Source organism: Vidua macroura, chromosome 2 (genome assembly GCF_024509145.1).
Source record: "Vidua macroura isolate BioBank_ID:100142 chromosome 2, ASM2450914v1, whole genome shotgun sequence".
NCBI classification, from domain to species: Eukaryota; Metazoa; Chordata; class Aves; order Passeriformes; family Viduidae; genus Vidua; species Vidua macroura.
The window spans coordinates 102,275,673-102,517,856 of record NC_071572.1 but is presented as its reverse complement, the minus strand read 5'-3'; the positions used below and the strand labels follow the sequence as shown (position 1 = coordinate 102,517,856).

General features: G+C 38.0%; 2 protein-coding genes across 3 annotated transcripts in view; one reads left to right on the top strand and one right to left on the bottom strand.

Moving 5' to 3' along the window:
- Positions 1–6,100, top strand: part of RGCC (regulator of cell cycle) — a 13,670-nt gene extending 7,570 nt beyond the window's left edge. The window contains exons 3-5 of the mRNA XM_053970327.1: positions 2,213–2,320; positions 3,768–3,830; positions 5,486–6,100. Of these exons, the coding sequence (XP_053826302.1) occupies positions 2,213–2,320; positions 3,768–3,830; positions 5,486–5,493 (179 nt within the window). The 3' untranslated portion in view covers positions 5,494–6,100. The remainder of the gene's footprint in view (positions 1–2,212; positions 2,321–3,767; positions 3,831–5,485) is intronic.
- A 23,291-nt stretch (positions 6,101–29,391) lies between these two features.
- VWA8 (von Willebrand factor A domain containing 8) lies at positions 29,392–209,121 on the bottom strand. 2 transcript variants are annotated; one of them, XM_053970435.1, is made up of 45 exons: positions 208,954–209,121; positions 195,602–195,679; positions 184,597–184,727; positions 182,364–182,474; positions 170,752–170,919; positions 168,783–168,947; positions 168,337–168,386; positions 167,911–168,019; positions 164,939–165,043; positions 158,303–158,434; positions 156,854–156,988; positions 156,694–156,771; positions 151,936–152,096; positions 150,658–150,771; positions 143,327–143,495; positions 142,967–143,044; positions 139,875–139,990; positions 138,871–138,977; positions 136,873–136,979; positions 132,719–132,790; positions 122,619–122,695; positions 113,677–113,752; positions 112,897–113,032; positions 111,438–111,557; positions 109,334–109,539; positions 101,214–101,365; positions 92,323–92,431; positions 91,747–91,885; positions 89,836–90,038; positions 83,187–83,303; positions 82,646–82,710; positions 82,421–82,546; positions 81,688–81,797; positions 79,508–79,662; positions 77,598–77,799; positions 71,035–71,116; positions 68,814–69,018; positions 53,366–53,474; positions 52,490–52,646; positions 49,684–49,792; positions 44,421–44,546; positions 42,577–42,735; positions 35,010–35,108; positions 33,601–33,839; positions 29,392–31,266 (listed from the first exon to the last, which is right to left on the bottom strand). In XM_053970435.1, the coding sequence occupies exons 1-45, from the start codon at positions 209,096–209,098 to the stop codon at positions 31,158–31,160; spliced, it is 5,718 nt and encodes a 1,905-aa protein (XP_053826410.1). In that variant the 5' UTR covers positions 209,099–209,121; the 3' UTR covers positions 29,392–31,157. The 2 variants fall into 2 exon arrangements, with proteins under 2 accessions (XP_053826410.1, XP_053826411.1); XM_053970436.1 differs by lacking the exons at positions 29,392–31,266; positions 33,601–33,839; positions 35,010–35,108; positions 42,577–42,735; positions 44,421–44,546 and adding an exon at positions 51,029–51,087 and having other exon boundaries at positions 49,713–49,792.
- Positions 209,122–242,184: the final 33,063 nt, after the last annotated feature.

The following is a 242,184-nucleotide window of genomic DNA, read 5'->3' as shown; positions in this document are numbered from 1 at the left end:
GTGTCAGCTATTACAAGTTACTTGGGCTTTTTATGATGGTAGGGGTTTTGTCCTGAACAGCTAGAATTTTCCATTCTGTGTTTCTTAGTCACTGGGGTTTGCATCTTGGCTGAAAAAAATGTGGCCTTAGTAGGCAATTGTTCTGCAAACTGATTTCAGAGGAAATTTGCCACACCTTTAATGGAGAGAAAGTATCAATTAATGTACAGGGTTCACGTGGTGTAGTACAGCACTGGTGACACACATCATTGCAGAGCACTAACAGATTTCTTTCACCCTTAGGTTACATTTTTTTCCTGTTTTTAGGAGCTGCTTTTAAAATGGCTTATCTTTTTTTCCCATTTTTCTATCTAAAATTATCTGATTTCTGCATTGTATTCATGAAGTCCTTATATTTGAAGTTTCGAGTAGCTTGGTTTTGATCTGCTGAAGTTTAGAAAGAACAGCATTTCTTAAAAGTGGAGATAAAGAAATTCCAATTAGAAGGTTCTTTGAAGAAGCAATCAAACTCTATACCCATGTCTGTAAACAAGAAATACTAAGTGGTGGCTGACCAGGTGGCAATAGCCCCAGGTGACAGATGTCAGTCACGCCATCGCTCACATTTGTGTGGTGCTGTGGGTTGTGTGTGTTTGCCAGAAGAGGATCCAAGATGATGGCAAAGGAAGCTGAAAATACAGCTCAGTGGTGGGCCAAAATGCATGAGAAAGAGGAAAGTATTCCAGGCTGAAGCTTTTCCCTCAAGCCTTTTCAGTCTGTATTGAAACAGAGGTGAGCTTGGAAACCAGCACAGAACAAACAAATCAGCTTTTATGGTGAGGAAAGATCTGAGAGGCTTTGTAGGTGCAGTTGTCTGGTCTGCCTTGTCACTGTGCCTGTATGCTCCCGTGGAAGGTGCTGGAAAGGACAGCAGGCTAGAGGAGGTGGGTGGGGACACACACACTTCTTCCCAAAGACAGCTGAACTTGAGGCACAGGTCTGCAGGAGGATGTTCTCAGTGTCTGCTGTCTGGAGACATCCAGACATTCTGTGGAGGTGGAGATGTGCAGATCTTGGCAAGGCAAGCTGTGGTCCTGCCCCCTTTTGCCAATTCATCAAGACACCCTTAATGTAGCTAAAGCAGTCCTCTCCTGGCACAGCAAATGGGACAGACGTCCAAGGAAGTGTGACAATTCTCTCTGCAATGGACTTGGTGCTGCAGTGTAGCCACCTCCCAGGCTGTGGCTCCAGGGACAAGTGCTGTGTGTGCTGCAGGGAGCAGAATTGCTGGCCTCAGTGGCAAGCAGTGGTAGTCACCACCTACATTGATGTCCTAGGCAATGTGCCAAGTAGGTGGAGACCATGGACATGTTTGTATCACAATGGTGTCTTTTTGTAGAACTACAGTTTTCAGGTTGCTGGCTTGAAACTGCAGGACCAGCAGTTTTAGAGTCTCTAGAAGGATGACAATGCCTCCTTCCAGTGGAGCCAGGACTAATGTCTTTAAGTCCCTGTACTTAAAGATACTTTTTGATGCTTTTCGAGCTTAAGGCCTTCTCTAAAATACAAGAACATCAAAATTATATTGGGGCCTTTTCTGTTCCTTTCCAGGACATATAAGGCCTTCTTTGAAAGATCACCTAAAATGAGATTGCAGGATATCTTGTGTATCAGTGTACTGCTTCATGAACTCCAGAGACTCACAGAATAAAAGAATTAAAAATGTCATACTTAAAGCAGCAGAGTAATGTATGGAGAAAGCGGTGCACTTGCTTTGGGGATAAAGGACAGCACTAAATATATTCTTTATTCTGAGGGGTTGTCCTTGTCCTGGAGCTCTCTATTCAGGGTTTTTTGGTAACTTTTGAAAAAATTACGTAACAGAATTTCCCAGAATATGGTGAATTGGGCAGGTTCTACCAGATCTAATTTTGCTGATGTGGGATAATTGTAATTTCTGTCTAATTTTTCAAATGGTGCTGACTTCAGGGAAAGCTTTCCTTACTGAGGGTGAGGATTGAGCCTAGTCCTGCTTTCTTTTTAACAGTAGGAGTGGGAGTAGCAGCCTTCACACAATAAAAGGTTTATTTATTCACTTCTCTGGTTTTGAAGACTTTAAATTTGAGTTCTACATACTTTGAAGTCTGTATAGGAAAGGCTGCATTTTAGGTTTAAATTATATTAAAAACTTCAGAAGGTGTCAAATTTACTTTATAATGTTGCTTTTTTACAGGTGCAGATTCCCTCTTCAGAAATAGTTTCAGTCTCAGTGATGAAAAGCTCAACTCTTCAACTGCATCTACTCCAAGCTTGCCATCCCCTTCAGTAACTCCTTGTAAAGGTATCTTAATTTTAGCTGGCATTTCTTCCTAATCCTCAGTTATATGAGCTTCTTGCTGGGAGCCAGAATTCACATGCTTGCATGGACTTTTTTTGGCTTTTTCCTGGTGGTTTTTTTTTGGGTTTTGGATTTGTTTTTCTTTTTAAATGACAACAAAACTAAGGATTTCTGTTGAGAACAATACAGATCCAAATATTGTTGTCTTGATTATAAATGGCAATAGCATTCTATATCTGCACATTGCAGGTGGCCTGGCAAGCCTTTTGGTTTTGAAACACTGAGCTAACTTCTGCTAAACACTGAAGCAACTAAGTGGCTTAAGTCCCATTTCGCTATAAAAATGCTTAGCCTGGATGCAGGGGTAGAGGGACTCCTCTGAAGCCATATGCTGCCATTTAAGTTAACACAATTGCTCACATCCATATAGACCTTACACAGTGCTTATACAAGCCATATATTAGCAATTCCTTCCTCCTTTGAAGCTATGCTGTTTCAAAGAGACTTCTGTCTTGCAGCTGATCCAACTTCCCAGGACAATGTTTCATTCAGGTTAATTTGGATTAACTCTGGAGCAGACATATCAATAAGTGAACACACATACATTTGTACTGCATGGTGCTTGTTCAATAGCCTTTCATGCTTTCATATCTTTTCCACAGTGACTAGTCACAAAAAAACAAGTTGAATGCTTTCTTTTCAATTAGTGGGATATTAAGGAGAAATAATGAGTAACAGTTTCTGTGAAGTAGCAAAAAAAGAGCTCAGCTAAACTGACAGGAAATATTTGGTGAAGAATTACACTAAAGGACAAGATGTTCTTCCTGATGAGAAGACAGAAAGAGTTGGAACTGTCTTGGACAAGACCACAGACATGAGATAAGGAAGCAACTTGCAGTAAAACTAGATTGAATGGAACCAGTGGTGTTGCCAGGAGCAGAAAATTTGGTGAATGTTTAGTTACAAATTTATAGTGTATGGACCAAGATGAAAGGATCTGGCAGCACAGCAAGCCTGTGATACTAAAGTGATTTAAAAAGGCTGAGATTTGAGTAGGGCTGGGAGCTCATAGGGATTGATTAGGGCCTTGCATGCAGCATCTGAAGAGAGGAAACAGGAAAGATAGCCACAGTAGCAAAGACATGGATTAGTTGATATGTATCTTTTATTCTTCACTGCAACCCCTTTTTTTAAAGGAGGCTACATAAAGTATTGCTTTGTGTTGCTTCTGTCAAGTAGAAAACTATGAAAGCTAGAATTTCAATTCAGTCTCCCATGTTCTCTAAGTGTTTTTGGACATTGCAGCAACTCTGTTGATGAGAAGTTTGCTGACAATAATCCAAGCATGTTTGCTACCCCTGAAAATTATTTGGAGGCTCATGTGTTTCTAGTGTTTCTTCTAGCCAGAGAAACATGTCCTGTCTAATCAGTATTTACCCTGGTTTTGCAGCAAAGCTTGGAGACACAAAAGAGCTGGAGGACTTCATTGCTGATCTTGACAGAACACTAGCAAGTAAGTAGATTTTTATTAGTTGCTTGCATCTCACTTGGAACTTGTTTTAAAGAGTGTTGAAAGCCAATGTATAAGGAGAGAGGGAAGGGAAAAATAGAAATAGTTTATACAATGTGGCTTCCTTTTAGTTTGCTAGTCCTGTGGATCATTATCTGGATAAAAAGTTAAAACAGACTAAATTCAGACTTTGCCTGAATGTTCAAGGCACACAGTTTATCCTGTGTGACAAAGGCTGAACTCAATGAACCCCTGGTCCCATCTCTGAGTCAGCTGCAATTCACCCCTCCTTGACAGTGGATGGATAAATAAACATCAGGTTCTTAAATACCCAAAACTCAGTTTAAAAACTGGTGATCTATTTCTTAATTTTAAAGCTAAGTAACTGGAGGAGTATCCTTTGGTGAGGAAAAAACCTTTTTGTTCTAGACTTTGCTTTATGAAAGAATTAAGGTGCAAATATCTGTATCTATTGACTTAAACTAAATGTCAAAATCCTGTTTGTGCTTGTTTTTACCAGGAATGGAACTTGGATCACTATTTCTGGCACTGTTTAGAAATTGTATCTTTCAGCTACAGTAACAAATTCTTCATTATGATTTTTAAAGAAAAACAACCAAAAAACTGGCCACCTATTGCCAACCATATCCTCTGCCTATTCCTTTTGCTTCTTCCTCTTCTGTTGTGGACGTAATAACATTTCTTTTGTGTTTCAGGTTGGAGGTTTTTTTAATGTGGAACTAGGCTATAGAGCCCAAACCAACAAGCTGTAGGACTAGACCTTAGTAACAGCATAAACAAAGCCCTCTCAAACTATGAACTGAGAGTTTTGTGTACTCATTACGTGTTTTCCCTTTTCTGTATTTCTTGAAGATATGGACTTAATTCAAGACAGCTGCCCTTATGAGCTTCCTGCTTCCCTGCTGTCTTAACTTGTATCTTAATCCTGGTTTCACTTCTCATGCTTAAAATACATTTTTTTAGTTTCCTGTCTTGTGTCATGGAAGTAAGCTTGAGCTAACTTCATCTTGACCACTGAAATTTAATTGACCACTCTTCTGAAAAAAATCCAAGTTTTTGAAGGTTTCTGTAGGACAATGAAAGCCCAAACCAGCAAATATTTGCATTGCTATATCTTGTTGCAGCTCTAAAGGGGCTGCCTGTAATACATAGATTTTATTTTTCCCTTGCCAAGTACATCAAAGGTGAAAGCAGGAACTACCACCTGCTCTAGTGGTTTTGTGCTTTGTTTTTTTGATGTGAGATTTCTTTTTTTTTTTTTTTTACTCTCAAGTAGACAAATCTCCAGTGATCTCAGCAGAGTTTCATTTGTACAGTATCACTGTACAGTGAGGAAGAAGTCCAACTTCCATCTGGTATTTATCATCACATTTTTGAGGAGTTGTATGTGTATGCTTGAGTTTACACAGAACTTTGTTCAGATACCTTTTCAAGCCTAATGTACTTGTTAGAACAGTACTTGCCTTGTCTTTTTTGCACACCAGCATTTCAGCTTTCCTGTTAACTTTAAAAAAATACATAATTTGGCTTGTCAGGCAGTCTAGCAAGCTGGGCTTAGGCTAGGGTCTGATATGTCAACAACATGCAATCTTATTTAATAGAGATCTTTAGTGATCTTTCTTGTTCTGTATTTTCAGGTATGTGAAATGAATTTTCAGCATTGTGCTTGCATGTGAATGTCCTCTGAAGGATAAATTACATCAATCAGTGAGAACTGCTGCCCTTGTCTGATAACTTCACTCCCCAAGATACCCTCTGAACATAACCTTTGTGAATTCTTACAAGTATTTAACTGGCAACATTGGTTTTGGGGTTTGGGTTTTTTTTGGGTGTTTTTGGTTTTTTTTTTTACTTTGCAGCAGATGGAATAACTTAAATGTTAGAGCTGTATTTTGCTTTAAAATATAGCTTGAATTTTAATTTAAAATTGCTTTTATGCAAATATATTTGTAATTTTATATAGTTGAAAACTTTAATGCTTTTCTCCATTATAATATATTTTTGTATGCAAATAAATCCTGAACTGGAATCCAGATGTCTGTAAGCTTCCTATGAACATGCAAACTCTGAAATATAAATACCAATTAAACTCTTATTGAAAACAACATGCTTTAAAATATCTTAATAATGGTATGTTTTTGCCCTGTTAGGCAAAATTTGTTATGCTAGTTAAATGTGGTTGCTTAAATAAGAACTTTGTACTTTGTAAAATTAATACAGTCAGGAAAATAATAAATTTGGTCAAACTATTACTTCAGATTTGTGTTAATATAAATGAAATAACACTGACTTACTAGACATTTGAACAATAACACCTATTGTAAACCCTTTGTAAAAGCTGGTTTTAAACTCTCAGACCATTTGACACGAAGCACTCACTCTTTGGAAGGTCAGACATTTAGGCCCATCAGTTTAAAGGTATGGAGGTCCTGTACCACTGAGACAATACTTGTGTTTGGATGTTTCTAACACCAGGTCCTTGGGTCTGGAATGATCAACCACTCTGAAAAGACTTCCTGGCCATCAGTGTGGTGCTGAAAGAGGGAAGGTGAACCTGTGCTTTTTACAAGGAACCTGATTCTTTCCATATGCATTAGACACTGGGAATGTCATTATGTGAGCTCCCCTCCAGCTGCTGCAGGCATTACATCTGGCTCTGCTGTCTGAGCTGTGCTCTGCAGTCTGTTCAGACCAAGTGAGCTGGGGTTGGGCTGGTTTGAACTCCTGCCGAATTTTGACCAAAGCTGTCTTGTGAGCAGTTGCTTGAATGGTTCAGTTACTGTGCCCCCTTTGATGTGCTATCTTTGAGTGTGTCTGGAGTGTGTGTGTACCTATGACACAACTATCTGCTTAGGGGACCTTAAAAGACAGATTTAGACCTGCCTTCTGCAGCTTGGAGAAAACCTACTGTGTATTTCCTAATAGGAACGTCATAAGAATGGTGTAGATCCATCTCCCTGGATTTTAGATTTCCTAAAAATTGACTAAAACATTTGGTTTTTATTTATCACCATATGATTTCTTTTTTCCTTCAGTTTTATTCATTAGTAAGAAAAAAAAAATTCTGAACTTAGTACATTTTTATCAGTCTGAAAGAGTCTTGAGGTTGTTTTGTGGGTTTTTTCATTCTTTCAGGCAGAAGGGCAATGTAAAGTGCACAGTGTGTGGTGCAGTGTGTTCCTGAAGAGGAAACTTTCCTTTCAGCATTTCTAACTGCAGATTCTGTTGATAAATTGTCCCATAGAATAGAAAGGGAATAAAATTATTTAGGAGGGTAAAGTGTCATGCTTGCAGTAGTTAACTTTCAGATCTATGAAGGAAATAGTTATGATTCAGGTTTGAGTCAGTGATATCCTTCTCCTTGCTCTGGGACCTTCCCAGAGGCTCCTACATCACAGGAACCCCATTATTAGCAGTGTAAAATTCACTGCTACTATGCTGTAATCATACGGGAGCAATTATTCCTTTTTGTTGCCTCTATGGAACTTGAGAGGGTGTCTGGCCCTCCTCCCCAGTCCCAGATGTGAAGGGATTCCTCTGGCTGGTGTAGGACTTCTGTTAGCTGTAGAGACAATGTGCCTTTCAGCAGGAGCTGAGGGAAGGGGAACAGGACAGCAGGGACAAGCTTCTGCTTTCCTTTTAAGAAACATCCTTAGCATAAGGCATGTTTTTAAACCTGCTAGAATAGCAGCAACAGTTTTGGCTGGTTTTCTATATTTTAATGCTAGTTGATAGTGTGAACAAGGGGGTGGGAGATGGACAGCTATTTTCTCCTCTGTTCCTCCGGTTGGATTGTTTGAGGCATGAGTTTTCCACTTCTGCATATTCAGTTGTTGCTTGATCCTGTTGAATACTCTGTGCCTATAATCAGTATTTTAAAGTCAGATGTCTCCCTTTATAGATTGAAATCACCACATTAGTGCAGTACTTTGGAATGGCAATACTTTGTCCTTACAGACACCCAGTTTTGAAGGTTTTTCCAGTATAAGCAAAGGTTTTAGCTAGGCGTGTTCCTCATTTTGTTTAACGTCAGTGGTGATAGAGTTGGGGATTAAGTCACCATCTGTTTGAGTTTTTTTAATCTTGTTTATGCATGAACAGGTGGAGACCTCTTGCTTATACAGCAGATCTGGAGATCATCAGCTGCAAATCTGTGGAGCTGTGTATCTGAATTTCTGCCAGTTTATGTTCAATTTTCAATGTGTCAGAAGGAAGGCACTAATGTAGATGTCATTTCACTGGAGGATGCTTATGACTTAAGTTCATCATCTGATTACATATGGCACTGAAAAATGAATTGCTAGAAAAAGTTCTGTCATACTTTATCCCCAAGGAGCATTGCTGGAGACTGCACTGTCCTTATGGGCCTGGCTGAATTTTTAGTCCTTGTTTTGACCTCCCTCTCATGCTGCAATGCTGAATTTGAATTCAGAAGAGTCTCAGCACTGTTGTGCCAACACCATGCACCCAGAAATGATCAGCTTAGACTAAGCAGATGTGCTGCCACAGCTTAACCTGTGGAAGGTGAGGTGAAACAATTACTTGCACATGTGCTCTTTACCTACTGCAAATTCTAGGTTAAATGGATTAGTTTAACCCTCCATCACCAAGGCTTGAGCTAATGCATCTTATCTTGGTTTGCTGTTGACTCTGCGTGTCCTTGGTGCAAGCTGATACCAGGTAACACATTATGCTTGGTAATCTTAATAAGGGAGAGGGACCAGACAAAGGAGGGATTTATGTTTTTCCTGGGTTGTATGTGCATCTCTAGCCACAACTGATGCACTGACAGCCAGGTGAGTTTTTAGGAGGGAGGAAAACAGTTGTGTTGGCAGTGATGGAAGTTGGTTGGAAGGGAAAGGCCCTGCTGGCTCCCATGGCCCTTGTGCTGGTGCCTTCTTCCATTCTTTGTTGCTCTTGTGGGCTTTTCAGCACATGCTGGGTGTGGAACTGATTTCCAGAAGCATTGCCTAATCTGAAGGGTCAAAGAGGGCAGGAGAAAACATGTTCAGAACTCCACAGATTCATCTAAGCCTTGGTTTCAGTAGTGGATGCTTGAAAAGAAAACCAGCACAGGAAGTTTCTGCCTGCTGGGAAACATTAGGAATTCACCAGTGGGAAAGGTCCACCCTGCATGGGTCTCCTCTGGAGCTCATCTCAGATGGCTCAGGTGTACCCAGCTGACCATATGACTGGTATTTGCACCCCTGGAGCCCATCATGGGAGATTTAATTTATCTGACAGTGCTAGTCATGACATCTGCTAGACTGTTGGAGAGAAACTTCTGAAGCTGCAATGTTTGGAAGCAAAGCCAATATGACTGCAGCAGTTCTTGAACTGAATCCAGCTCTGCATACTGACAGCACGAAATCCATATTCTCAATGGGGAAATCTCCTGTTTTCTGTGTTATTTGCTACATTACTGATTTTTTTGCAGCCTGGCCAACAGCTCTAGCTCTCTAGATAACTTTACAATAATGTAAGATGATCCTGGCTGCTACATCTCATCAGTTTAGATTCTAAACTGTAAATCAGATTTGTAAACCAGATCTTTTCAAGGTTCTCTCTTTTCTTAGAGGTTAAAAGAGCTATCAGTCAAATGTTGTGGACTGACCTGTGTGATTAAAATAGGCCAGTCTTTACAAAGGCACCCCAGTGCTTTGGTTGCTTTTGCTCTTTCACACCTATATTTGGAAAGCTAAAATATTTATTGGTTTAGCTTTTAAAAGCTACAGACTAGAGGCCTGTGCCTTCATTATTCCAAGGCATCAGAGTTCACTGTCTTCTCTGGGAGGCCTGAAGTTGCTTAAATAGGCTTCAGACTAGAGGTGAGTGTTGCCTTCTCCATAGCTGATGGCTGTAACACCGATTGCCATCCTTTGGTTCTGTTGATAATGTATTTCAGATCATTAGTTTTAATTAAAACTGTTGCCCTTGTCTTAAAAAAACCCAAAACAATTAAAGTATTATGGTATATATGTAGTCGTCACATTAAAAAAAAAAAAATCTTGCTACTCTATCAAATCCGGTCAGGACCAATTTAGCCTGAATTAAGCATTAGGTGAACCACTGAGGTTAGGATGTTGCCCTTGGCTCCTTCAATAACCATTACAGAAAGGTGAGAAGGCTGAATTATCCCCTAATGATGGTCCTTTGCTACAGCAAATATTGTAAAACACCCCAGTTAAGCAGGTTTTTCACTTGGGCTTCTCAATCCACTCACTAAAGAAAAGTGTAGGTGTCAAAATAAACCTGCCTACAAGTGGCCTTAAAGTGTAACAGCTTTTGGGGCTGGAAGAGCAGAGGCAGAAACACCCAGCTGGGCAGGGTTCCCTGTTTGGGACTGTGCATCACATTGTGCAAGCACAGCTGCTTACTTCAGCGCTGGGAGCTGGGGCACGGCACTGCTGGGCCGGCGGGAGCTGCTGGGACCACAGCCCGGGCACTAAGCCCACGTGGGGTGTCACAGGACGAGCCCACGGGAGCTCAGGGCTCTGGAGCAGAGCTGCCAGAGCGAGCTGAGAAGTTCACTCCTCACCTGTTACAGTGCGCTCGGGCTGTACTTTCCTCCCTTTCGGGGACCCCTGTGACTGGAATCAGATAAAGAGGGTCCCTTCCTTCCTGCTCCCCTGGGGTTGGCGGAGAGCCAGAAAGCCCTCCCTGTCCAGGGCCTAGATAAGGCCATGACCCTTCCTGTTCGGGCTCTTTTCCCCTCCATCTCATGGATTAAACAAGCTTGGAGAACCACATCGGGAATTGGAGCCTCTTTTGTACCTGTGCCCATCTCCTGACGTGCCTTCCCTCAAGGCCCCGTGTATCTGGGCTGGCCTGGTGATTCGGGGGCTGAGAGGGGAGGCTCGTAACTCGCCCTCACCGCTGCCAGCGCACTGCCTGCCGACTGCCACCGCGTTAGGCGGGGCGGGAGCTCCAGTCGCCTCCTTGGGCAGGAGCAAGGAAACCACGGGGAGTCTCAGGCTGGTGCTTGGGTGTCACTGTGCTGACCCCAGGCCTGTGCCCTTTGGCTGTCTGCACCTTCAGAGCACACTCTCTTGTCTTTTGCTGCTCCCCACCAGTGCTCCCTGTCCGCAGCCCAGCTCCGGTCCCCTGCCTGCCCACCCCATGCTCACAGTCAGGGCAGCCCTGCTGCCTTAGCAGGATATCTGGAGCCTTGGCATTGTGTTTGTTTGTTTGTTTGTTTGTTTGTTTTAAAAACCATTCTAGGACTATGCCAGTGGCTATCTCAATTATCTGCTAGACAATTTCTAGGTTAATTATCTATAATGTGTGGCTCAGTGGCTGAGGACTGAATGGATGCCACTGAAGTCCACGGTGAAATTTGCAGGTGGGCTGGGATTTAACTCTCTGTCAGTGTGTAGCTGGGCTCCCTCAGAGCTCCAGAAAGTCTGTAAATTTGGGGTGTGTCAGCTTTCTTATGAAGCACAAGTAGGACTTTCTGAACACTGTTTAGAACATCTCAGGAGGCATTTAGCCTAGTATCTCAGAAAATTGCGTGAATGATTGTGCTGTCCCCTGGTTTTATTCCATCTCTCTGAGAAGCAGAATGATTCATGAGGGTGGATGGGACTTGACACTCTTTCCCCCATGGGATTTGGCAATAGGGTGGTGCTAAGAGCTTATACCCACAAATATTTTGTGCTTTCAAGCTGTGACTTCAATGGACTCTCATGCAACATTAAGCTCTGATGCTAGCAATCTGTCTCCATAGACTGGTTCTCAAGGCTGTGTATATTTTAGTAGTTTTATGGTCTTGGAAAACTGATTTATGAACATTTATGTTTGTTTATGTGTAGAGTTTATGATGTGAAACAAAATGCATGTTTTTCTCAGAGGCCAAACAGAACAGCTAAGCTCTTAGTCTCCAAATAGCATCCCAGATAATTTATTTTGTTGACAGCTGGTACAATGTGCTGCTAATGCAACAGTAGTTACTACACATTAGCAGCCATACATCAGCTGCCTCAAAGCACTTTGGCATGCTCCAATAAATAAATTCCACTATAAAGCTCAGGGCAGATCTCTCCAGCATGCAGCAGCCCCAGTTGGGAGGGAGAGGTGAAAGTTTGGTGCTTGGCCAGAGGAGGCTGGCCGTGTCCATCAGTGATCCAAGGACTGCATTAATGCTGAGTTTAGGATTAGGGCTTCTTGCTCACAGCACTTCATCTTTAAATAATCTTGTAGGAAATGTCTTGCCATAGGAAGTGTGTCTGACATTCCTGAGCCCTGCTGAATGAAATTGAGAGAACTAACTTGGTGGGTTTTTCCTGAGGTTGCTACCCGGTAACTCCAGCCCAGATGATTGCAGAAGAAAGTTACAGAGTTTCGAGAAACTTGTCTGAAATCCATTAGTATCCTTGTTTAGTCTTTTCACTAATGCTTTAACCAGGGACCATGTGTTTCTTTACATTTCCACCGGCCATGAAGGTATAAAGAAACACATGATCCCTGATGAAATGCATTACTGAAAGGCACCTCCACCAGCTGTGAAGGTACCTCAACACAAAATGCTTCCCATGCACTGTTCTCTTCCCTCTATGTCCCTTTGTATCTAACAAAACCCCTTCTTACAGAGTGGTCTTCCCAAACTGGACCAAAAGATGGGCATTACAGGCTGCCTGACAGCTGGTCCATCCACAGACAAGCAAAAGGAAAGATGAGAGACACAATTAGAGGCTGCAGATTTGTTTTCCTCCTTCTTCTTCATTTGTGGCTCAAAATTCACATCATCTTCTCTGGGAAAGAACTGTGAGAGATGTGAACCCCTTGCCTATAATCTCAGAGGCAGAAAGCAGGCAGAGCCTGAGCTGAGCTAAATGAGAAAAACCTGCTCATCTCTACAGGTTTTACACCTTCTGCATCCCAGCTGGCCCATCCCCCTGATTTGCCGGGCCATAGGAAAAGTGCATAAGCATTTAGACTGTTTCATGGACTCTGGCTTTCCCCAGCATCATCAGTGCCTTGTTGTGCATGGAGGGGCAGCAGCTCTGTCATCACATCCCTTTCAGTGGCCAAGTGTGGCTGTGGCGTGACTCTGCTCCTGTCCCCCCTGCCCTGCCTGGCTCAGCTGCAGCCTTGCACATGCCTTGGCTGTGCTAGAGCAGTAGCAAGCACCAAAACACAGTTTATTGGAATCTGACGTATGTTGTTCTTTTTTTTTTTTTTTTTTTTTTTTGGGGGGGGGGGGGGGGGGTTGGTTTTTTTTTTTTTTTAATTTTCTTAGTGATTAAATAGTTCAACTTCAGAGGATGGGCCCTGGTGTATGCGTTACTTTAGTTACCCCTATCAGGGATAGGGATGGAGGGGAAGGGAGTAAGCACCCAAACAATGAGCAATCTGGATTGAAAAACATTTAAATATTTAAAATGTCAGACCTATTTCAGTGTTTCTTTAATAGGATGCATCCACAATGGCTCACATGAGTCTATGGACTCAAGTTTAAGACTAAAACAAGCATTTCTCACAGTGATGGCTGGACCATCTGCCACTCTTCCCTAGTCCTCATGACGCAGTGGTTAAATAAGAAGGAGCCATTCAGCATCTGCCAATTGTGCTTTTCCAGTGACCTTTTAAAAAACTGACTTCTTTTTAGCTAAAAATAAATTTTACATTACCAAGCCAATGAGGCAGACTTCCCTATGTATTTTGAATAACACCATTGTTTTGAAATATATCTTGGCTCCCACGTAACAAAAGCCTGATGGTAAAAAAAAAAAGGTGGTTTAAATTGGTTCTGTTTATTGGCTGATATTCAGAATACAGTTAGACAGTTGTGCTATCCTGTGACATGCCATCGTTAGCACCTCATGAAGTGAGGGGTAGGGAGAATAAAATCACCCAAACATTTCTGGAAACCTTCTCTGAGCTACTTTTTTTATTCAGGAATTTTCACTTTCAGAGCACCTCTGTTGCAAACTATTTCCCCATAATGACGTGTCTAGACTTTGATGGAAAAATTTCCAGGCAGCTCTTATTTCTCCGTCCTCTTTTCTCTTTCCATCTGGGGTTGAGCAGTTGGTGTGGTGATGATGATGTCCAAAATGGGAAACAGACTCTGAACTGAACCAGTTCCTCGAGGAAAGCCTTTCCTTTGGAGGTTTGATGTGCCCAGATCTCCATACACATAAAAGCCTGGCTTGAAGTAGGGTGGTATTGGTCCTTGAAAGAAGAACTCAGTAGCTGAGATGAAGTTGCAGAAGCAGGGAAAAGGCAAGGTAGGATTTTGAGGGTGTCAGGCTGTAATGATTTGCTTTACATCTGTACATAAAAATGTACAGATACACTGCATTTGCAGTATGTATCTGTTAAATCAGTGATATAATTTCAGATGTTTCCTCTACAATTTACAGACCATTTCTTAAAACCAGACCAGTTCTGTTGTATCTTTTGAAAATTATAAATACCTTCAAGATACATTTCCTGGCTTTTGTGACAACCAGATGGTAGGATGACAGACCTGCCAGCCTCACAAATGCAGATTTTTTATCAAGAAGGAACAGTACTACACGGTAGTGATGTGTGGTTGCAAACTGACCATGCTAAAGGGAGAAGGCAGGAAAAGTGACTTCTTTCAGTTTTGCTCAATTAAGGGCTCAGCCTCTAATTTTCCTATTCTTTGGCTTTTCTCCAATTCCTGTGTTTTTGAACTTTTATTTTCCCCCATAATCAGACTGATATCATAGGGATTTGCATGGAAACTGATGCCCTCAGCTCATCTCAGTGCCAGAATTACAACAGTCTCTTGTTCATAATGGAAAAAAAGATGTAATATTTCCAGACAACCCCAGTTCATGTGGTGAGTGATCTGCTAGCCTATATGCAGAGCCTACTGTGATGTCTCCATCTAATTTCATGAAGCCAGATGAGAAATAGAAAAAAAAGTCTATGTTAATGCGGTATGTGCATGTGCAAGTGTTAACCAGGTCAGCGTTTCTCTGTTGCCCCATGAGGCCTTGCCTCTGTCACCTTGGCTGTGTGAAGAAAAGACCCCAAGATGCTGGGTTTTCCCCAAAGGGAGCAAAACCACTGTTGTTTTGGGACCCTACAGTGACTGCTGTGTTAAGCTCCCTGCAGACACAAGCAAGTATCAGCAATGGTTTCTAAGTTCTGCTGAAGTTGTTTGGTACAGTATCTGATCCTTTTGGGGGTTAGCTTGTTGGTTTAAAAGAAGGTTGACCCCCAGCTATCTGAAGGGAACCATTCCTCTTCCATGCAGCAGCAGGTCATGGGATGGTAGGACTGGTAGAATGAAACCCCTCTAAAATCCTTGTGCCCTCTGGCTTGGGTACCCTCATTTGGAACCATCAAAGGAAGGCTGACAGGAATGGATCCTGTACCATTTTCAGATATGCCAGATGGATGGATTATAGTGTTAATGTTATTCATCCAGAGGGAAGAAGCTGGTGGATAGGCCATGTGTGTCTTGGCCCTTTTAGCATATTTACTTCCTTGCCAACGCTCTGGGGAAAATAAACTGCTCTTAATGGAGGCTTGCCCAAACAACACCCAAATACTGACACAAATCTCTGCGTGGCAAGTTTGAATCTACCTGGCTTGCTGGCTCGCTGCTTCAGAAACCAAGCTTCAGTGCAAGCAGTGAACAAGTGGTAGTGTGACGCTCCGGCCTGATGCGATGCGAAGCAGCTGATGCAGGAATGTGCACCAGAGAGCCAGCTCAATAGAAATCAAGACCTACTTTAGCATCAAATTTTGTATTCTCAGCTTTTAGAGGCTTGGCTTCAGGACATTTTTTCACATTTAGCTCACTCTGTGCTCTAAGTGGAGCTGAGAAAGTTGCTGACTCTGTCCTGTGAAACCTCAGCCACCTGGATGAGGAGCTGACCTGACTCACTGCCAGTGTCATGCTCAGACCTACTGCCTGTTCTAAAGACACTGAGCTCCTGTGCCTGACCCTGTGTGAGAGCCTCTCCCCATCTGCAAGCCAGGTTAACCCAAGTCCCTACCAGTTCTAGGAAAATTACACTGGTTTGGAATAATGGGCTTGACGTGGGTCCTTTTCCTGGGTGCCCAAGCTTGAGCGGATGGTTTTTCCTCCCACGTGCACACAGGTGTTCTCTCTTTGGAAAACACGCTGAAACAGTAGATCCCATTTGTGGTTTTTTGTTAAGCTTCCAGCCTTGAGGGGCAGAAGTTGTTTCAGTGAAAGGAAATAGAGTTTTGAGGTGTGCGTGGGCAGGATTCCTGCCTTGTTCTTGGGTATGCTAAAGTCACCCAATATCTGGGGCTTTTTGACTGTTGGGTGTGCAGGAGCTGAGGGAAGCAGCAGTGGGTGGATGTCTGCCGGTCTCTCCTTGCCCCCATCCTGACATGAAGGGAGTCACTGAGGAGTGCGTGCTCCTCTTGCAGCTGCTGAGATCCACCCCCAGATCCACCAGCATGCACAGAAAAAAGGTCTTTTCCCACATGTGTCAAAATTAGGGACAGGAAAGTGTTTATATACTATGTGTAGGTGCTTTCTGGCTTTCTTTGGAGACATCCTCTCTGCCCTCAATTCATTTTCTCCTCTCCTGCCTCCCATGCTCCCCCTTGCTGCCCCCAGCACCCCTCTCTCCCCTCCCTGCCCCTGATGAGTTCCTCCTGCTCCCAGGAGTTGGGGCTGGCAGGCTCTTCTGCGGCTGGAGGGATTGGCCTTGGCAGCTGCACAGGAACCAGGGTGGTGCAACCTGGGCGCCCTCCCGGCCCCTGACTCACTGCAGAGGGGCAACTACATCCCTCCCAGGGAGCTGAACTGATCCCGTTAGAACTCCAGGCCTTTTTCCACGTCTTTCCCATCCACTTTTGGGTTTTAGGATTCAGAGAGGAGGAAGGGTTCTCTAAAAGAGACCAGGGCTGCAGATGGACATTGTCACTCCCCTGAATGGCATTTGCCACCTGCTTTGCTTGGGAAAGGCAATGTGGATAGTCTTCTCTGCCTGATCATCTGAGTGGTGTTGCTTTGGCATGACTCAGGAGTGACCGACTTTGCCCAAAATAAAGTTTCCTTGCAAGCATGCATCACTCTTCCAAACGACTGTGATTCACTGGAGGTTTGCCTCCACCCTCTTTGGTGCAGTCCACAACTGTGATTCCCTTTGGAGCCTTTTTTGGGTTTCTTTCAGCCCAAAACATAGGTTGATTTTGAGAAGTGGACTTGTGTATCCTGGGCCAAATTCTTCTCCCATTCAGTGTGTATGGGCCAAGTTGCTCAGATCCCTTCAGGCCACATCCAAGTTCTCTGTTTTGTATAGAGTTCTCATGTCAGATGGGCATTAAAAGGGACTGTCCTGGGCATTTACTCTGATTTTCTATGCTTATCATACACCTCAGGGATCCCTCCAGTGTTTTGCTCCAAGGCCTTAGTCTCTGGCTGGTTGGAGACATGGGTCTTTACCCAAGATCTGAGGTGGAGACCTGTCTCTGTGACTGAATATTGGCAGCAACTGATCATAAAATCTTTCCAGTGAATGGAAAGGCTTCCAAAGAGACTCCAGCTGACTCCATCTGGTCATCTCCAGTGCACCACATAGAGGGAGTCTAAAACTGTAGCTTATTTTGCTATCCTTATTTCTGCATGCTTGTTTGCCTTTATGTAAATTGCATCTCATTCAATTGTGTTTTTCTGGATAGTTATCTGATTATTAATTTATGGCATACCTTGCTGCCTTTGCTGAGATTTTCATGCTGTGTCTTCTAATTTTTATCTTCTGATGCTCACTCTCCAAGGACCTGTGCTTCTGCCTGAATACCATGTAAACCTTGGACACCAGATGCTTGTTCTTTTACCCCAAGGTCCCAAATCACCTCTGGCAAAAGCTGACATTGTCTTAAAACCTCTAAATCCAATATAAATGATGTTCTAGACTTGGAAAGAGGAGGCTGTCTGCAGATTTGGGCCCAAGCTTCTCATCTCCCCCATTTGTGACCAGAAATGCTCTAGTACCTTCTCCAGCCCCCTCATCATCTGCCTTGGATTTCAATGCATCACAAAGGGAGGAAAAAAAGCTCTTCAGACCACCCCAGCAGCCCAACTATAAAATGTTCCAGCCAGAACCAGTTTGTACTGATTTAGCAAAGCTTTTGAAAACCTTAGAAGCTGTTGGTCCAAGGCTTGCCCCTCCGTGGTAAGGAGACTCATGCAACTAGGAGCCTTTGAGGACGTGCCCAGCAGAGAAGGTGCAAACACTTGATGGTGAATATTATGAAATCTGGAGAGCATTTTAAAAGGACATTTAAATATTTAACAATGACAGAGTGGTTCAAAGAATTGCCTGGGGAGTAGCTCCCAATCCCGCTGCTGAAGTGCTGTTTGTTAAGAAAGGTCAAATAGCAAACTGCTGAGGACACACACACCGAGCCAAAAGTCATGTTCTCTTTCAGGATGGTGTATCTGATCTGCTCAGGTCAAACAGTCATCCATGTTTTTGTCTGCCTTGCTGAGACAAGAACATTTTAGAAAGCTAAAGTTAAAGCTATGACAAGTATTCAAAACACATCAAGGAGACTCCAAACTGTCTCAAACCTGATTTCAGGACAGACATCAGAAATTATTACAGCATTTTAATCCTTTGCTTGACTTGTACAATATTTTTAAAACTTTTTCTGAAACCAGAAGGGCTGGAAGCTTTGCTTAAAAAGATGGGGAAAATTTCACCTAATGTGATCTTAAAGCAGAACTCTGAATAAAAAGTGAGCGCTCCAAAATAAATAAGTTTTAGCTCACAAGTGGAAAAAGAAAAGTGTTTCTTCAGATATAACCAACTTAAGCATGGTGGCTTTTACTTTGCCAGGTGTTCTGTCATTGTTGGTGTTCACTATCTAGACAATTTCTTTCTGCATTTCTTTCTGAAATGCTGTAGGAACTTCTCAGTTTGGTCTCTTTCAGTGTGACATTTAAGGAACTGGACTGTAAATCATTCTGGACTTCAAATGAGCCTTTGATTTCACTTTAGGCTTCTCAAGCAGATGTTGTGACAGGTATGTAGGTCCATGGTAAGCAATGGCATAAGATATTTCCACCTATTTTTGTGGCCCCTTTGTAGCTCTTCCATGGTGTTATGACCTAATTCTCACCTTCTCCTCAAATATTCCACAATCATGAGACACTAATTTTGGATTCATTATTAAGATCAGATAACAGGAAGAAAGTTTTCGCTATGAGGGTGATGAGGCACTGGCACAGGTTGCCCAGAGAAGCTGTGAATGCCCCATTCCTGGCAGTGTTCAAGGCCAGGTTGGACAGGGCTTTGAGCAACCTGGTGTAGTGGCAGGTGTCCCTGCACGTGGCAAGGGGTTGGTGTCTTCCAACCCAAAATCTTCTGTGATTCTATGCTGCAAATCACATGCAGCCCCTTCTTGCATTCAACATAAATACAAACCAATGCCTCCCACAAGCTTTCCAGAAGGTCAGGAGCTGCACTGTCATCTCACAGGGGCTCCCAGAACTATTAATCTGTTAATGAGGCTTCACAGCTTTTTCCAAGTTCAGAAATGTAAAACGACTTTGTGTGAGTCCTGCCTTGTGCATTCCTTTGCAGTGTTACCATTGCCTCGACAAAGTGCTTTGCCAGAGGCGAGGTACTGGTCCACCTGCAAAGGCAGAAGTTGAAAAAGCTCTTGGTGGGAGAGAGTATTGGGGAAGGGGTGGAAAGAGTCTGGTGAAGGAAGACTTGGTGGTAAAATTATTATTATTTTACACGCAGGAGCAGCTGACAAATCCATCTCGTCTGTGCTTTTTGTGTGGCATTACAAAATTAGAAAGTTGTTTTTCAATGAACATGAAACTGCTGAAGAACAGAAACTGAAGTGCTGTAAATAGTGCTGGGCTCTTTGAAGCCACAAAGAGGAGACTGTTCTGCTGGGAGATGCCAGGCCTGGGAACACGGCTTTCCTTTGTCCGTGCGTCATTATGCAGCAGCTGGCGTGCGCTGAGCACGACTCCCAGATTTGCTTGTGCTGCTAACTCAGGACAAAGAAGAGACAGTGGCTGCCTGGGAATGGTGGCCAAGAGAATTCTAAGTCCTTCAACCCACCTGGCTCAATGGGGCAATGGTCTTCTATGGATACATGTGGTAGGGTAAAGAACCGGTCTGCAAGCTAAATTTGCTCAGATTATCTGAGATAATTGTTTCTGTTTTGTCTTAGGAAGGATAAAGAAATCCCAGTTCTTTTTTTTAGGAGATACAGCTTGGTCTCTAATGTCTTTGTCACCAGTGCCAGTGGGTTTTGCACTGGGAGTGGTGGCAGCTGACATGAGCACCCCTGTGGGTTGTCCATGACTCCTGAAAACAGCATTCCTGTGCCCTGCTTGAGCAGTTTGGCTTAAAATGCACCTGAGGAAGCAACAGACACTGATGGGGTTAGTCCTGAACCTGGCTGAAACCTCTCCATGGATACACGCCAAGGGCAAATCACAGGGTACTTTGACTGGACGCAACTGCCCAAAAGTGTCACCTAATAAGAGATGGTTGAACTGAGCCCAAACACATAAGACAGCTGTAGGAGCCCATTACGTTTTGTCTGGTGCAAATGCATGTCTTCGGGGAATTTCGACCCCATCCTACACCCCTGTCTGATTTCTGCATGGATGGTGTCTCGCCTTGAAACTTGGAGCTATTTTCTTCCACCAGTTGTCCGTGACTGGGCCTCAGCTTTGCACAGCCCCTGCTCAGCTTTCAGTGTTAAAAGCAAGGAGGGTCATTAAATCCCACTGACCTTCAAAAGAGCCCCAGATGAAACCTTAACAATGCTTTTAATAAAGGTGCTGGCTCTGAAGGGTTTGGTCTCATGTACCTCATGCCAGATAATGGCACAAGAGATGCTTGTAAATGGGAACTTTATTAAACTTCATTAAAGGAGTCACAGGAGCAAGGGCTGCACCTTTTAGCCTTGCCATGGGAGAACCACTGCATTAAAGCTTAGTTTTTAAATTAGGCTATGGAAATCAGGTTTAACCACTCACAGTGATTTTATCACATGTGTATGCATGGAAACATTTTCTTAACTAATGAACACATGGTGAAGTGGTTAATTGATTGTAGGTGCCTGAGAGCCTCCATGCATTGCACTGATTAATTTCCTGCTCAGCTTTTAGTCTGTGAACGCCTGCAGGAATGAATCTCCCGTGGAGTCAAGCCTGAGGACAGACAACCACAAAACAAGAGGGTTAGGCACAGTTTCACCAAGGAACAGTAGCCAAGATCTGGGGGGGAAAACCTGCCAAGATCATCAGCTGAAGTAAGTAACTCAAGAAGGAGCTGGGCAAGTTTCCAGAGCTGCAGAGTATGAGGTAAAGCCATTAACGGGATTTTTGGTTTTAAGATAATGAGAGATTGGTTAGTGATTGGGATTTCCTGGACTCCTGAGGCTTAGGAAATACTAGAAACACGGATGTGGAAGGCTGGTCTTGGGGAAGTGGGCTCAGGGGCTGCTCTGTGCCAACAACCAGCCTCCCCTGATCCTGTGTTCTGCAGAAGGAGGTGCCTGGCAGGATCTGTGTCGTGTTGGTGTTCCCAAATACAAGGGAAGGGTGAGCTGCCCCATTTGGCCTGGCACTTGACAGCCATAGGGCAGCAGCTGGTGGTCTGTACCCAGAGGAGGATGGAGTTACCTCCAAGGCAGGGGGTCTTTCAGCTATTTTTATTATGTTCCTTCTTCTTCCAGTTGTTTGGACAAAGGAGGTTGCACTTTTCAGGGACAAAATTCACAAAACCCAGACAGTGATCACAAGAGCACAATGAGGTGTCTGCTTACAAAATGAATCTCTTGTGGGTTTAATTCTAAACTCTGCTCTTGCATTTGGAGAAGCCATAGAGAATTTTTTTCATTGTAAGGGTTTTACGACAGTGTTGTGGTGAAAAGAAGGAGGATTGCATAAAAATGAATTGACCACTGGCTGTGGGTTCTGAGTCCAAGCAGAAATGGTCAGTGTGTGCTGACACTCTGCTGAACAGCCAGCAGGAGCTTGGATAATGATGGATTAGCCATTTTATTGAGCTTCTTACATGTCTGTGCCCTTAGGTTCCTCCTGTGTACCTGCACACTGGGGGCTGGAGCTGACCCTCTCAGATCCCACCAGAGATGTGCCATTGTGCTGCCCTTCGGAGTGTGGTGGCCCCTGAGCCTGGGAGCCAACATGTTTGCCATGCCCACTAGGAGAGGGAAGAGAACCCCCAAAATCCTCTGATTGCTCTCTTTTTTTTTTTTTTTTTTTAATATGCATGAGATACAAATAGCATAAGTTAACAAAGCCCATCAGCCTAAATGAAGAGAGATCTTCAGGTGGGCCTGTAAGATGGAGCTGGATTTTTCCTAGAGCACCTTGTTGCAATTAGATTGTGTCAAACCTGGTACAAGCGTGTACCATTGCCTCTGCTTGGGCAAGGGTTAACGTGATTCATAGGATGTCTCATGCCTTTATGTTTTTTCCATAAGCAAATGATCATTGCAAATCTCTTGGCATGCTTTGCAGCAATGACAAACAGATCAAATAAATATTAATAAAATAATTAGCTTTTCAGAAAAGGGTTAAACCACACTACCAGCTGTGTCTTCACAAACACCACAGCATCTGAGCCACAAAAGTAATGTTCAAACCCCATCTGTAATGGAACAAGTTACTTTCATGCCTATGCATAGAATTTCTGTCTGTGACTCCCTGAGGAGTTTGCTTCATCTTGGCATTTTTCAGTGTTAACCCAGGCTCCATGACTGATGGAAACTTGGGAGTTTTAGTTACTAGAAAGGGATACTCAAATACTTAAATATTTGTGTGCATTAGCCCTTGTTAAATTAAAACTGTTTTAATCATGGGTTTGTTGCAAGAATCTTAATTCCTGTCTTGACTTAATGTAATCCTGTACCATAATACTTTAATGCTGAGAAAGCCTCTGCCTGTTCCATTTTCCACTACCCTTTCCTGTAGGAGGCATACCCACCTTACAGGGGCTTGGGAACACACTGGCACATCCCTCTTGCTGCGGACAAAGCTGGCTGATTAACACCCACATGAAAATATCAATCATCAATAAGGTTAAAACCAGCAAATTCTTCCCACCTGCAGTGATGCTGCTGAAGCAGGAGACAAGAAATGAGAAGAAATGGTGTAGGATGGGAGCTGTCAGCCTGAGGCTGTGAAGGAGAACATTAGTGGCATGGTGGAAAGTCAGCAGCAGTGAGTACTGCAGCCTGAAAGGAACTGGAGATTCAGGCCTGGAGACTGGTCCCTTATGGTTTGGGTCCAGACCCACCCGAAACTCTAGAGATTAAAAAAATTTAAGGACTGAACAAATGACACTTACCTAGTTTTGGACAGAGTGTGAAACTTGAGCCATTCAAAGGGGGTTGATTAGATATTAGGCATTCTTAAAGCCATGAAGTGTTAAATTCCTGTTTTGAGGAAAAATTGACTAAACTTTGACCTTCATTGCCTTGCCAGTCCGAGTTTCCCACATTCACACACATGCTTTTCCTAGAAGAAGTCATCCAGAGGAACAAGGTGCCTTTTGTTAGGAGCAGCCAGCTGAGTTAAATAATGCTGCTTTCAGATCACTCCACTGCACGGAAGGAGCTCAGTGCCCTTCTGGTTTGCTGTCTCCCATTACCTCAAGTTAGGCTGGGCTTTGCAGACTGTGAGCTGACAGACAGGAGGCCTCAAGACTTCTGAAGAAGTGTTTGTTTTCTGAAGCACGCACTGAGCAGGGCTCAGCTGAAAGCCCATGGAGATGCTGCCTTGCCAAGCCTGGGCCTCCAAAGGGCGGCTGGGAAGAGCTGCTGGGTGGGACAAGGAGACACCAAGTCTGGAGTCTGACACCTACTCAAGAACCAGTGTGCACAGCACTTGAGAGGAACAGAGGATAGAAAAGAGCTCTTTTTAGGGTCTCCTCTGCCTGGGCACACTTGTTCTTGGCTGTTTGCTTTTGTTTGTGTCAGCTTGGCTTTGACTGGTTTCCTGCCTCTTTCTAGCCAGCCCCTCGCATCTATTTCTGCTCTCATTTATTTTAGAAAAATAATTTCTTTCCTGGTTTCCCCTCTTCATTTTTGCTGGTGGTTGTTAAAGGAAGGATCTTTTCCCTTTTTGTCTTTACAGAGTATCACCACTGCTTTCTTTTTCCTTTTTTTCCACCCTGCAAATGAGGCACACTAATGAGAGCGCACACCAGTGCTCAAGAAGTAGGGAGCTTTTAAACCCCACCACGTGCTGGCTCCAATTTGTGTAACGGATTTTTGGGCAGGTGTGGAGGGTGCAAACAAGGCCTAAAAAGGCTCATGTGCCAGTTCTCTGCAAGGGTGATGCAGGTGTCAGTGCAGACACCTGCTGCAGATGCTTGGTGTACATGATAGCGTCTTGCTCTTGCAAACCACTTGAGCAATCTTTTAGCCAAACCATCTGGATGAGGCTGAGAAGGGAGTGCAGAGTCCTGTGGAGAGGACTTGCAGGTGCCAGTGAGTGTTAAGTGACTGTGCATCTGCCTGTCAATCCTGAGACCCCCCCCCCCCCCCCTTTTAGGAGCTGCACTAAACAGGAAGGATTATTAAAAAAAGAAAAAGGCTGTGAGCTGCTTTTGACCAAACACCAGGATCTTTCAGCTGCTTTGTAAACGATTCAGATGCATTTATGGAAATGTTTATATTTTTTGATTCCAAGTACAGGATTGACACTCTAAGATGCTAATTTAAATGACATTTTGGCGTTTGTCACTATCCAGTTTTAACTGAATGATTTATCTGTGATATGCATGTGGATAAGAATTCACAGTTGATGAATTAAAAAGCAGAGGAGAAAGGATATATTTTCATTGCATTATAAACTCCTTAATGACTTCAGAGCTTTAAAACCATGTGATTAAGGCTTTATAAAACAATTCATACTTTTCTGCACCCAGTGCACAAGCAGCATTAATGCTGGCCCATGTTTGGGTATGGATGCTGCAGTTCAGGGCCTGGCTTCTGAGTGTTGGGATGTGGGGCTTCTCTTGTTTTAATCTTGGGCATTTGAAGACATTCTTCTTACAACCTATCCTGCCTGCAAAAGACCAGACCCCACAGGCTCTTTGATCTTATAGTACTATTTGCATCAGGGAGAGGAATGATTTGAGGGGGTGATGATGTATTTTTTCTGAGATTGTGCTAAAGGAGAGGAGAGTTTTGAGGTCTTCAATGCACTATGACGCAGAGGGAAATCTGCTGTTTAGTGGGCATGGAGACCTTCTTAAGTGCAATGGCGATTGAGGGCACTTAAAAATGTAAGAATAAGGGAGAATAAGGCAACTTCTTAAAAATTTTTTTCAGTGGCACTTCCAGTGACTGCCCTCACTGCTCCATCAGTCTGTGCCTGTTCAGTGCTCAGCTACAACCTTTGCAGCAAATTTTTGAAATCACAGCAGGAGCAGGAAACAATCTCTGTCCTCTTCAAACGAGCAGATAACAGCAGAGGAGGTCAGTGACGACACGGGGAGCAGCTGCAGTGTGGCAGACCCATGTGTTGCAGGTCAGCATGGCCCTGGGCGAGCATGGGCTCCACTGCTCTTCCTAACACGATTGCTGCCCTCAGACACCAAGCTGACAGCCAGTTTAGAGCATCTCCTCACTAGGGGCTTGCTTGCCAATCTGTGCCTACCCTTGACCAATGCTCAGCCCTTGTCCCATGAAATCTGTGCTTAAAGGTAAATATGGTCCTTCTCCAGGGTCATAATTGCAAATGTATTGATGAGTGGGAGGTCCCCTTTCCTCTTGCCTCTGGCTCGCTCTCTGGAACTGTGCCACACTGGAAGTGGGTCATGTCAGAAAACTCAGGCAGTGAGGAGGACTATGGCAGCTGTATCACTACTCTGATTTTGCTGTTTTGGTCACATTATATGACTTCTTTCTGAAGGGATGCAGTGAGGTACTCAGTCCTCAGTACAGCAGAGAAGGAGGACAGAGTTTCAGTGTTCCCTGTTCACCCTCCTGAGGAATGCCAAGGGAGCTAGAGACAGCAGGAGACCTGCAGAGCAGTTTCAGATAATTCTGATGGAAAAAAATATATGGTCATTTTGGTGCATCAAAATTCTACCACGCATTCTGCTGCTGAATGCAGCACTCGAGGGGAGCATCCTTGCTTCTAACAAAATGCATTTCTTTAAAAACCTCAAACTTATTTATAATTATCAATTTGGAAACCAAAGTAGGTGACCCTTGCAGATGCTGAACCAAGCTGAAATACAGATGTTGGTGCAGATGGTATGGAGCATGACTTAGTCATGACGACAGCAACAATATGTGGGACACCATTCCTCATACGGCCCTGCAGTATAGCACATTTTCCTAACCATGAATGCTATTTGTGGACTTTTTCCAGACCACAGTCTGCACATAATATTGTCATCTTACTCAGCCTGGCCAGAGAAGCCCATATAAAATATTCATTTAATGATTTGAACTGAAAAGGCTGTTTCTAAGAATGGGTCCTGATATAAAAGGAACTTTTTTTCCTTCGTATTTGTGAGATGTGTTTAGTTTATAGGTGCTGAGTGAATATTTCCACCCTCAGTAAGAGGTTCCAGGGACAAGTAAATTTTTGCTTGTGCTAGAATGAACTTGTACATATTTAAAAAGCAAGCAAGCTCCTGCAATTTGTATGCAGGGAACATAGATGTTGTATGCTAGTCCTCATGGCGCTGTTCCATGAGGTTAACAAGCCTCAATTCGTTCTGAGCACGTGCCTGGGAAGTTTATTTGATGCCTGTTGCTGATGAGGAGGCTTAAGCACAAGAGCTGAAGGGCCAAAGCATGAGGCTCAGCCCTCATGGCTCTGATGTGGTGCTGGCTTTGGCAGCTCTGAGCTCTGTCTCTGAGCCTGCCCACCCTCAGCCAGGGTGGCTTTGTGCTGCTTGGTGCCCACAGCTGGGCTTGGCCAGGGCATGGCACACCTCACTCTGCTCCGTGTGCCTGGTGTGCCTCCCCTGGCCACCCTCTCCTGGCACCGGGGGTTGCACTGGGGGTGATTCTGCTGCTCTGGCTGTGCCTGGCAGATCTTTCTGGCTACTTCATCTGCTTTTCTCACCTCCATCCTGATTACGCATGCTTTGCTGCTCAAGTCAAGCCAGTTCAGAAAGCTGAGCAGGTTGAAAATGAGGAATTTGTCCTTTTTTCCCCTGCTTGCCCTCTCTCCTTATGTTTGTTTTGGAACTGAGGGAACTCTGGTGCCAGGTTACATGCAGCTTTTAGGGATCCACTGCCTCAGGCAATGAGGGTCTGGGTCTAGTTTCCAACCCTACCTGGATTTGCACAGCTCAGCCTGTCTGAAGAACAACTGTATGTGATGGGTGAAAAAACTAGGGTCAATATCTGAGATTTCTTTTTTTTTTACATTTCTAACTCTCAGTAAATTTACTGCCATGAGGTTTTTCTTGACTATGATTTCACTACAAGTGTAGTAGTAGATCTGTGTTCTGATACACAGAATTTTTCTGCATGCAGTCACGCCAGATGCTCAGACTAAGGATGTTATGAGTACTGTTAAAGTATCTGGTTTTTAAAAATAGATTTTCATTTTCATATGTTTAATTGTCCTGTCAAAAGTTGGAGAATAGATGGTCACGAAAATGAAGTTATTAAATTTTTATAGTTTTGTCCTTGTCTTTGGAAAAAACTCACCATCACTTTCATCCTGAAGAATTGTTGAATCTCTTCTGCATTCTTCACACATAACACTTATTTCCCAGAAAATGCAGAAAACATTTTATTCCCAGAAAACATTTTATTCAGTGACAATGCTGTTCACATTGACACAGCAATCTCAAAACCAAAACCACTTCTGATTTAGGCAATTCGTTACCTGTTTATTTTGGTGGTGTAAAGACTGTCTCCTAGAGAGGAAATCCTTCAGCTGAACAGTTTGCTTTGCAAGCTATTTTTTTGTAGAGGAATTTGTTTGCTACAAATTGTTGTGAACAATCTGACATGCCTGAATGAGACATCACCTGCATTTGCTCTGATTGAAATCTCATCTGCCTGGGCTTTCTGGTGGTTTCTTTTTTTAATTTTTTTTTAATTTTTGCACCAAAGTTGAATAATAATCCCAAAAATGACTGTATAGTGTAACTAGATGGCTAGTGGGTATGAACACATTACATATACAAACAGAATTAGACCAAAAACTGCATTACAAGAGGTAATTAAAAGAACTACTTCTGATGTGACTAATGCTATTACAGCACTAGTGATAGTTCAGGCCCTGCTCCAACTGGCAGCTCTATTCTTTTGCCAAAACTGGGCCTTCCCATAAAAACTGATGAGTGCAAAAGTGCCTTATTAAACTGTGAGAAGAGATGAAAAATACCTTAACATGCTTTCAGAGGGGATGAGTGACACACAAAGCTGCTGCCTGCATTGCAGTGAGAGCAGCTACTGGTTAGGCAGACAAAGCCATGTTACTCTTAAGCATTCCACTAATTAAAAATAAATGCATATTAGGAAGCTCTGCAAATCCTAGGAACATGAAAGAGGAGTGTTTGCTGAATTTTTGAGCGGTGAAATAACACTGCAAGTCCTGGTGAGACAGGGAAAAGCACAGTTGCTGCTTTGATTTCCCTGGGGTAGCGATGGGCATTAAAGCAGGTGAGAGATGTACAGCCTGGGGAAAATTTTGCCCTGAATTTTTATGATTTAGAAAGACACTGTCAGGTCAAATATGCTCTGCAATGAAATGTTATTAAAGCCAAAACCCAAACCCTTTCCTTCTGAAAAGTTTCACTCATTTCTTCTCCCTTTCTCTCAAAATCTACTGCAGTGCCTCTTCCCCTCCACTCGTGACAGAGCCCAGCTGCAGTGCTGCATCCAGCTCTGGCCCAGCATAGTAAGGACACTCCCTGTGGGAGTGAGTCCAGAGAATGGACATAAAGATGGTCTGGGGGCTGGAGCACCTCACCTGTGAAGACAGCCTGAGAGAGCTGGGGTTGCTCAGCCTGGAGAAGAAAAGGTTGCAGGGACACCTTACAGCACCTTCCAGTACCTAAAGGGGGCTCAGAAGAGCTGGAGAGGGACTTGGTACAAGGGCATGTAGCAATAGGACAAGTGGGAATGGCCTGATACTGAAAGAGGACAGGTTTAGAACTTCCACCCACTCCCACCCACCCTCACAGCCAGGCCTGGCCCTGGACATGGCTGAATCCTACTGGCCGAGGGAACAAGAACTGAAACACAGCAAACATCTTCTGAAACAAAGATAAAACAAAACACTACAGAAAGGTAACTGTAAATGATACTTATACATGAAGTATGATTTAGAGGCATAATCAAGTAAAAGATTAAAAACTGGATTTATCATAGTTTTTCCCTTAAATAGCATTGATTTTTTTAATGATAAAGATGACAGTATTTTACTGCATTTAAATCTGAGGTGAGAAAGTTTATCCACACATGTCATGTAGAAAGTGTACAGTGCATTTGCTGTACTGCAAGAAAAAGGTTCTTTTTTTCAGGACTTGCTGGCATTAAAGGCAGATATGCTAAAGGAATTTCCATGTAACCACACGTTTAGTAAGAGCCTTACTAATATTTCAATTCTTTATTGCATTTAGTATCTCATCACATGTTTACAGAACCAAGATATTTTTATTTTGAAGCATACTTCCCCTTAGTAGCAGCATCTGTGTTTATGTGTGTACATGTGCATTTGTCCCAACCAGGGATAACCTCAACCTTCTCCTCCCAATTCCAAACAGGAACTGCATCTTCAATCTCTTTGTTTTCACATATACAGTTATCATAACAACGCTAACAAGACTTTGAAAAATGTCTTCCGTCCCCTCTTGTCATACAGAGTTTGAAAGCTGACCAGGCTTCAAAACTCATCCTAAACAGGGGACATTTTTGATGCTCTGGTAAAGATTTTTGCTGCAGGACTGATGGACTAGAGAATGACCACCAGAAGCTGGACCCTTTAAAATACCAATGGTTGTATTTAATGAGACCAAATTAATTTGCCTCCTCTCTTCCAAAGATACTGTTCAAGGTACAGCTTGATCAACTGCAGGAGTAAGAGAAAAATTAAAAGAATTGCAATTCCTCCTTCAGATTTTTATAAGCACTCTTCCTGAATGTTCTTTTATTCAGTTACTCTCTAATTAGTATCAGTTATGATGTACATCCCCCGCACCAGCTTAATTAAATCATACATTCAATTCATTGAGTATTCCACTGTTCCCAAAGAACTACAAAATAGCTCTTCTTTAGTAGATAAAGAGGCATTATCACCTCATGGGACAAGCCAAACACCAACTGATTGAATCATAAAGTAAGTCTTTACAACTAACTTGGATATTAAATACATTCTAACACAGGTATCTTGCTAAAATACTTTTCCCTCTTCCTTTATAAAAAATAACTTTTTTTTTCGTGCCTAAATCTCTCCTGCAGTTTAACCTTCAAATGACCCAAGAAAAACAGACTGTGAATGTGCTCTAGCAAAGCACTAGTAATCTTTTTGTCTCCTGATTGAAGAGTCACCCCCACGTGCTGAGGCCATCTCAGGGATTCTGTGTAACAGTGCAGTGGGTGCAGCATCATCAGCTGTGCAAAGGAGACACGGCCCTTCTTGGAAACACTGCCTCTTGGGTTCTTAAGCGTTTTTTGACCTTTTCCCCTTATCATAGGCAGAACTGAACCAATGTATTTTTGTTTTATTTTACTTCTTAACAGCCACTTTCTCTAGCTCTGACAACTCGGAGCACAGTGCCTGATCAGATAATGAATGTTTACACGTGATGGTCAGTGTTTCCAAACTGCTCCATTGTTCCCAGCATCAGGGTGAAGCCCTGATGCCCATCAAGACAAGAAAGCAACAGGAGAGGAAGGATTTCCTGCCTGGCAAGAGCAGTCCTGTTTAAATCAGAGTTAACCACCCATTCAAACATATGCACGCGAAACACTGACACATATTGCCTGGATCTGCCTTGCACAGGATTACCAAATCCCAGTGAACTGTGTTTAATGAAATAGGGTGAGATGATTCCGTAAAGCTGGCAACATGACAGGCAGAGGAATGATCACAGACTGTCCTTTGTTTGTCCCTCAGGAAAAACAGTCATTCTGTCACCATCCTCTGCCCTGATGCAGCCCTTTGAATGTGCTGAGTCGCTTGAGAGATTCTGGAGGAAAATTTACAGCCTGGCTGTCATGTAGATTATGGTTGCTTGGCTGATTAAAGAAGGGTATGTATTTTATTAATAATTGTATTTATCCTCAGCTTTAGGGTTTGTACCTCCAGCAGGAGTGGGTTTCCTCTTTTGAGTTCACACCTGGTGACATCGGTGATGCTTAGGTGCTTGACAACATGGTGGATGTGAAGATCTGCTGCAAAATCTGAGGGATCTCTTTGGTATCCATGGCAATGAAAGAGCGACCTGCTGGCAGTGTCCTCTGCAGCCTAAGGAGCAGAATGAGGGACAAAACACAATTAACACCTCAAATTATCTTCCCTACCACAAGACAGGATTCCTCACATTGCTGTCACCATGCAATTAAAGGTTTGGGAAAGCAACAGAGGGAGAAACATTGAGAGCAGGTAGGGCACAGAGTTCCTTTCAGCAACACAAACAAGAGTGTTTCCAGAGATTTCTATCAATTTCCTGGATAGAAATCCTCTTTCTGACATGCCAGAACTCCATTTTAATCAAGATATCAGTGATCCCATGAGGTGTCACCACAACTGGTTTGCTGAGGACAGCTACAGATTTACACTGGAAATGAAGATACTTATCCTAAATCGACTACCATGAACCCACAGCTCTTTCAGTTCAACAAGTCCAATGATTCCAACTGTGCTCTTTGTATTTCTTTGACATTGCTGCAGATTACACAGAAATGTATTCTTCTGCCAATATTAAACTGACACATTTTTATTCACAGCTTAACCCATCCTTAAAAGTCAAACTAGATGCATATTACAAATCCTATCTCCCTCATGCCCAGTTAGCAGCCTTGGGATTTATTTTTTCTTTGCTTTTTATAGGAGATTTTACTCTATACTATTCCTCCAAGTGAGTAAAAGTGAGTAAACGCTCATGTTTAAAATTAGTTTAAAAGAAAACTGAAACAGAAAATTCCCTTCTCCTTCCCCCACAGCAGTTACAGGAAGGCTTTGTCCAATTCTGCACTTCCACATACATAGAAATGCATTTCAGTGACAGCACTGTGTGCATTTTCCATACCCAGTGAACTAGGCCATTATAAGATCTCTTACAAAGCAGGATATGGTCAAAGATTATTCTTTTCCCTTTTTTAAATTCCTATCAAAAAGTAAAACAAATTTACTTTCTGTAATTATAATCTTTCAGAATGGATTCTGTTTTGATGATTAACACAGCTCTGATGTACACACCTGCGGCCACAACTCATGGTGTCTGTGCAGTTGTATCTTTCAACCCTTTACTGCTTAAAATTATTTACTGGGGGCCAACTCCCTTTCAGATTTCTCTCATTCTCCTCTAGCTGAAGACTCAAACAGAAACAGAAAAGACACTGTTGATATTTGTGGCTATACCAGCTTTTTGCTGCAGGTACTGGTCCTCAGTGGATGTGGAACCTGAAAGAACAACTGGGACAGAATTTCTTTTTTTCCCCCTTGTGCCCAAACATTTTAAAGTGAAATTATGTAGAAGAACTAAACCCAGGCATATTGTCTCAGACACTCCAAAGAATTTATGTCTCTAACATAAGGGGTGTATCTGAGTCAAAATTTTGGCTGTTTAGAAGACCAATTAAGTCCAGCATATTTTGTTTTAACCTCTTTTCTTAGGCCTACATACACTGGAACCATAAACTGGGCAATAACAAAGGCACCACATCTCTATTATGATTACATGGTGACACTACATAAGGGTATAGTGCATATCTGGCAGCAGGAGAATGGCATTAGCTGCTCCCTTTGGATGCACAGGATGCTCTGTAGTTGCTGTCTATAAGGGATGTCTGCAGGATCTACAAGCCAGTCTCCTCCCTGACACAACTCAGGAGCTATAGCTTCTCACCAGTACATTAATAACGAAAATAGTAAAAACAAGATGGGTGAAAACTCGGGCATGACCCATAAATGTGCACATGCAGCCCAGAAAGCCAATTGTACCCTGGCTTTCTTTCATCAAAAGCAGCACAGCCAACAGGGTGAACAAAGTGATTCTGCCCCTCTACTCCACTCTGGTGAGACCCCACCTGGACTGAGTGCTGTGTACAGCTCTGTGGTCCTCAGCACAGGAAAGACATGGAGGGGGTCCAGAGGAGGACCACAAAAATGGTCAGCAGGATGGAGCACCTTTGCTATGAAGACAGGCTGAGAGAGTTGGGGTTGTTTGGCTTGGAGAGAAAACTCCAGCGAGAGCTTATTGAGGCCTTTCAATAAATACAGGGGGCTCATAAGGACATAGAGTTTTTACTGGGGCCTGTAATGATGGGATAAGGTGTAGCAGTTTTAAACTGGAGGAGGGTAGATTTAGACTGGAGCTATGGAAGAAATTTTTACAATGAGAGTGATGATGCACTGGCACAGGTCATCCAGAGAAGTTGTGAAAGATGTCCCTGCTCATGGCAGGAGAGTTGGAATAGATGATATTTAAAGGTCCCTTCCAACCCAAACCATTCTATGATCTATGACCAAAATCTTGGTGTAGAACAACAGCATGGGCAACTCACTGCAATAAAAGCGTAATTTAGATTTATGCTGAATGAAAGCAAACAGTACTAGGCATAAACCAAACATGCTTACCTATCTGCCTGGTCTCCCAAGGATCCTATAAATATGGCAAAGGCATTGACTTGAGTGTTGGTGGTCAAGACCTGTGCAAACCTCGATGGCGGAATTCCGTAACGCTCCAGATTTGCGTCACTTAAGACGATAACAAAATACTCGTCCGCCTCCTCCTTGGCGATTTCCCGAATGGCATGTTCTGTCCCTTCCAAGGTATGGTCTCCACTCATGCAGAACTGAGCGTGGGCATGCATGGTCTGTGTGCACAGCATAACCACGTGGAAACATGTAAAATGACTTTAGGAACAAGCATTCATTTCAGCTAGCACAGGAGGCAGTAAATATTCAGTACTGCAGTATTAGAGGATCCATCAGAAGTGCAGACATGTGCTCCAGATAGAAAAGAAGGTACAGCTTTTTGTACATAATACGTCGTATTTTAAGACAGGCAGCACTTCTTGAAAACAGTTGGTCAAACAATCAAAATCCACACAGGGACCTAATTAGACTGGGGCTTTGGGAAGGTAAAATACTTCAGTCAGCTGCAGTTTGAGTAGATACATTCCTATGTATTTTAAGAAGAAAACAGGGCTTAGTTTTCTAATGCTATGAACAGCTCCTGCATGTTCATAATTTGCACTGGACTTCCAAATCCTAGTAGTGTCTTAGTTATCAAATATCTGATTCCTAACAGTGGCAGTCACATTTAAAAATGATAAAACATTTTGTTTGAGCTGTTACAAAATAAATACACCATATTCAATGATGAAGCTGTTACCTATGTAGAAGGCCAGGAATTTTAGATGTTATTAAATCAGGTTCTGCTGATCAAAGGAGCTATTTTAAAAATAGTTTTTGAAGGAAGCTCAGATACATGCTTCTAGCCTATCAAGCCGCCAACCATGTAAATCCTACAACATACTCAATTTTTCTTCATCCTACTATAGAAAAAATTTGGTGAATACACTCACTTTGCCATTGTGATTTAACATGTTTCCAATTTAGTATTGATGCATTTTCCCAATGCTACTGTGATGCATTACTTCTTGAAGGTACCGGGCTAAATCACTGACCTGGGGTCCCTCTACAGTTTTGAAAGAGTCACTTATGCACTAATAATATCACATGATTTGGGCAGACTATCTACATCACTGTATCATCTTTGGAACTTCCCCTATCCTTTGACAGGAAGTCAAAATGACACATTTAGGGCGTAGAAGTCCAGAATACAGCATACCTAGCTTCTAGTACTTTGGCACAATTTGTTTTCTGCCATGTCTCTGTAAGGTCCTGTTTAAATTTAAGGAAATACACAGATTTTTGCTTTGGTGTCTTTATTTTACTATCCTCATGTTTTGCATTCTGTGACTTGCCTACAATTTTATCTTTGCAGTCATAAAATCCTTAATTACCAGCATCACTTTTACCTTAAGAATCTCTAATCTTTGCTTATTGTTCTTGGGAACTTTGTCACACCCAACCAAGGCGATGTTGAAGCCATCTCCTGAATGTCCAACAATGTCGTACTACAAGAAAGAAACATCATCAGTCATCTCTTAGTCACAAACGGCCCTTGGCTCACAATGACATAAAACAGATCAAAGGCAATTTGCAATTTTCAACAGAAGACCCCAAGTGCTGTTGCCTATTTCTGTTTATCAGCTGTTTAAGAGAACTACTTGCATTTTCTCACTGACACGAAAACATAGGAAAGAATTGCTAAATAATGAAATTAAGGAACAGTTCCTTATTTCCATGATCTGTTTTTCACATCATCCCACCAACTGCAGAGTGGAGATTTGTAAGATCAAGACCTTGCCCTCTCACATTGTCCACGTATTTCTTTTAAAACAGCAATTTTCATCCTCTTGAGTCTGACAAGAAGCACATTGTTTAAGAGTAGCTCCTATGTTTGATGAATCCTTTTGGTGACCTCATTCTGCTCTGAAAAAAAAGGTATTACAAATCCCCTTTCTTGAAAATCAGCACTCCTAATTTTTGTGCATAACAGATCAAAGCCATTGTTGGAAGTATGTAGAGAAGCGAATTCCAAGAGCCCCTGTATGTTTTCAAAGGAGATGGTGTGCACATCATTCTCTTGTAAGATGCTGCAAAACTGACACATAGAACTGCTATTGCAGTTCAAATATTCAATAGTTCAAATATTCAAATATAATATAGAACAAATAACGCAATATTGCGAAGGCCTCTGTTTCTTGTGAGAGCTTCATTGTTGTTACATGAAAACCAAGACAAGCTGAGTTATGGCAAGGTCCTGACCTGCCCTTTGTGTTGTGGCAGTCACTCCAGGGAGAATTCATGAGCAGGACAAAAATGGATTTAAGAGCTGTCTACACCAAGCAAGAGAGCAGAGTGTACAGAATCTGAGCCCAGACAGACCTGAGCTGGCAATTCCTCAGCATGAACATGCCTGCATTTCCGGACCTGCCTTTACTTGACAGGGAGCCTCGATGCAGTATTTTACCTTTCTGTTTTCTTTTTTTCAAGTACTGTTACAGGTTCCTGCTGGGTTCACCATCCCTAATTCTCACATAATCATTAGGTAAAAGTCAGGTCTATTCCTCAATGTTTTTCTGTCTTTTCTTTCTTATTGAAAGACACTTTGTTTGGTATAAGTCAGGTCCTAGAGAGAGGAGAAATGGCAGTCTTTACAGACAAAGCTCTTTTTGTTTCCACGTCACCAATTTGCTTAAAAATTTATCAAAAGAAAGCTAGAGCAGCTGGAACAACACTTTTAAAGGTGACACCTCACTCTGTTAAAGAGCAAATGTGCTACATACTGTAGATTATTTCACCGAAGTTCAGACCATTTTATGACAGCCCCATGTAAACCAGACTTCCTTCCCCTAGGAAACCTTTATATAATCTAGTCCCCACACAATCCCATTTCTTTCTGTTCTGTTGGCTTTTCCCATTTCTGCTCTCCTCAGCTCTTACATACCTGGTATTTGCTACCAAGCCTCATGTAAAGCTTTCTGTCTGCTTTTTCTTCAAAACCTATTTCTTATCACTAATAATGCTTCAGACTCTCTCTTGATGGACATGAAGACATGGCAAATGAAAATATACAAATTTTGAGAATAATGCTGAGGCTACATTCAGCATACTTCCTAAATACAACAGGAATATATCCTGTTTAATAAAATCTGAACCACGCACAGGGAATATGCACACGAGTACTGTTTTAAAAATTAGAGGCTATTCAAATCAGAGGAACTAAATAAAGCAGAGGTTTAACGGAGCAGAAAATATACAGTGCTCGTGGTTCTTATGCAATGTCAGAAATGCCCACACATCTTCAGGGTAGGCTCTTAATTATGAAACCTTGCACATCCTCTGCTGAGCAGTTTTGCATTCGGTATCACTTTTAAATCAATAATCTAACTATGTAAAGCAAAATGCTGCCATTCTCCTGTATAAAAAGGCTGATCCCTTAGCAGAAGGCTCCTTCCTGGCTTCCTGGATGTCTCCCACTGGCTGTCCTTGGGTCAGCTCTGCCATACTGAGTTAATGGGAATAGGCCAAACTTTGCTGTTTGGGAATATCATTGTGGTTCTTGACATACACCAGTAACAGACCAAGCTTTCATCTCAAACAGTCTGAGTTTAAACTCAGTGTGACAGCCTGTGTAAAGGGAATTGCTGTATCTCCTGATGAAACACTAGATGTTGACCCTACAGCAGGGCCCCCTCCACATTCTTGCACAAGGCAGGAACAGACAACCTGGTTACAGGCAAGGCGAGGCTGAAATGATCTGAGCAAACTATTGCAGGCACGGAAAGGCATCCACCTGGGAACATCATGTCCTGTCTGCTCCCTGCTCAGAGAACTGCTTATTATTCTTTGTGTGTGCCCATGCATGCACCCAATACGATACGTGTGCTTATCTTTAGCAGATGTTATCAGTTTCCTTGTTTCTTGCCTGACAGCTTACTATGCTATTTGTGATTTAAAAACATTTGGTGAGGCAGCAGGGGAGAAGTGGCTATTTGATTCATCCTGACTGCTGCATTCTGGGTCAGCTAGGGCCTCCTGAACAACAGAGTGAGATCCTGCTGCACTGGGGAAAAGAGGAGCTGTGGTCAACAGCCTCATGTGCTGGTCCTCATGGTCCTCTGATCCCTCTCGAAGCCAAGTCAAGGACCAGGAGTAGCCAAAATCTAATGAGTGAGAGTTTGCTTTTGGGAAGCTCAGCTCCCCAAACTGTGAGGCTGGATGAGTTCACAGCAAGGGAATGTAGCTGCACTGACTTGGATTGACTTAAATCAACATAAGACTGCAGGCTGGGAGATGTTCCCTGGGAGGGGGGATGGGAGTAGGCTCACAGCAAAGTTCTAGAGGTGACAGAAGAGAGATGTTTGCCCAGGGGAATGTATGGAATCTGTCACAATTTAGGAAAACAGAGTTTGGGAGAGGAGTAAAACTGAAGCAAAGAAGCTCACTCTGAAGAGGCAAAGAATTAAAATCTCTCCTGCAGCAAATTATTACCTCTGCCTGATCTGTGTTCTAGTAAATGAACCCTTAGTGATTTCATATTACCTTGGTGCACTCACTGTAAAGTAAAGGTGCAGACAGCTCCTCAGTCCCGGTCAACTGGGAGCCCCAACACATGCAGGCACATGCAGACTTTGTCAAAACCAGTTTCCTTCCTTGGCAGTAGCTAAAGATGAGCACAGATGAAAGGCCCTTGAAAAGCAGGGATCCAATCTGATGCTTTTTCCCCATAAATTCCCTAAGGAGGATTTATGTGGATGGAGTTACAAGTGAGAGAAAAGCTGTGATACAATCTTAGTTGAAACTGACTTTGGTTAAGTTTCACAAAATTGCAAGCAAAGGCTCTCAGGACAAATCCAGCAGAAAAATACATTTGCCATAGTGCAGCTTAATTGAAATATATTATCGTGGAACACCGGAGCATGTTTTCCAATAGCCTAAGGTACGCTGAGACAAGGACTGCTCTATTCAGGGTACACAACATGTAAACATGTATCTCAAAATAGCATCATTTTGTTGGTTTCTTTCCATAGGAAAAGGTTAAAACAATCTCTGTTTCACTGCCACATTTTGCACTGAATGGATGGTTGCTGCTGCCTAAAATGGGTAAAATGGAAGACTTTGTCTTCTGCAGCTGCCATGGCAAAAGGTTTCATTTCTGAAGGCATTTAAAAAGCTAAAAGAAGATGTGTGCTGAATTGTAAATGGCAGTGTGAAATCAGACTCTGCTGGAGGGCTAGATCTTTATAAATTTGTCTCTTCTTTGGACAACACTGAACATTCTATTTTTCTAAATTTATTTAAAACCTTTTGTTTATTACTTAAAATAAACTATTCTGCCAAACATGTGGACCATTTCTTCTTTTCCTGAATTAGCAATGCTGCCTCCACAGTAAATGTTGCAAACACATAATGCTGGAAGAGGCATATAAAATCTTCAATATCCCTTTAATATAGCTATAAATAACAATTCAGGCTTTTCCTACCAGTTACATAATATGCTATTTATTGAGTCACAATATTTTTAAGGCTTCATAAAATTGCTGTTGGATAATTTACTGGACATGCCTCCTCAATCTGCCATTATGTGTGCAAATCACAGTAATCCAGGATGATATAAAAACATACAGTTTGTGACAGACATACTACTACCTCAAACAAAAAAGAGAACAAAATGCCCTTCTGTGCATTTTCAAACAATTGGAACCTAAAATGGGATGTTCAGAAGATGGGCCTCCTGTTTTCCCCTTGACAAGGAATGATTCAATACCTGCACTTACGCAAAATGCAAGTAGGGAGGATGTCCCACATGAGCATAAAAAGCTGATAAAAACCTGCTGCACTCGTCTGACTTTATAAAAGGTAACTTCACTACCTGCTTGGTGCAGTCACACACCCAATACTCAAGTCTTCTGTATAAGAAGGCAAGAAGAAACTATTTTTTACCTTCAATCAGTGCTATTAAGATCATCAGACAATCAACATCATCCCTGATACCAAAGGGTACCACCCATAGGAAAACTCAGCTGGGTGGGATAAAACAGCCAAAGAAGAGCCCATCTGATTAATTCAAAACTGTATGTAGCAGAGAAGTAAACCAAGCATCATCAGAAAAGTCATCCTGAGCAAAAGCCAGGAATTTCTTTCCGAAGTCTACACTACAGTTAGATAGCTGAAGAGAACTTTACTATGTAAATCCCCTTTGCTCAACAAGCTAGATGATCCCCTTGGTTCAACACATGTTTTACGAGGTACTCCTCAAATTTGCGGCATTTCTTGTTGCGAGCCATGCAGATGGGGCTACAACAGGAACAGATAACAGCAGGCATATCTGAAGGCCAAAAAAGTCTATTTTTATAAAACCAGGGAAGAAGAGAATAAGGAAAAGGAAGAAAGAAAACAGTGATAAACTGCAGGTTTTTAACTGAACACTACACAGTTGTGTGCTCTTCTTTTTCAAATGGTTCCTCTCTTAGATATGAGAAATGCATGCTACTTTTGCAGACATACCAAACCTTCAGCTTTGTCCTGAGAAAAATCAGCAGCATCATGCAAAGTGTCAAGAGTTGTACAGAAAGAAGTCAGTAATATTTTAAAAAAATCACTGCCTCTCCTGCTCTCTGAAGCCTGACCCATAGATTTTAAAATCACAGAATTGAAGAGAGTTTGTAATGATCTTAACTAATTATCCACAGCGTGCTGGCAGCATATCTAGTTCTACATGTCATTCCTTTAGCAGGCACTTGAGGGTTCTGGATTCTCAGCTTCAGAGCTGCACTGGAAATAAGGACAAATGGTTATCTGTCATTGCCTTACAGCCTCCAGTGTTATCACTTTCTAAGCCATTCTTCTCAGCTGTGTGAATGTAACATAATTTATTGTTCAAAATAAGAGCAGAATGAACAGTTGTCTCCTGGTCACCATTTCTGTTTTAGACAAGATTCATCTCTTCCACACCGAGCAGTTCTTACTATATAACTTGCTTAGTTATTTAGTCATTCCTTGTATGGGGACACTTCCATACCCTTTGCAATCTTTGTTATCTCTTTTCTTTTTCATCTCTACAAGAACTTTTGTGAGATGGGGGAGCAAAAATTCTTTTCTTCCACCTGCCGTGCTTTACATCGAAAATCACTAAACATCACCTACCATTTTATTTCCCAGTCACCATTTATGGCTAGGTCTTTCTCAGCCTCTTGTAGCTGGATTTCCCTTGTTACTTTCTCAAATAACTTCATATAATTAGCAACTTTTGTCACTATTCATCCCCTTTAACAGATCACTCATGTATATACAGAACAACTAAACAGCATGGGCTCTGGCACAGATCCTACCACAGCTCCTCCACGGACCCACTAAAAAATGACCACTTAGGCTGTTTCTTATATTTTTAGCAGTATTTTCTTTATCTAAAGGATTTCTCTTTTATCCCCAAAAGCCTCTGCCAAGGGACTCTGTCAATTGCTTTTGGCTAAGGAGACTCTACCAACCAACCAAATTACCTTGCTTGTCATATGCATAGATACCTTACTTGCCTTTACAAAACCATGTGGACTACACCACAGTATATGATATTTATCTTTGTGCCCACTACTTTTCTGTGTGAATGATCCTGCATTTTGCCATACTCATATCTGTGTTGCTCAGATATGCCTGATTTACCAAGCTACACAAATCATGCTGCATAATTGAACTGTCACTGAAAATATTTGTCCTTAACTTTTCTATTATCAGTGAGCAGGAGATACATGAACAGCAGAACCAATAAAGCCCTGATTTCCACTTATTTTTTAAATTACATTTGAATTCCCACATGGGTTCTCTGGGCTAAGATAGAAGTTTATGGTTACAGCATTTTCCTCCAACAGGATTACAGAGCATCACTCTCTACCAAGTTAATTTTCATTATGTTTTCAGGAATGTAGTGACTTTGGGAGCAAAACCATAGTTTCAAATTTGTTTGAAATTCTGCAGTGTGCTCTGTTTAAGAAAGTTTAAGGGCAAGATAGCATTACTGCCAAAGAAGATGGCAGCACATGCCCTTTTTCTTAGAAAAAAACGTAATGCCTGTCTCCTGTTATAGACTTTTCTCTTGAAAAATAGAAGTGTGCATGATTGGACTTTAGAAGACATTCTAAAAGCACATGCCTGATTTTGTACATGAGATTCTATGGAAGAACAGAAACCTGTAGAATCATGTCATTGGAGGAAGAAGGTGAAGCAGACCTGACTGAATTGATCTGGATTAAATTTCTATTAACTTTGTTTAGGAGATTTTACATTTTGTTCAGATGTATTTCAATTCTTATGTTTGATATGCTCTTCAGTAAAGGTGGTGGACATTTCTATTCTTCCGTTTAACACAGAGGATGTCCAGAATTAACTGGAGACTGCCATTCCTCTCCTCTGTACGGTTAAAGAAACATGGCCTAGACCTTTTTTAGGCTTACTGAGACAAGAAGAATACATTTATTTACATTTCATTTGCAGGCTACCATTAAATAACATTTGGAACCTAGTATGTTTCAGTACAAGAAATTACTTCTTGCTTTCAGTTAACTAGAAGAGAGAAGGGACAAAGAAGTCTGGTCTCTTCCCATGACCAACTACTGCTGTGTGCACTCTGGCCGGATGGAAGGACGTGGTATCTCTGCACATCCTGAAACTCATATTTACTTGTGTTTTGTAGGCTTAAGTGTTTCTTCTCAAAGAAAGAGATAAAACTAGAAAAAAAAAAAAAAACCCTAGCAAATCTCACTAAATCCAAGTCTTAGATTGAATACTCCCCTGCTGAAATGTGTAATGTTTCTTACCCTCTCACTAGTATTACTTTTCAGGTTGCTAGAAATAGATTAATGTCTTTATTTCCTTGTGGGAATGAATAATATTCTTTGGCTAGATTGACTGCTGAAACACTTTTTCCAGTGCTGCAAACAGCCTGTGCAATAACCCCAGAGCTCCTAGCCCAGCTGCAATTACCTTGAATTTGTGCTCATAATTCTCAAAAGCTTCCATGACCATGCAGACAGCCTCCATGGAGCGCTCCAGCCGCCCATCCACCCCGTTGAAGCGGTACATGCTGCCGGAAACATCCACCACCAGGCGCAGGCGCTTGGGCTTCTGCTGGGGGCTCCCCGGCTGACAGGGAAACACAACACAACTGAACCCACTAGAAACGGGGAAGCTAACCATTAGTAAAAATAAAACATACCAGAAAGAGAACCTAATGCACTTTGTAAATCAAGAAAATTTTATCCAGCAAACATTGTTTGGTTTTGCTGTTGGTTTTTGTTTTCAAGAACAAAAAACCCAACTATTTTTCTATTTCAAACCAGCTCTTTGACAGATAACTCAGCTCATTGCTTCCCCTCAGCTTCAATGACTAGAAACAAAATATCTCAAAAAATTCCACACATGCTTGTCAGGAAAATACTTTTTTCTGTTTCAGTTTTGATTCTTAACATTTTATTTCAGTAAAAAAAGTCTCAAATTTGCGCTTTCTGCCAGGGCTCATAATAGAAATGCTTTTCCTTGGCATGCAGTACTAACAGCGACTGTATATGACTGTAAAAACTTGTATGCTGAGGTTAGTAACATTCCAAAAATGTTTGAAATCTTGTTCTGATTAACTACTAGTTCCATCTTCATTCTGATGCTGAAACCATTATTTTTCTCTGAAAACAAATCCCATCTGTTCTAACACGTTTTGGCACAGTACATTCAAGGGAGGTGTTTTATTTAGCATGCAATGAGATGTGTCTAGATTCAAGTATGAGGCTATTAAAGATGACCTGACAAAAGAAACCCAGTCACAATATAAACAAATAGCTAAAATGTTCCTTTTACCTTAAAGGATTTCTGTACTTTATTCTTTTAATTATTCTTTTAATAGACTGTGGCATCCCTACCCTCCCAGAAACAAAAGAAGGCCTATTACATCCTACATTTGTTTTGGTTTTTATGCACACACTTAAAGGTGTCCTTTTTTTTTTCCTCAATGAATTATTTTTACAAAGCCTTAAAACTGATACATTGAGTAAACACATTTTTAAAAAATGAGAATTCAATCACTTTTCTCTTACTAATCTTTTACACAAGCAGTGGCAAATTCCATAAATCATTCAAAGCAACCTAAGGAACAAACAGCATAAAAAATAATATCAGGGATTTATCACATGTAGGTATCTGACATGTAAAAAGATGCTGTACTCAGCCATTTAAAAAAAACAACTTCGTGTACTTAAAAATTGCCATCTGTCATTAAGTATTACTATTAAATATTGTGGACTAGCCCCACTAGTTTTGGCCAGGTTTAGTTGGTCTGATTCAAGTGGTTTCTCTGTTGCTGACTCACATAGATCTTACTGTAAAGCCTTCTAAGGAATGGCTGAATCAGGCCATAGGACAGTCAACTTTATAGTATCTTAATGGCTTTCACTCACACTTTTTTTTTTTTCTATTATAATTTTTATATAATTTTTATAAATGTTTTCTTCTAATTGCCTTCTGACCATTAAAATACAAAATAAAAATGTAAAAAACTGTTGCCCTGGATCAAAACTTAGCACTGCTTAGATTGGTATCCTCTTTCTGAGGGTGGCCAACAGGAAATATTTATGCAACACTATAAGAAGAGGTACAGCAAATTTTCCATCCAGTGGTTGCCTCTGTGCCAGGGACATCCCAAGCCAGAGATATTTTTCTGAGTTTCTCATCCATATAACCTACTCAAACTCCAAACAGAGGCACTGTACAGCCACTACGAAATCAGCAAACTGGTTAAGCTCTTCTCCACCTTTCCCTGGTTCTTGTTAGAGACTTACTTGTGGCTCAAGTTCTCCACGTCGTTTATATATGGCTTTTTCTCCTGTCAGGCCATCAATGATTTTGGCATCATCTAGCTCTCCAACAGCTTGGTGTCTCAGCCATTGTCTTTCTTTACCTTTGGCCTACAACAGAAAAGATGTGATGTGAGTGTGTGTTAGACAATGTATGACCTACTGCACATGACATACACATTAATTTCTTTGTAATGATGTGATAGTTTTGCTGTAAGTCAAAGAAATCCAAACACATGTTCACAGCTGTCCTGGCCTTCCTCTCTGAAAGAAAAATCAACACTGACAAAGAACATGTTCCCTCTGTAACTTGGTCTTTTTTCAGTAGTTTCATTTATGGGAATTTAACTGTGAACTGCAGAAATGTTAACCCTTCTTCTTGCAAATATGCTGAAAATGTGTGTGGCAAGGCTGTTCAGATACACATACAACTGAAGAGACACACATGACTGACCATTTGTTAGGTGTTTTCAATACACACAGAACAAGAAAAAGTCACTGGCTGACTTAAAAAACAAAACAGTATCCACTTTATCCATTTTAGGCAATGGTAAATGGTTGCTTTTAAAACAATATTAACAGTATAAACTAATTACATATTTTAAAAAACCTACTTTTAAGATCATGATACTCAAGAGACAGTCCAATAGACACTTGTTTTAGTTAAAAGGACATTGGTTATCTACAGCCCCACTTGATGAAAATACATTACAATCCATGAACTCAAACATTCATGCAACTCCTGTACACAGAGCATGCAGTTAAGATTGAAGACTCAAGTGTTACAATGTTATAAGCAACATATTTAAGCATGTTTTCAAAGGATAGCTTCATCATAAGGTAGGATAGGTTCATAATACATAAGATCCCCTAAAGACAGTAGAGTCTTTATATATGGGGTTTATGGTTTATTTAATTTGTTTAACTCTTCATGCTAAAATTGCTCATCCTAGTAGTAAGCCCAACAAGGAAAGACAATTGTGAATTTATATATATATAATGTTTTTGACATCTCAGTAAATTGCTGGTCAGCAACTGGAGGAAAATCAAATATCCAACAGGACACAAACTATCTTAGACATTGACTTTTGGGAATGAAAATCAATTCCTCTCTGATGAGCAGGAAGTCTTACATTACAAATCCTCAGTAAACTGCAGGCCTGGGATTTGAAAAGATGAATCTTTATAGTTCTGTATAGGCAGGTAATGACTTCTTCAGGTTCAGAGAATCTTTGATTTTGCTTTGGACTTAATATATGAGTTTTTTGTTTCAGTGTGTAGAGAGGAGTTCTGAACTTCAGACTACTGCCTGTAATTTCTCAAGATTAATGGACTATTTGCCCATGAAAATAAGTGGGCAGAAAGACTACAAAGCCACAGAAAAATGTTTTGATTAACAAAATCAAGAGCTTTACGGATGCTTCCTGATGGGAAGAAAAAACAATGCTTCCCAAAAGACATGGAAACCTCAGCCTTTTAGTAAATCACAGAAGGGAAAGTTGAAAAGATTTCTGAGGTTGTCAATTCAGCCACTTACGTTCTCTGATACATTTTCACGGTGCTACAGTCAATTGAGCTTTGAGCCTCTTTGGCAGTGGGGCATCCATGAGTTTGTTTTTACCACCAACTAGGAATTTCTATTATCATTAAATACCCCTGGGATGAAAGATACATTACTTCTTCCATAGGATCACTGATTCCTTTGTTGCCTTCAGAGTTGCGTAACATTCACCTGTGAATTCCCAGTGACCTCAAAAGCCAGAATTTGAGCTGAAATTTTACTGGAGGAACATGGAGTTGACATCCTATCCTAAAACAGGAAAGAATGCTGACAAAATCTGATCTTGCCTCTTTCCAAAATAATGCTAAAATCAGGCTACTTAGTGTCGCCTCTTCTATGCAGAACTACTGAGAATTTTTTTCCTTTTATGAATGCTGAAAAAATAATCCCCTTAAGCAAGGGTATTATACAAAGCACGCATTTTACATATGACAGAGAAAATTCAAATCTTATTTAATATGTGATTTTCATATGTTTAAAACCAACTTAAGTTTAAAAGCATTCAGAATTTTAAGAGAAAACCGTAACTAATATATATACACCTTGTTTTGATATTTGATTAGAAAGGACATACAACATATTACAATTTCAATATACTGCAACCATATTGATGGAAAAATACATTTATTGTGCTGCTTTTGAATTAGAAAAATGTGCTACATACTGTATCTTATCAGTATGGCAGTGGCTGATCACAGTGCACCACTACAGTAATTCTTTTCACCAGAAGATGTCATAGGCATATTTACAAAAAAATTACAGCTGTTATGTCAGAGAAAAAGGTTTGTATGTGTAATTATCACATCTAACTATGTAGCTCGTAATGGTAGAGATGTATTAAACACTGCCAGTTGTGGTCTGCATTTCTGGGAAATTTCTGGGAAAATGTTACACAAATGTTCCCTTAGCTGCTGAAATAATGAAAATACTACTGACAGGGCACAGGATTTTTCATATTTCCAGCTCTCCAAGCCATACTTATTATAGGACTGCTACTATTTTATTCTTACTGCTATGACCAGACCGTTCCTATATGGTCTAAATCAGAGAGTGCCCAGCAGGCTCAGTAACTCAGGCTCAGGTTTGCCCAGTTTAAATGCAGCCTAAATGATGCTCAGAAGCCACAGGGACAGTTGCCCCTAGTTCTCTCTGCAATAATCAATAATGAGAGAAGTACTTTCTGGAAAGCAAGTCACCTCACATTAAAGAAGGTCTTTCTGAGTGACTGACTGACATAACCTTTTGAATTTGGCCAGACAAGCTTCAGGGGAGAGAAGAAAGAGCCCATCAGTGGCAGGATTTCCTGGACTTCTAGCTTTGCTACTTCTACAGAAGATAAAAAAAAACTCATTATGTTTTGATAATGTTGTTCAAAGAGCTGACAGAGATCAGTAAGTTATAAAAAGCAAAATGAACAATGAAATTACATTCTCAGACTATGTTTATGTGTCACTTTCAAGGATCTGCCTATTCAAAAAATCTCTGCTGCTACTGATGTTTGGAGAGCCATAGACAACTGGACCCAAACCCCAGCCTCTTGATTCTAGGGAGGTAAAATTTAATTAAATGAATATATTTTAAACAAACACACAAAATTAACAATAAAAAGGCATATGTTTAAGAGAAAATCCAGGTTAAGTGAACATGGGCAACATATTTTAATTATGTGAACATAGTTTGAAACAAAGCAAATGCAAACATTTTTAAAAAGCCAAACATTCTCTACTGAGAAGGTAATTTGGGATTTTCACAAAGTTAAAAACATATAGACATCTGAGTTGCAAATTTTACTGCAATGAACTTTGCCATTGGTTTCTTATTTGAGATATGAGAAATGACTGACTGGTAACAGAAAGAAAACTGTTCTAGTTGAGAACTCAGGGTGTACACATGACTATACAGAAAATAATGGGAGACAGATGCACAGCTCTTCATGAGGGCTGGATGAATTACTATGCTTAAGAATTCAAACAACTATTTTTCCTCTCAAAAATATCACATGAAATGTATTTGTACTTAGCTTCCTTATTAACAAAAGGCAAAAGGCGTTTTACAACTAAGTATCTCCTACTACAATTTATCTTCATTTTCCTAGTTCATCTTCTAGTAAAATCCCTACCAAAATCGGTATTAAAATTAGGAAGTTAAAAATTTTATTTCCTATTGCTCTTATTCTATGCCCAGCTTTTCAAATTCAGTTTTTATCATCATAAATTACATTTCCTAACTTTGTGGTTATCTGTTACAGGTTCTGGCAGGAAGTGAACAAAGTCTCATAAAATATTGCAGCTTATAAGACTTTACCTTGGTTTAATACCAATTAATTAATGACCTTTTTTAAAAAAGCAAGAGGATATGACTCCTTATGTTAAAATATTTTATTTTTTTTATTATGATTAACATGACCCTTGAACGTAAGAATTTTGGCTCCAAGGGACAGATGAGGCAGACTCAAAAAAATACTTCAAACTGAAGATTCACTTATTGATTTCATACCCAGAGCATCCTTCCAATAGTATGTGTACTAAAAACATGGCAAAAACCCCCCCAAGATGTAAATGTTGTAGACAAAACTGAGATTTACATCCTATTTTTTTCAACAGAGACCTGTCTTTATAAGCCAAAAGTCTGTGTCCTGAACTGAGACACAAATTAATTGCATGAATCACCTAATTATGCCCAACTTAAATGTTCACTACAGGAGGAGTTCTCTGAATTGGTACATTCTGGCTAATGATTCTTTGTGTATATATATGATTATAGTAATGCTGTTGTAGCCACAAAGGTTTAAAGGTAAAAATGTAAAGAAGTATTACCCTTCTTGCTTGCAATGCCAGAGGATTGGATATCATTGTCCAGGAGGAGGCTGTTTATCATACAGAGTGATTTCTTTCTGTATTTCAGTTTTATTGCTTAAGATACAGCACAGTGACTAATAAACTAAGGTATATATACACTAGTGGTTAGTAGCCCTCAACAGAAATATTTATACTCAAATAAGCCTTATAAGGAGTAAATCACTTTTCCTTTAATTTTCACTGAAGATTAGCAGATGCCTCCTAGAAACAATGCACTTACAATTTTATTTACCCTGTATATGAATACTAGTATTAAAAAAAAACCTAGAACAGCTACCATGCCAGTTAGCAGATGAAAGGCAAACTGGTGGTTTCAGTGAGTTTCCACTTAGGAGATTTGGGCTATACCTATTTCTATTACCAAGAGTTAAAAAGCCTGAGAAAAATCCATGTTTTCAGCTGCAAATGTAGTAAAGCTCCTACCTGGAGTGGGTGCCTCTTAACATCTATAGCACTTGCACTTCACACCTAAAAAATGCTCTTTTGGACTGGAGGTAAAGACAAAGACTGGGCTCTACAGACCTTCAAAAATTCTTTTAATAATGCGTAGTAGCATTTTCTGTCACAAAACTGTGCTCCTGAATAAGTAATTTCTGTAAGGTGTGGAATGGGAATAATGGAAGATGTAGAGATGAGCACTGGCATTCACATGTAGGTTGCTTTTTAAAACAGTAATATGAAACTGTTTTTCCTAACTGATTATAACCTGAATCTGCTTTTAGCCTCCAAAGGTATGACCACCAGATTTTAACAGGATATTAGCAGGATAGTATTTGGGGCCTAATGTAATAACCTCCCTGTGTTCCTTTATCAGAGGATCTCAGACTACCTGCAGATTGTCCAAGATGATGCGGAGTGACTGAACTTGACGTCGGACTGCTCCAGAGAACCTTTCATAAGTTGATGCATCATATTCACTCATCTGAATCTCTTTCAATCTAAAGGAAAGAACAAGGAGCTAAGAACAGTTTAGGAAACATGCATATCTTCCATTTACTTACATAAACAAAAAGTTTATTTACTTGGTAATAGGGAAATTTAGACTCCAACAAGCACACAGAAGAGACAAATCAGAGAAGTGGCAGCTGTTCTTGTGAATTTTTGATAAGGCAGAGGTTCACCAATGTCTATAGGGACTGTATCACATTAAAACTTATTAAAGTTACTAATATATTACTCTCTTCTAATCTGCTTTAAAGTTCGAGAAGTAAATCAGAGGTTCTGAAAATTTGATCAAATTTGAAAGGTTTTGTTGGTTCAGGTGCTGCTATCTGTACATAAAAGGATCACAAGTGTCTATTCATTACTTCACTGTCAGAGTATTTTAAACATACCCTGACTCATGCTTCAACACAAAGGTTAAGTAAAATGCAATAAAATCTGTCCTTGAAGACTTACAAATAGTAACTGTTTCAAATACTTATCTTTGTGCTTAATTAAATGAAGCAACCTTGAAACAAAGAAGTTTTAAATGACCATTAACAAAAATGTGCTCCCCCCACTGAAAATGAGTCATGCACTATCCTGTCCAGAGGCCTGAGACAGAGAGCACACCTGCACCATGAAAACAGATACATGCTTTCTTTATAAGCAAAGATGTGTCCATTTCAAGTTCTGTACCACCTTTTGAACAGCATAGTTTAGCAGAACAGGTGAAATTCACCACTGGAATGTAATTACAGAGGTCCAACAGTGAAGATGAGCTAGGGGACAGACAGATATGCCTGGAGTGCTCACTGTTCAGTATTTGCCATGACCTAACATCACTCAGAGAGGCAGCAGTCGTGTACTTGCCCACCCCACCCCCCAACATGTGGCTGGGTTCAGTCCTGAGCTGAAGTATATTGGCCTATCTGTGCCCAGCCCATTTCCAACAAGCACTTCATAACAGCATAATCTCACTCATGGTGTTTAAAAAAATACTGTGTTTTTAACTGAACAATAAATGGATAGTAAAGTATGTATAGGCTAATTTTATTTCTAATGACAAGTTTTTATAACACTATCACATCATAAAGTATATCTGAGAACTGCTGTTTAGACTGACCCTTTGAAGATAATATTAAAATCAAACATCAAATCTTTGTTGTCTCTATCATGTCTTTTTCTATTTAAAGTTTTCATACACAGTCATTATAGCCAACTCTTATTCATTAGAAATAGGAAAAACTAACTTTCAGAGCTGTACATTTAATTTCATGAATCCTGCCAACAGAGTTCAGTATCTTCATATCTATAAAAGAAACATTTTGTTTCAAAAAAAAAAAAACAACCTCACATGCTGTTTTACTTTGCTGCATTCTACATAAATCCAAAGTGAAAGGTAGTTTTCAGAAAAATACCATGAAAAATTCTGCATCTATTCCAGAGTAGTTGTTAATTTTGTTTTGTCAAAAAGGGCAATTTAAAATGTTTACCAGTAGAAATACTATCTAGCCAGGAAAGCATCAATAACTTTTATATGAAATTTCTCCTCTCCAGATATTCCTGTATAAACAAAGCAGTGAAATCTGCAGTTTCCTTTTTTTTTTTTTTTTTTGTCAGCCTGAGGACTCCAACCTCCCTATTTTTATCTGTTAGTTCCCATAACTATACAAGTGGTACAGAATAACGATCCAAGTCAAATGTGGTTTCATAATAAGCTACATTTGGAGCTGGTACATGCCAGTCCTCTTGGGTTTTGCAGGACAGGAATTGTGACTTCATGTACAGATACCCAAATTTTACAGGGCATAGCTGCACTGTTCCTACAGCATGCAGCAGTAGCCAGGAATTTCCCCTTTTTTCTAATTTAGTAAATCACAGGCAGTAGAAACTCATCAAAGCATGCCAGGTGGACATATGCACAGACATATGCACAGTATCCAAGACCATACATATCCATTGTTTCTATTATGAAGCAGCTCAAAAGCAATTTTGAAGAGGTGGGATGCTTTTTTAAATACAAAATACTAGAGATTGACTTGAGAGTTCAGTTGGTGGAAGAAATCTCAATCTCTGTGCACATTCTGGGAAAGGGTTGATCAGTAATCACACATTACATTCACGCTGGGAAGACCTGCTGTTTGTGTTAATTAGCTGCTGAAGCGTAATAGTTCAAATTACAGAGTCACACAATATTCTGAGGTGGAAGGGACCCACAAGGATCATCAAGTCCAATTCTTAAGTGAATGGCCCATACAGGGATCAAACCCACAATATTATAAGCACCATGCTCTAACCATCTGGCTACAGATCTTTCAAAGAAAAGCAATTTGCTTGCAGTGTTCCATTTTGAAAGACACTTGTTAAGTGATTAATTCCTAACAACATACAATCTGGATTCATCATAATTCAAAGAATTTTTCATATAATCTATTTCTTTGAAAAGAGATAAATATTTACTTCACTCTCCTTCTCCATCTAGCTATGTTTTACCAAATCACACAGTCATTTTAACATTGTGGCTTAATTCAATAAAACATTCCTTACATCTTATCCAGAACAGATGAAAAACATGTGCTGGTAATCTCTGTTAAGTGATAATGAACAGGTTAAGGTAGCTAATAAATGCAGTTAAGAAAGAAAATTCTTTTCAGCCATCTTTTTTGAATTCTTCTGGGAAATGGAAAAGCAAAGAAAGACTTTTACATCACCTCCGTTTAAAGGCCTTTTCACCCATCTCTCGAGCAGCTCTCTTAACTTCCTCAGGAACAGCATCCTTTTCAGCCTGAGATACTTGGTAAACCCTGTGGCCAGCGTCCAGTCGATACGGCCCACCTTTGCCACCTAACCCAGCAGTGTCTCTCCCTCCTAAGATGGTTGAGATAAAAAAAACCATTAGGAATATACATTCGAGAAAAAAATAAGAACAAATTTTCTTTAAAGCTTCCATTGTCATCTACACATGTTCCAAAAATATTGTTAACAATCCCCAGTTGAAATATTTATTGTGAAAGGTTTTCAAAGCCTAACAGCTATCATGGTAAACAAGAACTCCCTTGGAATACTTGTGTTTGCAGTTCCTTGAGACATGGTTCATAATGCTTTCCACGCTGTACAAAGGGGACCATAGAACATATAAATCTTGTACATCTCTTCAAAGCTCCTGGTCCCAGACTCTGTCTCTTGTGACCACTATCATGACCTATTAGAATTAGGAAGTACTTTGCCTGTTCTGTGTATCTCTTGCCTACACTATCTACATTTTTACAGCAACAGGGACATCTAAGAGAATGGCAAATGACTCAGCCTAGTTTCTGTGGCTGCAAGCTTCTTGTTCTCTGTATGGCCAGTAAAAGGAAACACAAAAATATATTTGAGGAAGAGATCTGCTACATACAGTTTATGTTAGACATTGCAAATACTTCTTTTCTCTTCTTTTACTGGCAATAAATCAACGCTGTATTGGGTAAAATAGCTCTAGGCAGAGGACAGCTTGTATATTTTTGACTGGCACAGCATCTCCCTTAGATATCTGTCAATGATGAATAAAAAAAAAAATCAAAAAACAACCAAAAACAATGAAAAACCTGTTCCACCAGCCCACATATTCCCACCAACATGTGGCATGTTGTCTGGATCCACTTTTCCATGTTTGGGGGAGCTGACATCCAAACCACTTTCCCTCTCAATGGTTATCTGTAAAAAAGAGAGAGATGTAAATATCTCTTATAGTAAAGAAAACACCGCAACAACCTAATAACATACTAGGTGTGCTGAGCAGCTGTAGGACCGGCATTAGTTCAGTAAATGCAACATTCCACCTCAGAACAGAGCAGAGTAAAACAGGGCTCCTGAGTGGCACATAAGATTCACACCTGAACTAAGGCTACTGTCACATCTGAGCCCCTCTGCATTCAGTTCATATCCAGATCAGAAATTGCTTCCTGGTAACTGCCCAACATAACTCAAAATCCCCCTGTAGACAGAATCACCTGCAGTTCAAACACTTCTCAGAGTATTGTATATCCACAGAACTGCACATCCATTTACACATTTCATGTGCACCCAACTGCAGTCCCACACTCCCTATTGATGGGTAGATTGATGTTCCTTTCATGAACAGTGACTAGAGATGAGACTGGTCAGCAAATGGCCAGTTCAACGACAGGCTCACCAGTTTTCAACACTACTGCCTGGACCACAGAAGCTCTCCCATGCTGGGTTTTCCAGACCTGTCCGCTGATGACACTTTCGCCACTGACTCACAGCACAGCTGAACGCCCAACAGCTGCCAGATGGTCAGGGCTGAGTCACTTTAAGCTGGGGCTGGATTTAAGTGGGTGACTGAAGGCAAAAATACTCCTTCCTGTTATGAACTCTGAGTCATGTAGTAAATCAGTGAATCATGTGTGAACTGCCCCTTACTAATCTTCTATAATTTAGTGCCACTTTATATTTTTTTTGACAAAACCCAGTGACTGAGATAGAAAATTAATGTATCTAACCACTTAAAATTAACTTCCTTTTTATCTACCATAATACATTTAATTCTCCAATGAATTTAGATGTCCTAATAACTATGATTTATTGCCTTCTCAGAAGTTCACTGGCATTATCAGGGTTTTCATTGTAGAGCAGTGAATTCACTGTCTTGCAGACTCAACTTCATGCTGACATGAATTCCACACGTGTTTTTGAACTGAAACATGTGCTCTAACAACACCGTCCTGGCAGCTATTCAAAACATCATTTTCTTTCCCTTTACAGAATTTATATCAATTCAAAGAGGTACAATACATCCTCTGTGAACCATATCATTAGTGTAAAATCAAGATGTAAATTACATCCATTTAATATTTGTATACAAATGTTAAAACACGTAACCACAACAGCATGCTAGGGTTATATACCTTAGGGTTATATACTTTTTTTGGTTTAAGAGATTTCCTCTAAAATAAACTGTTCTTTTTTTGCATAACTGGTAGATTTAAAAATTATCAAAAAAACTGGTTAATAAAAATTGCTGAATTTAGTTTAAAACAGAATTATAAATCCAAAATTATACTTTCAGCCTCATGAAACAAAATAAAATATTATTCTATAATGAGAAACATTAAATTAGGCAAAAATTTTACATGTTCATGCTTATGTATTTTTATAGAAACATATTCCTTCTTCAAAAGAAAGCTCTATGAAACAAACAAACCTATAATCAGTGATGCAAATGTCATATTCTATTTTTATCAAGTTTTTCCATTGAAAAATTCTACTAAACATTTTGAAATACAAGCGTTGTTTAAATCTTCAGTGAAAAGGTCTGTAGACAAAAGAGCTTTGGTGCTCTTATATCTTTCTCAAGTATAAGTTGTTCACAAATGGTGTTTCTCGTACACATGCACTAGACAAGTTTCTAGTATAAACTTTTTTTACAACAGTATTGATCTGATTAAATCTGATTAAAGCAGGTATTTGTAACTTTGAAATGGCATGTGATTAATAGAAAATCTTCTATCTTATAATGATTTTTTTGCTTTCTCTTCTTGAAAGGACACCAAATGTCCAACATTTAATTTCTGTTAAAACTCTGAAAAAAATTGGTTGAGAAAGAAGAAAATAAACAAGGGCTACGACCTATCATAGCTTCAGAATGGGAGTTCTTCACTATTTTTCTTTTTATGTATAGTTAATAGCTGAATGGATAAAATAATTGAAAATTCAATGATACTGGAATGGAACACCACCAGCAGATGTGTAAATGTCATACCAGTGCATTGCAGCGGTTTAATTTACTTTTCTTTTAAGTATCACCTATGCAGACAAAAGGTAGTAGAATTTTGCTAACTCTGAATACTTTAACAACCAGTTTTTATTAGCACCGGTTTGCTGGGGTAATTATTTTTCAAATTTACCATATACTTAGAAATTGCATTATATTAGCACACTGCAGAATCCTCTGAAGAGAATCCTCTGGATATACTTCCCTGTTTTTTCTTTGAGCTCTTAGAGAAGTCCCTTAGTGACTTGTCAGACTCTTCCCATTCCCATACCTATGGAAGGTAATTTTACAGCCAACAAATTGTCTCTACTCTGAAAGCACCTCTATAAACTAGAAGTTAGATGACCAAATACCTATATTAGAATTGAAGATATATTTTACAAATAAATAAACAGTAAATCAATGAGCCTTGACATGAAATTAGAGGGAGGATCAGGAAAAAAACTGAAGAGTTTTGGATAATGATACATTCTTCAACATGACAAATAGAAAGAGATGGAAGAGCCACAGGTACGTCACGCCTCTGAGGACTGGAGGAATTCTTGACATTAGAAACTATTGTAAAGATAGATTTAGCAGGCAGAATCCAAAACTGGATGGATTAGGAACCTGAGAAACTGAAGAACACTCAGCAGGAAATATCTAGTTTGTCTAGAGTGAGAAGGAAGACAAGAAATACAAGTACTAAAAGCACAGAAAGGACTCAAGCAAACCTAAAATCCACACTAGCTTGGCCAAGCTTGTCTCACTGTAATTTCTACAATGAGTTTTCTATTACTGTTATGATGGGTATTTTTCAAATATATAAATGATTTCCTTGCTTAAAAGTTGACCTGTCCCCTCCTGAATATTTTCCATTTGAATCTAATTGCAAGACTTCTAGGAACTTTTTTCCTTTCAAAAAGTTTTGATTAATCACCCCTTCTTGAGAGAAATATGTGCTCTTCCTAGCTATACATGCACTGAAAGGCACTATTCATTACTGCATCATTGTGCAGATTCCATACTGCCTGGTGTGCATATTATGGCTTTGTGAAACAACACACAAATTCATTCTTGCAGCCTTGGGCTCCAGCTATGAGGCACAGGTCAAAGAAGAATAGCTGGAAAAACTGAATTTTTCCCTCTTAAAGTTCCTTTTGATTTTTAAAAGAACCACTATTTCCAAAACACTCAAGGCACACATACTTCAATTGTAAATTATCTAAACTTGTTTATATATATTGGTGAGTGTGAAAGCTCCCACTTTTCCACTCCCTGTTTGGGAAGGTTTTTTTTTCAGTCTTCATCGCAGAAGTAGCACAACTACCATCCTCTCCTGGAATATACAATTCTTATTTTATTCTCTGTAGAGTCCTAATTGTCAGTAATCATCAATGATCTTAGTCTCTGGTTTCAAATACTTTTGTTCTTTCATTTTCTTTCTATATTCTCACGCACTTACAGCAATAGGTAATGGGTACATTCATAAGGACTTTGTGATGCAGACTCTGTAAGTCTTCCAAATTCAATGAAATAAACAAAAATTTTGCATGAGAAGAATATGAACAGTTAAGGTCAGAAGGATGCCAGAGGAATGTGCTTTTCTTAAGAGGCAATGGCATGAAAGGAGTGCTTAAGAAAAAGGGAAATTAAGAAACAACAACAAATAGCATGACTTGTTAATTCTTTGACTTAATTTTCTGGTCCTGCCTCTTACACACCCATTAACTTCTGACAGTATGGGTAGCCAGGCAGGAATAGAACTAAACACTGATTTTACTTTCAGTGAGAGTTACATAGCATCTGAACAACTTGCTCTAGATCAGTTTCTTCTGGAATATATGAATGTATGACAAAATGCTTTTATATGGCTACACCTTTTTTTTTTTTTTTTTTTCTTTTTCCTGACAACACTGGGATTCTAAGAGCAAACTGCATAGGGAAAACTGATAGAAACATATTCAGTTTGGAAACTAAGTGATCTTATCATCCTTCATGAAGAAGATAAAGAGGCTGAAAGAAGTCCATTACATGATTTACCGCATTCAACATCACAGTGAAACCAGGTGTTTCACATCTGTGCCATATTTATGCCAAACAGCCATTAAACACATACCAATCTGTAACAGTGGCCACTGCAAAGATGAGTCAAAGGCTGGTAGTTTTGTCTAGACCTCAGCTGGTCAGACAACCTATGGTATATTGTATACTAAACAAATTTTAACTATTTTGGAAGTGGATCTAGAACCACATTCATGCCAGTTAAGTGAATGTGGGATTGAATTCTATTGAATTCTATTGAATTTTGATGTGAAATCATCTAATTTAATAACATTAACCCCTGGAGATTAAGGAAGCACTGGCATACTTTTGACACTTTTACAATTCCTCAGTGAGAGACAGAGGCTGTATTGAGGATCACACAGCTGACCCAGATACACTGTGCATTGCCACTACTACAAGACACTGTCACAACTATGGGAAGAAAAGAGCTTGCATGAACTCATTAGAAAATAACCCACAATAAAAGCGTGGGAATTATGAAGACAGATGCTGTACTCTATTATCAAAATTACTGATGCCCCATACACACCCATATTTCATTCTAACATGAGTTATTTTCACAATACAGTACTCCTCTTTTGATTTCAGAATTAATTTGCTTCTAATGCATTGCAAAAAAATCTCTTTGTCTGAGTAAAATTGGCCAAAAGCATTATCAAATTTAGCTTCAGCTGATTTTGTGCAGGTCACCTTAATGACATTTTAGCATCCAGTAATCTTAATCCCACATTGCAGCAAAATTGAGAAGAAAAAAAAAATCTTTAAAAAGAAGATTAATCATTTCAAGAGAATCCCAAGCAGCACAACTCTGCACTTGTATATCATAGCAAGTACTATTCAAAGTACATCTGCATTAAATGTATATTAATAGCTGTATTATTAACATGTTTATAATAATATCCAGTGTAATGAGTAAAAAACATATAGCAAAGTCAACTGAAATGAACATTTCAGTAGATGTATTATTCAGTCATTCATGTTTCAGATTATTAACAATATTCCTCCAAGTATTTTAAGTCATACATCAGTTCCTCATTCTTCAGGTCTGTTACAATTAACTTAAGACTAAGATTCCTCAAGTTGTATTTATTGTGGAGACAGGGAAAGAGAGGGAATTTAATCTCCTCCTGTCTTGTCCCACTTGAAATTTTATTTATTCCTGGCAGGTTTATGCAAGAGATTGAGCCAACAGCTTTCACTGTTCAAGCCTCCATTACAGTTGTGTAAAAAGCTGGCTCACTAAAAACAAGGGGCAGAACATGTACTCAGACTTAACTGCTGGCAGATAGAGAACTCACAGTTATAGGTTAGGAAATATATTTTAGAATTTGCAAGCAGAAGTCAGACAAGCTTGAAAATATTTCTAGCTTTGAACAGAAAAGTAATCAACAAGTGACAGCTTCCAGTAAAATGTGAATGGCTTTTTCCTTAATGCTAACTGTGATGCAACTGGGATGCAGACAATTTTTTTGGTTGTAGATATTCTTACCATCCTGCCCTGTAACTGACACTGCAGCACTGCAAATTGGCTAAGGAGTGGATGGTCTTTTAATAGAGCAGCTTACTTTTGTATCCTGACAGGGTTAACTTCATTAAAATTCCTGATGGGTGCAGGAGGTGTCAGTGCCTCCCATTCAGGACTGCTTGCCAGAAAGCTCCTTTGTGGGGCTCACAGCAACAAAAGCAAGTTTCTGCCTCAGGAATGGCAAAGAAACTCTGGTTTCCGATGGGGGCAAGCTGCCTCATGTACAGGGGAACAGACCTTTCACCTCTTGGTTTTAATTATCTCTGGCCCTGACAGGCTGAACTCATATCTAATCCTCTCGCATAAAACACAATGCTTATTTTAATACTCCAGGCAAAAAAAGGTGGAAAAACCAGAAAATACCACTTTTATTCCAGGCTAACATCCTGCAGGTGTAAAGGGATGAAATTTTCACTTTAAAAAATAGTCTATATTTCCATTCTTCCAACCTCCCCAAACCAAGTATTTCTTATCCTTTTGGGAATGTTTAAGCAGAGCTAGGCATTTCTTACAGGCTTTTACATCTTTATAATAGAAATAAATGGAATTCCTCCTTGTTGCATGTGGTGACAAGGAATCAACCTCTCTACTAAGCCCTTTTAAGCATTCAGTGGATCATTCCACATAGAACACATTTACTAAAGATGCAACCAGCATGATTTCATGTGTCACAACTGAATAAATGTGTACAAATTATACAAGCAAACAGGGACACAGCTGCAGTATTTACCGATGTAAAGAATATTTATGGAGGAAAATCTATAAAAAGAAAATTCTAGGGTGCCCAAATATTGCTTTCAAAAGTACTTATTCTACTATTAGTAATAGAACTGCATTATTTGTTGTTTCTTACTGTTGATCAGAAGAAAACAGGGAAAAGAATGTGTGCACTAAGATTTGAGGCAGAATACAATTAGTACGATTCAGGTGCTTAGCTCAATGTAAATTAAGAAGGTGTGCATTAGCTTAATTTGTTGCATGATTAAACAGTCCTGGAGTGTAGGCAGATGTAGGCTAGCAAGATCCCATTCTTCATTTATTTTTTTTAACATAAAGGAAAGAACTCTTCCAAGATCCAATGAGATCTTATTCAATTCTGCTCTTATCAGAACATATCTGAGATGTGGAAGGAAAAAGTTAATTTTATATTGTGGAAGGAAAAAGTTAATCTTATATTTTGCCTTTTCATTGACACAAAACATATTAAACAGGGCAGTTTATAGTCAATGAAGAAAATGAGTTACTTTCCATGAAAGGCACTCAATTATTGCTGAAAAATATTAGTTATAGGACTATAAACCCACTAGAAAGACTGTAAAGTATCTTAACTCATTGTCCTCATTAGTGCTGTAGACAAAGATTGAGCATGTATCAGAAGAATATTGCAGAAAAAGAAGGGAAATGTTGTAGATTTTTGCCTTATGGGTGATTTGGGAGATGGTAATGTCATTATCAAAATCAGTACAAAATCTGCTTTCACTTTCATACATTATTATGAAAAAAGATTGACTTTGACTGTAACAAAATGCAAGTGCACTCCATGTGAAAAATGCATTAAGCAATCCATCCCACAGTGGCACAAAGGATTAGGAAATGTATTCCATGGAATGCGGAATGTACTTCTGCAGATGTGCAAAAGACTGATTCTTCCCTGAAACAAAATGATTGTTTTTCTTTTATTCCTGAGCTTCTCTAACCTTAAACTCTCAATATTATCCTAGGCTGCATCCTAGGGTTTTACAGGTCACAAGAACATACCTTCCTCTAACATAATCTTTATCAGCAGCACGAATATACACATTACATTCTCAAAGAGCAAAGAGGTTCCACATCAGATTGCAGCCTAACCTGCCTATTCCATTGTGGTTTTACACTCTACCGTAAAACTGATTCTACTGAAGAGAGAAAGAAAACATTTTATAATCTACTTACACAAACTGGTGAGAGAAAGGCATAAATAGGCAAAGCCCCCTCTAATGGCTTCTATGTTGCTCACTTGTACTGTATCATGTACAGCTTTTTTCTATGTACAACAAATTAATAGCATAATTTCTGTTCACAACAGCACAAAATTGAGTCCACCAAGAATTTTTCCATAGAAAAGGTATTCAATCTTAGATAAGACAATAAAATGTGTAAAATATATCCTGTTTCTTCACTTGTATCCTGAAATGGAAAAAAAAACTTGTTGCACTGCAGTATAAAACTTTTAATGTTTTCTCTTTTTCATTTGACTTCACTTTGATTTTCTATCTTGTCTGTAAAACTTTTCAAGAGTTCAAACTGAACTAATAAACTTCATGCATCATCTGACTTAGGTGAATATTTAATTCTAAAAGTAGCTTTTGAAATCCATGCAGGCATTAAGCTTTTGTCTTGAATACCAGAATTGTTGAAAGCATCATCAAACTTTGACGGCATTTTAGAAAAGTGAATCTGGGTGGGGAAGAGATGGAGATTTGGAGTGAAACTTACAAAAAAAGCTGTATCTGGCTTACAAATTAAGTTTATATACACCAACTAAAAAAACCAAACCACTGTACAAAATTCTGCAATGGGCTCTTTTTTGAACTAAATGCTGCCACTTGAAGAACAACTCAGAAACTCTGCACAGCAGATGCATTAGAATATTTTGCCCACAATATACAGTGTGTGGCTTAAAAGCTGGAAAACTAAATAAAGTAATAAGATAATATAATACATTTATTTCATCTAATGGATCCTCTGTTATGTAAACACCTGTGTAAAGTCCATTTTCCTCTGTCATTATTTAAAATTTCCTAGTCAGTTCTATTCAACTATAAGATGTGAGGTTGTCATCTTTTTAGTATTCTAATCCACTATGGAATATTATCAGAGGAGACAGATGACATCTAGCTTGGTTATTTATCATGACTATTACACACCTCCTGGACAAGCTAGAAAGATGGGATAAGTGAACACATGATGTCAGTTTGGAATAGTCCAGACTGAAGACCACAGGGTAAAATGAAAGTTGAAAAAAATTACATGTGGAAGGAGAAAAGCCTGATTTTCTGTATACCTAGGACCTTGTCAATGCTGTCCTTAAGAAGCAGAGGCAGAAATTATTTAATATCTACTACATTGTTTTCTTTTCTAAAGGAAAGCCTCTTATAATTGGCATTAGTGTAACATATCAGATTATTTATGTTTTCCTTATTTTGTCTTTTCACTAATCAGGGAACCACTTACATAAAGGCATAATTATTAGTATGCATTTGTCTTCCTGGGACAGCAGGATTTCACTGGTGTTAGGAGCTCCAGCCTTTATGTCAGCAATGTGCACTGCTCCAGACTTTCTGGGATCTTCAAGATGGTGTGTTGAGGTAATAACTTTTTCTCCCATGAGGAGTTTGGGCTTCCACAGGAAGGTCAGAGAAAGAAAGGGAACTTTGTGCTGCATCAGACTGCTCTAATAGAAAGTTAAGGTTATTTCCCTTCTGCTCTGTCTGCTCCAATTAGACTGGAAGATCACCTTAGGAAAGAGAATGTATTTTAGACATGTTTATACTGTGCTTCTAACAAGGGCCTCACTCAAGCTGAGGAAATTTATAGAAAAGGTATCTGACAGAGAGCCAGTGATCTTAATCTGAGTTACTTTATCCCCAAAATACTTTTAGAGATATGCATTTACTTAGCTCTGTGAGTTCACAGCTTTCCAGTCTCATGCTTCCCCATACTCAGATGCCTTCATTCAAGGGCTGGTACACAGCTGCTAGTCCTCAGCTGAATAAATTTTATGGCCCTGGAAGAGGTCACAGAACTAAACTATGGATTTGGAGCTCATGGATCTCAGAACTGGAAGTGCTATCAAATTATATCTTGGAATCCACCTATTAACTAAATAACTCTGCAATCTGCAGTATTTCAAGATTTTCAGGATCCTGTGCAGGTCTGCAGAATGCCATCATATGGTTATTCCAAACTTGCAAGAACCCTCCACTGCATGTATTTCTCATAACTTATGGGGTTTGCACAGGCAGTATTTAAAAGCTGAGGGAAATCACTGTTATTAGCCCACTGATGCCCTCATGTGGTCAGAAAGACTGCTTGGTGCAAAGTAGAAAATAGAGAACGGGAGGGTGGTGGGGAGAAGAACCGGCCACTCTTGCTAAAGGTCATGTTTTTGTCTCGATTCAAGAACAGCAGCTTTGCCCAGTTCAGTTTTAACATCAGGAAAAGAGACTGGATTTTTGTTACGTTATAAAGTACAATGTCACTTTTTATAAAGAAAGAAAACCCCCAAACCATCAGTATAGATTAAAGCAGATTCTGAGCAGTAAACACAAGCAAGCTGGAATCACTGAAACTCCTGAATTAATTATTCTTTAGATAAACATCCAACCTAAAAAATTAAATTTCATCAGGTGAACTCGCATTAACCTGAACTTTAAAGTACAGCTTCAGAAAATAACAAGAGTAAAAAAGGATGCATTCAATAAAATAAAACAATATGAATTCACTTAAGGGGTGAATACTTCATGTAGAGCTCTACATGATTAGCTGCATGGAATACAAATGGAATAAATGAGACTATTCAAGGAAGGGAATAAGACGATCATTATCCAAATCGACTTTCAATTCTTGCTCATTATGAAATACAGTCCCCCTGGGACTGGCTGCCTGCAAAGTTATGATGATCTCTTCAGGTAATTCTAATTCAAGAGAACCAGGTATGACAACTGGGGAAAAAAATGAGCACGTGTGTGCATGTGTGTGTGCAAATATATACATGTACCTGTATGTGAATACATAAGATACACACACTCAGCTACATTTGCACACCCATCACCTAATTTAATGTGATTGGTCTTCTTTTAACTTTAACAGGAAATGTGAGACTTTTGGCATTATGAATACTTCAGGAGTGTACTCAACTTTGACTCCAGTTCAACCTCTACATTAGGCGAAGTCACAAAAGCAAAGTGAGGAAAAAATGGGAGAAAACGTTTCCAGGCTGATTCTTTTCTTTGGAAGGGCCTGGTCTCATACTAAGGTGTCAGTGTCTCTCTTACACATTTCCTTTGGACTGACACACCTACAAAGTACGTCATTTTTTAAGGTGAGTGTTACCCATCAGTTTTCAGACTAGAGAGGTGGGATGATGTAGGTCTTGTATTATTCAGGTTCTACACAGCGCATGCACTTGCTCATGGGTAAGTGTTCTTTATCTATTTTTTAAACAGCTGGTGCCCACTCAATTCACACGTGCTACATCTTTACTCTGCTCAGTCCTACACTATGTGGTCTTGACATCATATTGGCTGAACCTGAATCATCTAGGAAACTCACCTGAGTTTCCTAGAGTTATAGGAGACATAACCTGAGTCAAACATTTCAACTTTTTAAATTTCTGAGGAAAACCACACATTACACAGAATGTTAGAGTGGGGCTCTGTCGCGGGCCAGAGACACAAGCAATATCCATCCTCGAAGAAGAAGTGTACTGTAAAACAAGCAGGCCTTGACCTTTTAAGATCTGGGATGTACCAGGAAATTGTGACCCCATTTTAGGACAGCAGAAAGATGGGAAAATGGAAAGAAGTCTCTCTTTTTTTACTTGCTAACTATTCACTTAGATGTAAGTATGAATTTATTTCCAACTATGTACCTGAATGCTTATGAGGAAGGCTTCCTATACCAAATATGAGAGAGATCAGTCCACAGGAAATCAAAATAGTTACAATCACAACTACTTAACTCATTAGGCCTTTATATATAGCCACAAACAGAGGGCACTACTGCAATTTCAAAAACCCATCTCACACATGTAGGAGATGATACAACTACTGCAAGTTCCACAAATACATTAAACAACAGACACAAAAAAAATCCCCCACCCAAATACACTCCTAAAAATCGTAGTTTACAAGAATTATTATTTTTCTTTACTCAATCAGATCACTTCTTTGGACAATCTGAAAGGACAGGAGACTATCCTCAGCTTCAGGATGTCACTTTGCATGGTGATATGACCTAGACCAAGACTACACTGTGATTTAAAAAAATGTGAATCTGATTTTGAGTTAAGATACATATTAGTATAAATTAGATGGCAAAAGCTTTTGCAATCTTTGACTAAGTATATTTTTATGAACTCTACAGGTTTGGATATGTCCTGGGACTTATGAAAACAATGGCATACTGAGTATGCAGCATGAAACATTTTGGACAACAGTCTACAGCAGGAGAACATTAAGTGGAGTGAATACAGAACTAAATGTTTTTGCTAATAGTCACAGATAAATGCCTTAACATCTATTGAAATACCTCTAATGATGTATCTTTAATTTTTTTTAATCTAAGCATTGTACTTTATCTAAATGAGACATACCACTAAATAATGCTTACTGAAAGACTATATCCGAACTATATCAGAATGTAATCAGTGCTGTTCTATTTAATTTCCATTAATAACCCCTGGATGAAAAAAGAAATACAAGCTTATCAATGTCTGCTTATTGCCATGAAACTTCAGGGCAAAATTTTAAAAATAAATTGTCCTTCAAATTCTCTTCTGGTATTTGATAATGAAGCGACCTTTTTGTCGGAGACACCAAAGAGTGAAAAAGCTCAATGGTTTTTGGAGTAGAGTTCACAGTTTTAGAAAATACAGTATTTTGTTTAGATGTTGTATTTTAGACATTCCAATTTAATAATTTCAGAATACTGTAGTCTTATTTTGAGTTTAAAACTTCAATAAATGAGAAAAAATTTCGACCTGCCTGTATAAATGCAGGCTTATGTAAACACATACCATATTTTGATAAACTAATTTGGTAACCTCAAGACTTCAGCAGTTTGAACTCTGCTGAGTGTGTCAACAATACAAAACAAATGTTGACTGTTATGAAGATTGTCACAAATTGTATCAAGGGAGCCTAATTACTGATTACAAGTGGAACAGCTGTTTGTTTTCCTCTGTTTCACTGCTTATCTATATTCAGCCTCCTTCTCAGAGCTAACATGTTTGTGAAAGCAAAAATGCAGCCCTAGAAGACAGTACCAGTAGTTCCAACTGGAGCCTGGTTGAAGATTTCATTTAAATTCTTTGAAACTATATTTATATTGTAAGCTCTCTAATTCTTTTTTCTCTAAAGTGTCAGGAAGATTAAACAAATTTGTGTGTGTTTCTGCAGATCAGTGGTTCCCAACCACATAGACAGGTCTTGGATTGGTCTAAGAACATCACCATGAAGGGATAATAAGCTTTGCTAAGCCTGTCGCAGTTTTGTGGGATGCAACAATGGCAGTTTTAAGGGAAGGGGAGATTGGACGTGGGTGGGTGATATGTGGAACACTGACAATTCTCTTAAACTGAGCTTCTGCTACAGGATGGCTGGGAATGATGGGTTTAGTCAAAGAACTAGAGAAACCTCATTAGACTAGAAGTTACTTAACATGAGCATGTGCACAAAACATTACACAAAAGGACGTAATTTTCATACACTTAAATGATCAGATCAATATGTCCAACTTTGCAAAAACAGGTATCAGGAAATATTTAGCTTCAGCATTCTTAGCAAAGTAATTGTCCCTAGATCAAGAGACATGTTCTTGCTATGGTCAAGTACCCAGGGAAGCTACATGAATATGTTTTTAAGGTGATAGGATCCTTTCATTTCCAGAAATGAATGCCTTAATAAAGTACTGCTTTTCTCTATTGAGAAATTAAATAGGAAAGGTGAAGGCCTTCATTTCCAATTAGCAAAGTACAGAGTATACACAGCAACTACATATCTATTACCTTATTGGAGATTACATAAAATAAAAGACCTAATTTATTTCTTATTTCTCTGCAATGCCTTTGTAAACAAAGCTTCTTAGGTCTTGTTATCTTTCCATTCAAAGCAAAGCAAAAAAGTAAAGTAGGGAAACAGAAGTTAGTGATAATCATGCAAGTCAGAAGATCATATAGGAGGCTTTGTTCCAGTCCTTTAGCACAAATCAGAGTGTGAATGTGGGGGGGAGTGGGTTGGAGACAAAGAGAACCACTCACCTGATGTTCATGTGGCAACAGAGAGAGGTTATTCTTCAGCCCTTCTTTATAATGGGTATTTGAAAAACCTGGTCTGGAAAGCTCATTGGTCTGATCTTTTACACCTCCCACATCCTGGACCAGTGATATGCTTGCAGCTTAGGAAGGAACATAACTGCTTGGAGTTCCTGTCAGTCAGCCCAGGGGCTAGTTAATGGAGCTGGCTGGGTAGTGGAATTAATTTGCCCAGTACAAGCCAGCTTGTACTGTGATATAGTATGGCAACAAAAGAGCATGCTATTTCAGTTCTGACAAACCACTGGCTTGACACAGGAAAACAGAAAGATTTTCTAAGGAGGCTTTACCCTGGAGTGTGCCCAGTAGTGAGGCAGGCTGTCAGTGGAGAGGAATTCTACAGCAGATTTTGAAAACTACGTTGTGCCTGTGGTAAAACTTCTTAGTCTTCTTTAAAATAGCTACTTGAGATTTCTAGTTAAATGACTTAAATTTTCTTATGGAGTGCACTTTCCAAGCCAGTATTGTCTAGTAATTTGTTGGCTATTATTGACAATATACTGTTGAATAAAGTAACAAGTTATTTAAAAAAAAAGAAAAAAGGAAAAAATAACAATTAAAACTAGTCAAACTCCCTGGGCTGGTGTAAACTGACTATATATGACCATAAGATGGTGCTAGTGCTACTGCACTGGCAATGAACATGGCACTGGCAAAGCCATAAGTGTTGAGCACAAAGGTGCTACTGGGTAACAGTTTGCTTTTGTCATGAGTTTTATGAATAGCATTTGCTGAAGTTCAGTACAAGAACACATCAGTTCTTGCCCAAGTCTCTGTAACCACAGAACATCTTGTAGAAAGGGAGCTAAGAGTGGGAAAAGAAAGTCAAAGACGTTTTGGCCTAATATATCTCATTCACACAAACTCCCAACCAACACCAGAGAGAGAGCCAGTTAAGAATAGACTCATTCTGTTTTCCCATTCTAATTAAAGATGCCACTGAACATTCCCTCTGTGTTGCAATGGTGATCACACATGTTAGCCATTAACAGTACATTAACACTCGTATATACATACATACATACATGCACACACACCATAGGTGTATATGCTGTGTATTTTCAGCATCTCCCTAAACATTCCACATGAGAACATGGCTGTATGGAGATCCTTGCTACTCTGCTCAGCTGGGAAAATTATCAAGATTAGCCAAAGGCTCTACTGTGAATTCAAGGCATTTTTCACCTAGTCTCAAGTTTCTTTTTCAAAGTAAAACCCCATTTTTTTTTTTCCCCAAGAATTTGAACTCTGGAAAAATATATAATTTTCTTAAAAATTAATTTCATTATTCTGATTTTGAAAGTTACAGTTAAAAATCAGTAGGAGATAAAGAATTTATTTGCATTTAATTGTACTGGAATTTGGCAAAAGTACAAACAGTGTGAGACAAAGAGTCTGTCAGTAACCATAATTACAGGAGTTACAAAATGCTTTCAAATTAAGCTACTGTGCCTCTTTTTCTCAGGGAAGAAATCTATGAATTTTTTTCTCACAGGTGCACTTCTACTTCATAACATTTTTCAACACACCTCTCCCCTCAACTCCTTTCCCAGCTGGAAACTCATCCATAGCTTATTTTGTTACATTTTCCAGTTCAGCTTTGTGAAGTCCTACCTGCACAGGACGACCATCTTCTTGGCCAATCATGTTCCTCCAGTCCTGCAGTGACTGCTGGAGCCTTTCCAGCCCAGTCTCCCAAAGCCTCACACCTCCTCCCATGTCCACAGTAACCAAACCCACGTTGCCCAGCGGTGCCAGCAGGGCATCAGCATCTGAGATCTTAGAGAGCCAAGATGTATATGGAGAGAGAGACTGTGACCTGAAAAACATGAATTAATGTGATTTTTTTTGAAGCTGCAATTAAAAGGGGATGAGTATTTCTGCAGTTAAGGCGACAATTAAATGAAATTACATCCTAATTTCATGAGAGACTATAACTCAGGCCTGTGGACCCACTATTTTGTCTGAAACTTTCCACAGACTGAAACTGGATGTAACCAAAAGACACCTGATTGTGTAAGAAGCAGTATAAAAGCCCAGGATGAAAGGCAACATGTTGACAAAACCACTGCTGTAGTTTAGATACACTGATGTATCTCATCTATCTAAAAGTAGTCCACCTTTAGAAAACAAACTATTAAGAATATAAAAAATTTTAAAAGATGCTACTGAAAAATATTAAACTAAAATAGAAATAGAACATGATCCAAGCACTGAGGAAAATACAGTTCCATCAATTTAAGAGTAACACTTTTCTCTAGTGCTTTAATAAGACATTAAGATTTAAATATTCATTTAACAATGATAATTTAACAGCTTTATGTACAGAGAATTGTAGCACTTTTTAAAACAGCTTTCTGACAAAAATTTACTGTTTAGAGAAAGTACATAAGTAATAATAAGTACATAATAAGAAGGGAAATTTAGACAATGCAGGGAAGAATCTGTGCATTTTTCAGTACTGTTAATTACGTGCATACATGATTTGGTAACCTGCACTAATAGCAAAATTAATAATTCTCAAAAAGATAAGAAGGAGCAACACACAGGCTTCTACCTATTACTGAAACCACCATGTACTAACTTAACCGAAAGTTATCTCAGCATTTGACTGGGCTAACTTTGCCAGAAGGAAGAAAGGTTGTTAGATTTTAACAGCGAACTATTCATACGTTTATGATGAAAACTTAGTTTACTTGTCAGTTCTTACTGGAGTACATTTTTAAACCTGGACTTCTGCTCAGATCTGCCATACACAGCTTAAATCCTAATGCTAGCTTAAGAGTCCTAGTGTTGAAAAATAGCTTTGTAATTTCTGTTATTTCCTATAAAATCCTAGTGAAAAATAAAGCGATTCCTTACTATTTTTATGGTAATGTCTTTCATTTTTGAACGACTGTGTAAGATGTAGCCCAATGGACCAATTGTAAATGGTGAACAGTGCAAAAATAATTATTAATTAAAATTTCCCCAGATTATTAATGAACCAGGATGAATTTAAATGAGAATAAATACTGTCAAAATCAACACATTAAGTGAATCGAATAAAAAAAAATTCTTCATGTGTGAGTTTCATACATGTGCTATTTAAATACACAAAGTGGAGAAAGTGCTATTTAAAACAAAAATGTTTATTATTACAATAGAAAATTACAATTTGGGACCAAAATATATCTTTATAAAATAAAACATTTGCAAATACTCTCCACAGTTGTGAGACACAGATGTTAAAACCAAACAGAAGCCATAGAATCTGGCTATTTTAATTTATCATACAAGATACTTGTGTATCATGCAAGATACGTGGGAATGTATACTTTCCAAAGGAAGAACTACAGAAAAGCTCAAGAGATTTTCAAAGTAAACTTTATATTGGACCAGAACTTGATTCCCAGTTTCCTAACACCTAGCAGTGTTAGGAATTTTGCATTTTAGCATTGCAAAATGCAAGTTAGAATTTTGCCTGTCTTTCTCAGATCCTAAAGATAGGGAAAAAGGAAAAGAAAATATAGACTGCAAACCATAATGAAAGAGGGTTGAGAATAAAGTGGATGGAAGAGGGGGATGGAACAAAGGGAATGAAAATCAGAAGACAAAGCTACCTTTCATATTTACTAATTAACTGCTACATTTTCATCAGCATTACCTAGTAAAAACCAATAAATAATGTTGACAAAAATAAACTGCAATGTCTGTAGAATTTTACACTAGGTATGAATTAGTCTTACTTTCCACATCAAAAGAAATATTTGCTTATCCTGAAGTAATAATAGACACTAAATCCTCTTTGCTCTTCTTCTAAGATGACAGTGATCTAATCAATAAAATCAGTTACCTAGGAATTGCAATGTATTTGATTTTCTTTGAATTAAGATCTGTTACTTCCAAGTATCCAGCAGCTGGTGGAGGAGTGACATCTGAAAACAAACAAACATGTTATTTTCCAGCTGCATGATTAACTGGTTATTACATTTGCATTTAGCAGATTAAATTTAAACATTTTATTATACAGTACATGTCAGAAAATGATAAGCTTTCATATTCAATACAGGAATATAACTTGCAAATAAGGAATTGTTTAATTATTATGATAGTGAGTAATCAGACAGTCACAGTTACGAAAGAACAATGTATTTTTACAGCAAGTGCCAAAATTACTCACAAATATCACTCTGCTCACAAAAGCACTATTCAAGCATTACTGCAATGCCTACCTCGCTGCTTTGATCTGCCACAGAAGATAATGTCAGTTGTATATCTGACTTTAAACACACGTTGAGGAACATTTCAAAACATTGTGTTTATGACTTCCACTTGAAAACTTCTCAATAATACCAACCTAAATACTGTTCCCTGAAATTGAACCTCTCTTTTTGGAGGCAGATTCTCAGTATGCAAAGATTTTATAACTTATACGCCCTAGACTATCATGTATTAAATATTCTGTTTATGGACAGTTTAATGAATACAGCTAATATACGGTCCTTCCCTCAGAAATAAATTTGTGTTTGTGTACCTACATTGGCTTTTGCCAACTTATGAGTACACTGTGCCTGGCCTCAAAAGTGTCTTCCAGTTAGGAGCTGACTTTCATCTGTGTGGAGTAAATTGAGGCAGTTTTTTAGAAAAGAAACCACAAGACTGAATCACATTGCTCAGTATGGATACAAAATGTCATTATCACAAGATGAAAACAAGTCTAGATTTTCCTCTGAAACAATGTATCTTTTACCTCCTTGAAATGAAAGAGTCCGACCTTACCTGCAGAAGTGTTGATGCTTGCACAGAGCACACACAGAAAAGACCAACATGATCAGCATCATAAGGACATCTAATATTCAAAGCAGCACAGAGAATAACTCACAGAAGCACCTCATGCATATCCAATGTATTTATATATCTATAGTATACATGCCTACAGCAGCATGTCTATTGACTTTACTCATCTTCATAAAAATGGGAATATCAAACACATCAGGAACAAGGGAAAAAGATCTGGAAAAATGCAGGTTTGTGGGCCAAAGGCCACTTCTGGTTTCCCCTAGATTTTGTTACTGTTTTAAAATGTGCTCTCTCTCTTTTGTTAGTAACGGAGAGTAAGATACACATGAAAAATTCTGATGAAGATCTAGAACAAGGGCAGATTCTGAACTAGAGAGGGTAGAACTGTGGGATAAGAATTAAAAATTAAGTTAATCAATTAGAGAAAGAACACAAATCAAACAAATTAAAGACAATAAAAAGACAAAGGATTGCAGAGTACAAAGCTGACAAAAAGGCAATCAAATGTTTAAATGCTACACAAGAACTGCTGGCCAGGCTCCAGAACTGCAGTCAAGAATCCTGATGATGAAACATGAACATCAGACATGAACAAGTGCAGTTTGTTCTTCTTTTGCCAAAGCCTGACGGAGAAGAACAACTATGCACAGCTCCAGACATCAAACTTTAAGGAAAACAGACACAATGTTCAGATCTGGGCTCCTCAGTACAAGGGAGACGTGGAGCTCCTGGAGCAGGTCCAGTGGAAGGCTACGAAGATGATGAGGAGACTGAAGCAACTCTCTTATGAGGAAAGGCTGAGGGACGGAGGCCTGCTCAGCCTCAAGAAAAGAAAACTGAGAAGGGACCTCATCAATGTCTCAAGGGAGGGTGTTAGAGGACGGACCAGGCTCTGCTCTGTGGTGCCAAGCAATAGGACAAGAGGTAACAGCGAGAAAATGATGCACAGAAACTGGAACACCTGAAACTGGAACTGGAGCACCTGAAGATGAGAAAAACTTCTTTACTGTGATGGTGACTGAGCACTGGAACTGGATGCCCAGAGAGACTGTAGAGTTTCCTTCCCTGGAGAGGAACTGTTTTGACCCAGTCCTGAGTAACATACTCTAGAGGACCCTGCTGAGCAGGGAGATTGCATCAGATGACCTCAAGTGGTCCCTTCCAACCTTACCCATTCCGTGGTTCTGTGACATGAAATAGTCCTGAGGATGACAAAGTGGTCAGAACACATGGGTTTATTATAAGGACAAATGCAAGGATTTTTTTTTTTCTTGTCTAAACAGAGTTTTTTTTTAAAAAAACACATCCAATCCTATTGAGAAGATTGTTATAAAAAGAGCAATATTATCCTGAGTGAGTGAAGGTGACATGAAGAATTCAGTTTTGTTTAGAGAAAGAAAAGATGGATACCATGAAAAGCTTTTCTTATACAAGGAGAATGAAGCAATGCAATAGGCCAATTGTTTGACAAACCTCAGTTAAGAAGAGACTACACACGTCATCCTGTCCCTATATAAACAGGTGGACCAGATGATGTGTCAAGGCTATTTTGGTAACATTGTGTTACACTACATGTTCCAGTTACTGTCATACAGAGATACAGACTCAGTAATAGGGTGTTATTTTATGTTCATCTATAGAAAGTGCTGAGAATCCAAGCAAATATTTGATCTCAAGTAGTCCCTCATCTTTACAGTCTTGTTTTTAGAATAAACATTAATTCTTCTTTGCTGGATTCTACCACGATCTCTTGTCTGAGTTTATATTTTGTATCCATACATCTATTTGGCAGTCTTTGGGGAAATTATTACTTGTTATAATTTCTTTTCAAAAATAACTATCATTTTGTTTACAGTTCCAATAAAACATACAGACAAATATTTCTTTGCTTATTGTTCCTGGAACAGCTTCACTTATACATATTGGAGTAAGCTAGAGTTTGGCGGAGTACTTTGAATTATTAATAGAAATGGAAGGCGGTATGCCAGAACTGACCAGTTGTCCAAGAAGATGAAGAAGAAAATCTGATAGACATGGAAACAAAATCAAAAATATAAAACAAATTCTCAAAGGCAACAGAAGACAACAGAAGACCACAGCAAGTACTTCAAGGGACTGGCACATACTTGATTTCATGTAATAGGATGTCTTTGCTTCACTTTACCATCTCCCAGGGAAGGATACAACTTTCATAGGTAAATAATTACAGGTTTCCAATACAGAAACAATGGAACACAATTAGGAATAAGCAGCACTGAATTTCAAGGGACCAAGACTGTTAAGCAGCAATTGGTAGCAGGTAATGTGTATTCAATCAAATACTCTGTCAATTAGCGAGACCGAGAGGCAAACTCCAAAAGAAACAGCAGCTCAGCAAAGAAGGTTGCAAAAACAGAATCTCAAATGGGCATCATAAGTGCTACTACCTTATTATTTCACCTTCCAAGAGAGCACAAAGACACATGCTTCTCTTTTCCTGTCTTCTCTTTTTCACTTGGAAATATTTTTGATTTCTGCCATAGTAAAGGCAATAATAGGTTCCTCTAATCTAGTATCCTGTCTCCAAGAGCAGTTAGGTGCTTGAAAGGTGTAAGAACAGACAAGTGCACAAGGTATTTTCCTCAAGTCACCAATCAGTTCCAATCTAGGGCTTCTTAAACTGAATATGCTGTCTGTGTTTTTATATCTATGTATTTAGTTAACTTTCCAGGAATTTGACCAGTTTTCTTTTGGAAAAAAAAAACATTCACAACATCCTTTGGGAAGTGATTTCATAGTTAGTACTCTACAAAGAACAATATCTTGTTTGTTTTGATGAATTTCCTAATAGCTTCATTAGCTGCTCCCTAACTCTGGTATTGAGTGCAAAATTGTTCGTTTTTTCCACATCTCCATGCCATACATGTTTTTGTAGAGCTCTACCATATGTCCCTTTCCTGATCTTGTCTTCACATGCTGGAAGGTTGGCCAATGCAATCTTCTTCATCCTTTTTGTCTTCTTCTGAGCTTATTCCAGTTCAGCCTTCTCCCACCTTGAGATGGAGGATCAAAACTGAACAGTGTTAAGGACATGTGGATTTGAACAACAGCACAAAGAGATTTTCTGCTTTTTTTTTCTGTTTCTTCCCTAATAATTCTTAACATTTTATTTGCTTTTTTTCAAGTACTACTGAGTTTGAACTGCTATCTTAATGAAACCATCTATCATGACAGCAAAATAATGCTTGTAAGATGTTCTCATCATCCCCTCTTTTTTGATGTAGAATTAGAATTGTTTTCTTCCTCCACATATTCATCTACAATGAATTTCACCTGTTATTTCTATTGCATTCAGAATTGTAGTCCTTCTCATAATTCTCCATGGTCAATCCTTCCTACCATGAATAATAACCACTATCATCAGCACTGCTACCTCAGTGTTAATTAATTTTTCGATTTTTTTCATGACATGCTGAATAGCACAGGTCACCACAGGATTTCCCTCATAGCTCCTCTTCCACTAGAAAATCCAGCCACTAACTAATAAAGGGAAATGTCTTGAAAAAGTCCTGAAAAAGGCTATAGAACAGAAAACATAGAGTCTTGCTCAGATCCTATTTAACTGAATCAGTAAGGTTATATTAAATATGATTCAGTTAAAATTAGTCTTTGTAATTCATACATTAAAACACCATTCAGAAAAAAAATCAATGATAACGATCTTCAAGACATGAAATCTTTCAACTTAAGTGGCCATAAAGCACAGTGCAAACCTCACACAATTTTTTGAAACATTTCAAGCTATCAATCCCTATTCACAAATATATTTCATCACAGCTGATTAAAAAAAATAAACTGCTTGGTCAGACAGAAGCCAATTCTGAGACTGATAATATGCGCAGGTTACTGGTATCCTGGATTCATGAAGAATGTCCCCTGGTTTTTAATTATAATAACCTAGCAGTACAAGCTGTTATATGGCACAGCAACTTAAAGACTTTTAGAAATAGCAGTCAAGATCTCAATTTAGATATCATTTGAAAGCACTGAGGGAAGATACTTCCCTCACTCCCAAATTAGTAAACTAATTTTAACAAAAGCTCAGAAGATTTACCTTCTAAAACATCTACTTCAGATTCAGATTTTTTTTTTTTTCTGTGAAGGCCTGAAAAAAGTGACCCAGTCTGACCCTTCTGCAGTTTATAAAGTATGAGAAGATTACAGCCTGAAGTTGTAAAATTAGTTCCAAGATTCTAACTCCAACTAATTTTATTAAGTTTAATCTTTTTAAGAGGTAATCTTTCCTTCAGTTATAAAAGGAGGCAACTTAAGCTTTCTACCTTGTTGATATCCTTGACTTGGCTTCTTTAGTCAAGTAAGTGTTTTATCCTCTTGGTAATAAATAAAAGGTTTTCTCTACATAGGGAAGTTGATCTGTGCTAAATGACAACAGGCAGATTAGATCAGTCATTCTGTTTGAGTTAATTTGGAATAAAATGTTTATTCTGGGTCAGAATAGGGACACAGGGACTAAATCAGGACTAGCTTCTTGTGCTGATGAAATCAACCATTCTAACATACAAAAATATTTTGGGCATTTTCTCTTTTGATAGTAAACTTTGCAGATTTCTAAAGGTAATTAATGTAAAACTCACAAATGCTGTTATTTAGCACTAATTGGTATATTTTCAGTTATTGGCCCAAGAAGCTAAAGTTATAATGATAACAGAAAGCTTGGCATGGCAGCACAAAAATGTCTGAAGATCTGTAGTCTACACCTGCTTTATTAGTGTCAGAGGGGAGGATGGTTTTGCTGCATGTGAATGTTGTTCATGCAACATTCTCTTGGACAGGAGAAGAACTAAATAGTTTGGGCCTCTTCAGTTTGGAGAGAAGGCTGGAGTGACTGAAGCTTAACAAGCCATGAAAGTAATGGTTAAGGTGACTGCAGAACTGTTACTCACCAAAGCCTGCAATGCTAGAATAAGGGGCACCTAGAAACCTGGTAAGAGGTCAGTTGATCACAAAAAACCATGAACTGGTGACTTTGCTGTGGAGATGCACAGCTTCAAAGAGGCACCAGATAAACTTGTGGACAACAAGTCCATAAAAGGAGATTTAAAGCTGGAGGCAGGGATGTCCTCTACAACATCCCCAGCAAAACAAGTGCAAATATTGAAAAAGTATGAAGAGAAAGACAAAGAAGTAGACAGGCTCACATACATTCCCAAAATAACCTCCACTATTGTCCCTGCTGGGGATAGAATTCTGAGTTAGTCATACAACAAGTTTATCACTGCATCTCTGTGTGTCACTGAGCAGAAGCTAGAAATACTGGTGAAGGCCAATTGCTGAACTGGAATGATCATCTTCGATTACTGGGTTTCTTCTGCAGACAGAGGAAAATCCCATCTACTGAGATATCCACAGGGTAGACACCCTGTTAATTTCTCAGAAGTATAATTCAGCATGCTAATAAAATTCAGATTAATTTTAAAACTAAGCGCCACTAAACTCCTTCCTTATCAAATGCTTGCTCTGTGACTGTTTAAGAACATTCTGGAAAAATGAATAAGTGATAGCAGATTATGAAACAAAAAACTAGTGTGTTGCAGCACAAGTATATGAACCTCTTACCTTTTGGGTAAATGTCTTTCAGAGGCACATCTCCAGGTGCTAAAATTCGGACTATTTGATTAGAAGCCAATAAAGTAACACAATTGGTTTGTTTTGCAGCTCCTGTTTTCCTCTGGGCTCCATAATAAAGTGGATCAGAAGGAGAAGCATGTTTGTGACTCAGAGAGGAGTTTCTCTTCCAGCTATATACTTCACTGGGAGACTGCAAAAGAGAACGTGTCCACTGAAGAAAACATTACTATTATTATATCTAAGAACAAACACTTTTTGATAAGTTACACTACTTATTTAATTTCAAATCAAATGTGGTTATTGTGGTTACTTTTTATGCTACCACACGACAAGGAATAACCTGGATTATTTTGTCATCAAAAATTCCTATGGGGTGAAAATCAACAAACCATCTACGTGAGTTTTAAGCATCAAGATGCTTTGAAGACCTGAAGTGGAATAGAATTTTTTTTCAATTGAACCAAGAACAGAAATCATTGAAATAACCTGATTTGGAATCAAACTATGTAAAAAACTGTTAGGTTTCCATTAATATAGATAAATGCAAATAGATATTCCAGTAATAAATTCAAAGATAAGCAATAAGGCTGGGACTTAGCTCCAGGTTCAGAGATTTAAGTGTAGGTCTCTACATGAAAGCCAGTGGCTTTATCTCCCACTACTGTTGAAAGAGTCTGGCAAAAAAATCATCTTGAAGGTCTCAGTGTTTGGTGAGCTGAGCACTGCTATTACAAATAAGAGCTCAGATACCTTGTTCATACTAAACACCTACACCACCAGCTCTAAACACTGAATCTGAACTTTTACCCCATCACTCTTACATCCTCCCTTAGCACTCCCTCTTTGAAATTCACACAGATATCTAAAACTATGTATGAGGAAAGATGGTACCTCATTCTAAATCAGGCAGAGCCAAAAATGCTTCACCACCCTCACTGGTGTGTTACTATTGAAGTGTGCAGCTTCTTTAGTACTCCCTGCTCTAGACCACCTCCCTTTTCCAGCAATAAACTCACATCTACTGTAATGTAAGTAATATGAAAAGCTCGAATAAACCATCTGATAAAATAAAACCAAGCCAAGGAAAACTCAAAAGCTAATTGCAAGGACTGTCTTATTGACAAAAATATATTTTTGAATAATTTTGGATTGCAAAGAATTTTCTTCTCTCATTGCTAATTTGGCCCAATTTATCAAATAAACATGACATACAATTATTTATTCCATTATCACTACCCTTTTTAGGTACCATTAGGTGGCAAATATAAAGAATTAAACAAAGAATTAAACACACTGCTTGTATTTTCCCTGTGTTTACCGTTACTCCTTGCAACAGCCCTAGTCATTAGACTGCTAAGTTTCACTTTCTTTTCTGGTCCTTTACTAACTGTGTCATGGCAATGAGCACACTTACACGTAGTATTTACACTTAACTACATTATTCAGTAATGAAGGAGCTTTATAGTTTTGCTGTGATTTTCTGTATTGGTTTTTTCTTTTTCCTTGATCTAATCTTGCTACCTGCTGCACACTGGTAAGAAGTTCACACTGAACAGTTCAAAATTATATTGATATCCTTTTTCTCAGAGGTTATGCTTAATTAAAAAAACTGTAAAAACACATGATTTATAAAATATTACTCTAGCCAGCACTGTTCAGAGCTTACTGAAAATGTATTTTGTCTGTGCTAGACATTGTATTGTCCCATTTCTTATTACCTAAAAAGCCACCTACATGCCTCTAGATTAGACTACCAAAACAAACGGTGTACACTACATGAATTTGTCCCTTGCTGCCATTCCTTTCTTTTTCCAAATCATTTGGTAAACAGGTACTTAATGGGTTACAGAATAAATGAGATTATATTATTTCATTGTACAATAATGCTGAGTATTTACCAAGAGGTCTGGGAAACCAATGACAATAGTAGCATAATTATGCTCATCTGAGAAGATCCTGTTGGGGGAGCTGATCTTTTGTCCCACAGCTGCACTGAGGTTTTCTGAAGATAGCTGGTCAGTTGAAACTGCATGAGGCACACACAATTCTGACACTAAACAGGAAAATTAAACAAAATGAAAGTCATTAAATCCAGATGTCCAATAGGAAATTATATTACCTGTAAGAGTGCTGAGCACTGAACATTGGCTATTACTTTGAGCATAAAATTACTAAAAAGCAGACAACATGATTATACTATAACAGAGGAAAAGGAAATAATCCTATTTTTGTAAAGTCGAGTACTTAAAATCAGGAAATACTAGCTTTATAGTTGCTTATACCACTTAATTTTGCCCTCTACTGTACAAATGAGGCAGGAAGCCTATGGAATAGAACAAAACAGCATGTGATCTCATTGAAAATTGTTGTGATGCAAATGCACCAGAAGGCAAAACATAGGTTTGCAGGGTAAGTGTCAATGTGACATTTCTTGGTGATTCTCTTGCTGTCTTTGTAATTTAAATAATGTTGTTTGTAATGCATTTCTGTTAAATATTGGTCTGGTTTTCTTTGTCTTTAAGCTAAGAAAAACTGAATTTTATTCTGTGCATCTGTGAGAGCCCTTAACCTTGCCTCAAATTACCAACACAGTCCAACAGAACCTGTTATCTTTAGAACTGCACTGTTTCCACTTTGATGGGCACAAGACTATCTTGTTTACATGGCAGTGGGAGAAAATCTTTCCTCCCTCAAAGGACAAATGGTCTGGGTCAGCATTAAACCCGCACTGGTCTCCCTTTTTTTAGTTCTTCTGCCACAGATTCTGCCTCAAAGAACAAGAACAGGCTGAATATGCTACATTTAGGGTTCGCTGAATGATTTGGAAAAGGGTGAACAGGGGATATGATAACATTTCAGATTGGAAGAGAAGAAACAAGATAACAAAGGATAAAAATAGCACAGAAAGCATGCAGCAATAAACTGCCCACAAACAGTTTGAGACTGGAAATTATAATAACATTTCTATCCATCTGAGGAATACTACTCCAGAATGGTTTCTAAATAAGGTAGTAAGAGGAAGGAAACAACTGTGCTCTGATAGCGCTTGATAAGTTGGTAGAGTAAACTGTACAAGAGTTAAAAAGGATTCTGGATCTTTAGGCTGTGGTTAGTTTTTGGTATCCACCTGGTTGCTGTTTATGTAAATGAAGCCCTTTTATTTTTCAAAAACATTTGTTTGTACCATGTTTACACTGTGTTAATCTCATTTTTCTTACTTATGCTAGTCACAAGAACCAGAACAAAACTTGTTCCTTCTTTAAGAGATATAAAGTGGTTTCTCTGTTTGTTTCCTCTGTCTCTCTGATATATAATGACCAAAACCTATGAACTGTTAGGTGGGATGCACATGTACTTCCAGTCTTATTAAACCAAGTACACTACAGATTATGTGCACCGTGATCAAATGTTCAGGGGTGAAAATGTTATCAGATTTGAAGACAGACAGATCTCACTAGGCAGAATGATGATCACTGCAGATTTCTGCCTTACTGTGTAACTAAGACATGCCTCAATGCCTAGCAGCATCTGGCATGCTAGGCTACTGATCAAATTCCCCGTATCTTTTAACACAAGTGTGATGGCCCCAATGGCCTCCTGCACACTACCAACAGAACTACAGAAACTGTGACTTTTGGTCTGTTTTAACAGTAGGTGGTTTGTATTTTTCTAAGGGTTGGGAAATGTTTTCTACCTCATCTGAGTAGCAGACCTGCAACAGTCTACAGCCTGGAATCATTAGTATATTTGCTCCCTTCTATTCCTCTTCTAATTCCTGCCTAGTGATCTTTCTTTTCCATTCTATATGCTTTTCTGTTTGCTGAAAGTCCATGACTGAGGGTCTTGAATGCTCAAATTAAACAAAAATGCTTTATTCAAACCACTTGAAGTTTGAGCATGGAATGTGCCATGCCTTGAGAAAAGCTGTTATTATTAACCAAGCAACATAAGGGGGAAAAAACAGAATAGGAGAGAGTTACTCAGACCTTTAAAGAGTCTTGTTTGTGCAGCTGCAAACAGAAATGACAAAAAGAACAAAAAAAAAAAAAAAGGAACTAGCCAAGCTTGCATTCAGTACCTGTTGTTAAGCCAAATCCCATGTCAGCTGGCTCTTCACTCAAAGCATGCAGCTGGCAAACCTCACTGCCTTGAGCTTCTACATGGGCATGCTTGGTTAAAAGAAATTTCCTGTAAAAGACACACATCTAGAATAATTCCCTATTAAACTTGTCACTCTAAACAAGGACTTCTGTCTTCTGAAACAGTGAAAACATTCTACATTTATATACACAGGTTATCAACACCTTTTGCTAAAACTAAATATAATTTCCCAAACATCTGTGAGATAGGAAAGGGTAGGCCAGCAAATAGCAGATTTGTCTTATGGTAACTATTTTTCATTTGCTGTGCTTTTATAAAAATGAGACAGCAGAGTAACATTTCTTTCATGTGACCATGAAAGTAAATGAAGCAGGTGCTAACTCTGGACTACATGTCTGTATTTCCAGAGATAGGTCCACCAACATTCTCATTTCTAAAAATCAGTATCACCTCAGTAAAATTAATATTAACACACATATGATCAAAGCCAGTTTAGACTTTCAGAGGCTGGAATATCCTCTTCATTTCCTACTCTAAAAGTCTACTTTTATTTTCACCACAGCAAATCTGTATCTTAAACACCCACTTTTTAAGTCCAGCCAGTTTCACAAACAGGAAAAAAAAAAGTTTGAGACCAGGAGTGAAACTCCTGAACACAAACGAGACACAAACAAGAAATAATGCCATCAAGAAAACTAGGCTGAACTAACTTATTTGTTTCATTTTCCACCAAGAGCCACCGGTCTTCAGCCACCAGGAAAACAGATTTCAGACTGATTGGAAGTGAGATGGTGTGAGTTTGACCCTCCAATACATCCAGTACAATAAGGCGGTTTCTATAAAATTGGAAGCCAAGAAAAGAATAATCAGATAGGGATATACACAAGGAGATCTGATTGAAATCGTTTTAATACAAGAATATAATTTACTCTCACCCTGTTTCTTTGTAGAACACCAGCCAGTTTTTGTGTGAAAACTCTCGGCACATTTTGTAGTTGCTCTGTATAAACATACATCACAGGACAATCAGCATTTGTTAGATTTGAACCAGTGAGTTTCCCTGACTCCTCTGAAATTGTACTAGTCTTTTTTTCCTTTATTTGGAAGAATCCACAGCTTTAATTACCTCTCAAAATGCTGTCTAGCTTGCCTTGCTCCTAGTCATAAATTGTATCATAACTGCATTCACTATTTTGGACATAATTCATTGTAACAAAATGTTCCATTACTTTCAATTCTAGCCCTAAATAGGGATATTTGAAAGATACATATCTTCAGAAAATTTATTTATATTTTTATATCAGTATTCCATAACAATGCTATTTTATGTGTAAGACATTTAAACCTACATAAGAGTAAACAATTAAATAAATGCTTGGGATGTAAAACCAGGAAAACTTAATGATTCTGTTTTTCCAGTACTGATACTTTCTTTCAAAAAAACTTAGTGTAATAGGGGCAGGTGCTGTTCCTCACCTTCTCTTCCTTGTTGCTCCACCAAGATGTTCTCTTAGGAGAATCTTGAGCATCTGGTGAGAGCAAAAGTCGGCTAAGGGCACCGTTGCTCGTATCCAGCAACAACACAACATTACTCTGTAAATGAAAAGCAGATCCATGTACATCTCAAGCTTGTTTAAGAGACTACAATGAATCTATCTGAAGCACTTTTGCAATTTGAGCCACTTAAACATTTTGAAAAGATGATTTTGGTTTTGTTGCAAAACAGATGGATTTTCTTGGTTCATTTCGACGTTCATAGAGAAACTGAAGAGGTTAAGCACATGCAAGGGCTGGAATGATACTACAGCATTTTATCTATACATCTCACATTCACTTTGCATAACATCTAGGAACTGGATTAGTACGGCTTACATATCTAAGATGCAGCTACAGGTAAGAGACATACCAATTAGTTCTGTCAAGTCACTAAAATACTTCATTTCAGTTTTCATGTTTTCTTACCATTTTTCTGTTGTACCTATTGCTTAAGTTCCACTGAAGGTGACAAACTGGTGAAAGAAGAAATGGCTTAGTACTTTTTCTCCAAGTTCATACTCTGATACTGTGGAGCCTGTGGATATTAAATATCCCAGGGTGTGACAATCCTTCTGTGACCTGCACTCTCTGACAGCTTATAGTGTCAGAGGTAGGACAGCTGTTGGAGGACAGCAGGATGACTCAAAAGGATGGAGACCAGATGCAGATGGGATTGTGCAAATCTTCATCACATAATGGTGTGCTAAATTTTGAACTTCTTTAGATTTCTCATTTGTTACTTGATGCCCAAGGGTCAACACATGCTATCAAATGATGGGGGCTTTTTAAACATTTCTTTTTGCAAAGCATTATAGCTGCTCCTAATATTTTTAACTAAGAATTTAAGACAATAGTCATTCAGGGCCAACCTTAACTGCAAGAAATGAAACTCAAAAGGTACAAAGGAATAAATTAATTAAGCCTTGGGTTCAATTTTTTGTTTGCCATTCAAGGAAATGTTCACTAGTGCAAGGACATTAGGTTCTGCAAGGACTTACTAAAAGTAAACTGCCTACGTACAACATGTGCAATAACGCACAATAGACGTTAAGGAAGTAAAACATAAATTCCCATGAATTCCCCTAAATAAAATAAATATGAACAATCTGAGTCACAGCAGTTTTGTTCTCTTTGGGTACTCTTCATACTTTCACTAGAAATATTTGTGAGAGTTAAATTTAATAATGACAGTAATTTGAAGCTAAATATGGTAAAGTATTTAAAATATTATCATGTTATTTGGAGCATTTGGGAATTTCAGTTCAAGTTCAATATTTCTAAAAAAAGAAGCTTGCTTATGTATTACAAACTAAAATTATAGAAATGTGATTCAGGAAAAAAAATAGGACATTTGCTTTGGATTTTGGTTTTCTGCCATATTTCATTTATATAATTCTGAAACAGCATTAGCCTTCCACGTGAGATAAAGAACACATACGAATCAATTACATTCTTCTACTTAGTGTTAAATTTATGAGAGCAGTTGGTAGTATAAAAAGCTTCTCTACTCCACCCCTTTTGATGTTAATGGTTTCCTTCTGTGCGAAGTGACTGATGTATATTCTGTCTGTGTTTAAGAATAGATTTTTGCGTCACTTGTGAACATATCCAAGAGCAGCTCTGGCAACTCTTCAAGTGGGCTGGGAGAAGACGTTGGTGTGCAATTCCGCTCTGTTTGTTCTTGACTGGGAGAAAAGTAACCTTTGGGCAACCTCCTGACCCCAGTGTCTGGAATTCCAAACTCTGGACAGATGCAATAACCAATCTTGTGAAGTGGTGTGCCTTTATTTTTAGTTACTGCAAAGTTTCCCTTTCCTTACTGCTGTTTTTATTTTAGCCAGCATTTTCCTCTAAAAAGTTCTTAAACCAAACAGGGCTGTGACTTCATTTTGCTGGTATGGGAAGTTGTTCCTTATGGTTTTGCAGACAGAGGAGAGAGTTTGGGGAAGTTTCAGAGTGGGAAAGTGCAAAAAACTCAATTTAACATTCTTGTATTCTTCTCCCCAAACTCACTGTCAGTTTTGATCTGTTCTGCCCTCAATGCTCATGTCCTCAGCAAGCAAGCTTGCATACATAGTCTGCTTCAGACTGAGCCTGATCCTTAGCTGGGCAGGGTAATCATACATCCTCTTGCCTTCTGTCCCACCTTTTCTATTAAAGCTACTCAAGGATCCCTTGAGTGATAGAAACATAACAACTCTGACACTGTAAATATAGGAACAGATACAAACATTAACACACTGTTCATCAGGTTCAATTGGAAAAAGTCTGTGCAAAAATTTATGGCTTGAGGCTCAAACCATCACATCTTCAGAGGTAGGGAAATGTTTGCAAGTAGATTACTGGTGTTCTAATTAATGCAATTGGTGTCTTTCAGATGATTTAGGAGACTGTATTCAAGATTTCAGTGAATTGAGAACAACAAGTAGTAGTATAAGCTTTGTGCTTACAGAAAATGAGCCTTCTATTCTACAGAAGGTGCACACATTTCTATATAAGCAGACCTTTACTATAAGGTGTACTCATAGAAAAGCACTTATATAATATATATAATAATAATGCTCTTATAATAATGCTCTTAGATAATATAAAAAAAGAACTAGTTTTTGAAGAAAATAAGAAAATACACCCTTTGTTCTGAAGACATACATCAGAATATCCTGGGGACTAGAGGTTACAGAAGTTACTACTACTATGTTACTGGTATTTTCATATTCAAATTCTCACTTGTGCTTCAGGCTAGATCACAAACTGTTAAAAGAAGTCTTTTAAAAAATGGTTGCCATCTCCTACATGTGGTGAGTGAGGTGGATCTCTGTGTGAGTTTCTGTGCCACAGACCCTCTCACTCCCTCGTTATGAGAGAGCTTTGACAGAACTACAGCAGCACGTGGGACAGGGAAAAGCATTTCCTTCCCCCCCACCCCACTTCCTGGCCAAGAAAGATAAAAGCAGACTAAAGGATGCCAGCAGGATACTGCCTGAACACAGCTTGTTGTGCTCCCTGAGGTAGCCTGTAGGTTTCTCTGTTTGTCCAGTTGTAGCCTTTCATCACAGTAAAGTGCTTGTAAAAAAATCCCGGAATTGTGCTGTTAATTTACGGGCAAATCAATTCTCCATGCACAGTTTGCTCCTACAACCCAATAGAAAATCATGCATAAAAGTTATCAAAACTCTTTTCTGTCTGTACCTGTTCTCCTTCTGAGCAGTAGATGTGAGAGATGCAGAAACAAAAGCACATACAGAGAACACAAAGCTTTAGCAGGAAATAAGAGTAGGCCCTGAAGTACTTGTGGGGAGGACAGATGGCAGAGGCATTGCTGCTTTGAAAAGATGAATGCAATTCCCATCTTACAAAGAAGTTACTTGAGATTTCTGCAGAGTCCTTTCAAAGTCTATGAGTTTAGTCTGAACAAAAAGATAGAGTCCAAACAGCTTGAACTCACTGAGACCAATGGCCAACATGAGGAATAAAATAATCTACCCTTTCTTCCAAGAAGATGTAAATGTGGCTTAAAATCAGATACGTCTCCCACTTCTGCCATTAAATTAAATCTCAGAGGAGTTTACTTTCAGTAAATTTTTATTTAAAAGGACAGGGAAAAATGGTGATTTTTCATTTTATTTTGCTGGAGGGCTCTACTTAATCTAGATGGATGTCATCTGGGAACAAGATAAAACCTACAAGCTTATTTGAAGAGCCACAATATCATCATTTCATCTTTTCCAATAAGGTTATCATCCATTTAAAATTATTCATTTTTTATAACTTAGTCAGAAACAATTATTTACAAAGACCTTTATTAAAAGAAAAAATTGAAAAAGCTGGTTTTGGTATTGTCTTAATTAATGGGTGACATTGATTATTATGAAATAGCAGCTGTCAAGTGGCTACTTTATTTAATAGATGCACATTGGTTTTTTTTTACAAATATTGTTAATACTTCTTAGTCTTTTTGCAACTAAACACAGATGAATCTCTAAAGCATGTTATTTATATTATTTGTTTTTCCTGTTTTGTTTGATGCACCCTGGCACAACTAGCTAACACTTGTAGCCTTGCTCAAAATGCAGATGTGCCACTAATCTACTTTTATTAACATGTGAATGCTGCAAGTTCTGAGTTTATGCCTGCCCATGATCTTAGTACACCTAAAAAAAAAGTGCCTACAGGCACTTTGACTGTATGTCAAGCCTCTTTCTGTAGCCAGTGGAGAGAGCAACTTCCAGAGGGCAATTAAACATGTTCTACTTCAGCTGAGATGAAATGCTCTTCAGGTCACCTCTGTTCTCACAGCAAATACAGAAGGTACTTGCATGATTATCTTAGGCCATATGCTTACCTGCTAACATCAATAATAATGGATTAAATTTCATACAAGTAACATCCACCTTATTTCACAGGTGCACAGAGCACATGATTTTTCCATGGCTCCACTGCAGGAAGAGTTAGGAATAAAACCCAAACTCTATGTAGAAAAATTACACTGCTTGAGAATCCCTCTTGTGATTCAGTGGGAGCTAGAGATCCTAACACTTGAACCCCAACATAAGGAAGGATAGCAGTGGCTGTGAAGACTACAACAGCAGCACTTGTCTAACCTTTGTTTTAATGCCTCACTTAAGAACCAATCCCAAATAAATTACCAATATAGTCCATGGATATGAGCATGCAATATACAAGAGAATAATCTTCCTTCTTTTTTGTTTTTTAAGTTGCTTGATGAAGTTCTCAAGAAGTCTAAATTACTTTTGAATGGACTTTTTGCAAACAAGTTTGTAATTAAATGAAACATCTTTTCACAAACAGTGAATAAGGTCTGCCTTAATGGTAAAAATATGTAAAAAGTTCTAAGATAATGCAAAACATTCAGAATATTTTAATTCTGTATTATTTTTAAAATAGGCTTATCTACAGACAGGATGTACTCACCTGTAGCACTTGCCAAGAAAGGCAAGTCTGAAACTGGCAATATTTAAGCTTTGTTAGAGAAAAACATGAGGTTATAGCATGACTGAAGTCATCTGGAAAGGCACACTGAACTACCACAGTCTCTCTATGTCACAAATTTTATTTCAGAGTCTGAAAAATGTATCTATCATACTATTGCTAAAAGGTGTATTCCATGAGGACAGCCAAAACCAGACTCTGAGATAACTACCTAAAGCTTCACGGAAGAACCTTAATTTCTGACACAAGATGCTACTGTCATTTTGTTAAAAACAAAATGGTAGGAATTTTGGAGATTTGGAATGCAAAGAATATTGCTGGCTTTATATTAAAAAGTGTGAGACGTTCTAAATAAACATTCTTAGATACAAGACAGACTACCATCTGTTTTAGTTTCCTGCATCAACTTCTCCAAAGAAAGCCAAGAATTATTTTGAACCAAAAAAATGTGCTATGTGCACCTCAAAATAGCCCAAATGGTATTTCTATAGCTATTCAACAATCAGGTAACCTCAGAATCATAGTTGCCAGTTTGCTTTGGAAAGAATCCAAAAGGTAGCTGCACCTGCATAGGCAGTTCTACCAAAGGCAGAAAAATTGTGTTTCTCAGAAGGCACTGAACTTAACAGCAGCATCTGACACCAGAAAGTGGCAGCAACACTTGACAAATGTTCCTGGAACAATAGCATTGCAGAAACACTAGAAATGACTGAAAACAACTCTATGTAGGAAAAATTCTTCTAGGTTGAAGTCTCTCACTTACTGAAACAGTGACAGAAGAAATTCAAAGGAAAGGAAAAAAAGCCAACAATAATGACTGATTTAATGCCCATGTCAAACCACAGTGAGTGCTAGGTAGCCTAATAAACTATTTTTAATGTTAAAAAATGAACAGCAGCAGCAGGTATATACTGTTGCCTCTTCCCACTCCTGGGCAAAGAAATTTTGAATTGGAAATATTACAGTCAGTTCACAGATAGTAAGGAAAAGTGCAGAGTATGCAACAGTTGTCTTTAAAAAAGCATTTGAGTCAAACCAACACTGGAATAGTTAGTGGTTCTCAATTTGCATTGGGGATGTCAAGGCTTACTTACTCTTCCTTCTAGTCTCAACACTTCACAGGTTACAGAAGAAGAAATACAAGGATTTACAAAAAAATATGGAGCAAATACAAGCAACATTTTACTTGGTGACTCAGAATATGTGTCTTTTATATACTAGTTGAAAAGTAAAAGGGGGACAAGATTGGAGCAGAACTTAAGTTCACATAAAACGCTTTACTCTGTATTTTCAGAGCGTGTAACAGCGTATGCTGTTTGACTGAGACTCCTGAACTTGACCCACTCTCCCCCTTTCTCCCATAAGCCCAATCTCCCTCTATCAGTAAGAGAAGATAAGCAGGTAGAACTCAGCTTCAAGAATGGAAGAGAACCTTGTCCAGCTAAAGAGTGCAAGAGGAAAATCTCCATTTAAAAACTAAAGCTGAAGGCAACTCCCAAGCTAAAAGTACAGTAAAAGAGAGAACATTCAGCAGGAGGTAGCCTTGTCCAGTCTATAGAGATGGAGTCCGCAGTGACATACCCTCATGATACTACTTTGCCCATGACTAAGCATTTAGCTGGGATTAAATTTTTTTTACCTCCTCTTCATGTAGAACCACTTGACCTTTAAGTGGATTTCCCAGTGGTGCTGCAATCACAAAAGGTTGCCAGACACTTCCAACTGTTCTTGGGAAGAGGTCATAAAGATCCACAAAGTATCCAGTCTTACTAGAAATGTTCATGAAGTACAAGGAAACAGGATTGCATGTAGTAACATAAAGAACATTTTTATGTTCCTCTTCTGAAATAAGAAAACAAAATAGTGAAAGGGTACTGACATTGTGCATTTCTCTTCTGGAAATAGATATGTCATAAACTTGGCAGATGTTACAGCAAAAAGTACCGAAAAATTACCACTCCCACAAGGGAGATAAAGAGAGATGATCTCTTGCTATTAACTAAATGTTAACAGGCAGAAGCTTGCCACAACACTATTAACTCTAAACAAGTAGTCCAAGACACATTTGTGTAGGCATGACTGCAGTGTCTGCCAGCTGCTAGTATGTTCATCTGATTTTGCTGGTTTATAATCTTGTTTCTTCTTCTTCCTCTAGCCTATTGTCCCTTTAAATTAATGTATTTAATAATTAAACATAGTACATTATACAAACATTGTACAGAACTTTTCACATAAACCACCTTCCTGAATAATTTCAGACAATTCTTGAAACCAATAAAAAGCTACCTAATTTCTGTTTCACTTCCATGAAAGTCTGCTAATGTATTTGCAAATTGGACTGCAAGTAGAAATAGCAGCATTCCACTATTGATCATTAAAGATCTGCATATAATACATAATCATGTTTAGACTGATGCCTTGGAATGGCTACCTAGAACAGAGGATTGACAGAGTTAGATAATAAAGTGAGTATTTATTAAAAGCCTTTAACAGATACACCTTGGGCAGTGCAAAAGCCTTGCAGAGGCTACACCCAAGATGGACAATGGTCACGAGTTTTTTGGGCAGATATGCTTTGTCTATTTGCATATCACAGGTTAATTGTCCAATTACAGCTTCAGGGAATGAAGTCATATTCCCCCAGTTTGCTCCCCCCCATAGACTTTTATCTATACTTTTCAGGGCCTGAGGCTGTGAGGGTGACCTTGGTTCCAGGCCTGTAAGGATTGTTTTGTCTGACCAAAATGTGATGAGAGCTTACTGGCACTCTGTATGGAGTTCAGAGTTATACACTAATGCAATACAGGACCGAAAATTATAAAAGCTAAAACTTAAGGCATCAAGACATGCTTAATGATGAACCCTAAAAACATTTATGAATATTCCCAATGGTGCAATTCCCTCTGGGTGGAATACAGGTGGAGTACAGGTAACTAAAGCAGATTTGGTGCAGTGAGAAAGAATCAGTATGAGCACAGAGGAAAAAAGCACAGCACTCTCCAAGTTAAAAGATTTCTATTAAACTAAATTGAGAGAGGAAAAGTTAAAGAATTGTATTTGTCAAGTAATGCAGTGTTGCACACAAATTTAACAAACTTGCAATTTTGTGGCTGTGTTCTATTTTAATTACACATCATTTTCTTTGAGAAAGGATGCATATCTTTACAATGACCACAATGACTCAGTGAAATTATGCACCAATTTCAGTGGATTATTTTTGTATTTCACCTACTATTAAAAAAATAGTGGAAAAAGGTAAATTGTTATTCCTATAGTTCACTCCCCTACTCTGTATTTTTAATTCTCATATTACAATTCCTAGCATTATTCCTATACTCTTACTGCAAGTGTATCTAGAAACACACACTACTGTAAATGCACTGGAGTGCTGTCACTACACTTGAAATGGCTCATATTGTCCTTTTATATTCTGCCACTGGCTACTGGCAAGCACGAAGTTAACAGCCCAGTCCTTCCTCATCTCCAGGACATCTCACCTCTTTGTAATGTTGCAGATCATGACAAAAGTCAGTAGCTTTTCTTACTGTACCTTTTGTTACCGTGACGTCGCAAACTAAATTAATTTCATCTAGAGGCAGTGTCCAAAAAGCAAGTTCTTCCGTGAAACTGATGGACCTGGATTCATGTCGCTCCAGTGGAAAGCCTTGAATATTTAAGTACACAGGGCCCTAAAACAAATAATAACCATGAGGACTTCCTAAAATATACCACTCCCCTTTCTTTATGAAAATACAGAAGTCTTCTTAATACTGTAATCCTATTAACAATAAAAAGACTACTAAATAATTTCATATTTATTACTAAACAAATTAAAGGGAAAAGGAAATGCCTTTTTCTATAAAGTCTCTGAATGTCCACACTGCCATTTCCTTTACATTATAGAAACCTTGTGCCTCTCCTCTTTAGTCTTTTCAGGGTTTGGAACCATTATCACTTAGTAGCACGAGGAGATATAATGTACTGATGAAACACAGTTTATACAAGGAAAATACCATGCCTTGTACACACTCTTGCTCCTGAAGAAATTAATCACATTTTAGATTCATCACAACCCAATACATAAAACCAGTATTATATGAGTAAAAAAATAATTCAGAAGACAAACCTTTACACCTATTTTTTGAGTTTCTGATGGACACAGCATTTTCTTTTGTGCATTTCCTGGCTGATCAACCTTCCAGTAGCCCATAAACTTATGATCTGGTAATGGCAGTCTGTCAAATAAGGCAGGAACAAATGAATTTTTACATTTATTAACCAGTAAGTGTTACGGAATAAATAATTTAGACAACTGCATTTTTCCAACAAAATATATATGAAAACTCTCTTGTAGAAAGTGTTTCCTTGCTAAAATATTTAATTCCTTTTTACATTTTTAGATCACAAAAAAATTAGCCTTCTGGACTACTAATAGATACAATCTAAACAGTATCATAAAAGAAGCAGCAATATATATATAATATGACCTCAAAAGGAAAAGTTTTCCAGCCTGAATTATGTGAGATATATCCAGACCCTCTCTTGCTTTCCTTTATTTGGATCAGGTTGTGTAAACACCCCTTAAAGGAACTCCTGTCAGTAGCTCACTCTTCTAAAAGACCAGCGGAATAAGCACAGTACGCACTGTGGCTCATTAACCATGCAATGAAAGTTGCAAATTATTTCTGCTTATTTTACCATTGCTCACATGAAAAAAGGCAAAGGAATACAGATGTGAGAGGATCCCTTTGCCTTCTGGCCAGTACAATCTACAGAAAGGATGGGGACATCTTCAAAAGCCACATTTTCTTGGCTTGGTTTAATCGCCTCGTATCTTTTATCTAAGGAAGAAATATGTGGACCACAGCAAAATTCATTTATACAGGATAAGAAAATGCCAATGTTTGACAATGTAGCATCACAGCAAAACACAGACAGTCCAATCCTTCCTTCCTCCTTTCCTTTCCTTTCCTTTCCTTTCCTTTCCTTTCCTTTCCTTTCCTTTCCTTTCCTTTCCTTTCCTTTCCTTTCCTTTCCTTTCCTTTCCTTTCCTTTCCTTTCCTTTCCTTTCCTTTCCTTTCCTTTCCTTTCCTTTCCTTTCCTTTCCTTTCCTTTCCTTTCCTTTCCTTTCCTTTCCTTTCCTTTCCTTTCCTTTCCTTTCCTTTCCTTTCCTTTCCTTTCCTTTCCTTTCCTTTCCTTTCCTTTCCTTTCCTCTGAAGTGATTTACAACCACTGAAAGCAGTTTGACTTCATTAATTGGCACAGATACCTTCAAGCTAACGAACTCATAACTGTTGGCTTCTCTTTTTTTTTTGGACCAGTCACTCCTAAAGAGATCTCCTATCAAAACAGCATTCTGTGTTACATGCTGTTGCACATTATTCCACAGCTACAGGAATTGGCAAGAGAATAGAAGACATTCCTTCTCCCAGTTTCTATAAATATCTTCAAAGTCTATTTTAAGGAAGTTCTCTTAGACTGTTTGTTAAAAGTATCTGCTTGGTCTCTTCTGTCCTATCTGATGATGCTTGCTCCTACTGTTACAACTATTTTCCCTCTCCTCACCAACCAACCTGGCATTTTTAGATATTAGAGGTTTATTTCATTTCTTCTCTGTATTATTTTCAGAAAAAGAAGGGATCCCCCCCAAAAAAAATCACTTGGATTATATATAAAACTTGGAGAATTTTAGTTTTATTTTATTTTCCCCCTAAGAACTTATAGGAAAAGTCAGGGAATGAATACAGATATCCCTTAATTTTTGCTACTCATTCAAGAAAGATGTCTTAACATTTCTTAGTGATATATTGATACCAAACCTCAAGCAACCAGAAGCCAGAAGTTGCAGGCATTCACTCAGCCTCCATCACCATTCTGTGTTTGGACCATCTGCCACGGCAGACGGCCAAAGACACTGTTTTGCAAACAGAAAATGGTTTGGATGCTATTGATCATTGACACTCACAGAGAAATAAATGGCCAGCTGCCAGCAATGTGCCACTGGGGCATGTAATGAGGAACGAGTATCTCATTAATTCCCTCTCTCAGTCAAAGAATCAGGAGAGTCTTCATTGCCTGTTTGTTGCCTGACTAAAAATATCAATAGATATCAATGTTTGCAGAATGATTACTTTTGCATTTTTCCTCACTTCAGTCTGCATTTTTTCGTTCTTACACCTAGCTAGTATAGCCAAAGTTCTTCCCAAATGAAGAAGAGAAATTAAGCCAGATTAAAAAAAAATGAAACAAAAACCCCCAAGTACATGGGGTTGTGTTTTTACATGGCAAATGACAACATTCAACACCATTAGGAAAAAACATTCATGATGCAGTATTTCAACATATACAAAATTCTTAGACACATTTATTCATGTAACCAGAAAAACAGGCAAGCCACTAAACTAAATGTCAGTTTAGATGTCTATGAAATAGAATTTTACTTCAGGCTTCCATTTAGGTTTCTAAATGATTTGTTGGCAAAGCATTGTTTATGTCTTGTGTGCAAAAAAACCCTGGAGAATTCTTTTTGCTCTATGACTCTGAGTAGCATAATCTCTGATATGCCTATAATCAGCAATAGTTATTTCCCATTAGCTCAGTGGAACATCAGCTCTCACAAGGATTTGGACTTTAGTTTTAATTCCTTACACATTACTCCCATGGACAACATCCTAGAAATCAAGAACTTTACTAATGATCATTAATAACTATTAAAATTGGAAACAAAACATATGTTAATAACCACCTCTAACCAAATATCCTGCTTTTTATAGCAACAGAATTACAGATTTCATTCCCAAATAAACATTTCCACTCTGTTTCAGCTTTCTGGAGATTTTCTTTGCTAACAGTTCCTCTCTTCCCTCAGGAAAACTGATTTCTTTCTCCTAGATTTTTGAGGTTTTGTTCTCCCTGTTTCTGAATTATTTCATTTCTCTGAGGCAGCAGAGCTAGTCATCATAAATAGCAAAGAGGAGGGAAATGTAGATCTGAATTTCAGAATAATGCAGAAAGCAGAGTTCACAATACAAAGCTCTTTGTCAAAAGTAATAGGGATCTCATTCTTCCAGGGCCTGGCAATTTTTATTTTTCTTTGCTGTCCCACTGCTCTCTCATGTAAATCCGGTCTAAGAAAGACTAAGAGTATTGAAGAAGCTGGTGGCATTAATGTCTTAAAATCAGTCTGCTTCCTGAATGACTTTCAGGAGGGAGTGAGGGTGCAGAACAACTGGAACAACATATCCACACTAAAGATGTGTATACATCTTAACAGCCTTCCCCTAGTGAATACATATAATACATATCAAAGTAAGGAGATTACTTTCTTTTCCCAGGACTTATAATTATAACAGTGAAATTTTAAAAATAACTTGAAGTGGCAAGACTAGTAAAAACTTCACTAGATGCTCCTGCCACATGGCTGTATTTCAAATTAATTAACCGAATAGCATTTACATAAAAGGCAGATAGAATACATGGAAATGTCAACATTGGCAAAAATCTGTAAGGCAAAGAGATTTGATAGGTATAAAAAGTGCAGTGGCTGAGTAAGAATGGTACTAAAACTTCACTGGTCTCTCCAAGCTGGAGTGTAAAGAGCAATCCATGATTTTTGCCTTTGTCAAAAGCTAGAAGGGTTTCTAGAACAGAAAAGCTACAGGTAGACTGCATTAATCTTATAAGAAATCCAAGATTTAAGAGCAATGTCTAAGGAATCATTCCGGATCAGTTCTTTGATTATGGATGTGTCAAAGCCTGTTGCTTAAGGAAAATTCAAAATTGTTTTTCTGTTTATTAACCCTTAAATTTAGGTCCCGGTATTCTACATGATTACTGCTGTCCATGAAATGTATATATAGGCAGGGTTCAGAAAAGTGATTGTATGAGACCTACAGCTGATGGGGCAATTCTACAAGAAATTACTGTTTAGCCTGAATTTCTGCATGCACAGCCATCAAAGGGGAAATGATCTGTCAAAACATAATTCTCTTGTGCTACTAGAAAACTTTTCAAAGTAACACCTATAGAACACAATTTCTTTCCATTTTATATTTTTGATTTAAGAAAATAATTTCATTTTACGTTATTTTAATAAAATGATCAAAACCCAAAAAACCTAAATCACCAAACAACTGTGTTAAAAAAGTCAACAGAACCTGCTTTATAAAGTTAATTGTTTAGGTTTCAGAGACCATACTAGAAGATGGATATGAATGTTGTAAAACTGCAGCTCCACTGAAAGCAAATTCTTCACTGCCAGGCATCGTATTAGTACAGCTGTGGAGATGAACTATGACATACAACAAAGCTGCTTAATATATGATCTTGTAAACCAGCTCAGTGCTGGCACAGAATGTATTACTCAAGGCCTCCAGTAACAGCCTGTGCTCCATCTAGCTGAAAAGATTTCCATCCCACGTAACCTTTTTGGACTTAAGTAAGATACAGCTTGAAATCAGGAGAATTCCTTGCCAACCAGTTCTCCATAATTTATCCAAACATATTTTGATTTGAAGACACTCAGTAGACATTCTGAAGTAGACATTCAGAACAGTTGTATGTTAAAACTCCTGTTCCCTGACAATTCCCCTTCCTCAGCTGGCTCTGCAACACACAGGGTTGACAACAGATGATATGAGACATATCCAATAATTAACTACAGATAACCCAGGAAAAAAAAAAAAGCCAGACGAAAGAACAGTCTCAAGAGAAAAAAAAAAGCTGCTAAAATTGACATATTTACATTACATATAAAAAACCCAGTTCATATGAAACAAATACTGAATTTATAGGAAACACCTGGAAGTGAATAGTGACAGGAGGAAAAACACAGAATGGCAATTTCATCAAGGATAAATGTCAGAATTAGGATTAAATGCTATTTTACCTAGAAATTGCAGATGGTCTGAACTGCGAACCAAAATGGCAGATTAACATGAATTAGAAAAACATAACAGATGTCAATGGGAAAAACAAAATGTAATTGTACATATAAAGAAAGATAATGAGTTAGTACCATGAATAATTCATTTTACCTACTATGTCTTGGCAAACCATCATAGACAATCCATCTGCTTTACATACAATACTGATAAAAATTATAAACTAGTGGACAGGTGGTACCAGGAGAGACAGACAGTATTTTAACACCTGACAATACTGAACATGTCAGTGCCTTGAAGAATGGTTATCCTACCTGGAAAAAAAAGACAACTGACGAAAGCAAAAAGACCAAGTAAAGCATTCCTTTATAAGTCTAATACATGATATTCATTTTGCTAATAAATAAATTACTATTCAACAAATTAATTTCTCTCTTGAAAAAACAACTATTGCAAGAATCATTCTGTAAATGGTCATTATAGACCATCTAATCTTCCCTTCCAAGACTAGGTATATTAATTCCAGAATTTAATCTAAAATTCCTGTAAGGGTCACTGCAAGCATCTGTTCAATTTCCCCTGGATTTCAGCAATTTCAGCTGGATACATACCTAAATAATTCTTCTACTGAGACCCTGTATTTTAGTGTGTTGCTTGTGTGTCTCATGTTTTTTTTTTCCTAGATTTACAGCAGTTATGTTGCAGCAGCAATTTAAGTAATTCTGATTCATGCAAGTTTTCTTTTTGATTCAGAAATAGGTGATAGACTTCTCCAAAGCTTATTAAAATAAGAATTCACAAATCGTTTGATCCAAGGCATGCCAGAGAGCACTTGTGTAAAGGAGTCAGCATTTCACTATAACAATTTTCCTGCCCTAGAATCTCCTGGAAATGCTTCTGTATCAAAATTTAATTGTTCAGGATTTGTATTCTTATACAACAATTTTAATGCTGTATCACTAACATCCTCAGGAAGAATTGGTTTGGACTGTTACCCCAGTTTTCATGTTACTTAATAGAAGTGCTGAGCAATTTATTATGATAGCTAGTAAGTCTTTAAAGTCTACCAAAAAAAGACTGGGGAACAGAAGTCATCTATGAGTATATGCTGTTGTCGCTAGAACAACATAGAAATCACACCTAGAAATCACACCTTCAGATTGCCAGCTTGTGAGACTCTAGAAGCAGGTAGGAAAACTAGCTTAAAACAGAAAGTGATCTTGACATGTCATAAAACCAATCTGAAAAAACTCAATACAGTAAGAAAAATGTAAGCATGAAGAAAGTTGATCACAAAGTGAAGATGGGTAAGTGCTATGGAGGGTTTTGCAAAAAGGATGTGGAGATTTATGTAGAAAACCAGAGATGAGTTAAATATTGCATGAAGTACTTGGCTTTTAAAATGTCAATACATTTCTATTCTATACTCTCATACTACTGTACTTGGCTTCAGCAAAAATGAACTTGACCAGTTTCACACCCAATACTTAACAATGGACACACATCAAGTGAAGACAAGGAGCATAAAAGAAAAATAAAACCAAGCAGAGGCCTTAAAAACAGGGAAGATTGAGAAGTGACTTTCTAGTGCCAAGGCTATTTAGAAACAAGACTGACTTGCCTTGGGAGGTTATAGAACTTCATCTCTGAAGGTCTTCAGGCATGAATCATGAAAAAATGAGATAAGGTTTTAGAATAACCTGCATCTTTTCTGATGGAAGTGGGCCAGACTAGATTAGCACCATTATAATATTCTCAGGTTCATGGAAAACAATAGAGAGATCAGTACTCCAGTATCTTTTCTGCAGCAGTCCAAACAACATAGACCCAATTACCTCAATGTGTCTGTCCATCATGTGAGATTGCAATATGGGCTGGAACAGATTTGGAGAGATTATCTCAATGTTCTTTAATCTCAAGACAGAATCAACATGAAAGATGTAGCTGTAATTCAAGGTGATCTACCTGTGGAGCTTACAAGCTCCATAGCAGTGAATCTCATGACCAAAATCAAGGTTGTCTTACAATAGAGGGGTAAGAACCTGAAATGCCAGCTGTAGTGGATGAGAGTGAGGGATTGAGACCAAGACAGGTACGTTGGACAGATCATCAAAGCCAAGTGCTCAGCCCAGCACAGTGAGATCTAAGAAATAGTTGTTTTTATCAGCTGTGTGTGAACTGCTGCTGTAGTTGCTCCTCCCCTGGGCCTTCAGTGTACAAATTAGATGCTCACAGCTGCCTGTCTAGTGAAGTTTTTGATGAGCATCTTGTGGGGATCTTGTAGGTCTGTCATCCCTGGTGTCCTAGAAAACCTCAGTGATTAATTCAAAATTATCAGCTGATTATCTTTAATTCAATATAATTACATTTTTCTTTTCTCTTCTAACTTCTAGACTGAGCAGTCCCCAATTATAGCAATCTTTCTGTTATGTTTCCTAAACCTCTGATTGTCTCATTACTAAAGAATCCTCTCCCACATCTAATACTTCTAAAATTATACAAAGACCAAATTTCTCAAAAACTATGACAAATATTGTCATTCGTTAAAATAGAAATTACCACGTGATGTTTAGCAAAGAAATTATGGTAAGAGTTGCAAGTGTTTTCTGTCAATTTGACAGAATTTGTCATTGCTCAAATACTAGTTCCCCAGGCATACAATAGTCCTGTCATCAAAATTAAAAGGTACGCCATAGGCACTACTCTGCCAATCTTTTTTAATAATTATATGTGGAATATTAGATACGATAACAGTGGTGCTGCAGCAGGAGGAACCTACACACAATAGCACAGAATGTGTAAGGCTGGAAAGGACCACAGTGGTCATCTGCTCCAACCTCCCTGCTCAAGCAGGGTCACTCAGAGCACGTGGCACAGGGTTGCATCCAAAGGATCTTGAATATCTCCAGTAAGAGACACTCCACAACCTGTCTGGGCAATTTGTTCCAGTGTTCACTCACCTGCACCAGAATCACTATCAATACATCATGCTATAAAAGTCAGTCCCTCCTTAGCAAATATAAAATATGTCATATGGCAAACTCAATTTTCCATATATCCATAAACCTTTCTCTGTGAAAGGGAAATATTTGTTTCTTCATAAATAAATTATGCATTAGAGCTCAAGACAGAGTAAGTTTTCTAATTGTTTTTTAATATGATCTACTTAAGCCTGTTCCCTGTGAATTTTGGAAGAATGTATTACATTTGTTTCACAGAATCACAGAATAGTTTGGGCTGTAAAGGACCTTAATGGTCATCTGGTTTCAGCCCTCCCTGCCATGGGAAGGGACACCTTCCACTAGACCAGGCTGCTCAAAGCCTTGCCCAACATTTGCAGTGGCCTTGAACACTTGCAGGGAGGGGGCATCCCTGAACGACCTGTTCCAGTGACTCACCACCCTCACAGTAAAGAATTTCTTCCTAACATCTGATCTAAACATACCCCCTTTCAGTTTAAAGCCATTCCCCCTTGTTCTGTCAATAAAGGCCCTTGTAAAAAGTATCTCTCCAGCTTTCTGGTAAGGCCCCTTCAGAGAGTGGGGGATGGCATGAAGACAGGAGGGCATTACTACGTAATGCAGCTGGTTTGATTCTAACCTCTGCAAAAGAAGTCTAAGGTGTAATATGTTAAGTAGTAATATAATTAAAGAATAACAGTGATTTACAGACACATACAAAAGTTGTTCTTGGAGCTTACATGCACTGCTCCATTCAGGAGAAATACTTTTGTAGAGCCCTCTGTGAGCATCAAAGACAAACCCCAGCTACCACTGAAGACAGCTTTTTTTCCTGCAGACTTAGGTGGTAAGTAACAGGACAGAAGTGTATTGCAATTGAATTAAAAACACAGGAGAAGAAACAAGTATTTCCCTTTATTAAGACATACCTGTTTACCTTACAAGCTATTAATATGTACATGGATGTTATAGATTAAATATTAATAAGCAAATACTCGATCATGAAATAATTTATATTGTTGTAACTTATTTGGAAGATTATAAATTTGAACCAGTGGAGGACTGACTTCCAAGAATTTCAGGTTGTTTTAAAATCAATTAGCAGCAAGATAACACACTTATAAAGTGATCATGAGAAATATGTCTTCTTAATATGTATCTTATGTTATTCTTACTCCTTGGCCAGCTGTACATTGGTTGGTTTTGCTCCAATAGGTATCCCATATTTGTGCAAAGTGTTGTATAAAATTTCACGCATTTCATTGTTGTAGGAGTCAAAGTCAAATACATTTCGAACAACATTTGCGAGTCCTTCAGATGGAAATTTCTGTAAAGAAACAGACCGCCAAATTTCTTTTAGTGACTATCTATTAAGTTACAGCACATCATTATGTACTTCTAAAATGAACAATTTTAACAGTAACTTTGACTGACAGACAAGTTCTGAAGTACTCTTTACTTTTAATTTCCAGGACATCATTTCAAGTCAGAATGAAATTATTGACACCAAACTTGATTTAAACAAAAAAAAAAAGCATGTGACAATTATTTAACACTAAACACCATTAATGGTTTAAAGAATTACTTTCATTATACACACAACAAGATGATGTAATCATTTGAGAATATAATTAATAATAGCCTGCATTCTTAAAATTTCCTTTCTGTAAACCATGAAGACCTGATACAAACACACACATTAATATAATTCACTCATACAATTAATTTAAGAATTCTGAGTCTAAATGTTTACTATAGAGAAGCAGATAATACACTGGTTAACAAAAACTATTTTAGGTCATGATGGATTTTAGTAGACACAGAAATTCATTTACAATTCACTTTTTTTTTTTCCTTAGGGAAAAATACTAGTTGAAATGTGCTATGTACATTTAAAAATCCCAAATATTCATCAGACTTTCATTAGTATCTTTAGCAGAAATTAAAGTTTTGTTACTGTAATGGATTGATTATTCTGAATGAGGAATTAAATAGCTCAATGGTTGCATCTAGAGGTAGTGGTCAATGGCTCAAGGTCCCAATGGAGACGTGTGACAAATGTCTGTCACAAATGTCTACAGGGGTCTGTACTGGGACCAGGACTGTTATTATCTTCATCAATGACACAGTGGGATTGAGTGCACTCTCAGAAAATTTGCAGATTGATACCTGACTGATATAGCTAACATGCTTTTGGGATGGAATGCTGTCCAGAGGGACCTAGACAGGTAGAGAAGTGGGACCACAGGAGTTTCATGAGGTTCAACAAGGCTGTGTGCATTGTCCTGCACCTGGGTTGGGGTAACCACTGGTATCAGCACAGGCTGGGGGATGAACAGACTGAGAGCAGCTCTGACAAGGACTTGTATGGTGGAAGGTGAGAAATTGGACTTGTGTGGTGGAAGGTGAGAAATTGGATGTGACCTGGCAATGTGCACTTGCAGCCCAGAAAGCCGAATGTGTCCTGGGCTGCACTGAATGCAGCGCAGGGTGAGGGAGGGGATTCTGCCCCTCTGCTCTGCTCTGGTGAGACTCCACCTGCAGTGTTGCTTCCAGCTCTCTGGGGTTCCCAACATAAGACATGGACCTGCTGGATTGAGTCCATAGAAGGGTCTCAAAGATGATCAGAGAGCTGGAGCACCTCTCCTGTGAAGACAGGCAGAGAGAGTTACTCAGCCTGGAGAAAACTCTAAGGAGACCTTATAACACTTTCCAGTACCTAAAAGGGGTTATAAGAGAGATGGAGAGGGACTGGGAGGGCATGTAGTGATAGGACAAGGGGGAACGGCTTTAAACAGAAAAAGGGTAGATTTAGATGAGGTATTAGGAAGAAATTAATTACTAAGGGTGGTGAGTCACTGGCACAGGTTGCCCAGAGAAGCGGTGGATTCCCTGTTCCTGAAGTGCTCAAGGACAGGTTGGATGGGGCTTTGAGCAACCTAGTCTAGTGAAAGGTGTCCCGTCCCAAAGCAGCAGGGTTTGAACTAAAATATCTTTTAGGTGCTTTCTAGCCAAAACTATTCTAGGATTCAATGAGTTAAAATAAGAGAAATGAAGAATTTTTAATATCACAAAACCACTCAGAGAAACTGATGTCATTGATTAAGAAAGCCACTGAGGTGGAGGACCCCAAGCTGGAGTAGGTATATGCCAAAAGGAGGCTGTGATCTCTGGCTGTGAGAAATTCACACTGGAGCAGGCTCCTGGCAGGACTTGTGGCCCCTGTGGGGAGAGGAGCCCATGCTGGAGCAGGTTTGCTGGCAGAATTTGTGACCTTGTGGAAGGGCCCCAGGAGGGAAGGACTCACAGTAGAGAAGCTCATGGAAGACTCTCTCCTATGGGAGGGCCCCCACGCTGGAGCAGGGGAAGTCAGTGAGGAGTCCTCCCTCTGAGGAGAAAGTGGTGGCAGAGACAATGTGTGAAGAACTGAACACAGTTCCCATTCCCAATCCTCTTGTGCTGCTGAAGGGAAGGAGGCAGAGAAAGGCAGGAGTGAAGTTGAACTTCGGAATAAGGGAGGAGTAGGGGGAAGGTGTTTTAAGATCTGTGTTTATTTTTCATCTTCCTACTCTGATTTGATTTGCTATAAATTAAAATAATTTCCTCAAGTCAAGTGTGTTTTAACTGTGACAGAAATTAGTGAATGATCTCTCCCTGCTTTTATCTTGATCTACAGGCATTTCATTATATTTTCTCTTCCCAGCTGAGGATGGGAGCAACAGAATAGATTTGGTGGGCACCTGGCATCCAGCCAGAGTTAGCCCATCACAAATGTAAATGGAGCACACCAAAAATAAAGAATTTTAAAAAACGATTATCAACTTGCTGTATATTCTGGAACTTTACTGCCTAACTGATTCATTTTATCCTTTTTTTGGCAAGAGATGGGAGTGAGAATCTTTCTGTTTAAAAATCTCTCACTTTTCCTCCACAGGCCTTTCATTCATATACTAGATTTTTCAGACAAGGATCTAGACACTTCCATCCCAGTATGGCACATTTACATTGATGAACAAACTTGTGGAGAGGTATTTTAGGAAGTTGTAGTCTTAATTGTTTTTTTCCCCATTAGTGAGCTAGGCTGGTACAGAGAACTTGAAAACCAGACTTAGGTGTCAGAGAGGTTTATAAAAGTATTAAAAATAAAGATATTTGAATCTTGATTAAAAATTGAAACAGAAGAAAAGAGAAGAATTTCAGAAATGTTTTGACCTATACTCTTAATCAAATATCAGCATTAGGAGTTTAATATTTTTCCAACTTTATAAATATCTGATCTCAATAATAAAATACCTGTGACACAAGCAATACTAAAATTAGCTAGTCACTGTGATAGATTAGAATGCCACTGCTAAATTAAGCTTGTACAAACCTTTTTTTATCTGTGGTGTACATAGCACAGAATATTTTAGTACTAGTGTTGCTATAAAAGCATGTTAAATTGTGTTCTGCTTTTTAAACCTGTCTAAGAGGGACCTAGTAGAAGTTCTGCACCATTACAGCTTAGCAAAATACAAGTTATTGTGAGATAATATAAAATTTTTCTACAGCCTGTGCCATCCTTGTTACAACGTCCAGTTCTAACAAAGTAACAAGTACAATGAAACAGGTACTAAACCCATTCTCCCATCATCTATTCTAAGTAAACACTGTACAAACATTTAAGGTGAATAAACATGTAAGGTGAATTGAAAATTTCGTGACAATGTTTAGTAGTGAAAGTGCTAACTTCTATATTTTTAATTGCACCTTGGAGTCAAAAAATAGAGAATCATTCTGAAACAACATTTATACAATGAACACTGCGTTTTCTCTGTTCTTCTCAGTGCAAAGCACAACCAACACACTGGCACCAAGCTATCTAATTCACTCACAAACTATGCTTTCACCTCCCTGCACTAAGTACTGCAGAAACCTTGGTCAAGTACTTCAAATAATACCCAGTTTCCCCTAGAAGTCACCAAGTATGTCTGCAGTTTTCTGAATCACTGCATAACTTCTGTCATCAATACACTTTTCTGCAATGAATTGCCTCAACACTTCCATGCCTCTTGTGTCAGCAGGACATCATAAAAAATTTCCTGAGGTAGAACAGATGGCTTCTGGGAACACAAGCCACTTGTACAAAGATCCTCTACTTCAAAAATTAAAAAACAATCACAACTCTTCTGTTTCAAACAGAACAAATCCAATCTCTCTTTAATAACTGCTTGGACAACTTACTGAAGAAAGCAAATGACAGTTCACTTAAAGGAAAAAAAAGAAAAATACAAGAAAACAAAACAAAAAAAAAAAAAAAGAAGAAAAAAGGTTGAATGTTTGGGGCTTAAATTGAACATCTAAAGAAAAGTAATTTGGTTTCTATTGATTTTTAAAATGAGATTACTAGAGAAAATATTGATCTCTTATCAGTCTGTCTGGTTGTCATTCACTTATTCTTCCCCTTAAAACTAACACTTCTATGTGTACTTTAGATTATTTTCACAACTTAGATTCTTGGCTATTCCTTAAAATAACAAGTAACATAGTTTTTTTGCCTTTAAAAAATTATATTTTTATTTATGCATTGTATGCTTTATTTGATACAGAATTTGACTTGGTGAAAAAGCCATATTTTTTTGGACCTAACATTCCATGAGGATATGTATTTCTACAGTCTGCCTAAAATCTATAAGGAAAATTGCTATTTCCAGTAGAAATCAAGAATCTTAATTCAAATATGCTATACCCATTGAGGTCTACTGTACTTCTACCACTGCCCTGAAAAGAAAGTGATAAATTATCTGGTATTCAGTCTGTAATGAGTCCAGACCTTTTGACTTCTACCTTGTGTTCTCACAAATGCTCACTTCCTGTGTATCTTGGTGCCTTCAGATATCTGTTTGTTCCTGTGTGCTCTTGGTTTCCCCCTGCACCCACCCCTATGTCCTTTTGCTGAATGCAGCCAAGCTCTCTCTGTGCCTCCTCAGCTGTCCTTCAGCAGGGCCAGAAGCACCATGTCTATGGCTCATCCTGAGTGACAGACATATTAATGGATTAACCAGTACTTGTGTCTTTAGTGAGCATCATCTACAGCCAAATGAAACAGCTGAATTCTCCCCCTGCAATTTCAATCAGTTCCTCTCTGTCACATAGCCACTGATTTTGATTAAACCAGCAGAAACCTAATTATCTTTGAAAATTGATAACTGAGATCCATTGTGACTGGCCAAAAGGGCAAAAGGTTATTAAGCAGCAAAGTGAGAAGGGGATATAAACTGTTATTTGATATGTCTAGTTTCCTTTTGAGATTAGGCTGAACATAAAAAAAAAAAAAAAAAAGGCACTATCTTACCACAAGAGCTTACTGAATAGGCCTTAAAACCTGATGATGAGTAGATTGCAGGGCCAGAAGGTTTCTTAGGCATTTACTGCTTGAAAACTGTTATACTAATGCCTACTGTTAGGAAGAAATCTCAGATATAAACAAGAAAGATGACCGAGAAGAAAAAAATCTGAGCTTTCTGAAACTAAAGAAGAGTTACTAAAAAAGCTATTGCCATTTTATCTAGACTAATGTGGCTTTCGTGATTAATATCTACCAAGGTCTCATGAAAAACAGCATGTTAGATTGCAGAGAAGCAGTCATAGGAAGGTGCCTGCTTACAGGCATCTTATGGTAAGCCAACAGAGCAAGGGCAGAGCTTCTGAGCTTACCCACAAGCTACGATTAACATAAAGACTTTTGACATTTGACAGTCTGAAAACTGGAGGTAAGCAAGACAAAAAGGCTGTATCCAGGTCACCTGCCAACTAGAGCTGCAAGACCCAAATTCCTGATACAGAATGTGAGGAGAAAAAGTTGCAGCAATCAAGTTAGGTTCCTTCATTAGACAACTCTCCCTATGCCTGGAGTTTTGGGTCTTCAATATAGTTTGGTGTCGCAAGTATCACCAAAAAACCTTTCCCTAAGAAAAAGTTAGTATAGAGGCAATACAGCTCTGAGCACAATGTCTAAGCTACAAATAAATTACTACATGCATAGTTCCCTAAATTACTACATACAGTTCCCTACTTGCATAATCTTAAGGGGAAGATAATCTTGTAACTGCACTCCCTGTGTGTATCCTAAATGCTGAAGATCACAATTAGTCAGAGATTAGCCTAACAATATGCTGATACCATAGCAATCAGTATATTTTTAACTGACTAGTCCTGATGCTCAGATGTGCTCTCAGACAACAGTAATCAAAAGCACCTTTTTCCTCCAAAACAACCAACCTTTTTTTACACAAGCAAAAAATTCCAAAATTATGTGAAAGAAATCAACACAATAGTACAAAGAGAGCAGGGCTGTGGAACTGCTGTAAGGGAAATTGTTTAACAACATGACTAACTTCCCTCCTTCCTTCCTAAGGACCAGCAATTTCATTGACTCATTTCCCTCCTTCCTCTTTCTTCTCTACCTGAAGACCTAAAAGTTTCTTTGGAATAACCATTATGTTTATATTAATTGTTTACATTTGGCTACTCCCAGTTTTTTTATTATTCAGATTGAAAATCAAGTAAACAAAATGTTGCATTCTTGCTATGAGACTGGGATCTTGAAAATAAATGTTACAAAACAAATCAAAGATGCATGTTGGAGGTGTATTTGGATATTTACACTTTGAAAGAGGTAAAAGCTTAGCAGATGGGAAACTTCATCACTGAACTGCATCCAATGTCCAGGTTGAAGAGACTGTACTAATCTGCTTAAGTGAAGGAGACAGAAGCAGACAGTAAGAGCCCTTAAGACAATTAGCAATGCAGTTCTTTCAATCTCCAATTAGATGCTGTTCACACTCAAATAATACAAGAATTAAATCGTATGCTTCTGCACCGGCTGCCAACATAAATCAGTACAACTTCAAGTTACTTGGAGATAGATGATGAACAAAAGAAGTTAGGAAGGAAGGTAGGAAGAGAAGAAAGGTATGAAGACAAAAAGGAGTTAATTTAACAAACACCCTAAAAAATTAGCTTCTCAGCAGCACAGCAAATATTCCTCAGGTCCATAATCTTTCCACTGTCATTTTGAATGTAACTGTGTGTTTAGAGATCAGCATGTTCTATCAGCTTGGTAAACAAATACCTATCAGCTGGTAGTGGATCCTAATAGACTGCTTTGCTTATGTGTTTATCTGGATTCCTCAGCCTTTAGATCTGAATCTTCTTAACCCTTAGCACAATAACATGTAATATAACATGATAACATGGTAGCACCAGTTTGTCTTGAGATCTTTTTGCACTCTAGAGACCACAGAAGACAAAAATCTATCCTCCCCAGAAATCTAGGTGAAGATTTTTAAAAGTAGTAATTCCACCCTGCAGGATCTGAATGTCTGTGTATATGGTTGAATGTGTGTGAATAGGTACGTGACCACGTGATCATGCAATCCTGCTATACTATGCAGTATAAAACACAGGAGCAGTAGGTCCGAATTTGTGAGAAATTATGTTCTAATTGTATTAATTACATTAATTTCCACTATTTTTTAAAAAGATCTAGGATTCAATAACTCAAGAAATGGCCTATAAATTAACAAACTACCAATTTTACAACTATAAACAGAACAAAATAAAAGCACTGCTATTTCAAAGAGCATTAAGACACTTTACATTTCAAATACTTCAGGAAAAAACATCCTTCAATTTATAAAAACAGAAGTCAGACTTTACTGTAATATTTAAAAACCAGATCATCATTAAATCAGAATTCACAATTTTACAGTTAAATGTGTGTAGGAAGTAATCATGAATCCTACACATTCCCTTGGTGAGTTGTTATCCATCTAGCATTTTCCTTAGAAAAAATTCACTACAGATGTATTATTGTTACGCAGCAGGAATTTCTTTTTTTTCCACAGGAAAGGATTAAACCCACAAATTTTATAGCAGAATAAAATTAACAGTTGCACTGTCCTGGAAGTATTGTATGTTAAATATGGAGTTTTATAATGAGGGCTAGTATGAACATTGCACACAGCATTCACAGTATGAAATTTTTTTCTCACACAGTAGAAAAACAGATTTACAGGTTTTTTTTTCCTATCCATAAAAATATGCAGAATAAATATCTGCCCATATACATCTGTGATCCTTACCCTCTGACTATCTGAGCATCTTTAATATTATGCTTCTTTCAAAATGTAAAGTGTTTCACAAGAATTAAATAAAAATGCATGAACAATAGTGGCATCTTCCTGAAACCTTCAGGCATTAAAAAATTAGTATTGATGAACTCAAGTTTACAATTAAATCTGATGTACTGTACCTGTAAATGTTTTACAATGTTCACAACTTCTCTAGTTGAATAGGGGTAGTTAATAATTCCTTGGTCAGCTAAGCTCCTGAGCTCTCCAAAAGCAGCTACCAGTTTTTGCAGAATTGCCTCTGGAACATCGGGACCATATTGTTTAAGCATTGCCAGTTCTGACTGTGGTTTGGGATTATCAACAGCATGGCAACTAAAAATGTCCCCTACAATGAAAAAAAGAAAAAGCACAGAGTTAGATAATTTATAAAGAAGTAGCATCACAATAGCCACTTTAAGTTTAATACTGGACCTCTAATAGAAAAGATATGATTCAAAAGAACACGGAGTACCAAGTTGCTAAAATTGTGAAAAATGTGAAGTATAAGCTATGAAGAACATTGAGGTTTCTGGAAACAGAAAGATCTTGCCTGTCATTTTAATGAAGCTGATATCTTGAGGGAGAAATCAACTTCAAGAAGAAACAGAAGTCAAATGAATTCAGGAAAAAATAAGAGAAAAAATATTTTAAGAAAACATAACTGGTTGAATGGAACCCATTTTTTAACTTCTTCAAAACACCATAGAATGCAAGGAAATCTTGAAATGCAGGAAGGCCCTAATGCAAACACAATTAAGAGGTCTAGAGGAAATACTGACTTCATTTTATCTTTTCTCCCTGCCTGTCTTGAAGTACGGTAAGAAATTTGGCAAGATATTATTTCCATACATTGGCTTTATATTGATACCAAACATAATCTATAAATCGAGTTTATTCATAAAAAGTCTCAGAACAGTTGTACAAAACTTTGAAGAAGCATGATCAGATCCTGCAGAAAAGCAGAAGAGACCCTAAGTCGGAAAAATAATATCAATAAAGAACCCCAAAGACTCAATCACACCTCTGCCATGTGGATCAAGAGCAGTAACAGTGGGTTGATTAACCAATCAATTTGTTTATTAACCAATTTGTGTAAAGGGTCCATGTAAGGAAGGAAACTAGGCTATGAAAAAGAAACACAACAATAAATTCTCTTGGGGCAACATAGCTTGGTGAAATTCAGAGCCAATGAGTTTCGGACAGAGAACGTCCACTCCGTGGGAACCTGACCTGAAAAACAACGAACTACCAGGTAATTATTGGTTTGCAACTTTTTTTGAGTATGTTATTTCTTACAGATTAAGCATTATGGCCAAAGTTAACAGGCAAAACCACATAAATTAAGGTTCCTGCATGAAAATGTCCAAGCTAACATAGATAATACAGTCAGTGGAGTCTGGAGGGTATTCAGTTCATAGCCATCATGTAGCAGCAATGCCAAAACCTTGCTAGAGGCCCACTTAGACTAACACTGGGCTATACAGACAAATGAATGCTTCACCACTTGCCCCTGTGCAACTTAATTTCTTCATTTTGCATGAGATGAAGCTCTAAGGAATCTTTGCTGACACACAGAATTTCTGGGACCTACCAGGAGCTTTCCAAAATAAGGCTTCTGTTGATATAAAAATCGTTTATGTGAAATTTGGACAGCTTTACCTGATACTGAGATAAATTCAGTATCTTGTCAAACATACATATTTAACTAAGGCCATATGCATGGAGAAGCAAATAAAGACTAAGAAGCAGGTAGCACAGTGCTAGCAGCAAAAAATATAGTAGCCTTTACTATTGAAAGCAAAGAAAAGAACCATCCATTAAGCTACCATCTCTCTTACCAAACAGGACAATACACGAGCTGTAGCTTGTTTGATATGGGGAAAAAAATAGTGAGTGGTTGAGAGAGCTGTCAGGTGTCAAGCTTACAGTTAATTTGTTTGCAGTATTTGTATACTCTATACACTCATTAACCAAGATTCCCATAACCTTGTGTCTGCAATATCCATCCAGGTCCCATAAAACAAAATAGTTTTAACACAGATGATCACATACAGCTTTTTCATTCAGGGCAAGTTCGGGCACTTTTATTAAGATACATAAATTTACATGATAGTCTTAATGTCTTACATGAAACAAAGTATCAATATGCATAAGGGCCCTTCTCCTCATGAAATCTAATTAATAAAGACAGATATTCTATTAGTCAAGTCTATTACAGATCATAAATTAATATGAATCACTTACCTAATGTGCCAAAAAAGTCATTACCCAAGAAAGGGAATCCAGGCCTATTTGTCAGAACTATCATTCTAAAATCAGGATGAATAGCTATTACATTTTCTCTCCCCTCTACATGAGCATGATCTGGAAAATAAATAAAATGTATTACTTGCATATTTAAGCTTTGCAATCGTAAATGAATGAACATAATTAGATTAGGAGAAGAATTCTCAGAATTAGAAGAAAAATTCTTCTAATTTAATTACATTCTTCTTGGAATTAGAAGAACAGTTACAAAAAAAAAAAAAGGGCTCAATAGCTTCTTACATGTCATTCAACTGAGTTTTCTAGCATGCATTTTAAAGTTTCATAGTTTGTTTCACAAAAATTTAACCAAAGTAATTAATTGAAAAAACATAAAAATGCATCCACTGTTCTTGGGGAGCAGACTACAGGTTTTCTTTATATTTAATTTCACTAAAATGGTGAAGCCAATGGTGAATAAAATGTGATTTATATAGGTCTGACATTATTTGATCTGGGAAGACAGGACCAAAATTCCTCCTGGTTACTACAAAATTTGTGAGAAGACAGAGATATATTATTTAACACATGTGAAGACTCTGGTTCTCCAAAACTACTCAGATTGGCCCCATTCAGAACCTTGTTCCCTTTCAGCATGATACCAGTGGCACATGGTGTTTGGGAATCCTTTAACTGCCTCTAAAAAACTACAGTAATAATTAGAACTGGCTAGCAAAATATTTTAGAATAAACCAACCTAGAGTTTATAATGACAAGCAAAACTCAGGTGTGCCATGTAAGTATTGCATGATTGCTACACGCAAACATTATTCCCAATATTGTTAAAATAAAACTAATTATATAAAGTATGGTGTCTAGTAGCATCAAGAGATACCTTCAAACATGGTCTTGTTTTGAAAAATAATGAAAAGTATTTATTTCCTGGAACCCAGATGAATTAAATTCCATCAAATTACAGATAGCCTCATCGTGCAGGATATAGTTAAATAATTAAGTAACCATATACTCAAGTAAGCATATGCAATATTTGATTAGATAAAACCCTGAACAATTGGACCCTAGATATACTCTTATCTTTATTCCAGACCTGATCCAATGATAACCCAACTGTCTAGATAGGCATAATCAAGATCATAATTTTCTCAACAAAATCTTTATTTCTTATGGTGAATGAGAAGCAGAGAGGTCAAGTTACACTTTCTGGGTTTAGGGTTTTTTTTTAATTCTTCAGCAAAATTCACAAGAATGCTAACTTAAAAAAAAAACCTTAGTGGCTATTGTGATAGCAGTAGAGAAAATTACTGTAAATTCTTTAATTGTAAACTTAGGAACAAACAATTTATCCATTTGGACTGGTTTGTGTTGCTACGGAGCAACTGAAAACCAGCAACATGTTACATTTTACTGTAAATGGTGAAAACACTTCCACTCTACTTACTGGCAACAATTCGCCTTCCATCTGACAAAACCATTTCCCCACTTTCCACTAAAGTTTTTAAGATACAGGTAACATTTGTTGGTGCTTTGTCTGCCTCATCAATTACCAAAATATGTCCGAACTTCACTGCTTTTACCTAGAAGAGAAAGGAATCATATCATCACTGCTGGCCAAAACCCTGCAAGGAGCTGCATTACTGATTTCTCAGTGAGCAGGAGTGACACCTTGGTGGCACTGAGACAAGAAAGGGACTAAGAACAGGGATAAGCTGTGACCAAATCACAATAGAAGGAAGAAGAGGCAGGGGAGGCAAGAAAGTTGGGTGTTTCCATTTCTCCTGGATAGGGATGGAAAGGAATATGCCAGGCAGGGAAGTGAGGAGCCTGACTGTGAACAACTTGGAGCGCAGACAGAGAAGTGCAAAGCCAGTTTGCATCTAGACTTTCAGTAGCTGAAAGAACTGAAGAAAGGCTGCAACAGCTGTTTGGAGCCCGACTTAGCATGTAGGTGTGAGGTGCTACAAAGCAGAAGGAGGCAAATATCACTCTACCAGTTAGAATGTGTCAGGTTAATACTAAATTATTTTCCATACTCATTTTGTGTGTGGGAACTCCCAAGATTATCATCTTATTCACATTTGGCACAGCAAATGTGACAAATGTGACCGAATAAAAATTAATGTTTGTTACCATGCTCACTCACTGTGCCATGAAAAATCAAATCACCGACATTTTAAATCAGAAACCTTTCCAAATATAAAATCCAAATGCTACTACTGACCAGTGGTGAATCTTCATATATAATAAGACCATCCTTTACAGAAGGTTGTAGGGTGAGGCTTTGGACAGTGGTATCCCTGAAATGTGGAAAAACAGATGGTATTAACTAAAAATACACAGGAATTTTAGTTACAATAAAATGCAAAATGAATAAATGAAAAACTGAATAGTCTCTTTCTAAGAGGAAAAAAATATCTTTTTTTAGAATACTTGAATAGTTGGGAACAACAGTGTGCCCACTTAGTGGTCAAATGTGAATATCCCTGCCTCTGCCAGGACTTTCACAGTAGTTCTCCATTTCTCATAAACCCTGAAAACAAAACCACTGAGAAATGAATTGGTATTTTTTGTATGCAGGCACATTACTGATGTTACTATTTCTAGTTAAGTATGCTGAAACTGTCATTTATGTGACAAACAGGAATTGTTCCTGTTTTAGCTGTTCTTCTCCACATACCATAATGAAAAAGCCTATAAACAAACAAATAAATCCAACAACCTATCATGTAGAATTCTTAAAATAAATTCTTTTTAGTTCTAAGTCCTACTGGCTTGCTACATTTTATATCATGAACAGTATAAGCTCTTAGATGGGACAGAGGCTTCAGCAGCAGAGTTTCTTTCTGAAATTCTGTGTTTGAACTGCTCCATTACTTTTTCTTCCAATTTACAACAGTGCTAATTAAAATCTGTAATGAGAATATTCCTTAATCTTCACTATTTAATCTATTTTAACCACCACTGAATGTACAGATAAATCAAAAACAGTTGCAATTCAGAAAGGTGAAGCAACAGACATCACCACAATGGAATCACCTGTATAATCTATGTCTATAACCTAGGGAAAGCCCCTCCTGAATGTATAAAATACCAGACCTTTATCATGATCTGTATAATCAACCCCATTTACTTTGGGGTTCCGATGGACCAATGAGCTAGAGAATAATCATGGGTCATGACAGAAGGTCCCCAAGGCTCCCACGCTTTCATGGGCAACAGGAAATTCAGTCTTAAGGTAAGTTGGTCTTGCTATCACTTTCCTCCTGTATTTCAAAATTTGGTTTAGTCTGTGTCAAAAGAATGATGGGCTGATCACAGGACAAAACCCATCTGGAAAACCTCTTTTAGCACTGCTTGAGATACACATACTGGTCCATTGGTAAGGTTGGTAACCTTTGCACTGTATGTAACATTTGATACAACAAATCTCTTACCTTTCACAGCTGTGCTGCGTAACAAAACTGTTTGCTTAAGCCTAGGTGACTCACTCTTCCAAATATCCACTTAGTTCTATCTTTAATTTTGCAACACCTTGCAAAAACCAACAATTCTGATAAGCTCCATGTATACAGGAAACCAAACAGTACTGTTAGCAGCACACCACTAAGTGGCCAGCTTCCAATTACAATTTTAAACTGAGAGGATAACTTGCACATTTCCTTTATTTGAAACTGCTGTCAGCAGGATTTCTGTCCCTAATCACTAATCATTTCTTGCTCAGTTTTAAGCCCACAATTGATTTATCCCACAGTTTCCATGCACAGAAATAAAGCAGAGGGCAGAAAGAGAGACTTTGAATGTTTAGCTACCTGATCTGAACTCCAATCCAAAGGGAAAGGTTACAAAGATGGGACCACATTCACTTCATTTAACCCAGTCACAAGTAGGCAACCCTGCCTCAAATAGTTATCTTAACATCGTATTCACTTGCAACATATAACTTTTTACATCCTTAAAATAAGCAGTAGCACTAATCTATTATCTTAGAAATCATACTGTGAACACAAAAACAAAGCTTCTACTGTCATCCTGTGTGTCTAAGCAATTTATATGCTGGGCAGAGAAATCAATAACAGATCCAAAAATAACAACAAACCAATTGTTTTTGTTTCTTGAACGAATATTATTGTATGTATCAGCCTACCTCCACGATCAGTTAACATTTCTGATTCAAGCCTATACAGCTGCAGATGCAGAAGAATTTTAAAATGCATAAATCAAATGCTGGAGTATATGAAGGTCATAGTCACAGGTACTAATTAGTCAGAAATAACTCAAGGAAAAATGTTCTGAGGAATTAATACAAGGTACAAAGGGGAAAAATTTGTCAAATTTGAACTGTGATCTCTTTAAAGGAATAGAAAGGTGAGAAAATGAGAGGACCCGAGGATAGGATAGGTCAAGAATAATGTAAAAGGAGATGAATTACAGGATGCTTTACAGGTCATAAATTTGCACTTAGGAGATAATGCATGAAAAACAATAAAATGAACAAAACACATCAGGAAATGAAGATCTCTAGGGATGCTGTGGATGGTCACAGGTGACGGCATAAGAAAAGACAAAAATGTCAAATGGTGTTTTACTGTAACATGAAACAGTACTTTACTTTTGCTGAATGAGTTAATCCTCTGGCTCTGCAGAGATTACTTACAACCCCCTAATACGGAATACTGAATTCCATAATAATCAGCAGCCCACACAAATCCTTAGGATGATCTCATTCTTCAGAGAAGACAGAATTGACATATTTTTGGGGAAAATAAACACTACAAGAGTTTACTGTTCATTTAAGTGCTATTACAAAAGTAGCATAATCAGAAAAAATATAGACAGTATCAAACTAAAATAAAAATTATCATCCTGAATCTATCTTCTATTTTTTTTCTTATTTTATCTTTCTTCTGCTTTGTTGATAGTCAGCCTTAATATTTAAGGAAATACACTGGGGAATTTGCAATGTATTACAGAGTTAAATGTAAGTCAAACATTAATTCCACTGGCTTGATAATTTAAGTGTATGTGAAACTCCTGTATTTGCTTAGGCTATTCAGACATGTATGAATGATTTTACAAGGGTTATAACAGATTAATGTTATTTTCCTTTCAGAATTATATGCCATACACTTATATATCATTAATTTCTGTTCTTCAGAAACCTATCATGACCCAAACACAGTAAAGAATGGCTAAAAATAAACTGTCTCCTTAGGGTTTTTTCTTAAATTCCCACTTTGTAACAAATTATGTAAATGTAAAGGCATTGAAATAAAGAAAAGATAAAAATACACTAAGTCCGAAATATTTTTGAACAAATGGCAAGCAGCATTTCCTAAATGCAAAATATGTCTGGCACTCATAATTTCCACAGGAAAGGAGCTAAAAACTCCAATTCACTTCCACTTAGTAATAATAGCACCTTAATAATAACTAACAGGCTCTAACAAAGACATGAATACCAAAACCTCATAATTTCATCACATTCAGCAATGAAAATAGGTCTGACACAAAGAAGCAAGACTGTAGGAATGTAGAGTGAGAAAAACTGTCTGACATACTGTCATCTTACTCAACTGAACTGATTTTGTCTTCGCCTGATTGTAAAAGAAAAATACAAAAAGCTCACTAATGTCTTTCCTGAGAATGTACTTTTACTTTTATCAAGGAAGCCATTCTCACAAGTGCTCCATTTAAAAAGGAAAAAAAAAAAAGAAAAAATGTTTACTACTGAAATACAGCAACTACTCTGACAGAACCACTCAATTCTTAGTAGGACTTTTGAGAATTCTTCTCATGTTTTTTATTAGCTCATACCACTTTTATTTATTTTTTGCTACTGCTGCATTGTTTACCCTAAAGGCAGCTATTTCTGAGGTCTGCAGACTGACTCAAACATACTGCTGTGACAGTTCCTGTTTCACTGACAGCAATGCCTTCCTTCTAGAGAACAACTATGAACTGTGTCAGGAGAAATTTCCATCAACCTCAGAGAGTTAGTTGTTATCCTCTAGTTTAATAAAAGGTGTTCCAATGCTTTAATTTAAGATTTGAGTCCCCAGAAAAGCTTATGCCCTAATACAGGACACAGTGTCAGGGCCCCAGCTAACATCACAAACACTCACATTCCGTGGAATTACTCCATCTTGACAAGTGCAGAAGGACTGTATTGTCCTGACTTCTGTATGCACTTATACTGAGGCTAAAAGGATAAGAGATTATTTGTGCAAAGCAACCTTGTGTTCTAGGGGTCCCTGCTCACGGTAAGAAGGTTACATAAATCAAGCTCAGGTCTGGCCTTCTTCTGATTCACCACACAAAACTTCATGGTAGTTGAAAGGAAAAACCAGAGATGTAGAGGGTATGCTCTAGAAATTCTCCTTCATTTCTGTGAGGCATCTATTATCTAAATACCTTTGTGCATAGATACGTATTTCTTCTCAATTACATGTCAATCAGACATGAATATACCCATCTGCTGTGACCTAATTTGAAAGAGTATTTGAAAAATAATTAGTCCAAAGGCCATTTGAAGCTGTTAATTGGTCAGTTAATCCACTCACGGATTATCCTGATGAAGAGCAGGCAATCCCAACACAAAGAATCAATCTGCACGATTTTGACATTTACAAATTAATTTCTTTAGTCAACCTATCACAGAGACATTGCATTGCATGATCTGACTGCTATGTTTAGGAAATTCTGAAATATCTGAAAAGTCAACCAGATGTCTCATTGCTCTGTTAAAAATGACCCTGTAAAGGCTTTTAGACTTATCTGTATGAACTGATAATTAAATTCACCTTTTTTTTTTTTTTTCCTGCTAGGCTATTACAGCTACTCAGCAGGACATGAGTTTGTTTAAAATGCAAGAAATTATTTTGACTATAAAGGTACTCATTACTCAGTATGACTGCAGGTGGCAGAAGAAAGGTCAAAGGGAATTATGTTTAATTCATGTTATATGCTTAAATCTGAAGTTACAAAATTACTTGTATGTGATCCATCTGCCAAAACAAGATGCAAAATTCACTCACTCTAATTGTAAAATCCATAAATGGGGAAACATGACACCGTGCAGCTTCCCTTATTGCTTGTAAGAATACATTTAATTGATTAAACAGTGAGAAACTCTTACTTCAGCTTTAGAGGAAAATGAAACAACAGGGTCTTCTAACCTGAGCTATTTCTCTGTAACAGCCATGCAGCAGGATATTAAAGCAGAATTCAATGCCTACAAAAAAGAAAAACGAAGTAGCTTTCTAACACCTGGAATGTGACAATAACAGAGCTAGTCAGCCAGCTTATGAAAATATAAGATTGGAAACAGGGACCATCAGCTGGCATGAAATCTTGAAAGCTTTGCATTGCAGCTCTGTATTGGCTGAAAATGTATTTAAGAAAACAGGTAAAAAACAAGTAAAAAACCAAAAAGACACCTATTATGTAGTCAGTGCACTCAGCTCTTCACAACATAAATCTTCATGACAAAAATGTATCATCTTATTACTAATTTCCAAACATGAGCTACATGAAGAATAAAGTACACACTATAAAATACAATATTAAAAGAAAATAATCTAAACATTAATGATGCATGAATCGTGAGAAAAAATTACACAGACTTTTGTTTTGTGGCTGCCAACAAACAAAAACACAACACAACATCTCCCCTCCCTTTGCTGTGTTCAACTGAAATAAACCAGTGCACCTACAGAACACTTCCTTCAACAGCCCACTATGGAAATAGCTTTTCTGTATTGTTCATTTTTAAAAACAGACCTGCAGAGCTATATCAGCATTTAAGTTATTTCATGTGGTCCTATATTCTTTCAAGAGATGATAATCAAATGCAATTCGGAGAACAAGTACAATGTAATTCTAGTATCCACCTGTACCTTGGACAAAGGAAGCTGTTTCTTCTGAAACAGCTTTTTAAATTGGAATTTAAAAAGTCTGAAGTCAATAAAGCTGAAAGGGTAGTTTTAAATTATCTCAATAGGGGAAACAGATAATTAGATTTTATACTTATTACATGTGCTGAAAAAGAGGGAAAGAAAATCAAGATCTGAAGATTAAAGCACAGTTTGTAGTTAAGTATTGCTTGTAGGGACACCATAAGCTCATTTTCCTACCTCAAACTCCCCATTAAGTGGATTGTTAAAGATCACAGCAAAATTACATTTCTTTTGAAAAGGATAACATATGCAAACTCAGGTAAGTTTTGGAAAAAAGATCATCAGATTACTGTAATTTTTTAGGGAACTAGAAAAGGCACAACACAAAATGCAGTAGATTTTTTAAATGAACCCTGTATCACACTTTCCAGTCATCAGTCACTAGAATAAATATAGTAACTCTGACAGGAAGATGTGATATCAAATCAAGATGCCTTAAGCAAATTGTTTGTAAGGAAATGTATTGGGACACATAGAACAAGGTAGTGTAATATCTTGAAAGAGAACACTAAGATAATCAGATACAAAATAGAATTTCAATAACAGTATTCCATTGACAGTGTCAAACATCACATTTACAACAAAGATAAATTGCTGTAGCATATACGTAAATGCTTAGAAAAATAAGTTATCTCAACTTGTAAGAAAAAGACATCAAATGGAGAACTAAGACTTAACATGGCTAATTTAGGGGTAAACCTGTTTTATCAAAAGCTAAAGAAGAAAACTTCCTACATTCTCTATTTCAAGAAAAGGCATCACATCATATTTACTAGCTGTAAATATAAAAAACAGCTTGAGAGTATGACAATTCCAAATAGATGCAAACTTAAATGTTTAAATGACAGATAAAGAACATCTTACTCCAGCAAAATCATTCTTTCTGTAAAATTAGTTAGCAATTTGATGGTAACAGAAGTAAAATTAATCTCTTTTTTCTTTGGTCATATCAAAGGAGACAACTATTTAGAGTCCATAATACTTTCTTCTGACATTTTTATGTAGGAGAGCTGGGAACTTACAGTTTTATACTTATCTATTGCTCTCATCAGTGCCAAGAAGGATTTTACGGTCTTAATAGAGCATATTTTCTTGCCTGAGTCTTCTCTAAAGTTTTACTTTTTTTTTTCCTTCTTTCTGTGGAATCTTCTTGGTTTTAGAGACTTTGTAATTCAAAGCAAGATATCATGAGGGAATAAAAAAAAGCAAGATATAATGAAACATATATATACAATAAAGAATAATAAAGCAAGATATCCTTGTGAGGGGAAACAGAGGAGCATACACTGAACTCTTCTCTGTGGTGACCAGGGAATGGCCTGAAGTTGTTTCAGGGCAGTTTAGTTTGGATATTAGAAAAAGGTTCTTCACCCAGAGAGTGGTTGGGCACTGGAATAGCTTCCCCATGGAAGTGGTCACAGCCAAAATGTCTGAGTTCAAGAAGCATTTGGATGATGCTCTTGGGCACAGGGTGAGATTCTTGGTCCTGTGCAGGGCCAGCATGGACTCTGATGATCCTAGTGCTTCCCTTCCAACTCAGCACAGTCTATAATTCTATGATTATCAGTTTCCATGAAAATTAATTTCCTGATTTAATGAAATACTAACTTGATCTACCAAATTTAACTTTCAGATTTTTCTGTAGAACCACTGGAAAATTCTTTCCACATCACTCACAGGAGAGATAGCAAAAGTAGTAACAGAAAGGTTCATAAAATAATGAGGCTTTCCAGAGTTCACAAATTTAGGAGCAACACAAATACTTGACTTTGTTACATTAGCTTGGAGAACATCACATTTTCTTACAGCCAGTTTCTTAGTTACTGTCTGTAAAACCAGTACATGTTTAATTTCTATAAGAACTCTTAAAAGTTCTTTAATATTAGACAAAGTAAAGCTGTTGTTTATTCTGCAACATGTAGCTGGTGTCCTGTACCTTATAAAGATTGTAGAACACTGTATTGGCAAGACAATAAATGCACATTTTTCTTCCTAGTGATGTCTCAACTAGCATGCAGTAATTTATACATCATACAGCTGCATGAAAACCCCAAATATGGTGCTTATACAATGTTCTCCTGAACTATATGAATTCATATTAAGCACTGTTCTGCTTCATCACTGGAGACACACAAAAGGACACAAATGGTGTAGTACTTTGTGACATAATTGGGATTTGCAAAAATCACAGTGTATTTTATCCAGATGAAGTGGGTGGCTGTTCCAAGCAGGAAAGTTAACACAAAGCTGAAAGCAGGAGGTCACAAAAGCAGCATTTCATATAGAAGCGATGGAAGTCTAGAAAAATAGTATAAAGGAAAACAACAGTAGAAAAGTAATGAGATAGAGCTATCCAAGTATCAAGAATACAAGTACAAGACATTTGAAGACAAAAATGTGGGTGAGAGAGCGAGAGAGAAAGTGTTACAGAGTCTATGCTGTTAATGGGCAAAATACCAAAGATCGACATTTTCATTAGCACTATTTAAAAAATAGTGATTATGGAAAGAGGCAGGGGGATGAAGCTAGGAAGTTGAAGAGAAAGAGATAAAGATTAGGAATGAAGCTAAAATGGGATTCAGTTAAATTGAAAATGAGTCTTCTAGATATATTTATTCTTTATTTCCATTTATTAGTTTCAAGTTCATGTTATAAAAAGCAGGCAGATAATTTCCTATTATTTCAGCTTTTGAATTGTTTTCAGTTGGTTTATTGACTTGAAGTCTGTTGTTTAGCTTATGATGTAATTTTTCTAACCCAAGCTCTTATGGGTGAGAAAGAAATACATGCGCTTAGCAGGAGTGCCAAAGGAAAAAAGCCAAAAAGTCTATGTAAAATGTTTCTTGTCTGATGAGTGATATATTCAAACAACTTTTCCCTCACACAATACCTCATGCTAAGGAAATCTTTCCAGAAATGACAGCAAAATATAACTTGCCTTTTGAACAAGGTTTAGCATCAGCACACTTTGAATTCTACTTCCTCATGTATCAAACAAGGTGATTGCATCACATTCTTGTACCCATTCCTCAACCTGTCAGCTTACTGCCTCTGCCAGACACATTCCTGTGGTTTGTGTGTCACTTGCCATAATAGGGGGTCTTTGTTCAAATAGTAAACACACATTAACTTCAGAGTTAACATGAGTCTTAATAACATGAGAAATTTGACTAAAACAAAAAAGTATGGAAATCTAACACATTCTTACCTATGCAGCTGTAAATACTCTCTGGGTCTGTTTAAAAGGTGAAGGAATCTGTCAACAACCTTGTTTTTCCCAACACCCTGCAGTAAACAAATATAATATTAAGACATAATACAGATGCACATAGTAAGAGTTATAAACCCAGAAAAGATACTCTCCATACTCCTTCATAGGTAAATACAACTTCAATCTATTTCAGAAAATTCAGAACACAAGTTGATTACATGTATTTTATTTTATCTATATATTCACAAAATACCTACCTGTCTTACTAGAAATAACCAGAAATAGTATTGTGTCCCTAGAGTTATGTCACACATGCTATGCATCCTTTAACTAACACAAGTTTTTCCAGCCTTTTTATCTCACAAAGGTATTGCAATGTCAATGCTAGGAAGTTGTCTTGCACTTAATAGGCAAAGTTAATTCTTGGTGGTTGTAGGAAACATCCTGTAAATGTCACATGGAATTGGGGCATAGCCTTGGTAATAGTTGCTGATCAAATTCCACTGGAGTTACAAAAAGAGACCCAGATGGAATCAGAATTCAGCTGGAGATAAAACTGATCTATAACTCTATTGAAGGATGTCTGCATTAGCAAGCTGTGGAAAATTATGACAGTGAATTAGGAGTTGCTAAGACCCTGGTGCGCCCTATAAAAGCGTTTTAGGAACTGGTATTTCAGCACAGGTCTAACCTAGTCCCAAGGAAGGAATTATCAAAGAGCATGAATTAGGTGGGCTGCTGGGGAACATCCTCCACTTCACTCTCATCCTAAGAGAGATGAGTATGTACCGAGCTGCCGTAAGGAAATTCCCTTCAAAAGTACATTCTAGATCTGGTCTGAAGTGCTAATGTAGGTGCAGAACAAGATGACAGCTCACACGCAGAAATTCTTATCCCTCCTGCAAGGAGGTGGCTGCAGGAAGCTCAGAATGCCAGTGAGAGTGGTTGCAAAGAAAAAGGAAACAGCCGAAAGAAAAGCTCAGTCATAGACCAGCCAAAAGCTGTTTGACAAGACACTATCCCCCTGCTGAGATTCTCACTCTGACTGCATGAATGTATCTAGTAGTCTACACCAGTGTAAAGAAGATAAATATAACCCAAGGAAAGATTAAAGAGATTAGATTAAATCAATTTGGGTTCCACTTATCTGTTTCACTTGGCATTGAAACAGAATAGGAGCCTTCAGAGCTGCAAGTTATGACATTTATGACTGTAAGTTCTAGCTGCGTGATGGTAACTGCCAGCTGCAGAATTGCAAACGGTTTCAGCTTCTTAAAACGGGACCACAGTCTCTCCTCTGACTACATTTGTAAAAATGGAGAATCATGCACATATGTATAATGAAATCACAGAAGGAGAGTTCTCACCATGAGAGAAGAGGAAAAAATACTGCAGAGGAGACAAAAATAGAACTACCTATATTCTACTGCAGACTTGACTCCCACACAGAAGAGCCAACTCTGTTAGTGCTCTTCCACATGCTTCCTGACGAATCTTCTTCCATCTGATTCTTCAGAAGAATCTACAGCTTTATATAGGTGTAGTAAGAAGCTGCAACACACTTAACACCTTTCACAGTAGTTTCTGAAAACTGTCACCTGAAACAGCTCTCCACTGCTGTGAAAGCGGATGAAATTGTGCTCACAAGTTCTTGCAGGAACTTACAGGATGTATCCATTTGGTGGGAAATTTTCAAGTTCAGAAATTTTATAAGTGACATTAAAAGTAACCAGAAACAGGCTAAGAATCCCCTAGTGGTGCACACAGACAGTTTTATTCACATATGTTTCCTGCTACTTTCAGTCAGATCATAAATGGGTGAATAAACAGGAATATTTCTAATGTCAAACACAAAACACCCATGCTGAAAGCAACTTCCTCTCCTAAGAGAGCTAAAGATGGCTGTGCAGATGTCTGCACACAGCTTCTGTACCAATCCCAAGCTGATTGCGTATCCTGTTTCAGTGCAGAGTGGGACTCCAGCCAGCTGTGGCCAGTACAAAGATGATGAAAGAGATCAACATACTGAACCAATGTAAAACATACTTAATATTACACAAAGTCGTAACTGTAATTAAAAAAAAAAAAATTACAGTTATCAAAGTATCAGTGAAGTCAATGGGAGCTGTGCCGTGACCACATCTCATCCTTTACTCATTTTTATCTGTGCATCTCTATACACTCTTCACGTATTTCCTTTTATTTAAGTATACTTCAATTTCAGAACATCATACATTTTTTAAAAGGTGTATGCAGTATTTAAAAGCCAAAAGGCATTCCCACCAGGTTTTAGCTATTATAAACAAGTTAACATTGCCCAACTTCTAGACTGAAGTGCTTCAGAGGGTACATTGTGTGCCTTCACAGAGGCTGTGGTGTACCACATAAAATCTTTGGCTGGTGACAGTAGCTGCAGCAAAGTTCAAGTCAAAGCTTTTTGATTCTATCCCTCTACATTCCTACTTCATGACAAGTTACCATTCCTCTAGGTCTCAGCTACTCCACTAAGAAGTCACAATATAATAGAAAGGAAGAGACCAAAGATATTCAGAAGGCTCTTTAGCACCATTAAGAAACTCCAAAAAACCAAGAGTTTGGATGAGTTTTTCCCTTAAGTACTATGCATTAGTGTAAGGCCAAAAAAAGCATGTTTGTTCCAAATTCACCTGACCTCCATGGGATAAAGAATATGGGTAGTAGTCTTCTCCAGGTGAACGAGAAATGTGGAAAATGCTTACACATTTTGGAAAAATAAAAACCAAACCAACTCTAGTTACAGGCAAGAAACAAGAAATTACAAAAATGGCAAAAAAGTCACCCTCCTTTGCCCTGACTGCCAAAGATCAAGCTGGATCTTCTGAACACCCACACAGCTAGCAGTAAACTATTTAAACAGGAATAACCTGAACTACCTTTCATATGAACATACTAAAAGACTAAACTGAACTTGGATTGGATTCAGAACATAATCTCATGTAATTTTGCAATTATTGGAGGCTAAGGTAACGTTCAGAGGACAAGCCAGTTTGCCATTAACACTTGATGTGTACTATTTATATACGCATTATTGCAGTTACTTAATTTAACAGAAATATAAACATATGCTAATTAGAGAGAAAAGAACATCTGTGTTGGTGTTACAGCTGAACAGAATAAAAATACTTCAGAAAGCAAATATTAGACAATTTTTACTCCATCAGACATATGGGACAACTGAAATAGAAAAATGGGAAGTAAATATCTGCACTAATGAATAGCAAACAAGAAATTATGCAATTAGAAGGCAAAATAATTCCTTAGTTAAAAATCCTTCTAACTGACACTGTAAACACTTGCTACCAAGGATGAAATGGCTTCATTTCCTAGCAGAAGCTGCAGTTTCAAATATAAACAAGGTTGTTATAAGTCCCAGGAGACATTTTGCAATTCAGGATGCAGAACTGACAACTGAAATTTGTCCCCTCCACAGCCCAAATAAAGCCAATAAATTTCCGAAGGAACTGGACTCGAGTTTTTGAAATTAACAGTCTGCCTCTTAGCAAAAAAAAAAAAAAAAATTCTAAATCAGGCTGCCTCATTTTTATTTTCTTTTAAATGATTTGCAGGTCATACTGAAGCAGCTGAAGAAGTTGCCATGTTGTGCTCTTCGGTACTGCCCTTCAGCTGAAACACTGCAATCACATCTTCTCCATATCAGAGCACTGTTTCATTACAAAATAATGAAACAAATTTTGAAACTGGTAAAAAAGCAGTTTATCACTTTTTCACCTCAAGAAGTTTCATTTTATAATTAATTTTAAAATTGCATTATTAGAAAATGAAAGACAAATTTGAGTTAACAATTTTAGTACACAGAGCCCTCATGTCAGAGTTCTCAGTTTCTAACATCATAGAAAGTGTTGTATTATCATGATCACAGAAGCCTTTAGCTGAACAATGAAAATAAAGAAAATGAAAACACTTTTCATAATGCTCCATTTCTAACCCTGGGTTTGGCACCAAACCACCTTTCATGGCTACAGCTTTCGTGTTTCTGTCAACAAAGACATTTGCAATGCATGTATTGCTGAGGCTATTTTGGCTGAGGCTGCAATTTTTAGACCAGAGGATATGTCTCTGGCTTTCCAAAAAAATGTATTATTACCAGCAAAGAAACTTGTAGTACCTGTGCAGAATTATTTCACACACTCCAGGTGTTGAGAAGCCCTGCTTGGAACAAATGTGAACAATGCATTCTAATAACTGCAGAAGGTCTGCCACCAGCAGACTCTAGACATTGCTACCAGAGGACCACTGCAATTGACCCTATCACGGCTTGAATGTTAGCAACAGATTTAAATACAAAAGCAGTGGTGATTTTAACTCTTGCCCCAGATGCAATCTATGTATTTATCAATTACAAAAGTAAGTGTTCTGTGGTTTAGTATCTCATTTTTTTAAATACAAGTTTATCCTCTGGGGCACACCAAAATTATGGTGACACCAAAAGAAGAAAATTTCACTGTAATAATCAACTTAATTCCCTGACAGGAATCATTAATGGAATGCTTTGGATACACCTCTGACTGTAGTTCTATATAAGCTTGTATAGTTGATGTCTTTTTCTGACTTTAAGTACAACCAGAGCCCTTCAACCCAGAGCCCTGTCAGGCTAAATACAATCATTGCATTTCCAGTGAGGTAAGACAACTGTGGTCCAGTGGAGAGGAGCATACAAAAAGTCTCTGAGGGAAAGAATCAGTGAGAAGAAGTATCCACAAGAAAAATCAATTCCTTTTTTCTTTTTTACTTCTGGTTCTTCAGTTTAATGTGTAAAGGCAGAAAGCAATACTGTAAGCAGAGACACATTTTAAAAGCATGCCTATTCTCGTATGTGTACACACTGACAGAGAAATATTTTCCGAGTTTTCCACAACTGTCATCCCTAATTCTCTAGACAAGAAATATCATAGCATTTGGCCCAATTTAGCTCATTTGGAGCTCAGTTTCTTCATGCTTACAATAATAATAAAAATTTGGTTTGGGATAGTACATTCTTGACTTGCAGAGGAAACTGTCTATTTTTAAACAATTTTAAGTAGGAAAACAAGACTTATTTCTAGAAAAGTTGAAATGCCAAACATTTGCTATTTCAAGTTTTTTGATGACTGATATTATTACACTCTCAGGTTGTACTTAATTCAATTTCACAAGGAGTTAGAAATAAAAATATTATATTAGAAGAAAAGATCTAATCAAGCATGTCATTTTAAATATCTTTAAGAAAGACTCAATCATTTGTCCTACTAAATTCTTCAAGAATAAAATAAATTCCTAGCGTGAGCCCAAGAATTCATGTAAGTTGATCTCCCAGTTGAAGAAAGGCAGCAGAAAGGATGAAATTACATTCTGTCAGGGAAATATATTAGGAAATGTACCAGAATGCCATTATATTTCTAAGTCCTTTTAATCAGAGAATGGTTGGGGTTGAAAGGGAACTCTGGAGATTATCTAGTCTAACTGCCCTGCTAAAGCAGGTTCACCCACAGCAGGTTGCATAGGATTGCATTCAGGAGGGTTTTGAGAATCTCCAGGGAAGGAGACTTCATGGCCTCTCTGGGCAGCATGTTCCAATGCTCTTTCACTCTCACAGTAAAGAAATTTTTCCTCATATTCAGATGGAACTTCCTGTGTTTCAGTTTGTGCCCATTGCCCTTGTTCTATCACTGAGCACCAGTGGAAAGAATTGGGCCCCATTGTCTTGACATCCACCCTTAAGGTATTTGTATACAAGATCCCCAAGATCTGACAAGATCCCCTTCTCCAAGCTAAACAGGCCCCACTCCCTCAACCTTTCCACTAAGAGAGATGCTCCAGTCCACTCATAGGACACTCATAGCCTTCATAGGCTGGACACAGTACTCATAATTAATGTATTTCTGATAGTCTGCTTACTGTGGGTTCACATCAACACTTTTAACAAGTGTTGCCAGAGTTTCTTTCAGATTATTTACAACATTTAGCATCTTCACAGAATTCTTCATTCTACTTCTGAACAGCTCACTCAATAACTCATGGCAACAGAGTGATGCCAAATAAAATAACCTCAATTTTGCTGTTGGGTGTTCTAGAATTTCATGGCAATAAAACAATTCAGAAGTGAGAGGTTTGTGAGCCTTCTCTATCCAGAAAGCCACAGATCCTATGTAACCATAAATACTATCTGTGATATCTTCAAAGACAGCTGATGGCTGCCAAGACCTCACCTATGACTAATAAAGGTGAAAGAATCCAACACACCTCTTTACATAACCTCCAAATGCAACTATTTGGGAAATTTATATTTAACATTTAAAATTGTGAGACAAAATAAAATCATTTCAGCCAATGCTATTTTCCAAGGTTTTCCACATAAACAAACTCTATTTATTAATATAGCTTCTCTTGCATTTGCTGAAGAAAATCCAAGGAGACAGTAAAAGATATAAGTAGTGGCCAATCCATGAACTGCACATCATCCATCAGGAAAAATATCATCAAAACACAGTCTAAAAATTCTCCTAGGTAGTAAGAATCACTACTCCAGTCTGTCTCATGAAGCTCAAAAGCTACTGCAAGACCTGTATTTAATAAGCACATAAACAGTCACTGCAACATTTGAAATAATGGGGAGCTCTTGCTGCTCTTTGCCTGCTGGTGTGAGAGCAATATGCAGCTTCTTATTCTCAGCCAAAGAAGAAGCTGCTTTGCAGGTGCTTTGAGAAACTGTAGATGGTCACAGATGAATTAATTCACGCTCAGACTACAGGCTCATTCAGGAAGCAATATCAGAATCCATATTTAAGGCACTGGCATGTCCTTTACTTGGAAATATTTTATAGCTGAAAATTCATATCTATCCACTGAACTCAAAGAAACCTGTTTTTTTTTTTGTATACAAAATGGAAACACATTCCAGTTAACATCCAAAGTAAATCATCAACCACTGTAAACCAATATTTATATTTCATGTAAAACATTTATGCTGTGAAATCCTGAGTCATATAAGCCCCATGGAACAAACATGATTTAAGTGTGGAAAAGCAGTTTACTTCAGAAGCTGAGTACTTCTAAAAATATCTGCTGCCATCTGACACTTGTCTTCAAACTCTCCTCAGTTTCATTAAAAAAGCCAGTCCCTAACATCCACCAAGATAATTTAATTATAATTTACTGATACTAATTGTCGGAGTCTGTAACTTGAAAACAGTCTTGGTAAAAGGGTTCTCATCAGTCAGCTCTCAGAGTTATAGAAGAAACCACATTTACAGACTTTGAAAAGACAGAGGCCTTAAGCTAACAGGAATTTTGTGTGTGTACATGTGTTGTGCAAACAAAAGAGGCAAAGGTGGAAAACTACATATGGTCAACCAACCAAAACCAAATCCAGACTCTAAAAGAAAGACTACAGGTCAAGCCTTGCACATTAACTTACAGTTAAATGGAGATACTTACACAGTCATCATTTTGAAGACCAGATTATGTCCTAAGGTAAATGCCAACTCAATTAATATTCTAGGAAATGACACAAGCATTCAAAGGGATGTTAGTCCTATGTTTTGAAATACTAAGGTTCAGAGAATTTGAATTTTCACTTATTGCACTGAATTTCCATGTTTCACTCATTCACTAATAAGATATTTTTAAGAGAAAGGAACTCAAAACAGTACTTTGTATCTCCTCAAAATCATTATCTGTTTTTTCCAAATGGGAAACACAGGTACACTCTGATGTATATATCAAGGCATCACAAAACCCTAGCTTCTTATACAGACTGAACTGATAAAAGCAACTGAACAGAAAAAAAAAAAACTAATTTAAAAAAAAGATTTTTAAAAATAATTTTCTTTACAAAAAATGGATGAAAACACTAATATCTTCAATGAGGTATCTACACATACTGCATGAAAGCACAACTGATGCAATATGGTTGCTTTTAAAGTACTTGAACATGATTCATCATAAGCTGCACAAATTTACAGTAAAATATTTAAGGAATTAGCCAAGGAATTTCTAAGTGGTTAGTGATCATTCCTGAGAAATGAAGAATGACTGTTGTGGCTCTGAAAAGACTGCAGAATGGCAAATACAGCACTTCAAACTTAAAAAACAGTATTTTGAAAGGAAAAGGCCTGTTGGCCTTTTCTTAGTCACATACAAAAACTTTGTATGGAACAAATTTGTAAAGAGTAAACCTGGAAGTACTCAAAAGTATGTTAGCAATTAAAAAAAAAAAACAAAACTGTATTGCTGATTTGCCAAAGAGAAAGCTCAGCAAATCAACTAATTTTCCAACTTAATGGTACAGCTGAGCTGATGTCTGGAATCAAAGCAATATGTTCCAATAGTTCAGTCAAATCTTTTAATACTGTCTTCAATTAGAGACTCAAAAGATGGAAGAAAATGTGACATGCATTAAGTTATTAGAGATGAGAATACAACTGCTGGAAAAATCCCTTATTCCTAATAGTTGTACTTGCATAGTCTTCAAAACTTTTCTGCCAAATGAGGTATGTGTCAGAGCCCTGATTTACTACTGGTATACACAAGCTCTTTCCCCACACCTAGGGTTTTACTTCTCAGTATTGAAGGTCAGCTCTGACATGGTTTTCTTGCCTTGCCGGGGTTCCTTTGTCTCCCATGCTTTGGGAGCTGCATTTACACTCAAGCCCTTGCCTTGGTTTCTTCCCAACCTGCACTGTGGCAATGCTGTGCTTGGCCCTGATCCTGGGATCTTGCTGAACCCAGCCTGATCTCAGACTTGCCTCATTCACCATGGACCTGTCTGGCAGCCACTGAGCACTTGGATGACCATGGCTGCTGTCCCCAGACCTGCTACTCTTGCTTTGGCACTGAGGGACCGCAAAAGTTGTCATTAAGGACTCTGTCCCTGCCTCTGTCTTCCTGTGGTTCTGCCTGCTCCTGCTATTCCCTGCCAGCAGTTGCTGCAGGCAATCTGTACTACATAACATTTTCAACACCAGCTTGGAAGAGGGCATAGACAGCACTGTTTATGAAATAAAATAAATAGATCTCGTTTCATTTATGAAATAGATAGATTTCTATTTATGAAGAGATTAAACCTTTTGGAGAAGCTGGCATTTATCCATCAAAAGTCTACAGAGGTTTCAAATAAACCATCTTTGTAAATTCAAATTGATAACAAGGAAGCTAAACAGCATATATACTTCAATATACATACATTAATAATAATTAGCGTTTTATATTCATTGCAATGTTGGTTAGATCATAAGTGCTTTGTGTTAGACATTTTCTACAGACTATTGCAAAACAAAAAGAGAAACATCTGCTAAAAAATGATTGCATCCTTGCTAAGGGACAGCTAAACTAAAGGGGGATTACTTTTTGGAAAAAAACAAACCTCACCAATAAAGTATTGATCAGCCAAGATTCTAGCCAAAGAAGTATACAAATCTGCTACTCTTTTAGAGAAAAGTAATATTTAGCTATCAGTAGGATTTAGGTAATACTGAAGTGTCACCCCTTACCTACCACTGGAGATTTTAAAGGAGTGGTTTGATACATAATCAAGAAGGATAACCAAAGCCATTAACTGTAGATTTTAATGATCATGATGTTACATATAGCTATTACTATGTCATGAGAGGTTTAGATTGGATATCAGAAAAAAGTTTTTCACCCAGAAGGGTGTTTGGACACTTGAACAGGCTCCCCAGGGGAGTGGTTAGGCTTGACAGAGTTCAAGAAGCATTTGGTCAACACTCTCAGGAACAGCATGTGATTCTCAAGGATAGTCCTTTGCAGGACCAGGACTTGTACCTTGATAATCCTTGTGGGTCCCTTCCAACTCAGAATATTCTGTGATTAATGCCTTGACTTTTTACTCTGACAACCATATACAACACATTTACGGCATTTACATTTTCCACAAATGTGTGCCCATAACACCCCTAGACACTGTTAAATAAGGAATTGAAAAATGGGCCAAATACCTCAGTAGTAGAAATGAATGCAATTACAAAGAAGCAAAACAGAGATTTAATTTTGTTACTGAATAACGAGTTTGTTCCATGCATTGCAAGAAATATTTAACTCACCTGGTTGCCAACTAAAAGAAGATGTTCTCCCAGCAGAAAGTCCTTGAGCATATCTTCCATTACCATCATATGCTAAATAAACAAAACCACAACATTCACTTGATTTTATGCTCTCAAGTTTATGCATTCACTAATGACAGTGGTACAACAGGAACTTAACTTCAAGGATTTGAGGCCAAATATTTTTGAACTTTATACTTACAGCTACTTATTACATAGCAAGAGCCTCTCAGCCAATAATAGCAGAGGCAATATATCCAGTGACTAGAACAAGAAAGCATTTACATTCTCTGCTCAAATGCATTGTGGGAGCCTGATTTCCCTAAATACTTTTAGTTCTTTGTAATCATTCCTTGTATGTTTCCTTTTAGCCTAGTTGAATGCTTGTCACCCAGAGTGTAAGAACTTTCTTTTAGTTTGTGCCAACTCTCCAGCAATATCCTAGTAGAACATTACAGAAATCAGATAGAGAGAATGAAAGACATATGTTAATTATACACATATAAATATAAATATATAAATTATTAAACATTAAACACCAGGTCTAACTTAATAACAAATATACTTTTTTTGTTCTAATCAAACTTTATTTTCAAGGAAGATAAAGATAGGACAATGCATATTCAAGTCTGAATGTGTTTATATGTGTCTTACAATATGTGCCTCACTAATCCATTTTTATTAATTATTAGTTCATATGTGCCTAATTGAAGCCAAAATGCTGGACATCTATTTTTATATATATATCCAGTATCATAACAGGTAACATACACTGTACATCCAGTACTTTATCTCGCTTCTCACAAATGATTTGTTTAAAAGGATAGAAAGGATTTCAGGATAATGTGGCAATGCAGACTACTTTACTTGCAATGAAGTCGTGTATATTTCTCCACTGTATCTAGTAAAAATAGGTCATCTGTAAGTAGGTCAGTCAACCTACTTAGAGAAATGAGTGATTGTCTTTAAATAAATACATGATCATCTCATCTCTAGGACTTGATTAATATAAAAATTAAAAATCAGCGGCTTGCTTATAATTTCTGAGCATAAAACCCCTTTGTTTCTGTGTGAAGGATATTTTAAATTTCCAAATCTCTGTAGAACACAGGCTGGGGGTGGGGAAAGAAACTCTTGTAAACACAGCTTAATACCATGAAATCCTAACCAGGCATTTCAAAAGACTACTGAATGCTCAACACACAATTTAAGGAGAGCACTTCAAGGAAAATTATTCTATTTTTTGGCATGTGTATACACTAGAAATTTGTAACTGAGGAGAATAAATATGACCAGACATACGAGAAATTCTAGGAAGTCAGTTTACCACACACACTGATTACAATTTTGAATTTTATTGCTAAGACACAAATACATCCTTTTGATGACTTTTTTTTAATCCTAAACTGAATAAATATACGTACATTATGGCTCCCCTGAAAAGCAGCTTACCCACCAGAAATACTATGTAATGATACTTCTTCTTTTGTTGGTTCTTTTTTTGCACCAGGACTTAAATTAGCATTGTGTTATGATGCACGCAGATATGTAATATTAGCTATTTATGCAAAGGACTTGTATGTAGACACATCCGTTACCTTTATCAATCCATGTTCCTCAGTGCCTTGTCTGAAAATTGCACTTGGCATATTACCAAAAAAAATTACATCCCTATGACACCTGTTGTGGACCAACAGCAATGTTCTGTGGCAATATTAAATTTCACTGTAATGTGAATAGTTTCAAGACCAAACATATAAAGGCAAAAATGTACGTGTTTCATTACACTGTGCAGCACTACAGAGGGCTGAGGACATATCTTTTTCTCTGTTTTCAGTTTATTTCCATGGCTTTTAGGTAATGAAGCACTGCACTAAACTCAAATCAAATTCGTTCTCCAGCAGGTTTTGTTAAATGATCATTACAGCACTTGAATCACCAAACTGCAAAGTAGCAATACAGAAAATAAGAGTAGAATTCATTTAGAAATTGGAACACCTATCCTGACTGGTATTTGGTTGCTGTTTCCTTCAGCATTTAGCAGGCATAGCTATTCAAAGACAGATACAGAGCAGGTCATTCTCTACAGCAGTTTTAACATAAGTTCCCTGAATAAAATCTGAACACAGTTTGGTCTATGGTTTTCTGAAGCTATAAGCAAGAAGGTGGAAAAAGCAAAGCAGGTGTTAAGTCCTAGGAGAACTCAGGATTTCATTTCCAAGAGATACAAATTATGTGCTTTATCAAAATGGCAACAGAGAACAAAATCTCACATGAAATGTTAGTAAGGAAGATGAAGAAGTCTGTCATCTGTTCCCCTTGTCATCACCTTCAATAGGTGAGACCCATGTAGCATAGTCTTTCTGAGGCAAAATTGTAAGTGAGGTACAAAAAAGGACTAGGAAAAGAAGTGTGGAAACCCATACCAGGCCCCTAAAAGCAAAGTATTTCACCAGATCATGCTATCAGTATTGCCTTTCAGTAGCAAAATATTCTAAAGGTAACCAAGATAGTAAATCTCTTTCTAAGGATACCTTTGTCTGACAGTTTTGACGCTTTTAGGCTAGACAGAGAAGAAAGCTGCTCTACAAAATGGGGTGCTGGAGAAATAGAAACCAAAAAGCCCACAGTCATAAAGATCTTCCTTTTCCTTGTATTCATTAACCACTCTTTACTACTACTATGAACTAATTGACACTAATGTCTAATTAATAAGCTAGACTATTTAAAAGAAATAATTAATAACTCAAATAACTAATTTTCTAAGTACTATTTTCCTTGCTTTTCAAACATGAAATATTAATTCTAGTGTAAAGGAGTGTATTGGGTCTGGCTGAGTTGGAGCTGGTTGGACACGAAGGGTTATAGTGAATGAGGGGACATCAGTCAGTAGTGGGGTTTCACAGGGCTCCTGTGCTCTTCATCATCTTCATACATGTCTTGGAGGAGATACTAAAGAATGGGAAGGGGTAATAAGCAAGTTTGCAGATGATACAAAACTGGGAAGATCTGTTGACTTCCTTGAGGACAGGGAGGCCCTGCAGAGAGACCTTGACAAATCAGAGGGATGGGCAATCATCACCCACATGAAGTTTAAGAAAGACAAGTGCTGGATTCTGCACCTGGAATGGGGCAACCCTGGATGTACAGACAGACTGGGGAATGAGAGGCTGGAGAGCAGTGCCATGGAAAGGGACCTGGGGGTCCTGGGCTATGGCAAGTTGAACATGAGTCAGCAGTGCCCTGGCAGCCAGGAGGGCCAACGCTGTCCTGGGGGCATCAGGCAGAGCATCACCAGCAGGCAAAGGAGGGGATTGTCCCGCTCTGCTCTGAGCTTGGGCAGCCTCACCACTGCTTTGGCTGCTGCTGAGCAGGGCTGGCACAGCATCAGCACTGTCTTCCCAGTATTTTCTCCCCATTAGTAGACTGCGGTAAGCAAGATCCTGGGACAGGACACACCTAGGCCAAATAACCCAAAGTAACCACAGGTATATTCCATACCATTTGACATCAGCTCAGACACAAAAGCTTAGAAAAGGAGTAGGAGTGGGGGCATTTGTTATTTACAATGTTTGCCTTCCCAGGCAACCAGAGCATGTGCTGATGCCCACAGCTTCCTGGAAAGTGGCTGAACATCACTTGCTGGTGGGAAGTAGAGAATGATATTGTTGGCTTTTCTTCTTGATTGTGCACACACAATCTTTTGCTTAATAAACTGCATTATCTCAACCTATGAGTTGTTTTCCAGCCTATTTTTTCTCCCATTTCCAGCTAGGAAGGGAGAATGATAGTGGCTTGGTGGGTACCTGGAGTTCAGCCAAGGTCAACTCACACCAGGGAGGTACAACTTTATGCAACAGGCCTGTAAAACAGTCTCAGGATGCAATCTACAATCCAGCCCTAAGGGTGGATCAGTCCAGCAGCAGTAAACAAACAAAATGTTCAACAGAATTGTTATAATCTCTTTGCACGAGGATGAAGACATATCTGTAATGATCAGCAAATGCTAGGAGAAAAATTTAAGACTAAAGAAACTACTTCAGAAATATATCCTTAAAATTTAGTTAGTACATTATTTACTATACATATGAGCATACCCATTAGTACACATTCAACAAACTTTTCTAACTCAGAAGTCAGAGATTTGTACTTACTTGTGCATTTTCATAAAACAAAACATCTGGCACTTTCATTTTCTCAGCTGAGTTATAAATTGGCATGGTCACAGACCCTATCTTCAGAATCCCGTTGTTTATTTCACCTAGTCATTTTTCAGGAAACAAGCAAATGTATTTGTTACAACATCTTCTAAGCAGACAATGCAATCAATATTAACATTTGCAAGTAACGATTTACAGATTTTAACAAGGCTCTGGTTTGGGGTAAATTATTTCTACCTAAAGAAAGAGAACACTTGGAAGAGTATCAATTTACAAAAGGCTGCATTATCATGAATTTGAATTTGCTTTAAAACTGTAAAGAAGTGTATTACAATAAATGAAGAAAAGGTGATTTTATAGGAAAAGGACCTTAAGAAACACCAGAAGTTGTGACCACTGCCTTGGTCTAATTTGACACTCTCATTGTATTACTGGAACATCACCAGTACTTTTAGGCTATATTTCCTCAATCCACAAGGTTTCACACTTCCATTCTTCTGCTGTCTTCCCCTGTCCCACTGTGGAGTGAGGCACAGAGGTGAGGTAAAAAGTGGCTTGTGGGTGCTCAGCTGAGAGGGGAAGCACACCCACCACAACTGTACAGAGTAACTGCTAATTCTTCCTTTCAGCACTGCATAGTTGAAATACCCCTCAACTACAGTTCTGAGAGAAAAAGTACATTAAATTTTTTGCTTAGATCAAAAGAACCATAAATTCAGTACTTAGGAAAACAGCCAATAAGTGTAATTAATAACAAATCCAATAAAAATAATCTAAGTTTTGCTACTAATTTTTTAATCTGGCATGGTATAAAACTGAAAATACCCTTATTTCTAGACAGATGTTTTTAGCTGTTTGCCTTTATGGATGAAACAGAGAAACACAGAAAATTCAAGAGATGTATCCAGATTTTTTTTTTTTTAAAGTAAGCAGGTAGCATTACACAACTGGCAAAAGGCCAAATTATTTTGAGATATAATAATACATAGATGGCTGCAGATATATATGGCTGCATATATATTTGTATATAGTTATATACACATATTATACTGCATATAATAGAAACTATATATCCATTAATATATCAGTATCTACATGTGTACTTCTATACACACAGACATTAATACATTTATAAAAATAGAATCCACATAGAATTAAAACCAAAGATGTGTTTACCACTGCACAGATCTAACAGTAAAAATACAGAGATCTAATACATGACAAAACTGGGAACAAACATACAGAAGAATAAGAGCAGAGATAACACTGGTGAAGCAGAGAATAGGAAAAACATAGTGAATGGAAAATGGCAAATTGCTTACAGTATGCTGCCTGACAGAGCATATGAAAAGATATACAGCTAGGATGAAGGGGGTCATACAGGAATGAGAAAGCAGAAGTGAGAAAAATGGCAGAAGCACAAATACATGCATAGCCCTGAAGGCCACTACACATGATTACAAGTTGGATAAGCCAAAGAAACTAAGATATGCTCGATAAAGGTGACATGCAACTACTACAGCAATTTAAAGAGAATAACAAAGAAGTGTGTGCCAGAATGAAAGCAAATGATAGCACAGAACTTCTACAAGAATCTCAAAAAAAAAAAAAAAAAGGTGATTTTAACAGGGGAGAGAAAGAAGCAATGGTAAAAAAAAAACAGAACAGAGAAATTATAAGCTCAAACTAAGGCTGTAACTCTATAGACGACTAACTATCAGTGATTAAAAGAAATGAAAAAGCAGTACTAAAAGCCTGAGACCATGGATCTTATAGACTGAGAAACACTTTAACATGATGGAAAACAAAATTCCATGACCAGGGAACTCGGCAGACAACACAACATACTGAGAGCAGCAACACATTCTGATAGAACAGAGATATAACTGAAGCAAATTACATTTAATTTTGAGGATAACTAGTACACCTTTATACATCCAGCAATTTGAGTAACATTCATGGGGAGCAGGAAAAAAAATAGCAGAAGCTTACATGTGTAATCCTTTCCCTCTAGTTTCTCTGTGTCATCTGGACTTGTTTCAATACCAGAATCCTGCAGATTTTTATGTAAAGCTGATCTGGCGAGGTTTGGTAAAAATCTAAAAGAAGGAGAATAATAGGGAGGTTGTATTTTAAGAGTTTTTCTTTTTAAAGTTTTCGGTATTTTCTGTAATCTAAAAATCTAAATCTAATGTAATCTGTAATCTAAAATGAAGATTCACTTGCACCTCCAAACCCTGAATGTCTATTCCTTGCACAAAACAGCTTTCCACATTTCATCTATCCCCAAGGAGAGGAATTTAGCTTCTTTCACAGGCAATGAACTACACTTGTCACAGTGCACTCTTTTTTAAAGGCTTCAGTGTTATGAGACATTGCAATAGGGTTGTAATGTAGGGTGGTTTAGAACTGGAGGCATGTAATATCCTCATTCCATTGCAAGTAAGAGCCACAACAGAAACAACTGTTTTTTGGAAGTACCTTTTCTCATTACTCAATTCACTTGGATCTCAGGTTCCAGAGAAAAAGGGTAAGCTCTGAGGTGTCTAGAACTAAACCCTTTCAATTTTCCAGACTTTTTGACAATAACAACTTGCTTTCTTTTGAAAAGACAAAAAAAACACAAACAAAATCCCAAAGCAAACAAAACCCTCATAACACTTCTAGACACAGCTTTTAGAACTGAAACCAAGTGTCCATGAAACATAAGTCAAACAAGACATTAACATGGCTCTGCTTTGAGTGTTTTTAGACAGTGAACCAATGCTGATAATGGTGACCTAATTTATATAATGTAAAGATGGGAAAAGTGTAGCAAGTCCTTTCTACTTACCTTCTAGGTTTGAGAATACCACAGAAATATTTTTAACAAAATGACCAACTTTAAGGAGCAAGACAGCAATTGTATTATTTAATAAAACACATTAAAACTTATCTGGCCTGCTAACAACTGACCAAGAAGCTCTTGGAACTTCCACCAAAACTAGCAGTTCTACCTGGAAAGGCAGGCTTTATTAACAGCATCATAAAGGCTTTCATCTGGATGTTGTGACAGTCGACGGCAAATTCGCAACAGTTGTCGAGTAGATAAAAACGAGGCCAGTGACTGTGCCTGTCAAAAAATACAGGGTAGTTTAATTATTTAATCCAAGTGAGGGATTTAGAGCAAACAAGTCAGGAGAAAAACTCAATCCAAAAGGAATAATTTCAACTTTTCTTCTCATTCATAGATGCTTTGTGCCTTCTACAGCAACTCATGCACTTCAATAGGCAAGCTTGTAATTCTGTATTTTTTGCAGTAAGTCACTGTCATGGAAATCATTATGTCATCAAAAGATTAGTCTTAAAATATCACTTTTATCAGCAACAGGAAGAAAAATGTGCTGTGAACTGAATTTTATGTGCAATACAAACCCTAACATTAATACCCGTCATAAAAACCAGGTTAGCTATTGTGAAAGGATCGATGTGCTAAAAAGTCATCTGCTCTTCACAAACTACATATGAGCTCCACATGTAATGCTCTGGCAAAAAGGTCCAGCAGGATTCTTAGACATATAAACAAGACAACACTGGGCAGCAGTACAGAGATTGTATCACCTCTGCACACGCCTGCTGGGCGGGCCATTACTGGAACATTGTGTCCTTTGCTGTTGCCCACATATTAAAACAGATGCTAAAAACTGGACATGATTCAGCAAAGATTTACAGAAATTATTCAATGCTTGAGAAGGCAGACCTCAAACAAACATGGCACAATTTAAAAAACCAAACAAACAGAACCACAAAACAAGCAACCATGTACTTAAAGAAGGATCCAAAGACTGAGAAAGAAATCATTCTACAATTATATCTACCGGATGAAGGTATCTAATACAAATAGGTTCCTTATTTTAGCAGGAAACACACAACAATGAGTGTGATCTGATAAGTCACGCCATGTTTTGCCTGGGTCAAGTGAAATATTTTAATTAGGTAATTCAAAATGTTTTGTTTGGGTTTACACAAGTTTATATAAAATTTCTAATTGGATTAAAATTGTCTTAACATATGATGCTGTTTCAATTGGAAAAAAAAAACTTGACATTTGAAATCTAGGGGAAAAAATAGAGAAAAACAACACTTCATGAATTTCAGAGCCTTTTTCCCCTTTATTAATTTTTAAGCATGAGAAGTATCTCAGCACCAATTCCTTCCTCCAAAAAAACAGCAGTTTTGACAAAAAGGCATTTAAATTAACAAAACCCCAAAAAGTCAGTTCTATGAAATCACACAAAACTTCAAAACTTTTCTCAAATTATGAGAAAGGAAAGAATAATACTTTTTAGCATACCTCTGAGCAATGAGCAAAAATTATTTAGATTGGCCTAACTGCAAAGATTACTACACCTGTTCCTCCTGCTTTCACTGACAGAAGATTGTGAAGCATCTTCTGAACAACCATAGTTTACAAGCCAGCACTATGGACACTGTGATGTAAATGATGGCATTTAATGAGTTACTTCAAGACCTACTCAGCTATACCTGAAGCAAGGGCAAGGGTAAATATTCTATCCTTACTATCCATAGAGGATATGACCATTGAGGAAAAGTTGTATCACATCTCCTGAGTATTTCCAACTGGTAGTTGAAAGTATTGTCAACAAAATTTCGTCCTCTATTACCTGATTTGTTTGAGTTTTTTTATATCGAACAACCGCAAACTCAAAACTGTGTTAGTGACATTTTTTAAAATATGTATCTATGAGGCATCTAATTCAACGGGATCTTGATTGTGGCCTCCAGATTCTATTGTAAATCAAGGAAACAATTACAATGATGCAGACAATGCCCACAGAGTGAACAGTCTACAGGTATTCTATTGTTAACAAAATCACTTTAAACAATGGTTAATATTTCAGTAGAATCTCTGGCAGACACTTATTTACTTAGACAACTCTATAAATAGCCTAATGTACATAAGGCACACATTTAATCTCTCTGCACAGGTGCGCTGTTCCCGACATGTCTCATGTCACTGCTGATCTACAAGAATCCTCTCTCAAACCATACTGTGACTCACTTCTCATTCAGTATCACATAATTCATTTAGAAATTTCACAATTCTACAGATATCCACATATTTGGAAAAGATTTTTGTGATGCTCTATTCAGGCATGGTATGTCTCCAAGTATGTCCAAACGGATACATTTATACATTAGATGTAGGAAGCTCAACTGATGATTATAACAACTGTCACAACAGTGTACCTAGAAGTCCATTTTTTATTTACTTTTTTAAGCTCCAAAGAACATAACAGCCTCTCTCAGCTCCTTTATAGTAAAACTATAAAAGTTATTATCAATGTTAAAATAGTGGAAACTAAGGACAATGAATTAAATTTATTAAGCACCTGTTAAGCTGGTACTGCTGGATTCCAATAAAAATGTTTTACATTTTACTTATATCAAGGCATGCTGTGTTTTAGCTGCCATAGCAATAATTTCTTTTTCTTGTCACCATGATTTAACTGTATTTTTAAAGAATTCTGTGGTCACTTTGTCAGCAGAACTTATTTTTCCTGACATTACTTCTTTAATAGAATAGCCTATAGCAGCAATGCAGCCAGGAGTTCTGGAGCATTCTATTTTTTGAATCTCTGCTGCTGCCTGTTGTCATTTTATAATGACTACATAGCTCCTATTGCTCAAAAAGCCCAAATAACTTCAGCTATCAATTTTATAATTACTAAAGCAAAGTAATCAAAAAATACCCAAACGCATGTGATTATATCCATACACATTCAAAAGGCACCTCAGCATAATGTGAACCACATACCTAAACTCACTGTGTTCTTGTTCTTGATTCTCTGGGATTTGTACAAATTCCTAGAACTTATGGAGATTCCAAATACACACATCATAAATCAAAGAATTTTATAGTATGCAGCACAGTAATTGCCAGCAATAGCTTTCTGGGGCTGGTTTGCCAATCAGGCAGCCTTTGAAAAAACACTATAGCTTAGCACGTTTCACCTGGGCTTTGTTAAGACAGTCACAGCAGGAGATAGTAAATTCAAAGAGAAAAAAAGAAAAAAAAATGGCTCACAGTGGTATCATTTGTCTCCCGAAGCTTGTGTGTTACTGACAACAACTTTTCCACAGCCACACTGGGTACATTTGGAATCTGGTTGAAAGAAAAACAGTATTAATCTTACCTATTAATCAAGATATCCAAGTTCCACATATGCAATAACCATGGCGTTGCCACAGTTGCTTTATGACAAAGAGTACTTTTTATTACAGCAGTATTCAATATCAAAATAAGAATTATGACATTAAATGATAAACAGGTATGTTGATAAGCTTCGAAAATCAGCTTCTTTATTCTACACTGAAATAGCAATATATTTTATATGTAATCCTGTTCAGTAAGCCAGTAATTGCCTAAAGTACTGAATATACTTACCATTTGTTTAATAACTTCAATTTCTTCACTCTTGCTTAAAGATCGAACATTATGAAAAAGAAACAGTGTCAAAAACTCTGGACCCAGCCATTGTTGGGTACTACTTCCAATGACAGGAGGTTCTGCTAAGACCACTATTCTGAAAGAAGGATGGATAGGAAAGATAGACCTGCAAAAAAAGAGTTTAAAAATGCATTACCTGGCTTAAGGAATGAATATCAGATTTTATTTTTACAATAGATGAAAAAAGATAAATTATTGTACTGAAACATACCGGAGTATATCCAGATTATTTGCAACGCAACTTTATTTTTTAAAAAAAAGAAAACACACAGGCTGCATAAAGCAACTTGAAATTTTTTTAATTTACACATTTTTTTATGCTCAGAAGTCTACCCAATTCTCTTCATTTGCAACAGGACCTGCATGCTTCAAGATGGACAAATATGACCAACTAAGCTACAGTCTACTGTGCTGTATGTCTGAAGTAGGCACATCTCACTCATTTCATGGACTTCTACAAGTGCTTTACCTACAACAGGGTGTCTCACAGACAACTCAGGGACAAAAGAAGACCTACCAGAGCTGCAGTAATAAGTAACTTTTTTACTGAATTAAACTGACAGAAAGGATGACACTGTAGAGATTTGCCTAGATACTATGAAGAGCTGAATTTAGTAACAGTTTAGGAACATTCCCTTACAGATGCTCTTTGTGGTCCTTGGATTAATATGTCTAACTTCATAACACTCCTGAAAGCTATGCTTCAAAGACCAACCCAGTCACTTCACCCCTGGCTCATTTTAGAGTCAGCATGAGGAGACAGGTCTCTCCAGTGGGAGATTAAGATTTACAAGAACTTCAGAATTGCTGTCCTGGCTCCTTAAATCAACCAAGCACACAAGTCTAGCCACAACAAGTAGTCTGCCTCTCTCATATTCCTTCAGCACCCCCCAACCATATCTTCAAAGACATCACAGGATAGAACCTTATTTGCTTTAATTTATCTTTGCCCAAAAATTTTTTCTAATACTGTTCTGAACTTCCCTTCTTCATCCTATCTGCCTCCACAGCTTCCTGTGAAAAAACACGCACTGTTCCTGGCTGTAAAATAATAAAAGGTACTTTTATTATTATTGTTTTTTAAGTCTTTATAGCACTGACCTCCTAGCCTAAGTCAGTGTTTCCCAGTTCTCACTTGAGGATTTGGTAACTAACAGTCTTGACTCCACTGAAGATAATGGGAACTTGCAACACCAACTTAAAAATACAACTTTCAGATGTGTATTTTAGGGCACTAAAAGCCTGCTGCCTTGAATTTTGATATCTTTGCCTTCTTCACATCTTTTGTATCCCTTATCTGTGTAATATTTTCACCTCCTCTGACTGGGCACTCATTGGTACTCATTAATCAGCACACCTGCAAGATCACAGCATCACACAGAATCAGTGAATAGTCTGAGCTGACAGCAACAGAGAAGAATCATCAAGTCCAGCTCTTAAGTGAATGACCCATACAGAGATCAGACCTGTGACCTTGGTGTTACTGGCACCGTGATTTGGCCAACAGAGGTGATCTCCAAAAGCAGCAGAAACAACGGAATAACACATCAGATACAAAAGCCAGTCAAATTTTGTCCAAGAAGGACCTGCTTTCATCAGCTAATTTTACAGTACTCTTATTAAAATAGAGGATGTTCATTTATTAAAATAGAGAATGTTCATTTGGAAAAAGCAAGTGAAATTTGATTAGGCAAAAATTTATATTGCTGTTACCATGTCATTTTCCATAAAGATTACTGAAGACATAAATTGACAAATCTACTGCATAGTTGGCTCATCTGTGCATCACAACAATAAACCTGTGATACAACTGGGCAATTACAGCAGTCTCTTGTATCAAAGCAAACAAAGGCAGTGGTATTAGTTATTCTCAGCTGAGTGTTATAAGCCTAGAAGCTACTCCTTGATTGATGAAAATAGAAATAGATGTCCGAAAACATCACGTGAAAGAGGAACCAATGGGAATGTCCCTGTCATTAAGCATAAAAGAAGGTCAGGGAACATTAGCCAACTTTCTTATAGAAGAAAACATTTCCTAGATAGGATAAATACATATACTTTCAGGCTTATCTTCCCTAGAACTACTAAGAAAAAAAGCAAACATCCTCCAGACATCCATCAAATTCTGGCCCTTCTGCAATACCGTAAGAGAAGACAAGAAGGAGTCGACTTTTCAGGTGAAGGAATTGTTTTTCTTTTGTATCATTTCCTGGTAAAGAAATCACATTTCTTCTGTATCAGCTCCTAGTCACTGCCCTCAAAGGGTTTGGTGGGGACAGCGGGGAAAAGCACGGAAAGAAGTGAGAAGAGAGGAGATGCAAAGTCAGCGCAAGCTAACTTGGCGATATCAGTTCGATTCACTGACATACTCTCTAGACTTGAACAACATCACTGCTCTAGGTTTCCAGGTTGTAAACATGAATAAAACTATTTGGCTATTTCAAAAGCCTATTTGTTTGGAGTGATGTTTGCAATGCTGAAAATATCAGGCTAAGTGTATTATTAAACAAATACCATAAATGACTCAGTTCTGCAGTGCTAAATTCCCATCTTCCATCAGCACAACTGAAGAGCTTCAAAGTTGTTCCATCACATTACAGATCAAGTCTCAAAAAGAACACAATATGGAGAGCTCCTACATGGAGCTGTACTTCACAGAAAAGAAATCTTTGACATGACAAGAAATCTTGTGGGTTTTACAGATCAAGATGAAGTAAGTGTATCTTCTTAAAAACGTGGCATCTTTTAAATTAGTGAGCCTCAAACACAGTGGGAAGATTTGATGTTAACCGATTCATGCAAAGAGTCTATCCTTCTCTCTATTAAACATTTACTGACAATACAGGCAGCAAGGCACTCTCCTAATAAAATGAGTGTTCTTCTTTTGACATCACTGTTTAATTTTTCAGCCAAGAATTACCACCATTGCTCTTACAAAGAAAATCACACACATTGATCAGGGTGATTTTAAGGAAAGATTTTCTTGTTATTGACCATGGTTCTGAGCAATTGATGCTTCTCATAAAAAACAGAATAAAATAAAATGCAGAACAGCATTTCTAATGTCACTTTTTCTAAGACCAAACTATTTTTTATTATCTCTTTCTGTAACATGATTTAATAAATCTCATTTTCTATCAAATTTTGTAAGTGGGGAATTATTCTAACCCTAGAACCAAAATGACCTATTGTTATTTTCTTGTTGTTTCTTTTAAATTTCACCACAGTCTAACATTAACAGATGCCTTTATCTTAAAATTCACTAAACTGGAAAAAAGCCAAACGCTTAAACAACAAAGCAAATAAAAGCTTAAAAATGTAAGCAATTAAAAATTCTATTGCTTGTTAAATTTACTCCCTGCCACAATTACACACATTTGTCTTATCTACTGTGCAATCCCTTTCAACCTAACCACACAGAAAAGAATCCACTGTCTGCAAGGCATTAAAACCACCCATGCATTATGAGAGACTTCTTTTAGTTTTTGAACTATCCTATTATGTACCCACTCCTAGATTTTCCCGTAATAGCTGCCTATCTGTTCACCACACCAAGAACTTAGCATCTGTGTGTGCTGAGGGGGTATACCCACACAAACAGGTTATATACTGCAGCCTGAAATAAACAAACACGTCACTGCTTGATTTGTAAAGGTTGTGTGCTACCTTTACAGTATCTATCTGGGTGAAGTAATGGATGATTACAGAAGAAATTCTATGCAGAAGTCTATGCACACTCCTTGGACACACTTTCTTTTACTCTCTGAACTTGTTCAGGGAAATGAATCATGCAGTCATTAAATGAATAAGTTATCAGCAGCTATAATTTCCTTCTATGTAAAATATCTTTAAGGACCATCTGTCACTTTCTCAAGGGCACCTTTTTTTCTTCTCCTTAAACTCATGAACATGAATTCTTAGTTTCCTCAGAGAAGCGAATGAGTTCTGCAACCATTTGCTAACAACTTCACAGCCAAACTAGCATAATAAAGAATACCAGAAAAAGGACTCTGTGGCCATTAACTAGCTACTTTGCAGCTTAGAGGCTTTCAGCAGGGCAAGGAGTATCCCAAAATGTCCCAAAGGCAATGCACTGCTTGCAATTGTCACTCCTGAAAGAGCTATTGTACCCACCAGCCTGAAGCCCTTCTTAGAAAAATGGAAATTTTTCTACAGATGTAGAAATGTAACGAAATAATAGTGAACATACTACTCAATGACAATAATTAACCTCATTTAAAATCAAAATATACTTTATTAGCTCTTACAAAAGTAATAAAACTTTGAAATGTTGTCAAACATGTAACATATGAATAATAGTGCTCTAATGTGCAAAAACTGAAAACAACCTGACAACCAAACCATACTTTCCTCTTTGTTCAGCACCTCTAATAACATCATCACGGTTTAAGCATATTCACAATCTCTACTGTAATACTGTCTGCATTTGTACACAGAGGCATATGATTTCTCAAGATCACAGTGTGATCTAAATACCATCCCTTTAGTAAAAAAACACAAGCAAACCTCTTGATCCTCTTCTAATACACATATGAGTATTTTTACCACTGAAGCACTAAACATTAAAAAGGCACTAAAACTGCAGGAACATATTAATATTCACTTACTGGAAAATTAAGTAGACAACGTGTCACTCAAACATTACAGATTCAGTCACAACAAAACTGAGAATGACATCATCTATTCCACAGGCCTGGCAAAAAGCATTTGCACTGAAATCATTTTAGTCAAATCCAGCAAATCAGGGTAAGTAAAGCTGTCTTTCATGTTCAGAAATCCAGCTAAGGCCACTAGTCACAGTCATTGGCATGCAGCAAGAGAGATGTCCCTCATCAATATGGAAAACATCTCCCATTTGTGATTTGGGTAAGAATTTGCCCAACCAATCTGCTAATAATTCATATTACAACATACTCTATGTAGCTTCTCCAAAGATTTCTCCAAAGTATTTATTGCAGGCAAAGGAGGGATGGTGAGCACTGTTGGGATTAAAATCTGTGATTAAAGCAGCTGTAAGTACCCCAGATATAATTTGATAGATTAATTCTGCTGGATTCTGCAACACTGGAAGGGTACTGAAGTGACTGACAACTACTGCTGAAAAGGATGAGTAGCAAGGGCAAATACAGTCCTGGAATCAAACAGGAATTACTGACATTGCATCCTGGAGTCAGTTAAAAGGCAGTGATGTTTTCAGAATATGCAAGTCACCAAAATCAGGATGAGGTCCTGGAACACCTTCATTTCCTCAAGGGCTGATGAGAACAGTATCCTCTCTATAGAGGAGTCCTCCAGTGATGTCAAAGAAGCTCAAAGCCAAAACCAAAGAAGTAGACACATGTTTGCAATTAGTTTAACCTAATTTTTTAAAATAAGTCATTACAGAAAACAAGGGCAGATTGAACACTTCACCTAGGAGGTGAGGATTCTCAGCAAAATGGACTTCAGATAATTGAGGAAGAAGAATTTTCATCTGCATCCAAGATGGTGCTAAATGGTCACACTGAGCTTCCAGACATAAGAATGTCTACACAATGGGATATCTGTTTCTAAGACCAAGTACTAATCAGAAATACATTTATGTCTAGTACAACAGACACCCTTTGCTTATGGATTAGAGAGTGAAAGCTCACTGTCAGTCAAACAGATAATTAAGAGATTAGCAACTCAGAAACATTATATTACAAAATACTGAGGTGGTTTGATAAAAGCAGTATATTGAGATCTGAAGGAAAGACAGACAGTCTTTCAAGGAAAGCAAAAAAAACCCCAACTTTTGGAGCCTTCAAAGTAGCCAAAACAATGCAGATTTACCACTGAACAGCTGAACCAAAAGGTTTACTCAATGAGGCTGAAAAGAAGGAAAGCAGATACACAGGTGACACAAAGGAGAAGGGTCTGCAGAACAATAATTAAAGAAGACAGCTTGGACAGTGCTCATGGTCTAACAGATAATGAAGATTAAAGGGAGCACACTGCCAAAATAGCCATTGTTAGAACAAAAAAAGGATGTGCAGGATCCAGATGTAAATCTCTATTCTTGTGAGAGAGATTTAATCCACTAGGAGTGGTCGCTCTGAAGATGAATGTGTGATGAACCATTCAGGTTTTTGGAGTATATTGGCAATGAACTAAAGGGTTCAAGGCAAAACAGCACAGCCACTACCATTCTGCCTGAAAGCAGGTTGGACAAAACCATGAACACAGAGCAGGGAGGAGACTGGCACAACAGATATTTCGTAGTAAAAAGTCTGATGCAAAGTAGGAATACCATCCCAGATGGGCCCTTGGAGCTTTTTTGCTGCTCTTTTCAACATCTGTGCTTAAAATCCCGATAAACAGAACACTTCCCTGTTATATAGTTCTTCACACAAATAAAACAAATGCAGGAAATTACCATCTAGCTAGGTGTACTGCCTCTGCAGACTGGACAGAATTTGCAACAAATAGGCTTAGAATGAAGTTTGAGTTTTGCTGGTTTTGTAGGAGCAATTCTTGCCTTATTTTTTTTTAAACCCACTGTATTTTGATTGAAAAGGGAACCAGAAATATGGAAACAAGTAAGAAGTAAAAGAAAAGCAGCTTTTCTAAAGGGCAGACTATGGAGGCCAAAGGAAAAAATCAGACTCAGCAAGACACTGAGAGAAAACGTGTGGCATATCATCACTGCACCCCTGCTATAAACCCATCAGGTCTCTTCAAAGTTTGGGCACATGCACACCCTGCAGCATAACATTTCTATCTGTGGAATGTTTCTAGCACACAAGTGGAAGTAAAGGAACAAAAAGAATAACCATAATGGGTCCCAACCCATCCTTAGGATTTCCTGCCCCATATTAATTGTAAATTAAATACCAGCTTTCTAGCTCATGAGGCAAAAGAAAGTAACAAGTAGTATTTAACTTCAATTTAGCTTTATTTTCCAAGACTTTTAATAAAATGTTTCAAAATTAAGTACTATATAGCTTTATATCTATTTTTATACCTACTTAGAATTTCTTTTCAATTTCTAACTCCTTCTCTTAAAGGTTATTGAATGTTTTCCTTTTAGTTCAAGCACTCTAAACAGGATATAATTTTGCCATACCACAAAAAGAAATAGAGCTAAGGAGGAGCCTTATGTTTAAAATATGTTTCTCTTAGCAATTAAAAGGAATCAGTTTAACAGAAAAGCATTTTTCATTTTTTTTATTAGACAAAAAATTATAAAACTGAAATGCATTCTATAGTCGTAGCTGATACTTTACCTCTCCTGTAGTTTCTCATCAGAGAGCTGCAATTCTTCTTTTAAGTTTTGGTATCTATCTTCCCTTAACAATCTGGTGCCATCATAGAGAGTCAGTTCTCTGTCATGTACTAGTCTGAAAATAAAGAATAAGCTCTATCTTGACTTTGTTTAATTTCTATAATACATATAACAACTAAGGGTGTTTTTAAAAGTGATCTCAGTTAAATTACACCTCAGTAAAAAGAAAAAAATGATACCACCTCAAGATGCATCCAGGCATGGAGGTAAAACAACATACATAAGTTTTAATGCATAGTCAATCAATTTAAATCCATATGGTAAGAACATGAAAAATAAAACGTGCTGTCTTATCAGTGGAGTGTGCATAAATGGCACAAAACTGCTTTTTTTGTTATGCTTGTACCAAATAATATACTTTTATTTCTTGAAATGCTATCTTTCAGCTGGCTTTAATGATTAATACACATACAGACCCAGGTTTTATTTTGTGATATGCAGAAGTTGATTAGCTATAATGCCTGCACATGTCAAAACTAAAAATCCGAAAGGAACACTAAACAGATGAAAAGGCAAAAACACAGGCAAGTATAAATCTCTGTTCTGTCTTTCTGCAAATATATGTAATAAGAGAAAGAAGAAAATGTTTTTGCTATAACCTGCTTTTAAAGCTCACTATGTCCTCTGATTTGCAAAAGGCAGTATATGATGTATGCATATGAAATGGCATAAAAATTTGACCGGACAGTATAAATAATTATTAACATAGTATTTGCTATTACTGTGTTCTGTGAAGTTTGATTTATTTTTATTGAATTATGAAATAATGTTTAGAAAGAGATCTTTGTAATCAATATAAAGTATGCTGTGTAACATATTTTATATTATAACATACTTGTTTAGAAGCAGAATGCAAAGTGTTTCAAACATTTTCTGACAATCTTGCATTTTAAAATTGTTGCACAAATATTACTAATTTTAGATTTCATAATTCTAGAATAAAATCTAGCTCATTCCAAAATTCAGACTAACACTCTATTTACAACAGGCTGAAATTTCCTGTATTATTTTAGGTTTACAAAAAATTAAAGAATTGCTTCTGCTCTTAAGTAAAAAAATGAGCACTACATATTCTATGAAACTTCAATGCTCAGCTTGATCTTTACAGTATTCCTGAAGTTCCAAAGCCATATTCACCAGCAGCAACTTAAGGTCTCAGTATGCATGCACTCAATACACAGATCACGTGCACCCAACTTATCCAAGCTCACATCCTGACCTTTGGAGCACAGCTAGAGTGCCAGGGTTAATTCGATGAATGCCATCAAGAAGAACAAGCTTTCCTTCCAGAGCTGCAGTGACAAGCGGCGATGGTCTCCAAGCAGTATCTCCATTTGGAAGAGTGTACCTTTGCTGTAGCAAATCTCTAGCTGTCATATCCTGGAAGTATCAGTCCATCAGAAGAATATAATTATGATCTATTCTCTTAATTTACAAGTACACGCTTTCTCCTTAAAAAACTGCATTCTGTTCTTCCCAAGAATAAAGGAAGGAAATCTTCAACTACTTTTCCAAACAGTATTAGCAATACACACACAAAGCTACTCACAAAATGATAAATAGTCTTTGCAAGTTCTAGACTTGCCAATATCACCTCTTTGAAACAAGAATGAAAGCCTTTCTCCCCCCTGCCTCTTTAACAAAACACAAGCATATGACAACTTGTACACAGCCCTGCGCACAGAAGGGGGCAGCAATTTACACCTGGAGCAAACAAGAATAATTTCTTTCATACGGAAGCCACCTGAAGGAGCAAAGATTTTATCATTAATCTTGAACACAAACCAGCATGACATTCCATCTCTCAGGAGGAAAATACTGCTGGAAGCATCAGAGAATAATGAACAGGGTAAGAAAGAAGCCCGTAACATAGAATTTATCAAAAGTACATAGCCTGGCACAAAATAATACTCAAGGAATAAAACCAAAGACAAAATCTAGCATATCCTCCAGCACACATATTTTAGATATTCCACTACAACAGGTAAGCACAAGAGAAACAAAGACATAATAGTAATTGCTGTGAACACAACCCAAAATCAGATAAAAACATATTTTCTATTGTAATTGTAGCTTTTGCATATGTCTTTTTCACAACCCTAAACCTTTGAACTTTAAGGAATAAAAATAGAATACATTACGTCATATGGCCTGAAAAATTTCCTTTTTCTACATTTCCTTAAAAGCCCTAAAATAACAGGACAAAGTCTGGTTCCTTCAGTGTTTCCACATTTATCTAATTTAAAGTCTCACATTCAAATCCACAAAACCATACCATATTTTTATTGTTGTATTTCTATTGTTTCACTGCTGTGTTCACTCTTCTATATTATTAATGAATTAGACATGAAATATTTTTATAAAAGAGAGAAAAATGGGGGCTTTGGACTTGCTTAAGAACTGTGCATTCAGCAGCTAGTAAATGCTGTAATGAATATTTTACTAACACACCTTTGGATAATTCACCTCTAGAGAAATGAAACAACATACAGTATAAATTGACTGAGAGCCTGGTATGCTGTACTCCATGTCCATCTCTAATTCCAAAAATGAGAACCATGTGTTAATTTTCTGCAGATAAACTCAGAAGAGTATTTTGTGCAAAATATTTTCTGAAATAGAACATGAATATAACACTGTGATTTAAATGGTTGAATGAGATTCAGTTGAGATTCAATTAAGGGATGATTAAAAAGGAATACCATTGCTAACAAATGCACAGTTTTTGTAAGGAACTTATTTTATGGCTAAGTACCTGCCCAGTGATTTATTGTGCTTATTTATTTACTCTAACTCAATTTTTACTAAGTTTTGTTCAAATCACTAAATATATGATATTAAAACTAGTCTTACGATACTCTAATGCTAAAAAGGCCTCCCATTGGAGGGGAGGTAACTAAAGTATAAGAATTAATTATTCCTCTTATTTTGGACAAAGCAATGACAACAATATATTTGCCTTGTGAAACAGAAAGCTTGTTTTAATTTGTAGCAGTCATTATAACTTACATGTTTTACATTTCATTGTTTATTTTCTGGAGCAGTTTGTATACAAGAAAAAAAAAATTAGGAGAAAAATCAAGTAGGATAACTTCTTTTGCGCTCCCTCTAGCAGCTATACCAACACAAGCCTCCATGGCTTGTAGTACTAATCATTTTCTTGGCAATTATGAGGTGAAGAATCTACACTTCCTGCTTTTTATGCATATTTGGACTCATCATTTGTTAGTATTTCTCAAATAAAAAACTGGAAGGATTTAGTAAAGAAAAATTATGAGGTCAGGCAAAAAAAAAAGTCCTAGAAACAAAACCATCACAGTACACAAACATTAATGATGTGCTTACAAAACTGGTTTTGCTAGGGAAGAAAAGGAGCAAGTTGCTGGAAAACTGTTATAACATGACTTCGACTGTTACTTTTCTCCCCCTCTGAAATTCTGGGGGGAGAAAATATTTTATTTCAAGCATTTGGACTAAAACTTCCCTAGTTACAGTCCACAAAGCACTAACTGGCTACTGCTTTTCATTTGCTGTTGCTTAACTGCATTAAGAGACAACTTAAAAACAAACCTTTCCTAATCAGGATGAATTTCCTTTCTCAGCAATCTACCTACATGGAACTGCATATAATGAGAAATCCATATAATGATGTCAGATATCACAAATGAGACAGGAACTGCTCTCTCAGCCAACTGTTAGTATAAGAGATGATCTATGTTCCAAAAGGTCTGCTTTAGGTAAATTTGATTCTCACTTCACAACACAAAAACTTTTAGAGTTGGTTTTTGAAATCAATATAGAGAAATACACCTTTTCACACTATTCATGTTCTTCAATCAACTTCAGTTGCAAAGAATGATGAAGCAAATACTAAAAGACTATATATATGTGCATATATATATATTAAAAAAAATTCCAAGAATTAATTTCTTCAGACAGCCTGAGCAGAAACAGTGCTATTGTTTCAGACCAAAGGTAAATGTCCCTCTACTCATCTTTGTGCCTGCAAAAATTATCAGAAAGTAAATAACAACCATAGAACAAAGAAGAGCCTCCTTAATTTTAGAAATGGATTCAGGATAGTATGATGTCTCTCTAAAAAAAACCCCAGAAGACATTTTATTGAATGAAAGTAGAAAAATATGGTAAATTTACAGCATTATCAAACTTTTATAGTCTTCACTGCTGAATTAGTGTATGAATTAAACATTTGTTCCATCGTTAAATTATCCTATCACTCTGCCAGGCAAAGCCCCTGATAGGTTATATATTTTTAGAAAAACAAATGCATTCTGAAATTCTATTTACAGCTCAGCTACATTCATGTATGTTTATACACTGCTTTTTGTAAAAACTTTTGGGTTTATGTAACACACTGTACATTAGGAAACATTTACATGTATAGATACATATGTGGATCTTACCTAGGCTTGGCTACACAGGAATTTACAGTGAATAAGCAGCTCTCAGTCATTTACTTGCTTTATTGATACTGTTGTGATATCACCAAAAGCCTTTCTATAAAACCCCTTTGCCCTCTGAGGTTGATTAAACCCTGGTGAAACCAAAGGAAACATTCACTTCACTGAGAAATACCTCAAATATTTTCCTAGATTTTATTTTTATAGGAATTACAGATCCCTTTCAAAGAAAGATGTTTACTAAATAAATAGGTCCATTGTCAGCTCTGCACATGTGGCTCCAAAAAGGAAGCCTTCTGCTCATATTCATTGAAGCCACACTAATTAAAGGTAGGAAGTTGAGAAACAGTGGCCATGTTTTTAAGCAAATAATTATCTAATTTTGCTGGTGAATACCAAATATTGTATTGTGTGCAACAATACAATGGTTAGGGTGTGCTTGCCCTTAAAGCAGGTTTGTCAAGTTGCAGAAGTTATTTTTCTGGGATGATTTTAAACTGTGTTTACAGTGACAAGTACAGAGAGAAGTACATAGAGTAGCTGGACACACAGTTCTAGCTCAGAAACTATACACCTATTTCAATAGGCCACTAGACAAAAGATAGTAGGCACTGCTGGGAATCCAGGTATATTATTATGAACATGACATAACACTGATGAGGATATGTAGCCTTGGAACCTAAATCTGCTCACACTTGGCCACGTTAAAGTGTAAGAAAAGGGCAGAAGACATCTGTCTGACTCCAGTTATGCAGAGTTTCTAAGTTTCTAAGTTTTCACCCTTATCTGCTGAAGCCACTTGGGGGGAGAAGGAAAAGCAGTGGGATCCTGTCTGAGGAGGTTCTCAACAGTGCAGGAGAATATAGAATGGACTGTCTTTATTCATCATCGTCATCATCATCATCATCATCATCATCATCATCATCATCATCAGTATTTCTCTTTTCTATTTTCCTCTCACTTTTCCAGCCCTTCAACCTCACCACCCATCTCTGTCAGTGCTTCTCCCCACATGCCAGTACACTTTCAAATCAAATGCCACTGCTATTTCTTCCTTTGGAGGTCTCATGCTGTCTGGGAAAAAATTAAAGCAGAAAAGAGATCGAAGAAAGAGACCAGAATATTGCATTAAACCTGATAGTAATGTTTTCCTGCAGCATTGCCAATTATCACTTAGAACTGTAAATCCTGTTGTATTTGGCGTATTTTGACTCATAAGGCCATAGGACATCCTTGACTTTATATTTTATTTAAGCACTTTCATTCCTCAGCGTTATGGAGACAACCTTACACATGTGACCTCTGTGTGAAAAGTAAGTAAATTAATTAATTCTATTTTCAAATCTTGTAATTTTTCAGCTTGTGCCATGAGGTTAGAGTGTACTACAATCTAAGACAGACAATTCTTTCCAAACAAGTACTGAGTGACCACTGGCTATGACATTGCTCTTAAGCTTGACAGAGCTTAGGGCTTGCAAAAACACCCAACAACTTTAGTGCTGTGAGAAAGTCTCTGTTTAAGACCATAGTTAAAGCATGATCATCAGCATGCTTACCTGGTATAGCATGATAGGTTCTATGCTGTATCCCAGTATATCAGCAAACTCCTTGGCAATAACTGTTTTGCCACAGCCCTAAAAAAGGTTAAAAAATATTAATTAGCTTACATTCTAAAGATCATGGGGAAAAAGGGAGAATAGAAAATTAAATTCTTACTTTTCCTCCAATTAAACACATATCTTTAACCATATGGGATTGCATCATTTCTGCCAACAGCTGATTATGGCTGGAAGTCCTTACAAAAGTATCTGATCGAGAATGATTTTTTAACATTCCAGTTCCAGCTGGAACCTAGAAGAAAAAAAAAGTAAATCAAAATGCTAAATAAGCAATACTGTGATAACTCTAACTTCGTGTGAACTAGGTTATGCTTGTCCAAAACTACTATAATATTTTGCTGATAATTGTCATCCATCAAACTAGAAACAGTCATGGTCACAGAATTAAACCCCCTAATTTCTAATAGACAAACTCTTTCACCTACTCTTCCTGAAAAAAATTAACAAAACGTGAATCAATACAATTACAGCATCGGGGTATGCAAAGAACTTCAGGCTGTTCATGAAAGAGACAAGTAAGAAGTCACCAATATTCACTGCTCATCAGAGGAAAATGGAAGAGATAGAGCAATTAGTATTGTGAAAATCTGAAGGAACTACTTTGACCCAAACTTTGGAGAGATTTGATTGTTCACCACGTTAAGGCTCAGGCTCTACATTTCCACTTCCTGCTCTAGTCTGGAAACTGTTTAATCTGCAAACTTCTTATACCCTCCTGTTCAGAGAGCATAAGAGAGGCATTCTGCAGAAGTACTTTCAGAACATATCACCTATATGTCAAACGAAACCAAAAATCTTTGCTTCAGAAAAGAACTGAATCAAGTTCCTACAGACTCAACTCTTCCTGAAAAATTCCCATTTGCTGTTATTCCACTCATTTTGTCATGGTACAAACTCTCTTAGGATATTCCTCACCAATGTTATTATAATCTCTCTGACTCCTACTAATTCACCTTCTTTATAGACTCTCTAGACTCTCCAAATTCAACATTAACTTCAAATTCTCAGATCAGCATCTGTTTCCTGAGTAAGAACTTATTTCACCACCTAGCAGGTCATAAACTTCATTGGACAAAACTCAAACTAATCATATTTGATGTGATTACTTTGTTCCATTTTCCCAACATCCTGTGTCGGAATATTACCAAGCACTCATTAGATTTTATTTGAAGTGTAAACAAAGACAGACTATTGTTTTTACAAAAAGAAAAAGGGAAAGCAGCATTAAAAGCATCATAAGTACTCTCTGCTATTCTAATCCAATAAAACAAAAAAAAAAGAAATTGAATGGCTTTTTCTTTCATCCAAACCGTAATGATTCACATGGAGGAAACTATGACTTTATCTAGAAATAAAATAATGTGTGTCCATAAACTAATATTCCACTATCTAAATGCATCTCCAATAAATACCATGTGTTATTCTACCAAAAAATGTTCAGTGCAAATGACTTTTACCACCAAGTGTGTCAAATTCTTGAAGAGACGAAAACAAGTTAGTGTTTTTTAAAAACATATTATAGTTCGATGAATATATAAATTCATACCTGGAATGTCACTTCTTTTCCACCAATTTGGATAGTTACATCAGCCTTAAAGGGTTTGTTTCCATGTGCATTTTCTACTCTAGTAATCTTCCTGGGAAGCAAGTGGTTTTCTGAATCTTGAAGCTCAAAGCGCTGTAAAATTCAGGGGTGAGGAAATAAATTGTTAAAAACAACTTTCTGGTCTTTTTGTTCCTTCTAAAATAACACCAGAAGCATATTCATAATTAATTGCTTGTAAAGTCCTAAATCCATTTACTTCAACTTTTACTGCAGATACCTGTGTGTACATTCTTGATGGCTGATATATTTTACATTGAAAACCAAAGCAGAGAGATTGTATACTTATTCAGACTGTAGTGACAGATGTAAAGTGAAAATGTCACATGGTGACTTGGCCAAGTCTTGGCCTTACAGTCTAAAATAAAACAAGAAATTAACCATAACCTTTAGCATGTGTAATAATAAATCACCTATCTCTGCAGCTCATTATAACCAACTGTAGAGTTAAACATCTGACTACCAATAAAAATAACCATCAAACATTGCATTTACTTAGTTTCATAGCTGCCTCATACGATGAAAATTGAGGACAACCTGTACAAATTAAGCCTCCAGCATGTTCTGGGTATATCAAGGACAAAACACGACCTATGCTTTCTTAATCTTCTTTTGAGCATTATACTCTTTATTTTTGCTGTACATAGAAAGCACAAAAATAATTTTAAAATGTTCAGTAAGTAAATGTTCACATTGGAGACTTTATGCACAAAAAAGCTAACAACTGGAACTACTGAATTCATAGAGCCATTTTATTCCACAGAATGAAAGTTGAGTAAACAAAAGAAAAAGGAGTACTGTCCAGCTCCTTCAAATTCTTAGAAAACAGAGGTTTTTAAACAGAATTCATTCATGTAAAAGCACTCTTAAAAGGCATATAGTATTATTACTACTAGGATTCATAGCATTGCCTATTAGTTAAAAAAGAACACTGAGATGTATTTTTACAAAAGCTTTTTCTCTTCATCACTTTGTAAATTTCCATTCTGGAGCAAAAGCTTACAAAAATACTATGTTGAAACACTTAAGGTAAATGTACTTTAGTTAAGGGCTGCACCAAATTACATTCTTATTGTAACAGCTGAGTCTACTTCAGATACCATTAAATTCTTAGACAAAAAGAGACAGGAATGCTTACTGAGTACCATCTCCAAGTATGATTCCAAGAAACATTCCAGCTACGATTCTGTGAAAGCAACTACCAAATGTTCTCACTCTTATCTTCATTAATAAATTGCAATATTCTTACTAATTTAATGGCATATTGGATAGAGTCAAGGGTGCTTATATACAAAATTGCCAACTGCTTGTACACTAAATCCCTTACCAACAAGAGAAGATAGCTGTGAGTGAACAAGATTACCTGCACCGGCAGACACTGGATGTTGAGTAACAACGGTTTAGAGACAGCAACAACAGAATTGTATGCAAAGATCTTAGGAGTTTAAAATTTCTAAGGTGTTTTTTTGATTGGTTGGGTTTTTTTCTGTTTTGGTGAGATTTTCTTTGTTGTTCTTTGTTGTTGAGGGTTCTGTAGCATTTTAGACATTAAGTCAGGACAGTGAAAGAAGAATGTCTATGTGCAAATTGCTACTGAATTTACACAATCTACACAATTTACACAATACATCTAAGTTAATTTGAATTTATCACATGTAATTACATAGATGTTGCTGAACTGAATACTCTGGTAATTAAACAACCTCATACCTCTAGTAAATACCACACTTACACCTGAACAGGAACACAAACAAAACTGCCTGTGGCTTTCAGATCAAGACAGGTCTCTTTGACTCAGTTCTTTATTTAGAATTATGATAGGTAGAAGTGGAATCAGAGTGGCATAAAACGGATGTACAACACATTAAACACTGCTGCTGAGCTAGAAACAACTTCCTCTATAAAATATTTGAGCTGATAGCTGCAAAGGAAAAAAAATATTTGTGGTTTGAGAGAACAACTACCGAGCACATTCAGTATCAGAAAGTTTAAGAGATACTTGGAAAGCCAGAAGCAGGCAGCCTCACTGACTTAGAGGAAAGCAAAAAGAATAGACCAAAACCAGGGAAGTGGTTTGGCAGCTCATAATCATCAGGCCACCTTCTGCATGCCTAAGAACATGTGAGAAAAGGCAAACTGTAAAAGTTAGGGAAAAAAGAAAGAGGAATTCTGACCACTTGGAAGCATCTAATGATTGGCAATATCTCAAAATGGAAAATGCAAAGAATACACCAGTACTCCAGCAGGTCAAAGAAACAGAGAGCTAAAATGAGCCAGAGCTGCAGATGACCATTCAGTTGAATCCACAAGGCAGCTAGGCTATTCAAAAGAGACATGCAAAGATGTCTGGAAGATTCTCTGTATGGAAAGGAAAGAGAATTTTCCAAAGAACCAGAGGACTGAACTGCTTCACAAGGAGCAAAATAGGAACTGCAAATGCAAGATGGGATGGATTGATATATGAAGTCTGACAGATTCCACTACAATGGTATGTATTGGCACTAAGAGCATCTATTAATGCAAAACCCCAAAGATTATAAAGTACTTTGGAAGGAGCAAGAGAGAAACAAATCCTTCCTTAGAACAAAATTTGCAACAGAAATATCTTAGAAGAGAAAAGAAGAATTCTTTTCTCTGAAGAATTCTTTCTTGTCTAGACATGAAATAGAATTCCAGTCTTACAAGCATTCCTATGTACTGTGAGACAGGGAAACAGTTTTCAATGAGGAGGTCAGGTAAGATTAAAGTGAGTGTGCACGTAATACAAAAATGAGTAAAGGCAACAAAAAAAACTTTTATTTGATATAAGATCAAACTGTAAACACAGAATTAATCAAAGCATGAAAAAAATGAAGAAAAATTCTAGGGCTTTAGAGTGAAACTAAAAAAGGATATAGGCTAAAAGTGACTTGCTCGTTTATTAAGATAAATCTGTTCTGTATGTATTTTTCTAAAATCTCATGGAAAGATTCTCACGACTAGAAGGTAAAAAAATCCAAACAGTGCGTGTTTCCAACACTGTGAAAAGGCGCACAAAAGGTAAGCGAGAATTAAAAGAGTAAACACAAAACATCTGATAAGTCTGGAGTAAAATACTAAAAGTTTATGGTACAATGAAGAAATAATAGAGAAAATGTGGAGCCTCTTATTTGCCACCATGCTCAGCCTAAATGAAGCCAAGCAGTTTTATAAAAGCCTCTTAGCTGCATACAGAAAACTCCAGTGCTGTGGGAAACATGCTCAAGCTTATTGCTTGACCATGTTTAACTGGAAGGTGTTTTCCTTGAAATCAGTGATTTCTCCATATCTCAGTCTTGCAGAGAAAAACCATATATACTTTTAAACATGATTTTTACAATTATATTTCAAATGTTCATCTGTCAGTCAAAATAATTTCTCATGCCATGATTTCATGAAAGTTCTGAATTAAGGATAGTCTTTAAGAATCAGAATACAAATTGATACAGTTGCCAAAGTGCAGACACTTCAAATAAGAGTAAACAAAGCCACATCATTGACAAGTTTATTTTGATACTTTTGTCCTGTCTGTTGCAAGCTAGTGAACTAATGAAAACTGCAAACTGTAGTACTTGTACAAATGCTTTTGTATGTTAAACACCTCTAAAGACCACTGCTGATGCTGGATTAGTACACAGTCCTTAACTGCATTTTTTTATGCTAACTAGTTTTGAAACAAGGAGTTACATTAGTATCAAATTACAAAGTTGTTTTATAGACATACTTTTTTCCTCAACATTTTTCCAGGTTGGGTCTCACCAGAGGGGAATGGAGCCTCTCTCAGTCTGCTGGCTAAGCTGCTTTTGATGCAGCCCAGGGTACAGCTGGATTTCTGGGCTTAAAGCTCACATTACTGGGTCATGTTAAGTTTCTCATCCACAAACACTCCCAAGAAACTACCTTCACTCCCATGGAAGATATAAGTCAATGTGTCACATTATTTCATTACTGAGAATAAGAATTACAAGTAATGCCTTGATTTTGGTGCTGCCTCAGTAAGCAAGGTGCATAAGGAAAGGATTTCTCCAAGTTGAAGATAACATTTGGGAAGACAGTGCTTTAAGAATGTGATCTCTTCAGGAAACATGCAGAGCATCTAACTGCCAAAACTACCTGTTTGGCATAACCACAGGCATTCTCACTTCTCAGCTCCAACAGCTGACTGGAAGGGAAAATATCCTGAAATTAGGGTATGTTATCAGCTATATTACTACATCCCCATATCTGCCTCTGAGTGAGACACCTAAACTTTACATTCCATTGTCGGAAATTTGGGGTTTTTTTCTTTAAATGTTAGCTGAGTTTAAGAAGTGATTGAATACACAAAATAATCCATCAATGCCAACACACTTACAGTATTTTTTGGGTTTTTTCAACTCTTGTTATTACCCAGTTAAGATTAGCATTTTCTTTTACACATAAAGAAGTATTCAGTAGCAATTATTACCTGGACACTCTCAGGAAACCCACAGATAAGAGGAGTCTTGCTTCTGCTAGACTCCTCTCCCTCACCATTCTTACAGAATGTAAAAAATAATCTCTCATTAAAATTTATACAGTTCTGGAGCTGCTATTATTATAACATCATTATAAACAGATGTTCCTCAATACAACCAGTTATTTTCTGTATTTCTTAAGGTCCGTTGCTTAACAAGATTTATGGTGTGCAAAGAGAATAAAATGCCAAATGATTTCATATGTACTTGTTGACATAGTAAGTGAAGGTAGTGATGAGGAAGACTGTCTTTAAAAAGAGGAAAATTAACACAGAAAAATCTGTGAATGAGGTACTTAAAAGTAGATTATTATTGAGAAAAACACATGGCACAGGATTGTGTCCATATGGTTCTTGAAAATCTCCAGTGAGGAAGACCCCACAACCTCTCAGGGCAATGTGTTCCAGTGCTGGGTTACCCGCACAGTAAAGAAGTTCTTCCTCATATTCAGATGGAAGTTCCTGTGCAGTAGTTAAAGGCAAGTGACAAATGACTTCAGGTCCTGGACTTCAAGCCATATTGGCTTATTCAGAGAAGTGGTAGGTAGGACCCCACCAGAGTCAGCTTTGACGGTTCAGAAAAGCTAGCAAGTCATTCAGGACAACCTCCTAATCAAATGCAAGGACTGTCCATCCCAAAACTGAGGAAGACAAGAAGGACAGCAGCCCAGTTACACAGAGAATACAGGACTGAACTCCAACGCAAAAAAGAGGGGAGAGAAGGGGGAAAGCAGGGATGGGCTGCAAACGTTTCCCTGACACATAAGCTTGGTTTTAGGGAAACCAAATATTTGCTTGCTACAAAGTTGGTTATTTCCAAATATGAACATAGAAATAATATTTAATTTTCAGGACTGAAAGAACTGGTTAAAATGCTTTAATGCTAATTTTCAGCAACATATGTAACTCCTACAACATATTAAAAGTTAAAGAAAGCTGACACAGTGCTTACGTTTTAAAAGATAAATAAAATAACCCATCATAATTATAGACTTTGTATGCTACTATTAAACATGGACAAACTGAAAAAACAGATCTGACCAACAAGAAACAACAAAAATAACACAGTCCAAATCCAGAGATTAATACAATCTATAATCATGCAATGGTGAATGTACTTTGTGCATGTGATAATTAGTCTTTCTAGAATCTTATCTTAAACGTCAAATGCCAGAGATATTTTTTTAAGCATTTGACTACCTTAACCATACAAGTAACTATTTTCAAATTAATTAACCACTTTTTATATAATGAGGACTTTTCCATAGTCTTTAACTGATGTCTAAATTTATCTAAGATTTCTGTTTTTATACAGAAATAATGAAGTACCCTGTCCTGGGGTGACTTCATGATGCTGAATTGTATCCCCATTCATCTGTTTAGCACAGAAGTAAGTTCTGTCCCTTTAAAACGAGATCTGAGGGATCAAAGGGAGGGGGAAGTGCAGTTTGTGTGTGCAGAAGCTTCATTTTCACTCGCCCACATTCCTCACTCTCTCAGTGTAAGTTGTCTGCAGCACGGACAGAGGGACAGGGGTCTCCTTTGCTCTTAGTTAGTTTTTAGCTACCTGAGGCAGAGAAGTTCCCTGGACTGTGTTTGGTTTTTTTTTTTTCTTGGAACTGTTCAGCCCCACTCTGGACTGAAATCCCAGAAAAACACTGTGAGCTCTCGCCTGTGGCCCACTGGAGCCCAGGACACAGCATTACCCAGTGCAGGAGGGACTGATAAGAGACTGAGTGAGCTGAGCTGCAGCCCATGACAAGGACTCTGAATTTGTCATCTCTTCAGAACAACGAGAGGTTCCATTGTTTAATGTTATTCTTTTTTCAATGTTTGTGAATACTTTGCTTGTTAAATAAGCATTTTTTCCACTTTTCTCAAAAGGAGGTTTACGTCTCAAACCAGTTGGGGGAGAGGCCACTTGAATTTATTTTCTAGAAAAGACCACTTCCGAAGTTTCCTCATAAAATTTGCCCCAAAGCAGGACATACCATTAATCAGGAGAACTACTGCCATAATCCATCACTCTCTAGAATTATAATATAAATATATTGTTCAATACTTACTTTTAACATGTCTTTGACTGCAGTCTTGCCTTCCTTTCCAAGGAAAAGATGATAGGGGTAAAGCCGGTCAATAACATGCTGGACTGACATCATAGGAAAGGAATCCTAATTAAAATTTTAAAAAATTGAAAAAAATTATTGGCTCATTCTGTCACTAGCCATTAACCCAAAATTATGCACAGCTCTGAACTTAAAATAAGACTGTAAGGGCAATATGCAAAGGACCACTACAAGCAGTATTTGACTAGATGTCAAAACAGCCACTTCTCAGGTGTAATTCATTATAAATTTAAGTGTCCAAAGTAGATTAGAAGAACTATATTCTAAAAATTATTTTCTTTATTGTGCATAAATGGAAGCTACAGTGACTGGCTCAAATACCCAAAGACAATATGGCCAAGAGAGACAAATCCCACCACACGTAAATGAGTTTTACAGCACTACCAGAAAAAAAAACTTACGACAAGAAATCAGTATTTCAATAATAATCTACACATTCACAGCAATTTATAGTATTTCATTTTGATTCTGATCAGTTCTACTTAACAAATTAGGTGATAGAAATTTCTGAACAGTTTAATTAAAACTGTGCTGTTTTGAAAAGAATAACTAAGTATGCTTGAACTTCCTACAGAAAAAAAAACCAACCTTTTTTTACTACCTCTGTGTTAGATTTAAGTACTAAGTTAGTACTTTTGCAAACTGCTGCCTGAATTAGAAACACATTTGACTATTTTGCTGCAGCAATAAAGAAAGAAAAATGCATTTATGACTACTGAAGACACTATGCATAAAGCCTTTCCTGGTAGAAAAAAGACATTTTAAACTCTCTCTCAATTGATTAAATATTGATCGTTTGCTTCGAAATTGACTTGCAAATTTTTAAGGATTATTTGTGTGTAACATAAGTGGGAAACAGTCATTTGACTGGCACTATCTTTTTAAGCCTTCACCAAAGCAAATAAAGCAATTCAAATAAAATGAACTGATTTTCAGTGATACACTTGGATTTACATAAGCACACAATAGAAAGAAGAGTTCCTTGGAAATGAAACCAGGAGACACATATTTTATGAAATGCGTAATTCAATTTATAAGCAGTAACACTATTTATAATGTTCCACATAAAAAAAAACCCCAGTAAAAATAAACCAGTTATTGCACTGTAGTAAATGTACAGCTTCAAGGATCAGGGAGTCCTTTATTGCATTTTAAAAGCCCTTCCTCTATATATAAAGACATACCATGTAATTTTTTTCACATTATCTCAAATTAGTAATAATTACAATGAAATGTATAAAATAAGCCTCTTCAGAACAAGACCCTATGAAAAATTTTCCCTTTTGTCAGGCAGAGTTCTCAAACTAAGAAATTATGTTTTGGGACTGTGTGACTCTATGACAGAAGAGAAGAAACTACTCATCACAATGCACTCTCTTCACACTTTTAAACAGTTAAAGTAACTAAACTAGAAGCAGTGTATGGCACTGACCCAACATACAAAGGAAAAATGATGTAGGTCAAAATCACTGAGCACAGCTTAGAAATCCAAGTGATTAAAACTAATTCTAAAATAAACAGTTTCCATTTACTTAAAAAAAGACACTCATACAATGGTAACAGTTCACATTCTCTAATGTAAAATAAAATGCTTCCTTCACTCCATAGTTTAGATAATAGCTTAAGGCTCATTTTCTTTCTGTTACTCTGAAAGCCATCTGGCATTCATTTAAAAATAATTTTTCACTTTGTGGCTCAAAGAATAAAAAGTTGCAATTTATTTCAAAATCCAACAACATTTTCTCCCAAAGCCCTTCAAATACTACTTCATTTCACTGCACTTGAATTTTCATCATTTCTTAATATCTAATGTAGGACCCCTAATTCAGAAAACAAATTCTGTAAGTATGCAGCACAACTGAGGGTCGATTGAGCACCACAGTAACACAAGTAATTGATATGCTTTAATGTTTATAATCAAATAAAATATGTAGGAAATGATCTGCTGCTGAGCAGTACCACAGATAAAACGATTGCACATGAGACAACAGAGAGCTATCAAGAGTTCCTTCTACAGACATCTGCACCTTGGAGAGTGGGTCTGAGAAACTCTCCTGGCATTTTACCCTCCTGGGTTGACCCTACCTTCCTGCATACAAAAGGGCACCAACCCTTCTCTCTTTATACAGATCTCACGTCCCTGACTTCCTTAAGGAAGCACCTTCCATGTTGTCTTTGACTTTTTACCATGTAATTATAAAGTCCAAGGGACAAAGGACTATCCAGGAAAGGAGAAAGAATGACACACCTTCAGTCCTGAGCTGCCTGACCTGTCACTGTGAACTCTACAGATGTACAATTCCTATTTCCCTCTGGACTTAGCTGTCAGGAAGCACTGCAACTTCGAGAGTACACAGCCTGCATCTTCACATAATCCTCCATTTCTGTTTATTCTAAATTCATCAGTCAGCCCAAAGACATAATGTAGGCTTCCTCTCATACAATTTAACTGTTTCCTATGCCCACATTTGTTTTGGGTCCTTTAAGGTGTCAGTGGAGAGCAACAGGTATCTTTGTAGTGCAATCAACATGATTTACATGTGTAACATTAAATACAAAGTACTTTTGGATTGTGGTTTTTATTTCTCTCCACTTGCTACCTCAGTGCCATCAGATAAACTGTAGATGCCCTGAAGTCTGGTACGGTGATTTACCAGAGGGGGGAAAATAATAAAATGAGCACTAAGATACATTCAATAACAACACAAATCTTATGTCATACCATACTTTGTTCTTCAGTATTATGTTATATGTTTGGTTAAAGTATTATCCAGATATCTGACTGAGACTTTTCTCCCTCAAACTATTCTTAGTGTTTTCATGTTAATCTTCTTCTAACAACATGAATAAACCAAATCTAATTCTGAGCCATTTTAAACCCAAACGGTTTCACAGCACATGTATGCACATACCAAAATCTGAACTGCAGCCGATAAGCTGTCTAAAGGAAAATCTGGAAGTCCCAATGTAGAAGATTCTTGAGAGCAGAGAGTTGTAGCAAAAGACAGGAGCTGAGAAATTCTGCATATGAAAAAGTAATTACAGAGTTTTATACATGCTATCTGTATTTAAAATACTAAAGCATAAAAAGTTAAATATAGTAAAAGATGCTGAAAGTACTTCTGAGGGCACACAAGTAAGGTGTGACCAAAGTTCTAAAGCACTAAGGATTCATTATATGAAGGCTGCATACAAAAAGCTGTGGGAGCATATGCCCACACACATTAAAAATTTCTTCATTTCTGATCTCTGCACAGTGATAGAGACACAAAAATACCATGGAATTTTGAAAGGACATAGGTTCTTCAATAAATTTTTTTCTAATTATGAAAAATTACCTCTCTGTAGAAACATTTGATCCAATTGAATATAACAGCTGAAGATGGTCCTGGAAATAGAACATAAAATCAGAGAGTAAATTAATTTTGGCATCATACTGTGGGTCACAGGTCATGATATGAAGCATTCTCTCTTTCCCTCTAATTTAGACATGAGGATTCTACTCACTCCTTGACACAGAATTAATTTTATTTAAGAATAAAAAAAGATCAAATTCTTTATTTTAGGGCTGTGCTATGGAAGTTACTTTTCTGCTGCAACATTCCACAGCAACTCTAAGACTGCATGTCAGGAATTTACTATGCAATATGAAAATATGAAAAATGCACCTTAAGATAAATTTGTTACCCAAGAATTCTTTTCAGAGGTGAGGTAAGTAAAACATAACATCAGAATATAATCTCTACTCAATACAAATGATCCAGTCTTCTGCTACCACACTCACCTTAAAGGGGAGATGATAAACATCTCTAGCTTGAAATCGAGATCGAAGGGGTGGATCCAAAGGGTTACCAGAGTATTTAGGTACTGGCAGGCCCAAGGCTATCACTCGGAAATCTTCACTAACCCGAACAATCTTCCATGCATCTAACTCTGATTTTGTATGCTCCTAAATAAATTAAAACAAAGCAATAGGAAAAAAAAAAAAAAAAAAAAACAAACAACCAAAACCACACTGTGTCATTAAAAACTTATGATGACTAAGCTCCAGCTCAACTAAAAGCCCCAGTCCTTCAGCCTAAATGTGGTATTTCTCAGATGTTCTTGTCTTTCATGCAGTGACTAGAAAGACTTGAACCAGTCAAATCTCTGGATGATAAAAACAAGTTTTTCCAAAATGAACGTAGAAAAAAATTGATCAATTAGGTATAGCTTTCAGACCTGTAGCATAATGAACAAAAACCCTAGAGATGACGGTGCCTGTTGTGATGTTACCTTACATTACATCTTGTGAAAATGTACAAATACAACACTCTTTCTACAAAGAACAGAAAACAAACTGACCACAAAATATATTTTATTGTAGAACATTAGAAATGTGTTACAATGAACAAGGCTTTTTCTTCTTTTTTTCCCTCTCTTATAAGTGTAAAGGCAAATAAAATCTCCATTTTAGAAGCTTCATTCACAAATTATACTTTATTATTTGAAATAATACAGAACTAGTCTCATTCATGAGGACAGTAAATATCGTATTATGTCACTCAAAGGATTATTTGCATACAAAAATGCTCTCTTTCTATCCACATTACAGTTAAGTCCTCCCTAAAACTATACATGAATACATTTCCTTCAGACCTAAATGCTCAGAAATTATTCACACAGGAGGAGCAAAATTGAACATCAGTTTGTATAATAAAATAGACCCCAAACAACAATATTAGATTTACTATTGTAGCAAGCGATTTATTTAATTCATATACTATTATCAGTGTGCCTGAGTTAATTGCTTTGAAACATTTAATCATCAGAAAAGTGTTTAAAAGGAAGAAAGATGTTTCACAACCAAATCTTAGTTTGAATTCTCATCTTCATTCTTTAAATACAATTACATTTTAAAAGCTTGTTTTTGAAATATAATAATAATAATAATGCCTCCAGTAATTGCATCTACTAATTAAATATTACAAAAAAATTTTTATGGTACTTCAGCACAGCTGGCAACCTCATACAATTGACATCAGTGTCTGAAGGCTTATTGCAAATTTCCTTGCTGTGCCACATGGGCTTGAATCACACACCTAACCACAGGTGCGACAGAAGAGAAACATGAAGAAACAGGTGAGGAAGCAGGTGTCAGACTGACAGGTATGTGACTGGAAACTACAGTATACATGGAACTAAGATGCAAAGTTCTACCGAAACTGTCAAAAAGAAAAGCCTGAAGAGTATCCACCCAAGCAGTGAGGCTCAAAGATATGAAAATGGTTTAAAGCAGTAATGACAGCAGACACTGAAATCCCATTTCCCATCAAAGGAAAAGCCTCTAACCATTTTCTATAGTTTAGACTGCTGTTTACATATACTTTTGTAAATTAAAGGCAAAACAGCACCAATATAGTGACTGAATATAGAGATACTTATATTTTGATATCCTAATATTTTAAAAGCTTAGCAACAAGGCTACTGCCATGCTGAAGCATTATCTGAACTTCGTGGCAACTTAAATATCTTTTTACAAGGACATTTCAGTTATTCTCACATTGTGGCTTTCACATTTTAGAAACATATAGGCTTCATACAAGGTTAATATGGACTACTCTTTTTCATATGTAGATAACACAGAAAAAAAAGCTGAAACCTTGGTGAAATTTCCCCCATTTGAATCCTAAAGTACTCTCTCCTTCACAATAATATTCCAGCACTACCAAGAAGAGGAGGCAAAAAAAAAAATTCAAATAGCATTTCCATACCTGCAAAAGTTTGTCATAACGATCTGCAGACATGAGAAAACGACCATCTTCAAGCTGCATTTCCCTATTCTCCAGCAAATTGTTTAACACTGGCAGGACATTCCGCTCAGCCTTCTCCAAGCCTTCCAGAACAAGGATTCTGCCTTCAGTAGCTGCACGAACTGCACACTTTTAAAAAAAAAAAATAAAGCCCCCCAACATTTAATAGAAATATTAATAAACTTTGCATAATTAATTCAAACAATTTTTTTCTTGAAAAAGAACCTACAGGTTCTTCCAAGAACTTTCCTCAAAGAACATTTATTTCTATAAGAATCAACATGACTCAATGCAGCCATTAACTTGATAATCCTTTGAAAACTTAGGGTTAGAAAATGGCTTCTTTTCTACTTAATTGGTTGTTTATATATGGCTGCTTCTTAATGTGGAACCAAAATGTAAAACTAACCTCTGGTGCTGATGATTTTGTGCAACTTTGTTACAATGACATTAATTCAAGTACATTAAGTACACTTGATATCCAATATTTATAATTACTCCCCAGTAAAAACTCTGAAATACAATGCATTCTTGTCTTCCTCTGATTTGCAGAAATTTAAGCTGATAATAATGTAGCAGGTTTGGGCACAGGCAACATTTAGAGGCACCAGTCTTTTTTTGCATTCCTATCACATTTAAACACAATTTCAGACACAAGCACAGTTGCAAAGGGAGAACAAATGAAATCTTTTCCCAGCATGTCTCCTATAAACTCCTACAGAAGAACCTGTCATATAATGCTAGATGAAAATCACTGATGAATACAATAGATGCCAAAAAATAGGTCAGACAGAAAGAAGGAAGATATGAAAAAGAATAATGAAGAAGCACCAGAATACAAAAATAACCCACCAAAAAATTACATTTGAAAGCAGACTTATAAAAGACAAATGCATATGGATAAAGTAGGAACAAAGATGAGTTCAGCACAACAAATTAATTGCTGCATGGGTTTAAAGCACACAGCTGACTCACACACCCATTTGAGGAGACACAGAAGACACCTGCCCTGGTTTCGGAGAGGGGTCAGAGCTCAGAGCCACATGAACATGGCCAGGTTGCGGCTTCAGGGGAAGCAAAGGGTGAGCACAAACCACGGGTGGGACACTGTCTCCACTCTCTCAGGACCAGCCATGGCAACCCTGCCCTCCCCTTCCCATGGCTCAGGAGAGTGTGGCTCTGGGTGATGAAAGCAGCTGAGCCCAGTGGAGCCTGGCAAAGCGGTCTGGAAGTGGAGCTGACACAGAGACAAATCTCAGCAGAGCCAGCGCGGCATGGTGCCAGTGCGGGAAGTGGCAGCAAAACCAGGATGAGAGGAGCTCAGCCCAAACCAAGCCTCAGAGGTAGGGACTGGTCAAAAGTGGCAGTGCCACATGGAACAGAGCTGTCCAGAAACAAGTGGCATGGTGCAAGGTGACCGATTTTCAGGGGGTTGTCCATCACTGCTTTTCATTGTCTCGGAGCTAGGGAGGAGAAGCACTGACTGTGCTTCATCTTGTCTGACATCTTGTCTTTGTCTGGGGAAGCCAGAACTAAGGTGAGGTAGTGAACACCTTTTGTGTGTAAATCATGTTTTCTTTTTTTTAGTATACTTTTGTTGCTAATATTGTTGCTTTTACTGTGCATTTCTTATTCCATTGCTGTTTGCTTTAGGTAAATTGCTATCTCAACCCACATCTTGGACTTTGTTCCTCTCTCACCAGAGGGGGAAGGGGGAAAGGGGAGAGGCTTATTTGCAGTTTAATTTCTGTCTGGTGTTAAACCACCACAACACTAAACAATAAGACTAATCAAGATGCTTCAGTGCAATTTAGAAGCATAACTTAAAACTGGCAAATTAGCCATGGAGTAAACTTTTCACATCACTATTAAGATGGAAACAATTCCTTATTATCAATGTATCTAATCTGGACTCAGGCAAACATTACTGAAAAAAAGCACTCGAAAATCCTGGTACAGATCTCCAGATCAAGTTCCCATCTTAGAAAGACAGCACTTTTATATTTAGCTTCATAATCAGTATCAGAGGAACCTGGAATAAGCCCATTAAACAAGGACTAAACCTCAAATTATTTCTCTTCCACTGAACCACTAATTCTTCAAAAAAAGCAATTATTTTTTTTCTTCATTCAGGACATCATACACTACCTAACAGGCAACATAAAACACCTCTCTCCTCATCCCATAAAATGTGTACAAAGAACAAATTTTCTACTAACATTCTTCCCTAGGAAGGTCATTGGTCATGTCAAAAATCTGCTCCAACCTGCTTGAATAGAAAACCTGAGTCTCCAGCAGACAGTCCAGTACCTGGCACGAACAAAATGCTATTCTGTCTAAATGCAGCTTGGATACATAGCCAGAACTTGTTTTAACAAACAATTTATTTGCCAAGCTGGTTGGATTCTGCATATTATAAGTCTGTGAAGACTTTATGACTGATTTTTACTAGCCAGAGGAAAATGCACATTCTGTTCATATGGTTTCAAAATATTTTGAGTATCCATAGAATCTTGTTGACTCATGTTGAGACACACGCACACTATGGATGTTGTGAAGTAACAGGCTTCCAGTACTAACAAAAACCTCTCTCTTGAACTGGTTTATGAAGAAAATCTGCTGTAGGGGTAGACAGCAAATATAAGGAAGTGTACAACAATCATTAATTTCAAGAAAAAATGCTCTCCATTAACAATGCAATCCTGAGAAGCAGCTTACGATATACACTGTACTGACTGCTGATCGTCAGCTTACAGGATCAAAATTTAAAAAGTACAGAACTTGGAAACTGTTTGAAATTTTTATTCAAAATTCTGTTTCTCAGGAAAATAAAATTTTAAATTATCTTTGCCTACCTATATGCATATTTTACAATCAGATTCAGGAAAGGTTGAATTCACAACCATGTTTTTTTATTTCATAATCAAAGACAACTCATGACATTGATACCACCACCACCCCAGGGCACTAATTTACTCTGATGTGCTTTTTTCCATCTTCAAAGCATAGCTGAATACTAGAAATTGTTCTCTAGAATACAATGAAGTAAGTGCACGCTTCATCTATCTCTAAAGTTTTTGTGTTAAGTAGCATAAAGTCTGCTCTTAAGACCAGAAGAGCTGAAATATCTCTCTCTGAATTGTACTGTTTCTGCATTCTGGTTGGTAATTTTTTCCAATAAGCTAGGCATACTACAAGGCATCCTCTGAAAACATCAGTTTTAGCTGTGTATTGATGGATTGGTATGGAAGCTAAAACGCATTTAAAAAACCAGAGGAAGCAAAGTAAGTTTGCAATCTGTCACTGAAAATTATTTTTATAAATGTTTCCAAGAAACAAATCTTCATAATTCTATAATGAGAACCCAGAGAGAGTTGCACTGACCCCCTCTCTCATTAGTTTTGTTCAGTCTAAATGTCTAACCACAAATTTGATGGGGAGGGGTTTATATCATGTAACCTTGTCGCTAAATCTGACATTAAACATATTAATTCTTGTTAAAAGGTCAAGAAGGATTTATTAAAAGTTTACTTTCAGATTTATTGTCAGTGCAGCAAAGGGACTATTTTGCTCTTCAGAGGACAGATGCTGCTGCCTCCCACCTGTGCTGCCAGAGCTCTGGAAAGCTGGTAACCTGGATACCTGCTCCAGAAAATACCTGCAGCTACCAGAGACTGGGAGCAGAAATACTTCACACAACACTGCTCTCATTGTAGTGGCTTTATGCAACAAATATATTATACAGAATGCTTACAATGGTTTCACACTGCACCTACAAAAAAAAAAAATTAAAGGCAAAAACACTTTAGGAACAAGACAACCATAGGCAGCCTTTCATTGACTCTCCTGTAGCTGAATCATGGCAAGCAGTGCAAAATAGGACAAATGCAGGAAGCTGTAAACCCTATTTTTTTACATAAATCACAGTGTATAAACATATGGATGAAGTTATATAGTGTCAGAACAGGAAGGACAGAAAAAAGCTCACCGCAAAGCACACACTGAAATGCAAAAACATCAGAGAAAGAAGACATTTTTACATAGACTATCAAAATAGTTTGTAAAGCCACAGAAGTTTTAACAGTATAGTTTTCACATACCAGAACTGAAGTGGTAGTTCTTTTCTCTCAGGAAAATGCTTATTGCACACCAGAATATTTTGGTTGTCCTGAAATCCATGAACAAGGTTCTTGGGGAACTCCAAAGGACTTTTTTTCAAATCTGAGCATCATTTAGAATATGATGGACCGACTACATTCAGAATTGTTTTATAATTAAAAGGCTGGAAATTGCTCAACAGTAATCAATAACTGTGTCTTTTACAGGAGCTACCTCAAGGTACATTTTTAGGGTTTTGTTACATGATGACTTGCCCCGCTCTGAAAACTGGATCCCTGTAATGACATCTCAAGCACAGCAACCATAAGAATGTAGAAAAACAACACTACAAGCATCTCAGTGAACACGAGAACTAATGAGGTAAGGATCCTCTACATCTGCAGCCTACGTTTCAGATGTCCCTTCCAATGGAATATCTTGTTCCCACCACCCACACAATATCCCACACAAACTCATCCACCCAATTCTTTCCACTCATTTCTGTATCTCATAAACATCACAACAATGTAATGTCCAGATGTCACTTATGATGAAAAGAGATCCTGAACAACCATCTGGTAAAGATAACACAAAACTTGGGCTGGTTTTGGGCTAACAAAATGGTGACTGGCTGCAGCAGGCTGACAAAACATGAACTATTAAATACGTGGTACAGTCTGTCTTCCATAGATGAGAGGTTTGAGTCCCTGTAACCTACCATGCTAACAAATATCACAAAACTCAGAGGAAATTGATATCTTCTAAATTCATTTCCATGAGTCAAATACAATTAATCCAACCTTTAAAATTTAAATTGTTAAAACTACCCAATAAGTAAAAGAAAACAAGGGAAAGAAATGACAGAGAAGTAGAATGGAATATGAGGAGCTTTTACTGACTCCTACTGGGGAAACTACTTTGTTAGACTTTCAAGATATGTGTAAAAGACATACCCAATGGTATGTCTCTACCAAAGACTATATTGCAAGGTATTTGTTCAGCTTTAAGGCCTCTGAATTCCCTAGCTATTGTTTTCCCCCGTGAGTTGAGCAAACTAGAAACCTGTTGAGCCACAATAAAACAGATGACTACTTACTGGACTGAAGTAATTGAGTCCTACAATAACAAATTTATTCTGACTGTTCTTACAGATAGGTGTCACATCTGCCAATTTCCAGTCACCTGGGACTTCCACAGTTGACAAGGACTGCCAGTAAATGACCGAATATGAGAATAGGCTTTCTCCAAAGTAGAAATATCAGCAAAAAACTGCAGAGTAAGATAAAGGCCTACTAAAGCCACATTCAGCCACTTTAAAAGCTAAAATGTCACATTTTAATGAAAACTTAATGCTATCTTTTTCCTTAAATATTTTGAAAATCTTATGTTAGTTGTTTAAAATAAAACATATTTAATAAAAAAGTTACAAATGTATAATGCCATTCCAAGATGAGACAACAAACAGGCCTATCATTCATCAAAAGAGTGTATTCTATCTTTTGTTACAAAATTTTTCACTTTGTAGATGATAAGCTACAGTTCTGCATTTTTGAACTTAGGCCACAAATACACTGAGTTACACATATTCCAAATGTGATGTTCATATTTAATGAAAATAGTAACTAATATGATTAATCAAATTTAAAAAGTAACTTAAGAACTAATTCAACCTTTTTCTCCCTCTGTAATGGAGCAGGGGGCTACATCTTCACTATTCAGCCTACCTCCCCACTGAGTTAATCAAGTGTTTTCTGGGTAGATTTTATAGCTATTTTTCTCCTGTGAGTTTAGCAAAATTACAGAGCAGATACTGTTATCCACTCCTTTTTTTTATTTAAATATCCACAAAAGACAGAGAAATTGCAGTATACAGGAGTGCTGTCAGCTAGGCTAGCTAGCATCCAAAGAGGGAATCCAGCAGTCTGCAGCAGTTAGTGTTTCAGTGAGGATGAATGGCCTGAACTGGTGAGCATCTATTTCATGATGCTATACCATGGCACAGAATGAAAAGTAGATAAAGGAATAAACTGCTGAATTCATTCGTGTTTTGAATCAGAAAACTTGGCTAGAAAAGTTTACCCTAGGAAGTGAATCAACATATGATGAGAGCATAAATATGTAAATGTGACAAGAACTGGAACAGTCTTTCATTTCAGTCATTGATTTTTGTTTCCCCAGTCACTGATTTCACCTTCCTTCACGCAATTTTATTTTCCATTTTTGAAGTACCACACGTCAAGTGATCTGGTTTTACTTCCATTACCCCTTACCCTAACACGACAGTCAGGTGTTTCTGCAACAGTGCCTGCAAACTGTATTTACAAGAAATTATATCCCTGCCTTGGCAGGGTCCAACTATTTTAGCTGCTTTACAGCAAGTATCTTAGTATGAGAACCAGTTACATCAGGTACGCAAAACATTTTGCCTTGTGGCCAGAAACCAGGCCTAGCAGAGGGCAAACTGAGTTTCTTAACAGATTTATTAGTAAAAAAAAAAATCTACAAAGAAATAAACCTAGGCAAGGTTTATCTTCTGTACAGGAATAAGAAAGGAGGGCAATTTAAATTTTTCTTCCTGATGAGCAGCAAAAAAAAAGAAAATTAAATACTTGACAGATATCTAAAAATTATGAAGTTAATTATTACTCTTAAATCACTTTGACTCAGAGCACCATCCACCAAGTCCATATTGCCTATGGGTATTATGATCCCACATATTACAAAATATTGCTCCTTTCCCCATAGCAGGAAATAACAGCTGAAAAGGAAGTGGAATATATGTGTAACAGATATGAACATAAGAAAAAAGTATCTCACACTTCTTATAAGGAATTATAAATACATGATCCTAATTTTCCTCACATTACATCACAGACATTCATCTATATGCCTTGTACATCAAAACAAGATACTAGAGTCTGAACTGCTAGACTAACAAATCTAGTTGAACACTGACACTTTAAGAAACATGAAGTATTGCAAATGATTATACCAAAATCACTTCTACAAGTTAAAAGGCCACCATACAGAGCCCTTTAACGTGCATTTTTCTTTTAGATAAAAGATATGGTATGTCAACATCAACAAAGATTAATTTCATCCAAATACTGTTGATTTCTACCTAATATTTCCCTCTTTGTCTCCAATGTTGGAGAAACTAAGAAAATGAATGGGAACATTCACACTTTTGGAGTGCATTGCTTGTCTCTTCTTTCTTCAGACTTCACTATCTTACTTCTTGTTCTAGGTACACAGATACTGCAGTGTTAGTCAGTCCATGAAATTATACTTTGCAACAATGTGGCTGTGGCTAACTTCCCAGCAGATCAAAAACCCACTGTCACCTCCAAGGCAGTAAGTTAATAGATCACAGAATCACACAATTTTCACTCAGTGGTTAATTTTTGTTAAAAGCTGAATCATTCTTACACATCTCTTTAAGAAAATATGTAACGTTTTTTATCTGTATACACAAACATACACACATATGTGTATACACACACACTCTCAAATATTACAGTCTCACTCTCCAATATGATTATAATTTCATTCAATTAATCTCACATCTTATTTTATAATTCCCTTTCTAATCTGCTTTGATTAAAAGAAGCCAGACTCCGGACTGGGTAGTGCTACTCCAGGGGATTTCATGTTACGTTCATTTTACAGACAGTATGGTTTAAGTTGTCATTTCTGTCACTCTGGGTGTTTGTTTACCACATGAAGTGTTTCAAGCCACATCAGAAGATTATTCTTCTGGTATCTTGACAATCAATTTTACATTTTGCCATTGTATAACTTAGTATGCTGGTGCAGTTAGGGATGTAAAAGTATTGTATTAAAAGGAGTATGTTCACATAATTCAAAGACACTGCAAAACAGAGTCTAACTTTGTACATTTAATGTAAATGCTGTAAGATAAAGGGTAAACAAAAACGGGCATTCTGGACAAAGTGGTTTTCAACTCAATACTGGAACAACACACCTCTCAAGCACTAACAAAGTAGATTAGCTGCTCTCCCAAATTCACCTGCTACATTAAAAAAATGTAGGATTTCCTTAGATGTAATAATTACTAATGTAAAAGGCTGTAGTAATAGGAATTTAAACCAAGGATGAGACTTATGTAGCTCTACACACAAAATAAAAAGCAAAACTATATAGAAATGGGGGAAAAAAGATTAAAAAAAATCAAACCTAATTCCCTAATTTTTGGAAATACAATAGGCTATTAGAATCGTCTTACTGGTTCAATGAAATTGGCAGCTTAACTGTCAGAGTTATAGAAGCAGAAAACCACTTTGCAAGACAAGTCTTCTATCAATAAAAGTAAAATCGGAAGGTACCCTTGGAATACTTCTGTAATATGAAGTAATTCTAATTACTTGATATACAACATAATTAACCCATGCAAGAAATTAAGATAATAAAACCAATAGGTTATTTAATTAGCTCAATAACAGCAATAATGACAATGTTGAGGCTTTTAACAGTGAATTAACAGCTGAAAGCCAAAATTAATGGCCCCAAGTAAGGACAAGCAAACAGGATTTTCTGCTGTCAGTACATGAATTAAAACAAATAATTTGCCATTACCTCATCACAATTTCTTTATTTTACATTACTCTAATTGGCAGTGAATTTGACAATTCAATGTTTACCTTTATTTTAATTATCTATTAATTTATTTTAATTATCTATTAATTAAACCTTTATTAATTATCTATTTCTGAGGTATAAACCCTTTTTTTTTCAGCCTTCATCAGATATCTCTTCTAACTACCTAACTCCAACTCTCCCACTTGATTCACTCTAGTACTAAAAACTGCTGATATGCAAGAATATTTGAGATGCTGGCCTTTCAATATGGAATTTCAAGAACTACTTCCAAATGACTGCCTCTCAAATATATTTTAATTAAGTATCTGCAATCATATTCTGTAACTTCATTTTAAAATATAGCAGATGTTTTGAAATCTCTGAGATAATAATTTACAGCATTTAATCTGTCACGATTAAATGTGGAGCTATAAACAACTACAACATCTTAACAGCCACTCCGAGATAACTTTGCAAACCTTTCTGTGTCTACAAACCCGATGAGCCACTAAATTAAAGTTCTTTCTGGTCACAAGATGCCAGGTTTGTTATAGTATGTTATTATTCAAAGTGCAAAATAATTACATTACTCTATTATGACTTGCTTACAAAGAGCCTCATATATCTTAAACAACAGGTAAGTTTTATTGAACCTGTAGAATTCAGACACAGGATGCCCTGGAAACCAGACTTGCAAGCTCTGCTGTCTTCTCTTGTGTGACATGAAGAGCAAACATGAGATTCTACAGGAAAGGAAATGGTACAACAATCTGAAAAGCAGAGTCTACTATCTTCAGTCCCTCACATGAATTCACCTTCTCTTTGTCTCAGCTATGCCAACTGGAGCAATCCAAGCTCTTTAGGGAATATTTTGTTAGGGCTTCCTACTGATACCTTTCTCAGTTAATGGTTTGTAGTTTAAAGAAGAATAGTGTCTGGCTTCTGTAATGCTCTTAGTACAGCATCTGCAAACCTCAAAATCATTAAATTAACTCATTGAAATTCAGGCACCAGTGTAATCTGTAAAACTTTATAGCTCAATAATAGAACAGAATAACTAGAGCTATGATAGTTCTAAACTATGTAGCATATTTTATTCATCTAACTAAAATGCAGGATGAGAAAACTTAAGCTGGAACATCACTATCTATGAGATTAATCCTTCATATTTCACGTATTTTAGAAGTGTTCATCTAAATACCAAGTATTTATTTTTCCTAAGTTCCATTCGTAACATACATTGGTTATAAACATACATACATTGGTTATAAATATGATGAGTAAAATAGGAGCTCAGGAAAGATGCAACAGATTGCAACAGATTTTAGTACTTTGGTATCTTGCTAAAGTGAAGTCTTGGTCTGAAGTACTGCTGTGGTGGATTCTGGCAAAAAACTTTCAAATGAAAATTTCTAACTCACTGAGGAAGGTGGTCATCTTGGACCTTGATCTTAAGAAGCAAATCTTCCCAGAGTGTTCATGCTGGAGTGAGATGACTCAAAATCGATTATCCGACATGAGGCTGCCTCACAGGGGGATCAAGTTCTACAGACAAAGACGTCAGTAACAGACCATCTCACATCTCAGACAGCTTCTTACAGTCCTCAACACAGTGGTTCTTACAAATGTTAGTTAATTAATGCTATTACACCATGGGTCAATTACCTGGACTATCCTGTACCAAGTGTGAGGATAAGGCTGCCCATAACAGCAGACAGGTGTGGAGCTGACATTAGTCCCTGAGTTAATCCCACAATCTACACAAGTGCTCTTATCCTCTGGTAAATGAGAAGCCATTTACAGCCCTAATACACAGTACAGTGCTTCAAATTATCTCCTATTGTGCAATCCTTGCATTTCCAGGTAAGCATGAAATAATTTGAAGTCCTAGAAGTAACTGAAATAAAATATATTTAGATTAATTGTTAATTCTTCATTCTGAGGATCTTCCACTGCTCAAAGCCATTTATTGTCGTTTCAAGAAAATCTGCTTAAAGGTTTCTTGAAAGTTTGGGAGCTGAAGAAGAGATCATTGGGAATTCAAGAAAAAAAAAAGAAAGGAAAATGCTTCTTTAAAAGAGAGAACAAAGCTTTCTGGTTTTCTCTCACAAACACCTGCATGATGGTGATATCATTAACCTCTATTGCATCACCAACCAAAAACTCTTTAAGTTCATACTACATCAAAGGAACTCACCCATCTTATCTAACCAGAAACCTAACTTCCATAAAAATTGTAGGTATCTAGGAAAACAAACATTTCACATGAAGTGTGTATTTTACCTGCATAATCGGAAAGGAAACATGCCCCTGTTAACTTATGAAGAGAAATCTTACCTAACCCAAGTCAGTCCATGGCTGTGTCAAATCAGCTACTGGTCTGGGGCAATGTGGAGGGCAGGAGTATTTAAATCATTATTTTATTCCAGATCAGCAGTGAGGTTTCAAATCAAATCTCCCTATTGTCTCCCTTTACTGTGCTTGGATCTCACAACACAGGGCAGTCATAAAACACACAAACTAGATGCTTTTACAATTAAACTAGATCAGAAGATTCATTTCAGGAATACACCTAATGTGATGCAAATTTTGAGGAAGAGACATACGAAGGTAGTGCTTATCTAACTTGCACAGAATGGACCTTACTCTTATCAAAAATGGTCTGTCTAAATCAACCCTGTAGTATGGCTAAAAGACCGAGTAATCTTAGATTTGGGTAAAGATAACATTTATGATAATCATGAGATTGTTGTGCAAGAAACTTTCTACTTGGATTAGAAACATGTCAATCCACATACTGATTTTTCATAAGATAAACCATGACTTCCTTCAAACTACTTGTGAAAGTTACTAGGTGGTGTATGACTACAACTTGCCTGGTCAAGATAAAAAGCACTGCCATCTCGGATCTCTCGTCGCTGTTTGAGGTCAGTTTCTGTGGTGTCCCTCGACAATGCAATATATTCAACCTCCCGCTTTGTCAGCTCCTGAGGACAACAGGCTAAAGTTATTGCAAAAATAACACTATAACCCAACTGACTGAACTTTAAGAATACACTTAATGGTGTAATTGTACAAAAAAGCTCTAGGCAGCAGCACAATGATCTGAAATAACTCTGAACAAAATCTAATATCTCTTATTTTTAAAATGTTAACAGTGTGTTCTGACTCCAACAAAATGGTTTCAATTTCTGCTCAATAAACTTTTATTTTCCCCAAACCTACTCTAGAAGAGCTATATACTCTTTCCATTGAACATCTGTAACATCCTGTAGGTTAATCTTCTGGTTCCAGACTCTGAAAAACATCCAGCATCTACAAATCACAAATAAAAATCAGAAGTTTTCTGTAAAAGATTGAAATGTTCAACTCTCACAGTTCAGTAACACTTCAGTTGTGATTATTACCTGCACATGCTCTGCCAGTACACTGATGAACTATATTACTCTTATCCTCTCTTCCTTGGCTGTTGTGAGATGCACTCTGCATCCGTAAAACTATAGGCTATTTAAAAAAGGAGAACCCTTGGGTTATTGTTTTTCTTATTTTGATAATATATGAGATATACTTAGAATTTGCTCTCTTAAAGGAATAAAACCAATTCTCCCATTTATTTATAATAGATATTTCTGCTACTTCCATATCTGGGTTATCATGCATTCTGCTTAGGAAACAGATTCATAATGAAATGCTCTTAGCCCTTATTCTTCAATTAAAGATGTCATTGATTTAGCAGACCTCTCTTAACAGGCAGCTTTCAACTACAGTTGTATGAAAAAATAAAGCAAATGAAACTAAATAAAAAGCAAATGAAACCAAAAAAAACCTATTTTTTTCTATTTTTGCAGTGCCTATTGGGTTACAAAGCCACCAAAGCCAACCAATGTTGCAGGTAGATAAGAGTTACACTTTCTTTTCATTAAAGGGGGAAAAAAGAGTGGTTTTCAACAATTAGCCCTGTGTAGGAATGCATAGTAGCTTTCAGCAACAGCAAATAGAAGCTTTCCAGACTTATATATTTTCATTAAAGGCACCACAGCATGTATCAGCTCACATGGAAAGACCAGCCATCACATAATTTTTTGGTTTGGCATTGAATCAGTAAGCTGCAGCCTTTCTAATAGATATCCAGTGCATACAGTCTGTGGCATAAATAACAAGACACATTCTATATCCTATGCCTGGATATTAGGTGTTTTTCCAAGTTTTAGGTTATACCAAACTCTTATCATTTACTTTAAGGACTGCATCAAACTGTCAAGTAGCACATCTGGTTTGCTTATTAAATTAAAAAATCTTTTCTCTCCTTTATAAAGTTCAGAATCTTGTACCTTTCTCCTCTATGCTTTACCTCAGGGAGCTAGCCTTTGAATTAGCATATTTTGATTTTTAAAGGAATGTCTGATCTTTATGACGACTTTTTATACACCTCCATTTGTGATCCCACTGCTCAAGCAGATTCCAGATACAGCTCATGGCAAACCTGGTCCTACCCACATCACTTTTTGGGGCAGACATCCCCCTCTTCCTGATCATTTAACGGCACTGATTTTTTAAATGTGAAATTTTGTACATAGTGCTGCCATGGTTCATGCAGGTGGCTGTAGGCACGTCCTTCCCACATTCCAAGAGAGGATCATACACGCATCTACTCTTTCTAAACACTAGACTAACTGTTCCCAAATGTTTCTCAGAACACTTCTCTCCCTAATCCTTTCCTTCATTTCTTTTTTGCTGTAATGAAGCAAAAACGATTTGTTTGTAGCACAAGGCAGATATCTTAATCTTCTAACATACATAATGCTGAGAACAAACTGTTTCTCCATTTGTGATAGCATATGGTAACACAGTTTTCCAACTTTTTTTTTCCCTGGAGTTTAAGCAGAAAAACATGTATTAAAATGTCTGTACTTTCTATTTGTCTGTATCAAAAACTGAGCTTTGGAAAGCACGTTTATGAAAAAACTTATTTTTCTTCTATAACTATGCTATAACTTCCTAAGTAGCTTGCTCTAAGATTTTCTAGGACTACCTTTTACCATTTGTCTAGTATAAGAATGACTGACATTAATAATGATGTCTCCAACACATTTAAACCAACATACTCACCAGATACTGCATGGCAATAGATCTCCGGAGAGGCCCAGGAGGCCCAATAAGAAAGACATCTTGACCAAGAAGATCTTTCTGCATTATCCATCTTAAATGGTGGACTACAGACTGGGCCAGAGACTCTGTCACTTTGAAACACAAAGATAAGAACACATTATTAAATTTTGAAGTGTTAGATACCTGGCCATTCAACACTTTCTTTGGGCTTATCTCCAAAATTAAAATACACAAAGCTGTACTGCACTAATCTGGACAGCTGAAAAGCAGAGAATTCCACACAGGATTTATATTAGACCACTTAACTTACATATAAAAGTTGATACATCTATCTTACCCATTGCTTTTTTTCTCTGCACAAATCCATCCTTCAAAACAACAACAAACATAAACCAGAAAAAAAAGTTGTTGATTTGTATTTCACATTAAACTGATCAACATAAAGATTGCTTTTTATTACTCAAAGTTGAGTGGACTCCCCAGCATCAATTAATATAATATAAATACATTATACATTTACACAATATATTTACAAAACATAATTTGTAAAATATTTATCCAGCCTATATCCCAATGCTTCTGTGAATTGTGAAGCTCAAATAAACCCAAAAAACTCCAATTGCACCAGACTAAGATTAGTGTTCAGGGACAAACTTAATTTGTTACTTTTTTAAAAGACAACTGCATTCTTGTTTATATTTTGACACAATAAACCACATAATTAAATTATCAAGGAAACCCAAACTTTGCCCCATCACTACATTTATACCATACAGCTTCCAAAATCACAATTGAAAAAAACCAAACCAAAGCAGATCTATTTACTTCTATTAAGAAATATCATATGCATTAGTTTAAAAAGCAATAACCTGATGATAATTAAACTAAAACTTTTATCACATGCATACAAATGTTGGCAACACTGGAAAGCATCATGCAGAAACAGCACACTGAAGGAGCCATACATCACACTCATTGCCATACATCATCCGGTCCCCAGAAAAGTCCTTCACATACTCCCCCAGCAAAGCCTGGCTCTTTCTCAGCCACAAGCAAAAAGCACTAGTGCAGGAGGAGAAGGGGAACATAAGCAAGTCAGGAGGGGGATTTATGTATGCATGTGTGTGTATGGCTGCTTTCAGAACAGTCTGACAAGACCAATGATGAGGTTTGAAGCCGAAGCCTCAAGGGCAGTGACTAGGATGATGAAGTGCAGTAAGAAAGGAGCAAGAGGCCATGAAATCTTCAAACTAATACTTGGTTATCCGCCTTTTTTCAGTGTGATTACTGGGTGCAATTAGAAGCCAACATTTACAAAAACAAGCCCTGGTCTTACATCTGATACAGGGGAACCAGTATGTGCAGGGCACAGTTAAGGACGGCAGGCAATAGTGCCACTCAGTTCTGAAGGAGTTCAGTTCACTGCTGAACCTTTTCAAACCACAATTAATATCCATTTTTGTAAGACCATAGCAACAGCATTAAATGACTGTGTAAGAATCAAGGAAGATTCCTGAAGCATAAGGGAGAGTAAGGAAAATTTTAACAAAAACTAACTGTAGGTTTTGGTCTTTGGTCTGGCACTCAGGGAATCCATTTAAAATCATCTACTTCCAGAGAAATTTACAATATCCTTACTACCAATGTGAACAGAAATAGCATACATGCAGGTGAGCAATCCATGCATTAGGATTATCAGATTAATTGTAAACAAACATTTCAGGTTTGCCTTATTTTCTAGTTTTGTTTTCTGAACAACTGTCATTAGCATGTCCAGGATTAGCTTTCATATATGGTGTGGTGAGATCATATGAATGTAAAATGTTTTCTTCTTTCTTGCTGAAGTACTGTATTCCAAAAGCAATGCACGTTGTACCACACATAGCTGGGCAAGCGCAAATCAATTCCTCACAGGGAATAGCATGTTCCCTTCTACAAGATTTTCGAGGAAATTAGGGAGGTTGCTACTAGATATATTCTTTGGGAAATAAAAGGTAATACATCACACCAGAATAACTGCTGTGTCAAACTTTGCTACTGGACAGGTATGGAAATTTGAAAAGCACCATACAAAGAAGAAGTATTATGTTAAAGGTACAATTAAAATTTTAGGACAGATCTCACATTCATTATTACTTCTACCTGGATGAAGCCAATGTGCCTCCAGTGTATTTCTACAATAACTGGTCTCAAAAGAAGAAAAATACTTTGCTTGCAGTGGAAAAAGAAGCTTGGAACTCTTTCATGTCAAAATTTATGCACTAGAAACACAGCAAAACTAGCTTTGACACAGCCTGACTACAAATACCTCTGGCATAATTCTCATTAATATGTGTAGCTATCTTTTTTCATTTTTAGGATGGTCTCAAGAAAAAACTTGGCTCACACTTCAAAACAGCACCATAAATAGCAACAGGACTTTAGAATGTTCAGCAGCATCTGCGAGAAAAACTATCATGTAAAAGAGAACACGAGTGAGAGAACACAGTATTCAAAATAACGTAAAATCCTAGAACATCATCTCCATGAAAAACCTTAAGTAATTTAAGGGCACTTATATTATCATTGTATTTAAACATTGTATTTTATATTGCAATAGCAATATAAAAAACACAACTTACTGTCTGAGAATATCCTGCTTTTTTTGAGAAAAGGTCACAAAAGACAATTCCTTATTGATACGTTTCATAGAAAAAGGCTTCCTTGCTTCCCCATTCACATCATTCTCCTCACAAACAAATTACAGCTAGATCAATTATAATATGTTTTCAAAGTAGCACATTGACATCTGCAAACTCACTCAAAGAAAGCCTGTTACAAATGACGCCAACAATTCCAAGCTAGCATTCCCTACGGTGAACTATCAAGAGAGCACCTCCACTTGCCAGTTCCTTTAGTTCTAACATGTAATATCTGTACATTGTTCAGATACTAAACCTACTTCACCTTCCCAGTTGTCTTTTTAAAATTAGAAGAATGTAACATCTTCTTGTGCATGCAGTCTCTGCTGCAGTTTCAAAAGCACAGTACGCTTTTCACAAGCAACCTCAGATGCACATACACAGTATCTTGAATACAATTTGTATAATTTTGGACTACTTATATTGTGTTCTCTGCATTGCAAGGCTTTTAGGTTTTCTCTAGTATGACTTGAAAAAACATCCTCTCTATTTAAGAGATGTGTATCAACTTTACCACATGTACCATATAATAATTTTCTATGACATTTTTAGAAGACAAGGCAAATTCACTGAGGAAAGCATCAGCAAATATATACCTCTGTGTCCACCCAAAGTCCACTTTGGTCAGCCCGACCAGCGATGACACGGCTGGCGGTGGGGGACACTCTCCTACGTTCCATCAGAACTGGGAGAGCAGCTCAGGGCCCAGCACTCACACTGTCAGCCCTGGTTGGAGGAGAGGCTGGCGATGACTGTGGAAGGCAAACAGGCTGACTCTCTACTGGGGCAAAGTCCAAGGTTTATTGAAAGCTCCTAAGAGCTCTCAGCCTTAGGGGAGCAACCAGACAAGAGCCCGGAGGGGCAAGGTGCAACAGTTTATAAACTGGGGAGGAGACAGGGGAGGGGATCACCCCACTACCAATGAGGGATTTTAGGGGAGCGGAAGCTGGGAAGACAGACGAATACAATCCCCAATGGGGAAGGCAGGGAGGAGGGACCCCTGGCCCTCGCCCAACCACTCGACACCCTTAGTGGAAGGTTCTAGATAGGTGGGATGGGGAGTAGAGTGATGGACAAGGCACCAGGGAGGGAACAAAGGAATGATTCAGCAGTTTTCTGCTGCTTGACTCCAGGGGAGGAGGAGGGGATTGACATATAAGGAGAGGGGCAGTTAAGGGTAAAACCATCAGGGAATATGGGGCTACAGAGGCAAACCATTAGAGAAACAACCCGAGATACGAACACACAATACAACAAGTATATTATAACAATTTCTATTAATTACCTGATGAGTCAGATAACATCTAATGCAAATTGGGATTGCACAATCTGTTTGGTGGCACTCTGCTGATTTGCAGCAGTTAAATAGTAGGCCCTATATTCTTAATCTGCAGGATGGCGCATAGCAAGCCTCTACACTGTGTTCTCTAAGACACCATCTGGCACATGCAGGAGAGTACTTGGTGCTACAGTTTGCTATTCCTGTGTACCAAGGACAGACAGCAAAAGAAATTGCATTCTATTGACTCGTGATAAGTGATAAGCAGAATCTGCACCTAGCAGAATCTGCACAAACATTCAGTAAAGTGAGCAGCTGAAGCTGAACAGAGAAATACCCAAAAAAGAAAAGTAGAAAATATTTTAGACAGATTTTGAAGCAAACACAGCAGCTGCTCTTGTTTGATCCACAAATCAGCTTTTGATAAAGCCAAGACTGAAATGGCTGTGCTAGCCTCAGAAATATTCCATTTCACTCATACTTCAATTCTTGGCACACTCACTGAAGCTGTAAGATTCATTGGAGATACCAGACATTATCTGCTGGCAAGTCCTTGTGTCCCACCTACAGAAGAAATCCCATAAATAAAGGAGATGTGTAACTCTTCCCACTGTTCAGTTAGGTAAACTGATTCCCAAGAATACCTATTCCAGATGTGGAACAAAATACAGCAGAACTACTGTCCCTGTATGACTCTGGTCAATCACATAATAACCAACAGGCACTTAGAAGACATCAATCAATATACATAATTTCAGCAGAATAAAAAAGACCTCTGCATACCCTGAACTTTAACTACAAGGCACGCTCCAAGTCTGAAAATGGCTTCTTGTTTCAGGAGAGCTAAAAATTAATGACAGGAACAAGATGTCCCTCCCATCTGAATACCAAGGGGTCCTGTAGCTGTCCATGGCTGTCTGCAGTACATCCAACACAGTGAGCAGCAGCTGTAAAATACAGCTAAGGGAGAAGGAACAAGGAAGGAGGTCTTTGTCTAAAAACATAAATACATTTCAAAAAGGGAATTTTTATTTTACTTTTTAAATGAGCTCACTGAGACTTACTTTGCAGCTTGTTCAGGCTAGGGGACAATGAGGAAAGAGAATGAGTTGGCCAGGACAGGGTGAAGGAGGCAGCATAGCCAAGGTAGAGAGGGAGGCACTGCTATGTGGTCTGGTTTTGGCTGCTGCTATTTAGCAAATAAAACATTGCTGTTCTTCCCATTTTATGCACAGAACCCAAAGAGTTTTCAGTCTCATAATGTGGTTACATCACAGACAGTTTTCACTGGAATACTATTTTTCCTCATAAATTTTTCATGGGAGCACTCTTCATTCCAAAAATTTTTGGTCTTGCGGTGTTAAGGAAACAAGTTGCAAGTTTTTGCAGGGGTTTAGAAAGGGAGAAGTTACTTCTTGGATGAGACTGCAAAGTCATTTATCAATTCCTCTGAGTTGATTACTTCACAGGAAGGTGTTAGTTCTACACAGATAAATCATTCTCCATGGAATAGAAATTGAAAGATAATATAAAGGAAACATGTAAAACCAAATAGCTTTCTGGAAGAAACCCTGAATGGGATTCTGAAGACTAAGTTTCTCCCTGTGACACAAACATGGAATAAGTGAAACTATTCCTAGCTGGAGGTACTGCTCAGAAAAATACATAGTCAGAGCAGTTATCCATAGCTCAGACTCCAACTGGAGGGACATAGTGCATCTGCTTTTGAGCACAACAGCTCAGGCCAGCACCAAAAAGTATGAGAGAATCTAGGATAAAAACCAAGAAAAATTATCATAAGATATTTGAATTGAGTCTAGAAAAGAAATAACTGTTTTCCAATATGCAAGACAGAACCACCATAAAGAAAAAAAGTTCTCTGCATCAAGGCTATGCCAGGTAGAATAAACCCCTGGCAACTAAAAGTGTGCCCAAAAAAACTTAAATGAAGAATTTCAATAAGCTTTTGTCACAAAAGAATCCTTAATTACTGGAGCAAAGCGTGCAGAGAAGTTCTGAAATCTACATCATGAGCACATTTTAATAACAAGGAGGACAAACATCTCTCAGGAGTGGTTTGGATTCAGCTGACTTAGCTTTGACGCACAAGGAACAGTGCAGACAGCTTCCTGAGCTCCATCTAGACCTTCTCTGTAGGTTTCCATGTCCTCATGTATGCCTGTGCCTCAATTTCAGTACAGACAAAATAGAGATAATAATGTCCAGAGCTCCACTGACAAAAAGCCCACTATTTCAGATTCTGGATGGGGTGGTAACACCCAAACAGCAGAACAGTTGAAAGCCTACATGAAAATTCAAACTGTTGAAATAATCATCATCTCTGACAGCAGACACCTTCCCTGAGGCTAGGAACTAAGAAATGAATGAAGTGTTTGTTAGCATCAAATTACAGTCATCCTGCAATACAACCTGTCTCCAGAAAGTGTTGCACTCTGACACTCAGACGTAAAGTTAACACAAAAAAGAATGAGCACACATTCCAATGAAAATCTGAGCAAAAACTGAACATACACCAGTCCCAGCTTCAATATGTGGCACATACGATCCTGTGAGGACAGAGATTATTACATGCAGAAGCATTCTGTTTGAATTCCTCACAATAATTACTGTTTCATATATTTCAACTGAAAAAAAGAACCCTAACAAAATTCATCACTTAATCCCTTGTACACACACATATCACTTCTGATCACACTCTGGGGGTGTGTTCAGATTGAGGACATCTGGCAAAAATGACACTGTTTGAAATGATTCTTCCACAATTCAATGCAGTTGCATGTAAACTCTCTCAAATGCACTTGGACCTTCACAGAGCAGCAAAGTCCTGTTGCAAAAGAACATCCATTTTCCTGCCCTAATGAGGATTTGCCATCATTGAACAAAATGTCCTGGAAGAGCTGTGTTAGGAATCGTTTTGTCAAGATTAATAAACAGCTAAAATGTCAAGTACATTGTCATTTTCATAACATTTCCAGAAACCATTAAGGAAAACAGTACACTGCCATGAACCACCCCCCCCCCCAAATAAAAGAGTACATTCTTGCAATTCAATTTTAGATCTAAACTATCACAGAAAGTCATACAAAGTTTCTCCAAAGTATAATTAAAGAAACAATCATGCTTTCAGACATGGTGAGACTTAAAATGTAGGGCTTATTTTTACTGATAAAAGAACAAGCAGTGCAAAAATAAGTGCCCTCTTTGTAGAATGTGTCAGACACAGTTATAACAGAAATCCCATTAATAAAAATTCCCCTGTGCATGACTCATTTTTATTTGTCACTTACAAAAAGAACTCAGATTTTATGTACCTTTAATTATCGTCTTCCAAGAAAAAGCCATTTGCCAACAACAGCAAAACAAATTAATATTTCAGATTAACACACAAAATGGAGCATTTCATAGAGAACTTGCTAGGGACCTAGCAAAAAACCTGAAAAGCAAAGGCATGGAAACATAGGGCAAGCAACAATACCTATCCTATCCATTTCAGCAAAATGTAATAAGGTGCAATAAAGAAGTTAAAAATCAGTCTAATTTGGTACCACAAAGAAATATTTTGGTATCAATTATGTGACAAAATGACAAATGTAAAGTTTTGTAGGTACTTAATACTTTTACATTCTTTACTGCATTATGATTTTTTCAGATTTTTAAGGCTATTTTTGAGCCTAGAAAACAATGCTGAGTTTAGCATATGTTAAAATATACCTAAAATGTGTTGCAAATTATAGATATCCATTTTCAACATCACCACATTTTAACAAGGCTTTTATCTGGCAGAAGAACAAAAGGAAAAACATTGTACTTCACACAAATGATAAGACAGAAAACAGTATCATATGCAATACTAGTAAATGAACTGCAATTGCTTCAATTCCTTCCTGCTAGTTCTTACCCCACTACAAACATTACAGTGGCAGAGACCTTGTATCTCAGGGATATTTCCCACTTGAGCAAATTATCTAATTATTTCTAGTTTTAGTTTAAAAGAATCAGGTAAATACATTTTTTAATTTAAATTTAATATTAACTACTAAAATAAATTTTCAAAATATATGATAATTTAGTTTGTAAATTAGTATAAACATGCAATTACTTCCATTTGGTTTACACCAAAACACTTGTATCTACAGCAGTCATTCACCCAGCAAAACAGAAGTACTCTTAAAAGAAGAAAAGAATCTGTTAAGTAATGCATATACACTCTCTAAATATCTCACAAGATGATTATCAACATGAAGTCAATACAATCTACTTAACTCCACTATAGGAATATATCTTTGTTCTCCATAGTAATATAATCAAAGAACTTAAACACTAAGGCTTAAAAAAATTCCTAAGTTTAAATATACAAAGAAACTGTGTTCAAATATTTGAAATAGATTTTCTGCTATGAAATACCTCAGTATTCTACCTTACTTAATTTTAACACATTTGATACTTAGGTTTACAAGCAAAATTTTGTGCCTTAAGTAAGCCTACTTACAGTACATGACTACTGATGAACAACAGTATCCCAAGCATGACACAGGCTCCTTTCAGTGATGATTATTAATTTTTTTTTTTAAGAGAGAAACTACTAATAATACATATGTTCTAATAAGTGTTACTGTTACTTGGTATCAGACTTATGTTAGTAACAAGAACATTATTATTACATGGTATCAGATTTTAGCCAAGATCTCATTATTCTGAACAGTTCCAAGCTTAATAACTTTTCACTATCAATTTTCAACCACTTTTTCCTTCTTATAGTCAGTAAATAGAAAAATCTCTCCTTTGATTCTACCAAATGCTTTCATAATTCTCTTACCTTCTCAGTCCAAACAACTGAAAGAGATGCTGTTAAAATAACTTAGAGCTAACATTTAACTTGCTGAAAAGTGCAGATTGAACAAAATATGTAATACTGGAAAAGCATTGTTAAATAGTTAAATGTGGTAAAGCATTGTTATAATTAACACATTTGGTACAGCACAGAAAATGAGACAGCAAATTAATCTACCAAAATTATAAGTAAGTGAAATGGATTAGCATAGACAACTGATGTCCTTGATGATCAAAGTGAGAGAAGCAACATACAAAAAAACAGTGAAAAGCAAAAATCTATTATTTAAGGAGCTGTAAAAAGCAATGATACTGTGCAACATTTCTCAACTGTTTGGCTGCATTCCCAGGGAACTCACGAGGAATGGGATGTGTCATTACAGTCTAAACCAGAAACCCTTTCCTCATAGGCTACCGTGTAACAAGGGCTGGCACAGGGCACTGGAAATTTTTGGTACCTTAGATCACCTGGTAGGAAAGTGACAGCATGATGCTACTGAGTTATGAGATTTCATCAGCCCACAGTCCAGATGCAGATCAGTGATCTGGCCCACCAGACCACTGGCATTTTTCACACCAGTCAAATAGTAAAAGCAAACAAAATCTTCCCCTTAATATTGCCCCCTCAACAACTTGATCTAGCTGAAGATGTCCCTGCTCTTTGCAGGGGCGGTTGGACTAAATGACCTTTAAAGGTCCCCTTCCAACCAAAACTGTTCTGTTTCTGTATTTCTGCTACACCTCTCCAAGGGAAAATATTTCAGACAAAATGTTGTGTGACAAAATAGAGGTAAGAAACAATTATCTGAATATGTCAATATTAACAGTCTACTGCCCCAGTTATTACAAAATCAGGAATCACAGAAACACAGAATAGTTGAGGTGGAAGGGACCTCTTGATGCCAGCTTGTGCAACCTTCCTGCTCAAGCAGGACCACCTAAAGCCAGTCTGATGAACTGCAGCACTATTACCTAAGAAAACAATATAAACTTTTTATATTGCCAGCTGTGCAGTGGCAAGTCTATTGTTGATATTATCAATGCCATCCTTCTGTAAAATAAACAAAACAAAACAAGCGAAAAGACCAGTGCCCCAGGAGTTTTCTTGATTCAAAATGTCATGGAATGAATTTAGACATGGTCCTGGAAAGCAAATTCACTTGAAGTCAATGATTACACCCACTTTCCACCTATAGAACTGTGCAATGACACACATTAGGAGTTCTCAGTGCTTGCCACTGTGTAAACAGTAGTATAAAACTTCCCTTTTAGAATGCCACACGTGTTTGGTTTTGGTCTGCAAATTTATCTGAGTGGAAAAATCAGTTGTTAGTGGATGTTTTTTAACTTGCATTCTGGATATCCAGCAGCCTAAATGTGAAAGTACTGAACAAATGGCAACTGATCATTTTGGATCTTCAGGAAGCATCTGGCCTGTGTACTGAGAAAAGCCACAATGCAAACATGATACACTTGTGATCCATGGTGCAAAAGGAAAAACTCAAGAAGCACGTATTCTCCATTAAAAAGTCAGGAAATAAGGATGCTGCAAACCTGTGATGTCTGTAACAAGGTATCAAAAGATAATGTGAATCAATTTTAGGTACATGTGTGTGTGTTGTTAATGTGCATAGTTGTCTGCGTATTTTCCATTTGACAGCATTTTTCATGACTATACAACTGACTCCTTATTGACTTGATGGATCACAAAGACCTGTATGTTTGCTGACAACAATTATGTGATAATCTGGGAATACTAAATATCACAAAAAAAAAGCCACTAAAGTCACTAAAAGCCACCATCCACCTGCAAACTCCTAGGACCTATAATCGTATCGCAATTGAATGATAATTCTAAATGGCCACAGTTTTATAACCAAACAACTTGAGATTATTCTTAGAAGTAATCCCTGGATATGAACCCTTTTGTACAAAATAATTAAACATACACAAATGATTTTCTTACTGTCCCATTGACTAATGGGACAAGTTAAATTCAAAGTTAAGATTCCTATACAAGCAGCTGAACCAGAGATACAGTAATGAACTAAGCAAGGACAGCCTCCCGCAAATTGCATGCTTCTTCCAAATATATTTCTTAGATCATTTTAGTAAAGTCAGTGAGATGACTGAGTGAGTAGAAATTTTTTTAATAAAGCCTTGAAACTCCTTCAAAAGGAAAGCAGATCCTTACTGTAGTTCTGTGGAACAAGTTCTGGGTTCTTCGGTGTTTTGAGTTTAAAAGACACATCTCCAATAGTGACAGTATCACCTAAAATAAAGAAAATAAGTTTTTTTAGTTCTTACATACTTAGATACTTTAAAGTATTTAATGTCCTTAAAGTTTAAATCATAGGCCTACTGTGGTGGGGCTGACTATATGTTCACAAAGCAGCCTCTAATGTGTTTGCATTTACTACTTAGGCTCTGCTGCTTTTCAGTAGGTCAGGTACCTGGACAATTTACATGTAATTAATATTACTTTTTCCTGTTTTTTCTTTTATGGCTGCTCTTAGAACCTTAAGCTGTTGGGAGCAATGGAAATCAAGCCCAGTGTAGAACACAATTCCAGCTACCATTGTTGACTTACTGAAATGAAGACTTTAGCATGTTTGCCTGTAGAGCTATCAGTGACACACACTTGTAGGGGTGATGATGAGTTTTCAAGCAGCCTGGAACAGTATCTGTTGGAGGCACAAAGTGCCAGTGGGCCCTTCCTGCACTCCCTGACTATACAGCTGCAGAACCTGGCACCTTTCCAAAGTTTGAGTGGTCTCAAGCACTTCTTGCTCTGGTTTCAAACAAACAGAAAGCATTTGGCCATTTTACTTAATGGTCTCTTCACTAGGACCTGCCTGTCTTATCTATCTTTCTGCAACCACAGGCTTGAATTAAATTGCAGGGCATGCCCTGTGCACTTTCTCATGGAAATCAAAAGTGAAATCTAGTTTGCAGTACGGAAATGGGCAAGCACTGACACAGCAGTAGTCACACTGAAAAACAGCACAATGCCCAAAACCCAGGAAAATGAGGTTTGGATTAGTAAGAACACCAAAGTTTATTTTCTTCAAGAGTTTGGGCCCCACAAATGAGTTCACAAGTATTAAGACCATGAAATTAAGATGACTCTAGCAAAATGGCATTTTTCCCATTACTGTTGCCAAAGATAACACCAGTTCCACTGCACTGTAGTGCACGCATGAGGATGGAGTAAGACTACTGCATAGGGGTATAGTTTTGCCACAACACTGATTACACCTCCTTTCCATGAACTGAGGCCAAGTTTTGGAACTGTCTCATGTGTTTATTCTTTTCTCAGAAGTGGGATGCAGAAAGTACAGAGCCCACAAATAAGATTACACAGGGATCCAATCCTCTTGTAGACCTCCCCCTTGTCCTATTCCATCCAAGAGGACCCAATCTACAGCTGCCTCTCGCCAGCATCATGAAAGAAACCAAACAGTTTGGAAGACCAATGCTGGAACCAGAAAGGGAGGTGCTGGAGAAGCAGCTTGCCCAAATTAAAAGAGGCAACTAAAACTCCTCCCACGCATGCAGTAGTTCTCCTTTCAGTCAGCCATTACTCTAGTTTTACACTCAAATGCAGTACTCTTCCAGCATTCCCAGATGTTACTGCTCATCTCACAGGACTGAGAATTCCCAGGTTCTGAAACAGCTCACACAATTAATGGGAAATTACTAGATTTATAACAGCCAGAGTAGAATCACTTACAGTAACAAACAGGAAGCAGTGAAGAAAGGCTTATAGCTGATTTCCTGCTAAATTGAAGGGCTTGACTTGAATTCAGAGACTGAGATTCACAGCCTGACATACATGCCTGCACATGGGTCTTTACATTGGTTCTGGAGTCTAAATAATCAGCCCTCCATTCTTCCCTAAAATATTGGCAAAAGGTAGTATGGTGATCGTTCCCACATTTTATGCAACACAATATAAATATGTATTGTACAAGAATACAGTTGGAGCAATACAGTGCTCCAATAGCTTGCCAGAAAGTGGGAGAGAGTACTGCCACAAAAGGCAGACAAGGATTCATCCCTGGTTCTCAGGGCAAGCAGAACCAAGCAGTCCCTACTCACCATGCTAGAACTAAACATCCTTCTTTGATTGTGCAAGAGCCCAGAAGTAGAATCGTTCCAAACAGAGCTGGGCTAAGCTAACAATTAAGCAGCTGTCTAGAGCTTTAGCTCCTTTTCTGGCCCTTGCTGAATTTTCATTTTAAAAGCACCAAAGAGTACTGTGCACTCTCCAGCCTGAAGCATTCAAACACAGTCCAAAAGAAAGTCCTGCCATAGTTTAGAGCCCTAGTCCTGACTCTGGGAACTCTTACAGAAATTAAAGTCACTGAACCATAGACATAGAACTGCAGGGACTAGTCTTTGGCTATCCCAGTGTTTTGCCTATTTCTTTGAGTTTTAAAGTAAGAAAAACTATTTTACTGACTAAGCATCACCTGCCTTTCCCTTTCTTCTACTGCAGTTCCAAGCTCACCCTTTCTCACTGGGAACAGCTAATAGGGATCATGGCAGGGCACCAACATTTCTGCCACCACACCTTTTTAATCTGGGCTACCCATGGTGATGGGATGAGGGGAAGCCATATGAAGAGTGGCTGAGGTCACATGGCTTGTTTAGCCTGGAGAAGAGGAGAATGAGAGGAGACCTCATTGTGGTCTGCAGCTTCCACATGAGGGGAAGGGCAGGGGCAAGAACTGATCTCTTCTCTTTGGTAACCAGGGAGGCATGAAGCTGTATCGGGAGATTTAGGAAAAGGCTTTTCAACCAAGAGTATGGTTGGGGTCTGGAAGAGGCTCCCCAGGGAAGTGGTCACAGCCTGACAGAGCTCAGGAAGCGTTTGGCTAATGCTCTCAAGCACATGGTGGGATTCTTGGAGCAAATTCCACATGAGGGGAAGGGCAGGGGCAAGAACTGATCTCTTCTCTTTGGTGACCAGGGAGGCATGAAGCTGTATCGGGAGATTTAGGAAAAGGCTTTTCAACCAAGAGTATGGTTGGGGTCTGGAAGAGGCTCCCCAGGGAAGTGGTCACAGCCTGACAGAGCTCAGGAAGCGTTTGGCTAATGCTCTCAAGCACATGGTGGGATTCTTGGAGCAAATTCCTGTGCAGGGCCAGGAGCTGATGATCCTTGTGGGTATCTTCCAGCTCAGCATACTCTATTCATCTATGGTTCTATGAAAATGCCTCCAAGTTGATGAAAACGCCCTAGGAGCCCACTGCTTCCTACAAAAATTGACATCTCTCTCTCATTAGCTCAGCCTGGAACAATTTTAACATTCTAAAAAGAGCAGGTTGCTTTACATATCCCTAAGAAATTAGTGACAGTTTATTTTCTCAGAATTCCCCAGCCAAAATGCAATGAGACAAGAGTATATGATTAATTAGCTCCTAGCTGAAATCACCTCAGTTCAATAGTAAATACCATTTCATGCATACACAGTCTTCCAAAACCCAGTAGGGCCAAGATGCCAAAACAACAAGATGTCAAACTTTTCTAATACGTTGAGATTATGATAACATCTACAGGATAGAATTCCAATTACTTAGTTTATTAGCACAGTACTCAAAAGCCTTAGTTGATTTCCTACACTTCTTAAAAAAAAAAACCCAAACAAATCAAAACCAAGTTTTATCTAGGTGAAAAATACATCACTTCTGGTGGTATTTATGTCAGTTCATATCAGGCTAACCCTTGATCAACATATCTAACCATGTTCAAAAATCCCAATAGTATTTCAGACATCAATGGACCCTACAAAAAATGGACCCTTTAATGAAAAATGGACTGGGAGAGAACTGTATGTAAGATGTGGTGAGAGCTGAGCACACAGGGTATTCAGCTTTTAATTGTGCTGCTGCCTGGAGACAAATGTTGTCTCCAGCTTGCATCTGTCCAAAAAGCAAAAATATTAGCAGTGTTTAATAGAACCTTAAGCAATAATAAACCAAGACAGCAAAGTCTATTTTCCTAGCTAAATGAGCACAGGGAGGATTAGCCCACTAATCTTATCACGCACTTCCACCTGGGCTACATTTTCTCATCTCAATTTGTTTCTTCTGTAGTTGTTTAAAAACTAATGTTTGGTTACTCCATTTCCACTGCACTTCCAAACCCTTTGAACAGAGATGTCATCCTGGACAGGCTCTTTCTAGTGTTTCACCAGCTGGCAAGGAACTGATAACAGCCTGCTTGGTAAAATGGTGGCGTTAAATCAGCAAAACCTGTAATTTGAGAACATGTATCCCAAATTGTTTGACTACATGGCAAATTATGGAACTGCCCACATATACTCCAACCCATTCCACAAGCTACTCCCACACTATTGTGGACAAGAGCTATATCCACAGGATTTTGTGATGGAGACTTTGTAGGCTGTATCAGGCTTGCTTGGGCAAGCAGTGAAGATGTGCTTCTGCTTTCTTGTCTCCCACAGAGAAACAGTAACCTTAGATACCAGAGTCTTTGGGGAAAACAGTGGGATACAAGCAGTGCATAATATACATAAAAAACATGGATGGTGAAATAAAACAAGAGCCACGTTGGCCAGAACCCAAAAGGTAAAGGGGACATCCCATTCACAAGGCAGATGGGATACAGACACAGGAGGTCTTTTGAGAACCTATGCAGTAGGGGTAAAAAATTGGCAACACATAAAGATTGAAACTAGTAACACAACCCTGAAGAGACTCCCTGGAAAAAAGAAAAAAAAACAAAAACAAAAACAAAAAACAACAACAACAACAACAACAACAAAAAAAACAAACAAAAAAAACCCAAAGAGATATGAAAACAGCCCCAGTACATGCAATGAGCTCTTTCTAGGTGTGAGCTCATTTATAGAAATGCATACATGGACATATAGCTACCCAGTAATTGCAGAGCACTGAATGATATGCTCTCTTCTTTAGACCTACATTTTAGACAGAAGAAATATTATTGTCTGTGTCTGTTTTTTACAGTAACTGAGAAGAGCTCTTCAAATAAGCAGGCCTATTTCTTCTACTCAGTCTGAACAGAAGGGCAGCATCTCCAGCTCCAAGCCCCTGAGCTGCAGAGGAGGCAGCCGGAGGCTGGGAAGGCACTTTGGCAGGGCACCCCTGCATGAACACCCTGTGCTTTTATTCTTCCCAGCATCTCCTACTCACTGTTGGCCAATATGGAACAGTAGGTTTGATGGACCTTTGTTCTGACCCACTGTGGATGATGCGATGTTACAATCTCAGTGAGAAGGCTTCCTGAACATGCATTCTCACTATGCACTTGGCAGGTTTGACTGATCTTAAAAGCTAGTAAGTACACCAACTGTCCTTCCTCACCTCTCCACCTCCCAAGAGGAGACTATTCCCTAATCCTACTATTTATTCCTGTATGCTGAAAAGAAAAAGCCACTGCTGTTTAAATTATTTACATCAACACTAGTCATGCATAAACAGATTGCATATCAACTACACAATAAGAACTTACAAAGTAGAAAGAAGTTTTATTCTACTTGCCATTTTTCTGTAAAATAACACATCAATAAAAAAATAATAAAACTAATACATTTGAAAAGGCTATTTTAAAATAAAGAAATTACAAAATCCTACTGTAAAAGAAAACAACCTGAAGAGATCTATACATGTATTTAGGTTTTTGAGTACACAACACAAACAGTTCCAATCTCATGTGTAAATCATATTTGTATTATCTGTGTTTTTGAAAGACACTAGAATGAAGCTTCAGGAACATTATGTTTTTAGGTTGCTGATTTTATTGCCTTCTGGCTTCTTCAGTCATGAAAATAGGTGAGATTAACACACTCTCCTTGGTATATTGCACATTCACTTGTACACAGACCATCCATCTGGTTTCAAGAGCCTGCAACAGCAAGAACATATTAGAACTGTGAAGGTGCTAAGCTCTGCTAATAATAATTTCTATGTGATAAAACCACACCTGTTAAAGGAAAGTCTGAAATCTATATTATATTCAAATACATATTTCAAGGTCATAATTTCATTCTAAAGTGAAGGAGGGGAAAAAATTATGCTTTGAACTGGTATTTATCCAGCACACGTCCATAAAGAAACATAGAAGAGTGCCAGCTCTTACTATCCTTGAAGAGCTGACTTATTTTGAAGAAACAGAAATTATACTTTCCAGGTTTATTCTTTTTCCTTAAATTTACCAAATACACTATTCAGGGAGGGAAAAAAAAAAAGGCAGCCCTGTAACTTACTTCTTTTTTACATTTCATAGCATCATTATGGCTGCAAATACTACATTAATTGAGCAACACTGTTACCTATTCTGCACCTCATATCAGTATTGGAAACCTCTCAAACACATGAATATGAGGGACAGAAACCTATTCCCTGCACTCACAAGGTTTAAGTTTGTTCCTTGACCACCAGTGTCTTCACACATAGTAGAGGTGGAGTTCAGCTCCTGTCAACAGGATGCTGCATGCAGTCTGACAGCTGCTGCTGACTGAAATAGATGAAATGTTTACACAACAAAACCTATCTCTGAGCTAAGCAAAATAAAACACTAAAGTTCTGCTTTTTTATGGGCAAAAGAAAATTTTTCCCACTAAAAATCCAAAACAACTGTTTCAAATATAAACTTTGAATATTACTCAATCTCGACTCAATGTTCTTTTTAGACCTATTGTTTTAATTTTCAGGTTTGAAGCTAACATTAGATTTTTCAATTGTCTGTTTTGGGCTGGCTAATGAGTGTCTTTGCTGGTTACAGTCCAAGGTGTCATGAAACCAAAATCTTGGTATTTACTCCAGAAAGATAACATTTTTACAATTAGTAGATCAACAACGTGAACACACAATCTTATCTGACATTGGTCTTTGCTCTCTGGTGACCAGTGATAAGACTTGGGGAAATAGCCTGTAGCTGTGTCGGGGAGATTTAGGCTGAATATTAGGAAAAGGCTTTTCACCCAGAGGGTGTTTGAATCCTGGAACATGCTTGCCAGGGAAGTGATCATAGCACCAAGGCTGACAGAGCTCAAGAAACATTTGGACAATGCCCTTCAGGCACATGGTGTGACTCTTGAGGTGTCCTGCACAGAGCTAGGAGTTGGACACAATGAACCTTGATGGTCCCTTCCAACTCAGTATGTTGTGTGATTCTATCATCCAGCCATGCAGGAAGCATACAGTCTTTACCTAGCAACAGCTATTATTTGTTTGGGCCAATACCCTGAAAGTAGGGAGTCTGATAATGCTCAATTATAGAAGTCTTATGTGGTGAAAAGTCAATTTTAAATGTTTACTACCACGATGATCTTACACAGACTGCATAAATTCCAGAATATCTCTTCATAATACATTTACCTGTGAGAGAGGTGGTAAACTGTTCATTTCATCATACATCTAAACACTCCAGAAACAGTGGTCATCTTCAACCTCAACATCAGTTTACCACCAAGATGAGATCTGAATAGCTGTGGCTCTGACTGAATTTCAAAAACCTTCAAGGACCGATGTTCCACAGCCACTCTACCCAATCTACTCTCCTGCTGTATTCAACCAGATGTCACTGCAATCCCACAGCCTCTTCACCAAAGCTGTTACTCAGCCAGTCCCTTCCCAGCAACACTTTAGTCCACTGGCAGACCTTCCTACTTCCTAAACTTTCTGAGGTTTCTGTTGTCATGTTCATCAGGATCCTTCTGGATTAAATGTCTGCACTCTGGCAAGATGGTAGGGATTTTGTCCCTACATACTAAATTGCACTTTTACACTTCTGTCCTTACTTGCACTTTCATATGTTCCCCTTTTGTGTTTTAGGTCATTGAGAAGTTCCCTGCTTGGCCAAAAAGGCCTTCTGCTACTGCTGAATGGTTCATTCCTGAGCTGCCATTAAGTTTTCATTAAAAATTTTCAAGCTCTCCTGTGTACCTTCCATCTTCATGGTTGTTATCCAAAGGATTCCACCTACCAATTTCCTGAAAGTGAAAGCTTGCAGTCCTCAAGTCCAAGATCTTAATTGTGCTGCTCACCTTCCCAGCCTTCCTTCAGACGTGCAACTCAGTCACGCTGCAGTCACTGAGATCCGGGTTGCTCCCTGTGACCAAACTGGTCACAGCTCTTCCCTACTTGAAAGCAGCAGACAAAGTGAAGAGTTAACCCTGACGCTGGCATCTGAGTTACAAAATTTTTACCAGCACAGCCTAGGAAGTACCAAGAGTGCACGCATAATGCCAGATTGCCCTCCTAGCTGATGTCTGCATGGCTGCAATCCCCTGTGAGCACAAAAGCTCATGAGTGGGAGGCTACTGCTAGCTGTCTGTAGAAAGTGTTATCCACCAGCTCCTCTTAGTCACACAGTGACAGATGCCCACCACATCACCAGTATTCCCTTTCAAATCTTCTGTAGCCAGGCTACTTTTGTGAAAAATTAGCTCAGAGTGTTTTCAAACTGTACAAAGGTTTCTGAACTACATTTTGCTCAGTGGAGAAAAACCAGACTATCCATTCTAAACTGAGCTTAGATAACAAGTACATCAGCATAATTTCAAAAATGAATTTCAATCAAAAAGAATCTGCAACTGAAAAGCAACATAAATGCTTTTGAAATTTTACATTTACTGAAAAGCTATCCAAAAGTGACAAAACAGCTTTAAAATTAGCTATGGCATTGCCTACAACTATCCTGAGTCCCCGAGTATGCCAAGCAGCTACAACTTCAATCTTACACATTAAGCTGGGCAGAACTTGTAGAACACATCAAGACATATCGGGCTTGTAACAGTTGTTTAACAGAAAAAATTAAATTTCAAACAACAGGCAAATATTAACACTCAGAAACTATTTACTGACATCCAGTCATATACCAAAAGTGAAGCCTTACAGAAATTGACCTGACATTTTACCCCTTTGTTCCAGCTACATCTGCATGTCTAATAAAATACACTATTTTTTTTTTTTTACCATGAACCTTTTCTTTTCTAAATGTTAGAATAATTTGAAATAACCCAGGCATAACTCTGCAAACTTTCAGACAACTGGCTTTGAAAATTCCCATCCCCATTTGCTGCCTTCTGAGTTGTGCTGACGCAACAACCGTACACAAGGCTCACCATAAATCAAATCCCTGGAATCATTTCAGTCACCACAATGCAGTCCCCTAAGTACAACTACGGAGGCAATGAACAATTATAGGAATGTCATGAGAAAGAAGAAAGAATGAAGTCTCTCTAAAAATAGGTTTTGCCAGTGAAAAAATATATTGTCAGAAACACACAGCTGTCAACAAGTGAACCTCAACAAAGATAATGATACAGGTAAAACTGGAAAAGGCAATGTGCCAGAAATCATTTACATCCATCATCAACCAGATCTTTAATCTTTTGAAAATGACAAACCTGGAAAAAAAACCCACTTACAAACACACAAATTCATAGCCTTCTTTCAGATTATTGATTTTTTCCACAATCTTTTAGATCCTGAACAATGATGATTAACATTACAGGATTCTGAAGTATGATGCAATTTTCACAAGTGACTGTGTTTTACTCAGCAGATATACATACAAGTACACTTGTATGTACTACTGAGATCTTCTAGGTTGTAAACACAAGTTTGATTAGGAACTGGAAATGACCAAAAATTTCACATAAGGAAAGTAGAGGAAGTGAACCTGGACAGGCAATGCTACAGAAAACAGCAAATGTAGCTAGTACATATTTTGGTCTACACAAGTGACAAAGCATAAGTTATTTTATGTACACTGAGCAGCAAAGCACACAAGAGACCTTCCTTTGCCAGTACTATCTGATTGGCAATGGTTTTTGTTTTTCCAGCTCTTCAAATTTAGTGTTTGTTCCCTGTAATCCCTTAAAGCAACTCCAATATTGTGTATTCCGTCAACTTTTTAAAAACATTAACATTACATACAGATTAAAATAATTAAATAATTCTGAACTGAGTTACATAGAACTCCATTTTATCCAGCTCATAGTCCATTTAAACTAATTCATCACAAGTCTACAAAAATCTACAGTCTACAAAAACTTAATACTTTTTAGTCTTTTAGAAGGAAATGTGGTAATCACATATCCTCTAAACAGATAGAGACATACCTCTCCCAGGATTTTCCTGGGAAGCTGTGAGAAAGCTCAGAGAAGGAATTAAAACAATTATTATCCCTCTTTCTAGGCTGTTTATAGATATGATTTTCCAGAGTGTGCTACTCTTAGTTCACCAATAGCGTGAGAGGTTTTTGCTTTAGGCCAAATCAAGTCTCAGCTTAGCGAGTCAGGTTATAAAAGATGCACTAATTTCTATTAAACACCTTCTGTTCACCTTCTGAAGACTGGAGTCTTTTGTTCCCATCCCTGACTTGACAGCGACAAGGAGACATGAAACCTGCATTAAAAAGGATTCTGACAGTCAGCCTTCTACAACATTTGCTACTATGAATTGTTTCCCTCTTTAATTAAGTTGTGCAACCCCTTCCTAGACATTCCCATCACCCTTTTGTCCTGCAGTCTCTTTTACTTTTGAGACTTCTCTTAAGCTTTACCACTTGACAGCTTTAGTGATTCCTCCGTAGCCCCCAGTGAACCAGCAAAGACTGAGCTGAAAAGCTAAGAAGGATGGCTTCTTCACATGTAGCAGCACAACATCAGGCAACAGCTGCTCCCTTACACTCAAAAGGTACCAGGACAGACAGTAAATCCTGTTAGGGATTTCAACCCTGACCTGGCAGGGACGTCACATCCAAAGTACTGGGTACACAACAATTTGCTGTTTGGTTGAGTGTTAACAGCTTCCAGACTTTTAAGACACGTTTTGTTTATTTATTTATGAAACCTCAACACCTCTTACAACAAGAACTGTAATTACAGCAGCTGCACAGAAAGAGCAAAAACACACATGGCACAAAAAAATTCACATCATCCTTTGTAACTTCAGTATCCTAAAAAAAATGTTAGGGTCTGCAAGAGGACACGGAAACATTTCAAAAATTCATTTTAAAAACACCCACAAAATAAAATAGGAAAAAAAACAGTATTCTAAACATCAAGGTCCCAAATATGGAGAGTAAGACAGAGAGTACAATGGAATTGATAAAGGAGCCTGGTATCTTAGGCCTAATAAAGCAGAAACCATGGGAGAGACAGACACAGATAACTGCTCCCTGGGGTGGAAGTGGTTAAGAGACATGTTGTGAAACTTTGTAATGATTACCAGGTAACTGATGTAATGAAGAATGTGTTACCAATGGGAAATTGTTACCAAAAATAGAATCCTATATGTGTCATATAAGTAAACCCTATATAAACTCTTTACATTCTCAATAAAATCAGCTTCTGAGCCAAATTCACAGAAAAAATGGGAAGCACTACAAAGAATGTGATGTCTCAGGTGTCAGGAGGGCAAATATCCCTAATATTATCTACAAGATTCTCTAGTGCTTTGAGACTTAAATCTGCCTACCAAAATTCCTACCATCATTGATTGTAACTGTGAATACTCCTACTAGTCACATATATACAGAGTGTATTCACAAATACCACTGACTTAAACTCAGTTGCATTCCACAGCACATTTAAAGTGATGAAATATTTTTAGCAATCATGCATTTGCTACCACTTTACACTACTGAATTTCTTTTTTTTTTCTTAAGGTTACTCTTCCCAACAAAGGGCTGAAAAGTGCTGAGCTACCTTCTTCAGGTGTTTGTTCTACTTGACTCACTTCATTGTTGACTTGTTTTCATTCATGCTACTTTGTTTGATATTAATAAAAGTCACAGAATCACAAGGTTGGAAGAGACCTTCAAGATCAAAGTTGAACCCATGCCCTAATACCTCAACTAAACCATGGCACCGAGTGCCACATCCAGTCTTTTCTTAAACACATCCAGGGGTGGTCACTCCACCACCTCCCCCGGCAGGTCATTCCAGTACTTTATCACTCTTTCTGTGAAAAAAATTTTCCTAACATTCAACCTATATTTCCCTTGACACAGCTTGAGACTCTGTCCTCTAGTTCTGTCAGTTGCAGCTTGGAGAAAGAGAGCAACCCCCACCTGACTACAGCCACCTTTCAGGGAGTTGTAGAGAATGATAAGGTCACCCCTGAGTCTCCTTTTGTCCAGGTTAAACAACCCCAACTAGTCTTTTATATACAAATAACTCTTAAATATAAATATACAAATAACTCTAGTCTTTTTATTACTTTTCACAAATAAGATATTATCTATTCACTAATTCTTGAAGGAATTTTATGGCTATCGATCCCTCAATGACTTCCTTCTTGAGTAACTTTTCAGAAACTGAACAAAGAAATGAATTGCTTAACTAATAAACAGATTGAAAAATATTTAAATGGAGATAAGTGGGATTGAAGGAGTGCAATTAAGAGCTTGAGCAAGTACTCCCCCATCAGCACCATTTGCAGATCACTACCCATCACTCACTCTGTACTTAGGAGCTTTGTTGCTTTTGGCATTTACCCTGAGAAGTGTAAGTTACCACAGGCGTATGTCACCCTTTCCTGACACCACTTCGACTCTGCACAGGCCCATCACCTGTCTCAAAGGTCACCAGAGGATATTCCAGGGCAGTTCAGGTCATCCTTCGTGGCATCTGCAGGCTCAAGGTCAACCCTCTATCTCATCACCACATGCTGCCGGCACAGAACACTGTCTGAACACGCACCAGCCTTGGCAGCCCCCGACACGAACACTGAGGCTCTGCCCGAGCCGGAAGAGGAAGCCATGTGATGCAGGAACAAAAAGCATGGCAAGATGTGACAGACGCTCTGCAGAGCAGGGTGGTTCTCACAGGCAGGAGCTGCAGGGCTGCCCCCTGCCTCACTGTGGCTGAAGCACTTGGACCAGGAGCTGTCACGAGCCACAGCAAGTGTCCCTGCAAGCCTGTGACTGAACTCTGCCCTTTCCCCTCGTGCCAGGTTGCAAAAGACCTCCGAGTCCAGCCTATGACCAAACACCACCATGTCAACCAGACCGTGGGACCGAGTGCCACGTGCAGTCATTCCTTAAACACCTCCAGGGATGGTGACCCCACCACGTCCCTGGGAAGTCCATTACAATACTTAATCACCCCTCCTGTGAAGAAATCCTTCCTAAAGTGCAACCTAAATCACCCTTGGTGCAGCTGGAGGCTATGCCCTCTTATCCTGTCAGTTGTTACCTGGCAGAAGAGAGCGACCCCCACCTGGCTACACCCTCCTTTCAGGGAGTTATAGAGAGACATGAGATCCCCCCGAGCTTCCTTTTCTCCAGGACAAACAACCCCAGCGCCTTCATGGGACCTGCACTCCAGACCTTTCGCCAGCTCCCTTGTCCCTCTCCGGAGCCCCCGCACTCAGGAACATTGAGACACAGGGGCGGCAGCGCAGTCTGGACAAGCCCGCAGCTCGCAAGGCGGTACCTGCCTGCCGGCCTGGCCTCCCCACGGCGCGGTGGCAGCGCCGGGGCCGTGGCAGCCGGGGGAGGCAGCGGGGGTCGAGACACCCGGGGGCCGGGGTGGGTTACCTGAGCTGTGCAGCGCCCTGACCTCGGAGCGGCCGTACCGCGCCGCGGCCGCGCCGCCGCCCACCACCTGCCGCAGGAGCAGGCGGACCCTGCGCGCAGCGGGACCCCTGGCCCCGCCGCCCAGGCACAGCACCCGCGACGGCATGGAGACCGCGGGGAGACGGGCACAGCCAGGGCAGGGAGACCGGCACCGCCGCGGCCCGGCCGAGCGCGGGGGAAGGGAAGCGCAGCCGCACAAAGTCCCGCCGGAAACCGGGGCCGGGCGGGCGCGGGCCGGTGCCGCCGGGAGCGGGGACCTGCGGCAGCGGGGCCGTGGCCCCACAGCCTGGGGCGGCCCCTCGGGAGAGCGCGGGGTCAGCTGCGAGGACAGCGTGTTTTCTTTCTATAAGAGGGGGCTGAACTCCACAGCTGGAAACGTTTGAAAGGGCCCGGAGAGCCAGGCGCGGGCCGCGGCGGATTCGTGCGCCGAAGGTTCTCCACCTCTGGTCTCTCGCGGCCCTCCTGCCCCAGTGCCGCCCCTTGCCTGCGTTCTCGGGATCCAGGCATTTCGTACTTCAGGAGGAATTTGAGTTACTCCGGAGTGACGTTTGGCTTAGATGTGAGATTTTTGTAAAAGGTCACGTTGCAGAAATAGACTTCAAAGCTGACTTATTCCAGCTAAAGGTAATACTCTTGGATTTAAGTAAAAGCTCAGGAGTAAATTTTAGAATAACTTGTGGAAGGCTGAAGCTTTCACGATAACTAAGCCTAATTCCAAGGAAAATCCAGTTGAGACTTGGATCTCGGCACCTGTAGAAAGACGGTGAGGGACCTTTGTGGAAGTAGAAGCCAGAGTGAAGCCACCACCTTTATCAGCTGTACTTCAGGTTTTGGCTTTCTCAGCCTGGAGGATTTTGCTCCCGTAAACCTCCCATTTCCTGCTTGTTTCAAGCACTGAATAATTATCCCAAAGGAAAGTCATTAAAGTGGGGGCTAAGCATCAGTTGAAACATAGACAAGCTAGACTTCTAAGCCCCCGTAAGACATTACGAACTAGGAATGTTGGTCTCGTCCTAGACGTTTCTGCAGCTCAGTGTTAGGTGCATTAAACACTTACAAGAGCAGAAATTTCATGATCTTCAGCATTTCCTGTTGGCTAGGGTATTGGTTAGGTATAATTTCTATTCTTAGTACCTAATATAGGTCTGTGAACCTGTTTTCTGGGTCTAAGGCAGGATAAACTAAATTGAAATATCCTTTTATGGATATTGCCCTAATTTCTTGTAAACTGAAGATCACAAATGCTGGAGGCTAAAGACAGGCTAAGCAGCAAGAAGGTCTGTTGGAACAAACTAGAAGGCCAGTGAGGCAAAATAACAGTGGAATGGTTTATGAATATATCTTAGCAATCTGGGATATTAAATTCAAAGGCTACATTTTTCTTCTTTGTCATAGCTATATAAAAAAGAATAAATAGCAACAGATACGCAAGCGGTTAAATGCATCGCCTGAATGCTAAATAGGTTTATGCTATGCTGAAAATAAGGAGACATTTCAGTTTTGTACAGATTCACAGTGTTTTCACAGTACTTTCACACTGTGAATGTCCAAAGCCTCCTTTTACCTCTATGTGTGTATGTATATGCACCTGTTCAAGCTAAATGCTTTAAATTTCAGCCCTTTCTGAGTCATGTATCTATAAAATGTTTTGCTTTTTAAAGCATTGTCTTAAAAATCTGAATTAATCAACTTTTCCAAAACTTCAAATTCAGCCTGGATTTCAGCCTCCAACTTTCCATCTGCAGCAAGAGAAAACTATACTTAGTGATTTTCAAACTGTTGCTGTGAAAGATATAATGGAAACATTGTTATCTCTGTGCATAATTATGGATATGGTAATTTTGTTGCATGTATACATGTATACACAAACACTTAGATGCACAACTTGAATGTTGCACTGTTTTTAGGCTATACACTCAGTCCTGACAGCACTCAAAATTTAATGTAATAGTGTGAATGCATAGAATCAAGCTTTTTCTTGTATATGTGTGACATTTTTATCTGGCTGTACAATATTACATTATTGCTTGAGTATGGCATCCGCCTCACTTGCTAATCATAAGTGATGCATACAGGCTTTACATATCTGGTACTTGCTCAATCCCCTCTGTGGAAAGCGTGATTCCGTCAGTGGTTCGGTGCTGTCATGAAGTGGAAGGATTTAGCAGTCTGCATCTGGTGTGCTTGTGAAGGCTTGCAGCAAGATTTACAGCACCGGTAACAAACAGCAATTTCATATTTTCATTCCCTGACTTAACAGCACTCTTATTTGGAATGTCAGGTTTCTTAACAAAAATATTTTCCTTTGATTAAACAGAAAAGAACTCACTCCAAAGAGAGCTCTAAAAGCATCCCTCTGAGTTGACAGTTTCCAGACTGTTGTCTCTAGTAGCTGTCAAGTACTTTGCTGTGTAGCTCTAGCTGCAAGACTAAATTAGACACAGGTACAGACTGTAAAGAACAATGCATCATCTCTGCCTAGTTGTAGTCAGTTCTACAGCAGAAGAGAGAAGCTGAGATGAAATCCTGGCTTCATCTGAACTTCATAGGAAATCTCCCACTGAATGCACTGAGGCCTGAATTTTACTGAAATGGTCTGGCTGGACTACAGTAATAGGAGTAAGTCAGTCTTCATTTACTGTTAAAGCTTTGTCTAAAGGGTAAGTCTAACATTAAAGTCCTTTGAAACTATGTCCAGAGAATGTGAAGAAACAAAAAAGGGAAGTCTCTTAGAATTCATATCATTCCTTAGTAGTGTGGATTCCATCTAGTGATACGAACAAAGAAAGTTGAGCTATTAGTGCAGGCCTTCCTTACCATTAATTTTCCTGAGATGAAGAGGATACTTCTGTATTATTTCAGTTAGGCAAAATTAGTTTCCTTGGATTAAAACTTAGAGTTGTTCTCCCAAATTAGCTGTAGGTGCCTTAAATAGTAGATGTAGAGAGAGCCAGACTTACTGTGTATCAATTTTGAACAAATATAACTATTATTTCCATAGGGACACTCTAATTCACTATAGTGAGTCTGATATACCAGAAGGTGATTCTCTTGTATGAACTTGATTTGTAACAATATAAAGCAAATAGAAATGGAAATGTACCTGTTTCTTTGTTGACTTGAATCCTAAATTTGTCCCCTTGTTTAATCCAAGTTGATATTAAAAAATAAATGGATCCACCAGTAAGATATGAAAGTTCTAATGTAAAGTGTCTTATCTCCTAGTTCTTGCTAAACTGACTTTCATTCATTATGTCTTTCTCTGTATCCAGTGGTTGTTAGAATATCCACCTCTTTGCTCTGAACTCTTATAATATAAGCAAGAGTCCGTGCTATAATTCATTCTACAAATGGTGTTTATGATAGATTTCCCACCCCAGAATGTATAATTACTACCTTTCTTGTTAAGAATTGAAAGATTTTTGCTATCTGTTTTTATGGCAACTTCCTTCAAGAAATTAAAACCCACTCTATTAAAATCCACTCTTTTAGCTTTCTTGGTATCTGTTCAGACCCCTCTGTCTCTGAGTTTTTCTGTGCTGTTTGCAATGTTACACTGAACTAAAACAGTGAGTAAGAATAAAGTCATTATTGATTTTTGTAAGAAATAATGACATTGAGGTAAGGAGGTTCTCGCCACCTTATTGGTGAGTGGAAGGTTGACCTAATATCCTCTAGCTACTTGGAAGTACATTTCTTGAAGACCAATATTACTGCCAGAAAGTCTGTATTTTTTTTTTTTTTTTAAGGAACACAGAAGGTAAGAGAAGTGAGAACTCTGCTGAGTGGTAGTGCACATTTGAATATGTGTTATGGTATAAATGCTTAGAGAATATAAAGGCCATGAGTGATGGCATCTGTAATTTCTTATGCCAAACTCCATCTGTTTTCAGTAGTTTGTTACTCCACCATTCTTTAATAATTTGGGCAGAAATTTTTCATGCTGGATTTCTGCCGCAGGCAGAACACTTCTTTTGAAAACTTAAACAAAAATAGCTTAGCCACTTTTCAAAAAAGAAAACAGAATGTTTTACTCAGGAGCAGCTATAACCCCTATGTGACTTGGAAGCTGCATGGCTGAGCAGCCACATGACATGAAGGAAATGCTTACTGCTTTCCCTGTTGTTACTGGAAAGTGGAGAATAAAGATTAAAACTTTTGTCCTGCCTGATAAATCTGCATCTGGTTTTACCCACATGAAAACAGTTCTAAAATTAGGTACTTCATACTTCACTTTTAGATCAAGGAGTAGAGTTCTGCTAAGAGAGTCATTCTGGTTTCAGAAAGATGTTTTTTTTGATTACATCCTTTTTTTTTTTTTTTTTTTTTTGTATAAGTGAATCATGAGCTTCTGAAAACTGGGGAAATATGTAATAGTTTAACAGGTAGGTCAACATATTCTGTTTATATGAAGGATGATCTACTGGAAGACTGCACTAGTTGAGCCAGACTTCCCCCTCTTATTTCTCCTTCGTGGCCAGAGAGCACTGCAAAGACACTCTCTGATGTACTTTCTGTGCTTCTTCAGAGCAGAGGGATCAGGAGCCAAGCCTAAAGGGACAGTTAGAAAATGGTGAATTAAGTGCAAGGAACCTGAAGGGGAAGGAGGCAGGGGAGCATTAAACCATTACATGGATGTTGGGTGAGAGTAAAAAGTTATCAAAGAATCACAAAATAAACTAAGTTAGAAAGGACCCTCAGGGATCATCAAGTCCAACTACCTGCCCTGCACAGAATATTCCCAAGTGTCACACCATGTGCCTGAGAGGGTTGTCCAAACATTTCTTGAGCTCTTGTCAGGCTGTGATCAGTTCCCTGGGGAGGCTGTCCTAGTGCCCAACAACTGGCTGAAGAACCTTTTCCTGATATCCAACCTAAACCTCCCCTGACACAGCTTCAGGCTGTTCCCTGGGGTCCTATCACTGCTATCACAGAGAAGAAATCAGTGCCTGTCCCTCCTCTTCCCCTCACAAGGAAGCTGTAACTGCAGCCAGGGATCCCCTCAGTCTCCTCCAGTCCGAACAGACCAAGTGACCTCAGCTGCTCCTCATATGGCTTCCTCTCAAGGCCCTTCACCATTCTCGTGGCCCTCCTTTGGACACTCTCAAACAGTTTAATGTTTTTCATATATTGTAGCACCCAGAATTGCCCCCAGCACTTGAAGTGGGGCCACCCAAGCTCAGAGCAGAGCGGGACAATCCCTCCCCTTGCCTACTGGTGATGCTCTGCCTGATGCCCCCAGGACAGCATTGGCCCTCCTGGCTGCCAGGGCACTGCTGACTCATGTTCAACTTGCCATAGCCCAGGACCCCCAGGTCCCTTTCCATGGCACTGCTCTCCAGCCTCTCATTCCCCAGTCTGTCTGTACATCCAGGGTTGCCCCATTCCAGGTGCAGAATCCAGCACTTGTCTTTGTTAAACTTCATGTGGGTGATGATTGCCCATCCCTCTGATTTGTCGAGGTCTCTCTGCAGGGCCTCCCTGCCCTCAAGGGAGTCAACAGCTCCTCTAAGAGCTTGCTTAGTATCCCTTCCAATCCTGTGTCCAAGTCATTTATGAAGATGTTGAAGAGCACCGGGCCAAGGATGGAGCCCTGTGGAACCCCAGATGGGAACTGGACATTTTATCCAGCATTTTATCTCCTGTGAGAGACAGTATTAAAAGCTTTACTGAAATCCAAAAATATTACATCAACGGGCTTCCCTTGATCAATCAGGTGAGTTACCTTGTCATAAAAGGAAGGTAGATCTGATAAATGGGACTTTTCTCTCATGAAGGTCTGCTGGCTGTGACCAATGACTGCATTGTCTTTCAGGTGTTTTCAATAGTAACGAGGGATGAGGTTAAGACAGCGGCTGAAAGGACCATGACACTGTTTTACATCTCCTGAGCACCACTGGAACCCCCAGTATTCTTCTGCTGACAAAAATAGTTGTGAAATCCACTGAAAAGAGACTGAACTGGTTCACTCATGTTGTTTGTCTGAGTGGTAGGGGCATCTCTGCTCTTCTGATGATGCATTACTTGGACTTTGAGGTAGGAGGGTTGTTTTTATTTGATTTCTGTAATTGTTACTTCCTTTAACTCTAGAAAAACTAAAAATGCTACAGTAAACTAATATGGCAGAATTGCCTGAACTGCATGAAGTCAAATGTTCAGGAATTAAATACCAAAACGGTATTGTTACATGAAGTATAACAATATTGTTGATATATAACAATATGTGTGTAATATAACTATATGGTTATCATTGCTATTGATACAAAACTTTCTTACAGAATTAGTAAGATGACCAGACACTGGGGTTTCACTGGCTTCGCAGGTATTCATTCATTGACAAAGCCTAGCGTGCATTGACAATGCTCATGTATGAGCTAATGAATTTAGGGAATACCTAGCATAGTGTTAACACTTCAGATGTTAGCACTTCAGCAAAGACAATGACCCCTTCAAGAAGAGAGAGACAGAAAATCCACGCATTGAGATCCTGCTGCTGTCTCACCTCCTGAAGAAGACAGTATCTGGATACTGAATACTACAATCTGAGGAACTCAGGGATGTGTATTTAGAATTACAGACTAATTAAGGGTGGAAAAGACCTTTGGATTGAGTCTATCTGTTAACACAAAACTGCCAAGTCCAGCATTAAACCATGTCCTTAAGCACCACACCTACATATACCTCTACCTCCCTGGACAGCTTTTTCCAATGCTTGTCAGCTCTTTCTTAAAGATTTTTTTTTCTAATATTCAAACCAAACCTCCTCTGGCACAACCTGAGGCTATTTCCTCTTGTCCTATTACTGGTAACTTGGGAGAAGAGTCCAACCCCCACGTGGCTATGGCCTCCTCTCACGCAGTTGTAGAGAGTAATAAGGTCTCTCCTGAGTTTCCTTTTCTCTGGGCTGAACAACCCCATTTTCCTCAGCTGCTCCTCATAAGACATCTGCTCCAGAACTTTCCCTATCTTTGCTGCCCTTCTCTGGACACGCTCCAGCACCTCAATGTTCTTCTTGTACTGAGATACCCAAAGCTGAACACAGGATTCAAGGTGCAGCCTCACCAGTGCCTATTACAAGGGACAATCTGGTCCTGCTGGCCTCACTATGTCTGATACACATTAATCATCATACATGATGATTAATGAGGCCTGCTGGCCTCACTATTTCTGATACACATAATCAGCTCACTTGTGTTTTACTTGATTTATCTGTACTTGCATCAGATGTATGTTCACTGGCACTGGTGTCCTTCCTGTGTCCTTCATGGCTGTCATGATCCTCTAAAACAAATCTGGTATCCTCTTCACCCACCTCAACACTGGTGTAAAATATCTGCCAAATAAACTTCACTGGTTTGTATTTAGTGTTTGACTTTATAACTGGTCTGTTATGCAACTGTACACAAAGCTGTTTAGTAGAATGAATGGGTAGTATCTGGGTAAAATACACTAGTTCCATCTCCAGTCTTATGTGCCTATATTCTAAAGCTTTTCCAGATGCAGCCCACAGTTCAAAGGCAGCCACAAAATGTTAAAGAGATAAGCAAAATCTGATCAATGATTACCTGAAATCTTTATCTTTTTTTCATGTTGAAATGGTAGGTTTCCTTTTTCCTTAAGTTATAAACAACTTGGCTTTTCCTAATGATTATGTCTCAATGGATGGCCTTTTGCTGTCTTCAGAAGATTGCACAGAATAACTTCCAAAGTTTCACTGGTGGCATGTGCCATTGACCCAACATCATCAGTAAAATGCCAGATTTCCTGAAGACAGGAATAATGTTGCTCCCCTATAATTCAGCACCATCCCTGTAAAGCACAGGCGAATTCATGTATCACAAAGGTGAAGTTTCAGTAAACTGTGAGGCAATCTCACAAACTCATGTTTTCTGTTAATGAATACAGCTTTGCCATACTCTAGCTGCAGAACTTACAAAATTAGTGCAGTAGAACCTGAGGCCTTTTATGGGGTTTACATATTCCTCATTCCTCATTCCTCATTACATATTGCCTCATTTCTGAACCTTTCACCTCTCTGTAGTCATTATTTTTATGTGAGATTGTCAACACATCTTGCTGGCCACAGGGCAGAACTGTGAGTGGCACACAGTGAAATATTTACTCCAGAATGAAAACTGAGGTGAGCACCCAACTGTTCCACTTAGACATTTATATTCCAAGTCTTTGCTTAAGGGAGTTGCCAATGAATTCCCTGATGGCATATGTTCTGGGTCCATCTAACAGGAGAGTTCACAATCAGCAGCCTGACCCCTTGACCTTGTCAATGTAAATAAAGTACATGAAATTGTACCTTCTGTGCTGTCATCTGTGGGAAGAGGCATTGTGGCCTGCATGTCATGACTGCGTTAGCATTACATGAACACAGAATGAAAACCTTCACAAGCTACACATGTATAAAAATGCAGATTTAAAATAGCTCTAAATGACCCGGTCTGAGATTTGAAATCCCACAGAGCTGTATTAATATAATCTCTTGTGTGTAATATAAATTGGAATGAATGACATTACTTTTTTTACTGGGAATTTTAAACTGAAAATTGGTTAAATCTTTTTTTTAAAGAATGGCCTAAAAATTTTGAAATAAATTAAAAAAAAAAAAAAAAAGCCAAGCCAGCTCTCATGTGGCCATGATAGGATTTTCTTTCTAAAAGAAAAGACCTTGAAAATGTTTGTCATTCATCTCCTGAAGTCTACATCTGAAGTGAAGTACAATCTTTACTTTCTCAGGACGAGACTATTTAACACAGGTCCTCCAGGGAAACTCCAAGTTCACTACAATTCTCTTAGTGTTTTTAATACAGCAGCATTATCTTTTATGCAATAGGCAAAGACAAACCTCTAACAATCTGACTGTTGTTTCAGCTCTTTGTTTTACTTTTCTATTATGTTCAGATGAAACAGTTCAAATTGAAAATTAGACCTTAACTGCATGAACCAAGGATAGCTTCCAAAAGAAGAGGCAGGAGATACAAAAACCTCTTTGTTTTTAGGTCAACCAGATTTTCAGTGTGTGTGAGTATGAAACTTACTTTCATTTGTCCTCTTTGAAGTACTGTAGCTAGCTATATAGTTTTTATCAGACAGTCTGTCTGGGAAGATTCAATTTATGACAAGTGAAAGAAATGTGAAAATGGTAATTATGAGGAGATTAAACCTGTACATTGTTAGCTCATACACTAGGAGGTGGATTTTTTCCTTTGTTTTATGACTGGCTGTATGGTAAAATAAACACTTTTAAAGTCCACAATGGAGCCTCTTAAATAAGAAAATACCTAAAATTCCTCTGAATGTATTTTCAGAATTGAAATATAATATCTGTCTGAGTAGGACAGAGCAACCCAACCCATCTCAACTTTCACTTTCTGTTCGCAGCAATGGTCTTTTTCTGTCCTAATATCCTAAATGGATAAATGTTCTAAGAATCCTTAAATGGGATTGTGAAGCTTTTGTTTACACTTGGGACGACATTCCTCTTAATTGACAAATTTTCTCAGTGTTCATTGTTAGTTCTTTCTGAAGATCAGTTTAAGGACATCTTAAAAGCCTTGCTTCCACTTCTACTTTTATTTCCTTGCTTCATAGTGTGCTGAAGTAGTTCAAAAGCAGCACAAAGCATGTCAGATGCAGTTTTGTCTTCAAAAGCTCAGAATTTAAGGGCTTAAGCCAGTTTGCATGCAATTAGTCAGTCATACTTTGATTTCAAAAAATGAGTACAGTTATTCAAGCGGGTAGGCGTTAGCAGAATTGGTCCAAGGAGAACAATTACACAAGTTCACAGGAGAGAGGATTTTTTTGTTAAAACTTGAGAGTGCTTTGGCTGTGTTTTCTATTACACAAACTGTGGCTGACAATCTAATTACCTCTTTGTTGTGTGCTATGGAAGCAGGGAGTACAGTAGGTAAGAAGGGAAGGTACTAATGCCCTCTTATGCAATTTTTCATTCCAGATCAACCCCTGAAATCCCTTCCCAAGTAGACATAAAAAGCGGAGTGGGAATTAATCTCTCCACTCTCTAAGCTGGTACAAGATGAATCAGCTCACTGCCATGTGAGGGAACAGGCCCAAGTAAAAATGTGGTGGCTTAGTATCTCAGTATGTAGGGACTTGACAGTGAGATTTTTTGCTATTGTTCTTAATTATTATTCCCGTAAGTATTAGAAGGAATTTGAAGAAGGGGAGGTGGGAGTCCAGTGAATAGAGAACAAATAAATCTGGGTGTAACTTCACAAGTAGTTATGAATAGGAGCTCACACCACTTATCTAACTTCAGATTTAATTGTGCAGGTAATTGCTTAATTACAACAGAATCTATTTTATACCCTACTTGAACAGCAGTGTTATCTGGGTTGAGGACAAAAGGAAAGAAAATCAACAGTATAATTTGAACGTATTCACAGGATGAAACTTCTGCTCTGGAAGAGTTGTGCTCCTTCAGACATAGCAGTACCAGTGGTCATGAGATTTTCCTTCTTCAGATCTTGTTTGTAAACGTGAAACCTTTTATTTGCCTTATATACAGCAGTCACAAAGATGTTTGGCAGCCTGTGCTAACACTAGTAATATTCAGCAACAGTTCAACTATCAGATCTTATTTGCTTCTTCCATTCCCACCTTCTCTTTGCCAAGTCCACTTTTTTGGCCTCCCTATCTTTTGTAGTGTAAGATCTTTGAGGCAGGAAATAAGCCTTTTTGCTGTGGTTTATAGATGTTAAACACAGAAGGGCTCTGATCCACCACAGAAACACTAAGATCATAATGCAGATGATACAAATAAGCCCAAGACAGATTCTATGTTGGTTATAATTAAATATATTCTTCCCCAAATTACATATAGATCCTTTGAAAAATAAGACTAGGCCACATTGTCTATTGTCTTATATTCATCAAACAATAGAATATATCTATGTTGCTGAAAGATGATACTTGCTAGAGGCTTAGACAAGGCGTTCCATATTTGTGACATGATTTAACTATGCCTAGCTTTATTTTGTTTCACCAGCTCCTAATTTAGACCACTTAAAAGGCTGCTTTACATAGGCCTCTACTTATCCACTCCCTGAACTCATCTAGAAGACAGAAGAATGACCAAAAAGCAATACAGTATAATTGTATTTTTTTAGATGAGAAGAGGATTGAGAATACTTTGCATGAATTGTAGCCCAGACAGCTGATACCTGGGGCAATAGGAAGAAATATAAGTTTAAATGATGCAGTCATCAGGAATGAAATAGAGTAATTGCTGTGTATAGATTATTCAATTATTATAATAATATTATAGCCACACAATACCAGTGATGGAAAAATTAAAAATTGAAAATAAAGTATCCGCTGACACACAAAAGGGGTGATCCACTAGGGGGAGACAAACTGAAGAAACTATTGTAGTTGAAATCATCAAAGAAATTAGCTGGAACAAACAGGGAAACTATTTAGACAACTAAACATAGTGAACTTTTTTTTTGTGCGTGTGTGTGTAAGTAAATCAGCATTTTTACTTCTCTTACTTCCTTGTCAGTATCAGGAAACGTGGAATTTACTTTTAATTTCTTGCCAAGTGTGTTAGCTCAGGCAAAAGATTGCCACTAAAAATTTGACATCTGTATTTTACCAACCCTATTGATTGGTTCTGGAAAGATTTCTCATTTTTAACAAACCCATGGGAAATAGCTATCATTTTGATTCTTTCTGTTTCTTGATGGAAGAAATGAGTAGGGCAAAATATGTTTAATGATAGCAATATTTCAGATTGCTTTTATAGATCCCAGGATTTGTAAATAATTGTTTAGCAACCTTTTAATTCAACAGGTTGATCAACATACAAAGTCCCCTTGACAAGTAGGTGAAATAAAGGATTTTAGTACAAGATGGACCAACACATAAAGTTGGTTAGTCCCACTTTACATGGTGAATTGACCTTGGCCAAGTGCCAATACCTACAGAGATGCTTGTTTAATCCATTTCATGTGAGAGGAGGATAAATGAATGGCTGCATGGGTTTCAGGTGTTGGCTGGGGTTCACTGACCACAGTCCTCCCAGACCCAGTACAAAAGTCTTCCTCATCTCAACCAGGTATTGATGCTTTCTGTGGTGGCAGTGCATATCCTGGGTGGCCTAGTGTTGCTCTAACTGGAACAAATAGAAATGTCACCAAAGTTTGAGCAGCCAGCAGAAGGTCCACCTTATACTCAGAGAAAAAAAACAGACATCCTGAAAGGACACTTCCTCTTAACCTAAGGCAGGTATGGTTTGGATGAATTGTTTCTTTGAAACATCTGTTTCCTTCCATTGGGAACTTTGCCTCACTAGCTCAGGTCAAATGAGTTACTTTACTCACCCAAAGGCAGGTCAGGCAAAGCTAACTAACTACTTACATCTTTGTCTGATTTGAATTGCTCTTTTTTGAATGCATTTGAAACTTCTTCAGTTGTGACAATAGACATGTCCTGTATTCTCGTTCCCCCTTATCCTAGAATTAAAGATTACCCCCTAATTTTGCTTTTGTATTCTCAGTTTTTTTCCTGTGTTCTGACACTATTTTTAATAATACATACCACTTTCTTTGGTAGCAGTTATTACATATATTAGCTGTCTCCTGCTGTACTGGCTAAGCTGTGGGCTGAGAAGGCCCAGCAAAAGAAGAAAAGCTGAAAATTCATCTTTGACCTGAGCTGAATTTTCTCATGCTTCTATGCTTACTTCCCCATTTCATAGCTAATCACCATATGTAGCTCAAAGTTTTTGCACTCCTCTCCCTTTGTTGATGAAAAGGATATTTTTTGTTGAGGAGCAGAAGGAAAACTTTCCTTACTTGTTTGTCAGGACAAAATACAGATACTGTCCACTTCTATCCAAAGAAATCCAATAAAAATGTGTCTCATTGAATCTGCCAGCTGTTTTTTGTTTCCCACATAACCACACAACTTCTCATCATTCTACTTTTCTTTATACTACCTCTGTTTCTTCTGCTGGACTGCATTATCACTGCTACTCATGCATTGCACATTAGAAATCCCACATCCAAGTCTAGTCAGTGAGGTTGGATTCAAAATTTTGATTGAGGGCAGGGCTCCATTTCATCTTACTGAAAACAGCAGACTTAACTCTGCGTAAGACAATCCAACCCTAACTCACATTTGAGACTCACATTAGAGCGCTGCAGTAGGATCTGCAACTTTTAACCTGAAAGGCAGGAAGTTACTGGAAAACAAGCTCCTGTTTTGCAGTCCCAGTGGATAACACCCACTTGGATGAAGTTGCCATCTGTTGTTTTCTTGGTTTATGTCAGAATATGTGAAATAATCTGGAAGAGAGAGAAGCAAAATGACAGAAAAATGCAAAATGGAAATAATGTCTGGAAAATTACTGCTCGGGTTCTACAAAGCAAGACAAGGACACAAAATATTTTGGTTTAGATCTGGAAAATACCTGCTGGAGCAATAAATGTGCTTGTACCAATCATCAAACTGTGGCTGGAGTATAAATAAAGCTCCCTGGCTGCTGTAGATCCATCGTTGTTATTCTTTATTTCTTTTTCATATAATTTTCTGAGTACTGTCAGTGGAAAATGGGACCAGAATCAACAAGATGGACAAGTAAAGAAGCAGTTGGAGTAAATAGCATGTGGACCTAATGATGGAAACTAAAAATGTGACATTCCCATTAGCCTCTTCCTTCCAGCAAAACTGAATTGTAATAAAGAATCCAGCCTGCACCTTATAGCCTGTCTCTAGTTACAAGGCAGGAAAAGGGGACAATTTGAGGTATAAAGTTACTATCAGAAGTTTCATCAGTTTGGTCATACCACAGATATTTTCAGTTTAAATAAATTTAAATTTGAAATAAAGTGGTTTAGGATTCAAAACCAAATAACATTATCTCTGCTGGTGAAAATTAAATAATGCTGTTTATCCTCAGAAGCTTTGTTTGTTTTTCCTCCCCCCTGCTATCAAGGAATACACACCCATAATATATAAAGAACATACAGATATATATTATGTGCAGTATTGCACAAGACCCAAAACTGCTATATTGTACAGAACATACATGTCCTGAAAATATTTTCAGAATTGTTTAATAGCAAATGTTTCATCAAACTGTTATATCATGTTGTATATGGAAAGAAGAAAACTAACACAGAGGTAGTTAATCTGTTAGCTTGTGAATTTAAGCGAACACTTAATATACCACTAATATTTATTGTTTTTATAAACGTTAGGCATGTCTCTAAGTGGTATTTAAATCTGATTCTCTTAAGCTGAAACAGTTTTACTGACTCAATGATACAAGCATTTCCTGAAAAAGAAGGACTTATTTCCTGTATGTTGTTAATATTTGACAGCACCGATCCTAAACAAGTAGAAACATGACAGTGATTTGCAAGACAGCCTTTAAAGTACAGTTGAAATTCTGTATTATTGTATCCCACGTAAACTCATTTACCGAGCAACAATTACATAATAAATTACATTTAAACCCCAAAATAGACCCTGTTGTCCTTATTTCAGTGATAGAATTAAGCAGAGTTAAAAAGGAGAGACGATCCTGCTAATGAGTTCTCAGCTGACAATACTTTGTGTCCGTGCATTGAGGTTTCCTCAGTTTCAGAGCAGACAATCTGCATAAGTCAGGTCCATGCTTTGGGTTCTTCAGAGGAGGAGAGTTTTTGCCCTCAGTGCTTAGTTTGAAAATAAAACCCCCAAAACCCCAAGAAAACTTCTGAATTAATCTTCACAGAAGGGACAAGGCTAATTTGAGATATTGTAAACTTTTTAATGTTAATACCAGTATTTCCAACAGCATTCTAGGTTCTACAGAGAGACAGTGGGAAGGTTTAGGTCAAAGAACTGACAATTGGTTGATGATACTCAGCAAGAACATCTTGTCTCTGAATTTGCAGTGCATCAGGTCAAATTTGTGCATAAACCTTCACAAGATAATCCTTAGTCTGAGGTTATGTGTCTGCGGGTACACATACTAAAATAATTGGATTAATGAAAGTGGAAAGAAACGTGTAAGCACTCTTTTCAGGAACAGGCCCCACCTTTTTGTCACAGCTTTCCTCCTCACTGGGGACACGAGAAGATCCTTTTCCATTAATTGTAGCCAAAACACAAATATCAGAAAAGAGCCCCTTGGCCCTTCTACTTCCCACAAGAAAAAGAAAAGCTTATAGCAGGATCCTATATTGGTCAAGAGAGTAAAAAACAGGCATTGCTGTAAAATAATAACAATACAGTGCACTAAATTTTAAAGTGTTGCCTAACAAAATGTTTGATGTATCTTGATCACAGTTTCTAATTCTCAGTACATGGAATAGTGATTTAGTTGGAAAGGAGTCTTTCTTCCTACACAGAAATGTGCCAGGAATTCCAATGATCAGAAATTAAGGCTAACTTCGATGATGGAACAAATAATTCCAATTGTCTTGTAACCTTTTGATTCTTTTTTTGCGAGTCTAGTGGACATTCACAGTGTTCAGGCCAGTGTCAATGCTGGCTGCTATGTGGCACCAATGTCAGAGATGATACGGTTTCCTATTGTACAGCAAAGATTGTGTTCACCCTTACTAAGAGGATCAGGCTGAGAGCATATGTTCAGTCTCTAGCTTCCACGACCTCAGATGCTTTCCGTCTTTCTTCAAAATATTGTTTAGCACATGACTGCCCTAAAATTTTCATAGTTAGCTTATCAAATAGCTGAGAGGGCTCAGACACCTATATTCTGCAGTATTTGCTATTCCTGCAAAATTTATATCATCTGGAAACAGTTATATTACAGTATGCTTGCTTGCTTTGGATTTAGTGATGATAGTTGAGAATAAAGCAAATCCCTTTAGGACCTGAAGCAACCCTTTAAAGATAAGGCACCTTTCTATCAGTGGAGTTTTAAACCACTGATTATTATCTTAATTTTTTATTCCTCTAAATTCTCAGTTATCATGCCTAGAGGTACCAGATCAGATGCGTTATAGAATATGCACACGTATCCACACTTGCTTTGTGAGCTTTTAGTTTAAAGACTTCATCCCACACTATTTGCAGTTCACAGAACTCACAGAATGACTAGGTTACAAGAGACCTTAAAGATCATCAAGTCCAACCTATGCCCTAACACCTCAAATAACCATGGCACCAAGTGCCATATCCAATCTTTTTTTAAACACATCCAAGATGGTGACTCCACCACCTCCCCAGACAGGCCATTCCAGAACTTTATGATTCGTTTGGTGAAAAACCTTTTCCTAATATCCAACCTATATTTCCCTTGACACAGCTTGAGACTGTTACCTCTCGTTCTGTCAGTTGCTGCCTGAAGAAGGAGACCAACCCCCACCTCACTACAACCACCTTTCAGGAAGTTGCAGAGAGTGATAAGGTCACCCCTGAGTCTCCTTTCTCCAGGCTAAACACCCCCAGCTCCCTCAGTCATTCCTCATAGGGCTTGTGTTCCAAGCCCCTCACCAGCCTCTGGTCCTGCGTGGCCCTCAAGTGCAAGCAACACACCTGCTCAGTTATTGTCTTGTTTCCCATTCTAGTCTCCTTAGAGTGTTGGAGAGTTGGATTCATACTGAACTTGTTCTTCCTAGGATCACACCTCTCAGACCTAGTGGTGAAAGGAACTCTACAGTGCAAGGTAAAAGACAGTTTCCTATGGACTTTACTGCTGTAAAAGGGTTTAAAAAATCAATCCAGAAATTTTGGACTGGAAACAAAATAGAATGAAAAACAAGAAGAGAATTATATCCCTAATCTTTGTAACTTTGATAACATTCAAATAAATATATTGTGTATATCCAGTCTCTTTGAATCAGAGAGTCACTATTATAAGGTTGAAAACCTCTAGCTTTTACTCCAGTGCTATCCAGTAGTTTTAAAATAAATACTATGTATTTTCACAGTAGTATGCTGTGCCCCAGATAACCAATCTAGACCTTCTCAGGTTAAAAGCTTCCCTACTGCCAGAAGAGGATAATGTCTGCATGTTTTGTTTTGTATAAAATATTCCCTTTATCCTCTATATAAATTGAACGTGCCATTTTCAGTAAGACTCAATAGGTAAGGGTTTTGAAACTCTCTTGGCACCTCTTTAAATACCACTTTATACTGTCGTGTTGTAAGAATCCAGTCCTTTTTCTTGTAATGACAAAAAAACTAAAACTACTTGCCTGCTCATGATCCTAGGCATTATTTTTTTTTCTATTCAAATTATCTCCCTGCTTCCTGTTTCCTTTTTTTAATCTCTTCCCAACATTTCATTTACAGCCAAGGTGAAGTTGTTGATCAGTTGCTTGGGTAACCAGAGCCCATATTGCTACACCAGTCATGGAAAGACAAAGCTCCATGAGAGCTTTTTGCCTACAGCTTTCTGGAGTAGGTTGTAAAATAGCCAATTCTGGGAATAATCTAATTTAAACCTCCAAATTCAGTTCTGTATTACTGCATGGGTTCTCTTTAAATCCTTATTGCAATGATTTGCAAGATTTGCAAACTCATTCTTTAGGTTATTAAAATAGAAACTTCTCTCCCTCTCAGTGCCTATGAAATAAAAACTTGGAAATCTCATTTTATATGTGTATATATATATATATATATAAGTATACAAATTTTGTAAAGATTAGTTAGTCCTATCCTGGGCTGCTTCTATTGTTTTGAAATGTGGATTTATTTTGCAGGAAAGTGAAAAGTGAAATCACTTTGTGTGTGAACACCATGCCAAGGACAGGGATAGTTTTTAAAAGTGTGGTGATAGACAAGTAGTGATGAAAGATGATGCCAAATTGCACCACCTACACTGCACCACTTGACACATGAAAGTTATTTTTGTAACATCCTGGTGAATAGTAGCTTGCAGTCTCTTCCCTTCTCTTCTCCCTCGAGATCCACAATTTCTTTTGGAGGATATTTCAGTTCTCACCAAAAATGCAAACAAAGAGACAAAACTTCAGTCATGCAGCACAAGTTTACACAGACTGTCCTTGTACTTCTGACTGAGAAGAGCACTTTTTCTCTTAAAAATATTCTCTCTACAGTCTGCTTCTATGCCAAACAACCTGATATAAAACATAAGTTAGAAATTCAGCAAGTCAAGAGGGGAGTTGTATGTGTGTCTTAGCAATAGTGTTATTCTAAAAAAGAAATCATGCCCACATCAAGTGATGAAAAGCAAACCTACTACATGTGGGAGAAATATTAAAGACCACTAATTCTGTTTGGTTTTGGTCTTTAATGAGATGGGACACTCTTTATTGACAACTGGTTTGCTTGAATTTCTTCAAAATTTGAATGAAATTCAAGTTTCTCTGAAAAAAAGGGAGAAAATATTATTTGTATCAAAAGAAAAATGCAAACAGGAAAGGATAAAAAATAGTTTAGTATGTTAAAACTGATTCAATCAAAGAAGTCTCTTCAGAATTTTTCCAAACAATATGTCAATTAACATCTCATAGGCATTATCTTTAAAGGGAAAATTTGGCAAGGGAAAGCAACAAAGGGTAGAAAATAATTTATGTGGAATTTGTCTTCTAGGTGAGCTGGGTGACAACACAGTACTGTGTTGCATCAAGGAGTGATTTATTGTGTAGCATGAAGATGATGAGTTTTAACAAGTTAACATATTATGATGAAATAAAGGTGTTGCATTAATTTAATGGAAGGAGATGTATGCTATTCTCCATATTTCCCTCAGTCTGCAGAGGTGCTACCAAGAACTCTGAGAGAAGGTATCACGAAAAAGAAATTAAAATAGACTGCTCTTGTTGAAATTATCTATTGTCTTTATTTATTATTTGTCAAATATTTTAAAATATTTTAAAACACTTGACAAACTATAATGGCAAGGGAAGCACCTTAGGACTACTGCTGTTTGTGCTCCCCTTTCCTCCTGTATCTGGGAGAGATTGCAATATGCATACTTAAATTAATGGCTGAAATTCGAGGATATGAATTTGTTGTGCAGGTAATTTGTTTATAGCAAGCTGGCCAACAAACATGGCTCAAAGGGGATGAAAACGCATTCTACATGCGTGAAAGGCAGCAGATGGATTTATTGACTTCAGATGCAGTCAGAGGACAAAAAGTGACATTTATTCCTTAAGAACCAGACAACACAGAATTTTTCAGTCTGTGTATCTACACTAACGCAACAGATTGTGACTGAAAGGTTTAGCCTCCTTACACACTTGTGTTTAATTTAAATCTGTTATTATTGTGTTCAGTGTTTATGTTTCTATCCTGCTAATCAATTTTTTTGCTTTTTTTTACTTGTTTTTATTACTTTATATGAAACAACCTGAATATGAAGTCTGTTCTATATTAAAGATTACTGACTTCTATTTGTCCTCCACCCCAATGGACTTTTTTTATTCCTTCAGGAAGAAAATCTAAGAACTGAATCCATGTAGGTGTGATGTACAACAAAACCTAGCAGATGGATGTCAGACATAAGCTAAGAAAGAACACAAGATAACAAGTTTGGATTTCCCATTATCTATCAGAAAGTTGTCTGGCATGATGTCTCTTCTGCCTTTCATGTCTCTCTGATTTTCTCCTGTCTTGAACAAATAAAATGGGTATAAAAACTTTTTTTGTTCTTCCTGTTCTGCCTGGGCTTGCACTATTCTACTGTGTACTTCTAAACTATTTTTCCAATTTTCTTCAAATGGAGGTACTTTTAAACTTTCATTTTATCACTCTGCGGATCTTTTCCACTTTTTTTTTTTTTTTTTCAAAATAATTCCCTCATTTGTACTAAATTTTTCAGTCTGATATTTCCTCAAATTTTCAGAATAACCATGATCTAATAGAAGTAAACAAACAAAGCACCTCACCCTTAGGACTAAGCATAAACTATTTACACTGCATTTTATGGATGCCTAAAAATCACTGTGCAATACTGTAATCCATGCATGAAGAAGTAATTTCAGCTTCATTGCCTTCTATGGAGCTGCAGAAATGATACATTTAGTCTGATGATCCTAACAGTGTGAAAGAGTGTGTCTTTCTTATTTTCTCATTTATTTTGGTCTTCTTGTACTCTCTTGCTTACTTGAGGTGGAAAGGAATGGTATGGTTGAGTGAATTAGAAAGCTGTACGTGAAAAAGAAACCTATATACTCTTTTCAATTCTTTGTTGATGGGAAAGCTATGCAAAAGCACAGAGCACAGCACCACAGCACTCCTTCTGCTGGATACATACACTCCTCCTCTGTTCAGCCCTGTCTTCCCTTCCCTTTAACTAGCCTTCAGTAGATTCTCATTTGCATTTTCCCTCCTTTGAAATGTCGTGTCTTTCCTGCTGCTCAGTTCCGCCAACATACCTCTCCTCATTACTTCCACTTCCCTTCCCATCAGGATAAATATAGCTGAATAACTGTATGCCTTGGCCACTTTTTCACTGTAGTACCAGTCCCCTGTGATAACTCTCAGCAGCTCAGTCATACACTGTGCTCTGGAGAATTCAAAAGCACCAGCTACATGGAAGCAGGAGGAAGTGTAAAAGGAGATGCCACTCTGCCTGAATACAGAAGGGGAAGAGTGCTGAAATCTTGCCTTTTTATGGCAAAACAAGGGTCAGAGTGATGGGACTGATCTTCCCCTGCACATCTATGGTGTGAACCAGATTTGAATGGATGTTTGAGGTCTTGCACCTCTCCTGCTTCTACACCCAGCAGGAGAGTCGATTAGAAAATAAAAAAGAAGCCTGATGCACCCTTGAGGGAAAGTTAGCTGCTAAAATCAGTGATGAAGTACATCTCTTTTGCTGTTTGTCCTCATTTCATTTGCTAAATCAGAATTTTCCTGGGCCTGTGTGGTGTCTTAATTTAAAAATGTTCCCATTTTTTTGGCAGCTGCAGCTTCCTCAGCTTCAACAATTCAACGTGTAAAAATGCTATCAGCGCTAGGCAGGCTCTGCATGCTTTTACCCTGTCTTTTTGGAGGGAGAATTATCAGGCGTCTTATCCCTGTAACTGCAGATTACTCAGGCTCCTGAAGAAAGTGGAGGCTACAGACTACTGCGCATGACCTTTGTAAACCGCTTCACTTCAAAGGAGTCATAGCTGAGATGGTATGACACAAATAAGTAACATGTTTGATCTCATAGTAAACAACCAGCTTATGAAAATAGTGGTGGGGAGGGAAACCATCTTACAGCTTCTGCACAGCCCTGTTTGAAGACCCATTCAATATCATTAGGTACAAAACACAAGCTCAGGGCAAAGTCTGCAGCTCTCCTTCCCAACTCCAGAAAGCCTCCTCTCTCTCAAAGACACTGGACTTAAAATAGGCTGGTAGGGCTCATCTTCTTCACACCTCCACAGAAGATGTGTGAAAGGGCTGCTTCACTCCTTCAAAGGCCAAACAGAAAGATTGCAACAACCAAAGCAGGGTGTCTGAGGCTTCTTGAAGCTATGGTGCTATTTTTTTTTTCGCCATTAGCCTAGCAGGTCTGGGGGTGGTGGGGTGATGTTTTGCCTATTTTAATGCTAAGGGAGGTTCTGCGAAGTTCTGCATATCAGTGACTTGTTTGTCTCTGAATCTGTTGTAACCCAGTGCAAAACAGGCTATTTGTGTGGCTTAGGAAGAAGTCAAATCATGCAAGTTCTATTTATATGCCTAGATGAGTCTATGAAAAGGGTTAACTGTATCCCAAATACTTGGAATCATTAATCATTGCATCGTTAATAGCAGCATCACCGCTTTGCAGCCATTTAGACATCTGGTTTTCCATTAATTTCTCAAACAGAATGTCTTTTATGCCCTGTTCAAAGGGTTTGGGTGTTGGGATGTTTTTCTGCAGCCTGGTACTGATAGTTGCTGGCTCATAGAAAAAACACAGACCTGGTATTTAGATGAAAGTCTGCTTCTCCCTGGGACCCGTGCTATAGGATTCAGCTGTCTGAAGCCAAGAACGATGATGGAAGGAGGGATATTCACTGAAGATCTTTGGTGCATTGAGAAGCAGGATTTTGTGCTTCACCCAAGAAAATAACTCCACCTGGTAGTTTAAGGCATACAGCTCTAGAATAGATATTGCTGATGTAAGGATCAAGTTTTCCTTCCTATGACAGTTGTGAAGGGCATACTATGTGAGGCAGAAAAACAGCTGGTAGCATCTGTAGCTCGGGTTGCATAATGCTTTCCACTGTTAGTGATAACAGGGCCTTGTTGTTTGAAGGGAGGTGTTTGAAAACACAGCAGGGGAATTCCTTAAAATGTAGATGATCTGAGCACAGCTTTGCCACACCAATGAGGGAAAGTATGCAGAGAAGATCAGAGCCTATTTTATTTGTGAAGTGAGCCATGTTCATGCCGACTGACTTTTTTTTTTTTTTTTTTGATGGCAAGTATAAGGAAATAAGCCACTAAGATGAGTGATGAAACTTATGAATATCAAGAAATACCAAGTGGTTTCTCATCCACTGAATAGCTGGATGTACCTGTAGCTGGAATGAATCAAGAGATAAAAACATGTGATGAGACACTGGCTCAGACTAGGCTTTTGCACAGCAGGACCATATCGAGTTTGCACAGACTGCCTTAATTTTGGCATTGCCTACCTCTGTGACTGCTTTTTGTAGCAGTCACATTCTTTTAAGGCAATTATTCCACTGTATGGAGTGCACAGCTCATACGAGGAACTTGTGCAGCTTATTTGTGGAGGCACAGTCTGTCACAGGAAATGTTGAATACCATGTGGGTTAAGGAACATTAAAGAAGAGTCTTGAGGGACACATGGGTGGTATTCCCTGGAAAGCATCCCGAAGTATTTTTAGCTATGTATTTTCTCAATGTAGAATGAAAATAAGCCAAAAAAAACCCAGGCAAGATTTATCCTATGTACTGTATGAGTGTATGAGAGACTCTGCATTCAAAACTACAAGAGAATGGAGCTCTTTAATCTCCAAGTAAAAGAAGAAAAAGACTATCAAACTTCCTGCATATTTTTGTTAGGTGGTGCTTTCAAGGGTCTTCAAAGATTATCTAGGTAGCACTGAATTTTGTGCTTTGAGGAGTTGGCATGCTACTGTTCTATCTACCTTGAGGTTAATGACTCTTCATAAGGACATCAACATTTGTGGATTCACATAATAAAAGATGTGTGAAATTCAGCAGATCAGGGGTGAAGCTCCCCTTTCTGGGCTATTCCATGCCTTGAAGCAGATTTAATTTTCAAAATGTAGAGCAATGACATAGAACCTGATCTGGCTATCACAGAGATATGTTCATCTGCCTCCATGAAGGTAAGTGGTCTCATTCCAGAATTATACCACAAAGACTGTGCTCATTATCTGTCCAGTCTTTTTTAAGTCCTTGTTGTTCATGTTTCCTACATCATAAATTCTGATACTGTAATCCCAGACTGGCCAAGGCATTCTTCCTTAAAAATCAGTCCACCAAAATCCATTCTTACACTGACCACACTGGTGTTTTTATTGCCTGGGTGTTATGGAACACTCCCTCCCAAGCTAATTTCAAAGCAAGTCTTTGTCACCACAGCTTCTTTTGGCTTTTAATAATAGTATAATCATTGTAATCCAACATCCAATCAACTCACCTTTATGGTTTCTGAAATTTTTCAGCCAGTTGACAAAGAAGTTATTTTTACATATATTCTTTTACATCATTCATTTACTAAGACTACTACCATCCTTTAAATTAATTGGTGTGCCCAGCCCACACAGCACCCTCCCAAACCGCAGAACTCAATGTAGGTCAAACTGGAGGGAATTTAACCTCTTCCAAATAATGCTCTACAGCTAAAGACACAAAACTTGACTTTGAAAGAACAAGTTCAAAGTAAACCATTCTTAACTCCAGCTCTTTTCCTGAAAGTGTTCCTGTTATGGCTGAAGAATTTCCTTTCCTTTTTTTTTTTTTTCTTTTCAGAAATCATTGGCAAATTCAAAGGTATCCCAGGGCTTGGCATGTGTTGTTGGAGAGGAGGCACAATGAGATTGCTCTTTGGTATCTCTCTTTACACTCTCAGTCCAACTTGGCTCTCAAGCTGTGGTTTAATAACACAGTGAATCTGTTTTTTTGGGAACTTAGTGTCAAATCTCAAAGCCACTGTAATTATAAGAATGCGGGTGGGAATAATTATGTGGGTGCAGATTCATTCCATTGATTTGTTAACAATAAATTGAAATGAGAATTTTGTCCTAGCAGATTAATGTAGATTTAATGCGGAGCATGTAATTCTCTGTCTAGGCAACTTTAACTTCATGCTGTCTTCCTGAAGCCAGCATAAAATAAACATAAAATTGTAAAGTGAATGTAAACACTGTGCCATGTGCTCTGGCTAAACCAATTGAAATGCAATCATATGCTCTTGCCTGATTTTTGTCAAATTTGTACTGCTAAATGATGTACAGCTCTGTAGAGCTGGTATTTAATGATCACAGAACCACTGTCTGAGTAGTCTACCAAAAACCACAACTCTGTGGTTAGAGAACTGAAGACATTTCATCTTAACATCTGGTCTTCACTGAGAATTACAACCACCCTCATCAGTGGAAGCTGTCATATCTAATAAAAAGACAGCTTCAATCATTGCTATCCAGGAGATAATTGGGAGAATAAGATGGAAGATGCAGAAAGCATGCATCAACTGTAGAATTCTTAGTACTCTGGTATTTATTGTGACCCAGACCTCCTTTAATGATAAAATATATTGCTTTTGTGACAGGATAAGGATATTTGTATGCCCTTACTTGCTCTAATAAAATTGATTTTTTCCCCCTAACCTAGAGGAAATACATCATATTTCTGTGATTAAAAACTCAAAAGATTCCCTGCTGATTATCTGGTCAGAAAAGATTATACACCATATATGCTACAGGACATGTTACTTGCTATGGTGGGTTGACCCTGGCTGGATGCCAGACATTCACCAATGCCACTCTATCACTTTCCTCTGCAGCTTGGCAAGGGAGAGAAAATAAAATGAAAGGTTCATGGTTTGATATAAGGATAGGGAGAGATTGCTCACCAAATACCAACATGAACAAAACAGACTTGAATTGAGAATGTTAATTGAATTTATTACTAGCAAAATCAGAGCAATATAATAAGAAGTGAAATAAACCTTAAAAACACCCTACCCCCACCCCTCCCTCCTTTCCAGCTCTATCTCCTCTCCCAATGGCTCAAAGAGACAGGGAGAGTGGATTAGGGTCAGTTTACCACATGTTGTTCCTGCCACTGCTCAGGGAAAGGAGTCCTTCCCCTGCTCCAGTGTGGGGTCCCCCCCACTGGAGACAGGTCTCCACAGACTTCTCCAATGTGATCCATCCCAACGGCAACAGTTCTCTACAAACTGCTGAAATGTGGGCCACTCTTCCACAGATAAAGATATATATTTTCTACAACATTTTTATTTCAGTATTTGCATTTTTCTGTTTAGAAATACATTTGCTTATGTTCACCTCACCAGCCAACACAAATAATTTGTTTCAGCGATTTGCCATTTTCATGGTTTATCATCCTCTTGGTCTTCATGACATCTACAAATATTATCACTTAAAGCCTGCCCATCTCTAACGCCTTCTCTGCTTGTTTCCATGGGATTCAGATGCTTTCATCTTAGAAACTGTTGCCTAATAAATCTGGCTGACCAGGAGCTGCTCAATCTCTTCTAGGTTTATCAGATTGGTACTTTTCCATCCAAACCACAAACATTTCTACCTGGCATAGTTTCACCTACCAGGTCGCAAACATGAAACCCCCTCTAGGTTTCACAAACCTCACACAGGAAAAAAAGTTGCTTGTAAATTTTATCACTGTTCTGACATTGCAGAAGTACAGAACAACATAAAGCATCTTCAGATTTTGTCCTTAATTTACCTTTTTGCTAATAACCTGGTAAAAATATATTTGCTAGTCCCCATTGCCTCACTCCACCATTCTTCACAAGGGAAGATTTAGCTCCTCAGGTATTTCACAGCCTGGTGGATCTGTTCACAGTGACATGAGCAAACAGATCTGTCTCTCATGCTGCACAGCATCCCAGCAGGATGGACAAACCTGCCTTTCCCACTGTTCCACACCCTCTGTGGACTGGGCTGGCAGAACCCACCAGCAGTCACAATTCTTCCATCCAGTGACAAGAGATTTCGAGGACTGTTGGAAAAATATCACTAGTCTTATTTCACCACACTGTGAAGATTTTAAGACCAGCTAGGTTCTAAGGAATATGGTTGGTCCTAAAATATCAAGGAGGGGGTAGAAGTGTACATGCCCAGATATGCTTTTATTTGGCAGTAGTAACTGAGATTGATAAATTCTATTAAAAACCTCCTTAAATCTGCAAGTCCCTAATAGTAACACATACTTGCTCATTACACCTCATTGTAGTACTAGTAATATAAAAATTTTAACTGTGCATAGCTTCACTAAGACAATAAAATATTTTTCCCTAAAACCAAACATTATTCACAGGCAACTTCTGTGGCAAATAACACAATGATGTCCATGTTCTGGACCCATTAACAGCTTCACCCTTGCACATTTCAGCTTTTCTAATGTAAAACATACAGAAATGTCCTTTTTGTTTAGTTTTTCATTTATCTAAACTAGTCTTGGTTATATCTAGCCAAGGTTAATTTGGAGTTCTCCCATTCCCTATTACTATTTTGTGGATTAAAACTATTTCTTTAAATTAGAAATATAACTTATAAATAAAGTTAAATTAACAAAAATTTATTTTCTTTTCTGGTAAGTCATGTTAAACCCTCTCTTTATTAGAAAGCAAAAATAGCTATACAAACCATCTGATGGGATCTCTTGAAAGTAATATGGGAAGACTATTAGAGCAATGCCAGAATTTCAACTCCACATTAAGTTAATAGAATCTATGAAAAACTTTGTGGAGCGATTTGTCCCTGAGATAATTGAATTTACATTACAGGATTTATAGTAAGAATTACTTTAATCTTGTTATACTTGACTCAATTGCTAAAAGCATCTGTTTTACTTAATATTGGTCTTTGTGGAGTTACTAACATATTTTATTTATTACTGTCAGAAAAATGTATCATTTTAGAAAAGTAAACATGCACATCCTTCATTCTCTACTGTTTCTCATAGTCATCTTCCTTCCTTTCTTTCATAGCTTCTTTATACAACAGATTTTTCTCTTCTGAAATCTGTCAATTTGCAAGGTTCCCCACAGAGACTGTGTTCTTTCAGCATGTGCTAGAAGTGAAATAAATGGGACAAACTGCATCCTTAGAAGTAAACACATACCTCACTGGCTTGGCCACAGAAACACTCTGGTTTTCAGCACTACATCCACCAGCTCTTGGAGAAACTAGTTTTCTAGTTTTTTCTTTTCTGCTAGGACAACAATATTGGTCTCAGTATCCCCTAGCTTATCTCCAAAGAAGACCAGGACCATGGATGTGAGTCCATCATGTTACTTTCAGATTGGCCACACGAATGCATTCATACTCACCCACCACATTCACACATCTATCTGCCTCTTCCTTTCATTTGTGCAAGTAATAAAACTCCTCTGGGAAAATTCTGTCTCTTTCCTCTATTAAGCAGGGGAGTTGAAGAAAAAAAAGATCTGTTTTAATTTTTATTTGAATATGTACCTTGATAGACTTAGAAAAGAAAAATTACCAAAGTAGGAATGTTACATAATGATTTGCTGTAATTGGAAAGAAATACTGTGCTTTTTGGAACACAATAAAATAAATGGCTCCATCTAAGTGCCAGGCTGTTGGGTGAGCTAAATTCTTTCCTTTTTCCAAACAAATAATTTTGCCACCTATTTTCTCCTTTTTCAGTGTTAAGAGCAAAGTGCTTTTCTCCATTCCTGTTTTTCTTTAGCTTTTTAGAGATTGTTTAACCAAAACCTTTACTTTAGTTCTGAGCATTTCAGAAGTAATATATTTATTATTTTTTCTGTGATTTTAAAATATCACATCAGTAACCTTCATGCTTTAGTAGTAATTTCGCTTTCTCTTTTAGAATAAATGTTTGTCAGAAAGTTGTATCTGCAAGGTCTGAATGAGTTCAGAGTAACAGATACAGAAGTTTGTGCCAGGCATCCCAAAGTGGGCAATCACAAATGCAAAGCTCCATTAGAGATGTTTGGCTCATATGTAAAAATGAGGTTAGAACACATCCTGTGTATAATCATTTCAGGTCTTGTATTAGGAAGTGAAACTTTAAAAAAAGGATCAAAAGGAGGAACTTGGGAATTACTGATCCATCACATAAACTTATATTCCTCACAAAATAAAAAGAAAATGTTTCTAATTGCATAGAAGATACCAGGGAGGGGTGTAACTAATAATTAACAGTCTTTTCAAGGACAAATAATGTCAAACAAATCAGGACTGTGGATGGGGTAGACTCACTGAAGCTTTTGAAACTGATGTGATATTTTCCTAGGAAACCCTGTTTCACCTGAAATATTCCCTGGTGCTCACAGATCTAAAAAGACACCACCAGGAGGAAGTCCTGCTTTACACACAAACAGGAAGGATGCCTGAATACCCTCATCAATGGTCAGGATGATCAATGAAGGAGTATGTCCATCACACCTGGGCAAACCCAGGCTGATGTTATTTAAGGTGAGGCCTCAGCTGGAGCATCATGTCCAATGGGCACTGCATTTCAAGCAAGCCACAAGCAACATCTCTGAAGTGTGACTGAGAGGTCAATGATGAGAATGAAATTAGGTTGGTTGAGAGGTTGGTATGTGACAACAACCTCTAAAACCTACCAAAAGTTATTAGTGAAGATGCATGGAAAGGTTTCATTTATGTGAAACCATTTTATGGGGAATGAGATAAAAATTGTGGGCAGCAGGTTTAGGTCATTTACTAACTACATCCTCTAGGAAAGATCTAAAGTCCTGGTCATCAGGGGTCTAAGAGATTGGAGTGAATTACTCTTTCCAAAGATGTTTTTATGAAACAAAGCTATTGGTTCACCAATGTCCTTAAAAAATGAATTAGTACGTGGCCTCAGCCAGGAGCATTGGCAGAGGTGCTTAGTGAAGGTTAGCAGCAGTTTGAGCAAGCACCACCTACTGCCATCTGTGTTTTCATGTCATTTTCCTTCTGACTTTCAGGGTATCGGTTGACTTCAGCAGAAAGTCGGAGCAGTCAAAGGGGTGGGATGACAAAAACACCCTCCTCCTCCCCTGCCAGATGTCTCAGAATAAAGTCCATAAGGAAAATACCATTCAACAATGTTAGTCCCTGATGTTGGCACTCAGAAGGAGGTGTTGAGGTGGTTCTCCTTGCCAGCAGAACAAGCAGGAGGTGCTGACACTGGTGGGGGCAGGGGAATTTAGAAGGGGAAATAAAAATGCTGGGAGGAAAATGAAATGGATGGTAGATTGCCCTTCCACAACTCTGCGGCTGCTCCAGTAAAGCACTTTTTCCTAAGGCTTTTTCTCAGTGACTTCTTTCTTTCTAAAGCACTTCATTTAGAAAGTAATTCTTCCAGCTGCATAAATGATTTCCCACTTGTAAAACCCAAAAATCAAGGGAATTGTTTAAAACCATGCTGGTGCTTACAGGTAGTTTATGTGCTGAAGCAGTTGTTTGATTAATGAGAGGAATAATAATAATGAAGAAGAATGCACATGTTGGAGGAAGTCCATGAAAGAAAACTGTGGGCTAAAAACATTCCTCAGGTGCCAATGTGAGTTCCAGGCAGTAGGCCCTGTAAACTGGGAGAAATGCAGAATTTGCTCAAGAGTTTAGATGCTCTTACAAACAGAAAGTAGTGGATTTCAAGGCAACTGTCAGGATGTTACTGAAAAAATATGCCTTTATTTTTTAAATGACCCACTTTGTAACTTCAGTTCTATCTGAAGGATTACCAAAGAGGTATGTATGTAACTTGTAACTTCAGTTCTATCTGAAGGATTACCAAAGAGGTATGTATATTTTGCTTTTAATACATTTTTCATTTTAATGACCCGGTGCAGGTTGTTACTACCTGGCTGGCTGGCAGGAACTACCCAACTACCATGTTGATGAAATCGTACCTACAAATGTTATGCAAAATTATTTTTCAAAAAAAAGGCCATCCGGCATGTTTACAGTGAAGAGAATGAAGAACAACATTTCCTTAATAATTTCCTCAAATTAGGTTTGACACTATATGCCAAGTAAAGATGAAAGTTTCATGTCAGCATAAATTGATGAGAATTAGTGGATGTTTGATATGTCATGTATGCTAAATGCAATGCTGGTAGAAAAATACAGAAAAATATTAAAAAACTCATTCTTATAGTGTCTTTTTACCTCAACTTAGGAAAAAAATTGAAAGCTCCTTTTTCCACCCCCAGAGAAAGGAAATGCTTGAAGTGGTGGAGACCTTCTTGTGAATGTCCAACCACAGCACTGGAATCAAAGTTCATATATTTAAGTGTGTCCAATATATCAAAAATATTTTTCTTAGAAAATGCAACCTATTTTCAATTTACTTCATGTAAAAAAAAGTCAATAATGAAACATTTGATTTGTTGTTCAAGTTTTCACTGAGTCATTGAGAGCATGGAACAAAAGAGACAGAGGGAGATGAGGCATATTTGAACACATTAGATAGAGTAAACTACTACCAAGAAATTAAACCCTTAATATCTAGACTGAGTAGAAAAAATTGGAAAATATTAAAAAAAACCCCCAAATTATCCAAACAAACAACATGACTTGGAACAAAATAAAAAAATCAGAACAAAATGAAATTGACCCCCAGGCTGTGTTGGAGATGTTTTGATGCAGTTTGGTAGACCTGATAGGAAAACCACTGCTCTTGCTACAGCTGCCTCATGTGGGTTCTTCTTACAGTCCAAGGAGAAGGAAAGGAAACAGTTGGTCACTCCTCGTTCTAGCAGGCAGCTCCTCTACCCCTCACTAACATATCTTAGGTATTTTCTTCCCCATAATGATTAGTTGTCACATCCTTGCCTTGGGCCTGAATTCAGTTCCCTTGGCCCTCTCTAAATGTAGCAGTGTGCTCCTGAAAAAAAATACCCCAATAATCCTGTAATTCTGACATCTATCTTTAAATTCTTTGTTGGCTTTGACAGAATTACATTTTCCAGCAAAACCCTTGGCCTGTGATTTTCAACCAGTTCAGTCAAGCAGCAGAGAGACCTCGGTCTCATCATGAACTGTGCTCTTCGACTCAGTGAGCAGAGGGAAATCACACAGGGCAGGGCTCCTTAGCAAAGACAGAAATCTGTCACCCTGACAGAAAACTGAAAAATCAGATTTGGCATTCAGGAGCCTAAAAGGGCAGGGCTGAGTTGAATTGCATTGCATAGGTTGCACTTAGACCCAGCAGTAATTGTGCAGCAACTGATGCCTGTCCATATTCAACAAGACCTTGAAATACACCTCCAACCTAAGTAGGTTGCTATAATCTTCTGGGGCCTATACTAGCTTTCCACTTATGGAAACCAAGGTTTTAACTCTAGGGAATGAAATGAGGTGAGCACAATTGCATATCTAGTCATAGGTATAAGATTCAGGGCAGAAGAAACAGAAAATGGGGCTGGAGGCACAGTAAGAATCTGAATTCAGGGCAAAAGGGGACTTAGAGCATGTGAACTGAAGAACTTCAAGACTCTTAGAGTTTTAGGAGACAATTTCTGTGGTTCAGCAAGCAAGGGAATGCGAGACTGTATATGACATATATTTCATGGCAGGTGACTTTTGCCACAAAGCTCCAGCATGACCAAGGCTAAAGAGGCCAGATATTGAGAGGTGTAAACAACCATCATGTGAGATCCTCTGGTGCATCATGAGGCAAGGAGGGGAGCTGACTAATCTTACTCTGACACTCCTTCTTAGTGTAAAGCCCTTTATAACATGACATTCCTCAGCAGTCTCTCACATTCAGGGAACAAAGGGAAGGAGACCAGACATCCTTGGGCAACTGTTGCTCACCATTACCTTCAGAAAGCTGCCTTCCAAAACCCAAAATATTCTAAGTCATCTTGTTTTCTTCCTTTTGAGGTTACACTCTTACCATCAAGGCAGTTCATCAACTCACTGCTGATAAACTTATTCTCAACAAAAACAGTTCCTTTTTCTGCATCTGGAAGAAGTGCAGCAGTTTCAGTTCCTCAAATGAGGTGAACTGCTGTGGCAATTTTTTGGCCTGGCTTAGTGGCACACCATCCCAACTTCATGGGAGTGTTTTATAGCCTTAGTTGAATGAGTAGATAAGTAGATGAGTAGATTCATCTTTTTGCACCAATAGTACTCCTACATCTTTGTAAATAGATGGATTTTACAAAAGTGAAAGCTCAGATGTCTGTGTGGGGTTTTTTTTTGGTATGAAAAAGCTTTAAAACACAACAAAAATGTAAATGCATTAAAAAACCTATTACAAATACAAATTCCTTTATTTTTTCTTATGAAATACAATTTCTTGTCCATGTTTGCACTCACCAAGCAGATGATCTAAAGATAACTTGCAATCAAACATGGTAGCTGCAAATTCAAAAGGGCAGGCTGAAACTAGAGTGAAGAACACAATTATTTTGGATGGTGACTAATCCTCAATTTCTCTCTCCCCACCAGTTCTACTTTTTCACATATCCCACTATTCCACAACAGGGAGGAAAAAAAAGAGTGATAGTGTTGAGTTCAAAGAAGATACAACATCCACTTGAAGAATTGTAATGTTTTGGCTGGTGTTCAAGGGGATGCTGGTATCTAGTAAACTGAGAAGGCTAAAGTATACACACTGTGTATTAATAAAAGGTGTAATGGAGGGCAGAGAAATCCTGCTGCTCCATAAGGCTGGCATGGTGGCCCTGGGAATTAGAACCCCCCTGTGTTAGACATGGCCTACACATCTGTGCTGTCTGTTCCACAGTGGCTATGCCGTGTCCCAGCTCCCGCGAGTTTCTCTTAACGTGCCCGTGGGACCACCCGGCGCTGCTGTGGGGGAATGAGGTGCCGTTTCACCCTCAATTTAACATCCAAAGGGTATCAAAAACCCAGTACTGCGCTGTCGGAGCCTTCGCTGGAGAGTGGGGCCAGAGGGCTGTCGCAGCACCAGAGCCTTGACGCCGGTCCCCTCCTGGCTCGGCTCGGGGCAAGGTGATGCGGGAGCGGCGATGCTTCCTCCGGGGCGCCACGCAACACCCAGCCGGGCCCGTCGGGGCCGCAGACCCCGCGCTCCGGT

What these genes read in the sequence shown, in the direction of transcription:
- VWA8 (XM_053970435.1), bottom strand. Translation starts at nt 209,098, where the DNA reads ATGCCGTCGCGGGTGCTGTGCCTGGGCGGCGGGGCCAGGGGTCCCGCT. An exon ending in CGACGTCACGGTAACAAAAG is followed by an intron (nt 90,039 to 91,746) that starts GTACAGTAAGAA and finishes TTCTTATTTCAG; the next exon opens with AAGAGGAACATAAAAATGTT. An exon ending in GTGGAAAATGAAACAAATAA is followed by an intron (nt 81,798 to 82,420) that starts GTTAGTTCAGCC and finishes TGTCTTTTACAG; the next exon opens with GAAATTTCTTTTAACCAAGC.